The sequence below is a fragment of the Sabethes cyaneus genome, chromosome 2, assembly GCF_943734655.1.
Source record: "Sabethes cyaneus chromosome 2, idSabCyanKW18_F2, whole genome shotgun sequence".
Classification (NCBI taxonomy): domain Eukaryota; kingdom Metazoa; phylum Arthropoda; class Insecta; order Diptera; family Culicidae; genus Sabethes; species Sabethes cyaneus.
This window is the reverse complement of record NC_071354.1, coordinates 98218446-98506803: the sequence shown is the minus strand read 5'-3', so window position 1 is coordinate 98506803 and position 288358 is coordinate 98218446. Positions and strand designations below refer to the sequence as shown.

The 288358-nt window shown below is 40.6% G+C and overlaps 2 protein-coding genes across 2 annotated transcripts in view; both read left to right on the top strand.

The window, feature by feature from the left end:
* Nucleotides 1-117901: 117901 nt before the first annotated feature.
* On the top strand, nucleotides 117902-273020 carry LOC128735746 (uncharacterized). The gene is made up of 8 exons (XM_053830235.1): nucleotides 117902-118118; nucleotides 213234-213463; nucleotides 244239-244382; nucleotides 260827-260933; nucleotides 261476-261649; nucleotides 261739-261893; nucleotides 261971-262250; nucleotides 271457-273020. Exons 1-8 carry the CDS (start codon nucleotides 117902-117904, stop codon nucleotides 273018-273020), a joined length of 2871 nt encoding a protein of 956 aa, XP_053686210.1.
* An 8287-nt stretch (nucleotides 273021-281307) lies between these two features.
* Nucleotides 281308-288358, top strand: part of LOC128738823 (neuropeptide CCHamide-1 receptor-like) — a 130547-nt gene continuing 123496 nt past the window's right edge. The window contains exon 1 of the mRNA XM_053834232.1: nucleotides 281308-281998. The gene's annotated coding sequence lies outside the window, so the exon portion shown is untranslated. The remainder of the gene's footprint in view (nucleotides 281999-288358) is intronic.

The following is a 288358-nucleotide window of genomic DNA, read 5'->3' as shown; positions in this document are numbered from 1 at the left end:
GTATAAAGCGAAACAACGACTTTTTTGGTTTTTTGAACTTCCCCTTTATCAATGGCCACCCCACTGACGAACTGACATGACACTTAGAAGAAAATCCTTTAAAAATCATCGTCCTGCACATTTTGCTTGCGCACTAGCACCCTCTGTTATGCATGTTGCGGAGTAGCTTGCATTTGCAGGGTTTTATGCTGTAGGGTTTTGTACATTTGATTGGTTTTATACTGAAAACTCAAAGCAACACTTGCAGGCCGCGGTGTTTCCTTACGCCATGTTGCGAAACATGCTTTTTTGAAAAATGAGTGGTTTTTGATTGGACGATGGAATTATCGCGAGTGTCTCGTCTGTTTGTCTGTGGCCACCCTATCCCATCCTTTCAGAAACCTCCTTTTGTCATCTAGTTAGTTTTACAACTACTATCGGTTCAAATGCAAGAGAACTCACCCCTTACCAATTTGAACCTTCCTCCTCCCCTTGTAAGAAACCGCCTTTCCCTTTTGTGAACCCCTCTGCGCTCATTTTTTTTATCTCAAAGAACATAGGGTAAGTTAACCTATAGTGGTCCCTTTACCTATAATGGACTTTAGGTACAGTTTCGGCGTTTATTAGTTTGTACTTCTTATTTCCGAGGATATATAACATGAAACAGAAAGTACTAAGCATACAATACATTTCAGTTTCAGCTGCATTTTATTGTTAATGTCTTAAAATGGACATTTTCAACAAACGAGTGTCTATAATACGGTTAACGATGTAAAATGTGTTGTCATTAGTGGATCCTCTCCACGCTAAATATACTAGAATTCCTATAATGGACCCGGTTGTTATCCTATTGTAAACCACAAGGGTCCATGAAAGGAAACCGGACATTCTAATCTGTTTTAAAAAACTGTGCAGGATGCCTTCCGTTGCCTATGCCTTTCGTGAACGTAAATTAAAGAAAAAAAACCGTCCGTCCATATTACCGCATTTTTTAAAAACGTGACTAATTTGGGATGGCGACAAAAAAACTACCACAGATAATTCAATGGAACAAATTAATCCTACGTTTTTAAGCCATCTATGAAAGTGCTTCGAAGCCTTGTCGGCCGGCCTGACAGTAATAAGTCGGATACTTAGCCATGCCCGATGCAAAGATGGATATCGCTATGTTATTCAACTTTTCTTTTGGCGCTCAGCTGCTTCTTCGTTTTGACCACAAAAATTGGACTAAATCCTCCGTTGGAGGTTCGCCCAGAAATGTCCTTTCGGTCTATATTTTCTTACATTTATCTTCAGACAGGTCTATCTCCTCCAGTGATCTTTTGACATAACGGGCAGAGGCCAGGTTTGGCACAAAACTACAAGGTATACCGCCCTAAGGGTTGTACGAAAGGGTGACGTAGGACTATATCAGATCATTAGATCAAAGACTAATGCACACTGCATTTCTGGCATATGTATGTTCATAAAAATCTGTTAGTGCCATTTTTTAATTGAATTTTTAAGAGAGAAGAGCGAAATATTCAAATTCAATTCTTTATTGAATGCAATGGTCGCTTTGAAAATACGTGGACGGGGGTTCATAAGTACAAGGCGTGCAACCAATGAGACATAGAGATTTGAAAATCACTTGTTGCATCATAAAGGTTGAAATGGTAATGAATGGCTAGCCCACAGATTATTGTATTGAATATGATTATGCGTAGTTTGACAAGTTTCAATAATCTTACTTTAACTCGCTTGTGGCCTTTAAAATGCCCATTGGTTACAAATAACATTAAAGCCAAGGCACGTTCATCGCAAATATCACGGACCATTCGAATGTCCTTCTCTTTTGACATGAATGGCAACAGGCACGTAAGTTAGTGACGTCGTTTCACTGTCTTTTGCTCCGAGAAGATTTTACTAGTTTGCTTTCACAGCTTACCGCTTGTTACATAGCAGAAAATAGGGCTCAAACGCAAAAGTTTCTATTTAAGTTGTATGAGAGTCTTTATCCTCAATCATAAAATAAATTCATGCCTGCAATAACCCCCCATGTCAAATTTGGTTCCATTTGCTTGATTAGTTCTCGAGTTATGAGAAAATTTGTATATTATTTATAAGAGAGGCCCCCTCTTAAAGAGGGGAGGGGTCTTAATTCACCATAAAAAAATGTTGCCTTCTGAAACCTCCACATACCAAATTTGGTTCAATTTGCTTGATTAGCTCTCGAATTTTGAGGAAATTTGTCTTTCATTTGTATAGGAGCACGCCCTCCTTAAAATTGGTCTCTAGCCCCCCTCCCCCCATAAAATTGCTGGTCATTTTGTCTATCCAACGACACAAAAATTGTTCAGTTTCGTACAGTAGCTTAGTAGTTATTAGCATTTGAAATCTTTCATTCAAACGTTACACGTCTATTTTCGTTTTCACAAAGTGCTACCCAGTCCCAGTAGAGTAAGGAGGGGTAAAAGTGCGATGAGGGTAAAAATGCGATTCAATGATTTATCAGTGCGGATTCCGAGTAAATTAACTACATTGGCATGGATGAGTGAATACTTTGACAGCTTAAATCTATCGTAAACATTTGTTGTCTACGAAGCATAGTTGCTGAGTTATGGGTGTAAATGTTATTTTAGAACGGTTTTGATGTAATATTTTGTTGTACGGCAAATACGATATCAACAGGAAGATATTACTTGTTGACAAATTGTAGCAGCGTTTTACATCACTTAGATATCTCTCTTGAAATTGCGGTGAGAAGAATTTACAAAATATATTTCGCTTTTCCATAATTTAATCTAACCCCGTCAAACGCCTAGCGGGGCAAAAGTTCGATTTACTGACAGGGTAAAAGTTCGATTCATGGATCGAGAATCTAACTCATTTTACCGACGGGACGACGACACTATGTAAGTCCTTGCGACTTGTAAAGTACTGCGCGCGACGCTGTTCGTCTGTCAGCGAAAGTCAGGGCGAGGAGGGTAAAAGTGCGATGAAGGTAAAACTGCGATTTAATGATTTATCCGTGCAGATTCCGAGTAAATTGACTACATTGGCATGGATGGGTGACTACTTTGACGGCTTGAATCTAACGTAAACTTTGGTTGCTTACGAAACATAGTTGCTGAGTTATGTGCAAATGTTATTGGAGGGCGGTTTTGATGTAATTTTTCGTTATACAGGTAATACGATATCAACAGGTTGATTTTACTTGTTGAAAATTTGTAGCAGTGTTTTACATCACTCGCATATCTGTTTTGAAAATCCGGTGAAAAGAGTTTACAAAATATATTTCGTTTTTCCATAATTAAATCGAACCCCGTCAAGCGCCTAGCGGGGCAAAATTGCGATTCATGAACAAGGCAAAAATGTATAGCTAATTAAATACAGCTTTTGGCACTATATTACAGATACTAGAAATGGAAGATCTGCAGAAAACTGTGTGCTCTACAGATGTTGGTCGAAGGAAAACAATGTTTTTCCGCTGATGAAATAAAAAACAAACGTTTGGGAAAGTTTCGATCTGATGGAGGCTGCAATACACCAGCGCAAAATAGGAAAGGTGTAAATTGAGAATATTCCTCACCGAAACATACCGCAGATTGAAGATAATATGGTTTTGTAAGCTACTGCTGTGTTAATTTCATGGATTCGAGCTTCGCACTTTTGCCCCGCGCTAATCGAACTTTAGCCCCGCTAGTGGGGTAAAAGTGCGAATCGGCACTTGATCAGAAGAATGAAGAATTTATTTTCAATAACACTATTATTCCAGATGATTTATAGTTGAATGTAAAGACATTGAGTAGCTGCATCACTATAAAATATATTTGGTTGTTGTCCTTCTTTATATCTCGCGAAAATTGATGACAACTTCAAACATCGCACTTATGCCCCGCCTTACTCTATAGTAAACAAAGACGTAGCCCTATGTCAAAATGTGTTTGTAACATAAATTGATATTCTTTTAGGCTTAATCGAAAGTTACTCGTATTGTAAGTGCCATCGATTGGGTGTTCAGCGTTATCAGTTCAAAATTATTCCTAGAAGAAAACAGCTCAAGTACTAAAGGGTCCACTAATGGTTAATTTACCCTATGTGCCATGCTTAAAGAACCGTCCAGGGGTTCTGGACCCAAATAAAGAAAACTTGCAATTTTCTTTTTTAAATCACAAAATAGTTTGTTGATTAAAGACCTTTCGGTGCATTCGTGTAATAGTGAAAATTACATCAAATAGTGAAAATTAACGAACAGTTTCTAGGTCAAATCTCCCCATACATATTCTTTGTGATCGCCTTGCTTTATAGGCTGGGCGACACTGCCCATGGACGCATAGATGACGTAACGACCAACATTGTTGAGAAAACGCATTTTTATCGGGAAAATCATTTAAAGTCACATAATCTGTATACGTTTTCAATCAAATAATCTGTCAATTTAGTAAAGATTATTAGTCAAAAGAGGGCCGATAAGCTTTCGTGATCCACTTCTCGTTTGTGTTTAAAAAATGCATACACCAGTTTATGCGCATAGACAGACTGTTTGTTGAACGACTGTTCTCATAACTGGGTGTAAAGCTATAGAAAAGCAGGTTACGGTGCTAGTTGATAATGCGAGGAGTTTCGTTAAACCATTAGCAGAGTAGCTCTATTTTCCTAAATTTCTCGAATATTTTCTAACGAATTATTATTGTTTTCATATTGAGCGTGTATATTACATAGTTAAGAATTCGTAGGACCTAAAAAGTACATTTTGATCATTTTAGCTTTAACATTTACTATGAATCTATGGGCAGGACGAAGGACAGTTAAATACACCATCTGTTTACTATGATTTCTTTTTAGAAAAAAGTGACTAAGTCTCCTCGTTTCAACAGGTCGAACATCCTTTACGACGACTAAACGTAGATCATAGATCATAGACATCAAATTGTCTTTGTATGGGAAGTTGCCAAAAAAAGTTGGAAAATCTCCTCATCTCAAGAAGATTTCTTACGACCGCGAGTAGCCCTAGACCAGTTTGAAGTTTGTGTTAGGGAAGTGTGCAAGAAAAAAGAACGAAAGTTCATCGTCCCAAGTCCCAGCAGATCGCAAATTCTTTATGGCGAAACGATTGGACCTTGGCGAAGTTGATGTCTGTTGGAAAATTGCGCTACAGCTGTAGTATTCGGTTGTAATATAATTCTGTATGGATGCGAATGTTTGCCGTTTCATTGGATACATGCTACCATCATTACAAAGCGACTTACGTAGTCCTACGTCACCTATGCGATGGTGTTTTGTGCACAGCCCCGCTGATTTTTTGGAATGACACCCAACCTTGCCGTAAGACGTAGTCCTACGTCAAAATACAACACATTTCAAATAGATTTACACCTTAAATTTTTTTGACGTAGGACTACGTCTTACGGCAAGTTTTGAGATAGGGTGTCATTCCAAAAAATCGAAAAATGCGAGCGTCACGAAAAATGAAAGGTTTTGAGCGGTAATAGCTCAGCGGTTTTCCAATCGATTTTCAATATTCTTACACCAATCGATCGGAAAATCTTCTAAGAATTGACCCAAATAAAGAAAAGTATGGATTCTTGATGTTGAACTATTGAAAAATTGAAAATAATGAACCTATGTTGTACCAGAATTCTCGCGTCGTGATTGGTTGGAAGATTCTTTACGATGATCTAAACCTATACCAATTTGATATCTGTGCTTGGGAAGTAAGCCAAAACAAGTCACCAAGCTCCCTCATTTCAACAAGATTCGCTATGTAAGCACAAATCGATCTCTTGTACTCTCATGGAACTGCCATATGGAAAGTTTGTGAAGATTTGGTGCAAAGTTTTGTTTATCCTTTACACTCTTTAACAAACCTGTGCACAGACTTCACAAATAGAACAAACTAGGGAAGGTGGCAGCACCGTTTCGCGCACATAGCGAATTTCTTAACACCGCGGTTCAACCTAGACCATTTTGATGTCCTTGCTTGGGAAGTACGCCAGAGAGAGTAACAAATCCCCCTCGTGCCAACAGATTTCTTACGAACGCGATTAAACCTAGTCTAATTTGATGTCTGTGTTAGGGAAGTGTGCCAGAAAAAATGACACAAGTTCACTGTCCCAACAGATCGCAAATTCTTTACTGCGAGACGATTAAACCTAGGCGAACTTGATATCTGTGTTAGAAAAATGTGCTACTGCTGTACTGTTCGGTTATAATACGACTGTATGAATACGTATGCTTGCCGTTTCATTAGAAGTGTAGTGAAAAGATGTGCTGTCTGCTGTTGATAAAATAGGACTGAATTGTTAAAATCCCTTTAACGTGGGAAACCATGGATAATAAAAACAATCTTTAATTTCAGTAAGGTAGCAGGAAAGCAATAGTTTGTGTTTTTGATTTTGTTAAATTGTTTTAAAATGCACAATCTTTTGAGAATTGAACGTATGCAATGTTACTACTTTGATAAATGTTACATGTATATATATTACATATAGCATGTATACATGAAGAATCGAATGATTACAAGCATGAATACATGCCACTATCACTACAAAGAGACTTACGTAGTCCTGCGTCACCTATATATGCGGTCGTGTCTTGTACACAACCCCTCTGATTTTTAAACTTCTAGCCGTACATGTTCGCTTAAGGCTTATTAGATATGAATGCCGATAAGATTCACTGCTACAAAATGTGTTTGCGCCATTTGATACGATTTTTCCAACGGGACATCAAATCGCAAGACGGAAAATGCAATTTCAATGTTAACTTGTGATAATTTTCAATTGTGTGCATTCTACAGTACGGCAAACTGGTTTATGCTTCATTGTAAACTCTGTTTCGGAACAATACGTTTCGTCTTGGGTATACGTAATGTCTTCAAAACATGGTCGTTTTAGATTATTTGGTATGGCCAACGATAGAGAAACTTTTTTTTCTCAAACAAAATGTTTTATTGTGAGTCTACGTAGTGTCTTCAAAACAAGGTCGTTTTAGTTTAGTTGGTATGGCCAACGATGGAGAAGTACTTTTTTCTTAAGAAAATATTGCATCGCGAGTCTATATAGTGTCTTCAAAACTAGGTCGTTTTAGAATGTTTGGTATGGTCAATGATGGAGAAACGCTTGTTTCTCAAACAAATGTTTTACGAGTCTACGTAGTGTCTTCAAAACTAGGTCTTTCTATATTCTGCGTACGTAGTGTTCGTGGACGTGTCGAGTTCTTCGCAAATGTTAAGATAATTACGCAAATTAATACTATTGTTATCAGGGAATATTTTGACGTACGACTACGCCCTGCTTTATAGGGTGGCATGCTGCGAAAACAATGATGGTGACACGAAATGAAAGATTTTTAACGGTAGGGGAACTGTGGGTAAGACGAACAGGTTAAGAAGAACAGCTAATATAATACAGAGAACTTATGATTTATAAAACCTAAATACAGTTTACTTCAGCTCAATATATTGTTTTCAAAAGCAGCTAGTGAAATATTTAGCAAAACATGTTTTTCAATGTGTATTTTGAGTATTAAAAATGGTCCGAAAAGGTGTAATTTTTTAGTGCTGCGGGTGAAACGGACAATGTGTGGGGGTAAGATGGACAGGTGTTGTAAATCGCCCCAACTGAGAGCATATTATTATTGTTGACCCTTAACAAATTGAATATGTAAAATATAGTGGTGTAGCGTGCAAAAAATGAAGGGGGCAGTCCACCCCCTCCCACTAGAGGCAACCAATACAAACTGGTTTGGCAGCGGCAATATGAACAAGCATTCCAAATACTGTTTCATGCTTGGCCGCTGCTAATTTGTTTGAAGTTCACGTTTGCCGGTTAAATTTTCGTTTACATGCTTGAGATATCACTAAGAAGCAAAATCCACAATTTTATTATAATATGTTCACTGACCATCTTACCCACACTAGCAGTTGTCCATTTCACCCCATCATTATACATTTTTTTAAAGCGTTCACAATTTTTCATACGCAAATGCAATTACGTATTATTTCAATGCAGACGTTACTTGAAAAGGTATAAAATCGAAATACTTCATGTTATGGTTAAAAATTTAGAATTAAGCCACTCAAAAAGCTTAATTTCGATGGCAAAAAAGTTACATCCAAACGCAGAATCACTTCCAACTTTCAGTTTTACCTTATGTGTGTGTGTAGCTCATTTTCTATCGCCTGTTTCTCGGATATGGCTGAACCGATTTATGCGTTATTAGTCTCATTTGAAAGGTATTATTGCCTAGTATATCACTATAGAATTGCTTCGTGGTCCGATGTTTCGTTTAAAAGTTATAAGCAAAAATGTGAAAACTACGTGACACGGTTTTCTCAGGAACCACACAACCGATTTCAATGATCTTAGTACCAAATGAAAGCACTTCCTAAATTATAAAAAATTTCGGGAAGTTTCATTGAAAACAAATAAGTAGTTTAAAAGTTATGCTTAAAAACGTGTTTTGACAAGGTAATAATTATCGCCTGTTTCTCAGAGATGGCTAAGCCGATTTAAGCGCTATTAGTCTCATTTGAAAGGTAATATAGCCGGATAGATCACTATTGAATGGTTTTTTGATTGGACTTTTAGTTTGAAAGTTATGAGCAATTGAAGTTACACGTTAAAATTTACAATACTTTATAGCGATTTTAACCAAGATAATTTATCTAGTTTCAATTGTTTTAGTATTAAACGAGAGGTCTTAACACTGCAAATGTATTTACCAAATTTCATAAGGATTGGTTCTACTGGTCAAAAGATATTTATAAAATGATTGATGAAATTTATTCAAGAAAACCTTAATGACCAAATCTTTAATTGGACTAAACCTTTAAAACAGAATAATATAGTAAAAATGTGTAATTTTTTAACGGATGTTTCTTTGCAGCCGGTAATTAATAAAATATAGCACATTTTCTTACACTTTTAGGGTGACCGTGAATCCACCTAATAGGGTGACACAAATTTTTGTTTTTTACATGCGTCCAAAAAAATAGCGTCTTCACAAAAATTCTAGAACACTAAAATAAGCAACTTTGCTGCATATAGTAACTATCTATTTCTTACTGGTTGCGAAATTTAATGATTTGTTTGAAGAAACCACTCTAAAATTTCTCATTCTTCAAAAAATTTTCTCATAGGTCCACCATCTTTCAAATCATCATTTCAAATCAATCTCGAAAAGCCACCCTTCTTTATAGACAGACTTCGCAGCCGGTTATTAGAGTACAGGAAAATTACGAGGCTAGGGCAAAGATCCTATTAACTCTGTAGCGACACCGATCAGTCGAGATTCGAACATACAATGACTGGCTTGTTAGGCTAGCATTGTACCCAGAAGCTAACAGCCACTTTAAAATCAGTTCTGCTCCAAAATTCTGTACACGATGTTTTCATTGCTTTCCTATATTCTATAAAGTAATTTAGTAGGTTAAAATACACTCTGAAAATTGTTTATCGCTAGGATGCATATGGATGATAACTAGCACAGCGTTAACAAACAGTTGAATTAAATTTCGAAGACGTGTCGATTTCTTTATGATCATTTCCAGCTCAAAACGCTAAAAAAAGCCAGTTTTTATTCGACTATTTTCGATTGGAATTGGAATTTGAATGTGAAAATAGTTTCTTTCTAAACCTAATATTTGACGAGCAGCATTCCAAAAGGTCCAATGTGCAAATGAGAGATTCTCTTTGCGACTCGTCTCTTACAGTTATTACGGCGGAATAAATGCACTTGAATGCATCTATTTTGCATGAAACGGTTACTGGTGTTATTGGAAAGCTTATCCTTTAGAATAATTGGGTTTAAATGTATTTATGCCGCCGTAATAAGCATAAGAGAAGAAACGTAAAAAGAATCTCTCATTTGCACATTGGACCTTTTGACATGTTGGTCGAGATTTCCAGGTTTATCTGTAAGTAAAAAATAAAAAGGTTTGACAAAACGGGTCTTTTTTTAAAAAGGAGGTACTATTACTAATCGTACCACTAATGGAGGTATCAATGGGCACCAAATTTAAGTTTTTTGCTTTCTGACCTAAAATGAACAATCTGACAAAATTTGGTTCAATCCGTGAAAGTCGATTACACGGTTATCGGATACTTTGCATGTGTTGACTCCAATAGATAATTTTGAGATTTCACATCTGAATAACTTGAGAACGGCTGGGCCTAAGAAACAGTTTATATAAGAATTTAGTTCAAAGTGATGCGTATATAATTTGACTCTGTCACTTTTATGAAAATTACAAATTCAAATACAAATCAAAAATAATATTTTAACTGAAAATGCCTATTGATAAGATGGTATAACAAAGGTTCCTTTCACCACTAGGTGGATTAAATCGGGTTTTCTGTACTTTATCAGAATTTGAAAGTTCTAAATGATGATGGGAACGTTCAGACATCATGAGATAGCAAGACGGTTGGATGCCCATCAAAATATTTACGAATTTTAATGCTTAACTGGTAGAATCAACCACCTGTCCGTCTTACCCACCCTGTTCGTCTTACCCACAGTTACCCTAATAGCTAATTCTCAGCTGATTTTGCTGATTTGCACAACAACCGATTCATAATAGATATACCTTTTGTTTTTTCTTTTATAAAATGGTAGGTAATTAGATAGATAGCTGCTGGAATTTTTACAAAAGTAGAATTTTTTTTAAACAAATTCAAAGTCATAGCAAAGTCTATCGTCATTGTCATTTGTCGAATATTTAGACAATAATGTTTCTCGACATAATGGAAGAAAAGCATAATTTAACAACAATAACCAGAATGTGATGCAGTGAAATGTTTTTCAATGATACCAACATTCATTTTGGACTTTTCTGGACGCTTATTGCTTTTCAAGCTCTGTATATAATTCAATCATTATTACGTGATTTTTATTATTACACTAGCTGACCCGACAAACTTCGTATTGCCACAAAATAACCTGTGTTGTACATAAATCATGAATCTTGGATGATCTTTGTCACTATCTCGAGTTTTGCAAGTTTCTGAGGAGTTCAACCTTAGATGATTCATTTTGGCATTTACGTAACTATGAAAGCATCCCAGGTAACCAATAAGCATCACCAATGCTATTTAAATGTAGGCCGATAAGCATTAAAGTCGCCTTAAATGCTAATTAAATGCTATTTTGGCAAAATATACAGCTACTTTACTGATAACCTTCTTATAGTGCTGACAATGCTAATTTACAGCTAATTACCGACACGAAGAATTTGAATACAATTTTAGATGCCAATTTACAACACATATGCAGTCAAAAACATAATATACAACAACGTGCAGTATAAAATGCCAGATACGCTGATTTGCTGCTTATGTTAATGCTTATTAGTTACCAGGAATGGGTAGTTTAATATACAAATTATACAGTAAAGTAGAAAACAACTCCCCTGTCCCCTCATTGCATAGCCAGAAAGCGGATAGTAATATTCGCCATAATTGTACAATATTTCGCCGAATATCATTTTGCGAAAAACGTTAAGTGGAATGTACCATTTCACGGAAAACTTTTTTGTGGAAAGTCCCATTTCGCGATCCTCTCCTTACTCGCTGTCGCTCGTTCCAGGAAACCCAGGTAGACCTAGGAAAACAAATAAACCTAGACAGTAGTGATTTCTGCGGGGAGTTGCCCCCCCCAGTGGGCGGCGCCTCCGACGGCGAGTCACCGGCAACACTCGCGGCCGTCTCGTCCTGAATGATCTAGTGTTACTATAGATAGCTTTTGTGGTATTGTTATTGACTAATGATTTATGGAAGAGTCTCGAATTTCTAGAGTTCGATTAGTTTTTGAGTTTCGCAAAAAAATCAGTTTTATTTGTATGAGAGTCCATATCCCCCTACCACAGGGGTGAGAGGTCTCTAACTATCATAAAATATATTCAAGACTCCAAAATCTCCCACATGCCAAATTTGGTTCCATTTGCTTGATTATTTCTCAAGTTATAAGGAAATTTGAATTTCATTTGTATGGGACCCCTTCGCCCCCTCCTAAACAGGGGAGGGGTCTTAATTCATCATAGAAAAAATTTCTGCCCCCTAAAAGCCCCACATGCAAAATTTGGTTTCATTTGCTTGATTAGTACTCAAATTATAAGGAACTTTGTATTTCATTTGTATAGGAGCCCCCTCTTAAAAGCGGAAGGGGTCGTAATTCACCATAGAAAAAAATCTTGCCTCCAAAACCGCTTACATGTCAAATTTGGTTTCATTTGCTTGATTAGTTCTTGAGTTATGAGGAAATTTGTATTTCATTTGCATAGGAGCCCCCCTCCTAAAGTGGGGAGGTGTCCTAATTCACCATAGAAAATATTTTTGCCTCCAAAAACCTCCGCTTGCCAAATTTGGTTCTATTTGCTTGATTAGTTTTCGAGTTATGAGGAAATTTGTATTTCATTTGTGTAGGAGCCCCCCCTCCTAAAGTGGGGAGGGGTCCTAATTCATCATAGAGAAAATTTTTGTCTCCAAAAACACCCACATGCCAAATTTGGTTCAATTTGCTTAAATAGTTCTCGAGTTATGAGGAAATTTGTATTTTATAGGTACAGGAGCCCCCCTCTTAAAGTGGGGAGGGGTCCTAATTCACCATAAAAAATATTCTTGCCCTCGCAACACCCACATGCCAAATTTTATTCCATTTTCTTGATTAGATCTCGAGTTATAAGAAAATTTGTTTTCGTTTGTATAGGAGCCCCCCCTCCTAAATTGGGGAGGGGTCCCAATTCATCATAGAAAAAATTTTTGTCTCCAAAAACACCCACATGCCAAATTTGGTTCCATTTGCTTGATTAGTTCTCGAGTTATAAGGAAATTTGTATTTCATTTGTATAGGAGCTCCCCTCCTAAAGTGGGGAGGGGTCCCAATTTATCATAGAAAAAATTTTTGTCTCCAAAAACACCCACGTGCCAAATTTTGTTCCATTTGCTTGATTAGTTCTCGAGTTATGAGGAAATTTGTATTTCATTTGTATGGAAGCCCCCCCTCTTAAAGGGGAGAGGAGTCATAATTCCCCTTCTAAAGAGGGGAGGGGTCCCAATTTACCATAGAATAATTTCTTGTCACCAAACACACCCACATGCCAAATTTTGTTCTATTTGCTTGATTTGTTCTCGAGTTATGCAGAAATTTGTGTTTCATTTGTATGGGAGCCCCCCTCTTAGTGGGGGGAGGGGTCTCTAACCATCACTAAAACTTTTCCTGGCCCCAAAAACCTCTAAATGCAAATTTTCACGCCGATTGGTTCAGTAGTTTTTGATTCTATAAGGAACATCCCGACAGACAGACAGACAGACAGACAGACAGACAGACAGACAGACAGACAGACAGACAGACAGACAGACAGACAGACAGACAGACAGACAGACAGACAGACAGACAGACAGACAGACAGACAGACAGACAGACAGACAGACAGACAGACAGACAGACAGACAGACAGACAGACAGACAGACAGACAGACAGACAGACAGACAGACAGACAGACAGACAGACAGACAGACAGACAGACAGACAGACAGACAGACAGACAGACAGACAGACAGACAGACAGACAGACAGACAGACAGACAGACAGACAGACAGACAGACAGACAGACAGACAGACAGACAGACAGACAGACAGACAGACAGACAGACAGACAGACAGACAGACAGACAGACAGACAGACAGACAGACAGACAGACAGACAGACAGACAGACAGACAGACAGACAGACAGACAGACAGACAGACAGACAGACAGACAGACAGACAGACAGACAGACAGACAGACAGACAGACAGACAGACAGACAGACAGACAGACAGACAGACAGACAGACAGACAGACAGACAGACAGACAGACAGACAGACAGACAGACAGACAGACAGACAGACAGACAGACAGACAGACAGACAGACAGACAGACAGACAGACAGACAGACAGACAGACAGACAGACAGACAGACAGACAGACAGACAGACAGACAGACAGACAGACAGACAGACAGACAGACAGACAGACAGACAGACAGACAGACAGACAGACAGACAGACAGACAGACAGACAGACAGACAGACAGACAGACAGACAGACAGACAGACAGACAGACAGACAGACAGACAGACAGACAGACAGACAGACAGACAGACAGACAGACAGACAGACAGACAGACAGACAGACAGACAGACAGACAGACAGACAGACAGACAGACAGACAGACAGACAGACAGACAGACAGACAGACAGACAGACAGACAGACAGACAGACAGACAGACAGACAGACAGACAGACAGACAGACAGACAGACAGACAGACAGACAGACAGACAGACAGACAGACAGACAGACAGACAGACAGACAGACAGACAGACAGACAGACAGACAGACAGACAGACAGACAGACAGACAGACAGACAGACAGACAGACAGACAGACAGACAGACAGACAGACAGACAGACAGACAGACAGACAGACAGACAGACAGACAGACAGACAGACAGACAGACAGACAGACAGACAGACAGACAGACAGACAGACAGACAGACAGACAGACAGACAGACAGACAGACAGACAGACAGACAGACAGACAGACAGACAGACAGACAGACAGACAGACAGACAGACAGACAGACAGACAGACAGACAGACAGACAGACAGACAGACAGACAGACAGACAGACAGACAGACAGACAGACAGACAGACAGACAGACAGACAGACAGACAGACAGACAGACAGACAGACAGACAGACAGACAGACAGACAGACAGACAGACAGACAGACAGACAGACAGACAGACAGACAGACAGACAGACAGACAGACAGACAGACAGACAGACAGACAGACAGACAGACAGACAGACAGACAGACAGACAGACAGACAGACAGACAGACAGACAGACAGACAGACAGACAGACAGACAGACAGACAGACAGACAGACAGACAGACAGACAGACAGACAGACAGACAGACAGACAGACAGACAGACAGACAGACAGACAGACAGACAGACAGACAGACAGACAGACAGACAGACAGACAGACAGACAGACAGACAGACAGACAGACAGACAGACAGACAGACAGACAGACAGACAGACAGACAGACAGACAGACAGACAGACAGACAGACAGACAGACAGACAGACAGACAGACAGACAGACAGACAGACAGACAGACAGACAGACAGACAGACAGACAGACAGACAGACAGACAGACAGACAGACAGACAGACAGACAGACAGACAGACAGACAGACAGACAGACAGACAGACAGACAGACAGACAGACAGACAGACAGACAGACAGACAGACAGACAGACAGACAGACAGACAGACAGACAGACAGACAGACAGACAGACAGACAGACAGACAGACAGACAGACAGACAGACAGACAGACAGACAGACAGACAGACAGACAGACAGACAGACAGACAGACAGACAGACAGACAGACAGACAGACAGACAGACAGACAGACAGACAGACAGACAGACAGACAGACAGACAGACAGACAGACAGACAGACAGACAGACAGACAGACAGACAGACAGACAGACAGACAGACAGACAGACAGACAGACAGACAGACAGACAGACAGACAGACAGACAGACAGACAGACAGACAGACAGACAGACAGACAGACAGACAGACAGACAGACAGACAGACAGACAGACAGACAGACAGACAGACAGACAGACAGACAGACAGACAGACAGACAGACAGACAGACAGACAGACAGACAGACAGACAGACAGACAGACAGACAGACAGACAGACAGACAGACAGACAGACAGACAGACAGACAGACAGACAGACAGACAGACAGACAGACAGACAGACAGACAGACAGACAGACAGACAGACAGACAGACAGACAGACAGACAGACAGACAGACAGACAGACAGACAGACAGACAGACAGACAGACAGACAGACAGACAGACAGACAGACAGACAGACAGACAGACAGACAGACAGACAGACAGACAGACAGACAGACAGACAGACAGACAGACAGACAGACAGACAGACAGACAGACAGACAGACAGACAGACAGACAGACAGACAGACAGACAGACAGACAGACAGACAGACAGACAGACAGACAGACAGACAGACAGACAGACAGACAGACAGACAGACAGACAGACAGACAGACAGACAGACAGACAGACAGACAGACAGACAGACAGACAGACAGACAGACAGACAGACAGACAGACAGACAGACAGACAGACAGACAGACAGACAGACAGACAGACAGACAGACAGACAGACAGACAGACAGACAGACAGACAGACAGACAGACAGACAGACAGACAGACAGACAGACAGACAGACAGACAGACAGACAGACAGACAGACAGACAGACAGACAGACAGACAGACAGACAGACAGACAGACAGACAGACAGACAGACAGACAGACAGACAGACAGACAGACAGACAGACAGACAGACAGACAGACAGACAGACAGACAGACAGACAGACAGACAGACAGACAGACAGACAGACAGACAGACAGACAGACAGACAGACAGACAGACAGACAGACAGACAGACAGACAGACAGACAGACAGACAGACAGACAGACAGACAGACAGACAGACAGACAGACAGACAGACAGACAGACAGACAGACAGACAGACAGACAGACAGACAGACAGACAGACAGACAGACAGACAGACAGACAGACAGACAGACAGACAGACAGACAGACAGACAGACAGACAGACAGACAGACAGACAGACAGACAGACAGACAGACAGACAGACAGACAGACAGACAGACAGACAGACAGACAGACAGACAGACAGACAGACAGACAGACAGACAGACAGACAGACAGACAGACAGACAGACAGACAGACAGACAGACAGACAGACAGACAGACAGACAGACAGACAGACAGACAGACAGACAGACAGACAGACAGACAGACAGACAGACAGACAGACAGACAGACAGACAGACAGACAGACAGACAGACAGACATATTATTATTAGAACTTGTTGATTCTTTTCGGTGAAAATCAAAAAACTATTGATTTGGTGTGACGTTTCTGCCTACTGTTTTCCTTCGGCCATCATCAGACGTCTACAAAACAATTATAAAATTTATTTACGATTACATTTTACATACAACATAAAATTTTCAGTCAATTACAATACATTTACTTGGTCTAATTTATCACTTACAATAACGCGTCAATTCTGCATCATCACTCACAACCAATTATGTAACCCCGTCGGTTCGTATTCGGGTTGAGCTCCTACGGTTTGCTTCTGTTGTTTGTATGTGGCGGGGTTTGAACACTAACCCATCGTATGCCGTATTGAATTTTCCACATTCTCGCTGAAGATTCACCGTTTTTTCCTCACCCAGTACTTTGATGTGGAATACCTCTGCTGTGAGTCTGGTCTCCTGGTCCTCTATCCGTGCAACTATTCGAGCATCATCAAAGTTGAACAGGTGTCCATCTTGGATAGTGTGCTGCGATAATCCAGTCCTAGCCTCCTTCTTCTTGGTGTCATTCTTGTGTTCCGCCAGCCTCACCTCCAGTTTCCTCCCTGTTTGACCAATGTAGACCTTCCCATCGTCCGTACCGCACGGAACTGAGTATATTACGTTCGTCTGCTTCCCTGCTGGAATCGTGTCCTTCAGTTTGCTGTAGATGTTGTTTACTACCTTATTTTTTGGCTTAAACGCAAGCGCAATGTTATGTTTGCGCATGATTTTGTTGAGTTTTTCACTCAGTCCCGGGATGTATGTTGTGGCAGCATATTTTAGTTGTGGTTTTTGTGGTTCACTTAGGGTGTTGTAGTGTTTGTGAACTCGCTCTTTTGTTGTTTTATTGATAAACCATGTTGGATAGTTGTTTAACTCTAGCATATTTTTCGCAGTTTTTATTGCTTCCGGACGGTTTTCACCATCCGAAAGTTTAATAGCACGATCCATCAACGCAATAGCTGTATTGGATTTGTGCATGAATGGAGATTCCGACGAAAAACGATGGGTTAGTGTTCAAACTCCGCCACATACAAACAACAGAAGCAAACCGTAGGAGCTCAACCCGAATACGAACCGACGGGGTTACATAATTGGTTGTGAGTGATGATGCAGAATTGACGCGTTATTGTAAGTGATAAATTAGACCAAGTAAATGTATTGTAATTGACTGAAAATTTTATGTTGTATGTAAAATGTAATCGTAAATAAATTTTATAATTGTTTTGTAGACGTCTGATGATGGCCGAAGGAAAACAGTAGGCAGAAACGTCACACCAAATCAATAGTTTTTTGATTTTCACCGAAAAGAATCAACAAGTTCTAATAATATTAGTGTCACGGTGATCTAAATAAGAAAATAAGCAAAGACAGACAGACAGACAGACAGACAGACAGACAGACAGACAGACAGACAGACAGACAGACAGACAGACAGACAGACAGACAGACAGACAGACAGACAGACAGACAGACAGACAGACAGACAGACAGACAGACAGACAGACAGACAGACAGACAGACAGACAGACAGACAGACAGACAGACAGACAGACAGACAGACAGACAGACAGACAGACAGACAGACAGACAGACAGACAGACAGACAGACAGACAGACAGACAGACAGACAGACAGACAGACAGACAGACAGACAGACAGACAGACAGACAGACAGACAGACAGACAGACAGACAGACAGACAGACAGACAGACAGACAGACAGACAGACAGACAGACAGACAGACAGACAGACAGACAGACAGACAGACAGACAGACAGACAGACAGACAGACAGACAGACAGACAGACAGACAGACAGACAGACAGACAGACAGACAGACAGACAGACAGACAGACAGACAGACAGACAGACAGACAGACAGACAGACAGACAGACAGACAGACAGACAGACAGACAGACAGACAGACAGACAGACAGACAGACAGACAGACAGACAGACAGACAGACAGACAGACAGACAGACAGACAGACAGACAGACAGACAGACAGACAGACAGACAGACAGACAGACAGACAGACAGACAGACAGACAGACAGACAGACAGACAGACAGACAGACAGACAGACAGACAGACAGACAGACAGACAGACAGACAGACAGACAGACAGACAGACAGACAGACAGACAGACAGACAGACAGACAGACAGACAGACAGACAGACAGACAGACAGACAGACAGACAGACAGACAGACAGACAGACAGACAGACAGACAGACAGACAGACAGACAGACAGACAGACAGACAGACAGACAGACAGACAGACAGACAGACAGACAGACAGACAGACAGACAGACAGACAGACAGACAGACAGACAGACAGACAGACAGACAGACAGACAGACAGACAGACAGACAGACAGACAGACAGACAGACAGACAGACAGACAGACAGACAGACAGACAGACAGACAGACAGACAGACAGACAGACAGACAGACAGACAGACAGACAGACAGACAGACAGACAGACAGACAGACAGACAGACAGACAGACAGACAGACAGACAGACAGACAGACAGACAGACAGACAGACAGACAGACAGACAGACAGACAGACAGACAGACAGACAGACAGACAGACAGACAGACAGACAGACAGACAGACAGACAGACAGACAGACAGACAGACAGACAGACAGACAGACAGACAGACAGACAGACAGACAGACAGACAGACAGACAGACAGACAGACAGACAGACAGACAGACAGACAGACAGACAGACAGACAGACAGACAGACAGACAGACAGACAGACAGACAGACAGACAGACAGACAGACAGACAGACAGACAGACAGACAGACAGACAGACAGACAGACAGACAGACAGACAGACAGACAGACAGACAGACAGACAGACAGACAGACAGACAGACAGACAGACAGACAGACAGACAGACAGACAGACAGACAGACAGACAGACAGACAGACAGACAGACAGACAGACAGACAGACAGACAGACAGACAGACAGACAGACAGACAGACAGACAGACAGACAGACAGACAGACAGACAGACAGACAGACAGACAGACAGACAGACAGACAGACAGACAGACAGACAGACAGACAGACAGACAGACAGACAGACAGACAGACAGACAGACAGACAGACAGACAGACAGACAGACAGACAGACAGACAGACAGACAGACAGACAGACAGACAGACAGACAGACAGACAGACAGACAGACAGACAGACAGACAGACAGACAGACAGACAGACAGACAGACAGACAGACAGACAGACAGACAGACAGACAGACAGACAGACAGACAGACAGACAGACAGACAGACAGACAGACAGACAGACAGACAGACAGACAGACAGACAGACAGACAGACAGACAGACAGACAGACAGACAGACAGACAGACAGACAGACAGACAGACAGACAGACAGACAGACAGACAGACAGACAGACAGACAGACAGACAGACAGACAGACAGACAGACAGACAGACAGACAGACAGACAGACAGACAGACAGACAGACAGACAGACAGACAGACAGACAGACAGACAGACAGACAGACAGACAGACAGACAGACAGACAGACAGACAGACAGACAGACAGACAGACAGACAGACAGACAGACAGACAGACAGACAGACAGACAGACAGACAGACAGACAGACAGACAGACAGACAGACAGACAGACAGACAGACAGACAGACAGACAGACAGACAGACAGACAGACAGACAGACAGACAGACAGACAGACAGACAGACAGACAGACAGACAGACAGACAGACAGACAGACAGACAGACAGACAGACAGACAGACAGACAGACAGACAGACAGACAGACAGACAGACAGACAGACAGACAGACAGACAGACAGACAGACAGACAGACAGACAGACAGACAGACAGACAGACAGACAGACAGACAGACAGACAGACAGACAGACAGACAGACAGACAGACAGACAGACAGACAGACAGACAGACAGACAGACAGACAGACAGACAGACAGACAGACAGACAGACAGACAGACAGACAGACAGACAGACAGACAGACAGACAGACAGACAGACAGACAGACAGACAGACAGACAGACAGACAGACAGACAGACAGACAGACAGACAGACAGACAGACAGACAGACAGACAGACAGACAGACAGACAGACAGACAGACAGACAGACAGACAGACAGACAGACAGACAGACAGACAGACAGACAGACAGACAGACAGACAGACAGACAGACAGACAGACAGACAGACAGACAGACAGACAGACAGACAGACAGACAGACAGACAGACAGACAGACAGACAGACAGACAGACAGACAGACAGACAGACAGACAGACAGACAGACAGACAGACAGACAGACAGACAGACAGACAGACAGACAGACAGACAGACAGACAGACAGACAGACAGACAGACAGACAGACAGACAGACAGACAGACAGACAGACAGACAGACAGACAGACAGACAGACAGACAGACAGACAGACAGACAGACAGACAGACAGACAGACAGACAGACAGACAGACAGACAGACAGACAGACAGACAGACAGACAGACAGACAGACAGACAGACAGACAGACAGACAGACAGACAGACAGACAGACAGACAGACAGACAGACAGACAGACAGACAGACAGACAGACAGACAGACAGACAGACAGACAGACAGACAGACAGACAGACAGACAGACAGACAGACAGACAGACAGACAGACAGACAGACAGACAGACAGACAGACAGACAGACAGACAGACAGACAGACAGACAGACAGACAGACAGACAGACAGACAGACAGACAGACAGACAGACAGACAGACAGACAGACAGACAGACAGACAGACAGACAGACAGACAGACAGACAGACAGACAGACAGACAGACAGACAGACAGACAGACAGACAGACAGACAGACAGACAGACAGACAGACAGACAGACAGACAGACAGACAGACAGACAGACAGACAGACAGACAGACAGACAGACAGACAGACAGACAGACAGACAGACAGACAGACAGACAGACAGACAGACAGACAGACAGACAGACAGACAGACAGACAGACAGACAGACAGACAGACAGACAGACAGACAGACAGACAGACAGACAGACAGACAGACAGACAGACAGACAGACAGACAGACAGACAGACAGACAGACAGACAGACAGACAGACAGACAGACAGACAGACAGACAGACAGACAGACAGACAGACAGACAGACAGACAGACAGACAGACAGACAGACAGACAGACAGACAGACAGACAGACAGACAGACAGACAGACAGACAGACAGACAGACAGACAGACAGACAGACAGACAGACAGACAGACAGACAGACAGACAGACAGACAGACAGACAGACAGACAGACAGACAGACAGACAGACAGACAGACAGACAGACAGACAGACAGACAGACAGACAGACAGACAGACAGACAGACAGACAGACAGACAGACAGACAGACAGACAGACAGACAGACAGACAGACAGACAGACAGACAGACAGACAGACAGACAGACAGACAGACAGACAGACAGACAGACAGACAGACAGACAGACAGACAGACAGACAGACAGCATTGTTCATTGTTCTACTGCTTGCAAGTGGAATGTATAAACTTCGATAATATGGTACCTACTTCGTTCTTTTAATGTTTTTACATAGACCAATGGAAAATTTGAATTTGATTAGAATCAACCACAGGAAATAGCTTTCAACTCTTCATATATTAAATTGCTCGCTCTAAAAAGAGCGTTTTTAGCATGGATTAATCCTGGAAATTTTTTAGCTTGGGTCACAAATTAATGTGTTGAATATGCAATTTTTTGGCATGATAGATGACAAAAAAGTGGTTGCAAGCGATGGGCAATACTTTATTCTCTTGCATCATTTTGATTTTGATATAAATGAAAACAAATGCCTTCGACTTTCTCTGGATGTATGTTTCAGTATTGGGAAAAATTACTTTATCTATATTTTAATGAATTGATTTCCAACTAGTTCAGTGTCTTAAAGACCATGTAAATTGATTTTATTTTACTTAAAGACCATGTAAATTGATAGTATAGAATCACTAACTAAATTCTTGAAATAGCAATGTTTTTGATGCGTAAAATAACCGTGGAAATTTGATTTTTGCAGTTTTCTTTCATTTTCACTATTTATACGGCATTTAAAAAAACAATTTCTTAATTAAAACCACAGCTGCTGCGTTATTAGAGCCATTATCGTTCATAACCTTTCAGTTTTTCGAGCCTGTATCAAGATTTTGGAATGACACCCTGCTAGAACTAGTCCTATGTTAATATAGTTTCATTTGATATGGATGGATGGACAACACTACTAAACGCCTCATCCAGAGGAGTGATGTATTGGTATTCTTCTATTCCGATCGAAAGCATCATATACCTCATATAACTACTCAAACAAATAAAAAATCAATTTTCAATGCGAATTGCTGCTGCATGCTCAATTTCAGGCAAATTTGGCCCCTTGTGGAATCACAAGACTTTATCGACCTAAGCCGTACTGCTCTCCGCAGTCAGAGGAATAAAGTTGGATATTGATTGCAATCATCTGAGCATTACACAATAGAATTGCCAGGAAAAGAACATACCCACAGACCGGCTGAGTGACGGTACATTTGCCTGCTGAGAAGCCGGACCGGGTCGATGTCACTATCGACTTTATGGTCTATATCATGGCAAAATTGTCTGTGGCAGGAAGTATACACTCCGTAGGAGGAAGCAGGATCAATGAATACGAGAAAAGCATTGTATCTCAAGCGTGGTGACCGATATGATATGTTAATAATCAGCATGCCGTGACAAGAGGACATTCCTTAGTTCTGCTTGTCTTGACATTGTATATCTTCGTTGATACGGAACACGAAAGGTTGAAACTCACTAGATATGTTGCGCAATATGTTGCATGGTTAACATGAGTTATTTTTGGTACATAATAAGGAGGTTGATATGATGAATTTCTAGTATGAGAGTACCTACCCAAAGAACAAAGAACAACTTTACCATCCAAAAAGTACATCTTGGGCTTGCTTCTGTGTTTCATGTCACCTACTAAAATGTATAGTTTCATCTAATGCCGAAGCTGAACTTGGCGAAGTGCTCAATTAAACTTTGAGCGCCACAAAAACGGGTGCAGAATCTGTGTCGTCCATTAAATCTACTTTAGGGCACTATGCACGGCACAAAGACAACGTAGAAAGTGTAAAGCTCGAGAAAGGACTATTTTCGCTGCAAATTATGTTTAATAATGAATAGCACTTAATTCCAACAAATGACATCGACGCCGGTTGGCGCTTGACAACAATGACCGAAAAAAGCATCCGTTCCTCCGAGGAAACTCACTGCGACAAACCGGCCGCTTTCGGCATTGGACTAAAAACGGCGGTGCGAATAAAGTTGCTTTAAAAACTGATTGCCCACGATAAAAGTTGGTCTTCGAGAAAGAAACGCATGGCACTGCCAATTTGCACCAATTACTTTTGGATTATCTTAAAGAAAATGAGGGATTTGGTGAATGACATTGATAACGTTCTAAACAACGTTCTAAATATAATTATTTTAGGGGTGGTCAACTCCACTATGCTACCACCTTTTTTCGTACACAGCATTTGTGTGGGTCGTCCTCTCTGTCGTACGATATGTTTACCCATTGACCGGAACAGGCAGACAGGGAAAGTTGTTGTGTCCTTTCGTGTTCATATTTAATGTTGACATAAATTTTTAATTTCCCAAAATTGGCTTTCGTGTCATCATACGGAAAGATTAGTTCAGATTAATCGTCAACTGAACCTTGTAGAGGAATAGAGGTAACTGTTTGCGAGTATAATAGCCTCAAAATTACTTGCTACCTGTGTTCTAGACGTAATCATTGTTTGTCATACTGTTTGTATCAGCTAATACCAGTAATACATACGTCGAAATGGTGAAAAATAAGAAAACCATTAATGCCCTTATTGTGAATTTTAAACAACTTCAAACAGTATGCATTAAGTAGTTTTTTTACATTTGCTCTAGTGTATTGCAACTGAGATATTACTAATGAAAAGAGTACACTAGCGTTGGACTAAATAATAAAAACTCCAACTTATGAAAACTATATTCTAGATTACCACGAAATAAAATGCTCACTTACTTACTTATTGGTTACAACATCTGGCAGAACTCTCTAGTTGTTAGTGCAGGAACATGTCGACTTCTACTTTTTTGACCTCGAAATATATCTTAAGATCATCAGTAAAGGAAAGCCTGGGTTTTCGTAGTGAAAAGTATACATCGTTGAAATATAGGACAAAGATGAGCGGGCCAAAGTGGCTGCCTTGTGGAATATCGGACGTAGCAACGAACACGCTAGATATTGATTTTCGTATTTTAACTGTTAGATGTCGATTAGCCAAGCAGGACTCAAGCCAAAGCAGCATGGTGCCGCCAAGTCCCATCCTGTCGAGTTTGGCCATCGTCATTTCGTAATTCAGCTCATCAATAGCAGCCGAGAAATCGGTGTAGATTGCATCCGTTTGGGAACACCTAGACATGGTATCCGTAGCATAAATAGTAAATGAAACGAGATTCGTCGTGGTTGATTAACCTGTGCCCGTGCTGAGAATCGTCGATGAATTGCTTATAATAAAAAACACACTGGTCCAGAATTAGTTTTTCGAATAGCTTGGCAGCGATACTTCGATAACTGTCAATTGCTTCAACTAATATCTCATCCATAATGATGAGAAACAGCAGCGATGATAATATGTAGCCCTGTTTCATACCAGCAATAACCTTAGTAAGTCGTAAGTCTCGATGAAATGGACTAGCTTATCCAGAACTCCTCTATGTCTAAGTGCGTTCCGGATGTTTTCGTGGTTGAGTTGATCAAATGCCTTTTCAAAGCCAAGGAACACGAGCAGAAGAGAGTTCTGGAATTCTTTGATCTGGTTCAATATAATCGCGGAGCGTTGTAATATGGTCTACAAATGATCGGCCAACACGGAATCCAGCTCGCTGCCACCGGAGCGTAGCGTCGATCTTTGCCTCGATCCTGTTAAGCATTATCTTATATGACACTTTAAGAGTAATATAGTTAATGCATCATCTGGGCTGACAAAGATGGAGCAGCTTGGAGCATTTCGGCTGAAATACAGTCTATCCCTGACGCTTGGTTGGATTTAATACTTTTGATTGTTACCTAAATTTCATCCAGTAATGGAGCTTCAGAGTTGACGCGATAATTGCGATGAACTATTAGCGTCATGCGCTTCTAGTTTTGCTGTAAGTAAGTTCTAGTTTTGCTGGTCTCGGACGTTTGAAACTCGAAAGCATTGTTCAAAATGTTCAGTCCATCGCTTAAGCTCTTCTGTACGACCAGTCAGAACCTGACCAGCACTGTCCTTTAGCGGCATCTTAACATTCATTCTGGCACCACTAAGGCGGCGAAGCTTGGCTTTGGCTGCGGTTGTTACTTCTTGTTCGGTAAGGGAATTAATCCAAACTCTCTTGTCCCGTCTACAACCTCGTTTAACAACCCTCTCCAGTTCGGTGAATCGTTGACGGGCAGCTGTCTTAGCCGCTCTGGTTCGCACACACTCAATCCAACTCCTATTTCTCGAGTAGCGTTTTCACCTCGTATCCCAGAGTAAAGCAAGACTTGTCTGGATGATGTCTTGCTTTCGCCAGAACCTGACGAGTGGACCTCGCTGAGCTACAGAATTTCAATCTTCAGGCGACAAACTTTCCTTGCAAGGTGAGCCAACTTAACCAGATGGGCAAAGGTAAGGTTCTGATTTGTGCCCATGTTTTCATGCTAAAGGTCGTTGCCAATAATCCAGAGCGATTTCTTGCTCCATTTTCAGTATTTTTTTTTGGGCTTAGGGTACAGTAGGTTGCCAGCCTAAGGTCTCTACGCTGCTGTGGGACCGTCATCTCAAATGTGGGCGGGATCCTTCCCTGTCTGCATTCCTTAGCAGATTACAAACCCTAGGCAAGGGATCAGTCGGCTCGTGGATCGATGAAGAACGATTGTAGTCGTTGAAATTCAAATCGTCAGCTTCAACCGAAGCTGCCGCTGTGTGATGATCAAGTACGAAAGCTATGCGATTGCGTTCTACCGAAGTTGGAGGAAAGTGATCGACTGTGGAAATGTTTACTGCAATTGGAAATATTAAGACGGAACAACATCGAAAAGCTAGACATATACATTTTTCCGATTTCGCGAGCTGTCAGCAATTCGAACACCTGCTCCGGCAGTGATGAAACATAAGTCCGCAGAAGTGGGTCCTGCAAAACAGTTTGGGAAATTCAAAACATAATCATTGCTCCGGTTTCCATGAAAAATATTACCTATGGGAAATCAAGGTATTCGACTACGTCTTATGCCAGTAAGTCAACTGGGCGAGCTTCGAGGTACGATGTTGGCCTAACAAGCTAGTTGTCGTATGTTAATCATGTGTTGTGCGGTACTTCTGGAGTCATTAGGATCGTTGCACTAGTACCATAATTGTCCCATACTCTAATAGCTGCAAAGTCTGTGTCGATAAAGAAAGGTCAAGTCTGTTTATACCCAACGCTTTGCTTATGCTATCAATTGGTGTAATTTGTTATAAGTTTCTATTCATTAAGACAATTTTTATGTCAATGTAAAAAATGTAAATTATGATAGATCTTCACAATACCCATGTTTGCCTGTGTTTATAGTCTTAGTGCTTAATTCATGAGATTCAATACGATTGCATATTTCAAAAATGAAATAAAATAGGGAAAAAATAGCATATTCCAGTAATATTTTAGTTTAACTAATTAAAACTAGGGAGAGATGTAGTGTAGTAGGCGAGAGAATGATAAATGTCACTTTCCTCCAAACACTGATCAAGAGTAGCCGTACTTTCATCATGCGCTACAGCTATAAGATAAAAGGAATCGTTTATACCTTACACGTGCGTCTGCAATGGGGAAGCGGAGTTACAAAGAGTTTCTGCTTTTGGGTTTTGGTTGGTTTTCATACTAATCAAGTCGAAGTCGAAGTCCAAGTCCAAGTCCAAGTCCAAGTCCAAGTCCAAGTCCAAGTCCAAGTCCAAGTCCAAGTCCAAGTCCAAGTCCAAGTCCAAATCCAAGTCCAAGTCCAAGTCCAAGTCCAAGTCCAAGTCTAAGTCCAAGTCCAAGTCCAAGTCCAAGTCCAAGTCCAAGTCCAAGTCCAAGTCCAAGTCCAAGTCCAAGTCCAAGTCCAAGTCCAAGTCCAAGTCCAAGTCCAAGTCCAAGTCCAAGTCCAAGTCCAAGTCCAAGTCCAAGTCCAAGTCCAAGTCCAAGTCCAAGTCCAAGTCCAAGTCCAAGTCCAAGTCCAAGTCCAAGTCCAAGTCCAAGTCCAAGTCCAAGTCCAAGTCCAAGTCCAAGTCCAAGTCCAAGTCCAAGTCCAAGTCCAAGTCCAAGTCCAAATCCAAGCCCAAGCCCAAGTCCAAGTCCAAGTCCAAGTCCAAGTCCAAGTCCAAGTCAAAGTCCAAGTCCAAGTCCAAGTCCAAGTCCAAGTCCAAGTCCAAGTCCAAGTCCAAGTCCAAGTCCAAGTCCAAGTCCAAGTCCAAGTCCAAGTCCAAGTCCAAGTCCAAGTCCAAGTCCAAGTCCAAGTCCAAGTCCAAGTCCAAGTCCAAGTCCAAGTCCAAGTCCAAGTCCAAGTCCAAGTCCAAGTCCAAGTCCAAGTCCAAGTCCAAGTCTAAGTCCAAGTCCAAGTCCAAGTCCAAGTCCAAGTCCAAGTCCAAGTCCAAGTCCAAGTCCAAGTCCAAGTCCAAGTCCAAGTCCAAGTCCAAGTCCAAGTCCAAGTCCAAGTCCAAGTCCAAGTCCAAGTCCAAGTCCAAGTCCAAGTCCAAGTCCAAGTCCAAGTCCAAGTCCAAGTCCAAGTCCAAGTCCAAGTCCAAGTCCAAGTCCAAGTCCAAGTCCAAGTCCAAGTCCAAGTCCAAGTCCAAGTCCAAGTCCAAGTCCAAGTCCAAGTCCAAGTCCAAGTCCAAGTCCAAGTCCAAGTCCAAGTCCAAGTCCAAGTCCAAGTCCAAGTCCAAGTCCAAGTCCAAGTCCAAGTCCAAGTCCAAGTCCAAGTCCAAGTCCAAGTCCAAGTCCAAGTCCAAGTCCAAGTCCAAGTCCAAGTCCAAGTCCAAGTCCAAGTCCAAGTCCAAGTCCAAGTCCAAGTCCAAGTCCAAGTCCAAGTCCAAGTCCAAGTCCAAGTCCAAGTCCAAGTCCAAGTCCAAGTCCAAGTCCAAGTCCAAGTCCAAGTCCAAGTCCAAGTCCAAGTCCAAGTCCAAGTCCAAGTCCAAGTCCAAGTCCAAGTCCAAGTCCAAGTCCAAGTCCAAGTCCAAGTCCAAGTCCAAGTCCAAGTCCAAGTCCAAGTCCAAGTCCAAGTCCAAGTCCTAGTTCAAGTCCAAGTCCAAGTCCAAGTCCAAGTCCAAGTCCAAGTCCAAGTCCAAGTCCAAGTCCAAGTCCAAGTCCAAGTCCAAGTCCAAGTCCAAGTCCAAGTCCAAGTCCAAGTCCAAGTCCAAGTCCAAGTCCAAGTCCAAGTCCAAGTCCAAGTCCAAGTCGAAGTCCAAGTCCAAGTCCAAGTCCAATGTCCAAGTCCAACAATGTCAATGTCAAAGTCAAAGGCAATGTCAAAGTCAAAGTCAATGTTAAAGTCAAAGTCAAAGTCAAAGACAAAGACAAAGACAAAGTCAAAGTCAAAGTCAAAGTCAAAGTCAAAGTCAAAGTTAAAGTCGAAGTCGAAGTCAAAGTCAATGTCAAAGTCAGCAGTATAGAGCCGGGTGGCTCATGTTGTTTCAAGCAGTCGTCTCCATTCAACTCGATCTTGGACCACTCGAGCAGCGTTATGGCTTCAAGTTCATAAAAAACTACCGGTTTAGTAAGGGTTTTGTACATTGTAAGCTTCGTACGAGCGCAGTGTATGCTTCTTGATCGTAGCGTTTGGCAAAAGTAGGTCGGCTTGAATGCGCTGCTAGATCTCCTCACTAATGTTGTTGTCTGTGATTCCACTTCCAGTTCGTCGCCGTGAACGGTTACCGTCAGGGGGAGACCCGCGGTTATTTCCTTTGAGCCTCTTCCTTTCATGTATTTGGACTTCGGTGCATTTATTTTTAGCCCAATTCTTCTAGGCTCCGCTTTCAGTCTGGCGTAGATTGCCTCCACCGTAAAAAAGTTTCTGGCTATGATATCAAAGTCATCTGCAAAACCTAGGAGTTGGTTACCCTTGGTATTGTATCAACCCAGGAAGGAAATCGTGAGCGTCTTCAATATGTGCACGACACACATCACTCGATTCAACTTTTCAGCAACCCGATTTCTCGTTTGATCTCTTGGATATCGGGTACGGAGACGTGAGCATTCCTAGATTAACTTCCGTTTCATCTCCTACAGCAACTTCGCCATAAAGGTGTTCATCTAAGAACTGCATGTCCACCTGTCGACCACCTCGCGCTCGTTTGTGACCAAATCGCCTTCACCATCTATGCACATATCAAGTTTCGATGTAAAGATTAGATCACCTTCTCGTAAAACTTGGACATGTCATTAGCTCGGAATAGTTGTTCTAATTCTACGCGATCTCTCTTCTCTTTCCATTGCTCTGGTAGCGGCATCTTCGATGGCCATGCGTTGGGACTGAAGTACCCATGTTGCGTATGCAACGAAGGAAACAATTCCGTACTTTCTAATCCGTTATATTTTTTATCGAAAACGTGATTAAAAAATTCCTCTAACAATGATGTGTTAGCTAGCCTTTCTATAATAACAAAGTTTAGCTTCTTCATGTATTTTACTTACATTTATTAACTTTCCTTCTATTTATTTTGCAAATTGGATGCTCAAATTCTTATCGCCAACAAATCCTCTTATTAATTGTAACAATCAGTAAAGTATTAGAATGCACTCATCAACTATTTTCTATGTGAAGCACTAACCGTACTTAAATTAGACTAAATTTGTATTATTTAAGAATTTTAGAAACACCTTTCCATCAGCCGTACTAACTAGCCTGAAAGTGTTAGATTTTATTTAATAGTTTTACTGATATTTTAATATTAATTTACTTTAGTAATTAGGTTTTAAGCAAATTTTAGCGACTGGCAAACTCGTTTTCATGACTTGCATAACTCACTCTCCGTGACACTTCGGTGTCACTCAAAGTAAGACGATTACAAAGTACAGATATTTCAGCCACCAATGTGATCGTGAGTTGGTGCGGCGTCATGCGAATAGTGGGCGCAACAACCCAACTTCTCGGAAGAAGACGGTGCCCATGAGTATTTTTCGTGATGTCTCGCTATCTCCGACGACGATCTTGATGTCCCGTGGCAAACAGCTGTCGTACGCTGCCTCTAACTGCGTGTAAAACGCTTTATTTTTATCGTCGGGTTTGCTTTCGTGCGGGTAATGCACATTAATGATCCTGTAACGGCTTTTTATCTTTACCAGAAACATCTCTCCTACAGAGCTCTGATGCCGAATTTCCGGGTTTTGAGCTATTCGAGCAGCAACCAGTCACAACCTATGAAATTCAGTCGAATAATCCGATCCGCGTTTGCTTCAAAGTTTGTAGTAACTATTGTTTAGGTAGGTTGCCTTACTAGGATGACGTTACTAAGTCTCGTGATGAAACTGTCATCTAAGCACTTAGCATTAGCCAGCTTCGGATCAGACGCAGTTGTGAGCCGCTACTTACTTGGAGGGCATGCACTCACTAGGTTGTGGAACGCCGAACTATCAATAGTTGCTTTTCCAATTCTGGTGTTGAATTGAGTTTCTCTCCGTTGAATATGCACCAAGGAGTGTCGGGCAGTTATTATTTTTGATTGGAATGTGACCAGGCTTCTGTTGACGGCTTCTGTTGTGTGCTGGAAAGTGGCAAAATTAAACAAATTTCAATTACCAAATTATAAATTTTAAATTACTTTCTTGTTACGTTTTCAATTTTGTATGCAAGCGCGAAAGGGCGCTCTATAAGTTAATACAATCAGTATGCCAACATAGAACAACGCTGTAAATTTATAACCCAATCATAGAAGGTCGATTCAAATCGATTTGCTGACAGTTTAAAATGAAGTTAACTGTTGACCCACATTTCCCGGTGGCATAATCCGCTTTATTGGCTCCGGAACATAAACTACAGAAACTCGGAGCAAATTTCTTCCTTGTGACGCCGCCGTCTCTCTACGACGCTCAGCCTTAAGATACATTTATGTGCTATGAACTGTTAATAATTTATTCGATCATCCAACTCACGGTACATTTTCCGCCCTCGCATTCCGCACAAACCGTGACTGCTTCGGTCTAATGCTAGTTGAAACATTCGTGACAAACCTGAGAAGTTTTTTTCTTTTCATTCGCGACTCTATGGACACAAGATGCAGTCCTAGTACGATAGTAAAAGCTCATTTCAGCTGAAACGAGTGCACAACTCTTGAACGAATCAGGTACGTGCCTTCGTACATTGAACACATTCCGTGGCCAGGAACATCTGACATACTTCGGAATACAGGCACGGGTACGAGACACACAGACTGAGAAAAGGAACCAGCCTTGTCACATGTTTCCGGCAGCAGGTCGTGATTTGCGTTCAACAAACACGCATTTTGGGACATGCTCGAGAGTCGTGTTTTTACAGGAAGTTGAAACCATGTGGGTAAGTTTATCGGTAATTGTACGAGTTTCAAAATGAAATTTACTTCCATAGACGTTGATTGATCACGCGAAATTCTTTTCTAACGTAACAAAATTATATAATCGACAGTGTATAACAATCATATTCCTAAAAATTGACTTGGCATTGTCGTACGCGATAAAACTTTGTGCGTAAATTGTCTTGTGAAAATGTCTGCAATAAATCCTCCTAAAAAAGATTTGCTAACCTTGATGTACCGTGCGACATTATTCTTTTGTAGCCGTACGTCTTTCCCTTATCTGGATTTATTCCAACTTGTAACGAGTTTTTCTCTCCTTTTTTGCTCACGTGATTCTTACGACCAACTGTGTATGGCGCTAATCCAAACAAAACTTTTCAATGTGAATTATGCTAAGCTTTACCTTTTCACGTACAATAGCGGATGTCAATGAAAAACTGTTCTGCTTGGTGTATCTTCGTTTGCAATTCAAATCAACAAAATCATCGATCGATTGTGTACGTTTCGTGCATAATTAGGACAACCACGTTGGATACAAACGTGAACATTATCACGTAATTTGAATTTATTTGTGATTCTGTTGACGTAAAATTCTTTAAAGGTCTGCGGGAGTAGCTTAGTCGTACTAGGAATTCCCATTCAGAATGTTTTCATTCAATGGGTAATGCCATTTTCTGTCAGTGGAAACAGTGATAAACTTGTCGGGAAAGATTTAAATAATTTCTGGAAACCGCCAGCAGCGTAAATACTTAAGAGTATAAAAAGGAATGCTAGGCATTTGCAATAAAATGTGGTAATTAGTTTTAGCTTTAGAAAATTTAGCTAGAAATTTATATATAGAAGCATTATTTTTTAACCATCCACTGACCCCCACACCAAAGAGCTCATATCGAGAGCCCTCTGGTAGTGGACACTTACTAACAAAAATTAGCGCAACGCGGAGTATTAAACTACAACAAGAAATACAAAGAGAAATCCCAATGAAACATTAGTTCCTTTGAAAGGATTTAAAACTAAGTATTTAGTATTTAGTGATAACGCTTATGGCACAAAATAAAATTTAATTAAACAAAAATTAGAATGTAGGAAAAAACTAGCAGGAGCAAGAAAAGCCCACATATGCAAATGGTTGACACATTGCATGATTCTTTTTTCAGTTGTGGTGTCTTAGTCTGCGTCAGGTTTATACGTAAACAAAATAATGAAAATCCACGCGAAACGTTAGAAAAAAGCAAAAAACCGTTATTTTGCTTTTCCCGCCATTCAACTTTACCACTGAATTTTCATAGAACGCGTGTTCCTTACAACTGTGCTATAGGGGAGATGCATTAGCCTTCGCCCCCTCCCTAATCTTTCGCTCCCAGGTAAAAGTTGCTTTTATTATATATCTTAACCTTTAGGCATTGTAAAAAAAATGTATGTCTCCTTTCAAAACATCAAATCTATGTATTTTCATTTTACATCAGTTGCGTAGAATTTTGTAATTTATTTATGTTGAAATTTTGAACTTTAAAATGCCGCCACTATTTTCACACTAAACAACACTATTTTCTTCGGATGTAGAAAACTGAACATATTTTGAAATGCTTGGAAATAGTATAAATTAATGCTATTTATGATACGTTTTATCTGTGATATTTTTTGAAATAGCACAAAAACATGTTTAAGTGCATTAACGCGTAATGGTGAATTTTAGAGAGATTTTATTGTTTTTAAAAGGGGGCGAACAATAGCACACAAAAAATTTGATGTTTTAGTCGTCCATGTGTTTAAATCATAGTAAAACATTAGTGGCTGCCTATAATTAGTGGTATTTTGTGTTTTATAGCCTATTTTATATGTTAGTAGAGCAAATGCAAGTAAATATGCAAAATAACTATAAAAAAATCAATTGCGGCGCAAAAATCGAATAATATCAGGAAAAAAAGAAGAAGCGAGTCTTATTCATTCATATTAAGGTCCAGAAATCCTCAAAATAATTAAATTTGAATATTTCTATGTAAAAACGGCTACAACGCATCTTTCCGCATGGGGGCGAAAATTAATACATACATACATACATACATACATACAATACATTAATTGGTAACATAAATTTAAGGTGAAATTAGTTGTCATCGATTCTGAAAATTTCAAAAGCAGTTTTTTTTGTTTGAAACAATAATTTGGTTTATGAAAATATATTCGATGTGTTCAGATTGGCAAGAAGAATGCAGTGAATACACGTCTATAAACGGAACCCTGCTTTTGGGCCCAAAAACTGCTTCCGAAATTTGGATTTCCGACGAAAAGTTAATGACTGCTAGTTGCCCGTAAAAAAATCCAAACTAAGCTAGCTAAACTCTCAAAGTTAATTGGAAATTAGGTTCTAGGGGGCGAAATATAATACATTTGCCCTATCATTATTTAAAAATAGCAATCTTTCCGAAATCCTAAAATTTCTTGCAATCATTCATTAGAATGTTCGATTTGCTTCATGCTGATTTTTCAACTCCCACCACTACCCAACAGTTATGGTGGCCATCAGATTATCTTTTCCATAAGTAAACTCAATGGCTTTAGATAACACCCCATTTCGCCTGCTCCAGTTGACTGTCGAAATAACTTCAATGCACATTGAATAGAAATGTTTTATACTTGCTATAACCAATTTTATGAACGTATTTCTTATTTGAATGCGTATTTAATGCATTTTCAGAAATTGATGTTTTGAGTCTTGAACTGACCTGACCGTCAAGTGATTAAATAGTAGAATAAAGTTGCAGTAAAATTATATGTAGAGTAAGGAGGGGTAAAAGTGCGATGCGGGTAAAAGTGCGATTCAATGATTTATCGATGCAGATTCCGAGTAAATTAACTACATTGGCATGGATAGGTGACTACTGTGACAGCTTGAATCTAACGTAAACTTTGGTTGCTTACGATGCATAGTTGCTGAGTTATGTGCTAATGTTATTTTAGGGCGCTTTTGATGTAATTTTTCGTTATACGGCAAATACGATATCAACAGGAGGATATTACTTGTTGAAAATTTGTAGCAGCGTTTTACATCAATCACATATCAGTTTTGAACATACGGTGAAAAGAATTTACAAAATATATATCGCTCTTCCGTAATTTAACTTAATCCTGCCAAGCGCCTAGCGGGTTTAAAGTGCGATTCACGGACGGGGCAAAAGTGCGATTCATGGATGAGGCGAAAATGTATAGCTAATTATATACAGCTTTAGGCACTATATTACAGTTACTATAAATGGAAGATCTGCAGAAAACTGTGTGCTCTACAGATTTTGGCTGAAGGAAAACAATGTTTTTTCCGCTGATGAAACAAAAAACAAACGTTTGGAAAAGTTTCGATCTAACGGAGGCTGTAATAGACCAGCGCAAAATAGGAAAGGTGCAAATTGAGAATATGCCTTACCGAAACATAACGCAGATTGAAGATAATATGGTTTTGTTAGCTACTGTTGTGCTAATTTCATGGATTCGAGCTTCGCACTTTTTTTTTTTGTATTGTTTATGCAGGGAGAAAATCTTCATAGACAGCACCTTCGCGGTGCCGAATAGGATTCACATGGTGCCAACATGCGCCTACCTACTAAAAACTCTCCTGCTGCCCGTTCCTGAACCCCTCCCGGAACTACCGTTAGGTTTTACTTCAGGAGGGAGGACGTGCCGAAGCACTCCGACTTGTCCGTTGCGTGTGTGGGTCCACACAACACCCTTGCCATTTCATACCGCCACTACCCTTCACCTAGGGCCTGGGCTGCCCAATCAGCCCGTTACTGACCCTAGCAAGCTATGTCGGCCCTGTCGTTGCAAACGTTCTAGCCGTTGCAACTCCGTTATCACCGCGGTTACCGCCCTATCGACGGCACCCCATGCACGCTGCTCAGCGCACATTCTCTGCACGATGTTGTCGGCGTTGGTGTCTTCTCCAACGACCGCAAGCATCCCCTGCCGAGTGGACGTAAACCGCGGGCAGTGAAAGATCACATGCTCCGCCGTTTCCTCGGCTACCGTGCAAACGGGGCAAAAGGGTGAATCTGCCCGCCCGCGCGTATGTAGATACTTCTTAAAGCATCCATGACCCGACAGGAACTGGGTAAGGAAAAAGTTTACCTCACCATGACCTCTGCCGATCCAGGACGATATGTTCTGGATCAGCCTATGGGTCCACCTACCATGGTCGGTGCGATCCCATTCCGCCTGCCAACGCCTAATAGAGTCCAGCCTAACTCTGTCCCTAGCGCCCCTGACGTTCCTCTGCCTATGGCACTCGATATCCTCACCTAGGAGTATGCATATTGGAATCATGGCTGCAATAACCCCAATCGCATCCAACGATATGGTACGGTAGCCGCACGCAACGCGCAATGCTAACAGCCTGAACACCTTGTTCAGGCATGCCTGATTGCGCTTACTCTCCAAAGCCGGGGCCCACGCCGGTGCACCGTATCGTAGCACCGACATGGCAACGCTGGCCATCAGGCGTCTCTTACTGCTGCTAGGACCGTAGCCGTTCGGCATGATCTTAGACAGAGCAGTGACCGCCGTTGACGCTTTACCACAAGCATAATCCACATGACTGGTGAAGTTCGGCCTGTTGTCTGTCATGACACCCAGGTACTTCACACTTCGTTTGGAGACAATCACCTGTCCCCCCACGATTATTTTTGCCTCTATGGCCGACTTTCGGTTGCTGACCATCACAGCTTCCGTCTTATGGTGGGCCAATCGCAGATTGACGCCCGCCATCCAACCCTCTATTATGCTTATGGCGTCTGATGCCAGCATTTCCACCTCTTCTAGAAACTCGCCTACCACCGTAAGGACGATATCATCGGCGAAGCCAGTAATATCGACCCCAGTGGGTAGTTCAAGCCTCAGCACCCCATCGTACATGGCATTCCAAAGCGTGGGGCCGAGAATCGAACCCTGTGGAACACCCGCTGTCACTTTGTACCTCTTCGCCCCCTCCGCCGTGTCGTACACTAGCGTCCGGTTCTCGAAGTAACTCTTAAGCAACCTGCATAGATGATCCGGTACCCTCATCCTATGCAGCGCTAACGCAATTGCACCCCAGTTAGCGCTGTTAAAGGCGTTTTTGACATCGATTGTGACTATAGCACAATACCTGTCGCCTCGCCTTTTCCGTTTCATAGGCTTCTCGGCCCTCTCCACTACGGACTTTATGGCATCTACAGTGGACTTCCCCTTACGGAAGCCAAACTGCGTGTTTGCCAGTCCGACATCACTTTCCACTACAGGCGTCAGCCTGTTTAGGATTACCCGCTCTAGCAATTTGCCTAGCGTGTCCAATAGGCAAATTGGCCTGTACGACGAGGGATCACCAGGCGGTTTCCCCGGCTTTGGCAGCAGTACCAATCTTTGGACTTTCCATTTGTCTGGAAATTCGCATACCTCTAGGCAACTCTGAAGCGTCTCTCTAAACATATCGGGATACGCTTGGATCGCCGCTTTGAGTGCCTCGTTCGGAATCCCGTCAGGACCGGGCGCTTTCTTCGATTTCAAACCCCTGGCAATTACGATGAGTTCCTCATTCGTGACCGGAGTGAGGACATCATTCGATTGACCGTACGGGGTCGGAGGCCACCAAACTGGATCGTGTTGCGGAAAGAGCCCTTCCACGATGACTTTCAGCTTTTGGGGGCAGGTTTCCTGCGGCGCAGATGTACCCTTCATCTTTTTCATTACCACCTGGTATGCACCACCCCAGGGGTTTGAATCCGCATCGCGACATAGCTCCTGGAAACAGGATTTCTTGCTACGCCTAACCTCTTTCTTAAGCGCCGACCTTGCCGCTCTAAGATCAACTCCCCGAGCTTCAGCATCTGCATCGGTCCGGGCCCTCTGCGCTAGCCTTCTCGCTCTGTGGCACCTGGACCGGAGCTGGGCAATGGTATCACTCCACCAGTATACCGAGCGACGACCGTTCATTGGCTGCCCCGTCCTAGGCATAGTGGTATCACATGCCCGTACTAGGACGTTGGTCAGCTCACGAGCACTCAGGTTCGAGCGTGTGCTCTCTGCACTGAGTGCTTCAACGAACAGGTCTTTGTCGAAGGCCTTCACTTTCCACCTCCTCCCTGTCGACTTCGCCCCGCGTGGCCGTAGCGCCCGTCGTTCAATCGTGTACCGTATAGCTTGGTGGTCACTATGCGTGTACTCATCTGACACCCTCCAGCCCATGTTGTCAAGCAACGTTGGGCTGCAGAAGGTGATGTCGATGATCGATTGTTGTACCCCCCTACAAAAGGTACTGACGGATCCCACGTTAGCCAGACTTACATCTAGCTTGGACAGAGCTTCCAACAAGCTTTGTCCCCTCGGAGTAGTGCACCTGCTACCCCATTCGACAGCCCAAGCATTGAAGTCTCCTCCAATGACAACGGGCTTGCGGCCCGTGAGTTCGTCGGTGAGCACGTCCAGCATCCGGTCAAACTGCTCCGGCGACCACCTAGGTGGAGCGTAGCAGCTACAGATGCAGACGCCATCGACCACCGCGATCACGAACCCCTCTTGGTCGGACGACACCACCTCCTGGATCGGGTATCTACCCATCACAGCGATCGCTGCCATCCGACCCTTATCGATAACCCAGTTAGCGCCTCCACGGGGGACCCGGTAGGGATCCGCGATAATGGCAATATCACACCCCGTCTCGGCTGCCGTTTGCCAAAGCAACTCCTGTGCCGTTTCACAGTGGTTTAGGTTAATCTGTATAACCTGCACCCTTATCGTTGCAATGCCCGCCTATAAGCCGCACACAGTGGGCCACCTGTGGCATGCTTATTTCCCGCATCGACTGTGCAGAGCATGCACCTGGGGGGTTTGCTACATCCCCTGGCGAAGTGGCCATCTTCGCCGCACCGCCTGCACAGCTTGGACCGATCGGGGGCCTTACACTTGGCCGCCCGATGGCCAAAGCCCATACACCTGAAACAGCGTTCGATACGCCGTTTCGACACCAGTGTACACACTGACCATCCTACCTTAATTTTGCCAGACGCCAACATCTTGTTGGCGATTGCCTCTGGCACGTTTAAGGTCGCGGTTTGCATATCTCCATATGCCTTCCGCAAGCGGATGTCTGCGGGTGCCACATCAACCTTAAGCTGATCCCGCATAGCCTCACTCAGGTCAACTGTCGTCGTAATCTCGTCGAGGTTTTTACACTCGACCAGAACACGCTGCGACAGCGCCTTGACCTGGCTCGCTTCGCCCAGGGACTGCTCAACCAGTTCCTGGTAATTCGAACTCTGGACCGTTGGGTCCTTTCTAAGTTCGAAAAGCATATCCCCTGCCTGGGTTCGGCGGGTCTTTACAACGTTGGCCCCAAGCTCCTGCAACTTGGGGTCCACACGAACCTTGCGCAGTAGATCAGCATACGACAGCTTGCCTGTCAGCTTCACTACTAAGGCGTCGCCCTTATGGACGCGCCTTGGCTTTGGCTTTGCAGCCGCAGCCTCGCTCGGTTTCGGCCTCGGCGGTTTAGGCGGTTTACGCCTAACCACCTGCCAATCCTCTTCCCCGGTCCCGGAAGCACCATCCGGGACCGCCTCCGCACGTTCGCTGGTAGAGGCGCGAGTCGAAGTCCGCTGCCTCTTGGCTACCAGCGTTGGTCCATGGTCGGGCGTAGCCGCCTTGCGCTTGGCAAGCGGCGTACGCGCCTGACTAGGCATGGCCACAGCCTTAGCGGCTATGGCCTGAGCTTCGGCGATTTCGCATCGCTGCAGAAGCTCTTGCCTCTCCACCTCGGCAGCTATGACGGTAGAGCGGAGGCTCACCGCCAGCTTTTTAATGTCGAGGTGGACATTTGACCTAGAGTTGATGAACGAGTACAACTCGTCCACCAACTTTTTGGCTTCCTCCAGCTTGCTACTGGCTGGAGGAAGCCCGACTTCGCCCTCAGGAGGGTGCACCATGCCCTCCGTTGACATTTGCCTACCGCTGTCGCTCGCCTTCTTGGCTGAGCTGGCAGCGATGGCCACCGGCGTTCTAACTGGGGTGTTAGTCCTAGGTGGTGTCAACTTCCTCTTCGGTATCGCTCCCGTTTTCGGGGGGCTTCCCTGTATGGGCTGTGCCCCCGACTTCGGCGGGCTTCCCTTCTTGGGTCGCGCCCCCGATAACGGGGGGCTACCTGTCTTTGCTGTTGGTGACCTAGCCAACTTACTACTTTTGGCAAAGATATCATCTTTGCCACTAGTAGCACCCGTATTCGATCCCTCTTTGAAACTTAAAAATTTGTCCATTCGAAAGGGTCCCAACTCTAGGCCGCTATCTCCACTCGTAATTGTGTAGTCGCCTTAACGATCCCATGGTGATCTATGCAAGCAGGGAGGCCATGGCTAGGGACACTCCCCCCTACCCTTCATGGGGGCAGGGATGTCAGCATCCGATCGGCGTTAGTCAGGAATGTATCATCTGAGCCTACACCACCGCACTTTGACGTGAGTGACGAGCTTTGAACGTACCTAGAGACCAGCCACGGTTTTAACGGGACGGAAGGCAGCTGTACCATTAGCCTACTCGCCGTTTCGGGAAGGTATCACCCTTCCTTACATAAGGTAGTAGAATAGCACAGCCGTCAGCCCTGTAGCGCCAAATCCAAACGTTTATTCCCGCCCGTCCAGTACACCGTAATTAGGATCTTCCTGGAACCGATCCTAATGTGCCCATGGCACTCCTGACCTGGCTTTTTTGCTTAAAGTCCTGAGCTCTAACAGGACGCTACTACGTCCGCAGCTGGCTTATAGGAATTGAGCTCCGCTCGCCTCTTTACACCACTGCGCCACGCTAACCGCAAACACTACGGCGCCCGCAGCTGGCTTATAGGAGTTGAGCCCCGCTCGCCTCTTTACACCACTACGCCACGCTACCCTCAGGCACAAAGTGCCCCCCTTTCCCTGTTAGCACACAACTGAGGGTGCAACCAAAGACTGGTATTTGGTTGACCCTAGGCCCAGTTGCGTCCCGGCCGGTACCGCGTGGAGGTAGGGATAAGAGTTCCCGCTCCCATCGTAATGGCTATTCGGAGTCGCGCAAAGTCGAATGCGACTTTGTTCGGCGCCTTAACCTCGCTGAGTTAGGGCCTTAACCGGCCCGGAGCTTCGCACTTTTGCCCCGCGGTATTCGCACTGTTGCCCCGCTAGTGGGGAAAAAGTGCGAATCGGCACTTGATCAGAAGAAAAAATAATTTATTTTGCAAAACACTATTACCGCAGATGTTTTATAGTTGAATGTGAAGACATCTGCATCACTATAAAATATATTATGTTGTTGTCCTTCTTTATATCTCACAAAAATTCAAATATCGCACTTATGCCCCGCCCTACTCTATATGAAAGTTTTACAAAAGCAGTATCATTAGTATTTAATTAACGTTAATAATTAACGTTACTGCAATTGGAATATACTTGGTGGTGAAGATTATTGTGTTCTCAGAAACTTTTGAATGTATATTGCATTAAACTAAACGGTCAACCGCAGCAAATATGGCTAAGCGCTACCAAAAGCTTTTACCAACAATTTTGCACATGTTTTAAAGGGATACTTGACAATCAATTCCAAGATTGCGGAAAGATCGCCATTTCCTATCAATGATTCAGCACCACTGCAAGAAACTGACGCTCTGTGAAAATCCGAAATCAGTTAATTATTTTACCAAAGACTAAACTTCTCAAAACATTGAAAAACCTAAATTATATCTTGAGAACAACCGAAATTACAATTTCTGACATTTAGTTAAAAAATAAGCCTTCCAGTTGGCGTCGAGGTGCGTACGATACTAGCCTGACAAACCAGCCGTTACGTGTTCGAATCTGGACTAAGAGTGGCTGTAAAAGGCAATAAGATCGTAGCACCAGCCCCGCAGCCGTCCTGCACTACAGCACCCCGCCACGAAATCGTTCAAACAGAAAACAAGTTCCGAATGCGAAGTGTAGCACCAAGGCTTTGCCTTTTTCATTTAGTACAATTTATCACAGTACGAAGTTTGCTGGGTCAGCTAGTTATATGATATATTCGTTTACATTCATCAATAGATACTACTTCAGCTTGCTTTTCATGAGAGTATTGCTAGTTATAGACTTGAGTTCGTTTGGAATCAAATTATACTTCAAAGGACCATAATTTTTGATACGCGATAAGCCTAAGTTCGTAGAAGCTTGCTTCTCAGTATTTCATTTGCATGTCTAGTGTGAGAATAATTAACCCTGGAGGTAAAGGCAATATTGCAGTGAAAATTTTGGTTATGTAGAGAACTATGTATAAACATGATTGTTTGAGAAACACGCAGTCCCAGTAGTTATGTGATCTAAACTTGAGTAGAGCAAATTTGTAGAAAATAAATGAGGTAAGTTAAAAACTACTTTTACACACCTGTTTTGCAATGTTTGGATCCTTTTGAGTTTTGATTTGGCCGCGTGGCCCCAGGCAGCAATTAAATATTGCAATATGGAATAGATGCATGCATAATAAAATTTGAGAAATGGTTAACGAGGCACAAAGCTGTGAATTCTTCTCATGCGACCATATAGAGACGAAACTTTGCTCGATACACGCCTAATATGTGTGTCCCAAGAGAGACAAGGGTTTAAGTAAGTGCAGCCCTAAATATTTAAAAGTTGCAACTTTTTCGATTATCAGATTGCTGTTGCATGGATCTGGATGTTGGGAGATTTTTTTTATGCGACGAGTGAAAAATCATGTATTTTGTTTTTGACAAGTTTAAAGAGAGTTGATTACCATTGAAAAATTCAGCGAGTGTTGATAAATCCGATTTAGATATGTAAGATATGTAAGATAAGATGAAAAGAGGATGGCTCTTTTACTAACTCAACTAAGGAAACATTAGAGTTAATGATGAGAACACATTTTCCCTGTTCAATCATTAATACATGCGGAGACCAAAGTGCACTGGCATTGAGAACTGTAAATCTTGAAACCAGGACAGACATTCTCGAAATAGCGAGTGAAATGACTGGGTTAGATAGAAACAGGAATGATGCTTGTACTTTGGCCAAAAAAATTTTTACAAGAAGCAAGGTTGAATGGGCGATTGACACTTTTGAACCCTTCAAATCGCCGGGTAGGGATGGAATTTTTCCTGTACTACTACAGAAGGGCAAGGCGTTTTTAACACCTATTCTAACAAACCTTTTTCAATCAAGCCTGATACTAGGTCATATACCAGCAGTATGGCGACAAGTACGGGTCACGTTCATTCCGAAGGCTAATAAGAAGGATAAGACTTCACCAAAATCCTTCAGGCCGATAAGCTTATCGTCCGTTGTGTTAAAAACAATGGAAAAAATAATTGATGAGCATATAAAATCATCATATTTAGCCAAAGATCCTTTGAGCGAATATCAATTCGCATATCAAGAAGGCAAATCTTCAATAACAGCAGTACAAACTGTTGTAAAAAACTAGAAAAGTCTTTTGAAGCGAAAGAAATTTCACTAGGTGCCTTCCTTGACATAGAAGGCGCATTTGATAATTCATCTCATAATTCAATGATTACGGCTATGACGAAACGTGGTTTCGATATATCCATTATCGACTGGATTAGCGAAATGTTATCAAAAAGGGAGATATCAGCAAGCCTTGGAAGCTCATCTATAAGCATTAGAGCAGTAAAAGGTTGCCCACAAGGAGGCGTAATATCACCTCTACTGTGGTCTTTAATAGTTGATGATCTTCTTCAAAAGTTGACGGCGCTAGGCTTTGAAATAATTGGCTTCGCAGATGATATAGTCATAATTGTTCGAGGAAAATTTGATTCTATTATCGCTGACCGAATGCAAATGGCTTTAAATTTAATTTCATCATGGTGTGATAGGCAGGGTCTCAGCATAAATGCCAATAAAACTACTATCATACCATTTACGAGAAGGAAAAAATTTACATTAAATAACATCAGATTGAAAGGAACACTTTTAAAACTTTCAGACACTGTTAAATATCTTGGAGTATTTCTTGACAGAAAACTCAATTGGAACACACATCTAGAGCAAGCAGTAAACAAAGCAACAAATGCTCTATGGATATGTAAAAGAACGTTTGGTAAGCAATGGGGACTGAAACCGAAGATGATCCATTGGATCTATTCGGCCATTGTCAGACCCAGGATTACCTATGCTTCGTTGGTCTGGTGGCCAAAAACGAAAGAGAAAACTACCCAAACAAAGCTGGAAAAACTTCAAAGGCTAGCCACTCTCTCAATAACAGGTGCAATGAGAAGTACACCTTCGAAGGCATTGGATGCTTTACTCTATATACTTCCATTGCATCAGTTTATACAATTAGAAGCTGAAAAAAGTGCTCTGAGGATCAAAAGATCAAAGAACCTTTTTGAAGGGGACTTAACAGGTCATCTCAGTATTCTAAAAACTATTAGTATAAATCCTCTTGTAACCAGTAATGAAGATTGGATGGAGAAAAAATACAACTTCAACCGAATATTTCGTGTATTTGAGCCTAGACGTGATTCCTGGGAAGATGGTGGTCCCGATATTCGTCCAGGCTCGACAGTTTTCTATACAGATGGTTCAAAAATGGACAATCAAGTGGGAGCCGGAGTCACTGGCCCAGGAATAGACATGTCAATTTCTATGGGCAGATGGCCAACTGTATTCCAAGCTGAAATACAAGCAATTCTAGAATGTACGACTGTGTGCTTGCGCAGGAACTATAAACATTCAAATATATGCATCATGTCCGACAGCCAAGCAGCTCTAAACGCTCTAAAGTCGTCGACATGCACATCAAAACTTGTCTGGGAATGTATTCAATCACTCCAAAAATTGTCTCGTCGTAACCAAGTCAACTTGTACTGGGTCCTAGGTCACTGTGGAATTGATGGAAATGAGAGAGCTGATGCACTAGCAAGACTCGGATCATCTCATCAATTTGTAGGACCTGAGCCCTTCTGTTGCTTATCTGCTTCTGCTTTAAAAATGGAGCTAAAAGCATGGGAATGTACGAATGTGGAATCAAATTGGAATAACACTTTCAATGCTAGGCAGTCGAAACGTTTCATCTCTCCAAACATTTCAATTACTCGCAAAATACTGGAGCTTTCGAAGAAAGATCTAAGCATTTATACTGGTCTTATAACAGGACATTGTCCGAGCCGCTATCATCTGAAGCTAATGGGAAAACTTCATGATGATATATGTCGCTTCTGCGGCATAGAAAAAGAAGACTCGGAACACCTGTTATGCCGATGTCCGGCAATTCTCAATAAAAGGTCAAGGTTTTTCGAAAGAGGGCTGTTAGAACCCTCTGATATTTGGAGAACAACTCCCAGCGCAGTAGTGCACTTCATCCGAAGTGCATCACCGGGCTGGACAAATGCTATTAGTCAAACAATGACAATCACTTCTGCTAGCGGTGCGTCATCTTGACAACATAGCTATAATAAAACGGGGAATATATCACAATAGATCAAACAAATGGTCGCAGTGATAAAAATACCCAACATGGAAAAAAAAGATAAGATGTAAGATAATATATGTCTGTACTGCCTTGGCGGAAGACTTATAGCAAATAAATAAATAAATATTAAGAATAAAAGAGGATCTATATTGCTTCCTTGCGGAACTCCGATAATAATCGGGCGCAAGGTACTATGAACACCGTTTATGCTTACGAATTGCTTCCGGTCTGTTAGATAGCTTTTAATCAAATCGTTAGCGACTCCTCTTACTCTGTAACGCTCAAGCTTTAAGTAAGATTTCGTGATTTATGGTGTCAAATGCTTTTTTAAGGTCGATAAATAAGCCACCTACGTTTTTTTTTATCAATTTCATATATTAACTTATCGATTAGCTCTATAATAGCAGTTGATGTTCCGCAGCCTTCCCGGAAGCCATACTGAAATTTGTACAAAATATTGTTAGCACAGAAAAAGTTTACAAGCCGGTTTGCTAGCAGTTTTCCGATTATTTTGTTCAGAACTGATAGCGTTGCAATTGGACGTTGAATTTACTTTCAGCAATTTTGCAGATACTGGGGCAAGCAGTGCAGCAAAAATACATAAGGATGGTCTAATTGTCTGATATTGAGTCAATTCAGTGCTAGTCTCTCTTTTCCTAGAAACGATCCAATATTATTAGTGTTGGTAGTTCGGAGTGGTTAAGACAAGTCTATATTGCTTGATGGTTGACTAGCGAATGACAATTTTTATTGAACAAATTAAACTCATATCCATTTTTTTGAGTTAGTCATCGTTCATTTTTACAACTTAAATTTGTTGTTTTTTTTCTGTGAAATACAGACATACATTGTATTTTCCGAGGACGTATCGACCTACTACTATTCTTCAGCCATTGCTATCTTCAGCCGACTAAAACATATAAAGAGATTTAAAGCAATAAACGTTAATCTAAATCAACTATATGCACCTAAATTATAACTAAAGATATTTTGTTATATGATGTGTACCATAAAAATGTCTGCTGTTATCTCCAAGAGGACACTAATGTGCGCAGAAAGGCAGGTTGATAATTCCCGTTGTCATTGTCTGCTTCCGGAAAAAGATTTTATGTCGCCAATTTTTATACTTCCCATTTTCTGTTCGTCTAGAAACTATATCCGACTGACTGAGCCTGCAGAGTATCGGGCCAAATAATTAAAAATTTTCAACGCATTAATTAACTAAAGTGCCCTAGATGGTGCAACACTTAGACTTTAATATTTCTGGAGCTTGTTATAAGTTATAGTCTTTTTATGGTGAATTAGCTTAATAGTTGACAGCTCTTATATTATGATGTCATTTAAAATGAAGAATATTTATTGGCTCCTATTGTATTTCAATTTGTATTGTAAATATTCTGAAACTATCCAAATTAATGCTGTTCGAAAACAACTCGTGAATGTTTTTTATGCGAAACCTGCCAAATCACCTGCATCACCACAACAGCAATAGTACTGGCTGTAAAAAGCTATAAAGGTTGAATCAGTACCATGGTTTCATCGACCCGCCAGAATCTTGATCTGTGCGACACATGCCAGCCAGGCGGGAGAAAGGGAGCACTAGGAAAACCTTTGTTTTACATGATGAATCAACTCCCTTTAGCTTGCAATCAGACCGAAGCCAGCACAAACAAGCGTAAACCACAAAAACCACCGGCTGAACAGCACAAATAGACCTCCCTATGCTGCACGACACAATACCTCATTCATCTTTATTCAAGTTGTTCCGAATGGATCCATTAGACACGGTTGCCTCTTTTGACGGAAGGAAAAAATCTTCCGTTTCGGAGATAAATGGATTTATCGTTGCTGATACGTTGCCATCGCGTCCTTTCCGCAGCGGATGGTTGTCTGGCATGTCAGAGATTTTTTTTCCACAAAGAGGAAACGGATCCATTTACAGTGGTATGGCTTCCCAAAGTCATGCTGGTGAAGTGATTTTACCGAAGAAGAAATGACGATGATGCTACACAAAAGTGGAACCGCCATCTTATTGTATACACCTGAGGGAGTGAAAAATACTCGTTACAATGCATTCACAGCGCATCAATGCATTCAACTCGTGTAGTATTTTTCTGGGTCGCCATTCGAACAAAAGACTAGAATGCTTTTGTTGTCTATTTGTGACATATGCTGCTTTTTACAATGGCTTATATTATACCAATGTTCGGGACGTCCGTCCCTCGACTGTCAGGTTGAGTTAGTTACAGTTGTATTTTTAAAAATTTAATAAGCCCATACTGCACCATTTGCAAACGTCCAGCTCCTCTCAGCAGCTACAGCAGCAGTACTTTTCATTGGGCCTTAGTTCCGGTGCGTTGGAGGGGGGGTTTGTGTCCTTTGGTATGAAAGTAACCCCGTCACGAACGGCGCACTCTGTTTGCCACATGAGCAGATCGCTTGCCAAATCATGTATTTTTTGGCAAACATTGAAAGTTTCTGCATCCTTACTTCCTCCGGAACATCAAACTTGTGTTGGGCGGTGAAGTACAGTAGCCCCGGAAGCTGCCGGAAGTCCACCTAGACGTCAGTCTCATCATCCATGATGAGAGAGTTAAGAATTTTCCAGGTGCTTGCTTTTCAGTCTAAACTACTTCTGCCCAAATTTTTAAGAGAAAATACCCAATGGGTAATTTTCTATCAGCGGTTTTTTCAATGCAATTTGATGTGGGACACCCTTTACTCAACAAACATTTTTGTTGAATAACAGCTTATTTAGCGCTTGGTGTCCGATAATAGGCTATACAATGGTTGAATAAGCTACTAGTAGTACAGGCTGATGCTCGCCTGATATTGTCTTACGAAATCTCTTACTATTGGGGAAAGACGACATAACAAAATCTAAGCGAGCGCCTTGTATGCGGCGGTGTAATGCTGTGGTAATTACAGCAATCGTGCTGATTACCCTTTTTGTAGATGGGACAAACCACGACTTCCTTCCACTTCTTCGGTAGTTTCTCCTTTTCCCAAATCTTCGAAATTATCCAATAAAGTGCCGTTGCAAGTGGTTCTTTCGTAGAGTTCTGCTGGAAGTTGGTTCTTCCTGGCGGCTCTAGTATTCTTCAGCTGATCGATTTCTCGACGGATCTTTTCAGATTGGGGGCTGACACGCTGGTACTGTTTGTAGGCACTTCTAGGTTAACTTCCGTTTCGTTCCATTTCTCCTCCTGTTATATCGATGTAGATGTGCCCATCGCAGAACTTCTTCCACCTCTCGACCACCTCGCGCTTGTTTTTGACCAGGTTTCACTTCTCGTCCCTACATTTATCAGCAGGCTTCTGTTGTGCTCTGCAAAATAACTCAATTTCCTTTCCTGGCAAAGCACGGAAGGCGAATCGATTTGCTCTATCCTCAGTCGGATGTTACCTTTTCCGACGCGACGAGTTTTGTTTTGCTTTTGCAATGCTTTGCTGTTCTGCTCTGCCGGCGAGTGAGCATCAGTTTGGTTTCATCTTTCTTTTTCTGCCTGAGCGCTACCGAATGTGTGCTCTCAAGATTACGGAGCAAATTGTTCCAGCCTATTTAATTGCCTATCGCATATTCTCTTTGGGATACGGAGCGAATAGCCTCGTGTCTCCAGTGTGCGAAAAAATATTAGTTCTGCTTGTCGTTGTGCTCCTTCTGCGCAAAATGAGTGGTCGTAAGAGAAAACAGTATTCAGGCATCGTTTGGTGGGAGAGGAAACGGTTGCACAGAAAACGAAAGCAACTTGATCGTTGTGAGAAGCAGATTGCTCTGCCTCGGTATGCACAAGATGAGCAAAATGAAGCCTGCTTACCAGCCTTCGGTGTGTAACCTTAACGAGATCGGTTCACCTTCTCATAGAACCTGCGCATCTCATTAGCCCGAATAGTTGTTCTAGCTCTTCATGATCTCAATCCTCCTTCTGGTGCTTTTCTTGCTCAGGATCATGGTCAACTCATTCCACGCTCGTTGATACACTGTCAAATTCTCTCTCTAAGCAATGCAGTGCAAAAATGTAAATTTTTTGGTGAAGGAGGAGAAGAGCGGAAAGGAAGGGGGGGTGGGGGGGGGGGTATTGGTAGCTATGCTATGCTATCAATAGTCATTTTGACTCCTACCTTTTGTCCAATGCTGGAATTGCTTAGATAGTTTTTCCAAACTCTTTTTTCCTCTCCAAAGCTTGTTGCTATTCTTAGCACCGCGGTTGCCTCATTGACGCCGATCGTATCCTTCTCTATCCGTCTTCGAGAGTCGAAGTCGACGAAAACGTAAAGTAACGAGAGTCGAAGAAAACTTAACCATATTTCCTTTGAAAAAGGCCAAAATCGAGGGCCGAAACGTCAGATAGTATAAAAAATCCGTTTTCGGAAGATAAACGACTGTACAGCTGAAAATGCTCAGAAAAATACATCCCAGTTGATCTCAACAGCATACGAAAATATATTCTCAGTGTCAGAGATGTAAATACAAAAGCGAAACTTTGTTCAGCAAAATTGTAGATAATAACTAGTTCTACAAATGTTCCAACCTTGTCATATTTTACTCGGTTGAGATGGTACTGTCAAAAGAATCACAATTAAGTCAAAGTGATCGAAGCATCCCTGCTCAGTGTATGAATTTCCCATCGCAGTGGTATACTTTAAAATCTCGTCCCGTTTAACGTTTTTTACTTTTTATGCCATGTTCATCGTTTTTAAACAAATAATAAAAGTCTCTTTCAAATCAGTTATTCGATTGAGTAATATTTCCATAGTAAGTGAGGAAATGGAAAAACTAACAAATTCACGCAGTTTTATTCCTCAATGAAGCACCTAATTTGAAAGATACCTAATTTGAAAGAAAAGTCTAGACTTTTCTAGAAAATTTAATCTATGGTGACGTTGGGAAATAATGGTTTCGAGAAAGTTATTGAGAAAAAATTATCTCTGGTCTGAAGAAATCCGTAACGCAGAACAGAACTTTGTACAGAACTTTGAATAAAAGATATTGTTAGTTCATGAAAGCCAAAACCGAACGTTTCGAATCTTTTTTATAAAAAAACCTTTGATATCTCTGTAACAGTTTACGTAGATAACTTTTTTCCGAATTTTTCCGCACGGTGTCATGGGGGACAAAAAGTGAACCAATGGATGGGCGCTCTCCAACAGAAAGTCAGGCAGTAAAAACTTTTCAGTTCAGAAGTTTAACTCGTTTCTTCCGTAATTGATGTTGCATGTATCGCATACCATTCGTATGGCCAACAGGAAAGTTAATTAAATATCCGGCACATAAAAATCAGACACAAAACTTTTTATCTGGGATGTGTTTTACTGAACCGTACTGAACCTACCAAGTGAGCGAAAACTCGGTCGGCCTGGCTTTGAAGTGTTCGAGAACAAAATGTTCATTTTGTAGAAAATAATGCTACGTGAGTGGTGGATACCGAAACTGCTAGATATATGATGGAGTAGTTGCGAAGTTCGTTCAGTGTCCCGGATGGATGAAATTTGTTCACGGACATACATTTGCATAAATTTATGATGTGGATCCAGATTGTTTCAGTCGGAAATTATATATCCAGCCAGCCAGCAGCACAGCGTTTCCAACTCAAACCAGTCAGCTAGTCAGTTTCGGGATTCCGAATGTTTCGGGAAAGTTTGGGGACGATATGAATCAAATCATCCTCATAGCATTTTCAATAGCTGTATAAAATCAGTTCTGAAGATAAAGTGGCAAACTTTTAGCAATTCTGATTTATATCCTTCGTATCGTTGTTAAGCACTAAAGTTTGAGTTTGAAAAGTTTTTTTTTTGCTCAATCGATTTGGTCGAACGCTTTTGTAGACTCGTTAATGTGTGTCGTTTACGTGTTTTAGTCAAAAGGAAAATGTTTTCTTTCGTTAACATTAGTGCAAATTTATACTGCAAAAATGAATCTAAAGTACTACGCTCCCAATGTTTGCCAATCGATGGCTCCAGCAGTAAGTACTGGTCGTTTTCGATACATCCAAATCATCATGAACCAAGCTTAGACATAGGGTAGGCAAACCAATTTGACACACTAGTGATTTTGTTTTGGCGCCCTGTAGTTTTGGTTATATGAAAATATCTGGTTTGTGTCAAATCAAGCTTCAAAATAGCGGCTGAATGGCACAGAGGGCTTCGAAAAGTTTAGGGAGATGCTTCTCTAAGTGCCGTGATTGGTTCCGTTGTTTCAAAGATGGCCGATAGTCAACGTGAAAGAAACTCAAAAAGCTTTGAAGACACTGATTCACTCGACGAGGATCTGTGCCAACCTGAACAAATGCTCAATACAGCATTATGAGCTACCTGCAAAGCCATTTTCAAGCTATTGATTCACTAAAATGTCTATTCGAAATATTTCAACTCAGCAAGTTTATTGGCTCCATTCTACCTTGCATGTTTTTGCGTGGGTAGCGAACTTGTAATATTAAACAAAATTTTAATAGAGTATTAAACAAAATTTTGTTCAAAGAATATGCATTTAGGCATCATTTACCTTTGAATTTCAATAGATACGAGTATTTTTTATAGTTTTAGCAAACATCACATCTATATTCATGCATCGCCAAACTCTATGCATTCGAACATTATTACTCTCGTGTGCATCTACCGAAATAAACTGGTTCTTGATCGAATAGATTGGTTTTATCAACAATGCAAGTAACGATGATGACATCAGTTATAGTGACGAAGAAAATCGCATCTTATATGGCTCAATGAGATGATATTTGTTATATAATAAGACTATGAAAATAATTTTTATAAAGTTACATACATTTATACAGATTTTCAGCAGAAGAACGCTTGTTAAATATTGCATCACTTTAAATTATACTGATGTTAATCTTTAGAAAATGAAGTTCCATTAAAAATAACTTGATTAAAGTTTTTTTCAAAACCAACAGCGTATAAATCAAGTGAGCTACAAATAAACGAAACACAATGTAAGATATTAATTTAGAAACTGATTAAATTAATATGAGAAAGGATAACCATTTCATTTGGCTAAGACGTTCAATTGAAATACAATAATAATTATTAATTTTATCTCCTTCAAGTGCAAGTGAGTATCTGCTTGAAAATGTGAAAATTGAATAGCAATGAAGAGGCATCAACTGGGTATTACATTCCAAGCAGTTCGCAACTGCTTCACCTGAATAATGCCGGGGGAAGTGGGAAAAACGTAGGTATAGAATATAGATGCAAATCTATTGCCAATCGAAGCCGCCGATCTCGAAGATAGTTTCTTCCCTTTGCAAAGCTTTGGTGGCAGCCGTTGTGCAACCAGTATTTGTCTGCACGGATGATATATTCAATATTATGTAAGGGAGCATTCAATGTTGAATAATCAAATATCAATTTTATGCCAAAGCAAGCAACTGCACTGCCGCCAGTCGGACTTCCAGCGTGTGTGAAGTCTTGTATCTATGGCAATGGCACCACCACGTATATTGCGGAAGGCAAAATGAAGTTGCTATACTCTCTGGCAATATACTTCATGCATGGCAAAATAAAGTTGGATATTGATTGCAAGCGTCCGTCTATTATATAATACAGAGAACGTGTGTGCTTGCTAGTAATTGAAGAGTTGCCACAACGGAAACTGGATGTAGAGAGCGTGTGGGGCAAAAGTATGTGGCAACATTTCCTTCGTCGCTCGCCAGTTCGCAATGTATGATGCTTCCCATATCAGGATCGGCCTGCAGCAATCATTCTCCGGAGGAAATTGCCCCAATGTAATTGAACCAATGATGACGAAGATGCTGGCGATCAATAGAGGAAGATGCTTGCTAGGTTAAATAACCGTTTCAGAATGGCGTGACAAGATGCTGTACTTCACATTGATTTATTCGTTATGGTTGTTTCCACTATGAAGGATACCAGTTCGATTCGATGCTATAGTTACTATTGTAAGGTGAGAAGACGTATCGACACGAGCGAATCGCATACACCGGAAGGTGGGAGTGAAAGTTTCCTATCAAGGATACTGGCCGTTGGTGGAAGAATGGGCAACTTAAAAACAATGAGTGGACTTGATAAATGCTATTGTGGAAAGATTAGTTTATGAACGAAGAAGCAATATTTGCTTTATGTTATAACTTGTAGAGCTATATATTAGAGCTTGGCATAGTAAATTGGGTATCAAAAGAAAAGGCTTGCAAAGCCAAACAAGCTATCCGTTTTAATTGAAAATTCTGATTGTGTTGACATTTTGGCAATTCGATGAAAAACAAAACACTTAGGGTTGTATTGAGTTTGAGACCTATGTGCGAAAGTATACGGTTGCCATATGAGCGGGTGACCTTTGTCTCACAGCCACTTGTACACCTGTTTATTGTAACAAAAATTCTCATGACGCAAGAAACGAAACCCTTATTCTTCATTAGAATATGTCTACACCCTTTGTCAGTTCCTCTCCTGCTGGTCCCCAGCCACTTGTCTTCTCGATAATCCCTATAAATTGATACACAGTCTCTTTACGTTTTTGAACCTTCCCTTTGTTAACGGCCACCCTATTCCCCCTTTCAGAAATCCAGCCACTTGTACAGCTTTTTTTTTTGGCGAGTAGGGAAATCTGCTGAGCACCTTAGAAGATACGGTACTATCAGACACCTGAAAAGACAACTCAGGGAGTGGGGTAGGGATGGGAAAACTATCATCAACTACTGATAGTTATCAGTAAGCAATAATATCACTAAGTATCAGTAAGGTTTCGTTATTATTGATATTTACTGATATAGTTACACGTTGTCCCGTTAGAAAAATTAAATGGATTAAACTTATTGGTCGGTAGTTGCGTACGATAAACGTGGATGACACAATATATTGTAGTCATCGTCAGTAGCCTAAAGCCGGGGTAGCTCGTGCTAATTCAAGCAGTCGCCTCCATTTAACTCGAACTTTGGCCACTCGTCGCCAATTTTCCAATCGTCTCAAAAGTCACAAATCACTTTCGACGTGATCGTGCCATCTTGTACATTAAGCCCCTGTTCCTGATGCCAGTAAGGTTGTTGAAGACAACTGTTTCCGTCGCACTATCGTCCGGCATTCTTACGACGCGTCTGGCCCACCGTAGCCTACTGACTTTCGCCAAATGTACGATGGGATTCTCTCCAAACAATGCCTGTAGCTCGTGATTTATACGTCTCCACCACTCTTCGCTTTCAGTTTGTACTCCGCCAAATATCCGCAGTACCCTTTCGTTCGGACACGGCAAGGGCGCGTATATCCTTCGTGAACGACCTTAGGAGTCCATAAAGAACTACTGACCTTATAAAAGATTTGTGCATTATCAGCTTTGTACGGTAGCATATGCTTCTTGTTCGTAGCGTATAGCGAAGGGCAAAGTAAGCTCGATTTCCCGCTTGACTGCGCCGCTGGATTGCCTTACTAATGTTGTCCACGGTCACCAGCAATTCAAAATAAACGAGTTCATCTACCACTTCTAGTTCGTCGCCGTCAAGGGTTACTATCCGTGAGAGGCACGCGTTTGGTTCCTTGGAGCCTCTTCCTTTCATGTATGTGATCTTTGACGTATTTATTATTAATCTGATCTTCCTAGACTACTACTTTCAACCTGGCGTAGGTTGCCTCCACCATCGCAAGGTTCCTAGCTATGATATCAGTCATCTTGTCACCTTGTCTCAACCCTCGCCGCGTCTCGACGGGTGTGTCCCCGAGATGTGCACGAAACACACCACTCGATCCAATAGCTCTGATCAGTAGCGTCAGTTTATCTGGGAAATCGACTGTCTTGATCGACTGATTCATGTCATGCGTAGGCATGATGTGCTCCCAACATATTTGCTGGGTGGTAAAAATCTGGTTCGTAGTTGCGCGAGCCTCCATAAAACCCGCTTGGTAAATTACAAAGTAAATTTACAATGAAGAACGCAGTTATAATATTACAATTTGCTATTTTTTGCTTCAATGCTCTGATGAGTAAAATTACTGATATTTACTGATAGTTATCAGTAACGTACTGAAATTACTGATAGTTATCAGTAGCGATTTTTAATGATAGTTCCCATCCCTACTGTGCGGTGATTGGAACGCACTTCTGACCCTCCTTCATGTCCATGTCGAGCGTGACAACTGCGCAATAGCGGATACCCGTCCTCTTACGCTGGATTGCCACCTCGGCTATCTTAGTGACAGACAGGATGGCATCCACCGTAGATTTGCCTTTACGGAAGCCGAATTGGTTCCTTGACAGACCGTTTGTACCCTCCGTGTACTGTACGAGTCTGTTAAGGATAACCATCTCCAGTACCTTGCCGGCAGTATCGAGCAGACAGATCGGCCTATATGACGAGGGGACACCCGGAGGTTTTCCCGGCTTCGGAAATAGGACCAGGTTCTGGCGCTTCCATCTGTCCGGGAAGTGGCCATCATTCAAGCATCTACTCATTACTGCTCCGAATAATTCGGGAGTCTCCAAAATAGCCGCTTTAATGGCCAAATTCGGGATTCCGTATGGTCCCGGTGCCTTGCTCACCTTTCGGGATTTAGTTATCTCAATGAGTACCTCGTTCGTAACCGTTGCTTCCTCCCGAATCTCTAAACCGCCATCGCCCACGTTACTTTGGATGTTCGGCATGGAGGCCGACCATCCTACGCTATGGTCTGAGATACTGGAACGTCGGCCGTGGGACGACTCAGCGGCTTGAGGCCAGGGCCTTGGCTCGTGGCGCGGAAAGAGGCCCTCGATAATCCGGTCCAGCATCTCTGGCTATCGCTCTGCGGGCGCCATCACGCCCTTGGTCTTTGCAATTACGACCTTGTAGGCATCACCCCACGGGTTCGCATTAGCACTAGCACATAACCTTTCAAAGCAGGCTCGTTTACTAGCTTTTATCCAACTCTTAAGCGCTGCGCCTGCAGCAACAAGTGCTACTCGACATTCAGCCCCACCTTCGTCCAAACGAGCTCTTTGCATAATTCTCCTCGCACGAAAGCACGCTCCGCGGAGTTCCGCAATTTCTTCTGTCCACCAGTAAGCCGGTGAACTCCCATACCTAGGTCGGTTTTTCTTAGGCATGGCAGCGTCACACGCTCGCGACAGTACCTCAATCAAATGATCAGCATTCAGATCGGGCATACCGCGATCATCGCACTCTCTTTGGATCGCTTCCACAAATACTTCGGGATCGAAGTATGATGTCTTCCATCCACGGGTGGTTGGAGTGTCGGTTCTACTCGCCGCCTGCCGCCTCGTTATCTGACCAACACCATAGCGGACCGCCTGATGGTCACTGTGAGTGTAGCCATTGTCTACCCTCCAGTCTCCTATCAGACCAGGACTGCCGAAAGTCACGTCGATGATAGACTCCGCACCGTTCCTACTGAAGGTACTTGTGTTGCCGACGTTGACCAGATCTACGTTAAGCTTTGCAAGAGCCTCAAGCAGAATCCGACCCCTATGGTTCGTGCGACGACTTCTCCACTCTACCGCCCAAGCGTTAAAGTTGCCCGCCACAACCACCGGCGTTAAACCAGTCAGCACAACTGATACTTAGTCTAAACTGCTCGGTAGACCAACTCGGCGGAGCATAACAGCTGCAGTAGAACACTCCACCCACTTTGGCAACCGCAAATCCCTCGTCTGCAGTTGACACAACCTCCTGAACCGGGAATCTGCTTGTCGTCCATATAGCCGCCGTCCCAGACCTATCCGAAACCCAGTTGCCGTTTCCGGCAGGGACGCGATATGGATCCGAGATTATGGCAATGTCCATTGCTGACTCAGAAACTGCTTGGTGTAACAGCTGCTGAGCCGTGCTGCAGTGGTTCAGGTGGAGTTGTGTCACTTGCACTATGAACGTGGCTTAGTCGCCGGCACACCGGCCGGGCACCTTGGACCTTCCGTTACGTGCTTTGATCCGGTTTACCGGTACAGATCAGGCACTTGGGAGGCTCCGCGCAGTCCGCAGTCCCTTGCTTTATGGCCAGCACTGCCACATCTACTGCACAACTGGCTCCTATCTGGCCCCTTGCAGTTCCAGGCTTTATATCCGTGCTCGAAGCACCGGAAGCAAGCTTTCGACTGCTTGAGTACGCTCAGTGAGCATACCGACCACCCCACTTTTAGTCTAGCAGCTTTCAGGGCTTCGTTTCCGTCAGTCAGCGGAAGTCGTATGGTGGCTACCTGGGTCCCAGCCGGACCCTTGCGTAGGCAAACCGCCACGGTTGCCACCACCACTCCACTTTGCTCTTTGAGAGCTTGTACGACCTCGCGCATTTCGGTGATCTCGTCCAGGTTCTTAAGCTGGAGAGTCACTTCTGGTGTGAGAGCACGTACCTGCACTCCGTCCCCGAGCACTCCTTCCGCTATGGACTTGTATGTGGAGCTCTTCTTGGTGGCGTCCTTCTTTAACTCGAGGATCATATCGCCCGTGCGTGAGCGGCGGACGCTCCGCACGTCCGCACCCATATCTTTGAGTAGGGCTTCTCCTCTCATGGCCTTCAGAACCTCCGAGTATTTCGACCCGTCGGTTTTCAGGATAAGAGCGTCGCCCTTCTTCGCTCGCTTCCTTGCCGGTTTAGGTGGGGCTGTTTTTTACTGGAGGCTCCTCCACCTTTTCTCTTGGCCTTAACCTCGGTCCACGGGCCACCTGTCTTGGAGTTTCCCGCTGGTTCATCGGTTAGCTCTGCCAGCCCCCTAGCCTGAGGGCTTTTACCGATCAGGCGTTTTTTCGGTACGCCAGGGGTGCTATCCCCCGGGGACTGTCTCAGACGCTTGGCGGACGCCTTACCGCTGCTGGTAGCGCTGGTTGGGACACTCCGTCAACGGGCAGGCGTCCGTCTGTACTGCCTTCGACGCCTTCACGGTCACTTTCTTCGCCTCTCCTGCACGAGGTTGTGCGTTGTGCGTTTTGGTCGCTGCATTCAAGATTCTCCGAAGCATGAGCAAACTCTGCTTCAGGTCCTTGGAGAAATTGTCGCGGCCTGACGTGAACTCGATTATTATGTCGAGCTGCTGTGACGCTGCTACCACTTTAGGTACAACGTCTCTATTCTTCTCCATCGCCCTGATTAGCGCTGGGCCGTTCATCGCTGTGTCCGGCGTGGTAGGCATGCCACTGCCTTTGCCACCCACACTAGCGCTCCTAGTTGCATCCTTCTCCACCCTTGGTGGAGAACGCTGGATGCCTCCTCTCGCGAACGAGTTTTCCACCGTATCTACACTTGTATTTTTGATTTTGTTTTCCATAAGAATCCCACGAGTTGAGGGGAAAGAAAAGTCCGCCACATCAGAGCCCCTCATGATGTGGTAAGGGCTGATTACTGTGGAGGGCGCTCTGGTGCTCCACAGGCTTCGTTTGAGGCTGAGTATTTATAGAACCCCCCCCCCCACCATTCATCTCTCGGCACGGGTCGCATGACACCTTGGATTAGGGGTTTATCCATTCATGTTTTTACTTTTAGCAATGGATAACAACTGTTAAAACCATCCTCCTTTGGGGGCTTTGGACCCTCTGCTCAGGTTCTCAGTATTTTCAGGTTCATCGAACATGCTTCTACCGAGATCCGTCATTTGCAGGCGGAGAGTTTACACTCAGCCTTCGCATGAGTGGCAGCTTCTCTGTGCGCATACGACCCTAGTTTCCACCGGTTGTCCGATTTCCTCTAAGGAACGTATCCCGGATGGTACCACGAGGAGGTAGAGATGGGAGTTGCTAAATAAGAGGCTGTGGAACTTCATGGTAATTCTGGAGCGCATTATTCAACCATTTACCATCCACTTGTACAGCTTGTACAAGTTAAAACGTCTTGTTGGTCGGCATGGTCGCGTTTCTCACATATAATCCTTCGTGAAAGTAAATCGAATGCTGCAAGATTCTCGAGAAGAGTTCATGAAGATGCATCAATCGCAGAGTTTAAAAAAGCAAAGCCTGGGTGCTAATTCCGTTATCGAAATGTGACCTGTTTTTATACGACACACTTCGCAACCAGCTGTTAGAATACAGGACAGTGCGGGGTCAGTGCTATCCTATTGACTCTAACAGCCTCTCCCAGCCGAGATTCGAACATACGACAACTGGCTTATTAGACCAGCGTCTTACCTAGAGCCCAGCTGGGAGGAGTCGCAGAGTGTATATCTATTTCCAATTCAACCCGGAACGATGACCCATTGCGGTGGCTTATGGGAAGCTACGGTGAAAATCTTCATCGATATCGTTATCGATCTTTCGAAACTGTCGTCAGGTTGCGCCAAAGGGTTTCAGAATTTCATGAAATTTGGTACGCATGCACAGTATGTAAATGGATTTATGAACCAAAATAACATTTGGAAAAATTTTTAATATCCCAGAAAGCTCCAAGAAAAATTTTGCAACTTTGTTGGACAGATATTTTAAATATCTAAGCCAATTTTCTCATCAATCCGAGAAAATTATTACCGGAACAAGTCTTTCATGACGGTGGAAAACTTCAAAATTGTTGAAAAAACATGGAAAATTTTTAATCAGTTTTTTCTTAGTTTTTAATTCAGTGTCTTTTAACGATAAAAAGCTTCATTTGGCCCATTCTTAATAATAATTTCCCGGAACCGAATTTATCAAAGTGAAATCTCTAATATTCGTTACAAATCACTCCACTACATGAAATTGCACATTTGTAATTCATTACACAAATGAAAAATTAGAAATGTTATAATCGGTCTTAGTAAATAATTTTGGAATATTTAATCGTAGAAAGTAGTTTCAGATGCTCTAACTCAAGCTAATATTTCACTTTTGCATTCCCTCCAACCTAAGCGTGCAATCTAAATTTATATAGGGATCTGCAATTAAGATTAGAGTAAAATTTACTACATCAATCGACTTAAATTATCTACCCGCAGAGACGGAAGCCCAGCTAAGCCAAACAGTCGGCCGAGTGTAGTATGTATTCATGGAGTATCACATCGAATAAAACACGTCTCCGGATTCCATTTTCGCTGATGAATCCTGACATTTTTATAGCCATCACAAGCACACACGAACTCGTCACCGTAGTCGGTAACCGGAATCAGAGACGGGGCAGGTTTCTTATTGGGTTCATAAGTAATGGTTATTGCTGATCCGTGACCGAGTCAAACATCCATACATGCAGAGGGTGATTCTCGCTGGCTATGCTCCATCTATCTAACTTTGTAATGGAGGTTCTCTCGTTTTTTTTCACCATAAGTCCTTCCCAGCGGCAGAACACCGATGAAGGGGAGAAGTGTATGGTGATAGGCAATAAAATGCTTCCAACCGTGGTGCTCAGCTTGAGTTGGAGCATTTTCATCAGTGGTAATACCCACTGCAGCAATAAAAGAAAACCCACGTATGTCTGTTCATGTTACCGTAAATAAATTAACTGCAATCAAAGAAAATGACTGTCATATGGAGAAAATAATGCGGAGGGGGTAGTTGAACGCTCATTATTTCGTGGGTAGTCGTACACAATATTTTTCGATGTTTAATATTCGTCGTAAAGTTTTTGTTAGCATGAAGCCAAACAGTAAATGTCAAATCAACAAGGGCAATTACTGCCTTGATTTACCGCCACCTGAATCATTGAATTCAAAAGAAGTTTTATTTATTGTATGTATATGTAAATATAACCAGCGAAACTTTTCCAGAATGATAAATTTGAAGAACAACAAGCAAAACAATGCCGCACTCTTAATCTAAGACATCGTTCCAATACACACAGAATGGTGATTCGGCTTTATCTCATTTCAGATGATTTAGTTTGTTATAGTAGAATTAACCTGATTGGATATAAAAAGGGGACTTTAATCAATCAGCATACCGACAGTGTTTCATGCGTATCATTAACGATTGTGATGTTTAGCTGACAGGGTTTATTGGCTAAATCAGCCTGAAAATGTAACGAAAGTAAAGGATTGCGAAGGTCCGGCAGCGCAACATTAGGCATATGTCAGCATTTCTGTGCTGGGACATTTATGACTGAATCACATGCCGGACTGTCGGACATAAAAATAATCCATCATTGCTTTGCTGCTCCTGCTGTATTATTTTTCGATGGAAAATATTCAATATTAAATTTAAAAGACTCTTCAAATCTTACATGTGCTCTTTAATTTGCTACTTTTTCCTGCGATGCATCAGTTGGTGAGAAGTTGTAATCTGTGTTAAACAAGTTAAACAACTTTTACCCGCATGAGAAGTAACACTGCTAGTCTACAACTAGGCAGATAAAAAGTTGAGTGTCATAAAATAAGATAATCAGTGTGAAAGTTTGCTTTTGGATAAGGACTACCTACCACTGTAAAGTTCGTCCTTTATGTCTAGCTAGTTATGACGTTATAATGGTTGAAGCCAAAGCATAATCGTAGTTACGTGTTTGGTTTTATCCCTGTCTCTGCGGCATTAAAAACAAAAGCATGCAAAATAAAAACGCGCAATGAGATAGGAGTTTAGGAAATCGAAAATGTTACTTCGTGTTAAGTTTTTAAATCACAGAAAATCTAATACTAATTGACGTTCAGGCAAACAATCGAATTAGTTTTACGAAAACTAACAGTAGTTAGTTTGTAAAACTGATAAGCTGATAAGCAGATAAGTATTTGTAAAGCTAATCGTGGGAAGCAAGATTGGGATATATCTGTTTACTAGCTGGGCCGACAAACTTCGTTTTGCCACAAATTAAACTGTGTTGTACATAAATCGTGAATCTCGGATGACCTTTGTCACCTTTGCCATCTTGAGTTTTGCAAGTTTCTGGGGAGTTCATGGGTGTTTTAATATACAAATTTTCCTCACAGTAAGGTAGAAAACAACTTCCCCCATTGCTTAGCCTGATAAAATAAAGCGGATAGCATTTAAATATTCGCCATCATTACAAACCATTTCGCCGAATACCATTTTACGGAACACCAATTCTCGGTTGACCATAACGCGGAATATAGAGTTTCGCAGAATACCATTTCGCGAAAAGCCTTACGCGGGATGTACCATTCCACGGAAAATCTTTTCGTAGAAAGTACCATATCGCAGGGGTGACCCAACTGAAGGAAAGTAATAGAGGTCAGTAGATCTAGGAAAAGAAATAAACCTAGATAGAGGTGATCTCTACGGGGGGCTGCCCCCTCGCAGTGGCCGGTGCTTCCGCAGTGGCCGGCGACAACACTCGCGCTGAATTATCTAATGTTACTATTGATAGCTTTTGGTGGTCTTGTTATTGATTAATGTTTTATGAAAGAGTCTAAAATTTCTCGAGTTCGATTAGTTTTTGAGTTACGCAAAAATTTCTGTTTTATTTGTATGATAGTCCTTATCCCCCTACCACAGGGGTGAGGGGTCTCAGACCGTCATTAAAAAATCATCATCATCATTTTCGATTCTATAAGGAACATAGAGCAGACAGAAATCCATTTTTATAGGCATAGATTTGTATGGGAGCCCCCCCCCTCTAAGTGGGGGGAGGTGTCTTTTGCCATCGGGAGAACCTTCTCTGGCCCCAAAAACCCCTACATGCAAATTTTCACGCTGATCGGTTCAGTAAATTTCGATTCTATAAGGAACATAGGGACAGACAGACAAACAGACAGACAGAAATTCATTTTTATAGGTATGGATTTTTAGGGGGGGCATATTACCACCTTTCCCCTAACTGCATTTTTATATCAAAAATTGACAGCACTACGCAGGTGATGAATTTCAGTTTTGAAGCGCATAAATAAGTTTTTAAATTTAAATGACATATTCGATGATTTGATATGAAATATGTGGCGTTCTGAAATGCATAACCGTGCGTCTCCATAATTATTGTAAAAATGGAGGTGCGTAGTTTTATCAAGTTTGATTTAATTGTTCAAACAGACCTACTAGTTGGCCTAGAGGTCGATCCTGGTCTAAAAAAGCAGTCGTCGTAGGTTCGAATCTCGGCTGGAAGACACTGTTAGAATCAATAGGATCGCAGCAGTAGCCCCGTAATGTACTCTAACAGATGGACGCAATAAAAACCCGTCCAATAAGAACAGTTGAATTTCGAAAAGCTGCCTCCGTCCTGGTAAAACCTTGGCAGGCCTCCGAGTACGTTCGAAACTCGTCATTTTGGGTAGTGAGTAGTACGCTTAGATGTAACGATCCTGACTAACGCCGATCCGGTTAAGAACACGGTCCACATGAAGGGCCGTGTCAACCATAGCATGGTCTAGCCATGCTCGCGAAGACAACCATGGGATCTTGGTTGCTTGGTGGCTTGGAGGGGGTACCCAATAAAAACGGAGACAAGCAACTAAAACCGCAAAAAAGATAGCAAGGGCGCGCTAGCTACCATATAAGTTCAAGTCAGTGCGTTCGTAAGGAGTGAAAGGCTATTGTTTAATTAAATTAAGAATAAATTGAATTGTGGTTGATTGAATAAAATTATAGAACCTTTGATAAACTATCTTGGTAGGTGATAAGTGATAGGAGTACTAGATTAAGTAAACCACTGAACTGTAACATTCATTTCTTGCTATCAGCAATTCATTGTTAAGGCTTTTTGTTTCCGTTCAAGAAGCGACAGTAGATAAGTACACTGAGAAAACTTTTCGTATAGTTTCTATGTGTCCTATACATAGGATCGTAGCAACCCGCGGACGCGAACGGGCGTGAAAAATTTTTACGTCTGAATTTTATAAGGTACGACTACGGATGACGTAGTACAACGTTAGTCCGGTTGCATGATTTTGAATATTTTACTAACCTGATCTTTAATCTATCTGTCAATCGACTAAAAGGTGATGTGAAGTCTGTCTGCTTACTTTTAGGCGGAATATAATTTTACTTTATTCTGAGCCTCACAATTACTTGAACTAAACTATTTAGAAAATTATCTAATACAACATTATGTCTTTAGGCATATCCAGTTCGAAGACGGTCCAAATACTGATCCAAATTTTAAATTTTTTGCACCATATCTCTATCCAGCCCTTTACTTAATATAGATCCGACGCTGACGCACAGAAAATTTTATTGCCGTAGAGCAGTTCCACATGAAATAGGTAAATGACAAAATTTGAACCCTTCTGATTTAGATGAAACTTCACAAACGTGTTTGATAGGAGGTTTTGCGCACAGGTTTTGGCGCCATTTCGAGTCAAGACTCATTGTTAAAAAGGGCGTATTTATTTTCATGTGTACACTCAAGTACTTTTTTTACACGGTTTAGTTTTTTGAGTATTAAGAACGGGGTAACTTAGAGACCATTAATTTATTTCTCAATACATTTGGGAGTAGCTCGACATTCCTCACGTAAATTGTAAATAGTTCCTTAGCTGCACCGTTTTCGAGTAATCGAAAAAAACAAACCGTGTAAAAAAAGACTTGAGTGTATTATGTTTGAAAAATTGTATCTCGAAAACTATCGATTTTACAAAAATTAGGTCTAAGCAAAAGTTGTGGAAAATTGATATTGTTTATTTTCTTATTTTTAGAATTTCTGAACATAAAAAAATATGCACCGAAAAAAATATTTACCAATTTTTCAAAAATTGGCAAATAAAACTTAAAATCAAGATACCAAAAATATATTATTTTTAAAAGTTTTTAGTTTTTTTTGGAAAAAATAGAAGTAATTTGCAACCTTTTAAAAGTTATTCTGAGATGGAGCAACTTTCATGGACGGGTTCGTAGAACAACGACTTTCATGATATTTTTCTAACTTGGGATTTTCAAGTAATATTTGAATTTGTAATACAAATAACAATTCTTTATGTCATTTACAACAAAATTGGTCATTATAATTATTTTTCTAAATGCAGTCGTTTACGAGATATTCGGAGAAAAAGTTGGAAATATTTTAATTTTTTATGTTAAACACGTCTTTTTCATATGTTACACCAGTTACTCCACTGTTTCTATAAAATTTCTAATAACTACATTTAATTTCCTACAACTTATCTGAACACACCTTATTGATTCAACCTTTCGGTTTGGAGTTGAGGGTGTTTTGAAAATTGTATTCTAAAAAACTGGACACACTGATTAGTTAGTAACTTTTTTCCGCACGAGTAAACACAACAGAAATTTCGACTAAAAATAGTTGAAAGTATGTTGTTTATACCGGTAGAGTTTTACCAAAATAGATCAAGAGATTGCATAGATAGATATCATAGATATCTTTGGAACAAGAGAAAGTGTGCAAAAAACTTTGGGTGCTTTCTTCGAAAATCCAAATGCTTCTCATCGACGGAGCAGTAAACAGCTCAGAATCGAACACTCAACCGTATCCCTAGTAATCGGACGTTCAAGAAGCATCAGATTTCCAAACGGAATGATGACAGCGGTATGAAACGCGCCACCACAGACCCGCCGAATGCCAGCATTTTTTTGTATGCCAGAAGGGCACAAAAATGCCACTGCGACAGTCACGAAGATTGTCTTTTGTAGCTGGTTCCGATTGCTGTACACAGTTTACGGATTGCTCATACCCATTGATGGAGTTGAGCTGGGTTGTAAGACTGTGCCCCAATTAGGTATTACATGGTTAATAAAACCAACTACCTTCTTGGGATGAAGTTTTCATACTGAGAATGGAGTTAATAGCTAGCTTCCGAAGAAGCTGAACCTGGAAGACGCAAGAGCTCCACAGGAGCAGAGCAAGTGCGCTGAACTTTCTAGTTCTAAATTGCAAAAGCGGCAAATGTCGGTTAAAACCTTGTCAATTCTCTTTAAATAGTAAAGAGTGGGAAAATGTCCGGTGAGGAGTCCCGTGATTGTGCGCAGTTCCCTACGCGTTAAGGTAAGTAGTTTGTTAATTACTGCCGGGTCTGGGTAGATAAACTGTTTAGCTTGTCTACAGCCCTGCGCTTTATACCCAGTGATGCCAGATCTACGGATTTAAGAATTTTCTACGGACCTACGGATCAAGTGCACAAATCTACGGATTTTCATAAACTTTGCGGAAAAGATTGAAAGTATCATTTAGTGACAAAAAGTACAAGTACGCTACATGCAATGAACAATATCCCGATAAGCATAACTTTATGCTCTCTGAGAAAAAGCGAATAGAATACTCTTCTTTAATGAGAAGTGTATTAAAAATGGAAGATTAGCTTTATTGCTGTTATGCTGTCAATAAAAACTAGCATTTTTTACTTAGATGGCCGATATTTATAGTAATACTGATATTTTCCTGGTTGGAGTACGGCAAAATGGCTAAATATTTTCATTTCTACTTTTTCCCACATTTTGGCAGTTCCGTAATATGATTTCTGTAATGCGATAGAACTTCAAAATCAAGCGAATGAAGTTCCCAGCTAGCACTAACTTGTATATCAATGTACGAAAACTATCGTAAATATCTCCAAACAAACTCGAAATCGTTACTAAAGCTGGATAAAGTGGGATCAAGTTGATTTTCTATCGTATATAATGATAATGACTGACATACATACGATTTTCAGAACAAAATCGTAGAGTAATACGGAGCGACTCGCGCTTAATCGGATATTATCGTCTATAAATACTTATATAGTCGTAACGTTTAAAATTATTCGTAATCACGTATATCGCCTCCAAAATAGTACGGATATGCCAATTTTGCGCATGAAATACGTTTTATTTAGCATGTATATCTGTACGTAATGCTGATTTTTACCTTTTTTATACATATGAAAATGCTAGCTGGGTTGTTCTTTATAATCAAGTAGATGGAATCCTTGTTCTATATGCATTCATGTTCAATATGCTCTTTTTACGCGACAAATAAAAACTCTTGGATATTTAATCCTTCAGAAAACGATGAAAAGTTGACTAAAATAAATAGACAATGAAGAGACAGCGAAAAACAGCGAAATGTTGACGAAAATGTAAATAGAAGTCAATGGAACTGTGACAAAAAGATGACAAAAATACGATAAAAAGACGACAAAAAATTGTAATAAAAAAACACGACAAAAAATGGGAAAGAGACATTTGAAAATTGTCAATTTAAAAACAGGCGATAAAACATGCAAGAAAGATGGCGAATATACGTCGTCAAAAAGACGCCGAAAGTACAAGAAAAAGACGACAATTTTGTTGTCTTGGTTGATGCCAAGACGAAAGATGATAAAAAGTTGACAATGAAAACGAAGAAAAGGCGGCAATATGTCATAAAACGAAAATACGATGGAAAGATGGCAAAAATACCATGAAAAGACAATAAAAATAAAACAGAGAAATGACAATGAGATGACGAATACGGATAAAAGGATGTAAAGAGATTACAAAAAGACGATGAAATGGTTCCAAAAAAGCAACGATAATATAAAGAACAGATAATGCAAGTTCACGACAAGACGACGAAAGAACAATGAAACAACAGCAAATAATCGACGAACAGGCAGTGAAATGCCTGTGACAAGATATGACAAAGAAGTGAAGACAAGTAGGCGAAAAACCGATGACAAAAATGCGTTTATAAGACGCCAAAAAACGTTGTAAACAGTGACAAAAATGCCAAAAAAGCAACACAAAACGACGAATAGATTATAAATAGATGTAGCCTTTGGCTAAAGGAATTAAAAATCAATTAAAAGTCAGCAAAACAGTGACAGGCTATGCTGAAACAGTCACTTAATGATAATGCCATCAAACCAAAAACGCCACAAAAAGCAATAAAAAATGACAAACAAATCACTGAAAAGAGACGAAAAGACGATGATAAGTAGAATACCAGATGTTTTCAATAATGAAAAACGACCAACCCACAGAAATCACGAATGGCCCAGGCTGGTAAAGTGACTATAATCAAACAAAAAACGACAAGAAGATGACAGGAATGGCGGAAAAGGTGACGGAGTACGCTTAACAAAACAAAGAAACGAAAAATTAAAGACAAAATACAATATAACCAAACGACGAAAAATGAAAGAATTCGGAAAATAAAGGCTAAAGGCAAATGACGAAAGTCAAGATTATGCGTTCTTGAACAATATAGAGGAAGTTTAAAAAGTACCTATCATGAACTGATTCGATTCAAAAAAGTATTAACGGGAAACTAGCAGTCATTAACTTTTCGTTGAAGAGCCCAATTTCGAAAGCAGTTTTTGGACCCAAAAGCTGGGTTTCGTTTATAAGAATGTAAATACTGCATTCTTCTTACCAATCTGAACACAGCGAATATATTTTCATGAACAGAATTTTTGTTTCAAACAAAAAAACGGCTTTTGAAATTGGCAGAATCGATTAATTTCACCTTAATTGGTTTCAAATGCAATCAAGAATACCTAAGCGATAAAAAATGCCACTTTTTAGCAAAATTGAACAACACTTTATATAAAGAACAAATGTCGGTCAAACTTCCATTTAAATCAAAAGTTTGATTTAAAATTTGATTAGGTTTTATAAAGTATAACGCTTCCCTCTGTGATTAAAAGCTCAAACAGAATGCTGCGTCAACGCTTCCGTCAGCGTCAATTTGACAGTAAACCCATGGGAAAACTGTCAAAATAACGCTGACGGACGCGATTACGCAGCATTCTGTCTGGCCCTTAAGACATAGATGGTAAAACCACGGATTTTTATTCAGCAAAACCTGGCATCACTGTAATACCAACTGGATGCTATTTCTAGCTTTTCCCTTGTCAGTAATTCGCTTTTGACAGCGGATATGCAGGTGCCCAGAAACGGTTCGGGGCCAATGAACAGATGAACAGATCCTTGGATCGCTAGGCTGTCGGCAAGCTCATTGCCCTCGATTCCGCAGTGTCCAGGCACCCATGATAATGAAACTTTGTTCTGGCGGGAGGGCTCCCTCAAGGTTGCGCTGCACTCCCAAACTAATTTGGATGCACATTTGGTGCACTTGAGAGCCAGTAGTGCAGCCTGGCTGTCCGTGAAGATTCCGATTTTAGCATACCCATACTTTCGTTTTAGACATATCATGGCGCAGATGTATATTGCATATACTTCCGCTTGGAACACGGTGGGCCATTACTTTACAATGATTTGAATTAATAGAAAACAGCTGAAGACAAACACTAAAAATTAAAATTACTGTCATTTGCATTATATGCCAAAGCTAGACGACGGACGGGTTCGTGTGGACCATAATTAGTGCGATGAACGTTTACCACTAAGTTCACTATAAGTTAACTTACCCTACTCGCATTTCTTGAAAAGACGTTGCAAGTATTATAATATATTGTTATTGTTATATTCCAATGGTGTGTGCTTGAGTTGCTTGTAGTTGCTTAGCAAACAAATCCAACAAATCTTTTATCACACTACACAACATACAGTGTTTTAGCTCTTTCAAATATTCAATGGAGACGCTTTGTCTTCTGTAAATATCGCGGGGTTCACTAACAACCATGCGTTGTATTCAAATTGAGCCCATACTCTCACTAACTGCAGAATCGTTAAAACTATTGAAATTCAAGAATGGCTTCATTAAGCAACAATATCATTTGTATCAATAAATAATGAAAGATATTCAATCATGTGGGAAACGAAAGTGTCATTAATGAGCGCTGCGGTCCGGATGTTGCTCTGTAGATCCGCCGGCTATATAGCAACTGATTTCCTATAAATTGAGCGCGATTTTAAAGCAGATTTTATTACCGGTTTTATGACATATACGTACACTTTTTTACAGACACATCGGTTTTTGAGCCTAGTACCCAGCTGCACGGTAGATTTCACAAAAGAGATGGATTGCTGAAGCATATCAAGTTTTCAATAGCTGCTATCAGCTGCCTCCAGCAGTTACGCAATTTCCATATCTGTTTGAAGTAGGTTATGATTATCTAAACTGGTCAAAAACAGGTTTTTCAATATTTTCGCAGCGTAAAACTTTCTTTGGAATTGTAAGCTGGATTTTTTAAAGCCACTCTATTGCTAGCTTTGTAGTAATTTTAAATAAAAAGTGTAACAATTTTTTTTAAAGCTACCTAGTTTGGCGACATTATTTACATCAACGGCGAAAAAGCATTCCGCTTTGCATCCTTAAAAGCCGACGACTAAAACATTTCCTAATTCCAAGTTAAAATCAAATTATTCGGTGCTGATGAATAATTCATCGATTTACTCGCTTCTTCCCCATTCTAAATTAAACCTATTGCGTATATAAATAGGTACCTACATTGATGAAAGTACGGCTGTTACCATTAATTGCGTCGACCGTATTTGAGCAGTTCTATTTCTGGATGCAGGATTGAATTTCGAATGTAACGAATTTTATTATTCTTACTTTTAACTCAAACCAACATGTGGCGTAGGCTTGAGCGGCATTAACCGAATGGAATTCTACGCTTCGAAACGAAGTTATCACAAACTGTTCTATTTCATCACTTTCATGGACATGATTGAATTTCCGCCGAATCATGCCTTTATTCTGCGCAACGTATGGTGATTTATGAAACTGGAATGCCACGGGCTATGATTATTCTGATGGAATAATCGAATTCATAATTTAATTCCAATGCAAACAAGCCCAAGGTTCCATCAATAGCGTTCACCAGTGAATGGAGGGATGTGTTTGAAAGCAGAAAAGGACCATGCTTCATTCAGCTATTGGTGATATTTGGCTTTTTGCTCTGCATTTTCTTTTCCTCCTCCTGAGAGGTTGCACTGTTTTACAACTTGAGAACAATTTGGGTATTGTTTTTGATGAAGAATTCTTAGCAGTCATCTGAAGTAACAATTCAACAGAATGAATTTTATTGAAAAAAGAAATGAAATAAAAGAGGCAAAGATGGGAGTAACATTAAAAAGTGAAAAAACGGTGGTAACTAAACATAAGTTTGGAATTTCCCTAGGGGAATTTTGCACCAGCTCGCTAATTCAACTTTGTTTGATTAAAAATGTTATGGATTTTGTTTTCATTTTTGCTGTTTTCGCGAAGAAATTAAGTATTCCATACCGTGTAATCAATTTTTTCGCCACTGAAAGTTTCCCAATTATCTCAAACATCGAGCAACTCACAATTGGCTTAAGAGATGATAAAATTATTTCTAATAAAAATGATCTGGAATTCAAAAAAATTTTAATTATATATCAAAAACACAGGCTCACCCAGGTTCAGAAACGGTCAACTGTTCGAGTTTTCATTTTTGATGTGACATCACAACCATTCTGCAGCGGAAAACAAACAACATTGTTAAAAATATATATATATTCCGAGTTGTTCCAGTTAGCCAGCAGCTCCAGCAACACTCATAGAAATCTGCATGTACACGCAAAGGGCAGACTGAAAAGGAAGCGGAGGAACGGAAGGCAATACCAAATGTCCGTGGACTGCATTAAACAAAAAAAAAAAAAAAGAAAAATCGTCGGAAAATAGTTTTTGCACTGGCGCCCGGACAAATAGAGCTGGTGACAAATCTGAGTGACAAATTTTTACACGTATTTACAGTCTGATGAATAGTGCGGACGGAACAGTTGGAATGTGAAGTGATTTAACGTGTACCTACTTCTAGATAGGCGCTACTCAGGCTTGAAACCGAAAATTATTCATTCACCGCTGAATTACTGCTCTTGTATGTTGCTGCGTTGATATCGGATTGTTTTATCGTTTTTATGCTAGGGTTGTTTTAAAATAACATATTAATGCGCTGTAAAGCGATAATTGGGTAATTAATCAAGAGACACAGAAAAATATTTTTCATTTCCCCTTTTTATAGGCGGAAGCATTCAACTTTCACCATGGGAAATAAAATTGCGCGAACAGCGTAATAGTAGAGCACATTTCGAAAGAAAAATTTCCAGAAGCACCATCAAGATTTCTAAGTAAGAAATCCATTCCCGCTCAAGTGGCTTTTCCCAGCTCAACCTTTGCACATTCCTCTGTGGCCTAGTATAACCGAGAACGGCATAGTTTCACACGTGCGTTGTCGTTTTCCCTTTAATCTTCCACCGGAGAGCTTCAACTAGGCTGCAAAATTTATTGCTCCTTTGAGATAAAGCTCGGTGGAATACTAGTCTTCGGTCCATGGTTCGACCCTCTACGGTGCAGTCAACCGTGGTCGTTGTTGTTCCATAGTCTGGAGACCTGAAGGACCTTTGCTGATAGCAATTGTACTGCCCCATGCTGCTTCGGGTGTTCGCTTTTAGCTTTTTCAGACAGAACACATAATCCTGGAAGCACTTTCTGCAAAGAAGCCCATCATTTCGCCCCGGACTGGGAGTTGAGTTTGTGCTACATTGCGAATGTTGTTTTACGCTGCTCGGCTTGTTCGCTCGGTTGGTCGCTGATGCTTCAGCGTGTACTTTAGGGAATAGTAAATTTAGAACGAATCCTGGTACCCTTTGCCTATGCGCCGCAGCAGCCTAAACAAATAGGACGACGACGACGACGACGAGGACAACGACGATGGTGATGCTAGTTAACTTGAACAGTGCAGCACATTGCCTCACACGCACTGCACTGCTTAAAAAGAAGGTATCCCACAGGAGTCCAGCTTTGCAGAGCAGTACTTAGGTCGCGTTTTAAAACGGTTTTCCTTAATGGGATTGAACTGAAAAGTTGCGTTTTTTAACTTTTATAACGGTAATCTTTACAAATTCAATAAATGAAGACATGACGGAAAGGGGAAAGAGCGGAAAATTAAATGATGGCTAAGACATTTGAACCACACTTATAAGGTTTGAAGTTATACCTAGGGCAATAAAATTTGCCGATATTGTATAATCCTTAAACCATACGAAGACTGACGAAATACAATCTCTATAGCTGCAGTTGAGGCTGTTTAAGAGCGCGCTTTGTAGACTGAGCTGAGTAATTGTTTAACACACATTTTGTGACAACTCCAACTATTATAATCGACTTCCGAGTAAGAAATTTATTCTGACGTGTTTTCTAACCGAGACGTTACAGGCTTCACTACTTGTGAACAAATTTTACTTGTGGCCGTAGTGATCAGAGAACGTTGTAATAAATGTAAACAGCAGTAAAAGTTTTTGTTGTGCTGAAGGGCAGGTAACTTTCAGAATAGGGCCCTTAAGTTATTTTCGATAGGATTTTGTCGAGTTTCTCGACAGACCCAACTGCGCGAAAGCTAGTGACTAAACTGTCACCAAGTACCGAGTTTTAATTGTTTGCTAATTCAGTATTTGTTGATTATTACATTCATCGTACAATAAGTAGTTCGCGTTCGTATTGCTGGTGAATTAGTTTTGAAATTGATATCGTGACTTGTTTTATTTTAATCGTCCCGTTCCCGAGTACACGTTCTCCCGGTATGATTTATGAAAGTTGTGCGAAACGGTTAACGCCAGTGAAGGAAGTTCCCGGTGGCCACCCCGAAGGCCCCAGTGAAGTCGTTTGTGTAGAGTGAAAAACTTTTCTTTCTTTTCTGGCTGGTCGATAGAACTGCAGAAAATTTTAATTGTTTGCTAATTCCGTGTGTATTATTTTTTTGATTAGGCCATTACAAATATTTTATAAAGTTTTTGTCCTTCCGGTGTTCGGTCACTGAAGGGGGGGGGGGGGCGAAAAAAAAACAAAGTGAATTTTTTAATCCAACCAAAAAAATATGAGTTCTAAGCATTTTTATGTACAGATTAAACATGAAAACCGAATCTATTCTTGCTTGTAATATATACGTTATTATTTTCTATGGAAAAATCTACGAAAAAAGACAAAAACGAAGGAAAATTTTTTTGGACGATTTTCGAAAATTCCATTGTTCGAATTTCCATTTCTGTTTCGTGCTAGAAGCGTTAACTCAACTCGTACACTCATTTTTCGATTTTTTCAGACTGTAGAGCCCACAGACAATTGATTTTATAAAAAAAATTGACTCATATCCCAAAATAATACTCAAAATAATCAAATTATTTTTCTGCCCCCCGATTTTTCAAGCCAATATCCAAGGTGGGGGGGGGGGGGGGGGGGGGGTGACAAAAACTTTAAATTTGATTTGCAATGGCCTTATTACATTCATCGTAAAAAAAGTAATTTACGGGTCGTTCGTGCTGCAGGTGAATTAGGTGGCCCATAGAAACAAAATAAATCCGAGTACCAAAGTAGCGGACAAAACTGAAATGAGTCTGGATGCTTGGTGGACATTTGAGAAAAGTGTAAATGTAATTCACAATTTCGCACGATGTTTTGGTTTGAAATTGAAATCGTTCTGTCGACAGGTTATGGAAAACAAAATCAAAAATACAACAAGTGCAAATACGATGGAAAACCCGTTCGCGAGAGGAGGCATTCAGCGTTCTCCACCAAGGGTGGAGTGGAGATGGATGCAACTAGGAGCGCTAGTGTGGGAGGCAAGGGCAGCGGTATGCCTACCACGCCGGAAACAGCAATGAACGGCCCAGCGCTAATCAGGACGATGGAGAAGAATAGAGACGCACTACCTAAAGTGGTAGCAACGTCACAGCAGCTCGATATAATAATCGAGTTCACGTCAGGTCGCGGCAATTTCTCCAAGGTCCTGAAGCAGAGCTTGCTCATGCTTCGGAGAACCTTGAGTTCAGCGACCAAAATGTACAGCGACCTCGTGGCACATGCAGGAGAGGTCAAGAAGGAGACCGTGAAGGCGTCGAAGTCAGTGCAGACGAATGCCTGCCCGGTAGGGATGGGAAAACCAGAAAAGTATTAGAAGAACGCAGTTATAATATTACAATTTTCTATTTTTTGCTTCAATGCTCTGATGAGTAAAATTACTGATATTTACTGAAAGTTATCAGTAACGTACTGAAATTACTGATAGTTATCAGTAGCGATTTTTAATGATAGTTCCCATCCATACTGCCCGGTGACGGGGACACAGGGAACAGACATCCATTCAGGAATAAATTTTTCGGGAATTCTTGGATAAAATTACAAATTAAAATCGCCTAATATGCTAACGACACCATCACTATAGTTTCCCAACTAAATGATTCTTTTGATTTGCACACTGACAACTTTTGGCTCCTCTGGCGCTAGTATATATGGACTATATGCGTTATGCTAGCGCCAGAAGCTAGCAGTTGTGAGTTTAGTGTAGAATTTTATGCGTCTTTAGCAACATCATCACTATAGTTTCCCAACTAATTTGACATAAGTTTTATCCAAGTGGGGACCTTTCGCTTTTATGTCTGGTCTCTGTAACGGGGAGGCGCAACGCGGTCCAGGAGGTCACGCAAAGTGGTACTAGCAGCGGTACGGTATCCGCCAAGCGTCTAAGACAGTCTCCGGGAAATGGCACCCCTGGTGGACAACAAAAAAACCTGATCGTGAAAAGCTCTCAGGCTAGCGGGAAGCACCAAAACGGGTGGCCCGTGGACCGAGGTTAGGGCCAAGAAAAAAGGCAGAGAAAGCTCCACCAGAAAAAAGGCTCCACCTATACCGGCATGGAAGGGCGACGCTCTTATCCTGAAAACCGACGGGTCGAAATACTCGAAGGTTTTGAAGGCCATGAGAGGAGATGCCCTACTCAGGGATCTGGGCGCGGACGTGCGGAGCATCCACCGCTCACGCACAGGCGAAATGATCCTTGAGCTAAAGAAGGACGCCACCAAGAAGAGTTCCGTACACAAGTCGGTAGTGGAAGGAGTGCACGGGGAAGGAGTGCACGGGGAAGGAGTGCAGATACGTGCTCTCACACCAGAAATGACTCCAGTTTAAAAACCTGGATGAGATCACCGAAGTGTGCGAGGTCGTACAGTCCCTCAAAGAGCAAAGTGGAGTGGTTGTAGCAGCCCAGGCGGTTCGCCTGCGCAAGGGTTCGACCGCGACCCAGGTAGCCATTATATACGACTTCCGCTGGCGGACAGTAACGAAGCTCTGAAAGCTACTAGGCTAAAAGTGGGGTGGTCGGTATGCCCACTGAGCGTGCTCAAGCAGTCGGATGCTTGCTTCCGGTGCTTCGAGCACGGGCATAAGGCCTGGAACTGCAAGGGGTCAGATAGGAGTCACCTGTGCTGTGTGGTAGTGCTGGCCATAAAGCAAGGGACTGCGTGGAGCCTCCCAATTGCATGTTCTGTGCCGGTAAACGGGACGCAAAGCACGTAACGAGAGGTCCATGGTGCTCGGCCGGTGGGCCGGCGACCAAGCCATGTTCATAGTGCAAGTGACACAACTCAATCTGAACCACTGCAGCGCGGCTCAGCAGCTGTTACACCAAGCAGTTTCATCTCGGACCCATATCACGTCCCTGCCGGAAACGGTAACTGGATCTCGGATAGGTACGGGACGGCGGCTATATGGACGACAAGCAGGTTCCCGGTTCAAGAGGTTATGTCAACCACAGATGAGGAATTCGCATTTGTCAAAGTGGGTGGAGTGCTCCACTGCAGCTGTTATGCTCCGCCGAGTTTGTCTATCGAGCAATTTACGTGGATGGTAGCCCAAATATCAGTTGTGCTGACTGGTCTAAGGCCGGTGGTTGTGGCAGGTGATTTTAACGCTTGGGCGGTAGAGTGGGGAAGTCGTCGCACGAACCATAGGGGTCGGACTCTGCTTGAGGGTCTGACAAAGCTCAACGTAGATCTGTCAACGTCGGCACCACATGTACCTTCAGTAGGAACAGTGCAGAGTCTATCATCGACGTGACATTCGGCAGTCCTGGTCTGATAGGAGACTGGAGGGTAGACAATGGCTACACTCGCAGTGACCATCAGGCGGTCCGCTATGGGGTCAGTCAGATAACGAGGCGGCAGGCGGCGGGTAGAGCCAACATTCCAACCACCCGTGGATGGAAGACATCATATTTCGATTCCGAAGTATTGTGGAAGCGATCCGAAGAGAGTACGGTGGTCGCGATATGCCCGATCCGAACACCGATCATTTGGTTTAGGTACTGTCGCGAGCGTGTGACGCCACCATGCCTAGGAAAAGCCGTCCTAGGTATGGTAGGTTACCGGTTTACTGGGCGCTTAAGAATGGGATAAAAGCTACCAAGCGAGCCTGCTTTGAAAGGTTATGTGCTAGTGCCAATGCGAACTCGTGGGGTGATGCCTTCGGGGGTGATGGTGGTCGTAATGGCAAAGAACAAAGGCGTGATGGTGCCCGCAGAGGGCGGATATCCGCTATTGCGCTATTGTCACGCTCGACGTGAGAAATGCGTTTAATAGCGCTAGTTGGGACTCCATAGCCAACTCGTTTCGGAACCTGCAAGTGGATTCTGGATTCTGGAAAACTACTCTAGACTCGCGTGCAATGCTACAGCACGGAGGAGGATCAGAAGTGCGTTCCAATCACCGCAGGGGTTCCGCAAGGTTCCATTCTGGGCACGGTGTTGTGGAACGTCATGTATGATGAGGTGTTGAAGCTAAAGTTCCCGGTAGGGGTTGTGATTATCGGCTTTGCGGACGACATCACCTTAAAAGTCTGAATCTGTCAGAGAGGTTGAGTTGACGGCTGCCCACTCTATAACCATTGTTGAAGATTGGATACGCTTCAGGAAACTGGAGCTTGCGCATCATACAACGGAGGTTATCGTGGTGAACAACTGCAAGTCGGTGCTGCAAGCAAAGATCAGCGTCGGGGACCTATTTCGTCAGCGCGGACTCTTGGGAGTCATGGTCAACGACAAGCTCAAGTTCGGGAGCCACGTCGACTATGCATGCAAAAAGGCTCCACAGCTATTTCGATATTGTCGCGTATGATGTCTAATAGCTCTGTGGTATATGGCAGCAAGCAAAGGTGCAAAGGCTATTAGCCAATGTGGTCCAGTCCATACTTAGGTATGGCGGACCGGTGTGGTCATCGGCGTTAGGAACCAAAAGCAATCTAGGTAAGCTGGAAAGTACCTATCGTCTCATGTGCTTGAGAGTGGCAAGCGCGTATCGCACAGTTTCACATGACGCAATCTGTGTCTTAACGGGTATGATGACTATTGTCATCATCATCAGCGAGGACGTAGAGTGCTTTAACCAACGTGGAACTAGAGGCATACGAAGTACCACAAGATCGGCCTCGATGATCACATGGCAGCGGGCATGATCTAATTCCACAAAAGGCCGGTGGGCACATCGACTTATCCCGGAAGTATCCGGGCGCCACGGCGAAGTCAACTTCTACCTGACACAGATTCTGTCAGGGCATGGTTGTTTTAGACAGTATCTGCACAAGTTCGGGCATGCGGAGTCCCCCGCGTGTCCTGAATGCATGGACGTAGAGGAAACTGCAGAACATGCTTTCTTCATATGCACTCGATTCGTGGGCGCGAGAAGCAACATAATGGCAGTGAGCGGACAACACACTGCTCCGGATAATTTAGTCCAAGGATTGTGTTCTAGCTCGGTCGTCAGGACGCCGTCAATGCGGCTGCTACCCAGATTGTACTTGAGCTACAAAATCGCTGGAGAGCCGTTCAACGGCGAGTAAATAGCCCCTTCCTGAAGTAATACAGATAAGGTGGTGCCAGGAAAGATAGCGGCTGGAGACTCGAGTAGGGTTTTATTGGGTCGGGATACCAACCCCACACCAGCTGAGTTGTCTTCTCAGGTGTCTGATAGCAGATTTCCCTACTCGTTAAAAACAGTACTTGGAGAAATACCCTGGTGAAAGTTGGGAGACTACGGTGGGCCGGCCACGTCGTAAGGTTGCCGGACGACTGTGCAGTAAAATCCGCTCTCTACAATAACTCTACCGGTACCAGGAATAGAGCAGCCTAACGTGCAAGATGGCTCGACCAGGTTGAACGTTGAAGCTGACTTGCGTGTATCGAGATGCGCAACGAATTGACGACGAGTAACCGAGGATCGAGTACAATGGAGAGGAATTCTTAATACTCGGCTGGTAAAAAAGGTTGCTGCGGATTACTATCGGAAAACTGATGAGTGGAATGGTCAACAACTTGGAGAGAACCTCGACGAACAGCGGAAGCACATACACGATGCGATCAGTATAGAGCACTGAATTGAGAGACTGACCATGTCACTCAAAAACTCGCCTCATTAAACCAATGACACTCACTGATTACGTGAAACGTGTGTCGCTGGTTTAATGATGGCAAGTTCTCGCGAACGACTGAGTTACTATGGCCAATCTCTGTATTCAGTGCTCTAGATCAGTACTATAGCGTGAGAATAGTTGGGTATTGCTACTGCAGCCACTCCTAGAGAGCGGTCTCTAGGAGTCGAGGCCACGGCGAGTCGAGTCACCTAAGTGACAATCGTGTCACCTAGGTAAGAAACCCTTGTCACCTAAGTGACAAGACGAGTCACCTGATTCGCGGTGACTGCAAGATAGTCACGTCACTCGCCTCGCAGAATAAGGGTGATAGGCTCAATTCGTTGAAGGAAGTCGTTGTCTCCACGACGGATCAAATGTTCACCTTGTGACAAATCTTCGATAAGTTCCGGGCATTAGACTTGCAGACTCACTATTTGTTTATAGACTTCAAGGTGGTGTATTATTCGGCGGCCAAGAAACGTGGTCGTTCAAAAGAAAAAGAATAAAACCTGTTCGCATGCTCGAATCTCGATGCAACATTTAAGTCCAAACGAGTTTATAATGGTGTAATCCCATGGTGCAGTGGGAAAAATCAAGCTCCAATATCTACTACTCGGAATTGTCCATCGAATTGGAATCCTTTCGAGAGACTAGAAAATCCGAAGACTTTGAACGGTACATGGTGGTTGTGATCAAGCTTAAAAGCTTGATCTGAATTAAAGAAACGAATGTAATGCATGCAGGTATAATTTTTTCCAATTTTTCATAGGCGGCTTGTCTTCTACGAGCTTTCATTTAAATTAGTATAGAGTAAGGAGGGGTAAAAGTACGATGCGGGTAAAAGTGCGATTCAATGATTTATCAGTGCGGATTCCGAGTAAATTGACTACATTGGCATGGATGGGTGAGTACTTTGACAGCTTAAATCCATCATAAACATTTGTAGTTTACGAATCATAGTTGCTGAGTTATGGGTAAAAGTTATTTTAGAACGGTTTTGATGTAATATTTCGTTGTACGGCAAATACGATATCAACAGGAGGATATTACTTATTCACAAATTGTAGCAGCGTTTTACATCACTCAGATATCTCTCTTGAAATTGCGGTGAGAAGAATTTACAAAATATATGTTGCTTTTCCATAATTCAATCAAACCCCGTCAAGCGCCTAGCGGGGCAAAAGTTCGATTTATTGACGGGGTAAAAGTTCGATTCATGGATCGAGAATCTAACTCATTTTACTGACGGGACGACGGGACTATGCTAGTCCTTGCGACTTGTAAGGTACTGCGGGCGACGCTGTTCGTCCGTCAGCGCTATAGCCGCGATTCTCAACGGGGTTGTTCGGGGAAAGGAGTTCTAGTTCTATCACGGAGCGAAAAAATTCGTTTGTTTCAAACGAAATTTTTATAACAACCTAAAAATATTTTTGTTTCGAAACGAAATTCTATTTGAATCAAGAAAATAACAGTTTCGCTTTTCCATAATTTAATCAAACCCCGTCAAGCGCCTAGCGGAGTAAAGGTGCGATTCACGGACGGGGCAAAAATGTATAGCTTATATATAGCTTTTGGCACTATATTACAGATAGTAGAAATGGAAGATCTGCAGAAAACTGTGCTCTACAGATGTTGGTCGAAGGAAAACAATGTTTTTCCGCTGATGAAACATGAAACAAACGTTTGGGAAAGTTTCGATCTGTCGGAGGCTGCAATACACCAGCGGAAAATAGGAAAGGTGTAAATTGAGAATATTCCTTACCGAAACATACCGCAGATTGACGATAATATGGTTTTGTTAGCTACTGCTGTGCTAATTTCATGGATTCGAGTTTCGCACTTTTGCCCCGCGGTAATCGAACTTTTACCCCGCTAGTGGGGTAAAAGTGCGAATCGGCACTTGTTCAGAAGAATGAAGAATTTATTTTGAATAACACTATTATTCCAGATGATTTATAGTTGAATGTAAAGACATTGAGTAGCTGCATCACTATAAAATATATTTTGTTGTTGTTCTTCTTTATATCTCGCGAAAATTGATGACAACTTCAAACATCGCACTTATGCCCCGCCCTACTCTATTATGCGATTTTTTTCCAAGAAAGGCAAAACTCAGCTCAGCGGTCAATCGAAGTTTTTGATCACCCGAGTGCGACCCTGTTTCTGGTTTAGCAAGAGTTTCTGCTTGCTTGAAACGTGGTCTTGAGATTTATGGTCACTATTATTATTAATGTGTTCGTGAAAGAAGTTAATTTAGACTGTAATTAAATTTGGGTCGTGCTTTTAGCAAAGTTCATGTAAGCCAAGCTCCCAACAGATCATAAATTAGGTGCGACTCGTTCCATCCGCCCCACGACGTATTACGCTAATGGACATGTTTTCCTAGCCTTTCTTGGCAATCCATTTCATTACGGTATGCTAAGTGTGTTGTGAAATCTGATCGTCGGTTATTTTTATGGTCCATTTGCATAAACGGTTTCCTTACTACACGAATGATTATGTTTTTCGAGCAGAATGCACTGCTGTCGTTTGAAGGGATGTCTTCTTGATATAACATTGATGTTTTTTGTATGGTAATTTTTGTTATTTATGAACAATAGATTCTAGAAGCTGATTCGGTTCCATAACCGAAGAACTTGACATTTGTAAAACTGATATATTTCATGTTAGATCTTGAGTAATGTCAAACCCATACCAAACGGACAAGACTGAAAAAGTAATGACAAAATTGTAAATTTATTTGTTTGATTCGGTTTAAAAATCGACCGGCATAGTGGTTCAGTCTCACTCGCTCAACAGATGGGACGTGTTTTTCCTTAAATTTTTCATTTTGTAGCGTTTGTGGAAAAGGGAAGGTTTGGTTTTTTATGGAGTATATCAAGTTAATTTTACCAGTTCGCTTTGCATACGCCAATACGCAATGCCCCATCCAGACCCCGACATGATTTTTGTTCCAGTCACGGAAACAAAATTGATACGACCGGCGATGAAATGAATACGAACGAGGAAAACCACCAACCTCTGGAAAACAACAAAGCGGTCTTCCATGAGTTGAAATTCAGGACGGGGCAGTTACTCTTGTCATGCCAACTGTGCGAGCTAATACGAAGTGTAAAAGTTTTCTTCAAATTAATATTATCGAGTTGCCGTTAAAATGAATGAATGGTGGCAAAAGATTTGTTTTTAGAGAAATATAAATGGGCGAGATAAGCAAAGTATCGAAAAATGAATGAATTATAAATTATATTCAACAGAAGCTAATCTATGTTTAAATCAATCAAAAATATACTTTGATGAAAATAAGATTTAATCTCATCGCTTATGTTTAATTGGAAAACATAATTAAATAACTTCTGTCATTACGTGAAACCAATCAGATTTTATTATTCAAAGTTAAATAATCTTTGTGAATTTCAGGCGAAAAATAAATACTTCATTTTGTGCTTTTTGAGTCAAACCGGAAGAGATGGAAGCTATTTAAAAACAAAAGAGTCTACAATAAATTGAAACTCAGATAATGCTATAAAGATAACTTTCTCTTGCGAGTTGTCCAGTAATGGCTGCTATAAATCTGATTTCTTTCCAGTAGATTTCTTACTGACAAATGGTTTATTGCTATGAAGGACATACATAAGAATGCGTTTCAGTTGTGGCAGGAGAGCAAGTTGATTTTCTGTCTTCTTTCATTATGTATGTACCTTACACCTAATACTATTTTTTAATTTTCAGCCAAACTTAATATTCATGATATGAACAGTCCATTTGTTTGCACAAAAGTTATACGAAAATATTTACGTTCAAACAAACTGTACACAACGATTGCTTTTCGAAGTTTATGGACTGTTTATATCCATTGATGGAGTTATGCTAGATGATTGTAAATCTGTACTCCCTTGAAGATTATGCTTATGGACAACCGAAATTGCTCATCCGGATCAACAATCTTCACCTCGGAGTCCCATCACTAGTGCGAGAAGGTCAGCCTGCTGAACCGGTTGCAGCTGAATGTCCCCTTGGTTGAACAATTTACGGTTGTGCACCACTCTATTTGGCACCGGATGCTATCTCCAATTTTCACGTCGCTGTGGACTTGGATCCTGACGCCGAACTGAATGAATAATTGCGGGATTATTTAATACTGGAACGCTTTTGGAGCTTTTGGAGTATGAGACAAGCAAAAGAGTGAAATCGGTTTTGAACAGACCTCTTGTGGAGAGTGGACCAACCAGAATTTCTCAATAACTAGATGATGGCAGAGCGCCGTCTGAAGTTGTTGGAAAGAAGACTGGAGAAGGAGCCATAAAGAAATAGTTCGTGAACAGATTGCCGAGTACGAGCATAAATAATACGCACACTACGCCATTGTTGAAGAACTAGATTTCTCGGATCCAACACCGGTGTGGGATTTAACGTTGGGAGTCGTTACAAATCCAAAAAAGTCACGTAAAGTTAATTTGTTTTGGGATACAGTCACCGCTTTCTACCGGTTTGAACCGTTTTTGTCAGTTTTCCGTCGCCGTATGTGGAGATATGAGGTAAATGTTCCATCGAATAAAAACCCGGGAAGAAGATCGCCAGTACCATCGCTTGTTATATAGATCATGCCCCTTCAAAAAGTCATAGGTCAGCGTGGTGGACGTTGCTATTTTTGATTCCGCTTGTTCACCAGCGTCCGCAGTACATAAAGAATCTGAATGCCTCGGAGTTTGCTGATCGGTTTCCTCGCGCTTTTGAGTGGACGACTACCTGGATAGCTTCCAGACCATTGACGAAGCGATAACAGTCATAAACCAGGTAAGGAGTGTTCTTTCGTACGGAGGTGTCAAAGTAGGAAACTTGCTTTCCAACTCAACAGAAGTTCTGCAAATCCAAATCCTTCCATCTTGAAAGAGGTGAATCTGCCGAATCATTTCTCGGGATGAAGTGAGTTCCGCGAGATGACGAATTCACCTACACCTGAGCAATGCGCAACTATCTACTGCCGATCCTCCACCAAGCGGGAAGTCCTCAGCGTTAAAATGTGAATACGAAGCAGGAACTTCATTCGAAATGTCTCTCTAATTGGCTCCCTATATCGGTGATAGACTTCATCCCCTTCAGGCGCTGGAGTACTCTGCAAAGGACGGTAGTGTACGTACTCCGCTACATCGGCAATCTATAACGAAAGGCCCGCAGTTTTTGGACAACGAAGGGATTTTGAGGCAGAATCGGTGCTCCATTTGCACCGTCCAAAGCTAAATTCCCAGCGGTAATCTTTCTTATTGCAGCCTGGTACCACTGCCGTTACTGCCACGTCAGTCTAGAAACAGTCGTTAACAAGTTGCGCCAACGATTTGAAATTGCCCAACTGAGATTGCTAATTTAAAAGGTAATACCGAACTGTGCAGACTGCCCTGTAATGCGAGCGAACCCAAAACCTCCTCCCATAGCACCAATTCCGGTATATCGGAATCAGCCGTTTGTGAAATCACCTTGATATTGACATTCAACAGCACGCTGACGACATGGAGATTTAATTTACCTGCCGCTCTACATATGGGGGGAGTGTGGAAAAGGCTTGTCTGGTCGGTGAAAACAACTATGGGGACAATCCTGGACGACGAAACGCTAGCGACTAATGTTTACGAAGCGGCAGCAATTATACACTCCAGGCCGCTTAATTATGTACCGAGCGACCAAGTGCTTACGCCTAATCATTTTTTGTTGGGCGTTCATCGGTTCATCGGGCGTCAAGGCTTTTCCCATTAGGCAGGTTGATAAATTCGCAACATTGCTTAGCAACTGCAGGTACCGCTTGATCAAGGAATATCTCACGGTGATCAATCGGCACAGTAAATAGTTTGACGGGGTGAAGGATTTGGAAGTCATGATCTCGTAACAGAAATTGTGTGAAGCAAACGTTTCCTGGTCGAGAAGTATGAGTGCGTCACGCCAGTAGAATCAATATATATAGAACGCCAGTGCCGCTGTTTTTCTACAGGACTCACTGTGGTAAACATGATGCTAACAATCTGTATCAAGTCTGTGAATCGGGAGCTTCATTGTCAAAGTTGCTCATTGTTATTTATCTGTTCTTTATCTGTGCGCTTGTTGGTGCTGTCATCAGTGCGCTCATCGCTGTGTTTTCATGCCAGTGAAATATTTTTGAACGCTAATTTTCTTTTCGTCCGGATGAATTGAATCCCAAAACTGCGCCTTTTTGCACCGATTTTTTCAGAAATTTGAAGCAAGCGAAGTTTACAATCACATTACTTGGCAGCCATATTAGAAATTTTAAACTGGTTGTCAAAGTTTGACAATGAGATTCCACTTTTGATGAATCTCAGGCACACACATATGCATATATAATGTAAATACATTATCTGAATATGTATGATGTTTACCACGCGCACTGCAGCGACACTGGCATTCTATATATATTGATTATACTGTCACGCCACAGTACGAACCGTTGCCGGTATTCTTCGACAGTCGGTAGTAAAGTTGGCAGTGCTGGTTCCTTGCCGAATTTTCAAAGTTCAAGAAAATGAAAATGAAACTGAAAATGAAAATGAAAATGAAAATGAAAATGAAAATGAAAATGAAAATGAAAATGAAAATGAAAATGAAAATGAAAATGAAAATGAAAATGAAAATGAAAATGAAAATGAAAATGAAAATGAAAATGAAAATGAAAATGAAAATGAAAATGAAAATGAAAATGAAAATGAAAATGAAAATGAAAATGAAAATGAAAATGAAAATGAAAATGAAAATGAAAATGAAAATGAAAATGAAAATGAAAATGAAAATGAAAATGAAAATGAAAATGAAAATGAAAATGAAAATGAAAATGAAAATGAAAATGAAAATGAAAATGAAAATGAAAATGAAAATGAAAATGAAAATGAAAATGAAAATGGAAATGAAAATGAAAATGAAAATGAAAATGAAAATGAAAATGAAAATGAAAATGAAAATGAAAATGAAAATGAAAATGAAAATGAAAATGAAAATGAAAATGAAAATGAAAATGAAAATGAAAATGAAAATGAAAATGAAAATGAAAATGAAAATGAAAATGAAAATGAAAATGAAAATGAAAATGAAAATGAAAATGAAAATGAAAATGAAAATGAAAATGAAAATGAAAATGAAAATGAAAATGAAAATGAAAATGAAAATGAAAATGAAAATGAAAATGAAAATGAAAATGAAAATGAAAATGAAAATGAAAATGTGTAAGTAAGTTTTTGGCAAGCTGCGGTAAGACTACGGCAATAAAAATATCATTGTTCGAAACATTCTATACAGGCCGGACTCGATTATCCGGGGATTCGATTAACCGGGGATTCGATTATCCGGGTTTTTAGACTCGATTATCCGGGTGAAAAAAAAAATTTTTTTTCCAATGATTTAGGTTTATACAAATATGGAAAAAAGTTTATGTCACCCCTCCCCCCCTTCAAAAGTTGAAGGGGCAAAAAAATAAAGTGCAAAAATGTTGCATTCTTTAATGGTAAGCAGATTTTTACAATTCAACGAGTTTACATCTCTAAATTACCCAATTCGTGCAAAGTAGAAGTAATTATCCCGTTAGTCTCGATCAACTATCCTACACCATCTATGCTTTCTGATTACTGCTACAGGTCGCAGGCGTCTATTGTACTTAACCTTTAAGTTCCGACGCCGAAAATTGGGGTGCTTGGAATTAGACTTCTGGCTCCATTTACTTTAAATGTTGTTCCATTTTAATTCAACTTGCTTCAAAAGAACCGAATTAGATTGAGGCATCAATCAACTAAACAATTTACTAGTGAAATTTGCTACCAATTTTGACGGAGATATTCTAAATTGCTCTGGGATTATATTTTGCTGTCATAGGTAGTAGATAAGATTAAAACATCAGCTTTCGGTGCTTTCGGGGCTCCAAATTGATCGTTTTATTCCGTAGTGTCCATGTACCTACCCTAATTTTGGAAGTAAGGGACGAAAAACTTAAAGATAAAATTTTTTACCATGCATTGAACGCATGCAGAAAAGATGTCACTGAACTGCTCGAAACTTTTCTGACTATTGTCATTTTTTTTCCCGTGTTGGGGACTTACCACCGCGACCATTATTTTGATCTATTGTGATGTGTCCTCTTTTAATTTATGCCATGTCGTATCAGTGAGCTATCAAAGTTTGATGAGCCACCTCAACTACTGTTGGCATTTATCCCAATCAGGTGATGCATTTCGTATGAAATTTATCACCTGATTAGGAGCAGCATTCCAAATATCACAGGGCTGAGTCAGCCCCTTATCAAGATATCTACGTCGTTTATGATATAGTGCAACACAGTCGCACAACAAATGTTCGGAGCTTTCAATTTCATGATTACAAAAGCGACAGTTAGCTTCATTAAGTTTACCGATGAGTTTCAGGTGTTACTTACAAGGACAATGTCCTGTTATCAAACCGGTGTATGTGCTCAAGTCAGATTTTGAAAGGTTTAATAGTTTTGTGATTGAAGAGCATTTGGCTCTATAAAACGTTTCGATTGCCGGGCATTCGCGGTAATATTCCAGTTAGACTGTACCTTTAGTTTTTCCAAATTCCTAAGTTCCATTTTAAGGGCACATAAAGATAGTCCGAAAAAGGGTTCGGGTCCTATGAACTGCATGGATGACCCCTTCTTTGCCAATTGATCAGCAGTTTCGTTCCCTTTGATTCCGCAGTGACCAGGAACCCAATAGAGGTTGACCATATTGCGACAGGAAAGTTTTTCCAACAGTTTTATGCATTCCCACACCAGTTTAGAAGTGTGAGTTTTTGATTTTAAAGCATTCAATGCTGCTTGACTATCCGAGCAAATGCAGATATTTGCATTTTTGTAGTTTCTTTTTATGCAGATAGATACACACTCTAGTATTGCATATATTTCTGCTTGAAATACAGTGGGATGTTTTCCCATTGAAACTGAAACGTTAATCCCTGGGCCTGTTATACCAGCACCTGCCATGTTATTTTGTCTTGATCCGTCTGTGTAGAACACCAGTGATTCTGAGCGAAAGTTAGGTTCTCTGGCATTCCAATCAGAACGCGTAAAATCAAGAACACGAAATTTGTGATCGAAGTAGTTACGCTTAGGCATATGGTCTTCGTTCATTAATATTAAGGGATTTATGGAAAACTCTTTGAGAATACTCAAGTGTCCAACGAGATCCCCATCGAAGAACCTCATGGATCGCTTGAGCCTCAAAGCACTTTTCATAGCATCCAATTGGATGAATTGATGTAGAGGAAGAAGATTGAGTAGAGCTTCTAAGGCTTTAGAGGGAGTGCTACTCATAGCTCCTGTTATGGAGATGGTAGCAAGCCTTTGTAGCTTGTTCAACTTAATATGAGCCGTTTTTTGTTTTGTTTTCGGCCACCAGATAAGCGATGCATAAGTGATTCTAGGTTTAACTATTGCTGAGTATATCCAGTAAATCATATTTGGCTTAAGACCCCATTTTTTACCGAAGGTTCTTTTACAGACCCAAAAAGCATTTATTGCTTTACTTGTTTGTTGTTCGATATACGTGTTCCAACAAAGTTGTTTATCTAAGGTAACGTCCAAATACTTGACATCTGTAGATAGAGACAACTTTACGTCTCCTAGTTTTAAATCGGTGAAAGACACATTGCGTCTTTTAGTAAATGGCACAATTGTTGTTTCCGTAGGATTTATGCTCAATCCCTCGCATTTGCACCATGATAATGTGAAGTTTAAAGCGCTTTGCATTCTATCAGAGATGATAGTATCGTACTTTCCGCGGACTATGATAACAATATCATCCGCAAATCCGATTGTTTCAAATCCTTTATGCTTCAGTTTAACGAGAAGATCATCAACTACTAGAGACCACAAAAGAGGGGACAGGACACCCCCTTGAGGACAGCCTTTGACAGCTATTACTTTTACTTCTGTGTCTCCAAGATTAGCTGATATTTTCCTGTTCGATAGCATTTCCACAACCCAATCGATTATACTTACATTGAAGCCACGATTTCTAGCCACTATTGTCATGTGATTATCATTAGGATCAACGGTAGCCCCGACCATTACATCAAATCAAGTCAGGTTAACTGTTATTGCTTTTTTACTGAGCTTTAGTATGGAAATGTATGAAAGTGGAATTAAATTGGAATAATACTTCCATTGCTAGGCAGTCGAAACAGTTTATCTCTCCAAACATTTCAATAGTTCGCCAAATCCTAGAGCTTTCGAAGAAAGATCTAAACATTTATACTGGTCTTATAACAGGGCATTGTCCAAACCGCCATCATCTGAAGCTTATGGGGAAACTGCAAGGTGATATATGTCGATTCTGTGGCACAGAAAAAACTATTCGGAACACCTGTTATGCCGATGTCCGGCATTTTTCAATTAAAGATCAAGGTTCTTCGATAGAGGGCTGTTAGAAGCCCTGATATTTGGAAAACAACTCCCAGCGCAGTACTGCACTTCATCCAAAGTGCAGCACCGGACTGGACAAATGCTATTTGTCAAACAATGACAATCGCTTCTGATAGTGGTGCGTTTGTATCCTTAATATATCAAAGATAAACACGTTATTGTTGAGAACCAGCATCAGCTGAGGAATGGGCTGATATTCATATGACTAAAAGGTTAACCAAAGAACAAGCGATTTCAAACGTGAATGATGTCAAAGATTTTTTAGTTTTAGGGACCTAAATTGCCAGTTTTACGACAAGATTAGATTCCGTTACTATTTCGTGGTTACCGAGTTCTGAACTAGCAAGTAACAGATTTGAATTATTCTAAAATACAAGGTAACTAACCGAGTGACATGCAAGTGAAAAACAAAATTCAAATGAAGGTCAAGTTACACGTTTATGGCTCTCTAAGGTGATCCGGTAGCAATCCACTATTTTCAAGTTGATTCATCTATGCCAGAATACTTACTTTATGTGCTTGAATCAAAAATTTTGAACGTTGTTTTGGTTTGAACTAAAATTTAAGTACTGTACAACTTTTTTGTATTGAATTCTTATTAATCTGGAAAAGCGTGCACTGGTTTCTTCTCCTTTGTTTGGTTATTGAAGGTTTGATGTTATTATTTTTTTCTTGCCCCCCCCCCCCCCCCCCCCCTTGAAGAATATTTCGAGACCAGAACATAAACTTTTTTCCAAATTTGTATAAGCCTTATTTTAAACCTTAATGTTATAGTTTTCATGCTACATGATGATTCCAACTTGACAAGTATTGATACATCGCCCTAAAGCTACAAAATTCCTTTCTTATATTACTTTTATCGGCGAATAAAACAAAAATAAATCCTGCGATGATGGAATCAATTTTTTTATTTAAAAGTCATCATCATCATCACCATTACCGTCATCATCATCATTGTAATCATCAATAAAAAAATTGCAAAAAAGGAATTTTATGACTTTAGGGGAGATTGATTAATAATAACAAAACGTTTATAATACCTAAATATTGAAGAACATAACATACAAAAAATAATATGGCACAAAAAAAAATTATCAGTGGAAAAAATCGTAAGAAAGGAATTTTCTGACTTTTGGGAAGATAGATCAATAATAAATAAAACATTTTTGATACCTAAAAGTCAAAAAATTTGACTTGCCTAAAAATTTTTTGTACCAAAAATGATGATTCGATTATCCGGGTGATTCGATTATCCGGGCTGAAAATCAAAATTGTCACCCGGATAATCGAGTCCGGGCTGTAACAGCAAACTTTTTTTCATGAACACACTGAGGGCATCATTTTTGCATCATTTAAAGTATGTATGCGAAAACTGACTAATATTTAACCATATTTTGTAAGGGAAATATTTTGTGTTGCAAAAAACGGAGGCATGCCAAAATCGAACCATGCAAAATTCGAAATCCTACTGTATATTCTCTTTACACTACTCTTCCAATGACATGGCAACAAGCGGATACATATAGAATTATATCACAACCGAACACTTCAGCTGTAGCGCACTTTTCCACCACAGATAGCCAACCCTTGCCGTAAGACCTACAGCCTACGGAGTTAGTTAGGGAATCGAACCTACGACATGGTACCAGCGAACCACATGCCTTGGCGGGTGTTGTAGGTTCGAATCCGGTTATAATCTCAGATTATAGCTTGGTTCGACTCATGCACCTTCCAGCATTGGACAAAAAGTAGGAGTCAAAACGAATACTTGTTAAGCGTAGCTACCAATATCCCCCCTCCTCTCCTCACCTTTCCGCCCCCCCCCTCCCCGCCTCCTTCACCCAAAAATTTTCATTTCTTTCTCCTACCGTCCCTTCATCAATTGTAGAACCATCGTTAAAAAAAATGCGTATTTTTTAAGCAAGCTCCTTAGCCAATTGGCGAGTGTCGTTTGTTAATTGGCATACAGTCGTAAAACACTTACTGAGGATTTACGTGTGATGGCAACCTGTAGATTTAGCTCTTAGTGAGCAGTTGATAAAAAATATAGCACGCACTTATAGTTCTACGCCACCTTCTCCTACAACTTCTGGGAATGTACCCCTTCATATTTTGATAGAAAATACGGTAAACGGTACAGAAACAAATTACATGGTGATAAATTCAGAGTGATGTTTTGCTTTAGCACCCCATAAATTGTATAAATGTTTGACCACCCTATTTCCAATGCATTATGGTTCTCAAGTGTAAACGGCAGAAACTTTTAACTGTAACAAACGGCAGCGATAATCACCGTCAAAATCCTGTCATGATTAAGAGCTTTGCGCTGTTGGCACCTCGCTGTTAGGGCTGCGACTTGGCACCCGTTCCTAATCTTCACTAAATTGAATAAATTTTCCTCTAGGAACTTGCTCGTTTAGCTTTCCGGTTACGAACTTTTTTCTTCCCTCGGCACATACACACTCGCAATCGTTCTGCGCCATCCGTTCTTTTTCGCACTGTTAAAACAATAAAGTCTACCACTTGCCATGGCTTCTTTCGACAAATTTCATGGTTCGACACAAGAAATTGTTATTCCTACTTGCAACTCAAGAAAGACAAACGGACGGATGGAGAGCCAAAGCCCAAGAGCCAATGCTGCACTTCCGTTCGCTCGTTCCATTCTTCCGGACTTGGATAAAATGTGACGTAAAAAATAGAATTTTATTGCTATTACGACATAATTAAAATTCGGTTTTCATCGCAATGGGAAAGATTGCTGCTTGCAATTTTGGCATGCACTTCAGATGACGAAGCTGCACGGTATATAATTATTTTATTCCAATTTGCTTGTTTACATGTAGTTAGGCAGTGGTCGTTATTCACTGTTTGTTAGGTTTTATGTCTTTGAATATTGTGCGAATGATCAAATGAACATAAAAAGAGTTCTCACTCATTTTATTTTATGAGCATGAAAGTACGGCGACGGCTCACATGAATAGTGCGATAAGTTTTTGATTGCTATTTGCTAATATAGGCATATAAATATTTGTAGGTATGTAAGCAAAGCATAACTGCTCGACTATCAATAGCTTCATATAGGGAACAAAAAGTAAGCGCCTCTAGCTTCTACTTCCGGTGGTTGAACAACATAAATGCCATTTATGATATTTTCATTCAAACTGCATAATTTAACGGTTCCGATTTTGCTTTTCGTTTGCATTAAATTGCTCGATTCCCTTGCTGATAATTCACGCAAATGGATAAATAACTGTTTACATTTAATGGGAATATTTAACGGTTGTTTTTTCCCCTAATGTGATTTAACTTTTGGAAATCATTTCGCTCGGTCTATGCCAAAAACTCATATTAATGAATTTGTTTACCCATCAGTAATTTCCGAAAGCATGGTGGTACTTCACATTCCGCTATCGAATACTAAACGAGAGTGGTGTACAGTGGAAACGGAAAAATGTACCTGCAGGGTCATAATCGTTATCCTAACGGTTATGTTTACGATAACTTGCCGCGCGATTTACATAACGATCGCCACATAGCGTAGCACTTTAATGGATGTACACCTCGAGCTCGTCTGTTCCGTTAAAGGGCATGACTGGCATTCCCTGCAGCCTGCCCCCACTTGCAGACAGCAGAAGATTTAATCCGTAATTCTTTGCGAAGTACCGGAGAAAGAAATTATTATTAACGCTGGGAGATTTTTCACAAATAAATGAAACATAATATCATTCATGTAGAACCACAGCAGCCGGGGGGGTGAAAAGTTTCTTGCTTAATTGACATCTGGACAGACATCGCGCGTTGGTCGAGTTGGCTCTCATATATGCGAGCGACAACAGAGTGAAACAGATATGACAAATGGTGGAATATGGTTTCACCGGGAAAGCTTTTTTTTGCTTGGCACATGAAACTGACACATGACTGATGTCCGAAGTGATCCCTTGTTGCTGCAAATTATGCGGGTTTTTAGACTCAATCAGGACACGACTTTAGGGGTGTAAATTTGGGAATACCGGCATGGTATGCAGTCGCAGATGCCATGACATTCGTGAATTTGTTAAATTCAATTTTAAAATTAAAACAAAACTATAGAGCAAGCTCATGGTTTTGTCTTGACCTTTCTAATGATGTTATAATGGTTATAAATATAATGGTTGGTGAACGGTTGGATAATGCGTAACATAAACTACATAGTGGTCCTTAGCTTCTTATCCTGCAACTCCTATCCTACTTCCCCGTGGTACCAGTCTGAATACGAGCAATCTTAGCGGAAATCGGGTAACCAAATCCGGTGGAAACTAATTATGTATACCGACAAGCGAAACAAGGACGATGAATGGAAGCTCGGTACTTAAAACCGAAGATCGCCAAAAGTTCGCAGGTGGCGACCGGGTGCTGCTCGAACAGTTTAAACCCCGTAAACTCAGCATCAATAAATCTGTCGAAAAGTAGAGAAGGTTTGGAAGATCGGCGGCGGAAGTTTTACCAAAGCGGTGGCATTACCAACGAACTTGTAACGGGCTTTGTAGTGATGGGCAGAATGCAAGTTCGAGTGACAGATTGGAAGGCGATCAACGAGAGAATGTGTCTATTGAGAATAAAGGGCCAATTCTTCAATTACAGCATCATCAACGTGCACTTCCCGCACGAAGGTAGACCCGACCATGAAAAGGAACGCGAGGCTGGAGGCAGTGTGTGATAGTTGCTCGCCACGGGGAGTCAAGATCGTCATCGAGCATATGAACACACAGGATGGTAGAAAAGAATTGTATAGAACGGTGATAGCATCCCATAGCCTGCACATGAATGATAACGGCCAGCAATGTATAAACGTCGGAACTTCCTGAGGCCTGGTGATCCGAAGCAGCCTTTTCACACACACATATATCAACAAAGCCACCTGACCAACGACCATTTGGAGATCACGTGACCAACAATGAACAATGAACCAGATTAAACACTTTCTCATACATGATCGGCTCTTCTATAACATACGTTTCTGACAGGACGCGGGTGGCAGACACTGCGGAAGATTTGTCGGGTTGTGGTTTTTGGGTACAAATGAGATCGAATAGGAATTCAGGAACGATTGTGTTTTTTTGGCGTCATGTGATGATGCTTTATCCGGCCAAAACACGTATTGTCCATCTGCATGATATTTTTGTAGAAATATGCTGTATAAGCGTAAACGGACTGTATCGTATCGAACGATGCCAATCATACGTTGACACATCGCATAGCGTAGAACGAACGACACATAGCATAGGAAGAAACATTTTAGGATTTTACTATAATATAGTCGAGTACGACACGTTACCGGGACAACATCTAGTATTCTTACTCCAAACCGAAACACCATGAACAAAGCTCGTTGCAATTCGTTCTGCTACACATCTTGATTGATAGCCAAACCAGAGGACTTAACCATGGCTTAGAAATACTTCTCTCGTAAATGGCAATGTACAGCATCACTTTCTGTTCAAACTTATGTTTAAACTTGCATTTTATGTTCGGAGATGCAGTAGAACTATGCATGAAATACTATCGATCATTTCCAGGAATGTGCGTCTTCGAAAGAGAGAAGTAACTTTCGTCATCCAAAACAAAGCATTTTCCGGAATAATTTTTCATCAACCATTGATGAATTGCATTGGAATTTCAGCGTCGAAATCTGTCCCTCAGTGTATTCCGGGGCTCTTAACTTTTCAATGTTTTTCAGATATACTGGGGGGAACAGTTGAACTTTTTCGCGGCATCCCGTTGGCTTTTGGTCACGGGTTTCGTGCAAAAATATTTATTTTTCGTTTAAAGTCGACGTTTCGAAGGGTATCCCTTCATCCTCAGAACGGAACGGATGCAAATATTTTCTTAGTCAGTTCTTTGCATAGTGCACGAAACCTGTGACCAAAAGCCAGTACCATATATTATACAGAACAAACGGTCGTTTTTATTATCATCGAAAAGGTATTGATAGTCTCTCAGCAACGCTTATTAAGTTTGTATAACGTTCTCTTTACCCAAGCTGGGGGATCCGTGGATTAAACCAAGCTTTAACGAGAGCCAATTATAACCAATAGCTTTAGGTGAGTACTTTGTGGATGGCGCGAAACACCGCTGCGGTACCAACATCACAATCTTGCGGAAGATTTGTGCCGCGGTTATTAGAGCCATCAAGCCATTTGTTCTTTTTGCAGATCGTAGTTTCTTACCGTTACTAGCCGTTCCTAGCCATGTTTTTCGAACTCTGCAGAGAGCCTATCATTTCCGATGACTTTATTAGTCTTCAGATCGTAAGATCACGAGCTGTGTCGTTTCGTTATTCAAACCAGTCGTTTCGTGCGCTTGAGTTTTTAGCATCGCGATCGCTCCTCTCTGGGCGCCAAATGTATCCTGCCCCATTAGTTTTCGAGGGTCGAAGCATATAACTTTATTGAGGAAGGTGTAGGCGCGCGCGATTCTCGGCATCTTGCGGATTTTTCAATTGCCGATTGTCCATCTGAGGAAAAACACTTTGTCGTGAATGATACGACGTCAATAGTTTTGAGCACACATGTACTGCTACTAGGTAATGAGTTAACCCTTGTGGATATCTCTGCGAGAAAGAAAAAGCTTTTGATCACCAGCCAGCGGGAAGCTGTAAATTTGATGCATAGCTGGCCGTTGTTGTTCGAGCATGCTATAGACCTAATGCGTGCAGCAAAAAAATGGATTAATTTCAATGAAAAAAAGCTACAAGAGATAATTTAATACAACGAGTTTTCTTAAATCCTACGTTTATTAAGCATTCTACAAAAATGATGGCAGGGTGTCGAATCTGGAAGTTGGCTGGAATCTTCGCCATGGGCAATGAAAAGATGGATGTTGGCAACCCAAGTAACAATTTTAAGTTTTATATCGTTCCACTAATGGTTTTCATGATCAATTCCATAAAACCGTTGATAAATACACATATGAGGTCCACCAGAACTTTCTGATGACAGCTATAAAACTGACTTCTGACCAAGTGGTCCACTTTTCAGAAAGTTTTCATAACCTCTATAAGAATCAGGTCATAAGCTGCTACTTACTTATTCAGCCGAGAGCCGGGGTGGCTCTTGCCGTATCAAGAATTCCTCTCCATTGTATTCGGTCCTGCGTCTCGACACACGCAAGTCGGCTTCAACCTGGTCGAGCCATCGTGCACGTTGAGCCCCTCTATTCCTGTTGTCGGTGGGGTTCTTTAAGAGAACGGATTTCACTACACAGTTGACCGGTATCCTTGCGACGTGGCCGGCCCACCGTAGTCTCCCAACTTTCGCCAGGTGTACGATGGGAATCTCTCCAAGCAGTGCCTGTAGCTCGTGATTCATACCTCTCCGCCACTCTCCGCTTTCCGTTTGTACTCAGCCAAAAATAGTCCGCAACACCTTTTGTTCAAAAACGGCAAGTGCACGTATGTCTTCCGTGAGCAAAGTTACTGTTTCTAGTCCGTAGAGGACTACCGGTCTTATTAGCGTTTTGTACATCGTAACTTTGTGTGGCGGCGTATGCTCCTAGATCTAAACGGTTTGCGGAAGGAAAAGTAGGCTCGATTTACAGCTTGAATGCATCGTTGGATCTCCTTACTCGTATTATTGTCGGCGGTGACCAGAGATCCCAAGTATACGAACTCATCAACCACTTCCAGTTCATCGCCGTCAATAGTCAATGTCCGTGGGAGGCAAACGTTACTTTCTCGGGAGCCTCTTCCTACCATATATTTGGTTTTCGAGGCATTAATTTGTAACCCTATCCTCCTAGCCTCCGTTTTTAGTCTAGCGTAGATTGCCTCCGCTGTCCCACGGTTCCTAGTAATGATGTCGAGGTCGTCTGCAAAGGCTAGAAGTTGGCTACTCTTGCTGAAGATCGTTCCTCTCGTTTCGATGCCCGCTCGCCGGATCACACCTTCAATAGCGATATTGAATAACATACAGGACAGTCCATCCCGTTGCCGTAACCCTCTGCGCGATTCCAAAGGACTTGAGAGTGTCCCCGAAACGCGCACGTAACACTTCACTCGTTCCAGATTAGCTTTGATCAGCCGCGTCAGTTTGTCCGGAAAACTGTACCCGTGCATTATCTGCCATAGCTGTTCGCGTTAAACGGTATCGTATGCTGCTCTGAAATCCACGAAAATATGATGCGTGGGCACGTTGTACTCTTGACATTTCTGATGGATTTGTCGGAGAGTAAAAATTTGATCCGTAGTAGCACGAGGATACATAAAGCCCGCCTGATGCTGCCCTACGAAATCTCTTGCTATTGGGGTTAGACGACGCAACAAAATCTGAGAGAGCACCTTGTAGGCGGCGTTGACCAGCGTCATGCCGCGGTAGTTACAGCAGTCTAGTCGGTCGCCCTTTTTGTAGATGGGACAGACTACGCCTTCCATCCACTCTTCCGGTAGTTTCTCTTCTTCCCAAATCCTTGAAATCATCCAGTGAAGTGCCGTTGCTAGCGGTTCTTGGCCGTGTTTGTAGAGTTCAGCCGGGAGTCGGTCCTTCCCGGTGGCTCTATTATTCTTCAGCAGACCGATTACTCGCCGGATCTCTTCGAGATCGGGAGCCAGTACGCTGTTGTCGTTTGTAGGTACTCCGAGGTTACCTTCCATTGCATCTCCTGCTGCTATATCGCCGTTGAGGTGCTCATCAAAGGACTGCTTCCACCTTTCGACCACCTCGTGCTCGTTTGTGATTAGATCCCCTCCCTCGTCCCTACACATGCCAGGTTTTGGTGTGTGGACCTTGCGAGTTTGGTTCACCTTCTCGTAAAACTTGCGGGTGTCATTAGCCCGGAATAGTTGTTCTAGCTCCTCACGATCTCTGTCCTCGTTTGGGCGCTTTTTCCTCCTCAGGATCGTGGTCAACTTATTCCTCGTTCGTCGATACTTGGCCAAATTCTCTCTCGTGAATATGCTCAGATAGTTTTCCCAAGCTCTTTTTTTCCTCTCTATCGCTTCTTGGCATTCCCCGTCAAACCAATCATTTCGTGCACTCGAGGTTTCCACACCTAGCACCGCGGTTGCGGCCGCGTTGACGGCCGAGCGTATCCTACCCATATCCGTTTTCGAGGTTCGAAGCATCTAGCTCCACAGAGGAAGGCAGAGCTTCATCCAGTACGCGGGCGTAGTTTTCGGCAGTTCGCGGGTTGTCTAGTTGCCGAATGTTTAGCCGAGGAGGGCGACTTTGTCGCGAGATATAAACCATCGATAGTTTTGAGCGCACATGTACTGCTACTAGGTAGTGGTTCGAGTCAATATCCGCACTCCATAGGGAGCGTACGTTAGTGATGTTCGAGAAAAACCGGCCCTCGATGAGTATATGGTCGATTTGGTTCGAGGTTCGTTGGTCAGGTGATCTTCAGGTGGCCTTGTGGATATCTTTGTGGGGAAAGAAGGTGCTTTTGATCACCAAGCCTCGGGAAGCCGCAAAGCTGATGCATCGCTGGTCGTTATCGTTCGTGTCGGTGTGCAGGCTATGGGGCCCGATCACCGGTCTATACGTTGTTTCCCTGCCGATTTTGGCGTTCATATCCCCGATGACGATCTTGATGTTCCATGGTGAGCAGCTGTCGTACGTTGCCTCCAGCTGCGCATAGAACCCTTCCTTCTCGTCGTCGGGTCTACCTTCGTGTGGACAATGCACGTTTATGATGGTATAGTTGAAGAAACGGCCTTTTATCCTCAACAAACACGCACATCCTCTCGTTGATCGCTTTCCAGTCCATTACGCGATCCTGCATTTTGCCCAACACTAGGAAGCCCGTTCCCAGCTCCACCGCTCTGGAAAAATTGGGCTTTGCTGCCACGGATCCTCCACACCTTCTCGCCTTTGCCACAGATCTCCTGCAGTGCCACGATGCCAAACTTTCGGGGTTCTAGTTCTAGGCAGTCTAGTTCTAGCCTAGTTCTAGTCATAAGCTAAAATAGCCTTAATCACGTTCTGCTGAAAGCAGCAATAAAACCGATTATGCTTTCCACTGCTCGACTGCTACCGCCATAATTTAATGAAGCTTTTCGCTACAAAGCTATAAAGCATACAGCTTGCTTTGGTGAAAAGCTAAATCCGACTTTGTTAACTAAAAATATATCCGTGAGAAGAAAAGTTAAAGTTTTACTGTCAGATCATCCTGATCGATCTGGTTTGCAGCGACCATAATAATATATCCCATAGAATAATTAATAAATTTTAGCAGTTTACATTGGTTTGCAGAGCCCATGCGCATTAAATTCTATCGTGCATATTGATATCATAGATGGATAAAATCAACACGCCATCGAAATTATCCAATTTTTGAAAACCAGTCGTTTTGGAAAAATAAATATATTCAATTAGTCAATCTCAGCTTCTAGCAAAATCAATCTAGTTGCTTCCAGTGACAGGAAAACCGGTTCATAATAGCTTTCTTTCTGCAAAACACTTTGACTTCAATTACGTAGTCGTGCTAACGTAAGAAGTAGTATGAAACTTAAATAATTTAGGACACTACTTTTTGCTCTTACAATAAGTTATTGTAAGAACAAAAAGTAAAGTGTCCAAAGTTGTTTAAGTTAAAACACTTTGTTTTGATAAATTTTTCTTTGTGAGCTAAAACAGAATACTAGAATATGGCAATTATGCGAGGCCATAATAAAATGATTTCGGTGTTGAATTTTAATATTCTTCATAATAGCAGCAATAAATCTAATCGGTCATGGCGTTACCGTCTGAATAGCTCTATATAACTATATAACAAATTTATGGCGTTTTGACAAGCAACCTTAATAAGATCAATTTCGATTGGAGCGCCATATTGTATTGTAGTTTGGTAAGTTTATAAGAGACGTGGTGTAGCCAATTAGTTTTATCGTTGTTATATAAGCAACCACATTAAATTAGCTTTATTAACAGTTTTATTATGGTTTTATAGTTAGCTACAAGAGTATTCTGACTCGTATCCTCTAGCTATTGCGTAATACCATAATAAAACCAGAGGTGATGATTAATACCGTAATAAAACCCATATAAAATTCAAGTAAAACCAAGTGGCTTTAGAATTGTTACTTGGGGTGTTCTCAACTCTTTAGTGGCCTGGCCGTTTTGAGGTTCGCCCGAAAAATTTCTGTCGATTACAGTTGATGGAACGTTGGAAGGGCTGCGATATTCGCTACAACGTTTACCGTCAGCCATTTCATCTCCTTCATCTCTTGGCATAATGGATCGTGGTCAGGTCCGGCCAAAAGACCACATCCTCCCTCGCGTGATACTTCTTGATTAAGGTGGTACTTTCCGGCAGGCACTACATACTGTAAATCTCCTAGTTCCCCGCAAGCCTCGAAGGAAAGAAACAGTGGCTTAGATAACCGTCAGCCACAGCAGGAATTTTCTTGGAAACTTGTGGTCACCGATTAATGACTGATTTCAGTCATAAATAAGTTGCAGTAACCAGAAGTGACAAAAGTATGCTACTTGGGTTTGACGTCATCGCCTACCTTCTTGATGCGCCGTCCGGGCGCAGCGTCAAGTAAGTCTCGTCACCTATTGTGATCACGACGTTGTGCTCGTGCTTCGTCGGCAAGATGTTCTGTGCGACTGCCTGCTACGCACACACGGTCGGTCTCGACTGATGCTTCCACATAAAAATGTATATTTTGACCTAGTAATTTTTCATCGCTTGGCCAGTAATTCGACTTCCCAGCTCAAGATGCGGAATGATGCTGCCACATTATTCACGGTTTTCCTCTACCAATTCTGCTGCACTTTATGGTGGAGCACCACATTCGGGCGGTCAGAGCCAAGTTTCAATTCTACGCTCTCTTCTTTCTCTAGAAGGGTAAGGATGTTGTAACTGCCAGACAAGCTATATCCAGCACACACGAAATGCCTTACGGTATCCAACTTTGTCGCTCCGGTATGGACCTGGCAGTACGAACAAAGCATCGAGCGTAATTACTGGCCCATTTTTTGTAATGCATACGTTAGCATCGGTCTTTACAACACTTTCCTACTCTACTTTTATATCCCGTAGTGAACAGTTATCGTATCTTCAGCTGCGCGTAGAACGCTTTCTTCTCGTCGTCACTTGTAGTTCGTTTACCCGTCCCGTAATCAAGTGGTGCATCACTCTAACTAGGGAGGATGCGTGCAAGTCTAGTTTGACGATTCTTTGCCGTTGCACAGATTTTTCAGAAATCTGGACTTCCTTGGCAAGTTTCCTAATGCAACGTGCCGAATTGCGAACAATTGCTTTGTTCGAATCGATATGATCACATGTCGTGCGTGCAAACCACGGATTCCTTAAAAAAAATCCGCGGATTCCTAGTTTTCGGCTTTTGCTGCTTAGCACAATCCTCTAGAAACTTCTTGATGCGATAAACTGTGACCAAATGACATCCTACCACCTTGGAAATCTCCTTCGGCGTCGTCTAGGCGAGCAGCAAACTCGTAATCACTTCTTTAAGGTACTTTGCACAAATTTGCAATCATTGAATTCCGCTCTGATGCAGCCCTTGAAAGTAAACGTATGCAAATACGCTGTCAAAAGAAATAAGTTATTATTTACACAAATTAATATTAAAGTTTCATCATTTTCGCATTTTTTACTGTCGCATCCTGTAAATTATGAGAAATTTTTAATGTACCGCTAGTTTCAATTTAGCGAAAGTGCGTGCAAGTACTAACGAAAAGAGCAGATAATTTCGATTCAATAATTTAGCAAGCAGATAGCCGGCTGTGTAAGATTGTAACCTCGGCAAACTTCAAAGAGACAACTCTGTTAGTGGTTGGTGGAACACAATGTAGCAAAGATATCACAAAAAGAATACAACTAGAACCGATAAGAAAATTCAAACAATCACCAGGCATTAAGGTTAATGTCAACGTTTAGTAACACACTTTACTAGGTATATAGGTCACAGCAAACGGTTGGCGCTATACGCACTTTTGAAACTCAATCTTCCGCTTAGACAAACTTTGCAACCGATCTTTTATAAACAGGATGACAGCATTAACACCCAGGATTACCAAGCCAAGTTTGAATACCATGCAGCTGGTTTCAACTCTTACGATGTACTATTCTTTAGGCGAATCACAATCCATAGAGATTTTTTCGCCAAACGAAGCTGCTTTCCTTTAGTCATCCGTAATAAATTTATTTACGGCATATTTCAAGCTGTTACTTTTACTGCCTCTCGGATTGTAGGCGAAAATTTTCGTTTGCATCAATAACACTCTCTTTCATGGTTTATTTTATTACGGCTTTGCCGGAATTCCCATTCAAGCTTAGCCTATACTTACATACTTACTCCAGCGAGCAGCCAGTCAGTTAGGCAGTCAGCCGAGGCACTGCTAAATCGACGGAGTCACGAGACGGCAATTACGCTAACTTAGGGGGCTAATAAAATGCGACCTTCAACACATCCTGATAGCGCGCCGGTTATATCGTAGCAATGAACGGAATGATTCCAATTCCAATGGCGGCGGTCGTATATCTCGAAGAGCGCGCATTTATAGTCGACTGATAAAGGATACGCATATCCTACTGATGAGCGTTTACGGAATTCTATTTATTTGACTAAACAGCCGCTGGGTGACGAGCGCAAATTGTCTTATACGGTTTGCTTTTAGTTGATTATTCGAATTTATTTCTCTTAAGGCAGCGTAACTTCGTCAAAGTTAATCGGGAAATTTAGATTTTTATTATTTCGTATCGATTTGTTTTTGGAACGTTTGTATGTATTTACTCTACAATTCTTATTTAGATTCGTTGGTAACTTATAGAAATATTCTTATGTATATCTTAAATATTCTTATTATCTATATGTCCAATGCAATATTAAAACAGTAAAACTTTGCCAAACCAGAAGTAAATATAGAAAAAACTTAGGATAAAAATTTAAATAAGAAATGAATTGAAAATCAATGAAATGAGCCAAATGTAAAATGGAAGAGAAAGGACTAAAAATTCCGAATAAAATTTATAAAAAATAAATGAAAACCAAGTAAAATTGGATGAAAATTCTTATTGAAGATATTCATACACAGCCGAAGTCTTAAAGTCATGCAAAAGAACAAAAATAGAAGCAAAGTGAAATATGTATTAGAAAAAATGAAATGGAATTGAAGTAGCAATTTAGATTCAGTTTTGAATATTGCACAACGCCAAATAATTTATATATAATTAAAAAGTCGTTTCTATCAGATAGCTAATTTCATCTGATTTATGTTTCGTACCTCAAATTACGATTGACGTAGAATTTTTAAAGCGAGTTTATTTAACACAATGCAGAGTTTTCACTCTTCCTTGTTCATCTGTCATTAAATGGGCCATATAAAATTTCTAGAATGATTTGATTTAAATATAATGCACGTTTTTTTGGCCGAAGTAAGTCTCCGATTCAAAAGCATTCCGGTTCGTTTAGCCCACGGTAAATAAAATAGGAATGTTTTGGCGTTTCGCTCAATTGTAGTTCTTTCGATGTAGGTGCTGAATACAGTTGCAGTTTCGTGCTGCAAGCTGCCACGCTCACCCACATGGCAACATATTACTCAATGAACGGTTCTGCATTTTCTGCTCCTGCAGGAATACCCACCGAGGCAATTTTCACCGTGACTACGCGCAGCTTCTTCTTGGTCTGATTTATGAACAACGGCTAAGAGCTGACAGTTTCCGTCTTTCCATCGGAAAATCCAATTTCTCCAAATCTTGTAAGCTGCCTTTGGAAGGCGTTTCGGCACGATGAATGTAAGTATGTGTGTGTGTAAGTGAGCAATAAAACGGCCCCCGGAAGAGATAAAAAGGAGACACAATTGACCCCGCAAACGAGGACATAAATCAAGCCGGTTTCAGCGAAGAAGCAGGCGTTCGACCATTAATTCATTTTCACTTGCCACTGCCGGCCACCGTAGTATGTACGCTTCCGGATTGTACGTCTTAACCTGCGTTGAATAAATAATAGAATGTTTGGCAGGGCGGATGACAGGAAGTGCGGGCCCGACTCACTTCTTGCCGACTGAATTATTCAATTACGGGCGGCTCTTATTTTGATTAGATGTAATTAGCGTCACGTTCCAAATCTTTCGTCAGTGCTACGGCCTCGAGTGATTCTAAAGATTTTGAATTCTGTACACCGTACACAATATGAGTTGGTAACTGAATGAAACAAGTCAGTTGATAAAAGTGATTAACTTCAGATATTGTCTTGTGATTGGAGAAGTCCTAGTGTCCAACAGCAGCCCTTCTGTTTTCACTGTGTATCTGAGTTTTTCACCATCTCGAAAGTATATAATAACAAATTCGATAAATAAGTTTACTTCAAAACAATTATTCAAGATTAACAAATTCCGGTAAAATGGGTCGGAATGTTCAGTTGACATGTGTCAAAAATGAATTATTTTCTTCACTGAAAATGTGTTAACCCGGGTATACCAAAATTTAGGCCAAATGAAGTGAAACTGTGTTATCCTTTATATTATGGCTCGAATGTGTCGGAAAACTCAAAATCATCCTTTAGAATGGTTTCAAGGTCAAAATACCGCAGGTTTTATATTTCATACGCTCAGTTTCAAACAAACAAATTACAAAGTTGTTGAAATATTTCTTATCGAATTTTGTGATAGACTTTACATGTTTATACTATTTTACACTTCAGGTAATGTTTCGTCATAGACATTTTCATGCATTTTGAAGACAAAGTATTTTTCGCCATTTTTTCTTTTTTTTTCCGCCATTTTTCACAACTTTGCACTGTTGAAAATACAGATGAAATGACAAAAACCGATAGATTATCTTACACACATATAAGATTGATGTCTTATCTCTCTTGTAGTGATATATTAATAATTCTAAGGCCATTGCAAATTTGAAAGTCCCCTCTTGGAAATTGGCTTGAAAAATCGGGGGGCAAAAAATAATTTGTAGGATACGAGTTAAATTTTTTTTATAAAATCAATTGTCTGTGAGCTCTATAACATGAAAAACTCGAAAAATGAGTGTACAAGTTGAGTTAACGCTTCTAGTACGAAATAGAAATAGGAATTCAAACAGTAGAAAATCGGCCAAAAAAAATTTTTCTTTCGTTTTCGTCTTTTTTTCAGATTTTTTGCATGGAAAATAATAACGTATATATCAAAAGCAAGACTAGATTTGGTTTTAACGTTCAAGCTTTAAGTAACAATGCCTAAAAACCCTATTTTTTTTGCTCGATTAAAAATCTGTCATATGCTAAAAATCAACTTTATTGGTTAATGGGCATATGAGAAATCACGGTCGGCGCACAAAACTACCCACCGCCTTTCTCGGGAAATTGCAGTATTACAAAAACGGATTAAAAAATTGATACGAAATCTTCAGCAATGTTGCACAGTATTATGATTCTCATCTTTAGAAAAAGTCATACACCGTAAAAAATTATTTTTGGTGAAAATAAAAAAAACATCAAATTTTCAAAATATTTATCCTTCATTATTTGTCCTAATATTTGTCCTTCATTCGCCAGCAATGAAACTTTCAAAAAAAGTAGTGTATATTGTTACCTTTAACATGTCAGAAAATAAAATTTTCAAAAAATGCGCTTTTTTGGATATTTAACTTTTTAGTTTTATTTTCTTTTTCTTTCAACAAAAAAAATTTTTTTTTGCAGTGCTCATATTTTTTTTAGAAAGGCAATTTTATTATCTACGACTTTAGACGTTGTCGACTGTTAGTTTCGTAATTTTTATCGTACTTTTTTGGCCTTTTCAGTCTTTTACGGAAATTAGAACTGGCTTTTTCAATTCACTCCGACGTTTCGACTATTTATTTTAGTCTTTTTCAAGGATAGCTATAATATTTTGTCATGTTTGTTTTAGTTATAAATGTCTTTTGTTTCGATTGTACCTACAGTTGTCTCAGTTCGTCGTTAAAAATCTTTAATTTTAAGAATGTAAATGTCTTCTTTAGTTTTTCTGTGCATATCTGTCGTCTGCAAAAGATTAATATTTATAGTCTGTCTCAGTGAAAAAGCCAGTTCTAATTTCCGTAAAAGACTGAAAAGGCCAAAAAAGTACGATAAAAATTATCTACGACTTTGCTGAAGACACTTACTTACTTTACTTTTTCGGCGACAATCCGCTTATCGAATCCATGCCGAATTCAGGAGCCGTCTCCACATTAGTCGGTCTTGAGCTGCCACTCTCCAGTCGCCCCTAACACCAGCTGTTCTAGCATCTTCGTCAACAGCGCTCATCCAACAGGTACGGGGTCTGCCTCGAAGTCGTCGACCTCTATCGGGTTCTCTGCTAAATATTGTTTTCGCTAGTCTCTCATCCGGCATCTTTGCTACATGGCCAGCCCATTGAAGCCTGCCGTATTTTAGTCGCTTCACAATATCCGCATCTTTGTACACTTGGTATATTTCATGATTCATGCGCCTGCGCCACACTCCTTCGTCTAATATGCCGTCAAGAATTGATCGCTGGATATTACGCTCGAAAACGCCAAGAGTTCGTCGGTCGCTCTCTTTCAACGTCCACGCTTCGTGGCCGTAGAGTACCACCGGGAGAATTAGCGTCTTATAGAGGGGACGGGACTTCAGCTGGCTACGTAATCCGTAGAAGGTCCTGTTGGCAGCCGCTATCCGCCTTTTTACTTCACGGCTCACCTCGTTGTCACATGTCGCTAACGTACCAAGGTAAATAAATTCGTCGACCACTTCAAAAGTATCTCCATCTATCACCACCGCAGTTCCAACATCCGAAGGGCTACCACGCTCTCTACCAGCCACCATATACTTTGTTTTGGCAGAATTTATGATAAGCCCTATCCTCGCAGCTTCCTCCTTAAGATGCGTGTACGCTTCTTCCACAGCTCTACGGTTAACACCGATGATATCGATGTCGTCCGCGAACCCTAGGAGCATATGAGATTTCGTGATGATGGTGCCGCTTCTCTGCGCGCCTGCCCTTCGAATAGCACCTTCCAATGCAATGTTAAACAGCAAGTTCGATAGTCCATCACCTTGCATCAAACCATCTAACGTCACAAACGAGTCCGATGTCTCACCCGCTATCCTGACGCTTGATTTTGAACCATCAAGGGTAGCACGTATCAGCCTAATCAGTTTTGTTAGAAAACCATGTTCAAGCTTGTGACCATATTTTGCCACGGTCACAATAAAACCCTTTGGTCACTGGGCCAGCTTGCCAATTACCATTATTTATATTGTAAATTTTTTTTTTGTAAATATTGTAAGTAAATGTCTAAACGTAAAATAAATGTCGGTTCTCTGTGCTTGCATGTTTGAGAGACATTTATTTTATGTTTATTAGCTCTAGTTGGTGTCCTCGAATATAATTTATTAGAATTGTTTTTTTTTTGGTTATTTATTTGTTGCATGTTATATATTTGGTTAGTTTAGTTTTGTTTGGTATTATCTAGAAATTAAATTTAAGGTTAGGGAAATAGATTAATTAAACAATTTGCATGCAACAGTTAATGTTAAAATTATTAATAAGTACTAGTTTGATCGGGACACCAACATAAAAACGATAAAATTGTGATAGCATAAATACACAACGAGCTGAAGGGAAAACAACGGGAGAACGGGATGCGAAGGAGATGGTTTAGAATGGAAAGCGGACTGATGATGCTTAAAAAGTGCCCGCAACTGCCGGCGCGAGATGACTAGTAAAATGAATAGTAAGCCCGGAGGTGGTCGGTTCCTGTGGTCAAAGGACCGGATAAAAAAAGAGCTCCTTTGTGAAAACGCCGTCTGAGGAATAGTTAACACCCGGAGGTTATTAGTGCGCGGGGTCAAAGGACCAGTGGAATATCGCCAAGTACCGTAAAAGTAATTACAATTAACGCCATCTCGGGACGCTAATCCGTTCGTCAAATTCGGGTTGCCGCCAACCGCAGTTTTGGTTGAATGCGCAGTGCCTCCGGGTTAGTTTGGCCGTTTGTCATTAGGCCAGTAACAGTAAATTGTTCGATAACGAGTAGACAGTGCTACTGATAGATTTGGATCACTCACCGTACCAGCAAATTACCATTCGGCCGTTTGTCATTAGGCCCTGTGAGGAATATAGTGGACACCCTGTCATCGAAGTGGGACGCCGCTGCGTCCTTTTCCGTAAACCATCAAAGTTTGTGCAGCCCCTGGATCGCCCTTCGCATCGCCCGTCATCACCAAGTCGACCAACGAACAGCAGCATCAACCATCCCGGCACGCGGTGTACCAGAAGGAAGCTTTTGTTTGAAAATGCGCAGGTACCAAAAATACTAACACTTTTGCTTTAAAAAAAAATATATGTATGGTCTGTAATTGTTCAAGCCTTAAAATTCATTTAATTTTGCACTTCCTTTGTCTATTTCTAAAGTTTGCTTGTTGTAAGAATTTTGCTCAGTGACCATTGGCGTGGGTTGTAAGTCCGCCATTTTAGAATTTTCAGCAGGAGACCAACCGAGACGACCCAAGCCGGTAAGACAAAGGCTACTGTGATAAAGAATCTATTCATTGTACAAAAAGAATTGTAACAAGCTGTCACAGCTCGTTTCGTTTAACTGAATCGTACACCGTCATGAAGTCTATAAACAAATGATGAGAAATAGTGAAGACACTATTTCGATCAAATAAACCATTTTTCCTATATAAAATATTTAATGGATTAGCACCATTTTTGGTTAAGCCCTTTTGAAAAAGCAGTCTAGATCTTTAAAAAATAACTGATATGATAAAATGACATATTTTCTCAAACATAACAGCTATGCAAAGTTGCAGCTAAATAAAAAATGACAAATTAAAATCGATTTGCGAAACTCCGTGGAATCACTCATATGTTACACGACTTTTCTTAATTTAACTAAGGTCAAAACCTATTATAATGAATAAAATGCTTCACAGTTTATTAATTTTAAAATAAACAGCGGCACTTCATTTGGAATTATGGACCAGTAACAATTCGGCTAGTCTGAATATAAATCATAAAGTATAACTAGCGTTTCTCGATTGGCCGGGTGGCGAATTAGCGAATTAGTGGTGCCCAACACTGCAGCTGCTCAGCTGAGGTCCCGTAGCTTGCAACTCCACACGAAACTCGCGCTTTATAAGATGATAATTCTCCCGGTGGTATTATGCGGCCACGAAGCGTGGACCTTAAAAGCGAGCAATCGCCGAGTTCTTGGTGTTTTTAAGTGTAAGATCCTGAAATTTACCAAGTATAGAAAAACGCGGATATTGTATAGCGAATAAAACACGGCAGGCTATAGTTTGGCGATTGGAAACGCTCTAGTTTACGTTAAATCTTGCGCTTATTCCGGGTTCCGTGGATTTATGATCGAAATATTATATTTAGTTTGCTATATGTTTGGCTGTTCAATCAACTTCCTATTTTTAGTCCGACAGGCTGTCGATCTGGTAAACTAAAGGCACAACCATCAATTTCAAATTGTAATGATAGCGCGATCGTCAATCAACTTAATACTTCGTTTCGCTTCCGAAACGTGTGTTAGACTGTTGGGATAATGCCATAAAGGCCGCATTGTGGTCACATTTATTAACATTAAATTCAATAAAGTAGCAAATAGTGCAATAAATTTGGCATGAAGCCGCACCCGGAGAAGGTGTATTCAATAATGATAATAAATTTTTATTATTCCACTGCTGGTGCTGCCGGTGCTACTGCCTGAAACAATATTTGTCACGCTGCTGGTGTTCCGGCACACACATTTTCCGTAGACCACCGCACCGCCGTCGATGATGGTTCCAGTTTATTTTCCGCTGCTAGCAAGGGATGTGGATCTGGGAAATGTGATAAATGTTTATAGTACAGTTTTCCGTGCCTTTTCGGTTCAGGTGCTTGCGTTTCGCCAAAGACAGCTATCTTCCTTCCTGGTTCTTCGCGTGCTTTTAGGTTATAAAATGGCATCTTGTGCCGTTCAAGCGAATGCTAAAGTGGCTAAAGATACGCTCTGGTTGGTATGATTCCGGGGGGTTTCCTGAACAAAAAATAACCTGTATCAAACGTAGACTAAACTTCAAAGGAATGGAATAGGCTTACATAGAAAAGGCTTGAAAGCAGCGTTGCTCGATTTTGTGAGTAGAAAATATCGACAGAAAATCATCAAGCTGCAATTCGGTGGAACATTCTGTTCATTGTAAAACTAGCTTATGTGCTTACGACGATAATTTTGTAAAAGTAGTGCCATTGGCTTTGTTAAGATGTTATAGAATATATTCTGCTAAACAAAAAAGTGTCATGTGACATTAAGATAATTTAGAAATTTCTGAACATAGCATTGACTTTTTAACAAGTGTTGCTCCAAATTTTTCCGTAAACAATATCAATCAGTGATGTAAGCGAAAAGTTGCATATGGCGTATAATTAAAACTATTACACCAGAACGCAGAAAAAGCAGATAAGTTATTTTCAGTACAAGACTTTCAATTTTCTATATATTGATTCATTGATCCTATTCTCCACCACAAATAGTAATTTATATTAAGATTGAATTAAATAAGACCACCATGGATTTGGGGTTTAAAATCTAACATTGTATCAAATTTGTCAAATTTTCGATGCTAAGTTCAACTCAAATGAAATTCATAACTGCATACTAGTTTCAAATTGCACACCAGCAGTCACGAACATCAACTGGCAAATAATTAACCTATCAATTGCTAAATGATATAAAACATTTTGACACATTCATCTCACATGTCCTCAAATAGATCATTACCTCACTAGTATAATTACATTAACGTAACTGTCCGCGGTTGATTTTGAAACCTTGTTCGATCCATTCATTCAGATTTGAATTATCCGCATGGAATGGCATCCTAGAAAACGCACTCCCGGAACACCTTCGGTAAGTAGCCAATCATCGTAGTCGCCGTATCGTTCAAGAAGTGGAGGCCCGCCCGTGCAAAGTTTATTCACAATGGACGACCTGAGAAGTTTCACGCTTCTTTCGAACGCCGATAGCGTTGATTAAGGAGCTGAACTGTAAAAATGAATTATAAGCTAGATTGAACTTTGGCCATTTGGCCGTCGTTTGCAGGGCTGAGAAAGACAGTTTCTCGTAGTGTAAGCGTGGTATATACGAAATTGCATCCCACCAACACTTGGCGAGTGTCTCAAAAGTTTTCAATTATAGTTTGCTCTCAAAGTTACTCCTTGTATCAACGCCTCGTTGGACTGTTTGGCGCTGCTATCTGTTCGCTGTGGCGTTGTTCGAACGCTTAACTGAAACGCATTACATGTAGAAAGGCATTTAATCAACGTGAGCAAACTTTTGCTGAACTGAATTTAACACACTGATGAACTAATTGATTTATTAGCGAAACTATTCCTTTGTAGGGGCAATGTTGTACCAAATGGAAAATTTGGAAAGTTTCCGATTGTTACTGCCAAGTACAGTTTTTCGATATTTACGACCGGCAACTTCTGAAATCTTTTGGGCGGTTTTAAAAGGAGTGGCGGAACAGTGCTTCAAGTATCGATCTACAAATCTTTTTAAACTGCTGTTTTGAAAGATTTGTTGGAGCAGACTTTTCTGTCCTATAGATGTACCTATGTTCAATTAGGTTAAATTGAAAGTGCAATCGTAAAGGAAACTTACTTTACAACCACTTAGTTTAAAGCAATATAATTGAAGGGGGAAGTCCCCCAGTACCGGAAACCTAAGGATTTTGACTTCAGTAAAATCAAAACTTAGCATAACTCCAGTTTTTATTCACTAAATTATTAGAAGACTATTTTTCAATAAAAATAGGTTGCGCGTATTTGCATCACTAATTAACGGTTTTAGAAGTCGACATATTTTTGAGAAATGTTTCAATGCTTCTATTGCTTTCATACTTGTCATTTACAGATGTTTGAAAAATAGCCCTGAAGAAAAAGCAACAGAATTTATGCACTACATCGAACCTCTCTAGTTTTCTACGATTATTTATAATATTCGTGTTTTTTATGTTTAACATAATCGGTGTGATATGAATGATGTTTTCTCTCTTTTCAATGCCTTATTTACAAAATCATTTTTTCATTCAAAAATTTAACTAAACCAAGTAAAGCATTGTGCTGCCCGGAATTGGGAGAAGGCTCAATGTTCGGTATTGGGGGATAGCAATCACTGAGTACAATGTTTATGTTTAGCGAATTGAATATTTTTGTGAAAAAATGTGGAGTGGTGCACACTAGTGGAGCAAAGCTATAGATCGTATGATTTAAATTTATATGGCAGTTTTCTGTACATGTATTAAATTCTTTTAAATTGAATATTGCGCATAGTGCATATGAGACTCTGAAAACAAGATCAAAATTAAATTGAAAGAAAGTTGAAGCAAAGAAGTAGAAGCAGTTATAAAAAATCTTGACAACCTAAACAATACTACGACAAATTTTAGCATCTCTGCCTCCCTCCCTACCTACCTCCCTCCCTCCCATTCATCCATCCATCCATCCATCCATCCATCCATCCATCCATCCATCCATCCATCCATCCATCCATCCATCCATCCATCCATCCATCCATCCATCCATCCATCCATCCATCCATCCATCCATCCATCCATCCATCCATCCATCCATCCATCCATCCATCCATCCATCCATCCATCCATCCATCCATCCATCCATCCATCCATCCATCCATCCATCCATCCATCCATCCATCCATCCATCCATCCATCCATCCATCCATCCATCCATCCATCCATCCATCCATCCATCCATCCATCCATCCATCCATCCATCCATCCATCCATCCATCCATCCATCCATCCATCCATCCATCCATCCATCCATCCATCCATCCATCCATCCATCCATCCATCCATCCATCCATCCATCCATCCATCCATCCATCCATCCATCCATCCATCCATCCATCCATCCATCCATCCATCCATCCATCCATCCATCCATCCATCCATCCATCCATCCATCCATCCATCCATCCATCCATCCATCCATCCATCCATCCATCCATCCATCCATCCATCCATCCATCCATCCATCCATCCATCCATCCATCCATCCATCCATCCATCCATCCATCCATCCATCCATCCATCCATCCATCCATCCATCCATCCATCCATCCATCCATCCATCCATCCATCCATCCATCCATCCATCCATCCATCCATCCATCCATCCATCCATCCATCCATCCATCCATCCATCCATCCATCCATCCATCCATCCATCCATCCATCCATCCATCCATCCATCCATCCATCCATCCATCCATCCATCCATCCATCCATCCATCCATCCATCCATCCATCCATCCATCCATCCATCCATCCATCCATCCATCCATCCATCCATCCATCCATCCATCCATCCATCCATCCATCCATCCATCCATCCATCCATCCATCCATCCATCCATCCATCCATCCATCCATCCATCCATCCATCCATCCATCCATCCATCCATCCATCCATCCATCCATCCATCCATCCATCCATCCATCCATCCATCCATCCATCCATCCATCCATCCATCCATCCATCCATCCATCCATCCATCCATCCATCCATCCATCCATCCATCCATCCATCCATCCATCCATCCATCCATCCATCCATCCATCCATCCATCCATCCATCCATCCATCCATCCATCCATCCATCCATCCATCCATCCATCCATCCATCCATCCATCCATCCATCCATCCATCCATCCATCCATCCATCCATCCATCCATCCATCCATCCATCCATCCATCCATCCATCCATCCATCCATCCATCCATCCATCCATCCATCCATCCATCCATCCATCCATCCATCCATCCATCCATCCATCCATCCATCCATCCATCCATCCATCCATCCATCCATCCATCCATCCATCCATCCATCCATCCATCCATCCATCCATCCATCCATCCATCCATCCATCCATCCATTATAACTTGTTTCAACATAGGTTGAAACAAAAGCTAATTTCAAAATTTTACTCCTTTAAGGCCAAAAGAATAACTACTTGTTATTTGAATAACATAGCAATAACATGACTGTATTCAGAGTTTAGAATAACATATTTTAATATTCTTAGGGTATTGAATAACAAATGCAGTAGTTTTGAGATATTAAAAAATCATTTTATAAAATATTTATAATCTAAAATCTCTTTAATCAATAAAAAAAATGTTTATGAAATATATCGAATGTCATTCTAAGGCCAAAATAAGATATGATAACAAAATCAGTTATAAAACTCGTCTTACAATGACTGTTTTATATATCTACTCAATAACAAAATGTGTTATCAATGTATCTCCATATCTATTCAATAACTAAATATACCATTATAACACAGTTTGATATTGTTTTTATATTATTTTGCTCTTCGCTCCTGCTCGGGTTGCTTTAATGACCCTCTTTTATCGAATTTTTCACTCTTGTCCCCTTTCTCCTTCGCATCATCGTTTCTTTCTTCTATCATTTCCTTTATCTATTGGAAAGACTATCCTTGTCTGTCTGCTTGTCTGCTTTTATCAATAAGCCAACTCACAAACATGAGACTTTATTTAGTAGCACATTCCTCATAATTTGAAACTGATCTGTTATTTTCGTTGTTCATTAATTAGGGTGAGGGCGCCACTATTAGTCCTATTACCTATATTGGTCCTGTCTTCACTACAATTATCTATATCTGCAATGGTAAATATTTATTTCCGAGTTTTTCTAACCTAAATGCAAGTTTCAACTATGCGTCAATCAAAATTGGCCGAACATATTGTTGATATAGTCATTCATTGCAGATATGGATAATTGTAGTGAAAATAGGACCAATCTAGGCAATTGGCGTCCCCACCCTATGCCCTAATTTTTTTTTTAAATTCTGAGTCCCTGCGACCCAAAGCTCTAATCCAAAAATCTCCAATTATCGCAACTTGTAATGTTCGAATTTACCTCATCTTAATCTAAGAATTTATGAAAATAATGACAAAAAAAGTTTTACCACAATGTTAACAAACATAAATCTCTTTTATTAGACAAAGTTTCTATACTCTCAAAGTTTGTTTGGAGATTGCTCTGGCAATCTCAGTAACGAATTTGCACAAATTTTATGTATGACTGGTAAGTAAACCAAAGTCAAAATTTCACTCGCCATTCATAAATTTAAATAGCTGATGGTTCAAATCATAAACACCTCTAGTATACGTACAGCATGTAGTTAGACTTATCTACATTACACGAACATCGGCGGAAAAGGATAGTAACACTGCCAGTCAGTGTACGGAATGTTATCGCTTCCAAACATAGCTACATCCATTTGAAGTATTTAAACGTGATACAATAATCAAAACAAAATTCATCCTGTCAGCTGATTGTGAGCCATGCGCAGTGCTTCCTTATCAGCTGTTTATGTTCATTTTGCTCGTGATGAACCCCCACCCAATCAGTGTGTACACTTTACGGCGCGAGCATAAAAACCACCCCACAGGTTCATGCTGCCAACCGAGTACCCACCTAGCATGCACGGAAGCGAAGTGAACTGTACGACCTTCAAATCTTCTACACGCGAGACGATTTACTGGATCGCAATGACGCTTGGGGACCCAAGAGCACATCGGAACAATAAAATCACTTCGTGTTCGTCCGCGGCGCTCAGTCTAGCTGGATATTCGGTTCAGAACGGTAGCTTTCTGACGACCTTTGGCGTGTATGGAGTGTCGGTCCGCCGATGAGGAGTCCTTTTCGGTCATTGTGTTGGTGCCGATTGTGTCAGTGTGTTTGTGCTGGGGGAAAAATTTTCAGCAGGGAAATGTGTATGCCACCAGCCATCAGAGAAGAAAGTATATAATGGAGAACGCTTAATTTTCCTGTGCTCGTCGATACTGTTGGCTGTAGTCCATGCTACTTCAGAGTGAAAAGTTATGCTCGAGAAAAGGGGAAAATTGAATTCCTTTGTATGTTGAAGATTCGCTGATTTTAATGAAAGCTATTTTTCTTCGAATCGTCTTACCAATCTTCGATTCCTTCCAGCCTAATCGGCGAGTGTTGGTGAATGATCAATAAAGGAAACCCAGTATAAATACCGAATCGGGAAGAATGTGGAAAAATACATCACCCAGTTTCTGAGTTGTTATGTTTTACGTTTGTCGTGGTTATTTTTTTTATTTTCGTCTTTTCCCATGCTACTCTACTGTCGAAAAAGTGTGTGAATTTGTTAGCTGCTGACGGTGTTCCAAAGTGTCCTTTAACACTAGTATTTTCGTACATTTTCACCGCCAGCTGAAAGTTGGTACGATAGCCTCGTGGCCTCTTCTAGTTAGTGTGAAATATTCTGTTTACATCGGTTTCTCTTCGGTTACCCCCATCCGCAACCCACTGAATAACCAGACAGGCCGAAGGATAACTCGCTGGAATTAATCGCAACTTTGAGTGCTTGTTTTGCGGTGCACCGTCAAGAGTTGGGATTAAAAGAAAACATCCTTGTTGTTCGTCGATTTGCTTCATTGTTCCTGTTTCGCAATCGAATCCCTGACCGCAGTCGACAACGATGGTGCAAAAATTGTATATCAGAGTGAATAATTTACGTAAATTGGGGAAAATATGGATACAAATTTCCCTGGCCGCGCTGATTCTGAGTGCGCATGTGCTTGTTGTGACATCTCAGCAGCAATCGCAGCAGCAGCAGCAGCAGCAGCAACAACAACAACCGAAGGAATTACAACAGCAGCAATCACCGACCAATCTGCCATTGCCGCAGAAACGAGGTAACCACAGCTATTCAGCTTGTTTAATTTACGGCTTGAATTGTAGAAACATTCCACACAAGACTTAAACATGAAAATAAACTGTGAGCCATTCCGTACGGACGTTCAAATGCAAATATTTGCCGAGGTAAAGGGACAAAGAGCAAATTGAATTTGATTAAATGATGAATACAAATGATACGTTGCGTTTATGATTAAATTGTGTTACAGTTGAGCGGATTATATGCATACATTTGGTGAGCGGAATCGGTCATGCTAAGTCGTCAGCTTAGAGATGGTCTGTAATGTGTATTTTTGATTCTATTTCACAAATTGGTGGCTACTCTACTGATTGTATTGTGAGGCTGTGTTGTAATTTAGATATCAATATCTAAAAGCCTCTTTGACAAATGATGCTAACATTGGATTATTGGAAAAATTGTTATTTAAATATCAACTTACAGTAATATATTAATTTAAATGTGTATGCATATGTGTGTGCGTGTATGTATATTTTTATAAGGAGGGCCCAAACTGGCTCGTAATTTATGTGCAGTTTATGTGCAACTGTTCCGCTAACTGCAGTTACAGATCCTTTCGTCACGACACTTTACTGGCCATATTGTTAGCGAATTAACGGGTGGCAACTAAAATTTTGGAATTTTTTTCTCAAGCTGTCAAAAAAAGACAAAGATACATGAAGAAGATCTGATTTACTGCAATTAAAGATACATTAACCATTGTTGAAAAAAAATTAGTGTATATTTGAAAACAGTCTGTAATCGGCGGTCCGAAGCTTTCGTTTGACGTCGAAACAGGAGCGTTGTACGGCCTTCATGTCAACTTTGCGAATGCATCTCTTGATTATACCAATCAACTGTTTGCAATTCGTGGCTCTCCAGTTATTTCTGTAGACCAAGGAACTCAAAATCCCGAAGAAATCTTCGATTGGGTGCACTGAGACAGGTTTTTCGAGCCGTGGTTCTTGGGTAAAAATTGGATCGAATGGGTATTCAAGAACGATTGTGTTTATTCGGCGTAATGCGATGATGCTCTTTCCGGCTAAAACATGTATTGTCCATCTGCATGATGTGTTTGTAGAAACGGGATCAAATTTTTCTCCAAACATTTGTCTGGTGCATCTTAATTGATAGTCAAACCAGAGGGCTTGTTGTTGAAGAAACGAGAAAGAGAACGATGTCCTCCTGCGTCCATAATTTTGGCTGGTCTTCCACTACCTTGCTTGCGAATAGTTGTTGGGCATCTTAGGATATGGTAAACAGTCGAAGCCGCAATATATTTGCTTTTTAAATGTTGTACCGTATACTTTTTGCCGGGATTTCTGTTGCAGTTCGTAGAAGTGTACTACGCGCTCCCGAAATGCTTCTTGTTTCGACGCCATTTTTAGCAAAACTGGGTAAGTATAAACAAAACAAAAAAATTAACAAACAGAGGAGAGAGAGAGAGAGCTAACACATACATACTCTCATTTCTGTCTTAGCTCGTTTGTTGTTGAGTATAAGTGCCGCAAAAAAATTCCAACATTTTAGTTGCCACCCGTTAGTAAGCATCCAACTTGCTTCGAACAGTAAAACAAACACTACGTGGAGTAAAGTGGGTTAACAATACGCACTCATTTGTCTACTTACCATTTATCTTAAGGACGTTATTCTAGTTAATTAGGGACGAAACGCTTTGTTTTTATTTTTCCACAAATATGAAACCTTTATTTTGTATTTCAATAGTTAAAAACATTAAATATCACTAAAATTATCCAACTAATTCATAGGAGAGGATACAGCATTGTTCCTTTCGTGTCCTTCTAGATTCTTTTGATTCCTCAGAGCCTTTTGAAGCCTTTTTTGTCCGTTTAGTTTCTTTTGGAGCCGAGTGTGATCGTGATTATTTAAGATTTTTTTCATTTTTTCGCCATTGTTGTGTGTCCTTGTGCTTGGGAAGTAGTCGAATCTCTATAGGAGTCACATTCGATCGCTTTGAAACATCCAATGATTCGTCTCCTAGAATTAAATTCTTCCTGGAGTTGAAGACAGCGTATCTGAAATTCCACTATTTTAATCATTATTACGTATGTATCCTTTACCGTATACGCGGATTTGGTTCACGTGGCTGTGTAATGTTTCCAAAAACACCAAAAATCACATCAAAATTGTAAGAAATTAAACTTACTTTAGGTATTTCTTCAACGTGTGTGATCCAAACTACTAACAAAAACACGTTTGACCAGCTAACTCGCTAACCTATCAAACCGGTGCAGTGTGGCTAGTTTAAATGATGTTGTTTTCTGCAAAAGCCATGTTCGTACTATAGATAATATAGTAAACATAGATGAACGAAGAAAAATGTATACAATTTCCGCCTGCGTATTTTTGCCCCACTTTACTCTGTACTTGTATTTATAACTAGCTGAGTGCCCGATCTTACTCGGGGAGCCTTCTCACAGCTACTTGTACATCGGTTATTGTTACCGAAATGCTTATAATGCAAAAATACAACGCTTGTTTCTCTTTCGGACGTTCCTCCCCATTTGTCAACACACCCTCTTTTGTTTACCCGGCCACCTGCACACCTGTTTTCTTTACGGAAATCCCTATGAAACCCTACAAAGAAAGAAAAACAAAGCCATTTTTCCTATTTGCACCTTCCGCTTTCAACAATGGCCACCCCACCCATAGGAAAATGAATAGTTTTGTTATTGTACTTTCCTAAACACAGTTTTTTATTTATTTATTTATTCCGAATTCCGATCGAAGAAAGCTCTAGGCTTCTTTATCGACAGAATTCACAGGTAGCTGTTAGAGTATAGAATAATTACGGGGCTAGTATATTGGTCCTACTGACTTCTGTCTAGCAAGCACCACCTAGCCGAGGTTTCAACATACGGTGACTGACTTATTAGACCAGCATCGTACCTCGAAGGTAACTGGGCGGCCGAACTTCGATCAATTTGAGCAAACTTATATAGTTTGAGAATTAAGAATAGACTTTATGATCAGAATGCCTTCGACCAGAATGTAGAATCGAGACGTTTCTTCACATCGTTAAGATGTAAGCCATGAATTCATCCGTGTGAAGATTGCACGTAACCGCAAAATAATTGCACACTAGTAATAAAAAGCTCACAGCAACTTACGAACATAGCCACCTGTCGGTTACTAGAAGAGTTACTGTCGCTAGCGCCGATGCATACTCACTATTGGCGTCACTCAAATTGGTCATCTCGCTTTGCCCAATGGCTGAGTGATTTAAATCACTGGTGTGCGCTCGAGATTGTTCTTCAAACAATCGCGAATGATGTACAAGAAATAAATCGTACAGGTTGATAGAATTAATCTTTGTCGCGAAATATAATAGCATTTCGATTGCTATTATGCCGAAAATGCTATAAATAAGGGATCCGACCAACTCCATTGCTAATTGAGTGGAGATCTTCAAACTAAACTTTTCTTCCGTAATCAAAGTTCGCGATTTTCTAAAGGTGCATTTCAAGGTGGTGGACAAAGTCACGGACTTTGCTAGTAAAATCCACCCGTGCTTAAGGTGAGAAGGAGCTAGAGTAGCAAGATTAGGCCTTATAAGTATTTTTTAAAGTTTTAGACCGACTGCTAGGATAGGAGTTACCAAAAGGAAGTAACTCGTGCCCGTTAAACTTAAAACTAGCAGGTAAGCTTTGTGCTGCGGTGACAAAAATAACTTATTAGGCATACGCATATTGAATGTACACGTTGAACAGGGTTCCCCATTCAACGTGGGGTGTTTATTCCGGCTAGGGCAGAAGACCAATCTGCTAAGCGACCCCATCGAACACGCTGTCATCAGTCATAGGATTGACTGCTCCACTCAGCGCACTCAGAACGTGCTACGGACCGGCGCCTGCCACTCACCCTAAGGTGGCAAACGCTATACGCTCTTCATTTACATCTGGATCAGCTTGACTGCCTGGATCAGCTGATTGATCGCTGCTGCCTGTGTTATCAGGACCGTTCGGCCTGTGCTGTCGAACTGTGTGGAAGAACCAAATCAAAAAACCGCAAGTGCTAGCAAATAAGCCTGTTTGCCATTGTTAGCCTTAAGTTGAGTAGCTTTACCCTGTCCCGGGACCAGTAGGCTGATGCGTTCAATAAACAGCTTGTTAGTTTGAAAACCACCTGAAAGATATCGAACTTTTGTTTGTTTTTCGAATTAATGAATGGTAAGATCTTTTCTCATTTAGATTCGCGTGTCGTCTCGATTCGTTTAGTTCATTTGTTTTGGAGATTTTGTAGATATTAATCGATCAGTCTGTACGAATAATTATTGGTTTAACCCCTGTTAGGAAAAGTCAGATGAACGGTGTGATTTAGCCACTTTTAACCCGCCCGTTTTACAGAGTCTCATAGCCGGACTTTCAAAAGCGTCAGCAGCCTCCTAAACCGGAGTGGCGCTTAAGCTGCTGTGTGTTGTGTGCAACACGAACGTTACAAACATGAAAAAAATCTAACGGCTTCTAACGGTCTAACGGTGTGATGCTTGTTTACGGCACGCAGAAGGATATTTTACCTTACTTTGCTCGACATAAGAGATGTAAAAGTCCGTTTCTCTGGATTCCGCTGAGATAAAATTGATCTTTTTTCAGCATAAATAAACTATCATCCAGAGGAATCCAACGACAGTGTTTGTTTACGACACATGGTTGTGTTTTGATGTTTTGATGTAAAATATACGGCATTTTACCCTAGTTTTATCAATGATTACCAATAAAAGTGAATATCTCTGGATTCCGCTGGCATAAATTAAATATTTTGTCACCAAAAGAAAGCTATTGTTATATGCTTTCGAACAGTTTGGTGTTTGTTCACAGCACCTGTTTGTATTTTGTAGTTTTGGTCAAATATAGATCATGCTACATTAATTGAGAAAATTAGGGTAAAATGACTAGTTTTGCCGCAATCAAATACCCTGCCAGCAAAAACTACATAAAGTTAGCTTTCTTGTGGCGAAAAAAGATCGGTTTTATCGTAGCGCATTCCAGAGTTATAGATCAATACATCTCTGTACTCCTAGAAAAGTAGGCTAAAATCCCCTTCATTTGACCAAAACTACTAGTAACAGACGCGTGCCGTAAACAAGGACCACACCATTGGAATCCCCATAAAAATACCTTTCTTTTGATATCATTGAAAGATTGATTGATCCTAGCCAAGTGGCATTTGGAGATAAAGGACTTTTTTGCAAAACAAATCCCCACTGTGCAGTGGTCTATACAAATCTTCCCTACCGGCCCGGGGTGTTCGTATTCCGATTGGCGATCTTAATATCTCGTTACGAACATCTATCGTACCTTTTTGCGGGCAGTCTATCTCAATGGACACATCCTAACGTTAATCGTCTTCCAATCCATCACACAATCCTGCATTCTGCCCAACACTACAAAGCCCGTTCGTCAGCAGCTCCATTCTTGCATATCTTTTTCATTTGCGACAGATCTCATGCTACGCAAGCATACCGATTTTACCAAATTCTAGTTGTTCGAGTAACTAGACTTCGTGTTCTTATTTTATTGGCTGGATCTATGTCGAATGTACCGAGTTGAATTTTCTTGGCTGTTTGTAATCGTTGATATTTAGGTTGTTTTACTAGAGTTCCGCTCCAGAATCTCATGATGGTGCCTGGCTCTGGCGTTCGAGGTAACATGCTTCTTAATTGAGCTACTCGCTCCGCTTCAGAGGTTGTCGTGAATCATGATCCGCTACTAACACGAAGTTAGTTGGTTGAGGAAATGACATTTTTTCTGCCTTGCAGTGCCATCAAAAACGCCGCACCCCCTTGAGATTAGAACAGACGCACAAGGTTGGCAAGGCTCTGCATTTGCATGAATGCCTCCTTCCTTGATAGAATACGAATTTGGTTTCTACCGAGGTCGGACAACTTCACTTACCATACCTTTCCGTTAACAATCTGGTTACCAATTTAGTGCCGAATCTCCATATTTGTCGGTCTTGAACTGCCATTCTCTAATCGCAGATAAAACTCGCTGTTTGAGCATCGTCGTCAACAGATCTAAGTTGTCGAAGTTGTCGGTCTCTCTCGGGCTGAATACTGCTTTCGCTGTTTGTTCATCCGGCAACTTTGATACGTTACTCTGCCACGTTACGTAAGGTGAAGTGAGCCACAATATTTGGATCACTAAACTCTCTTATATACACCGTGATTCATGCGGCTACATTTTATTCCTTTTTCTAATATGCCGCTAAGAACTGATAAAAATATATTACGCTAGAAACCCCTAGTTTCGTGGATTGCTTTCCTTCAACGTTTATGGTTCAAGACCTTAGACCCGTGGGAAAATCCGCGTCTTACAAAGTACAAGTTTTGTAGTAATTTGCAGACTGCGGGATTCCAGGTGGTTCACACAATCAGCAGAAGGCCTTATTTACAGTCGCTATTCGTCTCATTATTTAATGGCTTACATTGTTATCGCAAGATACTAACGTACCAAGAAAGATAAACCTAGAAATATGTGAAACTTTATGACAGTTGCCCTTTAAATATCAATGTTGAACAGCAAATTCAACAGCTCTTCACCCTTGGTTCAAACCATCTAACGTGACAAACGAGTTGAGTTTTACTCGCTGTTTTGACGCTTGAGTTTGAACCATCAAGGGGAATCAGTTTTGTTAGAAAACATGTTCAAGCATTATCATTTCGCTTCTAAATCATTTCGCTTAACTGAATCGTACGCCGCCTTGCAATATATAAACCGGCAAGTTAAATTCCACGTAAATTTTCGGCCACGGATTTGTCACAAGGTCCGGTCCGCTGTAAAGTGTCCTTCTTGTTTACCCACAAAGCTTTCCTGCAACGGCCTTAGTCCATAAAATAGGACACGGGAGCGTATTTTGTATGCAGGGTTGCTCAAAGTTGTGTCCTGATAAATGCTGCCTTCGCACCGATGACCCTTTTCACAGACAGGACATTTATGACCTTCCAACTACTTTGAGATCGTTTCTTCTTATTTATGATCTGCTGGAATGCACAATATAGTCGTGTACTTCCAACGTTCAGAATTTCATCGAAAATGCTATTCTTTCCTGCTATCTAAAGTTGATTAATCCGCAGCTTATCTTTCATCCCAATTTTTCTGTCGACGGCTTCGCCTTCTTCACCTTCCAACATCACATCAAAAAGTTGTTTATAGTGTACCCGATGTCATCTTATCAATGCACAATTCAGGAGTTGCCACGGTTTGAATGTTTGTGGCTTCAATACCCATTAAGTTTATTCCTAAAGGCGAAGGCGTGACATTTTTTTGTCGGAAGGTTTGACCACTGCGACTATTATTTTGATCTATTGTGGCGTGACATACGAGCAAGTAAAAAGTTTTAGACCGATTAGTCTAACGTTGTTGTCTAAATCAGTTACTTAAATCACTCGAATCATTTACCACATCATTGATTACCACATCCACGATACAGGTTTAGTAGAAGTTCCTTTAACGTTATTGCATAATGTGGTGAATAAAATTAATCTTGCTTAGGAACTTTTTTGGACATTGAAAGCGCTTAGCGTAATTTTTGCTCCCATTTTGGAGGTTGCTCGTCATCATAACGTGCTTTCAATGATCATAAGGAGTGTAACCGTAAGTTACTTTTGATCGCCGCAGTTGGTTTCGAACGACACCAAAAACCAAAATGTCCAACCGCAACGGGGTAACTGCTTACACATAGGTCTCTTTATCCATAACGCAGCGATGTGGTTTTGTCATTTTTCGATCATATAGCTTCCGGGCACGGGTTTCTGTTTTTCGGCACGGTTTGGGGCTTTCTGAATCTTGAACGCACGTAATCCTCCTCGTGATTCAGTCTTCCGCACAAAACTTTCGCTCAGAAATGTATTGTTTTCCACATCTCGAACGGAGGAGTTTAGTTTCGGCCGCAATTAGGTGTTCGTTGTCCTTACGGACAACTTTCTTTGCTTACAATCGACAGTAAACGTTATTTGAACCGTTTCGTGACACAAGAATTCGTAGAATTCGGGACTCCCAACTTTTTACCGATGGCACGATGTGATAGATGCTTATTTTCGATGTATCAGTGCAGAATTTTTCTAATTTTAACGCACCTGATGGAAAAAACTCACACAGTGTAAACAATGCACGTTGAACTTTCTCTACTCAAAATTTCAATTAATATTACCCAACGATTCAAAAGTTAAAGAAATTTTGTCGTGGACAACATTTGAACGCACAAGACGGTAAAGCTAGACGGATACGATGGGTTGGCTTTAATCAAGTTCATTTAAGAAGACTTTGATTCTACTTACTCTACAATTACCTTTCAAGTTTCGTTTGTGTTTTTCTATCTAATATTGGGTAACTGAATAGCCGTAAACAAATTTTAATTGAACAGTATTCCTATAGTAAACTATAATTATTCAAATTGCCTTCACTTGAAACAATATCTAGTTATTTTTTCTATTTTCTGAGAGGATTTCTAATTAACTGAATGTTTATGAGTTCCTAAGTAATCAGTGTTCTATTTTTCGTCACAACCCCTCAATTCTGCTCTGAACGACTGAACGAAATATGACATAAACTTAACTAATATACGACTGAAGTCCATTGTTGCATAAATCTTCCATAACTGTACTGATGCAGATAACTTTTTCAAGTACACCAAAAAACGTGCTCGCCCTACTTAGCGGACTGATGGAAAACATTCTTGTTTTTTGCAGCAATGTTTATTGCCATTTCGCGTTAGCGACTCCACGGCGCACAATTTTTTTTTCCAAATTCAATCCTACGGTCAGCGTTGAGCGTCCACAATCGTTATGTTTATTTCCAAATGTAGGATTGAGCGTTTGTGTTACTGTTACTGTGCGTTCAATATTCGGTGTCAAGCTTTATGATGGACGAGTCCCGCTTTCCTAGGGCAATGTACGACCCTGGATGGAAAACCGTAAAAAGCGCTTGGATTGGGGAGCACCAACTCGTTGTACATGCCCTTTTACGGTGCAAAAGGTCGAACGTGGAAACTAGATCATAACATACCGGCCACTAATGGTATGCTCATACCACTCTCACTTCCCGTCCTCGTTTGTCCGCTTTTCATTCTTCCGGTCAAATCATCCAATACACTGGATTCGTGGAATTGTGTGTCTGTGAATGGTACTGAATTTATTCAGATGCTCGGTTTATTTGTACCCGAACGACTGAATGTAGTGAAATGTTCACATGCTAACTACTTTCGCTTCATTGTTCTTTAAAATGATATAGAATTATAGAAAGAATAGTTTAAAAGTCATGTAGATAATATATTATGGATTAGGTTTTACTTTTTGGTTGATTGTGTACATGGAATGTTATAGTTTTAAATTGAAAAAATCCACGAAAGTGACTTTCGAAAATAACACATCACATCACAATGAATGGTATTACAATGTGTGCATTTCATTCAACTTGCCTGCTCGGGTTGCGGGCAACTCAGCAAAAGAAATGAAAACATGCTTCTGTTAGCGGGAATTGTTCGTAAAATGGAAAACTATTTGCCAGTTCATTATCGTCCGAAAAGTTTCCACCCTCGTTTACCATTGCCATCGCTCTACCATTTGGTTCGCTCTGCACGTCTGGACGACGCGTTTCGACAAAGTTCAGTTTCTTTAAACTGTTCTTTAAATGTGGATATTCTACAAGGTCGAATGTTGTCAAAATTAAAATTCCCAACGTGTGCTAAGCCGGGGTCACGTAGTCCAGTGCTGACTGGCAGGAGAACCAAACCAATTATGTTTGGCTTCGGTGAGCGGAAATGTGCTTTAAAAAAGATCGGTTATACGTTTGTCTTGACGAATCTTAACGAATGGCAACAATTATGTGGATGGGATAGTTTATGAACAATTTAAACAGAATAGTAGCAAGTTTTATACTACTAGGGATTAATTGCGGCGTTGCTGGAAAATCTTTCCTAATAACAATATTAAAAATATTCCCATGTTAGCAGAGAACTAAATAAAATACAACTCTTTAAATGAACCACTCTAGAATGAGCACTATCGCAATGTTCCGTGAGGTCGTTCCGTTAAATTACAATGGACTAGAAAACAAAACCTGTGCTACTGCAATCAACTGGAGTAGTTGTGTTTTAGTGCCGAATGGGGATTAAATTCACTATCATAAGCGCAGAGTATTGCCAGAAACAATATAATGGAATTGTTGCTGGCAATTTAGTCCTTCGGCGGTGACTGCCATTATAAACGAAACTGGAACATTTCTGCAGACCTTTTTACACATCGCAATTGTGTTGTAAATAACAGAGACGATTCTGAGGCCAACCTGTGTTTTTTGTTAACTGAAACGCTTCCCAAAAGTCAAAATAGCCTATAAATATGTGAATACGCTTACGTTTGTGTGTGAAATGTATAAATGAAATGATAAAGCGTATATTGACAAAGCAGATTCTGGAAACTGACTTTTCTGTTCCAGATTTTGCAAATTCATCAGCCAATTCATTTCCGGTTATGTATTCAGAATGCTTGGTTTTTCTAGGTTGACTGTGGCAGATGATGACTGTTTTGGGGTACGAATTAGCCGCACAAAGTGCTTTTATAGCGGTCTAGCTATGAGAATAGAAGTAGATGAGAATAGAGTAGTAGATTTTGCGTTTTAGAGTTCGAAAACAGACACTGAAGAAGCCTGCAAGTCGTAGGCGAAATACGTATCTGTCAAGAAAAAAATATACATAGCAGAATTAAATTGGATAAGTTTTCTTTTTATTTAATTTCCAGGTTTCGCATTCTACTAAGACGCTCCAAAAACTTCAGCCAAGTTTTTTATGGTTTGGTTTGATTTTTATTATAGAGCCTTTAACCTGAAGGGTCATTTAGCATTGTAAAAAGAAAAATTAACAACATAACATTAACTTATTCATCTCTTATCAATTATGCCTGCCAATTTTACAAATTTTAATGCTTTGTCCTTCCTATGTTGATCAAAACCTAGTGTTTCGCAAGTACTGCATTCTAAATTAAGGTTTCTTCTAATCGTTTCATATTCTTGGCACTCGGTGAGGATATGTTCCACTGAGAGATGTGTTCCACAGTACAAGCAAGCATTATCCTTCCTTTTTTTTATCAAACAGCCATGTGTTATCCGGGTATGCCCGATCCTCAACCGGGTCAACCGGGATCCCCTGCTCACTCCGATCCGTCCTGTCCTTCCATGCCGCCGTAGATGGTCTAATCTTTCTATAAGTTTCACATCCCGAGCTTCGAACCATTCCGATGCTTGTTCCAGAACCTTCCTGCACAATCGAATCCTTTCCACTGCTGGAATCTTGGGATTAAATATTTCGCTTTCTCTTCCTTTGTTGGACATCGTATCAGCTTCAGTGTTTCCTGGGATTTCAAGATGCTCTGATAGCCAGCACAAAACTATATCCTTTCGTTCCATTTCTATTTGAGCCGTTCTGATCCAAGGATTCCCTTGAATTGCTGAGACGCAACTTGCTGAATCCGTGAAGATGACTTTTCTGTCCCGGCTCCTACTTGACTTTAAAACAAGAACAATCACTTTAGCATCCGCAGAAAAGATAGAACAACCATCAGGGTTTCGTCGACATCGATTGTTGATTCCATCGACTATGGCAAAGTTCACTCGACCATCTTCATCCAGAAAGCAGGGAATCAAAATATCATTGTTCATACACAGAAATAACCGACAAAAACGAAGAGCGCTAAACCAGAGAATAACAGAGGCAGAGAATAACTGCCTATAAAACACACATACGAAGTAACCGGAATGTTTCACGATAACATAATAATAGGACAAATGAATGTTCCTTCACACCAGTGAGAAGGACAACTTTCGGTGAGAATATATTTCGATACACTCTTGCTCTCACAAGCGCTTGTTGTTAGTGATACAGGTACCGTTATGATTCAAACTTCGAACCCTTAAGCTATGCTGAAACTTTCTTCAAAGAAAAATGTTCGAAAATGTTATTCTACTCCCATAAATGGTGTAATAGCATGACAATTTAATTATTTTCGTGTTAAAATTTTAAAAATGACGATAAAATGTTAATTTTCACCTCAAAACACTGAAAAACTGCAGTTCGGTTTTGATTCAAACTTCGAACACTTTCATGATCGACATTCAAAGCTCGAATATTTCAGTCTCAGACATCAAACACTTGTGTTACTTTGAAAAGCATTAATGCTTTTTGGTGTCATTTAACTTAAGTAAGTGAAATTTCATCCTTTTTCTAAACACTGTCTTTTTAAATTCACCTAACAGTATGATTTAAATTTTTCACACAATAATTATTTTCAATCCGTACTTCTGTAGTCAATTGCTAATATTTTCAAACTCTATGTAACACATCTGAAGCAAGTTAACTTTACAATGCTAAGCTAATTCATTTTCCCGAAGGAAAATCCGGAAAAACCGTATATTATTCGTGGGTGTTCGAAGTTTGAAGCACACCTCAAAACGTGATTCAAACTTCGAACACTTTTTATTTATCTAATATCTTTTAAATAATGCATGAAATATTGTATTTTAACTATGCCTTAGTACGTATATATCTTGCACTTACCTAATAATTGCGAAGTGGGATCGTAAATGTTCTAAAATTGGTAAAATAATGCAAACTAAAAAATAGCTACTTTTGCAGACATACTAGAGGACATTCTAACGAACATGGTGGTGTACACTAAGCATAATATTTTATCATATTAGTGATACTACGACCATTTTATTCTGAAGTGTTCGAAGTTTGAGACTGTTCTAAGTTTGAATCAGAACGGTATATGTACAATAAAATATGTCTTTATCGTTACCAACGTTACCTTGGTAACTACCAAACACTGCTGCTGCCGACACAGTGTGACATGATTAGGATTGCTTTGTTGCTAACAATACGTAGGGTGATTTATATATTTTGGACAGTCGTTACTCGAACGCTATTTTGGACATTTTTTCCTGTGTGGACTCATCACTGCGACCAGTATAGTTGATCTATTGGAATATCGCCCGGGTGTTTGCTGTATGACCTGCACTGCATTTCTTTTTGCTACAATCGCCATAGGGCTTTTGCCTAAATGCAAGTGTATTAGTGATATGGGAGGCACACAAAATCTCTAAGCCAGGCAAAATTGTATGCAAAATGTGCTTGACTAACGTCTATTTTGAATATTTCAGAATTTGTGGTCCGTTAGTAGTACTCAAAAGTATTTTAGTGATAAGTTTACAAGATAAATAATGTTGTTTGCTGGTATTGTATTGTGTAAAGTCATGGTTATGTGGAGAAATAGATGGTTTTCGGAGGTCTATTTTTGACTTCCAGGTGGAAGATTCTAGGAATTCTTAACACATAATTCACAGAGACTTTATTTGTTTTGATATTGTTGAAGGAAATTGGACATTTTTGCAAGTTTTCGTGTACAAATATGCTGTAAAGCATTAGAAAGTCAAGATAGGAATGACTTCATTTATAAATTAAAATTTGTAGGCGGTGACTTTTGCAAAAGTGCTGTATTTATAATTTAATATCCACAGAATTGTGAGTTCATTTTTAGTCAATTAGTGTTAAGAATCTAGCCTGGTCAACCTTCAGGTTAGCAGATTGTCAGTTATAAACATTCAATGCTACATGTAGAAACCTATTGAGTAAACTGAAGGGAAACTGTAGGGTGCATCCAAGTTGTATATTAATTATCTAGATCGAATGTTCGTTATTCTTGCATTTCTCCCTGCAAAAGGCAGCATTTATTTAAATGTGTTATGAAATATTAGGTAGGTATTTGAGTTTTGTCGCTTTTAGTTTAACGGTAGCAACTAGCAAACAGCAGGGTGTTTTGTTATGCCAAAAACACCATTCTTTTAATTTGTCCGCATAGAAACCGATTAACTAAACTTGATAAACATCTTTACTCACTGCACGTGGAAAATAAATGACAAAATAGCAACGAAAAACGTAAATAAACACTATTTTGGGCTGTTTTGATGTAATGTGTGCCCCCCAGAAGTCGCATATGTGTTAGTGTTCCAAGCCCTATTGAATGAGCGATATGCTTGTTAAATTTCATGCGTGCTTATGTGTATTGGGGTCTACCCTTCCTTCGAAGATTGATCTACTTTACCCACTTAGTCCTGGTGTGGACTCATTCGTTCCTCTGACCAGTACACTTAACTATAGGAAGGACTTTTGCACTGTCAAGAGGCTTCAGTGGGTAAATACAGAATGCAGCATGAAAGAAGGGTAAATGAGAATAAACCCATGATAAAGTCACTTGACATCGAATGGCTTGATTCTACTAAGATTCGAACCCACGACCACCCGCTTGTCAAAGCATACACGGTAACCTTGCGGCTACGGAGCGAACATTTACGGCAAAATCAAACGGAAATGTCCAAAATAGCGTGCGCGTAACGCCTGTCCAAAATACATAAATCACTCTATTGCATACAGCAGTCTGTCTTTTTCGCAGGCAACAACATAGTTGCCGTGAAACATCTGTATCCACGATAAACTGCTACGAATCGTAGCCTACGATAAGTTGTCATTGTCCGAATTTCCATGCAATACTGACAAATTTTAATCATTCATTGTCGCAACATTTTGAAGTAGGGATAATATCCTTGTCTCTAGTGCGTTCGTGATTTTTAAATCCCTGCCAGAGAGCCATCCGTGAACACGTGATTTAGTAGGTGCTTCACCGACTTTGAATTGACCTTAAATCGACCAGCCTACTGTCGGCACTGCAGAGTCTAGCTCCTCCTGATTGGCACTGGGAAGGGTTCCACCGGTGGTAACTCCTTGTCAGCAAGATTCGGCCATACTCCATCGAAATTGGATAGTAATTTTTTCTCCAGCTTGGATGATTTGGCCGGAAAGACAGCTCTCCGGATTCAGCACATAGTACTAACACCGGACTGGTCCGGAAGGCTCTGGAAGTTATTCGCAGGATGTCATTGTAGACTCGTTCTAATATTTTGCGGACACCATTCTCGCTTCTGCTGACAATGCCCCATCCAAGGCAAATCATCGGAAGGATAGTAGCTTTGGCAATGTACATCAACGTCTTCCTCATTCCTCATGGAATCCTCTGTCCTAGAGTTCTTCACCTCGGGGATCCGGAGTTTTTGGTGCCTTATTTTTCGATAGATATGCAGGTGATTAGATTTTCCGTAGTTATAGAAAAGCCCATTTCGGTCGCCCAAACGGATACACTTTTCTCAGCCCTTTGGATGGCGCGACATTCAAGTTGTTCAATAACCGCCTTATTCGATATTCTGTCGTATTCTTTACTTATGACCAGTGCATACTGCCATATTGATGGGGGTCCAAGAATTGGCAAGTTTCGATTGTTTCGATAGTTTCGATCAACCTTCTGTTAATAATCCGTTCCATAGTCTTTCCGGCACAGCTTAGCAAGGTAATAGATCGTTGGTTACTCACCACCTTAGGGGTTTTCCTGGTTTTGGTAGCTGAATCATAATTCTTTCATTTCATTCCTTAGCAGCAGTTGAACAACGTCAGAAAAACGGTTTTCGTCTTGAACGGCTTGTGTTTGAGCATGGGGTACCCTAGCAGATCTGGTCCAACGAAATTTTCGTTACCCAGATCAAACGACCAAAGCAATCTGCTCATAGAGTCGTCAGAGTGGTATTGGCTATCGACGTGGGTAGGGACCCCAGAGGAAGATGGTTCATTCAAATCCGAAGGTTGGTACACTTGTTGCAATGTTGTCGGCTACTTCTTTCGGATCCTCCAGCACTATCCCATCCACAAGGAGAATAGGTAAAGAGCCCGAAGAATTTTCGATCAGCTTGGGGACGTTTCGTCAAATAATGTTATTTGGTGTGCTAGGCTTAAACGACTGAACGAACTCCTGCCACGAACTACGCTTTGCTTCCCGGGTAGTTTTCCTGCAGCTATTCCGAGCCAACTGAAACCCCCTCAATGCTTCGATTTTTTCTGGATGATCCTCCGGTAGTTTCTTCATCTTCCTCAGTATCTTTCTTCACAACTTAACCGCTTTCATCACTTCTGGATTCCACCAGCTGACCGATTTTCTTCGCACTCTAGTGGACTTGTGGACGCACTTGTGTGTGGAATAAACTCAATTGCACTGACCACTTCCATAAAACTGCCTATGTCAGAGATATGATCCGTCCTTCGGTCCGCGAGATCGAAAATGCACCGTCTTCTTTTTGATTGGCACGATTATTTCTCTCCCAAAAGCGAAATTTCTATAGAAGAAATGATCGCTACTCAATAGCACAAAACAGTCTGCATTCACTGACCACTCTAGTCTATATGCTAGCTCCATCGTGACAATAGTTAGGTTGATGGCGGATGTGATTCCAGTGATTGGATTTTATCTAGTTCCTTCTCCAGAGTTCCAGAGTTAAAATTTTAGGACGAGTACTTGTGTTGGTCTATTCTTCGATGAGGTAATAGGGTGTCAGAGGGTGTTGATCAGTTCTTCGATGAGGCAATAAGGGGACAAATAAAGGAACACTAGAGTTGCTGGACATGGTGATCGAATTGTGGCGACCATGGCCGGTATCGATGAGTCAAGAGCAAGAGTTAATTGTACTTTATAACGAGTTTCTTGTAATGCAATCCCAATAGAGAGATCTGAGCCATTTCGTTGGTGCTGGTCCATGATCAATTGCGTTGGAGGAACCTACCACGCCCGATTCCTCCAACGGCTCGTTCAATGATTATGCCAGGGTCGTGATAGTCCTCCATAGTACTACCGGAGGATTCCAGTAGGATTTTCTTGCCGTTTTGCTAGAAGTTTGCAGTCCGGTATTTCCAGTCTTCTTGTGAGGGGGCGGGGGGGTTATCCTTAACTTGACCCGACCGGATTCGAAACTGTTTGCTTCCTTTTTTGTACCACCTTACTTCCGTCTTCTTTCGTTTTCATTTCCGAATCCTCCTTTTTAATTTGCATTTTCCGTTCCTTCTTGTTCTTCCTCTTATTCTTCGTCGTGTCTTTCGGGTCGATCAATCAATACCTCCTTCAAGTCAGGCAGTTCTATTTCCAGTCCTTTCCAATTGCAGCCGCATCAACTTTATTTCCCGGTTCTTTTCATCCTTCTTTAGACGATCTTGCACGCTCGTAACAGCTGCATACGATTTGTTTCCAAGGGTACTTTCGTATTCTTTCCTTGCTTCCACGAAATTCATACTGGGATTGTTTACCTTGATACGGATTATTTTCTCTTCCGCTTTATACTTCGTGCACTTCGATGTCCCTGTTGGATGCGGCCCTTTGCATTGCCAGTAGCACGAGGGTTTAGTACATCGTTCTTCCGGGTTGATAGCATGGACATTGGTACAATTCCGACAGCGTTGTACACCCTTGCAGCGGTCCTTAATACGACCATATTCCAAACATTGATAGCAATCCATTGGCGATGGGAAATACGGACGGGTAGGGGAACAAACGGCACCAAATTGAATACGCGATGGGACCATTGTACCACTCACCGATGGTCAGAATAAGAGTAGGTGTAGTATTAGAACTTGTTGAGTGTGTAATTTTAATACTATTAGTACCACAGTGATCCAAATAAGCAAATAAGATTAGGTGTGTTTACCATATTCGTCCCTTCACCAGGACGGGTAATGCGTCGCACATGGGTAACACCTTGTGGTTTGAATTTCTGTAGAAGAAGTTCCGGAAACATGTTGATTGCTTCGTAGCAGCTCACCACATATTTCACAGAGTGTTTCGTTGGGTGTAGAAACACTTCCATCGCCGTGCCATCAAATAATTCCTTTATGGCTAGCAGGGTTTCGACTTTCTCCTAATTTCGTACCTTGATGACATATTTCGTACCATTTTCCAATGAACGATCAATGACGAAGACGTTGTCTGGGAATTTTTCATTCCTGGGTAACACCATCAACAACACTACCAATCTTCCACTTTTTCTGTTGGGGTCCATCCAATCCGATATCCTCCGATCATTCCCGTAGTTCCCCCAAGGGGGAGCCTTGACGTTTAAATAATGATATCCATCCCAACAAGATTTCTTAGGACTGCGATAAACCTAGTCCAATTTGGTGTCCTGAAAGTGAACAGTTATAAACAAGTGATCGACCAGCTCTATCTTTCGCCCAATTGTATCCACATATTGCAAGAATTTATTCAAAACTAATGTCTTATATGAAAAAGAGGTTGACGGAGTATTGACGTGACGCAAGGGATAACAAAGAACGACCGTATCAGTGCCCCGCATGGCACAGCAGGGGCAAGATGCCCAAAACACTCCGTTCGCGACTGGCATGTTTTCACCCCTCCTTACTGGCACGGAGTTACACCATGACTTAGGGGGTCCTGATTTGACGACTCTCACGGCAAGGTCATGTCTCGTAGCTCTATTTTTCGCATAAATTTCCAATTCGGCACCAACCGCCCAAAAGAGCACAACTACAGAATGTAAACTGGTCGATTAAGGGGTTTCTTTCTCTATTGTTCTACTTTCCCTGTCTGCGTACAACAACTAAGGTTGGCACCACGTGAAGGTAAGGATAGGAGTTAGTGAACAGAGGTGATATATTGGCACATGTTCACTCTTTTGAGCCAGCCTGAACGGACGGGTTTCATCCAACTCGTCCTTTTCCAACAGAGTAGTTTCGAGGAATAAAGCGTACCTTTCGGTGACATCGAGTTAGGTTATACCGTGCTAGGGGCCGGTATCGCATGTTGTTTACAACAGATAGTTTTTGACTTATCTTAACCATCACTGGGCTAACAATAAGCAGTGGTCTGAATCAATGTTAGCATAGATTCTAGCGCCGATTATGTTTAAAAAGTGTCAAGCGATACGTAATTTTCATACGATCAATCTTAAATTCTACGTTATCATTATAATTTCAACTCCACTGTTCGGTAAAACCATTCTATCTAGATGTCTATTTTTCTAGCAAATTATTATCAAATCATAGCATATGATCATTAAAAATAATTGGTTTGTTGAATTGCAGTTTGCCTCAAAATACTGATTTGTATTTGTATTTGTATTTTGGTCTGACAATTTTGATATTATCTACATGAATATAAACTTAAATCTAGAACAAAACTATTGCAGCATCCTAGACCTAGTCAGTCTTCTACTAAAGGCGCGTGAAGAAACGTCTCCAAAGTCAAATAATTCTTCGACCAGCGTGAAGGTGCGGATGCATGACGTTAGTGGTTCATAAAACCCGTACATAGTCCGATGAAATCTGGTTGTCAGTAAATTTGATGAGCGAAGCTGTCTACGTGAAGTACGAAAATCAATATGGGACAGCAGAGCCGGGGAATCTATTTCATTGTTAAGCAGCTTGGCCACAAAAGTTGCTTGTTGAATCATTCGACGACTCTCTAATGTCTCCAAATCCAAAAGCTTGCATCGGTCTACGTAGCGGGAAAGATTGTGAGGTAAACGCCAAGGTAGATGTCTCAGGGCGATACGAACAAATCTCCGTTGAACACGTTCTATTCTGGCTTTCCAACACAGGCTATGAGGATTCCAGATGACACAGGCATTCTCAAGTATTGGCCGTACCAACGCGCAGTACAATGCCTTCAAGCAATGCGGATCTGTGAAGTCTCGGGAAATTTTTGTGATGAACCCAAGTTGTTGCGAAGCTCTAGAGATGACAGCAGTATAATATTGATTGAACATGAGCTTGAACATTTGAGGTGTTAACCCGTGAAATTGGGATCAAAACACAATACTGCTTTTAAAGAACGAATAAGCTTAAGCTAATCTGGTTGGCTAGTTAATCTTTTCTTTTAATGGAATGATGAACTTTGATAACCGATTACTTAGCAATTAGCTGGTTATATGCGGACATAGTAGATCCGGAACACGAAATATTCGCGTACCTATTTAATTTTAATTTCGCTTTCGGAACAACTTTTTCATTTTCAGTACAATATGCAGCGGCGCTGATATAATTTGGTTTATACAGAAAAAAAATCCTGTGAGTTATGCACTGTTGGCCGTAGCAGCAAACATAAGTCGCTTTGCTCGGCTTACGTTGCCGCTTTGCTCTCAATTCTCGTAAACGGCGACCGGCATTTCCCAGCTGGACGGACGGAAATGGCTCCGGCATGCACAATGACCATCGAAAAAAATGAATCAGCTCCCGGTGGAATGAAATTTGACGAGGCATGCCAAATCCGTAGCAACGAAGTGAACCAGATCTCTCAATTATTCGAAGGATCATATGACTTTCGAGCAAGTGAGTGTATGTGTGTGTTGATTTGTGGCTCATGTACTTCCGGAGAAGAACGTGTGGTTCGCTGTACCTAGATTCGATAAGCGCTCTTTCCGTGTGTGCTGGTGTACGCTTTGTTATGTGTTCCTTCTCACAATTTGTAAACTTTGAACCGTGAAGCCTCAATTTGGCAGGTATCATCCTACCTGAACGAAATGCCCTATACAGTCGTATCGCTCCATTAAAAGTGCTCCGTAAAACGCGCAAAACATAGTGAAACGGTCTTCATCGCTTGAATTGGAGCTAACAAGCGCATACGACGTTTTTGCTTCATCAAGAGCTCACAGACAGACGGCCACGGGCTGGTGAAAGCGTACGCCTACATTCACCATAACAGAGGCTCTATCCTGTGAATATTCGTTCAACACACTGCTGGGGTGAAAATTGCGAATAGGTACCATTCAGAAAAGATTTGAATTTTGAATTGTGGCCGCGAAACGTAATCTCTGGTGGAATGGATATGGTTCTTTTTTTCTCGTGACTCAATCATTGCTTGCTTCATTGAAAATGAAGATACGGTCTAGTTTTAAATGTTCTCGATGGCAATCGATTCGTGAATGGTGGATAACTAAATTCGCCAAAATGCTTTTGAACGATGTCCAGGATGTTTGGTATCGTTTTGATCTATCAACAAAACTCCAATTGCTCCGTATGCAACGAAACATGAAGCGCCCCGTGGAATAAATCCCTATTGTTGTCGTTGTGATCAAAGAGATGCGTCGGTACACTTTTAATTGTTCTCCAATCACTGTTTCTGGCATTGATCCTGAAAAGTTCACATCCAATTAACAGCACTCCGGCTAACTATGAGTTTTGAGTTTTTCCCACGGCAACCATTGCTCCAGTCGCGAAAGTAATTTAATTTTCCTCTACCCGACGAGTGGTCTAAATTTATTGCTTTTGAGGTGATTCAGGGATTGCTCAAAACCGATATATTTTTAATTAATTTCCACTCGGATTGCGCTGGCAAAAAGAGAGGAAACCAAAGAAAAATTAATTCCACTCCAGCTGTCAGACCCATGCCTAACCGAGTGGAATGAAGGTGATTGCACGAGACGCAAAAGACGGAACGAGATTGTAAGCGAAAATACCTAATTCGAATGGATCCTTTTTACACCATTCGCATCAGGGCAATAATGGCCAAATCGTCACCTACACCAACCAACCACCCACCCACCCACACACGGTGATTGTGACAAGTGGTAGGAAGGTACACCGAGAACAGAATTCGGCTGGAATGTGATGCTCTCGCGTTTGTCCGCAATCAAAGCGGGTCTTGCTGACATCACTACTATCAAGGTGCTATTGCTATTCAATACGGTCCTGTGCAATCCGTCGGAAAATGCAATATAGTTGTCTGAATTTTGCTATTAAACTGAACATTTATCTTTCCGTTGAGAATGCAGGTAGATTGGCTTTCAAACATGAGGATAGCTAGTGTTCGGTTGCAGAACCCACGTAGAAATGCTGTGGTTGGTCGTCGATCAAAGCGTGCTCCTGATTCGGCGCAACTTTACATAATTGTCGCAGCATTGCACGATTTATGTTAGATAGATTCACTTCGTTGCATTGCAGCTAGGACCAGATGAGGCAATAATCATTCCACGGCAATTAATGTCCACGCCACCGAGCCGATATGATAAACAATATTGAATTTTGCCCCTTTACAAGAATTTGTACGAAATTGTCCTTTTACCTTTTATGTGCAGTAGATATTTTCTTCTGCTATTAAGTTAAATTTTATGGAAACATATATAAACACGGGAAACACATCTGCAATGCTTGATTATTTAACAGGTGGATAGATAGGCGGATAGGTCATATCGACCAAGGTTTGTTGTCTATTTGGGTTTATAATCAATAGATAACTTTCTGCCGCACATACCACCTGTCTTGCTAAGATAAATAATGATTTCTTGTGCAGGAATATTATATCGCAATTTGATTTGAAATTCGCAGGAAGATGCTTTGGCTTTCTGTTGGTCACTCTGTATCAATACTATGTTAGATGCAGAAATTAAATCAGCCTGAACAGAAGCTGAATGAATGACAGCTCCAATGCATCTATAATTCTTGTTTATTCATACAATTGCTCAAAACCTTTAGAAAGCAATGAAATATAACTTACTTTACTTTACCAGCCGAGAGCCGGGGTGGTACTTGCCGTATCAAGAATTCCTCTCCATTGTCCTCGGTCCTGGGCTACTCGTCGCCAATTCGTAGCGGGTCTCGACTCACGCAAGTCGGTTTCTACCTGATCGAGCCATCTAGCACGTTGGGCTCCTCTATTCTTGGTGCCGGTGGGGTTCACTACACAGTCGTCCGGCATCCTTGCGACGTAGCCGGCCCACCGTAGTCTCCCAACTTTCGCCAGGTGTACGATGGGAATCTCTTCAAACAGTTCTTGTAGCTCGTGATTCATACGCTTCCGCCACTCTCCGTTTTCCGTTTGTACTCCGCGAAAAATAGTCCGCAACACCTTTCGTTCAAATACGGTAAGTGCACGTATGTCTCCGTAAGCAAATTTGCTGTCTCAAGTCCGTAGTGGGCTACCGGTCTGATTAGCGTTTATGCGGCGGCGTATACTCCTTGATCGAAGCGTCTTGCGGGAGAAAAAGTAGGCTCGATGCCTAGCTTTAATGCGCCATGGAATCTCTTTACTCGTAGTATTGTCGACAGTGACCAGCGATTCATAGTAGTCATTCATAGTGGACAGTTCACAGTAGTTAGAGGGCAGTGTCCGTGGGAGACGAACGTCATTTTTTCAGTAGCTTCTTCCTTCCATATATTTGGTTTTTGACGCATTGATCTGTAACCCAATCCTCCTAGATTCCGTTTTCAGTCTGGCATAGGTTGGCTCCACCGTCCCAAGGTTTCTAGTAATGATGTCGACGTTGTCTGCAAAGACTGGTAGTTGGCTTCTTTTGTCGACGATCGTTTCGTTTTGCTGCTCGCTCACTGGATCACACCTTCAATAGCGATGTTGAATAACATACAGAATAGTACATCTCTTTGCCGCAAGCTTCTGCACGATTCGAAATTGACTAGGAGCGCAGCGAGCATGATGGTTAGACCAGGTGGAGCGTGATCTGGTGGTGACTCATGGTGTCCAAAGAATTGGAGAGCGGTAGCCCACAACTCAATATAATGGAGAAACTTTGTTCATCAGGCTATGTCTTAGGACGGCAAGCCAACTAAAGCAGCACGGTCCCCCTAGAGCCCGTCCTTGCCTGCGGCTCCATTATTTTTCAGTTGACCGATTTGTCGCCGGATCTCTTCACCAGGTCTCTATGGGGACGATCTAGCTTCGGAATGTGTACGAGATAGTTTGACCTTCTCATAAGCCTCGCGTGAACTTGTCCGGAATAGTTCTTCTAGCTCTTCACGGTCTCTGTCCTCCTTCTGGCGATTTTTCCTCCGCAAGGTCACGGTCAACTCACTCCGCGCTCTTCGATACTTGGCCAGATCCTTCGTGGCAATGCTTTTTTCAAGCTGTTTTCTTCACCTAGCACGGCGGTTGATCTGGCTGTTGTTATCGGCGAGGTTCGCATCACCGTTCTGAATTTCGTTAGCTAGAATACGCCGTCATATACTTCATGGCTCTATCACTTCTACGCTTCCCCTTCGAATTCCAGTCTAGTTCCTGCAGATTCCGTTCGCTCCTCTCCATGAGGTATATCCGATTCGCCTCCATCTACGATGTCGAATCCCAGTTTTTATCGGCCGTTAACGATATCGACGATGGAGTAAAATGAAACAGAAAGAAAAAAGTAAAGCAAAATGAATTAGAGATTGAGAGCTGTGAGCTCGACACTCACCATCGCTTAGTCGATATTTTCAGTCTAAGATCGAGATTTTCAATTCATCTTATTTTTGATTTATTACATTAAACATTTACTCTTCTCGGAAAATAAAGCAAAATCTTTATCCACGCATCATAAATACTGCTCACGCTCACGCTGTTGACAATGGCTTCTCTCGTGAGCGGGCTGTGCAGGAAGACGCTACAGGGCTGCGCGCCCGCGAGCAGAATGTACGTGTACACAGCACCAGCGGTTGTTTTTCGTACATTTTCGTTAGTGGAATGAGCGTTGGATGCTATACTTCTCACACTCGCTCGCGTTAGAGTGCTTATCGTTTGCTTCTCGCTCGATTTATAACATTGGTTCCATGTATGAAGCCACAAATCTCGACTGATGTGTTGCAGGTAGCGTTTAAGGAAGACCTATAGTTTTCGCATTCTCTCCGTCAATACGTGCCATGCCCCGCAGGCATACGATAGTGCAAATTTCACACCTGAATTGAAAATTCTTGTCTTGGTCGGCAAGGTTATCTGATTTGAGCGCCAAATACTCCGGGTCTTCAAGGCAAAGGTACCGTTGACCTTCATAATTAGCTGATCAATATCGGTTATGCGAAGAAGTTTTTAACCTTCCACCTCCTAAACCAGTTCTTCCGCTATTGTAAAATTGGATGGGTAAAATTGGACTTAGTGGTCACAGCCATCGACTTGGTCTTTGCAACGTTGGTCATGAGTTCTGCTGCTTTGGAACTGTCGAAGAGATCATCAAACTTGGTCAACTTATCACATTAGGACGTTGGGAGCACAAGATAATGTCGTCAGCCAGATCGAAATCATGTAATAGCTCCATTGACTAAGGAGCCTAGGATAATCTCTGATTTGGTTTTCTATAAATGGCCCCATTTAAAATCTCGTCAATAATGACAAGGAATAGTAGCAATGAAGTAAGTGAACCAATGTTGTTTTGTCTCAATTCAGAAGTAATACTTATGAGGCCGTCTGCCTGTCGTCATGTAGCGCTTTGCACGCAAACGTTCTCTTCGATGATTTAGTTTAGCTTATCTGGGACTCATTTAAGCCTTAGTGTTGCTCAGATTTTTTTGTGCTTTAGCCGATGGAATGCTGTTTTGAAATCAATTAATACCAGAACCGGTTAGCCACTCTCAGGGAGAACGATAAACGAATTGGGACTTACCTTCATTACTGGAGATTACTGGGCCACTAAAGATACCTTGAGTGGCCAGTTATGGCCGTTGTAAGAAAAGCATGTTGGTTTGAGTCACCCTTGGGCTACAGTGCGCTCCATTATCGATAATCTTAACGAGGACCACTTGTTAATAAACGGTCAAAGCCTTAATAACACATGACACTAGATTTTGCCTTTATTTACCATGCACTATTGCTTTTTTTGAGTGGGCTTTTAATAACCAGGGGAAACACCTTACTTACTTATTGGTCGATGTTCGCCGGTCCGGCAGAACAAAGGGATGAAAACAGAGACGGTTACGAGTCATGGCTTTCACCTGTCGCCATGACAAGTTCTCGTCAACAGCCTAGATGTCGCTGGCTAAGCTGTCGCCATGAGCTTCTGAGTATGCCTCTGCCTTTTGTTCGTTGCCCTTGCGGATTCCAGTCGAGTACTTCTCTGTAGATCTCCACTTTAAGGTGTGTCCGATTTATTTCCACCTATATTCACGAATTTCTATTGCTATTGGCCGTTGATGACATCGGCGATGGAGTTCGCTGGATATCCAGATGTCAGGCCACCAGGCACGGCTCGTCAGTCAGTCCAAAGCTAACTGTCTAGTTAACTGCGAGGTACGATGCTTGGCCAAAAAGCTAGTCGTCGTATGTGAGAATCTCAGCTGGGCGGTTTTGGTAGTGTTAGTTAGTTAGAGATTGTTTCATTAGTCTCGTCACTGTCCTATGCTCCAATAACAATCGGCTGCGAAGTCTGTCTAAAAAGATGTGTGGAATCTTAACGAGGGTTATATCCAAAGCTTTGCTTTGCTAGCACTGTCAGATTGGAAATGAAACCAGTATTAGAATTTTTTGTCGATGTTTCTTTTGAGAATACGATTGTAACCAATGGTTTCAAAGAAAGCGGGTTTGCTCCAATATAATATGAAGCGTCGAAATAAGGTCTACGGTCAGAAGGAAATGTCACGTGGGTCGGTTTTCGCCAGAATCCGATAACATACAACTTACTTACTTAGGTGGCTTGCCGTCCTAAGACAAAGCCTGTTGAACAAAGTTTCTCCATGTAACACGATTGAGGGCTACCGCTCTCCAATTCCTAGGACACTGAGTACTCTCCGCCAGATCTCACTCCACCTGGTCTAACCATCTTGCTTGCTGTGCTCCTGGTCGTCTTGTTCTTACCGGATTTGAGGCGAACACCATCTTTGCAGGGTATTTGTCCGGCATTCTTGTAACATGCCCTGCCCATCGTATCCGTCCAGCTTTAGCCACCTTATGGATACTGGGTTCGCCATAGAGCTGTGCGAGTTCAAGGTTCATCCTCCGCCTCCATACTCCGTTCTCCTGTACGCCGCCGAAGATCGTTCTTAGCACTCGTCGTTCGAAAACTCCGAGCACTCGCAGGTCCTCCTCGAGCATTGTCCATGTTTCATGGTCTGGTCTGGTCATGGCACAACTGGTCTAATAAGCGTTTTGTACGGGGTGCACTTTGTACGGGGACTTAGTCTGCTCGACCGTAATTGCTTGTGAAGACCATAGTAAGCACGACTTCCGCTGATAATACGCCTCCGAAACTCACGGCTGATATCATTGTCCGCCGTTACCAGTGAACTAAGGTAGACAAATTTATCGACTACCTTAAACTCCTCGCCGTCGATCAATATACTACTGCCCAAGCGGTGTCGTTCGGCCTCAGTTCCGCTGGCTAGCATGTACTTTGTTTTAGACGTATTTATCTTTAACCCAATCTTTTCCGCTTCGCGCTTTAGTCTGGTGTACTGTTCAGCCACCGCCACAGATGTTCTGCCGACAAAATCCATGTCATCGGCAAAGCATACGAATTGATTAGATTTGTTGAACATCGTGCCCCGCGTGTTGACATCCGCTCGGTTCATAACACCTTATAGCGCTATATTGAACAGCAGGCATGAAAGACCATCACCTTGACGAAGTCCTCTGTGTGATTCGAATGAACTTGACAATCCACCCGACATCCGAACACAGCACTGTGTACCATCCATCGTAGATTTTATCAGTTTGTTGAGCTTCCTGGGGAAGCTGTTCTCTTCAATGATTTTCCAAAGCTCTTTCCGGTCGATGGTATCATATGCGGCTTTGAAGTCAACGAATAGATGATGGGTGGGAACTCTGTATTCATGGCCCTTTTGGAGGATTTGCCGGAGTGTAAATATTTGATCCGTAGTAGACCGACCTTCGACGAAGTCGACTTGATAAGTTCCCACAAATCTGTTCGCAATTGGTGATAGACGGCGGAAAATGATTTTTGACAGCACTTTATAGGCGGCATTGAGAACGGTGATCGCTCGTTAGCTCTCACAGTCCAACTTGTCGCCCTTTTTAGCAGATAACCCCATCTTTCCACTCCTCCGGTAGCTGTTCCGTATCCCAAATTCTAACAATTAGTCGGTGTATACAAACGGCCAGCTTTTCTGGTCCCATTTTAATAAGCTCCGCTCCGATGCCATCCTTTCCAGCTGACTTGTTGTTCTTTAGCTGCATGATGGCCTCCTTAACTTCGCCTATCGTTTTTTTTTTTTTTTTTTTACTGTATGGACTCATCACTGCGACCAGTATGGTTAGATCTATTGTGATATCGCCCGGGTGTTTGTTGTATAACCCGCACTGCATTTATTTTGGCAATAGTCGCTATTGAGTGAGCGATATGCTTATTGAATTTTATGCGTGCTTGTGTGTAATTTGAGTACTCTTCCTTCAATGCTTTTTCTCTACTTTACCCACCTCGTTCCACATGACAGCGCTGTCCCCAATTATAGCCATCCCTGGAACAGCTAACCAGTGCATTGAACTATAAGGGTCTCATTTTTGCACTGTCAATAGGCCATAACGGGATAACATAGAATTTAGCACGAAGGAAGGGTGGTGCTGGTGAGGGGCCTGGGAATAAACCCATGCTAAAGTCACTTTGCCATCGAATGGCCTGATTCTACTAAGATTCGAACCCATGACCATTCGCTTGTCAAAGCAGACTCGGTAACCTTGCGGCTACAGAGCCCCCCATCGTTGGGGCTGACACCTCTTCCCCGTTTGTTGCACCGTCGAAATCGCCTTCCTCGCCACCATGGCTCTCCGCCTGGGCGCCATTCAGGTGTTCGTCGAAGTGCTGCTTCCACCTATCAGTCACCCCACGATCGTCCGTCAGAATACTGCCAGTCTTATCCCGACACATTTCGGCTCGCGGCACAAAGCCTTTGCGGGATCCGTTCAGTTTCTGGTAGAACTTTCGCGTTTCCTGAGAACGGTGCAGCCGCTCCAACTCTGCATATTCCTGCTCTTCCGGGTAGCGCTTTTTCTCGCGAAAGATTTGGTTTCGCCGCATCTTCTTCTGTTTGTGTCTTTCCACGTTCTGACGTGTGGCACTGCGCATCTTGGCCACCCGCGAAGCGTTCTCCTTATCCATCACCCTCCTACATTCATCGTCAAACCAATCGTTCCGCTGAATCCGGGCCACATGCCCGATGGAGCTCTCCGCCACACTGCTGATGGCTGTTTTGATAGTGTTCCAACAGTCCTCGAGAGGGGCTTCGTCCAGCTCGTCCTCTTCCGGCAGCGCAGCTTCGAGTGAATGGGCGTAACTTGCGACGACGTCTGGCTGCTTCAGCCGCGCGAGATCTAACCGAGGCTGGCGTCGATACCGAATGTTGGTCACAACGGAGAGTCTTGGGCGCATCTTAATCTCAACCATCACTAGGTAGTGGTCCGAGTCAACGTTAGCGCTTCGATAGGATCTGACGTCGATAATGACTGAGAAGTGCCGATTGTCGATCAAAACGTGGTCGATCTGTGATTCTGTCTGATTTGGTGACCTCCAGGTGTACTTGTGATGGATTCTGTGCTGGAAAAAGGTACTACTTACAGCCATGTTCTTGGAGACGGCAAAGTCGATAAGTCTTAGGCCCATTTCATTGGTCCGCTGGTGTGTACTGAACCTTCCAATCACCGGTTTCTATTCCTCCTCCTGGCTGACCTGAGCACTGAAATCCCCGATGACGATCTTGATAACATACAAAGTAGTTGCAGATTACTTTGAGAGTGTTATAGTGTAATATAATAAAGCGCAAATTTCGACAATCAGATGGGTGGTTTTTCTTGGGGTATCAACTCAGGAATTTTTTCTCCATCTACTAGACTTTTTAATAGCCGTCTCCAGCTCAGCGCATCGGTGATGGGTTGCTGTCTTAGCCGCTCTGGTGCATGCCTGCTCAATGCTAAGGTTACCGCGTTTTTCCGTTTATCGATCTGCGCGATATGCGGAAGTTTGTATCATCAAGGCGTTTAATGGTATTCTTGATACCGGTCCTTTGTTCTTCAACAAGGTCACAAGGTCTCGAAGACGGTAAGTTATGATGTGGCACCGTTAAGTTGTTGCCATGGCAACTGTTTTTTATCCGCCTTGATGTATGGGGCGAGGGCGTCAATCACGACGCACCTCGGTTTCGTCAGCCAATCTAGGCACAGCTTCCTAGGGCGCGTTTCCACCACCGTTTTTTGTTTAACGTTTCGGTTTGGAGATGGATTGCCAGGTATTTTCGGAATGCAACGTGCGGCGATCAGTCTGGCTGCCAGCGGTGCTTATAACAAGTCTGCTGCGAAGTCTGTCGATAAAGAAGGGTCAAGTCTTTAAGACGTTTAAACTCAATGCTCTTTTGCTGTTGCACCTATACGGCACATCAATAACTACTTAACAGATTGCATATTGTGATGAACTTTTGCTATCGTAAACATTACACGCTTAGCTAATTTCAGTCAAAATATTATCAATTTTTGGTCATGCGCAAAAAAATTACAAACGGTAGGTACTGCTTCGCTTGCATTTCGGTTTATTTTATCTGGATTGAATTATCATTCCGAAAATCGAACCGATCTTAAAAACAATTTTATCAAAAGTTGTAAATTAGAGCACTTACTTTACATTCCAAGTGCCCAAAATGTTTGAACTTCCACTTGCTCGTGCTTGTCTGTCCAAGGAACAGAAAATCGAGCTGAATTATCATTAAGAAGTTATGACTAAAATAATGTGCCAAGATTGGATTCCAGATTATGAAGTTTACTGAAAAATTGATCACGGAATGAAGAATGGCATTTTCTGTTCCTTTCGGATCTATATACACTTATTATGGCTATTGCACTAATGGTTCGGTGCAAATTGTCGAGCGAAAGCAATGCGCAAAAGGGATGCACAACGACGCCGAATGGAAGCAACTTCGAAAGTGGAAAATTAGCGCTAGCTAAAAAGCTCATTACGGCTTGAGGATCAATTTAATTAAAATCTGATTATGGTTTTTGGGTGAGTGAAGGCAATTTAAAACGTCTTGGCATCAGTAAGCGCAGAAAATTACAAGAAAAGCGGTCGCCCTTTTTCGTCCGTACCTGTGGAAAATATTCATCGGCAGTATCTTAGTCAATAGCATTATTGATAATCCAATTTATATCAACTTCACTCTGAAGATTCCAATTTTCCCGATAGCCTACTTTTTCGGTTCCCCAAAGCCGATAACGTGTTTGTTCCTTCACACCCCCACGGAAAGGTTTTGTAGCCATTATGTGCCGGTGAGCGTCTTCAAAACTCATGCCGGGCTTGGGAAACCTATCTATTTATACCGCACATGCCTCGATGCGAAAGGAAATCCTTACACAAAAATTATTAGATTGAAAAAAAGGGATTAATATTTCTCGTTTTAGGGTTCACCGCACCGGTTCGGACTGGCTGGGTATAAATCAGGATCCTCTCCGCTCGTTACCGGTTACCATTCGGCGAAAACAGGATTCACATTCATGTCACACGTATGCATTGTGTGGCTTTTCGTGTGGGGATTAAAAGGAAAATCATTCGCAAAATTACCATACCCTATTATTTGAGTGAATATGAGGTGAAAGCGAGAATATAAGCTCGATTCATGGCATGAAACGTTTGTACGTTTTACATTACAATGGCGATTTCTTTTGGAAATCTGGTTTTAAATTACCGGAACATATTTCAGATTTCCAGTATTGTCAAGATTGGCTTGGTGTCTCATTTTCTTACTGGAAAATCTTGATTTTCGCAAAACTTGGGAAATCGGTTTAAGACCTAGGGACTGCTGACATGCATTTTTTATGTTTTTGCATCATCATCACTGTTGCTACTTTACGGACACGATGGGTAAAATCGGGTAAAACGCAGTTGGATGAAAGATTGATTATTTTATAATTAATTTCAACTTTTCATCAGATCTGTTCTTTAAAACTATTTTTAATATTTTTAAGATTTCCTTCCTGCACGCTAAATGTGTTTGTGTTTTGTTTTCCACCAATAAATCATTGATGAACACTATATAGGTATAGTTTATATCGATGAAAAATTCATTTCATTAGACCGTTATGATATGGGTGAAGAGATTTAGAACTTCACAAGCCGCGGCGTGATGAAAGAAAAGTGACACTCGGGTGATTGTGCTTTTCCCTTTCGTGCTCCTTCGCCATTAGCGTGCACTCTACCGTGAACAGCAAACAGCCCTAATTTTTGCGGCAGAATAAAGGAAGGCGTTGAAAGCAAAATGTTGGCAAAATAATTGTGAGATTATTTTTATCTCAAACTGTATAAGGATACAACGGGACTCACGTAGGCAGCTGTTTGTTTTCAAAAACTTTTCAACATGAAATTTTTAAGAGTTATATCTGTCTGCTTTCCCATCCATATTTTGAAGTGAAAGCTTTTCATTATGACTTTATATTTATAGGACAAACTTAATGTTTTAGGGATTCTTCAATCTCTGCAAAATATGCTATGCATACCAGTGGCGTGATGTAATCCACCTAGAAGTGAAATGTTTCACTGAATTCTACAACATTAATTGTAACCACCACCTCACTTGAAATAAAAATGCATAGACTCAAAAAGGTGACAAATGGAACAAAACTCATTTCAATTCATCTTTAATTAGAACGTCGTACTCGTTGCTTAGACTCAACGAGTATGTAAATAGTAGAAAAAAATGTAATTCACTTAGTAATACCATTACTTTGCCGTATAAAAAAGAGGGTAAATACTTGCCAACGACTTCTACGTACCTTCTGACCTAAGCGCTCAACCATCGTTCATTTCTAGCTTCTGGCCAAGGCAAACCCTTGAAGGCTGTCTTGACCCAAAACACGTGGTTGTCAACGACACACACTACTTTACTCACTCATGAGGTTTTCTATGCAATGCTCCCAGAAGGGGCTCGTTGCATTCTGTGAATGCCCTGTATACCTACCGCAATGTGCCCATTTGCCATGAACCACTTCCTTTCCGTGCCCGGCAAATGGCGGTGTGCATCCGTGCTTGCTTCCTAGTCCCGGTGTGATTAAAAAGAGTGGAATGAAAAAAATAATTAACAACTTCAGTCTTTCATTCGTGAGTAGGCCGGCGGAGAATCGTCCCTGAAAAGGCAGTGATTCTGAATGGGCACACGTACCTGACATCCATACGTTTCGTTTATACTGGCACTTGTGGACGGCTGGCTATAGAGCGATGGTTTGCAAGGCTGATGGATAATTTTCAGTATAAATGAAAGCAATGTTTTGCTAACCAGCTGCCACCGGTTGCCTTTGTTGAAAACTGTGGATTTTGTATGCTCTGTCTCTGCCTGGCTTTCGGTTTTGCTTCGCGGCTTGTTTTTTTTTCTTCTCATTTCTGAGATGAATTATCGATCGGACAAACAACTCGGTGAATAAAAATGTTGCTGAAGATTTTCGCGCAATAAATACAGAGTCAAAGAATGTAACTTAACCTTGTCGTGGTTCTCCGGGGCAATGGAGAACAAGTACAAAATTTGTGTTTTTGGTGAAGAAAAAGTGTTAATTGTTCTAGACTTGTGAGGGTGTATGTGTTGCGTTTAGATTTGAGGATAGACGTCCTGAACACCTTTAGTTAGGACAGATTTCGCATTAACCGATAAGAACGATTGTCCAACTAATCCTAAAATTACCAAAATGAATATTTTAGATTATGAAAGAACTGCCACTTCAGTTTTTAGAGAATATATTTTGACCTAGGTCTAGGAGCCTAACACTATGTTATACAGCAGAGTGCCATTCTAAGATTTAGGTTTGAGACGAAAGAATGAAAGCATGAAAAAGGTTTTGAGTGTCTAGGGCGAAGAAAGATGTGAAGGAGAAACAGCGGAAAAATGAGATAAGAAAGGGTCATTGAAGCAACGCTTATTGAGTTCGTGTAAAGTTTCTTTTCACTCAAGCTAGAGGTTCCGTGGATCGAACCAAACCAGAAAGAGAGTCAATTATCGCTGGATTCGTAACCAGCGCAACCAAAAAAGGTTCTTAACATGATTTCTGTAGTGCGATAGAATTTCAAAATCCTTTACTAAAACGCAAAGTTTTGGGCTTAAACGTCTTTTTAAGATTTGACCCTTCTTTATCGGCAGACTTCGTGGTCGGCTGTTAGAGTACAGCACAGTTACGGGGCTAGTGCCAAAATCCCACTGATTCTATCTAGCAGCACTGCCTACCCAAGATTTAAACATACGACAATTGGCTTGTTAGACCAGACCAGACTTAGACCAGAAGCTAAGATTGTCTTTTATAATCAAGTAGTTGGAATCCTTGACATAAAAAGATAACTGAAACACGAAAAATAGACTACGTAATTATGATGAAAAGACGGCGTAAAGACGTCGAAAAAGCGATGAAATGATGACTAAATAGTGATGGAAAGATGGTGAAACTACGATGAACAGTTTACGAAAAGAAGACAAAAAACTGGAAAAATATGACGGAAATAACATGAACATGCAATGAACGTGACGTAAAGACGCCAATAACGAGCAAATGGCAACGAAAAAAAGACAATATGCGACAGTAACACCGCGAAAGAATAATGAAGAGGCAGTAAAAAGAAAAAGGCGGTAACTGGCGTGGCATCACGTTGCTCTGTATTACTCTCAAAGTACTCTGTAAGGTAATCCTCAATCGGATCCAGGAGAAGATGGACGCTACTCTCCGGCGGCAGCAAGCTGGATTCCGTGCTGGCCGATCATGTGTAGACCATATCACAAAGCTCTTTATTAACCATGAAAACATCTGGGGCGCACTTAGGCGTAGAGGAGTTCCAGATAAGCTAGTCCATCTCATCGAGACTCAGTACGAGGCGTTCTCGTGCAAGGTTTTGCACGACGGCGTCTTGTCCGACCCCATAAGGGTTACTGCTGGCGTGAGACAGGGCTGCATTTTATCACCGCTTATCTTTCTCATCGTTATGGATGAGATATTAGCAGGAGCAATTGACTGTAGACCAAATCGAGGATTGCCTTGGAATCCTCTAACGATGGAGCAGCTAAATGACCTCGACATAGACGACGACATTGTCTTGCTCGCACAACGCCGAAACGATATGCAGAGCAAGTTAGATGACCTCTTCGAGAGCTTTCAGGCAGCAGGTCTCACAGTCAATGTAGCCAAAATTAAGTCTATGGTAGTGAACACTGACAATTCCACCAACTTCACAGTAGCGGGACAACAAGTTGAGCAGGTAGACGCCTTTCAATATCTTGGTGGCCAGACAACGCCCGATGGTTGTATCAAGATTGATATAGCCACACGGATCAGGAAGGCCAGGGGTGCCTTTGCTCCAGTACCCAATTGTCCAGTTCCCAGTAAAAAATAAACAAAATATTAACTACCATCTTTTCAAAAATGACATCTCAACAACAGATGCTCATTACATGATATATCCAATGGGTCGGACACTCAGCACATTGTGCCGCGGCACTCCAGAGATATCAAGCGGTACACCTCTAAAGCCTTATGAAAATAACATTTATAGGGCTTTACACACCTCCTGTTCAATTTTACATATGAAATGGGAGCACGGCCAGTTGTCAAAATCATCTCACACGGTTGCCAGATCTATCAGATTATAACGAATTTAACAAATCTTGCAGTTCGGCACTTTCGGTACAGCATCGGCACAGCTCGGCTCGTTTCAAGTCGCCTAACATAAAAACGGCTGTGCCGAGTGACCGACCCCTTGGATATATCTCATTCAGCTGTCCAATAATCGCAAACGTAACGGGGAAAAATAAAATCGGCCATTACTAACAATTTCAAACTCCAATAAAAACGCTACAATAACCGTAAAGTGAATCTTTATGCTCTTTGCAAACTTTCGTTTGCGAAATAAATTAAAAAAAAGTTACGTTCACCGTGTTTAATCATCAAAGAGCGAAAGCTCGGGGCCGTCACTTAAATTTACACCACTCACTCGCTTCAATATCAAAGGGTATGCTTTATTTACTCGGTAGGTAGGTTAAAAATGAACCAGAAAGCACATCAACGAGAATATGATCGCTGATTTCTCCGGGGCACTATTCACGTCGACGAAAAAAAAAACAATCGAGAAAACGCCCGGAACACACGTGCGATGCTATTTCTGCATTGAACGGCATGGTTTTACGTGTAAAATGTAAAGCATGACCGTTTCCGTTGCCCCCCATCTGGTGCAGATGGTAAAAACGATGAGTGAAAAATGGTGTCAGAGCGTTAACGTAAATAAAAATCATGTATCAAAATGATACATGATATTCGCACATTTTTTCCCCTGTATCATGTCAACACCTAGGCTTTTGAAAGGCGGAAGGCAGTACTCCCGAGATGGGTATGCTTAAGGGAAGCCTCGTAACCACGTCGTTCCAGCAACAGGATCAAATATGTACGAGATGAGAAACTAGATTCCTCGGCTTTTGAGCAACCCTGCCCTTCACGCAGTCACCCCCACGGATGATGGGGAAAGATGAATGAAGTGGACCCGGCGTGCATATCTCCCAATCTATCTGATACCTTCGAAAGATGATGTATAACGCTCGACACGCTGTCGACGTTCGCCGCTAACAGCACACGCCGGGTTATAGACCTCGTCGTTAGGACTTTGGCGCCTTCTCTTTTTAGGGGCACGCCACTTTCACTCTCTGGCATCATTTCATTCTGCCGACAGATTGTGTAGGGTTGTTCTCATTATGGTAAAGTGTTTCGGTTGGTTGCAGTAAAAAATCACATCCCATCGAGTTACACTAACGGCTGAAACCTGTTCAGTAAAAATAATTTAAAGAACATCTTCAACATTAATTATTTTTGTTTATAGCCGACCTCGTCCTTCTGGGTTTCGCATTCAGGTGTTATCCCATACGGCGTGACGACAGCAATCCTCAAACAGAAGTAACATAAAAGCTAGGTTAATCCCCGTAGTCTAACCGACTCGGTGCGAAAGTAACATGCAGGGCGGGTGTTCTTATCTATGTTCGTCTGGATGGTATGGAGACTGCCGAGCTGAGCTGTCTGAGCTACTGCTGCTGGGATAATTTATCGCTTTCGTTTTGTTTGATTGGAACAAATTTATTAAAGCAGTAGACGTGCTTTCATTTTCTATGCACCCCCTCCGGCTTTGAACGAGCTGTATACATACGTATTTTCCATACTGCAGTGTTTCCAAAATATATGTGTGCCATTGAATACGTGATAAGGTGTTTTCGGTTTTCTTTTTTTATTTAGTTGGGTGGAGTGAGAAAGCAGCAAAGTCTAGCTTGCATCGTCCTTTGCAGGGGGTTTATGTAAAATGTTGTCTGAAGCGTAGTACCGGCCAGTTATGCGTCGTCCGAGAAATTTAGCGTTAGTATAAATGTCATAACAAAGTTCAGTTTACTAGGAGTAGGAACGCTATTCAAATGGCAAACGTATATTGTGGCCCCGGCTGTTATGGCAAACTTACATTATGGCATTCGTCTTCATGACTCCCTTGCATTATGACAAACATACATCATGGTATTTGTATTTATGGCATTCGCACGTATGGCAACTCTCCGTATGGCAAATGTTAATTATGGCTAATGGAGTGTCGTAGTATATTGACGGCCAATCGGGCGATAGTTTAGATTGTGTTTATAAACAATAATAAAATCATTTTGCTGTCACATTACATTGTACTTCACTGTTGGAGTTACCTTTGTTCGATTCAATTTAGTGTATTTCCTTTTCATTGAAGCACCAATATTGAAGTTGTTGTAAAAATCTATTACGAATGTTTTAAGCTTTTAAAAATAGCCCGTTGAAGCGTAAGCAGATCTAGTAGTAGTTTTCGATTCAAACTTACTTGATTAGTGAGCTACGTAATAGTCAAATTTTAGAATTGATCAAAAATTGCTTTAACTTCGCAAAATATTGATACTGTGTAGCAAAGTAACTACAGTCTCTGGCACGACATCCAATCTCAATATAGCTGTCTATGTTTTTATTAAACTACTTATAACATGAAATAATAATTATTAATGGTCGTAGGATGCCGACGTAGCATCTGTTGGAAGCAATCCTCTAGCATCTTTATTCGTAATAAAAGCAGTTTAGCAAGTTTGCAATCTTAATTCTCTTAATCCGTGTTATTAACTGCGCTGTTCCGTTTATCGTGCAACAAAGCAGAATATTCCGGAATTAAGAACGATGAAACCTTGCTTTTGACGTAGGACTACGTCTTACGGCAAGGTTTGGGATACAATGTTGTTTGTAATTTGTAAAAAATATCGATATTTCTCAAGCATATAAAATGAACATCCCTACTAAATGATACACATTACGATTAAATTAAATTAATTATATACCGCACACTTACACATTCAAACGATATCAAATCGATTATCCATAATGCTAATATCAAGTTCAGTTCTATTAAAACTATCGTAACGAAAAGACATATCTCGTTACGTACCGCGAGTTACAATTCGTTGGTTTGTGAAAGGACCGAATTCGCAATTCCGGTTTGCTTTCTCGTTGAAATTACAGGTGTCATTCCGAAAAATCGAAAAATGCGAGCGTCACGAAAAATGACAAGATTTGAGCGCTAATAGCTTAGCGGTTTCCCGATCGATTTTAAATATTTTTGGACCAAACGATCGGAAAATCCTTTACGCATCAACCCCAATATAGAAACCTATTGATTTCAAAGTACGTACTTTTGAAAAAATGAAAATAATGAAGCATTATCCAACTGACAATCCTCGCTTCCTGATTGGTTGCAACGTATTTTTAGAAAAAAAGGTGACAAAATTTCCCCGTCCCAACAGGTCGAAGATTCTTTGCGACGATTGAACCTAGATCCATTTGATATCTGTGCCTGGGAAGTACGCTAGAAAGAGTGACAAAGTCTCCTCGTCCCAATAAAATTCCTTACGAACGCGATGAAACCTAGTCGAATTTGATATCTGTGCTTGGGAACATAGTCCAATTTGATGTCCTGAGCGTAAACAATTTTTTTAAGTGTAAACCCATCCCTTTCATTCAACCGATATCAACTTTAAACATCAAATCTAGTCCAATTTGATGTATTGAAAGTGAGACTTCATAGAAAAGTGAGCAGCCACCCTTTCCTTTTGCCAAATAGTATCCATATACTGCAAGAATTTGTTCGGAACTATTGTCTTGCTCGGAAACAGGGTTGAAGGAATATTTGTGCTTGTGACGTGACGCAGCAATTCTCAAAGCGAGGAAAATCCGCGACTCTCTTATCCGAGAATAGTTTTGAATGTTTCATTTGCTGCTTTGCGTTAGTTAGTTGCTTGCAATTCTTTACATAGTTACAATAGTCAAGCATTACATTTAAATTAATTTTTTTCGATAATGATGGACAAGACAAGGCAGGAGGAATGCGTAGTGATGTCAATTTTTATTTGACCGTCAACTCGGTAAAGGCAGTCAGATGCAAAACATTTTCCAAACAACTTTAACTTACTCAGGGTAGATGCTCCAGTAATGGAGGGATTATGTCGGGGGATAGTGTGTAAAGACAATTTGAACGCTCAATTTATCAGTTTCCAATTGAACTACCTGATAATATGGTGCACCATAGTGTTAGCTTTAAATACATACCCAAATTATACTATTCTGCTGATTAATATATCTAAAATATTACTTTTCCTGACATTAGTATGTGCTCCTAAAGTAGTGGTAATGTTCCTATAATAGTGGAAAATTTGCCTATAATAGTGAAATGTTGTTTACCGCCTTAGCAACGCTTGCAATGAGCATGGCAGCAGGTGGATAACAACGTAGGCTTGTTTAAATTTTATGGATTGTTACGAATTTCTTAGGCAATTGCACTCTATTGGACTGCTGAAAAGGAATTTGTAATTTTTGCACCAACATTTTGAATTTTAACTGTGTATCTTAGATAAAACTGTAAACAAATATATATATTTAACAATAGAAAACGGAAATTATCTCGAAATCCGCCAAAATTATGATATATTTCGAGTTTCCACCACTACTGGTACTACCACAACTACTGGAGCATCTACCCTATATAGCGGAATATCATGAAAATGAATAAAATCATGTATAAATTATCGACCTGCAAAAATTGGCATTTCTTAACCTGCAGCACAGTCCAGTAATTTTAACAAATTTTTGATGTCATCAAAATTCTTATATATGTAAATAGTGTTTATTGTTGAAATAAGATTTTTAGGCGCTATTAACATACATTTAAAAACAACCGAATTTTCTCAACCTGCAGTTAGTCTCAACAGTTAGTACATGCAGTCAACAGTTAGTCCATCAACCTGCAGTTAGTACATGAAGAATCGTATTATTACATGCGTGGATATATGCTACTATCACAAATGTGATACAAAGAGACTTATGTAGTCCTGCGTCTATGCGATTGTGTCTTGCACACAACCCCTCTGATTTTTTAATTCTAAAGGATGTTCCACCTCAAATTGCACCACGGTAGAAACGCTGTAGAAAATTTGACCGATTGTTTTCAAACTTTCAGACTATAAAATATAACCCATTAGTAAGCTTTTGGCATATGTATTTCATTCAACTTCAATACCATAACCGTATGCTCGCACCTTACACTTAACTCTCTTTAAAAGATTCTGTACAATATCTGGCTGCAGTTTCTTCTGTACGGAAACCCACTTTTTCTTCATGTCTTCCTCAGATTAGACCTCCTTGGGATGCTCCCGTAGTACCTGCTTCAGGGCTTTAGTTCCGATGCGGGGAGCGCGGGGGGAGGGGTGCTCATGTCCTTGGGTACGAAAGTGACCCCGTTGGCTTCGCACCATTCCAGGACATCTTTTGAATATTGGCACGAAGCTAGATCCGGCCAACAGATCGTAGGGCCCTCGTGTTGCTTAAGCAGACGCGTCTGTAGATACTCCTTGAGGTTTTTAGTAGGTAGGCGCAAGTGGGTCCCTTGTGAATACTATATTACACCGTGGTGGTGTTGTATTTGGAAGATTTTCTGAAACCTGTTTAAAATATCAAAAGAAGTCTTTGGCGTATTTTAACCATCAAAAGGCAGTGGTCAGAATCGATGTTTGCGCCACGATAGTTTCTTACGTCGAGTTACGACATTCGAGAAGTGCATTCCATCAATCAAAACGCGGTTGATTTGCGAAACTGACTCGTTGTGGTGATCTCCAGGTGTCCCCATATGGAAGGCTATGCCGGAAGTAGGTACTTTTTCGTACGTAATCGGGTGTACGATCAACTTTCCAATAAATGGTCTGAATTTCTCCTCCTGGTGGCGTCCGATATCTCACCCGCTATTCTAACGTTTGATTTTGAACCATCAAGGGCAGCACGTATCAGCCTAATCAATTTTGTTGGAAAACCTTGATCAAGCCACATCCGCCACATTTCATTTAGTTTCACTGAATCGTACGCTGCCTTGAAGTGAATAAATGAATGGTGAGAATTTGACGTAAGGTGAACATTTGGTCCGTCGTGAAGCATACCTCTCGAAAACCGCACTGATATTCGCCAACAAAGGTTTCCTGCAACGGTCTCAGTCTGAAGAACAAGATGCCGGAGAGAATTTTGTGTGCAGAAATGAAGAGAGTGTGGTGTACCATTACCGAATATCACTTACGAATCGAACTGCTTGCTTACGCGTCCTGTCTGCTTGGTGGTCCGATGTAGAAAGAGGCCGAGTTAACTTCGCGCAGTCTAAAGTAACCAAGCCGCTTGCAAGAGAGCGGAGAGGGAGGGAGAGTTTATGACTGCATTCTATTAAAACGTTCGCTCGCGGCAGGGGTGGCTATAGACCGACGGGTAACCGATAAGTAAACTCACCATCAACGAGGGGCTACGAACCTGCTTCCTTACCACCTTGATGGCTGCTGCCGTCCTCGCCGAACGCGACCGCCCGGATCTAGCACGGTCCTTACCCGAGCCCGTCTCCCGGTACCGACGGATGGTCATATAGATGAAATTCCGCTTAACCCCGTGGGATTTCAACCGCCGAAATATGTCGCCGTGTCGCTCACTCCTTCATCGCGCGCGGTAAACAAATAACAAATGACATCAAGTCGACACCTTGCGCGTCGGTTAGCCTATATATAAGGCTAAAACTGACACCAATACCAATACACAGAATGCACATGATGCTCACTTACACAGCGATGAAAAGTTGTATTCGAACTTATTGAACATCGTGTAGTAGGTGTGTAACTTGAACGTCGTGTCCGCAATAGGATCTACTGTGCGGAATTCACGTTCTCACATCTTCGGCTATCGCACTTCCTGAATGGCTGCAACATGATGTAGTGCATTTCCTGAAAATTGTTCATAGCGTAAGTTTTTTAAGCATGTCGCCGTACTAGGGTTGCAATGCCCAGTCTCGTGGATAGACAGCCGTTTTGGGTACAGCTGGCGAGACGCAGCGTTTCATAAGTCATTCGCTCCAGATCAATCACTGTTGTACGCCGCCCCTAACATGGGCTACAGCCGCGGAAACGGCGATTCACCGACAGTGAGTAAGGAAGCAGCCAAAGGCCTTAAGTCTTTTTTGCACTGCATTATTGTCGACACTTTGTTCGCATACTTACACATGCATACACTTTGTTGTTAACAACATTTCAAATACATATTTCACAAAAAAGTGTACAAGCATATGGACCTACTATACAATTATAAATATTACCACTAGCATAACAAGTATTCTGTGCATTTGCCCTAGCATTTAAATTGCAAGAAATAGCCTGTACCACAAAACAAGTCATTGGACGATACATGTATATTGCAGTGGGGCTCATCATTTTGAATTTCAAAATGACAATCGGCATTTATTTTTGTTTCCATCAGTATCATTTACCGCATAAACTCCAATTATGAATGCTGAGAGAATGAAGCACAGCTTATTTGAATTTGGCATACAAAGACAAAAAGCGTCTGAAAAGGATTTATAATTCAAGTCACTCAAAAACAAGTACTCGTAACGTATGATGTATTCAAAAGCTTTTTTAATATCAATTAATGGTATAGTATAATTTATATATTCTTTTATCCGTTCATCTATGTTCACAGAGCTGAAAGACTTTTAAGCTAGCCAATACTGTTTATAGATATTCTTTGCTTCCGTTTGGTTTGGCGTTATTTTTAACTGTGGTGTCATTAGCTTGGATCGATGCCAATACACTTAAATCCGACATTGAATTCAACAAGCACTAAGCAATATTGTTGAGATTAAGGTCTTTCTTAGCGAAAGCTCAACAGCAAAAATACCGTCACCATTCGACGCTGTTGTTTTAAACGCACGCTTTTGTCATTTGACGAAATCGCAATCGTACCATCGTAAGAACCATCTTAAAAGAAAGCAGTAACTTTGGACTTTGTTGACTATTACGTAAGCAGCAGACGTTAGAAAAACAGTACCGATAAACTTTTTTTTCTCGTAGATATATTTGTGTCGTTTTAGTGAAACTAATTTATTTTTAATTGAATAGTAAGGCTATTGCAAATTATTTTTTAAGTGTTTGTCGCCCCCCCCCCCCACTTTGGAATTGGCTTGAAAAATCGGGTGGCAGAAAAATAATTTATGGGATATAAGTCAATTTTTTTGATAAAATCAATAATTGTCTTTGGGCTCTACAGCCTAAAAAACTCGAAAAATGAGTATTAACAGGAACAGGAATGGAAATTTCGAACAACGGTATTTTCGAAAATCGGCAAAAAAAATTTTCATTCATTTTGTATGGAAAATAATAGCGAATATATAAAAAGCAAGAATAGATTCAGTTTTCACGTTTAAACTTTAAGTAAAAATGCTAAACAAATAGTTTTTTTTGCTCGGTTAAAAAAATCTCTTTGTTTGCTTTCGCCCTCCCCTTCTGTTGGCCAACACCGGAAGGTCAAAAACTTTTTTAAATATTTGTAATGGCCTAAATTAAAGATAATAGGAAAAATCGAACCATTTACCTTGCATGTGTTCCTGTGCTAGATCTACTATAGTTAACAGATAAAATGTAAGCCTAATGACAATTGAACTAATACAAATATCATTTTGAACAATGCTTTTTGCTTTCATAAGACACAATTATTAACAGTCGTAACAGTTATTAAAAATTCGGCACATACTAAACACCGGTTCGTGTAATCAATAGTTATTTCTTGAGCACCGATTGACGAGGAGGAAATATGGAGAGTTATCATTGTGAAATACCGTGAAGCAATATTTATAAACAACCATGCGTTCTCATGAATGTGTTATTTCAAAACATTAACAAGGAAACATCACTATCGGTCACAGGCTTAGAGCTTAACCATATACACCATAGTGTAGTCCTGTCGATCCAGAACATCACTGCACTGCTCGTATAGGTGTAGCCTATGGAACTTTTTTGAGAAAACTTAACTTGAAATTTGTATGGGAAAATTACTCAATGGAGGCGCATGGTACATGAATATCCTACATACACCCTCAAGTAACAGAACAAAAAGAAAATTATATTGATTGAAAAAGGATGATTTTATTATACAACAAGCGTTTCTAAAATCACTTTTTTGTCCACCTGGAAGTGTTATTAAACTTGTCTTTTACTAATAATTTGTTAATTGCGTTACAAGTTATCCGTTTACGATGCAGGATGAAATTTTCTCTCTATTTGAGTAGATATACTGTGGCATAATTGGGCCAAACTTCTCTGTTGGCAAACTTTCAACAATGTTTACAATACGTTTGCTGCTAGATAACCGAATAAAGCTTTCTTCTTTATTTTTTCTTTGTTACGTATCATGTTGCATAAAACAGTAAGAAACAAAGTTCGTTTGTGTTTCATTAATTATTTGTCAAGATAAGCCCATTGGTATGAACGGTTTTCGGTGTTCCCACGAATAGTCCTACGAGTTAGATAAAAGTCGAACCCAGCTGACACTTGGCTGAAAACTCGTTGTAGCCCGACGATGATTCCATTTGCTGTATAATTTTTCTTTCGTAACGGTACTTAGAGGATTAGATTAGTTAGACATTCTGCTACGAAGAGATCGTGGTTAAACTCGTAGACTAATATGGTTGAAAAGCCATGGGCAATCGGCCCTCGCCGTCAGGATATCAGCTACAAGGATTGCTCGGCACAGATTTCTCCTGGTTGCTAGGGTGTCCAGTCCAATTAGCATCAGGCAAACTTCGTATCTTGGAAACTGGAGCGGGTGCTTCCATGACAGGCGACGGAGAGCGAATCGAATGAATTCGCGTTATATTTTCTCTAACCGTTCAACGCCGTTGAGATAATGGGGATTCCAAACCGCCGAGCTATATTCCAGCGTCCAATGGACAAGCACGCAGTAGGAATTCTTCAAGCAATGCATATCGTTGAAGCTTTTCGCAGGTCTCATGATTAGGCCAAGACTGCGGGATGCTTTAGCAACGATGTAGATGATGTGCTGCTTGAAAGTGAGCTGTGAGCCAAGGAGAACTCCCAAGTCCTTGAGGCAGGACTCTCTTTTAATCAGTTCGCCGCCTAGACCCTAGATGATAGTTGAAAAGGTAGTAAATGAAAAAAGATTCGTCGTGGTTGAGGAAAAAGAATCTTGTACGATTTTTTTGCTTTTCGAGATGTTGTCATTGTGAGCTACATTACTGCTTCAATGATGTGCTCGAACATCGGGATAGAAAGGTGTTGTAAAATATGAGCTTCCTAGTTTACATTGCGGCGATAAACTCCGAATGACTTGTATTTGTAATGAACAAATACAACTAATGCTTCAGAGTCCGAGATTATTTAAATTGATATTGTGCCTGCCAGCCAAATCTGGATTATTTACCCTAATACCAAATGCTGTTGTTGCTATGTATCTGTCTTACGACAGTGACTTCAGTATGTCGCAATTTGGTCACAGTTCTGTGCAGTCTCACTTTCAAACTACGGAGTCCCGTTTAGCGGAAAGTGCGGTATAAAATAACATGGAAAGTGTAGCGTAACGAGGAGAAAAGTTTAATAACACTTCCAGGTGGACAAAAAAGTGATTTTGGAAACGCTTATTGCATAATAAAATCATCCTTTTCCAATCAATATAATTTTCTTTTTGTTCTGTTACTTGAGGCTGTATGTAGGATATTCATGTACCATGCGCCTCCATTGAGTCATTTTCCCATACAAATTTCAAGTTAAGTTTTCTCAAAAAAGTTCCATAGGCTACACCTATACGAGCAGTGCAGTGATGTTCTGAATCGACAGGACTACACTATGGTGTATATGGTAAAGCTCTAAACCTGTGACCGATAGTGATGTTTCCTTGTAAGCAACGAACTGGTAGTAGATATCTCTGCTGAGAAAGCTAGACTTGAGAAATTTAATCTAAACAAAGCTACAAAGTGCTACAAAGTCTAATTTTCTAATTTTCTTAGTAATAGTGTCCTTCATTACTTTAAATTTCATCCTTAGGAAAAGTTTTGCTATTTTAGTTGATCGCTGAATTCAATAAAATATATTAGTTACGGTGTATACCCTCCATTTTGAGAGTGTTTCTATATGCATGATGACAAATGTTACTGCTAGGCCAATTACTGGCGGCACAGCGCGGTAATACAATAAGTATTACCATGCGCCCGAAACCTGAACGAAATAATAATAACGATCCTGAAGTACGAGCGAGTAGAAAGCGACATATGAAAATTGAAAACCATTTCCAATTGCCGCTTATGCTGGTGTCTTGCGCAGATGTTTTCCATTACATTATTTTTTCCAATAAGAAATAAAATTGATCGCTGACAGCTTTTTTCTGGATTCCGCCCGCTTGAGGAAGGATGTAGACTGAATGTATGGGAGAATGTGTATAGCGGTTGGTGTTGCTCTATAGTAGGTCCTGTGTGGACTTGAAGCAATACATTTTTATACAGCTCTCCAGCGCTTGAAGTTCAATCTTGTCTAGCCTAAACAAGTATGCACCTACTCTGTACCAGAGAGAATTTAGCCTTTGTAGAAGTTAGCAAGTGGCAGTTTGAAATGTAAGGGAAAGATGGTAGAACAGACCGCAGCTTCAGCTCGGTTCCAGCAGCGTAGGTGCTCCGTCATACTCAAGTGGAAATCAATACTTGAACAGCTACTATGAGGATGTAACTATACATAGAGTTTGAATACTTTTACGAGCGGAGGAAAAGTTGCTGATTGCCGGGAACCACTCGTAGTTAGGTACCGCTACCCGACTTGAAACGTTGAGTCGATGCTAAAGAAGGGCTTCACGCAGTTTATATTCGGGCCTTCTGCTTACAGTACGACGACGATAGGAAGTGAGAGTTATCTTTTGCAAACATTTGCTGAGTTATTCACATTCAAATGTGCGGATGAGAGGCGCCACATATGTATGCCTACAAACGTAAACACATAACGTTGTTTATCATGGAATTAACGCGGGAGACACTGTTCTGTTAAAACTTTAATTTAAAAGAAAATAAAATTTTATTGTAGAAAAAACTTTTGGAAAAAATCATTCCAAATATGACTCAAGCTTAATATTAGTTGGAGTTTATTTTAGCTCTCATTCAATACTCTTAAATTAAAACATTTTGGCAAACAGTAACCATGTTAGAGTAGTTTAAATTTTGGCAATTCTTGCTGACCTTTTAACTCAAGATTTCACTGATCGTTATGCTCTGAACATAACTAAAGTACATAAAGGGTATGACGATCAAAATTTTAAAAAACGCCTTTCTTTCAATGGTCATTGAAACAACCTGAACATTTGTAAGTGTATACTCATTTTAAAGGTTGGCTTCTATGCAAAATGATGCCTCAATTTTTATTTCGATATTTGCTCTTTGTTTACTTTGAAGATAAATATTTATCGTCATTTTTCTATAAAAAAATGTTCTTTGATATACGATATACAGTTAAAATGAAGATATTTATTTGTTGAGAAATTCAACTTTCAAACTTACGTTTCACACTATTCGAACCGTGCTTATTATCAATTTACATTGTTGCAATTCGAGGTTCTTACAAGGTATTCAATAAGCTCGAATATACTTTCAAAATGTGTTTCAAAAATGTAAATACATACAAGATATTATTTTCTGAGTCAATTTTTATTGAAGCAGTGTTTATTGAGAACCTTTACGACATATTTGGTTGAAGCACCCCCCCCCCCACGCGTTTCTCAAAAGAATCACACGCGGCACGCACCTGGTCCATAGACATCTCGTCTCAGATCTTGGAAATGAGCTTCTTAAATTGGTCCTTAGTGTTCACTTTTTGTTCGCTCTGCTTGGCCAGCATGTACGACCATGCATAAAAATCCAGGGGATTAAGATCCGGGGCCACAAAGTCTTCACGAGAAAATCAGTCAAATTCTCCCGACGCCACGCTTCGACGATATTCGCCGTGTGGGCCGGTGCGCCGTCCTGTTGAAAGACATAGAGGTCACGAAGTGCCGGGCAACACCCTTCTCCAGAACCTCAGTCTTATAGAACGCGGCGTTGATTTTCACGTGTTTTTCGATAAACACCAGTGGTATAGCTTCCCACGCTTAGAAACGGCCCCCAAACCATCACCGACGCGGCGTTCTGGAACCGCGGGATGTTTATGTAAGACGGGGGGATGCTGGCCAATGTCAGCGCCCACAGCCGATCATTTTGGACATTGTGCGGCTATTGCCAGATGAAGAGTTTAGCGTGCCGCGAAAGTATCAGTTTTGCTCTGTCCAGCCTCTTCTTCGTTGTAGCCTCCGTTACCCCGTGAACCTTGCGTTACTTGTACGGCTTGCATCCCAGGTCCTTCGCCATGATGGTGTGGGCAGCCCCGATCGACACATCCGGTCAGCAGTGGTCTACTGGATCGAGCGGTTCATTTTTCGAAGAACCCGCTCCATCACCACCTTGAAGGCTGCTGGCGCCCGAGCGCGGCCGTCAGGCGGCACGGTTCTCGGCCTAGCCCGTCTCCCGGTACCGACGGATGGTGTTATAGATGAAATTCCGCTTCAACCACCGAAATATGTCGCCGGGTCGCTCACCTCTCGCAAACAACTTTACTACGTTGCGGTACTTCTTCATCGCGCGCGGTAAACAAATAACAAATGACAGCAAGTCGACACATTGCGCGTCGGTTATCTATACCTATAAAGAAGGATTTCTGTCTGTCTATCTGTCTGTCTGTCTGTCTGTCTGTCTGTCTGTCTGTCTGTCTGTCTGTCTGTCTGTCTGTCTGTCTGTCTGTCTGTCTGTCTGTCTGTCTGTCTGTCTGTCTGTCTGTCTGTCTGTCTGTCTGTCTGTCTGTCTGTCTGTCTGTCTGTCTGTCTGTCTGTCTGTCTGTCTGTCTGTCTGTCTGTCTGTCTGTCTGTCTGTCTGTCTGTCTGTCTGTCTGTCTGTCTGTCTGTCTGTCTGTCTGTCTGTCTGTCTGTCTGTCTGTCTGTCTGTCTGTCTGTCTGTCTGTCTGTCTGTCTGTCTGTCTGTCTGTCTGTCTGTCTGTCTGTCTGTCTGTCTGTCTGTCTGTCTGTCTGTCTGTCTGTCTGTCTGTCTGTCTGTCTGTCTGTCTGTCTGTCTGTCTGTCTGTCTGTCTGTCTGTCTGTCTGTCTGTCTGTCTGTCTGTCTGTCTGTCTGTCTGTCTGTCTGTCTGTCTGTCTGTCTGTCTGTCTGTCTGTCTGTCTGTCTGTCTGTCTGTCTGTCTGTCTGTCTGTCTGTCTGTCTGTCTGTCTGTCTGTCTGTCTGTCTGTCTGTCTGTCTGTCTGTCTGTCTGTCTGTCTGTCTGTCTGTCTGTCTGTCTGTCTGTCTGTCTGTCTGTCTGTCTGTCTGTCTGTCTGTCTGTCTGTCTGTCTGTCTGTCTGTCTGTCTGTCTGTCTGTCTGTCTGTCTGTCTGTCTGTCTGTCTGTCTGTCTGTCTGTCTGTCTGTCTGTCTGTCTGTCTGTCTGTCTGTCTGTCTGTCTGTCTGTCTGTCTGTCTGTCTGTCTGTCTGTCTGTCTGTCTGTCTGTCTGTCTGTCTGTCTGTCTGTCTGTCTGTCTGTCTGTCTGTCTGTCTGTCTGTCTGTCTGTCTGTCTGTCTGTCTGTCTGTCTGTCTGTCTGTCTGTCTGTCTGTCTGTCTGTCTGTCTGTCTGTCTGTCTGTCTGTCTGTCTGTCTGTCTGTCTGTCTGTCTGTCTGTCTGTCTGTCTGTCTGTCTGTCTGTCTGTCTGTCTGTCTGTCTGTCTGTCTGTCTGTCTGTCTGTCTGTCTGTCTGTCTGTCTGTCTGTCTGTCTGTCTGTCTGTCTGTCTGTCTGTCTGTCTGTCTGTCTGTCTGTCTGTCTGTCTGTCTGTCTGTCTGTCTGTCTGTCTGTCTGTCTGTCTGTCTGTCTGTCTGTCTGTCTGTCTGTCTGTCTGTCTGTCTGTCTGTCTGTCTGTCTGTCTGTCTGTCTGTCTGTCTGTCTGTCTGTCTGTCTGTCTGTCTGTCTGTCTGTCTGTCTGTCTGTCTGTCTGTCTGTCTGTCTGTCTGTCTGTCTGTCTGTCTGTCTGTCTGTCTGTCTGTCTGTCTGTCTGTCTGTCTGTCTGTCTGTCTGTCTGTCTGTCTGTCTGTCTGTCTGTCTGTCTGTCTGTCTGTCTGTCTGTCTGTCTGTCTGTCTGTCTGTCTGTCTGTCTGTCTGTCTGTCTGTCTGTCTGTCTGTCTGTCTGTCTGTCTGTCTGTCTGTCTGTCTGTCTGTCTGTCTGTCTGTCTGTCTGTCTGTCTGTCTGTCTGTCTGTCTGTCTGTCTGTCTGTCTGTCTGTCTGTCTGTCTGTCTGTCTGTCTGTCTGTCTGTCTGTCTGTCTGTCTGTCTGTCTGTCTGTCTGTCTGTCTGTCTGTCTGTCTGTCTGTCTGTCTGTCTGTCTGTCTGTCTGTCTGTCTGTCTGTCTGTCTGTCTGTCTGTCTGTCTGTCTGTCTGTCTGTCTGTCTGTCTGTCTGTCTGTCTGTCTGTCTGTCTGTCTGTCTGTCTGTCTGTCTGTCTGTCTGTCTGTCTGTCTGTCTGTCTGTCTGTCTGTCTGTCTGTCTGTCTGTCTGTCTGTCTGTCTGTCTGTCTGTCTGTCTGTCTGTCTGTCTGTCTGTCTGTCTGTCTGTCTGTCTGTCTGTCTGTCTGTCTGTCTGTCTGTCTGTCTGTCTGTCTGTCTGTCTGTCTGTCTGTCTGTCTGTCTGTCTGTCTGTCTGTCTGTCTGTCTGTCCTTATAGAATCGAAAACTACTGAACCAATCGGCATGAAAATATGCATGTAGAGGTTTTTTGGGGCCAGGAAAGGTTTTAGTGATGATTAGAAACCCCTCCCCCCACTAAGAGGGGGGGGCTCTCACACAAATGAAACACAAATTTCTGCATAACTCGACAACTAATCAAGCAAATAGAACAAAATTTGGCATGTGGGTGTTTTCGGTGACAAGAATTTATTCTATGGTAAATTGAGACCCCTCCCCTCTTTATAAGGGGAATTATAACTCCTCTCCTCTTTAAAACGGGGGGCTTCCATACAAATTTCCTCATAACTCGAGAACTAATCAAGCAAATGGAACCAAATTTGGCATGTAAAGGTTTCCGAGGGCAAGAATATTTTCTATAGTAAATTAGGACCCCTCCCCACTTTAAGAGGGGGGGCTCCTGTACCAAAGAAACACAATTTTCCTCATAACTCGAGAAGTAATTAAGCAAATGGAACCAAATTTGGCATGTGGGTGTTTTTGGAGACAAAAATTTTTTCTATGATAAATTAGGTCCCCTCCCCGTTTTAGGAGGGGGGGATCCAATACACATGAAATACAAATTTCATCATAACTGAAGAACTAATCAAGCAAATGGAACAAAATTGGGCATGTGAAAGTTTTCGAGGGCAAGAATATTTTCTATGGTAAATAAGGACCCCTCCCCACTTTAAGAGGGGGGGCTCCTATACAAACGAAATACAAATTTCCTCATAACTCGAGAACTAATCAAGCAAATAGAACCAAATTTGGCATGTGGAGGTTTCTGGAGGCAAAAATATTTTCTATGGTGAATTAGGACCCCTCCCAGAGGGGGTGCTTCTACACAAATGAAATACAAATTTCCTCATAATTCGAGAACTAATCAAGCAAATGGAACCATATTTGGCATGTGGGTGTTTTTGGAGGCAACCATTTTTTCTATAATGAATTAGGACCTCTTACCTTTTTAAGAGGGGGGGCTCTCATACAAACGAAATACAAATTTCCTCATAACTCTAGAACTAATCAAGTAAATGGAACCAAATTTATCATGTGGGTGTTTTTGTAGGCAAGAATATTTTCTATGGTATATTTTCTATGGATTTCCCCACTTTAAGAGGAAGGGGGGCTCCTATACAAATGAAAAACAAATTTCCTCATAACTCGAGAACTAATCAAGCAAATGGAACCAAATTTGACATGTAAGTGGTTTTGGACGCAAGATTTTTTTCTATGGTGAATTAAGACCTCTCTTCTTTAGAAAGCGAGTTATGGCCCATCTCCCCTTTAAGAGGGTGGGCTTCCATACAAATGAAATGCAAATTTCCTCTTATCTCGAGAACTAATCAATCAAATGGAACCAAATTTGGCATGTGGGAGTTTTAGATGGCAGAAATTTTTTCTATGGTGAATTACGACCCCTTCCCCTTTAAAGAGGGGAGCTCCCATACAAATGAAATTCAAATTTTCTTATAACTTGAGAACTAATCAAGCAAATGGAACCAAATTTGGCATGCGGGAGATTTTGGAGTCTTGAATTTATTTTACGATAGTTAGAGACCTCTCACCCCTGTGTACTCTCATACAAATAAAACAGAAATTTTTGCGAAACTCAAAAACTAATCGAACTCGAGAAATTCGAGACTATTTCATAAAACATTAGTCAATACAAGACCACAAAAACTATCTATAGTAACACTAGATCATTCAGGACGAGACGGTCGCGAGTGTTGCCGGTGACCCGCCGTCGGAAGCGCCGCCCACTGGGGGGCTTGCAAAACTCGAGATTGTGACAAAGATAATCCGAGATTCATGATTTATGTACAACACAGGTTAATTTGTGGCAATACGAAGTTTGTCGGGTCAGCTAGTCCTATATATAAGGCTAAAGCTGACACCAATACCAATACACAGAATGCACATGATGCGAACTTACACAACGATGAAAAGTTGTATTCGAACTTATTGAATACCCTGTAAATTGATTTAACTTCAACAAATTAATTTGCTACACTGCTATATCGACAAGTAACGTCCATGATTGAGGTTTGATTAAGGCCCAATGAAAACTTTACTTGTTATCGCAATCAAAAGATGCAAAAAAAAATGCCGATCGTTAGGGATTCTTTTAAAATTCTATTGAGAAACAACCGTCTGTAAGAAAAGTAATCGTAGGTAATCGAGAAAATCAAATTTCCGTGAAATAGCGTGAAATGACAAAAAGGAAATAATTTCCGCCCGTATCCTACGCCGCGAAGAAAAAAACTTATTATTGCAGACACGTCGGATGTTGTTCTTTTTCGATGCGCTCTGCTGATATCGCCTGTCTGGCCGAGATAGGCAATAGACTTCCAATCCAAATGGTTCCACTATAGGAAAGCAGTAACAGAGATAAGCTTTGCGGCGGAATAATGGACGAAGCAAAAGTGACCCCGAGTGATCCAGTTTATTCTTACTAATGTGAATTGAAACCAGTCGTTGAAGCACCGAGCTGATTCTTTCAATTCTGTGGTCTGCTTCGATTAATATCGATAACATGTTTTTGTGTTCCGAAATTAATGACCACAATCGAGACAACGCTTTTGTGTCAGTTCGATATCTTCATGAACCACCTCTGTACTTTTGAAGTCGTTACCTAAAGGAACAGGCTGTCAATTTAAAGGTGCCACTTTAAACTAGACTCTCTACTGACGAAGTGAAAATGGATCGTTTGTCCTTGAGTTTTACACCATTTCGCTGTAGTCAAAAGATGCGCTATCGGGTCGATAATTGCGGATAATGAAGCAAATAAATTTAATTATGTCAATCCTACGTGTCCGGCTGTTTGCTTGTCCCAGACGCGGTGATAACAGTTTCCTTTTCTTGATGTAGACAAGAAATGGCCGATTTCTGGCAAAGTGCTTTGTGTACTGATTTGAAATTGCTTTCGGATGTGTTGAGTTAAACAAGTTTGGTGATTAAACAAATAAATTCAGCTTTTCTACAAAAGTCACTGAAATTTACCACTATATTTGTGGATTAAAAACTAAATGATTGTGATTTTTTTTTGTTCCCTTCCTTTACGGCAGCACAATGCCGAATGCCGAGATACAATTTTCAAAGCTTTTAATCATAAGACACTACCGCTTATTCCAATACGTAGAATGGAAATTCAAAATAAGCGACGCTTTCGTCCAAGTAAATAATCATCAAGTCCAGCTTCATATTAGTGGCAGTGCTTAACTCTCTATGAAAGGTTCGTTTACTTAATTATTGAAAAACAATCAAAATACATTAATTTGCTTAAAATATTTCAAATTATAAATCAGGCAAATAAAAATCTTTTCACGTACTTACCATTTGTGAAAAACTTGATTGAATCGCGTAAAGTGTGCAGAGCCCAATGCAATGACAAATGTGGATAAAGCTTCTTGCTGACTTGAAACGTTCGTGATGCTATTAAATCATACTTTTCGCAGCGGATGGTTTCAGGCCACACAATGGAGATCCCTGCCAGATCCCGCATTGCAACCTGCTTTCAGCACACAACCAGCCAGCAGCAGGGAAACCGATGCCGGCCAAAGCATCAAAGTGCGATGAAAATTGGAAACTTCACCAGAAAAGAAAAGCTTCGGACGAAATAAGACGAAACAGAACCGCTATCTACTGCTAACGCAGATGTATGTATGTAAAAGACACCAGTTTACTGCCGCAAGTAATGGAGAGCGTAAAAGCTGGAGAAAAAACTTTTTACTGGAATGCGAAATGGTTTAGTTTGGAAGCGTAGCATCGTTTTTCTTTTCGGTTCATTTCATGAGGTGAGGAAGATTCTGTACAAGTGAAAGTTCACGTCAACTAGCAATCAGTCAGTCCAACAGCTAACCAACCAACCAACCAAATAAGCAACCAACCAGCGGGACAAAACTGTCAGGCAATTTGGGTGTTTCTTGGTCAAACTTTGTTCTCATCGTCTTGCCACTAGGACTCATAAAAAAGTTTTTTTTCTCTTCGTTTCGTTGTTTGATGCTCGGGAGGTAAAAACTTTTATGCCTACAATGTTGCGTACTGGCAGGCAGCAGTGAACACACTCGCGATAATTGAGTTGTGGGTGAGTGGAAAACTTTTCCCGCACGAAAAGTGTCAGTAAATTGTTTCACTTTGAAAATGAGTCCCCATTCCCGGTAAAATGTTGTAATATGATAAATGAAGCAAAGTTGTCATAAAACAGGGGACATAAATAAGTTATGGTTTACGTACACAAGCGAAACAATGCAAATGATAATGAATAGGGAAAAAGATGGATGCTCTCCGATAGAACAATAGCACCGGAAGATTCAACTCAGCACTTTGAAGAGGGTACAACGAAAACAGTTTTTATGAATTTATGTATAGCTGCTCCCGCAGATGAATCACGTACGAAAATGTATAACAATGTGAATGATGTCGCCAACTATTGACTGTAAGCAAAGCAAAGTGCTGGTGCTACAGTTCGACCGAATTTGACCTGATTTTTGTACGACAGGCTTCGGGTTAGGGGCTAGAGCTACGACAATATTGACTCTAACAGTCTGCCCCAGATAAGATTCGACATATTACTTGGTGGTCAACTGAGAGGCTGTATTAAAATTAAATTGAGTAGATAAAACATGGAAATATTGGGGTAATATATCTGAAATATATAAAAATATTGTCATGCTACCTTCTACAGACACCAGTAACTTGCCGGTAGCGAGGAACTTCTATCCACAAGAACACAAGAAAGTATATAACAGCATATAACTCTTACGGCGACAATCCGCTTATCGAATCTAGGCCGAATTTAGGAGTTAACAATTGTCTCCACGCTTCTCGGTCTTGAGCTGCCACTATCCAGTCGACGGCCGCTGTCGGGTTCCCTGCCGAATATTGATTGTTTTCATTGGTCTCTCGTCCGGCATCCTTGCTACGTGGTCAGCCCACTGTAGCCTGCCGTGTTTTATTCATTTCACAATATCCGCGTCTTACGTACTTGACAATTTTCGTGGTTCATGGGCCTGAGCCACACTCCACGTTCTAAAATGCCGCGAAGAATTGATCGCAGGATCTTACGCTCAAAAACACCAAGAGCTCGTCGGGCGCTCTCTTTCAACGTCCACGCTTTGTGGCCGTAGACTACCACCGGCAGAATTAGTATCTTATAGAGTGCGAGTTTCATACGGAGTTGGAGGCTACAGGGCTTCAGCTGGCTACGTCATCTGTAGAAGGCCCAGTTGGTAGTAGCTATCTGCCTTTTTGCTTCACGACTCACATCGTTGTCACATGTCACTAGTGAACAAATTCGCCGACCACTTCAAAAGTATCAACATCAGTCACAACCGCAGTTCCACTACCGGGAGGATTACCACGCTCTCTACCAGCCACCATATACTTCGTTTTGCAGAGTTAGTGAGAAACTCTATCCTCGCAGTTCCTCATTAAGATGCGTGTGCGCCTCTTCCACAGCTCTACGGTTAACACCGATAATATCGATATCATCCGCGAACTCTATGGCTTATTACTATCTTCATATTTACTTACGTGTCCATGTCCGTCGGTCAGGCAGAATAAAGGGATAAAATCAAATATTTACACGACCGATGGTTACTCACGTGCCCCAGTGTGCCCCAGATGATTTCGTGGTTGAGTCGGTCAAATGCTTTTTCAAAGTCAACGAACACCAGCAAAAAATTCGGAATTCGTTGACCTGCTCCAATATAACACGAAGCGTTGTGATATGGTCTACACATAATCGGCCAGCATGGATCCCAACTTGCTGCTGCCGGAGAGTAATATCGATCTTCTCCTGGATCCGGTTGAGGATTGTCTTACAAAGTACTTTAAGAGTAATACAGAGGAAGCTGATCCCACACCAGTTACCGCATTCAGTTAGGTCTCCGTTTTTAAGGACTTTGACCAATATGCCCTGCATCCAGTCCACCGGAAAAGTTGCGGTTTCCCATATATTGCTGAAAAGCTGATGCTTCATCTGGGCTGACAAAAGTGAGGCAGCTTTTAGCATCTCGGCTGAAATACAGTCTATCCCTGGCGCTCTATTGGATTTCATACCCTTGATGGATGCTTCTATTTCACCCAGTATTGACGCCCAGAGATGACGTGAGCAATGCAATGAACTATTAGCGTCATACGCTGCTGGTTTTGTTGGTCTCTGACATTTGAAACTCGGAAAAGTTGTTAAAAATGTTCAGTCCATCGCTTAGCTGCTCTGTACGCTCAGTGAGTTGCTGAACGTCTCTGTCCTTTAGCGGCATCTTTGTATTCATCCTGGCACCACTAGGGTGGCCAGAAATAACAAATGGATATCACCATTGGCGGCGGCGGCGGTTTCTCCTTGTTCGAGATTTAGTCCAGGCTCTATTGTTCCACCTAAAAGCTCGTTTAACAGCCCTCTTTAGTTCGGCGTATCGTTGACTGGCAACGTCGTTAGCTGATCTGGTTTGCGCTCGCTGAATGTCTCTCTCCGTTCGTCGTTCTTCCTCGAAGTTTCATCCAAAATCTACTCCTTCGTCCACTGCGCGCTTTGCCGCGGGTTTCGTCACTGGTCGCGATGAAGGCGTTCTTAATGCCGGCCCATTGATGGTTCCACCAGATGTCAAATCCGGAAGTTTCGGAATTCGGAAGTTGTTCGACAAAGGCCCTTTTCACCTCAGGATTCTCCAATCGGCGGACGTCGTTACGGCACCAAACTTTCACCTCCCGTTGTTGGACATGTGCGACGCACAAACGTATCTCAGCGATAACAAGATGATGATCGGATGCTATATCAGCACTGCGTTTGTTGCGTACATCAAGAAAGCTCCTTCGCCATTTCGATGGATCCAGATGTGGTCAATTTGGTTTTCTGTTCGGCTGTTGCGAGCAACCCAGGTGACTTAATGTGCTGGTCTATGAGGAAAGAGCGATCCACCAATGACCATGCCGTTATAACCACCAAATTCTGTAAACAGTTCCCCGTTTTCGGTGATCTGTCCTAGACCATGGCGTCCCATGACGCGTTGAAGTCGCCCAAGTGGATTGGGATGCCCCCTTCGGGATTTTCTCAACCACGCTGTCCAACTGGCTGTAGAAACTCTCTTTCTCCTGCAGTTCGGCAGTATCTGTTGGTGTATAGCACTGGATTCCAGTAAGGTTTCTAACCCCTGTTCTGAATCTGGCAACGATAACTCTTACGTTTATCGGTTTTTACTGCATCAGGGTAGCATCCCAAGTAGCACATTTATGGCTCATTTTGTTGAACCGGATTACGACTGAAATTAGTCATAATTCGGTGACCACAACTACTTTGTAACAACCGTGCTAGTATGGATGTGCCTTTGGGCTCGGTAGGAAGCCAACTCCTCTTTCTCGAGAAGCATTTAAACCTCGTATGCCAGAATGGAGAAAGACTGGTCCGGATGATGTCTTGTATTAGCTAGTACCCATCCAGCGGACCTTGCTCAGCCCCAGGCTTGCAAGCTTCAAGCGGCTACCCAGCTAGCATTTTCATATGTATAAAAAAGGTAAAAATCAGCATTACGTACAGATATACATGCTAAATAAATCGTATTTCATGCGCAAAATTGTCATATCCGTACTATTTTGGAGGCGATATACGTGATTACGAATAATTTTGAGCGTTACGACTATATAAGTATTTATATACGATAATATCCGATTAAGCGCTAGTCGCTCCATACTACTCTACGATTTTGTGCTGAAAATCGTATGTATGTCAGTCATTATCATTATATACGACAGAAAATCAACTTGATCCCACTTTATCCAGCTTTAGTTACGATTTCGAGTTTGTTAGGAGATATTTACGATAGTTTTCGTACATTGATATACGAGTTGGTGCTAGCTGGGTAGCTTTCTTTGCAAGCTGAGCCAGTTTGCCCTGCTGGGCGAGGGTCAGTATTTTCCACGTAGCGATTGGTGTCTTTCATTTTCCGTAACGCAGAAATTCCGGGTACAGTAGGTTGTAAGCCTAAGGTCCCTATTCTGCTGACGGCCTGGCATCTTAGAGTATGTGGGAGCCACTGTGTCTGCTTCCCTGTTTGCGTACGACAACCGAGGTGACGTACCCCTGCCGGCACCATGTGGAAGTATAGGAGTTAGTGAACAGAACATGTTCTACCTTTGTTAGCCCTAGGAGCCTGTAAGATTTCGTGATGATGGTATCACTTCTCTGCACGCCTGCCCTTCGAATAGCACTTTCCAATGGAACGTTGAACAGCAAGTTCAATAGTCCGTCACATTTTTTTTGTTAGCTTATAGTCACTTTAACAGCTTGGGTCATTCATGACTTCTGCGGGGTTGGGATTTGAACCCGGGCCCTCGACGTGAGAGGCGTGAATGCTAACCACTACGCCGGGGCTGACCGTCGCATTGATACAAACTATCTAACCTCATAATTCACCCGCCTTTCTGATGCTTAATTTTGAGCCTTCAAGGGTAACACGTATCAGTCAAATCTGTTTTGTTGAAAAACCATGTTTAAGCATAATCCGCCACAGTTCATTTCGTTAAACTGAGTCGTACGCCAGTGAGTTAGTGAGCTAGCAAGTTGTACATTCAGAATTTAGCGAGGATTTGCCGCAAAGGTCCGTCGCTCGAGAGCGTCCCTCTCGAAAACCGCATTGACATTCGCCAACAAAGGTTTACTGCAACGGCCTCATTCTGAGAAACAGGATGCGAGAGAAAATTTGGTATGCAAAATTGAGAAGAGTAATGCTTCGATAATTGCTGCATTCGAGTCGATGGCCCTTTTTGTAAATGGGGCATATGATACCTTCCAACAGCCGTTCGCTCCCAACTTTCAAAAGTTCGGCGGGGATGCTGTCCTTTCCAGTTACTTTGCCGTTTTCTCAGCTTTCTCGCTGCTTTTCGAACCTCGTCCAAAGTTGGTGGATCGATAGCTTGTGCATCATCCTCAACCGTTATCTTATTTCTATTGACCGCTCCATCTTGTTCACCATTCAACAATACATCGAAATGTTGTTTCCAACGCCTAGACACTTCCGACCTTTCGGTAATCAGGTTCCCCTCCTTGTCGTTGCATATAAAAGGTGTTGGCACGGTCCGGTTCCTCGTATTCCTCGGTTCTCGTATCGTGCCCCTCGAAGCAATTCCCAGCCTCCGCAAGAACGTGATCCTAGTGCTGTCGTTTCTTACGACGGTGAAGTTTCTTTTCGGCAGCTCTAGCATCTCGGTATCTCCCTCTCTCTGCTCTGGCGTGGCACAGTTGCAGCCAATATGTGATTTCTGGCGCGATTCTTCTCATCAGTCACTCGTTGGCACTCCGCGTCAAACTACTTGCTGGAAGTAACTGCAGCAGCAATACCTAGCACTTCTCGCGCTGAAGTATTGATCGCATCGTGGATGTGCTTCAACTGCTCGTTCAGGTTCCCTCCAACTTTTTCACCGATCCGCTCAACGGTCTTCCGAGAGCACTCTGCAGCAACTCCTCCCGCTAATAATCGCCAAATGTTCAGTCGTATCTAGGGCTGTCTAACCGGTATTAGTAAGTTTTTTTTCAGTGTACCTATACGATCGGCAGGCAAGTAAAACCCCTTGCTGCCGCCGAAGAACTCTGTTGACCTTCTCTACGATTAGGTTAAGAATTACGTTGGGAGTACAGAGCAACCTGTTGCCACGCTAGTTCCCACATTCTGTTGGCCTCGTTGTTAGGGACTTTGAGGAGTATGCCCTGCAGTCAGTCCACTGGAAAGTTTCGAGTTTAGTTGACCTAGGTTTGTCTCGTTTACAAAGCATTTTGGCAGCCCTCTCCAACTTGGCGCGTCTTCAAATCTGCGTACCCGCCCCCTGTGCTTAGCGGATAATATAAAATATTGCCATTCGTTCACGCTGTTGATTAAAATAAACTTGGCAGCTATAAATTGATATTCATTCAATTTAAATAATGCCTCACCTTTAGTCTAAAAGAACGTAGCGCCTCTTGCTATTTGTTTCAGAATTGAACAGTAGAAACAACGCCAGCTTTAGTGTTTGCACGTAAACTCACTTTTGACTATCGCTGAATGACACGTTTTGTGATGAAACAAATGGCGATGTTAAATAAATAAGATCAAACAGTTGACAGCACAAAGTGCTTGTTCAATTGGTTCCTTTCCCTGCTCAAGCAAATGATAATTTTAGACTCCACCCGCAGCAGGAAACTCTGCTCAATCGTTCAACTGTCAACCCAACTGTTTTCAATTTATTCTTTAATGGTGTAAAGTTAAAACGAGAAAGAGGTCACCCTGAAACTGTATACCTACTTCTAGCCGGCGAAAAATCATCAACTTAACTGAAGCTGGTGAGCCAACCGCGGCCAAAACTTGCGCTCTCCACAAAGTTAATTTTCATTTTCTTTCCATCAGCGCTGGTTCAGTACCTAGTGTTTGTCGTAGGGAAAAAAATGTGTACAAGCACTTCTAGTTTTACTCTTGAAAACGATGTTCTTTGAAGCGAATTTAATATTTTCCTCCGCGTGGCCTCGCCGTAACCGCCAGGCTAACAACAGCGGAATTCCGCCCCATGGAAGTCGGCAAAGACGTTATGCAAATGAAAGAAATTTCACTGGAACACGATCCAAATACCTAAGTACAAGGACGTGTTACCGTCAGGCGGTAGGACTGAAAACATCTTTCGCTTCGTGCCAAGCTTCGGCCCACCCCGCAAGGAATCAGTGCTGTAACGCTGAGAATTTCCTTCTTCTTCGAAAGCCAGCGAGACCGAATTGTGAGAGACCAAGGCTAAAGAAACAAACAGTTGTTTTATTATTTTTTCTTCGTCTCGGCTCACGGCGCGGCCGAGCCGCCGTGTGGAAGACGAAGAGCATTTCCCGCAACCATACAAAACACGGCTTGCAGAATCGCTTGGCAAGGATAGAAATAGTACTGAAGGATGAAAATTAATAGCAGTGAAAGCCTGTTGGATTATCAAATTTGAACTATGTTAAGCGAGAGTTTTCGTCAATCCTAGCAATTTGGTAAAACAGTAAAAATGTTGTTTAAAAATACAGGTAATTGTAAAAATGAATTGTTTTAATACAAATGTTGCCATTTTTCGTAATGTACACTATGTACGTATGTAAAAGTTCATTATTCATTTTCCTTAACTTGAATTTGAATTGTACCTTATTTTGTTTCTTAACAGTTTAATTATCCAGCTTTAAATACATTTTGTTCAGCTATTAATCAGCGTATTAATCAGTTGAGTTTTATTTTATTTTGAACAAAAAGGCATGCAGTATGCAATGAGGTTAAAGGTTTTCTTTATATTTCCATAAGGAAACTAAAAAAATATTTAAAAACCACTTAAAAATTAATGAAATTATTGATAAACGATTTATTGTGGAATCAACTACTGTGAGTATATGAATTTCGGTAAAATGAATCAGTTCGTTAACGTTAGCAAATGACATTATTTCTACGTATGCTATTTGTATCAAAATATAGTATTGGAATGAACACTAGGGAAAGCAACCAGTTGGGAGCGTATAAACAACAGTTCTCGAGCCGAAAATATTCGACATTTATTATTGAGCAGTTCACGGTTGTTGGTGGTAGGTACAATGTAGTACGGGTTTTGGCAACCAAAGCTCACTAATTTCAGACCAAAAATTAAGCCACGGTACCAGACCTGTGGTCGTGCAAGTGTACAAATCGCTAAACGTAATAATGTAGGTAAAATTCCATGCCGAAAGCTGGGTGGTTGGAGGGGTTGAAACATGCCAGTCACAAACAGAATGCGTGTGTTGTATGCCTTTACTGTACCTACCATATGCGGAGAATTTGTTTTCCCTCACGTGCAGAGACGTGGGAATAACATTGAGCTTTTGCGAATGGCGGGCTACACCCGAGTGTGTTTTAGCAAACATTATTGGCTCTTTTCATAAGATTTTGCTTGATCGTTATTGTACATTGCTACTGTACATGTGCTTTTGAACAAAGACATCACAGTGACAAATCTCCTGCAAAACAGATGGAAAACTTGTATTCATATTAAAACAACCTTTGGCTTGGCTCAGAATCTTTCATTTGTTGGATATCGAAAATGTGGGGGAAAGTGCTTCCACGCATTGTAAACAGTGACACCAATTCCTATAATGTCACTTGAAGGGCTTGCGTAGGTTCTGAGTTGATTGAATATTTCTGCTGACCTTAACTGGTTGTGTATTGAATATCAGAAGAATATCAGGATACACGCACGCTGCAACGTATGTTTAGATAGAATTCTCTGGAAATTTACAGCCACAGTTTGCTTTGCTTTGAACAGCTCATCCGGTGCTCCAACTTATCTAAATTCTGAAATGATCCTAGTCTTATGTAACCGTCACAAAAAGCGAACAGGTTTAAGTGTTTATAAATCAATAACTTTTTGATAATGTTAGGACTCTACTTGAACCGGTACGCGTGGGTATCCTGGCAAAAAAGCTGCAGAAAATGAAGATCTAGGTCGCAGCCGTCTAGAAAGTGCGATGGCCGAAGATGGGAGAATGCGAATTCCGCGCAGTAGTTCCTATATTGCGGGCACGACATTCAAGTATCACGTATCTACTATCAGTGGCGGCTATAAAGCAGAGCATGGAGTAGAATTCGTATTATACCGAAAATAAATGAAGCGTGTCATTAGGTGGAGGCCCATTATTCTATACGTGTTAAGGATTAAGGGCAAATTCTTTAACTACAGCCTTAAAAATGTGTACGCACCGACGAACGACAAATACGATGAGGTACAAGAAGAGTTCTATGATCTACTCGAAAGGACATGGAGAGCGCCCAGGACACAACATAAAGATAGCGATCGGGGATACAAATGAACAGGTCAGACGCGAACAGTTCATTCGTCCCGTTATTGGTAGAGATAGCTTTCATTCTACCACAAACGACAATGACCTAATCAACTTCACTGCAGCCAAAGAAATGGAAATCTGTAAAGGAATGGAAATCAAATTGCACCACGGAAGAAACGCTATAGAAAATTACCTAATTGAACGATCCTTTTCAAACTTTCAGACAACAAAATATCACCCATTAGTAAGCTTTTGGCATATTTGTTTCATTCAACTTCAATACCATAACCGTATGCTCGCCCCTTACGCTTAACTCCACTCAAAAAGTTTTGTTTTGTTCTACTATTGTTATTATTATCATTATTTTTATTATTATTATTATTATTATTATTAGTATTCATTAAGACCGCAGTGTCCAATGAATTTTTAAATAAATGACAAATAAATGAAAGCATATCTGGAAACACCATAATGGAGAGGCCTGTTCTCAGAACGACCACTTTCTAGCTAATGCCCGGCACTTTTCTGATGTCGCAGTTGTGCAACATCAGAAAAGTGCCGGCTATTCACTAGATGTGAGACTTATTAATTTCTTTCTGGGGTTCCTGGAGAGTGCTGTTGGTGGAAGTTTTTTTTTTGTATATAAAATATAGTGCTTTCCTATGAAAGTTGTTCGGTTTGCTCAAAGTTGTTCAAAATATAAAAAAAATTTAATAGCCCAATATTTTTTCTTAAATATTCCATAACTCATTAAATATGCGACGAACAGTCTTTAGAGAAAATGTGTATTTTATTGTGCTGGATAACTTTGTAGAACATTTAAAAGCACTAGAAAAATCGTGGACAAAACTATAGAGCAGAATTAATTTTTGAATACTCTTTTGAACGAACCATTATATTTCGCAACCAGTAAGAGACAGATAATTACTATATTCAGCAAAGATACTGACAGGAAAGGAGGCATTGTGTTGTCTCGGCATTAAAAGATGGAAGCCCCATCACGAGACTCGGCAGCGTGGGCCTAGCAAGGCAGCCTACCTAAATGTAACACACTATGAACAAACAAAGAAATACGACGCGGAACATTCGGCGTAGACAAAGACGATGAAATAAGGACATGGAAACTTTGTACCTGGATCTGCAGAACGCCAAATTTCGTGGGTGGCGACAGGTACAGCTCGATTAGTTAGAACCCTGAAAGTTCGGCAGCGTGGCACTGCAGGAGATCAGTCGCAAAGGTGAGAAGTTGTGAAGGATTTACGAGAGCGCTGAAGCGACCAATGAGCTGGGAACGGGGTTCGTAGTGATGGGCAGAATGCAGGATCGCTTTATGGATTGGAAGGCGATAGACGAAAGGATGTGCATGTTCAGGATAAAAGGCTGTTTCTTCTACTACCCAATCATAAACGAGCGCTACCCAAACGAAGGTAGACCCGACGATGAAAAAGAAGCATGCAACGTACGACTGCTGCTCCCCACAGTACATCAATTTCGTCATCGGGGATATGAATGTCCAGATCAACAAGCAAATAACCTATAGATCGATAATAGAGCCCCATTGCCCGCACATCGACACGAACAATAACGGCCAGCGACCATATCCACACCTGTGAGTTGTCGCCCAGCAAACCACAAATCGTATAGCAAAGCAATGTATGAAAATCATCTTAAATATCTCTAAACAAAACCGAACTCGTATACAAAGTGTATTGAATAGCACTCTGGTTCATATTCAATAGTACAAAATGATCACGACTGATTCACACACGATTTTCATTACAAAGTTGTATAGCATTATGGAACTAATCATGTTAAGTCGGACCCCATCGAAACTGTTAACTGGGTGTGAACTTGCTGCACTTACTGGATGAAGCTTTACCTTCCTTTGTGGAGCTAAGTGCTTCAACCGTTGAAGACGCTCGGCAGTCAATGAGGTCGAAACCACGATGCTAGGTGAAGAAAGTTAGAGTGCACAAAATGGTTGGATTGGCGGGAAATACCAACAAACGACAGCGTGGAATGAGTTGGTCACGATCCTGAGCAAGAAAAAGTGCCAGAAAGAGAACAGAGATCGTGAAGAGCTAGAACAACTATTCCGGGTTAATGAGACACGTAAGTTCTATGACAAGGTGAACCACTGTAGGGCCTGTATAGTATAGTATTAAGAATAAATATATTCAAACTAGCTGACCCGACAAACTTCGTATTGCCACAAATTAACCTGTGTTGTACATAAATCATGAATCTCGGATGATCTTTGTCACAATCTCGAGTTTTGCAAGCCCCCCAGTGGGCGGCACTTGCGACGGCGGGTCACCGGCAATACTCGCGACCGTCTCGTCCTGAATGATCTAGTGTTACTATAGATAGTTTTTGTGGTCTTGTATTGACTAATGTTCGATTAGTTTTTGAGTTTCGCAAAAATTTCTGTTTTATTTGTATAAGAGTCCATATCCTACCACAGGGGTGAGAGGTCTCTAACTATCGTAAAATAAATTCAAGACTCCAAAATCTCCCACATGCCAAATTTGGTTCCATTTGCTTGATTAGTTCTTAAGTTATAAGGAAATTTGAATTTCATTTGTATGGGAACTCCCCTCTTAAAAAGGGAAGGGGTCGTAATTCACCATAGAAAAAATTTCTGCCATCTAAAACTCCCACATGCCAAATTTGGTTCCATTTGATTGATTAGTTCTCGAGATAAGAGGAAATTTGTTTTTCATTTGTATAGGAGCCCCCCCCTCTTAAAGTGGGGAAATCCATAGTAAATATACCATAGAAAATATTTTTGCCTCCAAAAAACCTCCACATGCCAAATTTGATTCTATTTGCTTGATTAGTTCTCGAGTTATGAGGAAATTTGAATTTCATTTGTGTAGGAGCCCCCTTCCCAAAGTGGGTAGGGGTCCCAATTCATCATAGAAAAAATTTTTGTCTCCAAAAACACCCACGTGCCAAATTTGGTTCCATTTGCTTGATTAGTTCTCGAGTTATGAGGAAATTTGTATTTCGTTTGTATAGGAGCCACCCCTCTTAAAGTTTGGAGGGGTCCTAATTCACCATAGAAAATATTCTTGCCCTCGAAAACTTTCACATGCCAAATTTGGTTTCATTTGCTTGATTAGCTCTCGAGTTATGAGGAAATTTGTATTTCATTTGTATAGGAGCCCCCCCTCCTAAAGTGAGGAGGGGTCCCAGTTCATCATAGAAAAAATTTTTGTCTCCAAAAACACCCACGTGTCAAATTTGGTTCCATTTGCTTGATTAGTTCTCGAGTTATGAGGAAATTTGTATTTCGTTTGTATAGGAGCCCCCCCCCTCTTAAAGTTGGGAGGGGTTCTAATTCACCATACAAAATATTCATGCCCTAGAAAACTTTCACATGCCAAATTTGGTTCCATTTGCTTGATTAATTCTCGAGTTATGAGGAAATTTGCATTTCATTTGTATAGGAGCCCCCCTTCCTAAAGTGGGGAGGGGTCCCAATTCATCATAGAAAAAAAATTTGTCTCCAGAGACACCCACGTGTCAAATTTTGTTCCATTTGCTTGATTAGTTCTCGAGTTATGAGGAAATTTGTATTTCGTTTGTATAGGAGCCCCCCCTCTTAAAGTGGGGAGGGGTCCTTATATACCATAGAAAATATTCTTGCCCTCGAAAACTTTCACATGCCAAATTTTGTTCCATTTGCTTGATTAGTTCTTCAGTTATGAGGAAATTTATATTTCATGTGTATAGGATCCCCCCCTCCTAAAACGGGGAGGGGTCCCAATTCATCATAGAAAAAAAAATTTGTCTCCAAGAACACCCACATGCCAAATTTGGTTCCATTTGCTTAATTACTTCTCGAGTTATGAGGAAAATTGTGTTTCTTTGGTACAGGAGCCCCCCTTCTTAAAGTGGGGAGGGGTCCTAATTTACTATAGAAAATATTCTTGCCCTAGAAAACCTTCACATGCCAAATTTGGTTCCATATGCTTGATTAGTTCTCGAGTTATGAGGAAATTTCTATGGAAGCCCCCCCTTTTAAAGAGGAGAGAAGTTATAATTCCCCTTATAAAGAGGGGAGGGGTCTCAATTTACCATAGAATAAATTCTTGTCACCGAAAACACCCACATGCCAAATTTTGTTCTATTTGCTTGATTAGTTGTCGAGTTATGCAGAAATTTGTATTTCATTTGTATGGGAGCCCCCCCTCTTAGAGTGGGGAGGGGTTTCTAACAATCACTAAAACCTTTCCTGGCCCCAAAAAACCTCTACATGCATATTTTCATGCCGATTCGTTCAGTAGTTTTCGATTCTATAAGGAACATACGGACAGACAGACAGACAGACAGACAGACAGACAGACAGACAGACAGACAGACAGACAGACAGACAGACAGACAGACAGACAGACAGACAGACAGACAGACAGACAGACAGACAGACAGACAGACAGACAGACAGACAGACAGACAGACAGACAGACAGACAGACAGACAGACAGACAGACAGACAGACAGACAGACAGACAGACAGACAGACAGACAGACAGACAGACAGACAGACAGACAGACAGACAGACAGACAGACAGACAGACAGACAGACAGACAGACAGACAGACAGACAGACAGACAGACAGACAGACAGACAGACAGACAGACAGACAGACAGACAGACAGACAGACAGACAGACAGACAGACAGACAGACAGACAGACAGACAGACAGACAGACAGACAGACAGACAGACAGACAGACAGACAGACAGACAGACAGACAGACAGACAGACAGACAGACAGACAGACAGACAGACAGACAGACAGACAGACAGACAGACAGACAGACAGACAGACAGACAGACAGACAGACAGACAGACAGACAGACAGACAGACAGACAGACAGACAGACAGACAGACAGACAGACAGACAGACAGACAGACAGACAGACAGACAGACAGACAGACAGACAGACAGACAGACAGACAGACAGACAGACAGACAGACAGACAGACAGACAGACAGACAGACAGACAGACAGACAGACAGACAGACAGACAGACAGACAGACAGACAGACAGACAGACAGACAGACAGACAGACAGACAGACAGACAGACAGACAGACAGACAGACAGACAGACAGACAGACAGACAGACAGACAGACAGACAGACAGACAGACAGACAGACAGACAGACAGACAGACAGACAGACAGACAGACAGACAGACAGACAGACAGACAGACAGACAGACAGACAGACAGACAGACAGACAGACAGACAGACAGACAGACAGACAGACAGACAGACAGACAGACAGACAGACAGACAGACAGACAGACAGACAGACAGACAGACAGACAGACAGACAGACAGACAGACAGACAGACAGACAGACAGACAGACAGACAGACAGACAGACAGACAGACAGACAGACAGACAGACAGACAGACAGACAGACAGACAGACAGACAGACAGACAGACAGAAATCCTTCTTTATAGGTATAGATATCCAACCGTAGTAGGCATGCCTAGGAACCTCGACATAAAACTTAACAGTTGTCGACTCAACACGTGGAATGTAACCAAGCAACCGTTGCTTCAGAATAACAGACAGTTCTCATTTTTTACACGACCGGTTAACACGTGTTTTCCAGAGTACAATTCCAACACGTGGAGTTTCCTAATGCATCCCGTTAGCAGAATTTACATTTGGCGATCCTGCCATTGATTTTACTAACCTGGTAAGTATTCTGCATTTTATAAGATGCATGATTGAATTACCGATTTGTAAACTATAAGTGTAAAAGAAACCATTAAAGGTTGAAGACTTCCAGGTTATGAAACAAAGTGGAATGTCCGCAAGCTTCATGTGAATGATTGGGCGGAACGGGATGTCCGCAGTACTGGACAAAGATAGTTCCTGTGGGGAAAACGATGGTATTTTGAACATCTGAAACGATGTCCACGGTCATGTAGATCTGGGCAGTCTGATTGATATTGCTTTACTTGCGGTCTGTTATTCGATTCGTTCGATCTTGTACGTTTGCTATGCACTCCGTAGTCTGAAAATTACAGAACAGAAGTGGAAGTAGAAATCCAAACACGTACATGCTACTTTCTACAGATACTAGCGAACCTGGCGGTAGCGAGTCACTTTTTTCCACGAAAATACACGAAAGCATGGGAAACCTGTTATGCGATTGGCAGCGAGCGTTCTGCTTATGTTGCTGTTATTCGCTTCAATGCGAAAACCTTCCCAAAGAAAAATAAAAACAAAAAGACCAGTTTTCATCGCCGAATCGTTCGGACTTCCACTTCTGTTCTGTGTGAAGATGGTTGATTCCAACGATTGAAAACATATACTGAATGTTCATTTACTGATCTTTGCACTTCAAAGGTGTGAAATGCTATTGCGGATTCGCCTGCTTTTCGCACAATGGTTGAGAAAGTTTCGTGCTCAGTCGAAGTACCGGTCATTGACTGGAAGTAGTTTTGTATGTTCACCACAAAGTTTAGGCAGTAGTTGGTATGTGATATCTGTGAGATTAGTTTTGTAGCTCTTATAACACCTTGTTACAATTTTTACACGACCAGTTAACACGTGTTTTCCTAATTCAATTAATTAGCAGAATTCACAGGGCTGAGGTGGAAAACCTGGTCACAAACGAGCGCAAAGTGCACACAAACTATAACAGCATGCCGGCTCCCAATTTTGAAGAAATCCGGCGAGAAATCGATCAGCTAAAGAATGATAGAGCCGCCGGAAAGGACCAACTCCCGACAGATCTCTACAAAAACGGCAATGAACCACTAGCAATAGCACTTCAGGATAATTTCAAAGATTTAGGAGAACTCAAGAAACTACCGGAGGAGTGGAAGGAAGGTGTAGGTTGTCTCATCTATATAAAAAAGCGATCGGCTTAATTGAAGTAATTACTTCGGCATTACGCTGATTTTGTTACGCGTTAGTATGAGAATAGTAAGAGAATTCGTTGGGCAGTATCAGGCGGGATTTCTGGGGGATCAAATGTTCACGCTCCGACAAAAATTTCGGGAGTACAAAGTGGTCACGCATCATATTCCAACTGTATAAGTACAGTTTTCTTATCCATGTGCACATGTGATTAGCCGGCTGTCAATGAAGCCGTAGATGTGGATTGAGTGAATACAATAGAAGCTATCCCGGTACCGAAGAAAATGAGAACACGCACACAGTAAGGTCATTCAGGCAATAAAGATAAATGCAAACCTGTAGAGAGCGGGAATCAATAAAATGAAATACTGTACATTTGAAATCCACTGTTAGTTCATGCCCGCTTGGCGTAGCCTTCCCTATTCTGAATATTTTGAGGAGTTTACGTCTCGGTACGGGTATGTTGTCGCGGTTTACAAAGGGAGACATTTTGACCTAACTCCGTTAGAATCTCAAGTTAGGCAATTAACCTGACGATTGGTCCTCACTTTTAGGTGGCGCATAAGCCAATCGTTTGAAATCGGAGACGGTTGGTAATCCTTTTCGCCTCAAGAGTTCCTTCAGGACTCTTGGTCGTTTTCCCAGGCCCGCTAGAACCCCCTCAGGGGGTTCACTCCACAAAGCGGTTCGATCAAGGTGCACAAAACAGCTGACTATCTACAAAACGTTAATCAGGCCGGTAGTCCTCTACGGACTTGTGCCTGCAACTTGCCGTATTTGAACGAAAGGTGTTGCGGACTGTGACGGAGTACAAACGTAAAGCGGAAAATGGCGTAGGCATAACATAACATTCACTGTAAAAATATTCAGTTTCTCATGGTGCAATCTGAAAACTCGGTTACCTATTGATCTAATATTTGTTCGATTTTTCATCCCTCAGTCAATTCCATAAAACCTGCTATAAGTTGGCTGTTGTTATCGATTAGTTGCTTCTACAAGTTTTTTTATATTCGCCAAATCGACAAAGGTTATCTGCCCAAGGATGAAAGCATTTTCTTTTCTGGCTCTGACTATGATATGACAAATTACAATCCAGCGGACACAAATAATGCAACGTAAAACGTAAGGGAAAGAAAAAACCAATCAACAATATTGTTCCAAGCCATATTTCTTCCATTTCGAATAATCATCGATATAAATGATGATAAATTGATCTTCGATCAAATCTAAGACACATTCATCGGAAACGAATATTAGATTTCAATCTAAAACAAGATTTGCTGATTGTAAAACTCTTCAAGTTTCAATGTTATCTATGGCTGCTGGCTGCAAAGCTAGCAATTTCTTTATTTTCAACACATTTTTTCTTTACCGCTGTATTTATCTTGCACCAGCTTTTCATCCCTGTAACGAACTGCGCAAGCTGGTGAAATCAATCAATCTATATCGACGTAATCGATAGTGTCCATTGGTGACACTTTGATCTAGTGTCCGATGTGCGTTACTCGGGTGAATGAATGTTCGAATTGCCACGAAATGTAATACACAGTCAACAAACCCATCGATTGTGATCGAATCGTTAATCTGATTTGAAGCTCTATACCTACATTCATTCTAGTTTGAGTTATAGCGATGCGACATTGCGGTTGCTTCATCCGGTGCCTTTTTTCAGAGACGTGAATATCCTATTCCATTTCCTAATGCAGTTGAATGTTTCCAAACCACTAAGCTGATTATTATCAATACATCTATATATAATTTCGTCGCAATTTTCCGGCTACGCGCTGGGTAGCAACATTATTTCTGTTTATGGCACATTTCATAAGCAACGAAATGCCAAAGCAGGGCACATCATCCACATTACTATGATTTACGATTTCTCTTTTGGGGATCCTTTCGCCGTCCCGACCGCGAGGATTTGATAAAATTATAAAAGAAACAACCTTAGTTCAGTTGAAATCGCCAGCAGTACAGAACGAAGACCAAATATCTTCAGTTGCATGCGTATTGTACTAAGGAAATTCATATATTATTCTTGTTCTACAAAGTACATCAGTTTCAAAGTTTCGCAAAACTTCTGGAACTATCGTATATTATAGTACGCGAAATTGATAAAAAAAAATCAATTATATTTTGAGTGAAAAACCTACTATAATTTGTAGTAAAAACTGATTTCGTATACTACAGTGTGCGTTAGGTACATAATTACAAAAATTATCGAATTCTTTTAGAAATTTACATTGATGTGTTCTAGTGTTCGGGTCGCTCCACCATCATCATAGCATAGTTTTATATCGTAGGAAATTTCTCTGTCTGTCTTTTCGATAACCATACGGTTTGGCGCGATGTCCCCGGACAGTGCAAACATTTGTTTATGATCCTCTCGGATTATTTCCGGCTGTTTATTCATGGCTCCGGACGGGAGCCATTCGGGAGACACGCTTCGCCTACTGGGAAGTGATTGCCCGTTGGCAGATTTTAGCTGTCGTTTTACTGTCGAACGGAAAACCGGGCCTAATTAATCATCTTCTTCCGCTGCGAGGCGAGCGTTGACTGATGTCCTCGATGTTTATTTTTAGTCATTTCGTCTAGTTTTTTTTTGTCAGGCGTGACTTTCGCGTTAACTTCGCAAAAGCTGCTTACACCGAAACATTCCCAGTCCAGCTAACGTATTGCATATTATGATTTGATCACACTCAAAAATCGGTATAACGCTGGATTAGACAGATATTTGTTTGACTATGTGCTTCTTTTAAAAACTATACCTAGCTTAAACCTGACCAGACATCTCGGACTATGCGGGATAGTCCCAGATTTGGATAATCGGGTGACCTAGGATCTCGGAAAATATCCTGCATTAATTGATTTTTTTATTAGAACTAGAATTAGAACTGTGAAATGTTCAGAAGTATGCTACTGTTGGGAATAAAAACTGTGAGAGCTAGCAAAAAAAATATTAAGCCGACCACATTTAAACAGAAAAAAATCACAATGTTACGCATTAATTCTACTACTTAATATAATTATCTAATGGAGATATGTATTTCGATCACGACGAGCGATCTTCTTCAGTATACTTGAACAGTCTGACACAAAAACTAACATTAACCTTTTTTTCTTCTCTTATCTTTCCAGGTATTCTTCAAGACGCTCAGATAACCAATGGTTAATTTGCAGTACATTTAGGTGAAAAAATATGTAATCACTGGTGTGCCCCTGACAGATATGAACAAAACGTGGGACACATCAATGTTTCAGAAGCATATTTGGCTAGGAATAATCACGTCATCGTAGGTTGATGGAGCTTTTTCTACGCAAGGAATTTTCCACAAATTCCGGGAGATTAGACTAAAAACGTTGTACATTCAGATTATGGGCACACCAATGCATGTGATTTTGTATTGCATGGTCTTTAAATAAATTTGTTATGCAGGACATAACTGATTTTCTATACATCTTTATTTGCCATACAATATGTCATTAAGAGTTATTCTGGTCACTTTAATTTAGCTGGATATTTATTTAGAAATTTTTCTGTTTACTGGAGTTTCTCTTGTATGTATTATAGGTATATATATACAACTAATGCAAACAGTTTCGAAACAATTTTCAACAACTGCCGGCAGGCACTTCGTACTGTATATCTTCCTGTTCGACGCTAGTTCACTGATCATCAACCACAGAAAGACCTTTGGGAGCTTGAAGTGGGAGATATGTTTGACATCATCGCCTCCTTTGAGATACCCAGGATACCGGGAGGACCCGGTTCCCTGCCAATCGTTGCCGTCCAGTGTCAAGTAGGTCTTGTCATCCATTATGACCAGGACGCGACGGCACGCTTCGCCGGAAACATGTTTTTCACCAGTGTCTTAAGTTGCTTTTGCTTGATCGATCCATCTTACTCACTGCGCGCGATTTTTGCGGTGTGAGCGATGGGTAGTTCCCCAAGCAGCTGATGCAATTCATGGTTCATTCGCCTCCTCCACGTTCCGTCTTCCATCTGCACTTCACCGTAGATGGTGCGCAACACCTTCCGTTCGAAAACACTAAGGGCGCGTTGGTCCTCCACAAGCATAGTCCATGCCTCATGGCTGTAAAGGACTACCGGCATAATCAGCGTCTTGTAGATTGTTAACTTCGTGCGGTGGCGAACTTTGTTCGTTCACAGCGTCCTACGGAGTCCAAAGTAGGCACGATTTCCTGCCATAATGCGCCTTTGTATTTCTTTGCTGGTGTCGTAACCAGTGAGCCCAGATATACGAACTCTTCTACCACCTCGATTTCATCATCGCCTTAATGAATCGAGGGAGGGAGGTCAGCATTCACTTCTCTAGAACCTCTTCCTTTCATGTATTTTGTTTTCGATACATTAATGACAGGTCCAATCCGTTTGGCTTCAGTTTTCAGTCCGATGTACGTTGCCGCCATCCTCTCGCCTCGTGTAATGATGTCAACGTCGTCAGCGGAACCAAGAAGCTGAACGGATTTTGTGAATATCGTGCCACTCGTGTCTATCCCCGCTCTTCTTATCACATTCTCCAAAGCGATGTTGAACAGTAAACATGAAAGCCCATCACCTTGCCGTAACCCTCTTTGAGATTCAAAGGAACTCGCGACTGCCCCTGATACTCGAACAACACACATTACTCGTTCCATCGTCGCCTTGACCAATCGTATTAGTTTATCCGGAAATCCGTAGTAGTGCATAATCTGCCATAGCTGATCTCGATCGATCATGTCATACGCCGATTTTAAGTCGATGAATAAATTATGCGTGGGCACACTGTATTCGCGACCTTTCTGCAACACTTGCCGTAGCGCGAAAATCTGATCCGTGGTGGCACGGGTACCCATGAATCCCGCTTGATATTGCCCCACGAACTCCTTTCCAAATGGTGATAATCGACGACATAAAAGTTGGGAGAGTATTTTGTAGGCGGCGTTCAACAGTGTGATTGCACGGTAATTACAACAATCCAACTTGTCGCCCTTTTTGTAGATCGGACACACGATGCCTTGCGTCCACTCCTCCAGTAGTAGCTCCTCCTTCCAAATCTTGACAATGACCCAGTGCAGCGCTCTAGCCAGTGCGTCACCACCGTATTTCAGCAGCTCGCCGGGTAGCTGATCAACCGATCTCTTCTGCTACCTCCTGGAGGTCGGGGGCTGGCATTCTGTCGTCTTCTGCGCGTGCTTCAAGATCTATTGCCATCTCGTCACCTCTATGTTCAGCTACATCGCTGTTAAGGTGCTCGTCATAATACTGTTTCCGCCTCTGATCACCTCACGTTCGTTCGTGAAAAGATATCAGCCTGCGGCACATAGCCTTTGCGCGAACGGTTTAGCTTCTCGTAGAACTTCCGTTTATTGTTAACACGGTACAGTTCTTCCATCGCCTCGCGATCTCGTTCTTCGACCCTTGGCGCTCGTTACGTTGGCGCTTTTTCCTCCGGAAGACCGAGTTTTGCCTGTTCCGTGCTTGTTTATATCGCTCCACATTCGCCCTCGTACTGTGTTGCAGCATTCTCACACGTGCTGCATTCTTCTCCTGCACTAATTGCTCGCGTTCGCCGTCGAGCCAATCTTTTTTTCGGTTCGGATTCATTGTACCTAGTGCCGCTAGAGCAGTACTACCGATGGCGGTCCTAATACCTTTCCAACCATCTTCAAGAGTTGCAGCGCCAAGTTGCTCTTCCGTTGGTAGCGCTGCTTCCAGCTGCCGCGCGTATTCCTGGGCAACTCCGGTGTCTCGTAGCTGCTCGATGTTGGGTCGCGGCGTACGACTTCGACGCGTGTTTTACATATAAAACGACCCGCTGTCTCGCCGGAAGACAATCGTGCACAGCACTGTTTAGAGTCCCCGCTGGCACGAGGACGCCCCTAACATGGAGAAAAGCCGCACCCCCTTGGTGAACAGACGCTCGTGATTGACGAAGCATTTCTTCTACCGCTATGCTATGGTTACCGCGCCAGTATTCGCGTCGCACCTCCTCACTTCGCTATTGTCAGATTGACAACATTTCCCAGGCTACGCCGCATTTTATATTTTTTTTATATTTTTTTTAATTAACCCTCCGCTCACCCCCACACCAAAAAGCTCACACAGAGAGCCCCCTGGTAATGGACACATTCAATTTAAAATAACAAAGTATAAAATAATAATAAGTGAGAAAAAGGAGTAGATTTGGTATCAGATGACTCGTGGAGGCGTGAGGCGGGAGCTTGTAAGGACCAGAGCTGTGTTTGACGCTCCTTCCAGGTTGTCAACTGACCGTTTGAAACCCTTAGTATATAACAAGGTTGCTATGATTTGCGATGCATAGATGGATTCACCGCCAGGTGTCAGAGCAATCGCATAAAAAATCGTTAAAATCAATCCAGTGCATTGAACGAATGCCCTGAAGGTTTACATGGCGTCGCATTGGATATAACTCTAACAAACTTTCCAGTTTATACTTACAGTAGGCCAGGTGAATTTTTTTTTCTCTCTGTTTCTTATTCTTCAAAATATCTCCGTCAATGTCGTGTCCCTAAAATCAATTTCCTTCCGAGAAGTCAAAACTCGACTTCATACTTCAAAATTAGTTCACAGAATGACGAAAGACGGCTCTTGCAGCATATTTCAAAGCCTGCTGATTTGTCGAGCAATTCGAGTACTCGTTCTCCCTAACTTTTTTCATAATATCTTTTTCTCTCAAAGTTTAAATACTCAGTTATGCACATTATGCATCTCTTCTTATTGTACACTGTCATTTCATTTTATTAGTTTTTGGGTATTTACCTAAATTTTTGGATATTTATCGAAATGAAAGTGTATGAAAACTATAATTTCATTTACAAAGTAATCATATCCCACACTAGTGTAAGTCGATATATTCTGATATATTCCGGTTTTTTGCAAACTGCCCGTCGCATCCGTCCAGCTTTAGCCACTTTTTGGATACTGGGTCCGCTAAAGAGTGTGATTGTTCTTAGCAATCATTTTTCGAAAACTCCGGGTACTCACATGTCCTTCTCGAGCATTGTCCATATTTCATGCCCCTAGAGAACAACCGGTCTAATAAGCGTCTTGTGTAGGGTATACTTTGTACGAGGGCTTAGTCTGCACGAGCGCAATTGCTTGTGAAGCCCGTAGCAAGCACGACTTCCGCTGGTAATACGCTTCCGAATCTCACAGCTGATATTATTGTCCGCCATTACCAGTGAGCCAAGGTAGACAAATTCGTCAATTACCTCGAACTCATCGCCGTCGATACTACTACCCAAGCGGCGTTGATCGGCCTCGGTTCCGCTGGCTAGCAGGTATTTGGTTTTAGACTATTTACCTTTGATCCAATCTTTTCTGTTTCGCGCTTAAGTCTGGTGTGCTGTTCAGCCACCGCCACAGATGTTCTGCCGATAATATCCATGTCATTGGCAAAGCAGATGAATTGACTAGATTTGTTAAAGATCGTGCCCCGCGTGTTGATATCCGCTTGGTTCATAATACCTTCTAGCGCTATATTGAACAGCAGGCATGAGAGACCCTCGAAGCCTCTGTGTGATTCGAATGAACTTGACAATCCACCCGAAATCCGAACACAGTACTAGATGCCTGAAACCGGTCGACGTGTAAGTTTAAAGTAATTTGTTTTATTTTAACATTTTGTAAGAGTTAGAAGTGTCTTGTCCGCGATTGTGTCTAGTGACAGTACTAGATTTAATCAGTTTGATGAGCTTCCTGGGAAAACTGTTCTCGTCCATGATATTCCATAGCTCTTACAGGTCGATGGTATCATGAGCGGCTTTGAAGTCAACAAACAAATGGTGTGTTAGATCTCTCTATTCACGGCTCTTTTGCAGGATCTGCCGCAGTGTAAATATTTGATCCGTTATAGGCTGATCTTCAACGAAGCCGGCTTGATAAGTTCCCACAAATCTGTTCGCAATTGGTGAAGAATGACTTGGGACAGCACTTTTCACGCGGCATTGAGAACGATGTTCTCTCGATAGTTCTCGCAGTCCAACTTGTCACCCTTTTTGTAGATCGGGCAGATCTACCCCATATTTTCACTCCTCCGATAGCTGTTCCGTATTCCAAATTCTAACAATTAGCCGGAGTATACAGACGGTCAGCTTTTCTGGATCCATTGAAGCTGCATAAAACTGCACCTTTGTTCCATTACTTATATCGTTTCTTTCGTCTCTTGGTAAGATTATCGTTAAGAAATTAGGAAGGTGTCAAATCGGATCATTGCCAAATATTATAGAATATCATGCGATTCTTTTTCTTCCTAAGTCAAATTTTTCTGCACTTAGACTACTATTTTTGTATACAGAATTCAATAACCAAGACTACCAAGAGCTCTTTAAAACAAATGAGTAATTGAACCTCGTACTTTATAAACTCCAGAACAAACAGCCAATATATCTGTATTCGGCGATAGACAGAACGTTCTCCATAAGTGGAAACTCTCTCAAGTCCAATTTCAAGTCTAATTTCAAGTCCAATTTCCAGTGTAAGTTCTATTTTAAGTTCAGTCTAGACGATCAGTTATTAAAAAGGGTCAATTGCGTAAACGATCTTGGTGTCACACTTGACTCGAAAATGCCGTTTGATCGTCATCGTGTACAGATAATCTCAAAAGCTCAATCTGGTGTCCCACAAGGCAGTAACTTAGGACCACTTTTATTCATGCTATTCTTTAACGACGCTGCCTCTGCTCTTGAAAGAGGATGTAGATTGGTTTAGGCTGATGATTTTAAAATCTACTTGACGATTCGTTACATCGAGGATTGTTATCGCCTTCAATTTCTCTCGGATGCACTTGTAAATTGGTGCAAAGTGAATAACTTGACTATCAGCGTTTCTAAATGCGAGATTATGACGTTTCACCGAATCAAACCGCCTATAGTTTTCGACTACAAAATTGACGACCAGATACTAAAAAGGGTTGTGCATGTGAATGATCTTGGTGTGATTCTCGATCCGAAACTAACTTTCGATCGCCACCGTACAACGATGATCTCAAAAGCCACTCGCTAGTTGGGATTTATTGCAAAAATTGGACGAGATGTTAAAGACCCACATTGCCTTAAAGCCCTGTATTGCGCCTTAGTTCGTCCCTTTCTCGAAAATGCGTGCCTAATTTGGACTCCGCATCGACTCTATTGGAGCTTTCGGCATTGAACGAGTGCAGTGGGGGTTCATAAGATTGGCCCTACGTAGTTTGCTTTGGCGTGACCCGAAAAATCTACCTCCGTAAACGGATCGCTGTCGCTTGCTTGGTCTAGATACCTTAGAACGTCGACGTAACGTACAACAGACTTTGTTCGTGGCCACTCTGTTAAACGGCGAAATTGTCTTACCGAAATTACTGTTACTTATGAATTTCCGCGCATCTGAAAGGTCTTTGAGGTCGTCATCGTTGCTGATTAACCTGTTTCGCCGTACCATATTTCCCCGCAACGCACCAGTTACATCGTGTGTCAGAGTTTTTAGCGGTGTTGAGGAACATTTTTAATTTGGCGAATCACTGAATAAATTTAAGCGGTTGGTGAGAATGAGTAAATTATAGATTGTGAGTAAGTTCGATTAGACTTCTAAGTCAGATGAAGTGTAAAACAAACAAATAAAATAAAACAATTTTGCATGTCCCATTTAATATTCTATTTTATGTCCCATTTTCAGTTCAGTTTGATGTTCTGTTTCAACTTCAATTGCAAATTAAATTTTTATTAAGAAATTCTTAGCTCTTTTGAAGTCCAATTTCAACTCCGAATTCACAAATTCAAGTACAATTCTAACTTTTAAGGGTAGTCTACCAGAGCTAATTTCAATTTCGATTCCTTGTACGGTTAGCTTCGCTGTAAGATACTGGTCTAACAAGCCAGTCGTAGTATGCTCTAATCTCGACTGGGTGTTGCTATTCTAGTCAGTACGAACATTGCACCAGCCCCGTAATTGTTTTGTAGTCCAATAACCGGCTGCGAAGTCTGTCGTTAAAGAAGGGTCAAGACTTAATGACGTTTATAACCCAAGGCTTTGCTTTTTTCATGTTCGGTTTCATGTCTAATTCCTAGTTTCAACTTCAGTTCCAACCTCAGTTTCAAGTGAAATTTAAAGTTTAATTTAAAGTCCGATTTCATATCTTATTTCAAGTTCAATTTGACTTCAATTTATAGTCCAATTTGAAATTAAATATCTGATAAAACTTTAGATTTCAAGTTAAAATTTAAAGACGGGGAACCTTCTGTCTGCGTATGGGCACGCCAGAGGCATTTATTCCGTTTGGAACGATTAGTGTCATTCATTTAAATAGTATAAGTAGAAATGAAAATTGCTTATTCCTGAACCGCGCAACATAATTTGAACAGCAAATAATAAATTTCATTGCCATGTAACTGGTACGCTTTAATCCTTATTCATTTTCCCTTTTGCGGATGTATATAATTAACTACTGTACTTTATTCATAAATATATTGAAGCTGAATTTATTGAATTCAGCAGTTTTGTACCAATTATATGATAATAACAGACGAATCGCGTACCACGAAATATATCCGATTTCGATTTGATTACGTAAATGATGAAATTTCTCATGTAAAGATATCAAATTCCAAAAAAAATATTTTCATTAAAAACCGCTTCATATGCTGTTTAGTAATGCAATGAATAATTTGCCAAGGCTAAATGGTCTCAAAGCATCTAATTGGAGATCGCATCGCATAGCATGTTACATTGTTATTTCCTTCAGTCTGTCGTATACAGCAGTTAAATATTTCACTCGCTGACTGTGCTACATAAATAAGACGCTTGCCAATCAACGCTTGTGCCTTTCACAATCATCAGCCTTCCTTCAGTTAAATTGGTTTATATTCAGCATCCACACAAAATTGCACTTGCTATAATAGATCTCGATTCTATTGTTGTGATGTACAATGTGAGAAATCATTATCCTCGCAATATCACGCCGAAAGTGGAACGTTGAAATCGTCATTTGCAGTTACTTACAATAAATATATGTTTGTGCGCCAACTGATATCAATGGAATCTGCAAAAATGCGGAATTTCTTAAATCTTGATTTGGAAGACAAACGCAATGCGTACTCGAAGTGAAAAGAAATATAGAATCGAAATACTACAGCACGAAAAGCGACAGTTTTTTCCGCAATCTTAAATAGGCATTGATGGTGAAAGGAAACAGAAGGAACATCAGCAGTACGCTGATGGAGCCACTGACTAGCTGCAGAGAAATACGATAACAATCTGTAGCCACTCTGTGTCATTGTCCGCCCGACCAGAATGATTATAGGTTGATTCAGTTAGGCAATCAACGATCCATCACCGAAACGTCAACGGAACGAACCGTCAACGATGGCTGTGTGCATTTTGATAGACTCATGTGTATCACGTGAATGCGTAAATTTAAAAAGTGCGCAACCGTCATTGGTGTCATCGGTGATGTTTCGTTGACGGTGATTGGCGGTTAATCTGCACCGCCGTTTTCATCGCATTTGTACATCGACCGACCTTTGCTTTATACTTTGAACCGTACCGAGAGTAAGGGCTGTGCAGGTTTTTTTTCCTGAAACACAATCGAAAGCGATAATCCTGTGCACAGTGACAGCAATCGTTTTTTCCGGAACAAAAAAAAGTATATTTCGAATGTGTTTTCATTCGGATCGGAATTTCCATTCCAATTACTGGTATTTAGCTTGATCATTTGCGTACAATAACAGTGATATTACTGGCTGGATGGTACTTTTTTCCTTTACAATTCAACGAAATCTATTGTTGAGCTTTTATTATGCAAATCATTGTGGTTTCCAGTGGAAAATAAGCATAATTAATAATCGAACGTTTAATTGTAGTGCAATCCATTCTCGCTTTCCAATGCTTGCGCAATTATCTAAAAATAATAATGGCTTGTTTAACAGCACTGATAAACACTCTTTTTTTCATTTCCCCGAGCCTGCTGGCTGTAAATATTGCATCTAATACACATCGCCTCCATCGTATACAGACTAATGGAGTTGCATGGTATTTTTTTACAAAATGAACGCTATTGTGGGTAAACTCGAATTCTGCATAACGAATTAATTGTCAACATTTGTTAACTAACTTTGTTCATATTTCGATACTCAAGTTATTGCTTCGTAAATTTTTGAGAGTTGCCTAAAAACGTAATAACTCATATACTACCATCTTTGTTTAAATTGAAGTGTAAAAGTATCGTTCAAATCCATTAAGTTGTAAATGAATTGAATTTGGAATTAGGTAAAATATACTGTTACCATGTGAGTTTTCGATTTTAATGGAGGATGACATACTAGACAACTTAGAAACTTAGTGCACAACCATTGGCCATTTCTACGACTTGCGACCGATTCGTATATCTTTGTTATTGTATAACAAAGGTAAAAAAGCAACACCGAAAGTTATGTCCATTGCAATGGCTTTATTTAATTCGATCACAATTTTATTTCACCATTGGAGATAAAATCACCGGATCCGCAGTGTGTTTGGAAGCAAAATGTCCCCCGAACGTACGATGTAGGTATCCGTAGAAGTTCATCGATGATTGTGTTGCACCGGAATGATTGTGCCGTGCACGGCGGCGGCACCACATCGATACCAGCCCGGGCTCGGCATCAGGATAATTGTATATGGGTTAGCCAAACAGCCAATCAATGTCACTATTTATTCTGGTACTGGCTCCCGTTGGCGGCAATTCAAATATTATTTTTGAACATTTTACGCTCCAAATGCCCATATATGAGCATCAACGCTTTTGTCCCACATAGAAATGGTGCCGGCAATGAACTGTTTGCCCGCTGCCGACCGTACCACCACGGAACGAGACGCTGATGCTTAGGGATTTCGTGATGCTCGCGTCATTGCATTGTTGGCAGACAGACGATTCGAAATTCGGTTCCTTCTATTGTGTTGCGATAGCGTAGGTAGGTATGTGTTTGAGAGATAGGCTAGTGCCGTCGAGTGCACTTCCATTACAGTGCATGGCATGCATTCATTCGGATTTGAACGGTAGGGTGACCGATTACAATTCTATGAATATCATTTCGACTTATTCTGAAATACAATACGTGGAATGTGTGCAGAAAGCTCATAAATCCAAAAAAGGAAACGAAAACAAGTAGAAACGATATCTTTTTATGTATCTATTCACGCGCATTTTTAAGTCGATGCATTGCAATATTCAACACAGCGAGCTCCAATGCAACGGATGCGATTTCCATGAGTAAAGTTAGAACATTTTGAAAATGTTTGTCAAAGTTTGTAGTACAATAGTCAAATAGTCTAGTGTTATGAATTTATTTCTATAAATTGTCCGTTCACATACGAATCATGGTTATTTTTATCATCAGGCTAATATGGCGAATGTTTGATTAGCTGTTGGAACACTCAACTTTCATTTAGTTTGGTGTTTGGACCCAAGCGGTTCGCTTTTCAAACTCTTTTTCAAATCTACTTCAAAAGCTACTTTTAATCGTTTTTCAGCTTATTGGGCTTTGTCTTTAAAAATCTTTCTGTATGACTAATGTAATAAAGCTCCAAGAAGCAATTTGAATTCTATTGTACTCTTCGTTTATAAATCTGCTGGAGTTACAAAATTGTTTTACTGCCAAATGGCCCATTCTTCAGAAGTGTGTATAGCCTGTTTAAAGCGGTCTACAAACGGAGTGACAAACGACATGTTGTATATAGGCTACTAGCTGACTCGACAAACTTCGTATTGCCACAAATTAAACTGTGTTGTACATAAATCGTGAATCTCGGATGACCTTTGCCCCAAACTCGAGTTTTGCAAGTTTCTGAGGAGTTCATGGGAGGTTTAATATTCAAATTTTCCCACAGTAAAGTAGGAAACAGCTCCCCCCATTGCATTGCTTAGCCTGATAAAATAAAGCGGATAGCATTTACAAACAAACCTTACAAATCTTTTCACCGAATACCATTTTGCGGAACACCAACTCTAGAATTTCGCAAAATACCATTTCGCGAACAACCTAACGCGGGATGTACCATTTCACAGAAAATCTTTTCGTGGAAAGTACTATTTCGTAGGGGTGACCCAACTGAAGAAAAGTAATAGGGGTCAGCAGATCTAGGAAAATAAATAAACCTAGATAGAAGTGATCTCTACGGGGGGGCTGCCCCTTCGTAGTGGCCGGCGCTTCCGACGGCAGGGCGTCGGCGGTCGACTAATGTAACTATTGATAGTTTTTGTTGGTCTTGTTATTGACTAATCTATACCTATAAAAATGGATTTCTGTCTGTCTGTCTGTCCCTATGTTCCTTTTGGAATCGGGAATCGGCGTGAAAATTTGCATGTAGGGGTTTTTGGGGCTAGGGAAGGTTCTCTCGATGGCAAAAGACCCCTCCCCCCACTAAGAGGGGGGGCTCCCATACAAATCTATACCTATTGTGCTAGCTTACTTAGATGTGCGACCGATCACGACGGGTGTATACATAAGAAGAATACTCGATGATCGTCAGTCAGTTTGCGGAGAAGCCAAAGGTCACTCACACATATGATGCTTATTATAATACTTACTTATATACTCTCTGCTTCAGACCAGTATCTACCACATCTCCCTTTTCCATTAAATTGAATTTATAGTAAAATGTATTTTATAGTATTTATTTACGATTACCACGGCTAAGTACAATGTTAAAAAGTCTATTCATTGAAAGGTATTTTGTAATCTATAAGTTTAGCTTGGTAGGCTGTTTGGGAATCCTACCGGATCGACGAACCTTCTTTGCTGGAGAAGCTTTAGGGGATTCAGTAACTTCATCAAGCGATTCCGGTAATTTCTTAAGATGTGACACATTTCGGTCATATGACTTACCCGTATCAACAGATTTGACGCGAACGTTTGAACCATTTCGCTCTTCAACCTGAAACTTCTCTGGTAAGAAGCTGGTTGAGAGCTTATTTTGAGGATGTAAGTTTCTCATGAGTACTTTATCCCCTTCACCAATGTTACTGAATTTAGCCTGGCGCCTATGATCTTCCCGCTCTTTTCCAAGTAGTTTTGATACTGCATCTCGATCAGAATATTCGCTGCTAGGAACTGATGATGCCACATCTTCAAAATCTGGAAACTTATGTCGTACCTTACGGTTTTGTAGCAATTCACTAGGAGCTCTACCCGTAGTAGAATGAGGTGTATTATTGTACATTTCCAAATATTGATCCGTTTCAGCTTTCCAATTACCATAGAGTGCGTTAGCTATCTTTAATCTTTTTAGCAGAGAACGATTTTGGCGCTCTACTTCGCCATTGGCTTGCGGCCAATACGGTGAAGTGTGGTTAAGATAGATTCCTTTCATTCTACAGAACTCCCCAAACTCGGTTGATACAAATTGCTTCGCGTTATCGAGTGTTATAGTTCGTGGTACACCCCACACACGAAAAATTCGGGTCAATCGCTTTATGGTTTCCTTGGCGGTAATACTAGCCATGACCTCCAATTCAACATATCTGCTAAAGTAATCGACCACCACTAAAATATACTCACTATTTGGCATTGGTCCAAGAAAATCAATTGCCAGGTCGATCCACGGCTTATCTGGGAGCGGGCGACGTTGCATTGGCTCTGGAGGGTCAGGAATCTGGACCAGACGGCAGCCCTCACACAAATTACATATTTTAATTGCGTCTTGATCCATGTTCGGCCACCAACATCGGTCTCTCAGTCGTCTTTTCATACAAGATTGTCCTGGATGACCCTCATGGGCAAGCAATAACATTCGCTCACGCAAAATTGATGGGATAACCAACTTGGTACCACGTATTATTAATCCATTAGCATGAGAAAGTTCATTACGAAACGCTGCATACGGTTTGACCGTTTCTGATGACCAATTTCCATCCATAATGGCACTTTGGATGGCTTGCATTTCACTGTCCTTGCCACTAGCCTCAATAACTTCAGAGATATCAATTGCTGCAGTTTCTTGGATGGATCTTATAGCAAATTCCGTTTCATCGTCATAATTATCATTATTTGAAGGCTCGTTCGATAGAAGTGCCAGTGAAGAAGCTACATGATGAATATAAATGCTACTTTCATCTTGTGAGTTTTCATCATACACATGAGAAGCCATGCGTGATAAGCAATCAGCTATGTTTGAAGAACCTCTTCTATAAACAACGGTGAATCTAAAAGCCTGCAGTCTGAGCAACCATCTCTCGATCCGAGCCGTAGGACGAGATTTTGTAGTAAATAAAACCTCTAAGGGACGATGATCGGTTTCCAGAACGAATGATATTCCCAATAGGTAGATTTTAAACTTTTCTACGGCCCAAACAATTGCCAGTGCCTCTTTTTCTATTGGCGGATAACGTTTTTCAGTGTCTGTCAAACTACGTGAAGCATAGCTGATAACACGTGGCTGATGTTCTTTAAACTGCACCAAAACTGCACCAAGTCCTACCCCTGATGCATCAGTTACTAGGACTGTCTGATCCTTTGGATCGTAATATCCCAGGCATTGTACCGATCCAATTTTCTTCTTCAAAAGTTCAAATGATTGTTGGTGCTCAACCTCCCATTTAAAGTTACTCGAGTGTTTTAAAAGATCTCTTAACGGGTTGCTGTTTGTAGCAAGGTCTGGAATAAATCTGGAGACATAAGTCACAAGTCCCAGAAAACTGCGAAGTTCATCTTTCGTACGCGGTGGTCGGCACTGCAAAAGCGATTTTACTTTTGCATCCGAAGGAAGAACACCGTTTTGGGTAAGCCTGTGACCTAGAAAGTCTATTTCTGGTTGTTTGAACTTACACTTTTGCATGTTGAGCAAAATACCATAGTTATTCAACACTTGCAACGTTTTCTTGACCGCTTCATCATGCTGCTTTTCGGTTTGTCCCCATATCACAATGTCGTCTATAAAAACAACAGTATTATAACACTCAGCCAAGATAGATTCCATTAGGTTCTGAAAGAATTCCGGAGCATAGTTGACGCCAAATAGAAGCCTCGTATACCGATATAAGCCCCAATTCGTGATAAACGTCGTAATATCCCTGCTCTCTTCTGCCAGCTCTACCTGGTGAAAAGCTTGCTTGATATCTAAAGTGGAAAACAAACAAGCTCTGCTAAATTTAGGGAGTATATCTTCAAAAACCGGCAAAGGGTGGTTTAATCTCTGGATGGCCTGGTTTGCCCGTCTCATATCAACACATAATCTTAGTTCCCCATTGTCTTTCAAAATAGGAACCAGTGGGGATACCCAAGAAGTAGGTTTTGTCACACGCTCAATAATACTCATTTGTTCCAGCTCGTCTAGTTTATCTTTCACCTGATTGAGTATCGGAATTGGACAACGGCGCAATGGTTGAATTACAGGAGGAACGGTGCGATCAACTGGCAGGACTAGTTTAAACCCTTTAATTTTGGGGAATGGCTTCACGATTTTAATTTGATTTACGTGATTCTGCGAAGAACTCGGAAATCCAATGCGCAACAGTCCGAGTTGACTAGCAGTAACTTTTCCTAGTAGAGGTTGTTGACCGCCTTTGATCACATAAAAGGTACTTTTGGTTGTAATAGTTTCGTTACCATCAGAAACTTCTAAAGCTGCATCGAAAACAGTTAATAACTTTAAAGGAACTCTGCCGTAAGCGAAGAACCGTTTTGAGTGATCAAATCGTTCTGAATGTATTTTCACCCCTCTCAGCTTCAAAAGCTCCCATGTGGTGTCGTCTATCATATTATGCGTAGAGCCGGAATCAATAAGCATCTCGATTTCGACTCCTCCAACTCGGCAAGTGAGATATTCGTCATTACCGCTATCAATTTTGTACACGGAAACATCCTCTTGCTCTGAACCTTCCTCTTGAGATTCAATGTTCATTACATTTCTAAATCGCTTTGGATTATATGTTCGTTGACCTTTCATTGGAGAGAGCTTTCGCTTTTCGTTTCTATTTTTCTTGCACATTGATTGAAAATGACCCACATTTCTACACAGATGACATGATCTACCCAAAGCCGGGCATTTTTCATTTTCGCTATGCTTCCATCGCCCGCAACGAGAACATCTGGCTTTGTATGCTGGTAATCCAGAATCTTTATAAAATGGTACTCGCTTATTTGTCACAACCAGCTGGTTGACCTCGGAGACACTACTGGGCCTAGTCGTCATTTGAGCAGCCTGATATTTAACCGATTGGTACGCATTTACAATTTTTGATGCTTCATTTAAAGTCAAACAATCCTTTTCCAAAAGTTTTCTTCTCAAGTCTTCTGATGCATTTTGAATAATTTTGTCAACAACTGCAAGTTGTCTGCATTCTAGCTCAGTTTTACCAAAGGTACATTTGTCCGCTTTTTGTTGGATACGCAGCAAAAACTTTTCTATCGGTTCTTCATTTTCCGGAATCATAGACCAGAATTGATAGCGCTCGAAACATTCGTGTTGCTTTGGGGAAAAATGGTCATTTAGCTTATCTTTCGCAACAGAGTAAGGATCAATTCCGTTTAGCCCATCGACGTCTGCCTCTGGAATTCCATAGAATACCGCCTGTAGCTCAGGCCCACCCATGGCCAGCAACTGAGCTTTCCGACTTTGTCCATCATTGATATTTGTTGCTGTCATAACATTTTCGAACCATCGAATCCAAGCTGACCACGCATTTCTGATCTCGGAAGACGGAAGATGTGCAAATTTAAATTGCGGTAAATTATACGACGCTGGACTGAAAAACGATACACTTTGCACGATTTGTTGTTCCTCCATTTTCCTATACATAAAAAATAATATGTATATTCATTCACTTCACTCGCACTCTCTATTTTTCTTTTATCCAGGCAATATTGGGATAGCTGGCGTATGTGAATTATAAACAGTGCAGCGAATTTAACCGCTTTACTACACATTCAAACAGAGAATTTAATCTCAATTTCCAACAGAGAATTTAATCTCCTTTGTTACGCAAATATAACCCATGCACAGTGAATTGAATCACAAGCAAAATGCTTACAGATCATTGCATTGCCAGTGAATTTAATCACATAAATCTGAAAAACCTGGCCGTATTTAGCAGGATGGGAGAAACGAAAATGAATTCCTGAGCACACTCTACACGTACATTACCATTTCATATGATTAACGTTCATCTATATCACATCCAATATTTACAAAAATAAACACCAATATCACCCACACTCATGCTTTCATCTACATACCTGTATTCCGAGCAGTAGCAATGATGGGAACTTCGTTAACGTGAATGCCACGAGCATGCAAAAGCTGGATACAACTACAAACAATATCCAATAATAGCGATCACGGTTCTTCGACATACGATACAAACAATTATCCAAAATTGAAGCAACTGCCACAAAATACACACCTCCCATCACATACCGTGCAAACCTTCAACAACCGGTTATCACACACATCCCATATACAATATGCTGTGTGTGTGAGCACTTGCGACTCATTTTTCTGATCACGCCACTATATTCAAGATGGAGATTTTTCGACATGCAATTCCACAAACAATTCTTTTCATTTATCTCACACGTGATTCGCACAAATTTAACGCATTTTTCCTCTCGCATTCATTTTTCCGACACACATCTCTTCAGATACCACCTTTCTAATATTACAATTGCGGCTTTCATTTTCTGGCTTTCTATAACTGAACACTCAAGCAGCAAATTTCACAACATTGCCTGCATAAAAATTATTCCGATGCACATTTACCTTTTTATAGCACTTAAAACACTTGAATTAAGAATATACTTTCAATCACCAGGTAATTATTTGCTAACGCGGACCACGTTTTCTTCCTCGTCGCCACTTGTGCTAGCTTACTTAGATGTGCGACCGATCACGACGGGTGTATACATAAGAATACTCGATGATCGTCAGTCAGTTTGCGGAGAAGCCAAAGGTCACTCACACATATGATGCTTATTATAATACTTACTTATATACTCTCTGCTTCAGACCAGTATCTACCACACCTATAAAAAAGGATTTCTGTCTGTCTGCCAGAATGTTCCTTATAGAATCGAAAACTACTGAACCGATCGGCGTGAAAATGCGCATATAGACGTTTTCGCGGCCAGGGAAGGTTCTTATGATGGTTACAGACCCATCCCCTCACTAAGAGGGGGGGGGGCTTCCATACAAATGAAACACAAATTTCTGTATAACTCGAGAATTAATCAAGCAAATGGAACAAAATTTCACATGCGAGTGTTTTTGGAGACAAGAATTTTTCTATGGTGAATTGAGACCTCTCCCCACTTTAAGAGGGGGGGCTCCTATACAAATGAAATACAAATTTCCTCATAACTCGAAAACTAATTAATCAAATGGAACCATATTTGGCATGTGGGTGTTTTTGGAGGCATGAATTTTTTCTATGATGAATTGAGACCCCTTACCTTTTTAGGAGGGGGGCTCCCATATAAATGAAATAAAAAATTTTATCATAACTCCAGAAATAATCAAGCAAATGGAACTAAATTTAGCATGTGGGTATTTTCGTAGGCTGTTTTTTTTGTATGGTGAATTGAAACCTCTCCCCACTTCAGGAGGAGGGGGCTCCCATACAAATGAAATAAAAATTTCCTCATAACTCCAGAATTAATTAATCAAATGGAGGGTTATAAGGACTCTCATACAAATAAAACAGAAATTTTTGCGTAACTCAAAAACTAATCGAACTCGAGAAATTTTAGACTCTCATAAAACATTAATCAAAAACAAGACCACCAAAAACTATCAATAGTAACATTAGATAACTCAGCGCGAGACGGCCACAGGCCGCGAGTGTTACCGGCGACCTGCCGTCGGAAGCGCCGGCCACTGCGGGGGGCAGCCCCGTAGAGATCACCTCTATCTAGGTTTATTTATTTTCCTAGATCTACTGACCTCTATTACTTTCCTTCAGTTGGGTCACCCCTGCGAAATGGTACTATCTACGAAAAGATTTTCCGTTTCGAGTGAGGGGTTTCAAACAATCATCAAAAAAATTCCTGCCTCCAAAACCTTCCCTGGCCCCAGAAACCTCTATATGCAAATTTTCACGCCGATCGGTTCAGTAGTTTTCTTTAAGGAACATACCGACAGACAGACAGAAATCCATTTTTATATATAAGATTCGTATGCGTGTGGTTTATGCCTCGGTATCAATGGTGAAACTAGGAAAGAAAAAAAACTACGATCAAAGCGGCGACAAATTTTATCACATCGTCACGAAATCGATCCGTGCTGCCAAACAAAAGCATACAGTTTACAATATCGTCTAAATGTTGAACTCGAAAAAATATAGTTAGAACTTTTTTCAGTAATATTGACAAAAGTCACACAGGAATCGCCGAGGAGTAAATTACAGCAGTTCTCCGAATAAGGCCACGGCGATTTCTTAGTTGCTCATTAACCAACAAAGTTGATTTTGGCGCATTGTTAGTATGTAATATAATTTAATCAACTACCAAAAATCAAGTTTATTGGTTGATGAACAGCTGTTATATAACGGGGGTGGAGAACATCATAAATTGCCTTATTCAGGGGACGTCTGTAGGTGTAACGACGACAGTTTCATTAATAAACTATAATAAGAGTTTTACGGTGACTAAAAACCCCAAACGTAATGGCGACAGATAGTCGTGTGTTACTAAGCTGCTTTATCATTTCTGTAGACGCTCTATCTCTCTCTCTCTCTTTCTCTCTCTTTCTCTCTTTCTCTCTCTCTCTCTCTCTCTCTCTCTCTCTCTCTCTGTGTGTCGGATGCTAGCTTCTCCGACAAACAAGATTTTTTTTTCTTTTGCAGTACTTTGCTGTTTTGGCCCACCTACAGGGACTATAGGTTACAAAGGCGCCGAGGCACTCAAAATCCGCTAAATTTTGAAACTAAACATTCAAAATTTAGCGGTTGTTGAGCGTATCGGTGCCTCTGTAATCCATAGTCTCTGTAGGCCCACCCCCTAATAAATGTCAGTTTTATTCCATCTTTCTTTTTTGTCGGAGCACTACCGATTGTATGCTCTCAAGGTCACGGAGCTAATAGCTTTAGTCCTTTAGGGAAAACAAAAATGAGAGAATGGCCAAATCACTCAATAGCTCGCAACTACAGCACTCATTGATGATGTGAAAAATGTGTCGCTGATTAAATGATGACCAGTACTCGCGAGCTACTGAGTTCCATTGACCAATCTCTCAATTCAGTTTTCTTTACAGTTCATATAATTGCCTGTCCGGCGTTTTCTTTGGATACGCAACGTGAGGCATACGGACTGTAAGCATACGGACATTAGGCATAATGAATGTTAGGCATAAAGGACGATAGGCATAATGGACGTTAAGCATAATTTACGAAACTTCGCTTTTCTATGAATACGCATTTGAGTTAACCATCGCTTCTTCACAATACAATGAGAACCGTGGCCGCCCATTTAACATAAGTTTATTTCGCATAATGCTGTTTTGCATAAACAACGTTTGCCATAAAAACAATTGCATAAGCATAAGAGACCATCTGAAAGAAAAACATTTCGCTTGGAAAGGCAGAAAACATGCAGTTAGGCAAGACGGCCACAGGCCTTGAGTGCTGCCAGCGACCCGCCGTCGGAAGTGCCGGCCACTGTGGGGAGCAGCCCTCGCCCACAGAAATAACATCAATCTAAGTTTATTCGCTTTTCTAGGTCTGCTGACGCTTGTTAGTTTTGCCTATCCCTCGCAACAACTTACAGGGCTGATAACGTATGCATTTAAAAATGGACTTTCTTCGGATGGTGATAATAAAACTAAGACAGCTAATTGAGTTTGATAAATTTTCCGTGGAATGTAATTATATTAGCTTACTTGCAAAAAAATTCAACCTGTCCTCTATGACCGGACAGTAAAGTAATCAGCAGTTTTATCTTAAAAACCTAAAGTGTCCGACCATAGACGACTTCCCCCTACTACCTGACGTTTTGGACTTAGGTTTTGGCCTGCCACTGCCACTGCCAACTGAGTTGTGCACTATGGTCAAAATGTTTAGGTGTGTACATTATTTTAGCACCAAACTAATGCATTTGGAGCCGTTAAAATTTAAACTTCCGTCCGTTGGTAATCAGCGACTGGACAAGAAAACGTAACCATATTACCTTTGAAAAAGGCCAAAACCGAAGGCCGAAACGTCAGGCAGTATCAGGGTTGCCACATGCACAAATTATTCTGTGTTTAACAGATATTTGAAAGAAATCGCCTGTACAGAATCTGTATGCATAGAATACAGATTTTTGCCAATTACACAGATCAAACAGATTTTTGAGCTTTTACATGAGAGTGAAACATACGGAAATAGTCAGTAAATGACTCTCTATCTCTTTCACTCTCATTATTTTGCATAGGACAGATTTTTGCACAGATATTTTTCCTTGCCGGACAGATTGTCACATTTACCCAACAAAAACACAGAATTATATGTAGCATCCCTGGGCAGTATGCCGTTTTAGATATAAAACTGACTGGAAAGCCGAAAATCCACAATACAATATATGTACCTCAGTCGATCTTAACAGTTGTTATTACCTTAAAACTTTCGATTCCTAAGCAACAACTACATTTTCACGTCCAGTATAAATAAGTATTTGTTCAAATACACAGAATTCTTTTAAAACAGGTACCCCTAGAGGTCCAAAATTTTTAATTAGTAATTAGTATCATAAGAGCCCATCATACTTTTATCTGGAGTGGGCTACGGTTTAATGTTAAGCATACACTTGACACAACTTGATTTACTGAAGTATAAATTTTAGATTCACTCATAACATTTTATTGCGTTATTGTACATTCTCTTATAAGGCGAAGTTTGTGGAAAAATCGAATTTCAATCTCATAATGTGTGAAGCGTTTTCATAATTTCTACCAACTCTTAAACTAAAATTTTAATCTTTCACATATATACGGCCTTTTGAAGATCTAATTTATGACTCAACGGGATTTGGAAAGGTCATGAAATTTTCTCTTTACATCTATTCAGTTCGAATACAGACAGTTTGTTGCGTCTAACCATGTGTATTCAAACGAGGCTCGAAATCAGTTTTAGGTACGATCCAGGTAACCCCAATATACAGGGCTTATCCGTATCTCAAACATAAATTACGATTTTTCATGCTTTGTATCAAAACGTTATACCTACATAAATATGAAACATCCGCGTAATTTTACGGCCCGCCTAAGGAGCCGGTTTATGAAATGAACACTAGAGCGGGCAAATGCTTATGACACATAATTTTACCCGTCGGAATTCGTCCGTCGTGCGAGAATAAACTCACGGAAGCAAATATTTAGTCTGCAGCCGGAATTCGACCCCGGAGCAAACGCAAAAACTTTCGCGATTATTCAGTTTGATTGCGCTATTCTTTTCAGCGAAGCAACTACCCGCAGAGCTTTTCCGTTCTTTGACTTTCTCGTGAGCGCTTCGAACGGTGCTCGGCGAAAGAAACTTGCCCGGAAGCCACTTTCGCTTAATCAGGTAATTAAGCGAGTGCTCCCCTCTGCACAGTTTAATTTACGATTGTTTTCTCGATTTCCATCGATTTGATTTAGCTCTGTAGTTCCCTAAGCCGTTCGAAAACAAACACAAAGCACACGCGTTTGCTTTAACAATACCAGCTTTTCCTCTCCGGTGCTGAAATTAATTCGCTAATTGATGGCATTCTTTTCTGCGCTTTTCTCTCTAACCAACAGGCGGTAACACAGATTCCAGCAAGGACCACTGCAATAAAACAGTCGATATCTACGAGGATGTTGCATCGCCGGAGGTGACGAATCTCAACCGCAACAGACCGCTCACGTGCTGGTACCGATTCCGGAGCTTCCGAGGGGCGCCCCGTGACTGGGTGCTGAGGTTGAATTTCAAAAAGTTCAAAGTTGGAACGCTGCTCAATGCGACTCACTGCGATGGCGGCTATTTACAGGTGAGTTTCTGATTGTGATTGGGTTGGGAATAAAGGACCGGGAGTTTTTTTTTTGCATTTCAAAAAAACACGATGGATCGATGGATTCCTTTGAAGGTGCAGGTGGTCTTTGCACAATTCCGGTCGTTTGGGATTGACATTTTCAAACAATTTTAAGAGTTTGACTTTTAGCCCAAGCGCGGTATTGTACAATTGTACAAACAATAATAAAAAACAATAGTTAAAGTATTACTATTTACACTAGCGCGCCTAGACATAAACAAAAGATTTGGCACCCGAACTTCCAGGAGAACCCGAGCAAGAGAAAAATACTGAAGTATACCTGATCCAGATATTTTTTGGTGAATAACTGCATATCTGAATTTGGTATTGACGAGCTTGACATAAGAGGTAAACTATCTAAAATAATAGCTAAAAATGTTCTACAAACTTTTTAATAACTGGTTTTGTTATTGCAATATCTAAATAATATCAAATGTTTTTGCTACACGGAGCATCAATTGAAATATTATACCCCAATGAAGCATTTACAAGCCATTCTTTGTAGTTTCATAGCTGATTCAGTAATTCATTTGGTACAGTACACTGTACAGTACAGTGGTACAGTCATATCTCATCGAGATATTCATAAGTTATTATTCATGAAAATGTGGTAAATAATGAACATCAAATTTAGATATGATAGCTGAATTTGATATTCATTAGGTATGGATGAGGTATTGGCTCCTGCTCGGGAATGTTTTGGCCTGGATCTCTGTCCTCCTTCTGGCGCTTTTTCATCCTCAGGATCGTGGTCAACTCATTCCTCGCTCGTCGATATTTGGCCAAATTCACTCTCGTGGATATGCTCAGATAGTTTTCCCAAGCTCTTTTTCCTCTCTATCGCTTCTTGGCATTCCCCGTCAAACCAATCATTTCGTGCACTCGAGGTTTCCACACCTACTCCATCCGTTTTCGTTAGTATCCTACTCCATCCGTTTTCGAGGATCGAAGCATCTAGCTCCACAGAGGAAGGCAGAGCTTCATCCAGTGCGCGCGCGTAGTTTTCGGCAGTTCGCGGGTTGTCAATGCACGTTTATGATGGTGTAGTTGAAGAAACGGCCTTTTATCCTCAACACGCACATCCTCTCGTTTCAGTCTATTACGCGATCCTGCATTTTGCCCAACACTACGAAGCCCGTTCCCAGCTCGTTGGTCGCTCCACCACTCTGGAGAAATCGGGTTTTGCCGCAACGGATCCTCCACACCTTCTCGTCTTTGCGACAGATCTCCTGCAGTGCCACGATGCCAAACTTTCGGGGTTCTAGCTGATCGAGCAGCACCCTGTCGCCACCAACGAAATTTAGCGATCTGCAGTTCCATGTACCAAGTCTGCATTCCATGTCCTTATTTCGTCGCCTTGGTCCATGCTGAATATTCCGAGAAGATATTTCTTAACTCTTGTCAGTTTTTTAGGTTTAGATAGGTAGCCGTACTAGGGCTTACGCTACCGAGTCTCGTGATGGGGCTGCCATCTGGCAGTGTCGAGACACACTATGCCTCCTCCCCTGTCGGTATACGACCTTAGTTACCACCGAGGTTGGTTACCCGATCTCCGCTAAGGTTGCTCGTATTCCGGCTGTTACCACGTGGAGGTAGGGATAGGAGTTACTAGATAAGAGGCTAGGGACCACAATGGGGTCTGTTTTACGCATTATCCAACCATTTACCAACCTTTATTTATCACAAAAATACCTGCTGGTTTGGTTTAAAACTCCGGACGTTCGGATACAATTGGATATGAACTCAAATTTGAAATTGAATATGAATATGAATATATGGTACTACCACCTGCCTTAGCAGAACATCCGTTCATAGCAATGAGCCTATCATGTCAAAAAGAGTTGAACATATTCAACGATTGGTCATGCTTCCCAACTCTTGTATGAAGGGCCAAAAGGGAATTGGTCGATATGCAACATCACTTACACGTACCAGGGATTTAGAGAATCTCCTTCCAAGGGCTAAGTCACCTGAGTCAATCGTTGAATAAACCGTCCTAATGCAGAATGACTCCAGCAGGTGGGGAGAAGAGCCCGCTCATTATCCACGATGTGTTGTTAATCGGGTCAAGATTAACCCTAGAAAGTTGACTGTTTCACTCTCCCTAGGCCCACCGCTTCAAACAAGTGCTCTGATGGTCCCTCCCTCTTCCCGATTCTAGTTTATTTATGAAATGTGGTATATATGGGTAAAAATAGAACAATCTCACCAGCAGTCCTTCGAATGGAATAGAGTTGCGTCTTTTTAGTTTCCATAAATGCTTCTAATAATTAATTTAATTTTTCTTCTGGTATCCAATATCCATGTGCAGTATTAACACTCGTATTGGCCAAAGTTTTCAATATAAAGCAGTAAATGCTTCATAAGCTAAAACGACAAAAATAATTAAAATAACTTATATTATGCTTACCAGATCGTGTGGCTCCACCGTCTACCCAAAACCTCGATTATGAGATCAGGCAGCCGGGAACCACACAGTATCGCACATCCTAGCTTGGCTACTCAATAGAGCATTACCGGGTATGGCCACGTGTAGGCGCTAGGTAGGGGCTTGGGATAGCTAGAGCTATATTGGACGCTCCTCATTTGCCTTCCCCATTTCATACCCATGAACTCAAATTTGAAATTGAACTAAAAATTAGATTTGGAACTGGTATCAGGTATCAGCATCTTTGGCTCTAGCAGCACGTTCCTCACAATCATGTGGAAGATTTGTGCCTTGCCCATCTTGCCCGTGTCATCATTTACCTGATGAGGACGGGAAGGAGAACAGGAGGAATAGGAAGGGGTGGATGAGGAATTTGGACAAACACAAACATATATATACCGAGAGATTTTTGTACCCCCGAGGGGATACTGCAATCCTTGGTAGTTTACTTATCAAAAGTACACCTCCTGGGGGGTATACTCATGATAAATAAGAACTTATAGCTCAATACCGCTTTCGGTAAGGAACATCAAAATGTCTCGTAATTTTAGTTTCTTAAAATCCGATTCATTTAAGACGTAGGATCCAAAGATCCTATGACGCAATTGTGCTACTGCAAATTACGTGATATGGTGTACCGTAGTCGGATTCACATAAATTACAATGAAACGATTCAGCTCGCTGAATCGTAGCCATATGATTATTTAGTCTGCAGTGATCAGTCAGTGATCTGACAAGAATACTGCAATTTACCTTTGAGTGTTGCAAAAGAAATTTCGCAACCTTCTCACAAGGCTTAACAATGAAACTTTTCGTTTGACGACAAGTTTCAAGATTTTCCCAATAACGTACATGTTCAGATGAAAACCAAGATCGAATCTTTTGTTTTATCCAACATGCCGCAATTGGTAAAGAAGGTTCCGGTCCGAAAACCGACTTTTCTGCTCCAGATCTTGCTAGTTCATCAGCCCATTCATTTCCGGTTATACCAGAATGGCCAGGAACCCAAACCAGATGAACGGCATTTAGAATGCTTAGTTCTTCTAATTGGGTGTGGCAAGCGATGACTGTTTTAGATTTAGAATTAGCCGCACAAAGGGCTTTTATAGCGGCTTGACTGTCAGAACAGAAGTAGATAATCTTGCCTATCAGTTCTTTCTGAAGTGCAAACTGAGCTCCGCACATAATTGCAAAGATTTCAGCTTGAAAAACGGTGCAGTAACTACCCAACGAATAGGATTCCTCCAATTCCAGCTCACGGCAGTAAACACCAGCACCCGCGCGACCTTCGTACAAGGAACCATCGGTATAACAGACCACATAGTCGGAAATTTTCCTTTCCATGTAGCCTGACATCCAATCCTCTCTAGGAGGAAAGTCACTTGAGAAAGTCCTATACGGGAAAGTACGCATGAGCGTTACATCGCTAGGAGCAAGGGCAAACTTGTCCTCAGCAACAATTTGCAACCACAATCGAGTATGACCAGTGGAACCGTCCACAGACTGCCAAAGGCCAATCGCGTGTAGTCGATAAGCACATATTAGTGCCTCTTGCTTTAGGTGGAAGTGTAGAGGTTTAATATTGAAAATAGCTTCTAGGGCGGCAGTAGGAGTTGTAGTAAATGCACCAGACATTGCCATTAAACACATCCTTTGAAGATGGTTTCGCTTTGTCTGGACAGTCACAACTTCCCCTCTCTGCCACCATACAAGACAACCATACACCAGTATTGGTCTGACAACGACCGTGTATAAACAGTGTATGTATTTGGGTTTAAGCCCCCAAGAGTTGCCAATTGCTCGTCTACATTGCCCAAAGGTCATGCACGCTTTTTTAATTCGGAAATCAATATTTGTCGACCAACATTTGAAAGGGGCGGATAAGCCAACTGTCAAACAGAACGAGTGAGAGTTATTTTTTGCTGGAGCAGCATAGGAAAATAAACTCTCACTCGTTCTGTTTGACAGTTGGCTTATCCGCCCCTTTCAAATGTTAGTCGACATTTGTGGACCAGTCAAGCTTGGAATTGAGAATCAACCCCACGTACTTCACTTCGTTCACAACATCAACATCCGAATCGTAAAAGCGCAGAGCGCGAGCTCCATTGGTATTTCTACGTCTTGAAAATAAGACGATAGATGTTTTGCTCGGATTTACCGAAAGTGCAGTTTCTCGGCACCACGTTTCTACGACACGTAGTGCCTGCTGCATTAAGTCAAATAATGTGCTTACGCACTTTCCAACTACTAGGATGAGATAGTCATCCGCAAAACCATATGACGGATAGCCTAGACCATTGAGTTTCCTCAATAGGCCGTCCGCCACAAGGTTCCATAAAAGAGGCGAGAGAACGCCACCTTGTGGACATCCACAAACACTTTGCTTCCAAATGCTTGCTTGCCGTAAGGACGAAAAAAGCAATCGGTTACTAAGCATTTGTTCTATCCACTTTATGATTATTGAAGGCACATTATGATAACGAGCAGCCTCCAAAATGGAAGCGAAAGATACGTTATCAAACGCGCCTTCAATATCCAAAAAAGTTCCTAAGCAAGATTCCTTTTGTGAAAAAGCAACCTCAATTTTATCCACCACATCATATAATAAAGTGGTTGTAGACTTGCCACTTTGATAAGCATGCTGTGCTGAATGAAGAGGAACTTCTACTAAGCTTGTTTCGCGGATGTGGTGATCAACAATCCGCTCAAGTGATTTAAGCAAGAAAGACGTTAGACTGATTGGTCTAAAACTTTTGGCTTGCTCGTATGTCGCGCGTCCACCTTTAGGAATAAACTTAATGGTTATTTCACGCCATTGAGTTGGGATGTACCCAATAGCAATACTACACACAAACATCCTTCTCAGAATGTGTTTGAAGTACTTGAATCCTTTTTGCAGTAGAATAGGGTATATTCCATCTGTTCCAGGAGATTTGTATGGAGAGAAGCTGTTCACGGCCCACTCAATCGCTTCAGTTGTGACAAGTCTCCGAGCAAAAGCCCATGAGTCTAAGCCACCTAAAACGATTTCTGGATCGTTTCGAACTTCAGGTTCCACACAGCCCGGAAAGTGACTATAAAAGAGACATTCCAGGATTTCATTGTCATTCGAACAGTATTCACCGTTTGAACTTCGAATGTTATTAACCTGATAATCTTTCGATTTTGACAGTATTTTATTAAGTCGACTTGCCTCGCCGAAACTGGAAACGTTGCTACAGAACCTGTGCCAGCTCGTGCGTGCTGAAGATCGTAGAGTCTTTGCATAGGCTTTCCGGGCCTGCTTGAAAGGCTCCACGCCATCCCTCCGACGTCTATTCCAGGCTCTCCTGCATCGTTTCTTCAGTTTCGCGAGATGAGAGTTCCACCACGGTGTTCCTCTAGTCGTTTTATTAGTTTTTAGCGGGCAAGCTACTTCAAAAGCTTCCGCAATAAAAGATGTTGTGACATCTACAGCCACATCCAAGTCGATCGATGACTCAATCGTCGGTTCGAATCCTTGAAATTTCGTCGCCAGTTCCTCCTCAAAGAATTCCCAGTCAGAAAATCTCGGATTGCGAAATGTTGCAGCGTTCAAGGAGACACCCAAATGATCAAAATATATAAAGCAATGATCAGCCAACTCATGACTGATCCTGTTAGAGCAGAGTGTTATATCTAACACTTCCTCTCTACCAGCTCGTTTGAAAGTTGGACAATTGCCAATGTTGAGTATTCCAAGGTTGGTACTACTCAAATATTCCATCAAATCAGAGCCTCTCAGATTGATATCCGACCTGCCCTAAATGATGTGATGGGCATTGGCATCACTGCCTACAATGAGTGGAATCCCATTAGATTGGCAGTATCTCACCACATTTCTGAAATCGTCGCTGGGAGACGGTTCATCGTGTGGTAAGTATGCAGAACAGTAGACATAGCGCCGATGGACATCATCCACGACGAGTTCTACTGTGACTGCACAAATATCTCGAGTAGTCAACTCAGAGATAAGGCATGCACTAATTGACCTATGCAACAATATGCATGCCCTGGGCATCAAACGAGGATTTGTCATACCAGTTTTGCTGAAAGCAGCAAAGTTCTGGTTTCCAATATCCGTCGAATGAAAGTACCCCTTGCGAAAATATGGCTCCTGAACCAATGCGATGGTGACAGAGCCATTAAAAAGTTTTTCGCATAAATACAAATTTGCTGCCCGTTTGTGTTGAAGATTTATTTGTGCGACCCTAACTATTTGACTAGCGGAGTATATGCACAAACAATCTCCAACACAGATCAGACAGCAAATTGTAAGCGAAGCCAATTAAGTTGGCCAGAACGCACTTGGCGTAAAACCCATAAGGGGAATTGGGCAGGACTACTATGCTGTTCCCACGAAACGCAAGGGACAACAAAGATCGACCGTACCAGAGCCCCGCATGGCACAGTAGGGGCAAGATGCCCAAAGCACTCCGTTCGCGACTGGCATGTTTTCACCCCTCCAGCCATTCAGTCATCGGCACGGAGATAGACCTTGACTTAGGGGCACCTGATTTGCCGACCCCCGGCAGGATCAGGTCCCGTGGCTCAATTTTTGCCCAAACGTACAATTCGGCACCAGCCGCCAAAGGGCGTAAGTGCAGATTGTGTAAAACAGACCAATTTAGAGTCTCTCTCTCTGTGCTAAGCCAGCTGAGAAAATAACTCTCTCCCGGTGTGCTCACACCCCGCAGCCGCGCCCTCCGAAAATCCTGCGCCGAACTGCATGATTAGGTAGCCGGAAACCACACGGCGAGTGTTCCACCTTCTCTGTCTGCATACGACAACCAAAGTTGCGTACCACCAGGCAGGGGCGGACTGGCCCACCGGGCAACCGGGCAAATGCCCGGTGGGCCCCAGTAAAAATTTCGTCGTTACATAAAATGAGATTTTCCAAAATTTTTCTTTCAGTTAAACTTTTTCTATGACTCACGAATGTTCAATTGCTGAGGCCCCATGATTTATGAAATCAAACAATTTGATGACTGAAAATTCAGCTTCAAATGGGACTATTGGGGCCCCGAACTTTAAACCAAAATTTCTCTTTCAGTTAAACTTTTTCTATGACTCACGAATGCTCGATTGCTGGGGTCCCATGATTCATGAAATGAACCGATTTGATGATTTGAAATTCAACTTCAAATGGAATTATTGGGGCCCCGAACTTTAAACCAAAATTTTTCTTTCAATTAAACTTTTTCTATGACTCACGAATATTCGATTGCTGAGGTCCCATGATTCATGAAATCAACCGATTTGATGATTGAAAATTCCGCTTTAAATGGGACTAATGGGGCCCCGAACTATAAACCAACATTTTTCTTTCAATTAAACTTTTTGTATGACTCACGAATGTTCAATTGCTGGGGTCCCGTGATTCATGGAACCATTTAAGTTGAGCTGTTGGGGTCCAAGCTCAGAAAATATTACCAGCTTCAATTCTGAGTAATTAAAAGTAGAATTAGTATTTCATCCGCAGTTATTTGACTACTTATAAATATCGAACTGTCGGCTTAAGCTCCATACTTAGTTTACTTCAGTGGCGACGGTCCGTTATCGATCCTGCGCCGAATGAATTATGGTCCTTCAGTACTCAATCCTGGGCTACCTTTCTTCAAACCCCTCGAACACCAGCTGAACGTGCATCATCCTCGATAGCGCACATCTATCATTGCGATGTCTACTCCGAGGTCTACGGCCTCTTCTTGATTCTATGCTTAAAATAATTTTGGTTACTCTTTCGTCGGGCATTCTAGACACGTGACCAGCCCAGCGCAGACTGTCCCACTGTACTATCTTCATTATAACAGCATATTTACATTCTTAATACAGCTCGTGGTTCATGCGTCTGCGCTACACGCCATTTTGGATTTTGCAAAATTTTACGCTAAAACCTGAAGCATTCGTCGATCAGCTTCTTTTAGCGTCCATGATTCATGTCCGCAAAGGGCCACCGAAAGGATTAGTGTTCTCTAGAGCGTCAGTTTATGCGAATTTCCAAGCTACGGGACTTCAGCTACAAAATGTATTGCCTGCGTAAAGGCCAATTCGCAGCTGCAATTAGTCGTTTTATTTTGCGACTTACATCGTTGTCACATATCACGAGCATACCAAAATATATTCAGTTCCTCTTCGACACCAACACCATTTGGATTTCCGCGTCATGTACTTCGTTTTGGCGGTGTTAATGGTAAGTCCCAATTTCTCAATAAATGACCTAAAGGCTTCTTTCGCTGCTCTTCTTTTGATTTCGGTGATCATCCGCAAAATCAAAAAGCACGTGAGGTCTCATTTGCTATTCTGACTCATAATTTTTACTCATCCAGCGTCACACGAATCAACGTAACTAGTTCTGTAGGAAAACCATGTCCTAGCGTTAACTGTCACAGCTAGTGATGTCCGAAATTTTCAATTATTCGATTACCGATTAATCGGCGAGCGTTGTCTGCACTATTCGATTAATTCAACTATTCGTACTAGTGGTATTCGATTAGAAATATTCGAATACTTTTTTCATTAATTCGATTAATCGAACGATTATGAACGATTAGCGGCCATTATTCGGGGATTATTCGCATTCATATTATTTCCTTTGAACTATTCGATTAATTCAACTACTCGTGCTGGCAGTATTCGATTAAAAATTATTCGAATATTTTTATAGTTATTCGATTAGTTGAATTAATCGAATGATTAATGGACATCACTAGTCACAGCTCATTTCGTTTTACTGAATCGTATGCCGCCTTGAAATCCATAAAAACATGATGAATCTGCAAGTTGTACTCCCGGAACTCGTCAGTTACTGACGCAGGGTAAATATCTGATCCATCGTGAAGCGACCCTCATGAAAACCAGCTTGATACTCGCCGACGAAGAACTCAGCTAACGGACTCAGCCACACAGGATAGGGAGAGCACCTTATAGGCAAAATTGAGCAACGTAATGTCTCGATAGTTTTTACTCTCAAGTCGATGTCCGTTTTTTAAATTATGGGAAATGAGGCCAATCAACCACTCCTCCGAGATTTGTTTTCCTCCCATATTCTGTTCCTGACAATGAGGTGGCGAATTGTTTCGTACAGTTGCTCGCTCCTCGCTTTTAGAAGTTCAGCCAGGATAGCATCCTTTACAGCAACTTTACCGTTTTTCAGCTCACTGATTGCTCTTTTGACCTCCTCCTGTGTTGATGGCTCCACAGTTTTGCCGTCGCTCAAAATTCTTATCCTGTACCTGCTGATCTTCGTGTTTACTTCTCTATTCAACAGCGTCTGGAAATACTCTTCCACCTGGCTGCTACCGTCGTTTTGTTAGTAAGCAGGTTGCCAGCACTATCATTGCACATCACAGGCATGGCAAAATTCTTGCACCTGACCGTTTTGTAGAAACTCCGTGTGTCGTTGCTGGCGAACCTCTCCTCTGGACTGGCGAGCACGTGCTCTTCGTACTGACATTTTTAGACGGTGGGTTCTTTCTTCCGCAGCTCTACCAGGACGAACCAAAAAGATTCGCGCAGAGTTTCGGGTCTTCCTCACATCGGAATCGTGTGAAGAAATTCTGCAGAGGATTCGCACAGAATACCTTGCTTATAGAAGCAGAATTCTTATAGGAAAATCCAAGAGTTTAATCCCAGGGATAGCTACAACTCGGCACGAGAATCGCCTGCACTATGGACTGTTTTGTTCTGATTTGAAGACGCAGTAAGCTACTCATATATATTGAACTGTTTACATCCCATCATTTATAAAATCAGCTTATTTGATACTTGCAATTTTGCATGTCATTAACCCTATAACTTGAAATCTGCAGAAATATAAATGGGTGATAGATGAGGAAAACGTTGCATTGCTGGCAAAGATGCACAGTGGCACTTATCAGAATGTGAAAAGTTCTCTTCCGGGTTCGCTGAAGCACGGTCAATAAAGAATCAAATATTCACGCTGCGGCAGATCCTCCAAAAAGTTCATGAATACAGAATTCTACGCACCATTATTTCATTGATTTCAAAGTTGCGCATGATTCCATCGACCGTAAAATCATGGCCATTCTAACCTCGCAGTGGACTTTATCAACGTGATGGTCCCTCATGTGGGCTGTTCAACATGCCGTTACAGGATGTTATTAAAGGAGCAACACACAGGCACAATCTTCAGCAAATCTAGTTAGTTCGTCTGCTTTGCCAATGAAATGGATATTGTCGATAGAACAACATCTGTGGTGGTGGCTGAAAAAACTAAAACTCAAAGTAGCGAAGATTGGGTTGAAGAAAAATGCGTCCAAACTAAAGTACCGTGAACCGCTAATATGCCGCACACGCTAAAAGTTGGTAACTCGGTCCTAATAACGACTGAGTTTGTTTTGTTTCGAGCATCGAGCCGCTATGCTGCCCGTTCTCCCGATACTCGACACTCGACAGTGACTGAGTCGAGTCAAGTTGCACGGGGCCCCTAATCTCAAAGGCCCGGTGGGCCCTTTGGCTCCCAGTCCGCCCCTGCCACCAGGTGCGCAACTTTGGCTACCGTACCCCAGCCGGCACCTCGTGGAGGTAGAGATAGAAGTTAGAAAACAGAGGTGATATATTTGCACATGTTCACTCATTTGCCAGCCTATTTTATCACCAACCTTTACCATTTACCAACCTTTATTTATCACACAAATACCTGCTGATTTGGTTTAAAACTCCGGACGTTCGGATACAATTGGATATGAAATCAAATTTGAAATTGAACTAAAAATTAGATTTGGAACTGGTACATTATTTAGAGTCGAAGTTGGATTTAACTTAAGGAATTAAATTAGACTTGAATTTGTATTATTTTTGATATTTCAAACTGAACTGGAAATTGAATTTAAAAATGGATTTAAATTTGGAAAATTTGGACTGAAAGTTTTACTTGGGAATAGACATGAATTTGGACTTAAAAAAGAGCTTGAAGTTTTCATTTGGAATTCAAATTTTACTAGAACTTCAGAGCCTAAATTTGGAATTAAATTGGAATTAAATTAAATTTAAATGAAGATGAAATTGGGCTCAAAATCTGACATACAATCGGACTTGAAATTGAATTTGGCATTAAAAATTAAATTAGATTTTATTTTGGACATGGACACGAAATTAAACATTTTGAAGTTATGATTGACATTTTTCGTCTTATTCTCTCACACGTTTTACTTCTTTAATGTTCCTTTTTTCTCTTTTCCAATTTCGTTTTTCCATTTTTTGTTTCATTTTACTACTTTTCTGTACCGTTTTTTTGGTTTTTGTTCTCACCATGTTAAACCTCTTGCCATGTTTTCCTCTCGTCCTTCCTTTCTTCTCTCGTCTTTCCTTTTTTGTCGCGTGATTTCTTTTTCAATCTTCTTTTTTGTTTCATTTTTCTTATTCTCAGTTATGTTCTTCACTATTTTTTGCATTCTGTCTATTTTCCAGATTTTCTCTTCCCTCCCCCCTTTTTTCGTTTCCAGTATTCATATTTTTCTAATTCTTCTTTTTCCCGTCTTTTGTCTTCATTTGTTCCATTTTTCCTTTATAGTTGCCCCCGGTTTTTCCTCTTCTCCGTCACGTTTATTCTGTTTTAGCTTCCTTTTTGCTCGTTTACTTCCGGTTCCACTTTTTTCATCTTTTTCTCTACAGTTTAACCTTTTTCTTTGGTCCGCTTTTCCAGTTGTTGTTTTCTTCTTTTTCTGTCCCGTTATTCCATCCCGTTTCCATTTCTCTTATCCATTTTGTCCCATCTTTCTACTTTTATAACCCGTTGGACCTCTTTGTATCGTTTTTCTCGTTTCCTCTCTTGATTTTTTATCTCTCGCGCTATTCTTCTTTTCCTTTTTGAATTCTTTACTTACTATTTCCATTTCTCTTTCTTACCTTATTGTCCTTCTTCTTCTTTCCCATTTTGCCAGCTTATCAGACCCCTTTTTATTTTTCTTTGCTTTATTTATCTCGTTTTCTCACTCGTTTTTCCTTTTTCTGTCTGCTGTTTCCACTTTCTCTTCTTTTCCTGTTTCTTTTTTCACCCTTTTCAGTCCTTTTTTCTGTTTTACTTGTCTTTGACTCTATCGCGGTCCAACGTAATCCTTTTTTATTAAAGGTTGGGGAGCGTTTGGTGAGGAAGAATGGTAGACTGGATGATATGGCGAAACTTCGATGTGGGGCCAAGAATATACCGTCGGCAGGTAGAGCGTAAGTGTGTGTGTCCGAATTGTTAAACTGGAATGATCAAAACTAGATGTGAGATTATCTAATATAGGGTGTTGGGTACTGATAGTTTAATTGTCAAAACACTTCGGCGCAAACCGAGAGAGTGTGGGTTAGAGTCCCACTCAGTAATTGAACTGCGCAATACATGTTTGGTTCCACATCGCAGTTTTGCAATATCATCCAGTCTACCATTCCTTACCAAACGCTCCTCCAGCTTTCAAGTCCTGATATTCTGCAATTTTCAAAACACTTTTTTCTCTTTTTGAGTCTGTTTTGTCTCTTGTCCTGTTAATTTCTTTTCTTTTATTTTGTTTTCGTCTGTTCCGTTCTTCCTCTTATTGTATGCTTCTTTTCCTCCTTTTCTGTCACGTTTTGTCCTTTTTTCTAACCCGTTGTGTCCTTTTTTGGTTCGATTTTCTTCCTTTTATACTTTTTTTTGAAAATGTGGAAGTGTCTGATGCGAAAAATGTATTGAGTTGTTCAATGCCAGATGGAACTCCAACCCACGCTCTTTCGGTTGCCTGTCGAATGTTTCATTACTCTAAAGTACTGCCGCACTCTAGTATTAGGTAGTCTAATATCCAATGTTGTTCTCATTCTCTCAGTTCTATCATTCTACACACGCACCATGCGTAAGTCGGTTTAATAACTCTAATACTGTTAGAAAGTCACCATTTGCCATAGTGCACACCCCATTATCCTTTCCAGTAATGAAAAACAATCAAAAGTTTGATAACATTGATAGGAAGTATCAGGAGTAACCCTAATCATCATACTGCAGGCAAACAGAGTTAGAAAATTATGACAACTCTCCATCGCAAATATATATATATATATATATATGTATTTATTTCGATTTTTCCATGCCCCCACCCCACCAAAACATTTTAATTAGGTTCTACAACATGGTTAAAAATATAGCCTATCCTTTGACGGTATTTCGATTACAACTTGTAACGTTCCCCATGTGATAAGCTGCATGTGTCATTAAAACAATTTTCAAAAAATATTTTTTTACCAAAGAGCCATTTCATAATTCCATTAATATTCCAGCCTATTCCGGCATTATTTAAAAACAGCGTCTGCATCGATTATCAAAAATAACACATAAACATACGAAGGCACTCAGCTTCCCCCCCAAACTATAAAATGGTTGATTATTATCAGGCAGATTGTATCACCTTTCTTGTTCGGCCGCATTCACATAACCCTTAACGATAGTGCCATCGCAACCCCGTTTGCCCAATTTTGAACTCTACATAACATAGCTGGCAGCAAATGATGATGGCTTCTGGTGTTGTTGGCTGGCTGTTGATTGCTGGGCGACGATGCGGTGCGGTGCGGTGCGGTGCGAGGCGGTGGTGAGTTCAACTTGGTTTGGTGTCTGCTATGAAACGAAACGAAACGAAACGATTCAGCCCGTTCGGACCGTTTTAAACGGCCAATCATGCCAACCAGCGCCGAAGCCCACGCCGGAACAGATAGGACTTCTACGGAGGGTGAAAAGCTTCTGTTCAGGATGCAAATCCGACATCAATGCCGAATTGATCCTCTTAATGAGATGGAACCGGTTTGGCAATGGCAAATTTCGCTGCCACGTGTACAGATTGAGCTTAGTAGAAAAACAAACAGCAAGGCGTCTGTCTCCTGCAGCATCTGTGGTAAAAGCTTAGTCTTGTTATTTTTCAGTCGAATGAAGGATCAATGCGCATATGAACCTGTTTCGAAAAGAACATGCTCTCGCCTAAGGCGCAGCCAGGAGTAGGAGTTTGCAGATGGTTTCAATTTTTACTACTGGACTTAAATAAATTTCGATGCTACGCCACCGTCTGTGGTTTGAAGTCAGAATTATTTCCAGCAATGCAGGAGGAGGAGGAGAAGGAAGAGAAGGAGGAGTGAAATGAGGTTAACAAAGATTGATTGACAATAACAAAGGGGCGATTCCAACGTCAAGCGTTGGAGCCTGGGCTCGAATATGTACCTGTTCTTTGCGCATTTTGCCCAGGATAAATCTGCGAGGATTTATTATCGATATGATTTAATTGAAATCGAAACGGGTACCACATGAAGTAGGGTCCCTAATTGGCCAATCAGAATGCATATTTAATTTTATTACCACCCCAGAAAGAAAAGGTTTGGTATAAAGTTGGATTATCATTGTAGTCCTATTGAGCCTAGTATTTTGTTTTGTATAGATGCTGTACCCAATGGAGATAAAAATTTGAATGAATAAACTACGAATCTTATTCTGAAAGCCTATGACGGTAGACGAATGATGTTTGTACAGGTTTGAATGCTACGTGATGATATGTAGATATGCTATGGTAAAGAACATTTTCGTCAGAGGCTATCAATATGTCCGAATAGAACAAAATAACGGAATTTGTGCGGAATGTGTTATGAATAACAAAACTTACCTCACGCCATTCTAGTCCGTACCGTCATGGATAATAATTTCTCAATCCGATGAGTCCATGCATTATGTTTTAATAGATTTCAAGACGGTAAATGATACAGTTGATCAAGATTACAGACAATTAAATAATCAGAGTGTTAGATGGGTTCATCTATGACGGGAATTTGACGAAAAAACAGCATTAGAACCAATTGTGATGCGAAAAACCCGATTTAATCCACCTAGTGGTGAAAGGAACCTTTGTTATACGGTCCTTTTTGCTATTTGAGATAGAAATCGACACGGCTTTGGAACATAATTCATCTATTGGTTATCGTTACGTAGTGCGTTGGTTTACATAAAAATTTTGAAAATTGAATAAGTTTACAAAATTTGAACAAAATAGGAAACCCTTTTAAATTTTGATAGATCCTTTTTTCATGAAATTGCTGAGTAAGGAGTAAGTTGTTATTAATCTGAGTAAGTGCAAATAAAACTAAGTTGTAAGAGGAAATCTTATTGTTTAACATATACATTGTCTAGTAAAGGTGTTTATAGGTTTTTGAACTATGCATAGTTTCCTGTAATGCTATTCTATTTGAAACACATCAGTAGAGTTTTCTTGAATAATTTTCATCAATTTTTATTAACCTTCGGTTACTCACGCTGTTGTATTTTATACAACATGTGTAGGTTTTTCAGCGCCATATTGTTGTAAAGTTACAAATCGTTGTTTAACTAACGTATATTCTTCAACAAACTTATTGTGAGCAAAACGTCATAATTATTCAATGCATTAATAATTTAAATTGTTGGGGAAATGTATGGAGCAAAATTATCAGCAAATGTAAAATGTTTAAAATGTATCCGTCTGCTGGTAGTCGAGTACTTCGGAGTCAAAATTAGGGTATTCTTTATAATCAAAGTTCTACAGTTCCTAAACAAGCAAACATACAGGTATACTGTTTTCAGCAAAGTTGTGTATTTTTATTATTTGTACAATGTTGTAGTACATAAAAAAGTTATACAACAATTACAAAAAGAGCAAAAATAGAAATACTGTTTTTACAAATTCATCTATACCTATAAAGAAGGATTTCTGTCTGTCTGTCTGTCTGTCTGTCTGTCTGTCTGTCTGTCTGTCTGTCTGTCTGTCTGTCTGTCTGTCCGTATGTTCCTTATAGAATCCAAAACTACTGAACCAATCGACATGAAAATATGCATGTACAAGTTTTTTGGGGCCAGAAAAGGTTTTAGTGATGGTTAGAAACCCCTCCCCCCACTAAGAGGGGGGGCTCCCATACAAATGAAACACAAATTTCTGCATAACTCGACAACTAATCAAGCAAATAAAACAAAATTTGGCATGTGGGTGTTTTCGGTGACAAGAATTTATTCTATGGTAAATTGAGACCCCTCCCCTCTTTATAAGGGGAATTAGAACTCCTCTCCTCTTTAAAAGGGGGGGCTTCCATACAAATTTCCTCATAACTCGAGAACTAATCAAGCAAATGGAACCAAAATTGGCATGTGAAGGTTTTCGAGGGCAAGAATATTTTCTATAGTAAATTAGGACCCCTCCCCACTTTAAGAGGGGGGGCTCCTGTACCAAAGAAACACAATTTTCCTCATAACTCGAGAAGTAATTAAGCAAATGGAACCAAATTTGGCGTGTGGGTGTTTTTGGAGACAAAAATTTTTTCTATGATGAATTGGGACCCCTACCCACTTTAGGAAGGGGGGCTCCTATACAAATAAAATGCAAATTTCCTCATAACTCGAGAATTAATCAAGCAAATAGAACCAAATTTGGCATGTGAAAGTTTTCTAGGGCATGAATATTTTCTATGGTGAATTAGAACCCCTCTCCACTTTAAGAGGGGGGGCTCCTATACAAACGAAATACAAATTTCCTCATAACTCGAGAACTAATCAAGCAAATGGAACAAAATTTGGCACGTGGGTGTTTTTGGAGACAAAATTTTTTTCTATGATGAATTGGGACCCCTCCCTACTTTAGGAAGGGGGGCACCTATACAAATGAAATGCAAATTTCCTCATAATTCGAGAATTAATCAGGCAAATGGAACCAAATTTGGCATGTGAAAGTTTTCTAGGGCATGAATATTTTCTATGGTGAATTAGAACCCCTCTCCACTTTAAGAGGGGAGGCTCCTATACAAACGAAATACAAATTTCCTCATAACTCGAGAGCTAATCAAGCAAATAGAGCCAAATTTGGCGTGTGGAGGTTTCTGGAGGCAAAAATATTTTCTATGGTGAATTAGGACCCCTCCCAACTTTAAGAGGGGTGCTTCTACACAAATGAAATACAAATTTCCTCATAATTCGAGAACTAATCAAGCAAATGGAACCATATTTGGCATGTGGGTGTTTTTGGAGGCAATCATTTTTTCTATGATGAATTAGGACCCCTTACCCTTTTAAGAGGGGAGCTCCCATACAAATGAAATTCAATTTTCCTTATAACTTGAGAACTAATCAAGCAAATGGAACCAAATTTGGCAAGTGGGAGATTTTGGAGTCTTGAATTTATTTCACGATAGTTAGAGACCTCTCACCCCTGTGGTAGGGGGATATGGACTCTCATACAAATAAAACAGAAATTTTTGCGAAACTCAAAAACTAATTGAACTCGAGAAATTCGAGACTCTTCCATAAAACATTAGTCAATACAAGACCACAAAAACTATCTATAGTAACACTAGATCATTCAGGACGAGACGGTCGCGAGTGTTGCCGGTGACCCGCCGTCGGAAGCGCCGTCCACTGGGGGGCTTGCAAAACTCGAGATTGTGACAAAGATCATCCGAGATTCATGATTTATGTACAACACAGGTTAATTTGTGGCAATACGAAGTTTGTCGGGTCAGCTAGTATACAATAAATAAGATTTTTCTATCTTCGCTGCAGAGATAGAAGGTTACTGTCTTTAGCAAAATTTCTTGTAATAATATGCTCTATAACTTTGCAGAACACATCAATGTGTTATATTGACACTGAAGAGAAATAAATTTTTTATTTCACTTTTAGGGGGATTAATCAAAATTTAGATTCCACCAGACGATAGAGCTTTTAATTTCAAGAAACTATTCTAAAGGTTCGATAAACGTAAAACCAAGTTTTCCCAGTCAAAACGGCACGTTTTCTTTGGTTTGAGGCTATTGTGCGCGCGAGTAACTGTGTTACAAAAGTTGGCGCGAGTGTTCGAGGGTTAATATCTTTTGACCGCTACAACCAATTCTTATGAAATTTTGCATATATATTTGTAGTGTCAAAACCTCTCGTTTGATATTAAAATAATTGAAATTAGGTAAATTATCTTGGTTAAAATCATTATAAATTATTGTTAATTTTGGTGTGGTGTATACGGTTGCTCATAACTTTCAAATTAAACGTCCAATCAAAAAACCATTCAATAGTGATCTATTAGCATATATTATCTTTCAAATGAGACTAATAGCGCATAAATCGGTTTGGCCATCTCTAAGAAACAGGCGATAATTATTACCTTGTCAAAACAGGTTTTTTAAGCATAACTTTTAAACTACTTGTTTGTTTTCAATTAAAATTTTTTGAATAATTTAGCTTTAATAAGGGCTTTCATTTGATACTAAGATCGTTGAAATCGGTAGTGTAGTTCTAGAGAAACCCGTGTCACGTATTTTTCACATTTTTGTTTATAACTTTTAAACGAAACGTCGTGTCATGAAGCAACTCAATAGTGATCTACTAGAAAATAATACCTTTCAAACAAAAGTAATAGCGAACGATTCGGTTCAGCCATCTCTGAGAAACAGGCGATAGAAAAAATCATTACATACATACACACACACACACACACACACACACAGACATTGCTCAAATCGTCGAACCCTATCGATTGGTATATGTGACTTGGCCCTCCGGGCCTCGGATCAATTTCGTGTTTTTCGACCAATTTTTAAACCTTTGTTATAGTATAACAAAGGTAAAACATTCAAACTATCACATTAATGTTTGTAAAATGTTATCGTTACTGACGAAAAGATAATGTAAGCAAATTACTATTTTTCGCTCCTCATGATTTCCTTCCAGTCCTCTTGATTTCCTACCTGTTTTGAATATGACGAAGAGAATCTGCTGATCACTCGCAGTAAACAATTGAAATGTTGAGCGGTGGTGATTCTAACTATTTCCACTTTTTTGTGATAGTTGGATAACTATTGCACATGGCTCAAAGATATATACGCATACATTTTTGTAAACAATTGCTCTCAGTACAGTACATGATAGACGGAAAAAACCTTGCATATAACGAAGTGTAGTTTTCGAATGACGGCCTCCTGCTGGATCAGCTTGTGAGTTCCGAAGTATTTCATCTGCCAGAATGGGTGACATGTACAAGCTAGAAGTGTCAGATTCATCTCGTGTAAAAGCTTGAGTACTTTCGGATACAATTCGTTCGCTATCCAATTGTACCCGCCAAAAAATAGTCCACATAGCCTTTCGTTGAAATACGGCAAGTGCAAGTATGTCTTCGGAAAGCATACGGTCTCAAGTCCGTAGAGAACTACCAATCCGATTAGCGTTTTGTACATCGTCAGCTTTGGGCGGCGAATGCCTCTTGATCGAAGCGTCTTGCAGAGGGAAAAGTAGGCTCGATTTCCAGCATGAATGCGTCGTTAAATATCTTTATTCGCATCTTTGTCCGCGGTGACTAGAGATCCGAAATATACGAGCTCATCAACCACCACATCTAGTTCATCGTCGTCAATAGTCATAGTGTCCGTGGGAGGCGAACGTTATTTTCTCTGGAGCGTCAACCTACCATGTAGAGTAGGACGGGGCAAAAGTGCGATGTTTGAAGATGTCATCAATTTTCGTGAGATATAAAGAAGGACAACAACATAATATATTTTATAGTGATGCAGTAACTCAATGTCTTCACATTCAACTATAAATCATCACCCCACTAGCGGGGCATAAGTGCGAATACCGCGGGGCAAAAGTGCGAAGCTCGAATCCATGAAATTAGCACAATAGTAGCTAACAAAACCATATTACCTTCAATCTGCGTTATGTTTCGGTAAGGAATATTCTCAATTTGCACCTTTCCTATTTCGCGCTGGTGTATTGCAGCCTCCGTTAGATCGAAACTTTCGTTCGAAACGTTTGTTTTTTGTTTCATCAGCGGAAAAACATTGTTTTCCTTCGGCCAACATCTGTGGAGCACAGAGTTTTCTGCAGATCTTCTATTTCTAGTATCTGTAATATAGTGCCCAAAGTTATATACAGCTTAAATAAGCTATAAATTAGCTATAAATTTTTGCCTCGTCCATGAATCGGACTTTTGCCCCGTCCGTGAATCACACTTTTACCCCGCTAGGTGCTTGAAGTGGTTAGATTAAATTATGGAAAAGCGAAATATATTTTGTAAATTCTTTTCACCGTATTTTCAAAACAGATATGTGAGTGATGTAAAAACCTGCTACAAATTTTTAACAAGTAATATCCTCCTGTTGATATCAAAACCGCCCTAAAATAACATTTGCACATAACTCAGCAACTATGCTTCGTAAGTAACCAAAGTTAAGTTACGCTTAGGCCAACCAAAAGTAGTTACGCTTAGGCATCTGGTCTTCGTTCATTAATATTGAGGGATTTCTGGAAAACTCTTTGAGAATGCTCAAGTGTCTAATGAGATCGCTATCGAGGAACCTCATGGATCGCTTGTGCCTCAGAGCACTTTTTACAGCATCCAATTGAATGAATTGATGTAGAAGAAGAAGATTTAGTAAAGCTTCTAAGTCTTTAAAGGGAGTGCTACTAATAGCTCCTGTTATGGAGATGGTAGCAAGCCTTTGTAACTTGTTCAACTTAATTTGAGCCGTTTTTTGTTTTTAGTCGTTAGATTCAAGCTGTCAAAGTAGTCACCCATCCATGCTAATGTAATCAATTTACTCTGAATCTGCAGCGATAAATCGTTGAATCGCACTTTTACCACTCCTTACTCTATTTGATTTTTGACACTTTTTCCCGTGTTGGGAACTTACCACCGCGATCATTATTTTAATCATTGTAGTGTGTCGTATCAGTGAGCTATCAAAGTTTGATGAACTACTACTGTCGGCATTTATCCCAATCTGGTGATACATTTCGTATGAAAGCAGCAGCATTCCAAATATCACAGGGCTGAGTTAGTCCCTTATCAAGGTATCAACGTCGTTTCTAATATAGTCACACAACAAATGTTCGGAACTTTCAATCTCTTGATTACAAAAGTGACAGTTAGTTTCATTAAAGTTTACCGATGAGTTTCACATGATATTTACGAGGACAATGTCCTGTTATCAAACCAGGGTATGTGCTCAAGTCAGATTTTGAAAGGTTTAATAGTTTTTGTGATTGAAGAGCATTTGGCCTTATAAAACGTTTTGATTGCCGGGCATTCGAGGTAATATTCCAGTTAGACCGTACCTTTAGTTTTTCCCAGTTCCTAAGTTCCATTTTGAGAGCATAGGAAGATAGTCCAAAAAAGGGTTCGGGTCCTATGAAATGCATGGATGACCCTTTCTTTGCCAATTGATCAGCAGTTTCGTTCCCTTTGATTCCGCAGTGACCAGGAACCCAATAGAGGTTGACCATATTGCGTCAGGAAAATTTTTCCAACAGTTTTATGCATTCCCCCACCAGTTTAGAAGTGTGAGTTTTTGATGTTAAAGCATTCAATGCATATCAAGCATATCTGAGCAAATACAGATATTTGCATTTTTGTAATTTCTTTTTATGTAGATTGATACACACTTAAGTATTGCATATATTTCTGCTTGAAATACAGTAGGATGTTTTCCCATTGAAACTGAAACGTTAGTTCCTGGGCCTGTTATACCAGCACCTGCAATGTTATTTTTTCTTGATCAGTCTGTGTAGAACACCAGTGATCCTGAGCGAAAACTAGGTTCTCTGGCGTTCCAATCAGAGCGAATGAAATCAAGAACACGAAATTTGAGATCGAAGTAGTGATGCTTAGGCATCTGGTCTTCGTTCATTAATATTAAGGGATTTATGGAAAACTCTTTGAGAATGCTCAAGTGTCCAACGAGATCGCTATCGAGGAACCTCATGGATCGTTTGTGCCTCAGAGCACTTTTCACAGCATCCAATTGAATGAATTGATGTAGAGGAAGAAGATTTAGCAAAGCTTCTAAAGCTTTAGAGGGAGTGCTACTCATAGCTCCTGTTATGGAGCCTTTATAACTTTATAAAGGCTTTATAACAAGCCTTTGTAACTTATTCAACTTAATTTGAGCCATTTTTTGTTTTGTTTTCGGCCACCAGATAAGCGATGCCTAAGTGAATCTGGGCTTAACTATCACTGAGTATATTCAGTAAATCATATTTGGTTTAAGACCCCCTTTTTTCAAAAGTTCTTTTACAGACCCATAAAGCATTTATTGCTTTACTTTTTTGTTGTTTTCGACACTTTGATTTATAGTCCAATCCTCCTAGCCTAGATTGCCTCCGCCGTTCCAAAGTTTCTAGTAATAATATTAAGGTCGTTGGCTACTCTTGCTGAAGATCGTTCCTGTGCATTATCTGCGATTGCTGTTCGCGCTCGACTGTATCGTATGTTGTTGTACTCCCGACATTTCTGGAGGAATTGTCGGAGAGTCAAAATTTGATCCGTAGTTGCACGGGCCCCCATAAATCCCGCCTGTTACTACCCTACAAATTCTCTTAATATTAGGGATAGACGACGAAACAAAATCTGAGCGAGCACCTTGTTGGCGGCGTTGACCAGCGCTATGCCGTGGTAATTACAGTAATCTGACCGATCGCCCATTTTGTAGAAGAGTCAAACCACACCTTTCATCCACTCCTCTTGCAGTTTCTCCTCCTCCTAAATCCTTGAAATTATCCAGTGAAGTGCTGTTGCTTGCGGTTCTTGGCCATTTTTGTTGAGTTCTGAAGGGAGTCTGTCTATTTCGGCGGGTCTATTATTCTATACAGCGGCCCGATTTCTCGCCGGATCTCTTCGAGATCGGGAACCGACACGATTTTCTCGTTTATAGATAGGGTAAGGTGGTGCAGAATGCACTGCTTAAGCAAAACATCATTTTGCAGAGCAACGGCGTGTTTTTTCCACGTTTTTCAACTTCTAGAAGACTTTGGGATCCTTTTTACACTTACTCCTGGTGAAATTTCCTAACAAAAACCAGTATTTTTTGTTATTTTTGACGATTTTTTGTAAGAGTCAAAATCATTATGTGAGGCAGAACGCCAAAGCCCGTGGACAAAACGCACCAAGTTTGCCCAGCTAGGCGTTAAACGCAACCAAAAAATTTACCATTCAATCACGTGTTGTATAAACTCCTAAAACTAGGCTACCGCAATGGCGAAAGCGTTCGTTATATCGTTTGTTTCATGCGCTTGTTTGCTGGGATACAATGGGTTCATATCTCAACATAGTTGGCAATAAAATTTAATCATCTACTTTTCTCCAACTGATGTGTGATGAAATATTGTAAGTTAAACAATGTACAATTAGGTTTAAGGCAAATTATAAGTCCTATACAATACATAATATTGCTACATTTTTAATAAATAATCCGAAATAAAAGATGTACTGCAAATTAAAAATATTTTATAACTGTTCGATCCCGCTGTGATGCATTCTACCCCTGTTTTGTATTTTGAAGTTTTTTGCAATATATGTGAAAAATATGCATAGTTAATGCTGTTTTTGTGATAAATCATCGAGTATGACAGTATATCAATTAGATAGACTGTATTTATTATGAAATTTGCATACCGACTAGTGGTAAAAGCTTAAGAGAAAACCGTGATTTCTTACATGTGGAATGAGATCGCGGATAATCGCTTGATTTTATTGGATGTCGCTATGTTTGATGCTTTTTTTTTTTTTTTTTTTTTTTTTTGTGATGGCCCTAGACCCTATATGGTCTTTGCCTCCACCCCATACGCATCTTTGGAGTGGGAGGGACGTTTATCTCTTGGATATTTAAATATAGTTATTTCACATATTGTTGCTTATCTATTTATCATCCATACTACTTGTTGCATCACTCTCCCGCGTATGTCCATCACAATACTATTAAAGTCTGATAATCGTATTTTCTATGATTTCATATAGATTGGGCTACCATTACTTTTCACCTGTCTCACCTTCGCAAGCAACAGGACCATTACAATTTCACCTGTCTCGCCTTCGCAAGCAACAGGATATTCCCTAGTAACAAAAGGGTTCTGCCCTAGCAGACTGTAGAGTGAATGACTCGACAAGTTCACAATAATCGTTGATTTAAAATTGGCTTTTCACTGTTTCAATAGCCATGCGTTTGAACTGGGTCAAATTCGTTGAACATTTGGCTTCCTGTGGCAAACTATTGTATATTTGAAGTCCTTTATAGAAAAGCGATCTCTGAGTCGTCTGTTTCAAAAAACGGGGCAGTCTAAAGTCAGAAGCACCTCTAGTGTTGTGTCTGTGTATATCTCTACCAAACTGTATTTCTTGTGTAAGATATTCAGGCAATATACCAATTTTCATTTTATGTATAAACATCAAGCTGTTATATATTATTCTTTGTTTCACTGACATCCATTGGAGCATATCTAACATAAGATTCGTTGATGTTAACCGTCCACATCTGAGCAATAGTCTCATTATCTTATTTTGCAACCTTTGAAGCCTTTGCACTTGCGTATCTGACGCCAGCAACAGCACCGTTGCGCAGTAATCAAAATGCGGCAATATAACTGATCTTACATATGTTAGCTTGGACCAAAACGTTAGATATCTATTTATCCGACACAGTACTCCATACTTTATGGCAATCTTTTTTATAACGTAATCCACGTGTTCAGAGAAATTAAGCTTTTCGTCCACTTGTACTCCTAGATACTTAGAAACAGTCACTCTTTCTATTACCTCTTCGTCTATTTTGAGTTCAACATTCTGAGTAAATTTTTTATTTCCTATAATCATCCACTTTGTTTTCGATACATTCAAGCTTAGTTTTTTCCGTTTCAAATACTCTGCGATCTGCTTGAGGTCAATTTCAGCTTCTCGAATTGCCGTGTCTAAGTTGTCACTGGCCCAATAAATTGTGGCATCATCTGCAAAGAGTTTCAGGTTTCCATGTCTCAAGCAAGTTTTTAGGTCGTTGATGTATAAAATAAAAAGTAAGGGTCCTAATACGCTTCCCTGTGGTACTCCCAAATCATTCCTACGCGAATTCGAAACAGCGTTTCCGTATTTAGTCCTTTGACTTCTATTAGAAAGATAACTGTTAAACCATTTCCAAACAGTTCCCCGTATCCCTACGTTATGTAAAAGATCTAACAACTGCGATCTATCAATTGTTTCAAATGCTCTTTTGAAATCCAAAAAAACAGCTACAGTGAATTTTCCTTTTTCAATATTAGTCTTCCAATTATGCAAAATCAGATTTATAGCCGTTTCTGAGGAATGACTTTTTCTAAATCCTGACTGCTCAGGTATTATAATATCCTGAGAATTGATAAAACTCATTAATTGTCCTTTGACAACGATTTCCAGTGTTTTCTCTTGGAGCTCCAACATATTAATTGGTCTATACTGCGTTGCATTCTTTGTATTACTCACTTTCGGAATTGGGACTATAGTTGATTCCTTCCATGCACTTGGCACCAAACCCGTTGATAGACTAGTGTTAATAAATCGCAATAGTATGTCATTGGTTTCCAAAAATGCATCCTTGAACACTCTGGTAGACACATTGTCAATTCCTGCCGTTTGTTTCAGTTCGTTCACAATATTACGCAAATTCGTCATTGAGATAACCTCAAATCTATACATACACCGGTTGCATGTTATCTGTGACATAGCTGGTTGACTACTGTTTGTGTTTGGAATATTGTTTCGTATCTCGTATATACTATCTATGAAGTAGTCATTAAATTTGTTAGCAACTGAGAGTTCATCTGATTCCTCTATCCCATCGAATATTATTGTACTCGCATGTTCAATTTTCGGATTTGTGAGTCTTTTTATAGTTTTCCACATCTTTTTACCATCATGCTTATTTCTGTTTAGCTCATCTTGAATAGATTTATTTTTAGCATCTCGAATTGCCCTAGAGTATTTGTTCCTGGCCATAATATACTTGTTCCAATGATATTGTGTTTTGTGTCTTCTGTGTTCTCTATTTAACTGAATACACTCTCGCTTCATCTGGGCTAATTCATTAGTATACCAACCATCACACCGATTTGTGTTTAAAATTCTGTTGTCTAGTAATCTGGCTACATTGTTTTTAAGCATTAGGTCATAATTTTGGACACAATTTTCAAACGTTTTATGTGTACTACAATTCAAGCACTGATCTATGGCAAATATCTCATCTCTATCTTGCCTGTCTCGCCTTTGCAAGCAACAGGAAGAAGCTTGTGTGTCAAGTCGACTCTGCCTTAGCAGACAACATAAATCAGTTTGATTGTACCTTCTCCAACATTTCACTTTCGTGAATTCATCATCTAATGCCGATGTATTGTCGATTGTAACACATATCGTTTCATGGTCAGTAACACGTAAGTTTGGCTCAATACTAGCTTCCGCTTCATTAACATAATTAACAAAAACTAAATCTATCCTTGTGCTGCTTTGTTGCGTAACACGTGTATCTTCTTTCACAATTTGTTTAAGTCCATATACATCCATCACTCTTCTTAATTCTCTACTATCATTACTTAAGTTGTAGTCGATATTAAAATCACCACAGATAATGCTATCAATAGTATCATCAAGTGCTTCCAACAACCACTCATCTTCAAGTTTTCTTAGAAAGGCCAAGTCACTTGAATTTGGGGAATGATATAATCCTCCAACAATAACATATTGGGTACCAATTTTAACCTTCAACCCTAGAAACCAGTTTTCATTATCTTTGACATTCAATACTACTGTAGTAGTCAATTTACGCTTAACATATATTGTTACGCCACCTGTATGTCTAGAGTGTGACCAGCAGTTAAACATAGTATACCCTTGAATTGAAAATATTGCGGCACTTGCTTCGTCAGTCAAATGAGTCTCTGTTAGCACTATAATAGATGGTTTACTCTCATTTACAACTAAACAAATTTCATCAAAATTTGAAGTCAATCCGGCAGAATTGAGATACATTATTATGAACTTTCTTTGCTATTTTGTGTAATCAATAAATCGTTTAGCCTTACTTTGTCTTTTTTTGAACATATCACATTCATAACTCCATGCTGGATGGCAAGTATCCAACTGGTTATCTGGCTCTAATTTCATTTTTTTGTTGTATTTGTCGCAATTTATGCATTTTTCCAAGCTAACTTTACATTCCTTTATATCAAAATCAAGTTCAATTTCTCTTTTTCATATCTAATGCTCTATTCAGTTATTTTTTCTAATTCAGATATACTGCAAAATTGAAGCCAAGCAAACTAATAGTAAAATTTTGAGATTAATCATTTTGTTGTTGATATTCTTTGTCTTCAAAGGCGAAGTATAATAATAATTTTTCTGAACTCTTGTTTTTCAAAGATGCTAACTTTTGAACGCATGGTATTAATTAATTATCAAAAAATCTGTTCTGAACACATATTTCATATTGTCAATTCAAAACAAGTTTCCTATGTGGCTCTGAAGCCCGAAAGTTTAGGCCGACCGATTATAAAACTAAATAAGGTGTTACAAGTATTTACGCACACAAGGAAAGAAAATTTATTCTACGCAATACGTTGTGAATTTTACGGAACGGATATTTAAAAATATAGTCAAGTTAATTATACATAGATGTTCCTGAGAAATTAAATGATGATTATTGTGACAGTAGAAAGGCCATGTCACGCCGCTAGGTGGATTAATTCGGGTTTTTGGTATACAAACAATAAGTTTCGAATTTTTCTGAAATAATGTGTTCAAGAACTTGCTATAAGAAAATTTGTCAACCTTTTAATTAATTTCATATCTATACCCGTGATTCCAGAACTAATACCAGGATTGGCATAAGATCTTCGAGCTGTATTTCCGTCATTACTATCGCTGTATCCTCCAGATTTTCTCCAAGCTCTAAAATCTAGTCAATATGCAATATGGACCATACATTCGAAGCAGCTTATCCAACCATGTAAAGGAGATATCCCATAATTAAGATATCCTACGTTTGCTTTGTGTGTTTGCATTTTGTCTATATTGTTGAATTCTGATATAGTAGCCTTACAAGCGTAACATCTGTACTCTGCGCTACTCTGCGCTAAATGAGACTATATCCATTTGAAAGCTTATATTTTACGCTAACTTTTACCGGTAGTGTCAATAGTGGCGAACCTTGGCTTCAAAACTTTTAAGCGTGTTTTACGCGAAAATATGGCACTTTTTTAATGAAATATTAAATTGTGGCATACTATGATACAATTACTGCATACTCACTTAATGGGTTTTATTCAGCACTATTTTTTGAAGAACTTTTCCTTAGATACCGTTGAAATCCGAGCTACCATTAGACTTCTAGCATGTTTTGAAATATTGGGTTATTTTTCAAAAAAACGCTAAAACATGCTGAGATAGCATACTTTCAAGATTCATAGAAAATTCAAATTTTGTCATGTTGATCTAAAATTTTGGATTTGAACACTTCAATAGTATAGAATCACAGGAAAAATACAACGGAGAGTCGAAATGAACTTTCATTTTTTGGCTGCTGGCCAGCGATTCCCCACTGTGCCCCGGTGCGTTCTGGACAGTTTTACCCTAGTCTTCTTCCGTTACGTCTCCTTCTGTTATTTCGCCATTGAAATGCTCTCATTGAAGAACTGCTTCCACCTGTCCGCCTTCGCACACTCGTTTGAGCTTAGATTCCCTCCCTCGTCCATACAGATGTCAGCTTTCGGCACGCAGCCCTCACGAGTTTGGTTCGCTTTCACGTAAAACTGGCGCGCGTCATTAGCCCGGAATAGTTGTTCTAGCTTTACGATCCATGTCCTCCTTCTGGCGCTTTTTCCTCCTTAGGATCGTGGTCAACTCATTCCGTGCTTGTCGATACTTGGCCAAATTCTCCCTCATGGCAATGCTTAGACAGTTTTTCCAAGCTCTTTTTACTCTCCATCGCTTATTGACATTCTCCATCAAACCAATCATTTCGTGCGCACGAGGTTTCCTTACCTAGCATCGCGGTTGCGGTTTCATTAACTGCTGAGCGCATCCTACTCCCTCCGTTTTCGAGGGTCGAAGCATCTAGCTCCACAGAGGAAGGTAGACCTTCCAGTACGCGCATGTAGTTCTCGATCTAATTGCCGGATGTTTAACCAAAGAGAGCGGATTTGTCGCGGGGTATATAGAGATAGTTTAGAGCGCATATGTACTACCACTAGGACAATCCGAGTTAATATTCACACCCCGTAGTGAGCGTACGTTGGAGATGTTCGAGAAAAACTTGTCATCGATGAGAATATGGTCGATGTGGCTCAAGGTTCGTTGGTCAGGTGTTCTCCAGTTGGCTTTGTAGATATCTTTGCGGGGAAAAAAGTGCTTCTGATCACTAGGCCTCGGGAAGCTACATAGTTGATGCATCGTTGGCCGTTATAGTTGTCCGATCACCGGTCTATAAATTGCTTCCCTGCCGATTTAGGCGTGCATATCCCCGATGACGATCTTGATGTCCCGTTTCAGGTAGCTGTTATATATTACCTCCAGCTGCGCATAGATGGCGTTTATGATGGTTTAGTTAAAGAAACGGTCTTTTGTCCTCAACGTGCACATCCTCTCGTCAATTGCTCTCCAGTCCATTTAGCAATCCTGTATTCTGCCCATCACTACGAAGCTCTTTCCCAGCTCGTTGGTCGCTCCAATGCTCTGGTAAAATTGAGCCTCGCTGTCACGGATCTTCCACACCTTTTCGCCTTTGCGACTGATCACTTGCAGTGCCTTGATGCCGAACTTTCTGGATCCTAACTAATCGGGCATCACCCTGTCGCTACCCACGATCATTTTTACCGATTTACCGATCTGCAGTCCTTCCCTGTCAGTATACGATCTTAGTTTCCACCGGGGTTGGTTACTCCATCTCCGCTAAGGTTGCTCATATTGCGGCTGATACCACGAGGAGGTAGGGATAGGAGTTGCTGGATAAGAGGCTGGGGTCTGTATTACGCATTATCTAGCCATTCATTAACCAGAGACTGAGATTTCCCAGGTTACATTAAAAATGTAACTATGATAGTTCTCAGTTCATTACAATTGATCACGATAGTAGAATGGGTTCGAGATCAGCCAAATCAGTTTTTTCATCATTTTTTCTAATTTCATTGAATAAATGGGCCTACTAAAATATATTTTCAGATTGGTTAAAGGCGTAAAGTCAAATGCATTACTTTATTATCTTGAAAGATGGTCGAAGAACATAGTAATCTAACAATCTGATTGTTAGAGACGCTTTGTGTTAACATTAGCATACATTGGGCTAAAGGAAATGCATTACTTTCAGGCAGTTTTTGAGCATACACAGACTGTTTCACTACATATTTTTACACTAGGATATGTAACCCAAAGCAATGTGTTTTGGTGTGTTATTCCAGCGAAAACAAGCCATTGATTTATTGTCAACAGAAAATGCGGCGCCATCACTAAAGCCTATGATTTCATTTCTCGTTTGCAGATAGTGGACGGCAATGCCAAAACCGATGTATCAAACCGGAGAGAGCCAGGACAGTTTTGCGGCGAGTCCGAACAACCGCAACAATTCATCAGTGAAACAAGTGCCGTCAAAATCGTCTTTCATACCGATAATTTTACCGATCAAGTAAGTATCATCCAACTTTTTGCATTTTTCTGCCACCTGGTGCTGTAAACTATCCCCAGTTTCAACTCTTTGTCTCCGAATGTCAAAACTGAAAAGGAATGATTCGTAAAAATTATTTTGACATACAAGGTTTTCCACTTTGTGGCGCTGTAAATAATAAATGTGTCATCATTTAAAAGTTCGCTTTCACAATCTGACAACCCAAATAAAAGTTTTCTAGATGACTGTGGCAGAGACGCCTAAATCTTTTGCATCGGAGACAAGCTTGTTGGAAAAGTTTTGCTGAAAGCATCGCTCTAACCGTGCTACCGTGCTTCTGCAGGTATGCACTGTATAAAGAGATGAGCCAATATAGTTTTAAATGCTCTCTTTGCAAATTCTATTTATATCTTTAGAATTTGCCGGATTTAGTTATATACATTAAACGGTCACTAACTTAAATTGAATGAAAATTTTAGTACAATAGGCATTCATTTTGTACTCCGTTACTCAGTACATAGCTTCAGTAAAACAATAGAATCAGGCCAGGTTTCCGCTGGAAGGGCTCTGAACGAGAGGGTGACGTCGTCGTTATGCAACAGTGGCTTGGACGACATTCGACGACAACAACGCTCCTGCACTGCTGTGGTCAGATCCCGGACTCGAAATCCATGCGAACCACAATTCGCAGTGTGGCGGCAGCAACGGTAGAGCAAAAAGCAACGCTGAAATTGGTGTGAAGGATAAAAAGGAGCGGCGATAAATCAAGCTGGAACAAGACAAATAACTTGCAGACACTTGGCTCCTGTATTAGAACAAGAGTTTTGTTTTAGCACAGTTCAACGGACAAGATAAAGCACTCAATTAGCGGGACACTTCTTGTGCTGCAGAAGTCGGTCAAGATGTATGCCGTGTAATATGTATGCACTTAGGAACTGCTTGGCACGGGTGCTGCACTTTTCATTAACCGAATCATTGATGCTGAGATAAAAAGGGATGAATTAATTGAACTTGCATTGAAAACCCGTTTTCTTAGCATGCATTGGAAAGGTGCTTACTCTACAGTAAAAGAAGAGCTCTAAAGCAATTAATGGTATTTGATGTTTATGCAACTAAGAACGCATTGAATTTTATCTCAAAATAAACAGGATACTGAATGATGGTTAGCTCTTTATATATTACAATATAAGGTGGGGCGCCATTATTAATCCCACGGACTGCGTATTGCAGTAGGTTAACTTACCGCATTTACCAAGACCGAGAATTGTCATGTCGTGAATCCAAGGTTCTTGAATGAAGGCAACTGTTAGCTGCTGGTTTACAAACCTCCGACCAAGGATACTAGAAGCGCCCTTGGCATGGTGGAGCAAAGGCTGCCCGCTATGTTTGACATTTACCGTCCTTGGCAGAGTCGTTAAACTCGGTGACTGGCGGCCAGTGGCGTTAACACTCTGTTGAATAGCCTGCTTCCCGACATTAAAGGGCTTCAACGGCAGCAGTCATAGGAGACTGAATCACAACCGGCGCTTTTTGGTGGATTCTGAGTTGTGGTTGGTGGTTAAAGCAAATCTCCTTTGCAGAGAACCACACGAATCTTTCAACCGTCACCGACGTGCTTAGAGCAGGTGGTTCCGGAACTCTCTCGAGAGTTTTCCCAATACGTGACTTCGCTGCTCTCGGCCCAGAAGCCCCTAGTCGGCAGCTGGCCGGTTCTCGGCCAACCTGTCGCATGCGAACCCTATCGAACAGATAGTTCAGCATGAAGCCCTGTTTGACAATTAAGTTGGTAGACAGAGGGTCTATCTCCAACGCCAGCTCGACAGTGTTCCCTGTCGCTGTCACGCAGCGACGAACTACTCACCACACTTGCGTAGAGAAACCGTCGTTCTGATTTTGGAACAGATGGAATATCACGCTACTCGAATAATACCTCATGAAGACAAGAGGCCTCGGGAGGTCCTTCATGGTGTATATTCTTAGCAACGCTTCATCCATTGCTTGAGAGATGCTTGAGGGATTACCGTAGTCTCCAGCCATCTTACTGTCTTCTCATCGGCACAAACGGTGGGCAGGTAACCGTTCTTGAGCAGGCAGCTTCTGAACTCTGGCCGTATAGCTGGATCCCGTTCCGCTATGCAGTTCAAGACTTAGTTGCAAATAACCGGCAGCTGATCCGCGGTAAGTATAGTGGACGGGTAATCACTTAACGTGATTACGATACTGGAGGCATCCACCTGTTTGGTGTTTGGGCGCAGATGGCTCTTTGTTTTTGCACTCTTGGTCGTTTAGCCCTTGGATCATTTGCGTTAGTGTTTGGCAAAAACAAACCGTGTAAAAAAAGACGTGAGTGTAGTATTAAGTTCATTCAAACATACCTCTAAAGAGATCCGTTATTCTGTCCACATACGCCCCAAGGTTTCACCGGTTTTCCGATTTCCACAAATGAGCGTATCCTGAATGGTACCACGAGGAAGTAAGGATTGGAGTAGCTGGATAAGAGGTTGAGGATCTCCGTGAGATTTATTTTATAGCTATATGTATAAAACAGACCACGAAGATCTGACGGTGCGCATTATCCGGCCATTTACCATCCATGCCATTTGGATCTTTACTTAGGGATTTCCGGAGTTTACATATAAATGCAAAAACCCTGCTTCTGCTGCTTTCTTCGTCGGGAATTGCAAGGCATGGAGCTATTATGAAGGGCTTAAGAACCGTTGTATCCTTTGCAAGGCGGCTGGTCATTTGAAGGCAAACTGTCTATTGGTGGTTGGTTTCCGGTTGGGAAAGAGGCGGAAGCAGTTTGTCCACGCAAAATATAATCTCCTTTGCGAAGACGGTATCAGTCAAATCAGGTTAAATGCCCGTTTACAAAGTAATGTTTTTTGGACGTGTTAAAATTAAAATGGGTTAATCAAAGATGTGTCTGTATATTTTTCGTTTAGAGTGTATTCAAATGTTGCTCATACATACAAACAGCTTGCAAGTTTGTATTGAATTTTCATTCGTTTAGGAGTCGTGGTAATCATTAACACAAAAAAGGAACTTGTGATAAGTCTGTTTTTGGAAAATTTTCGACCATGTGACATTTTAAAGAAGCTTAACCGTTATGTGTGCGACAGGGTACCCGGCTACCTTTTCAGTTTTAAAATAGTTATAACTCATTCAATTTAAAACATACGTCATTGAAATTTTGCGACATCGTAAAACTCGTTGATCTTAAGTAATTGAGGTTTTTTTTTGGTGCATATCCATAAAGGGGTTTAGCAATGAGAGTCACTTGAATTTTTTTATTACGTAGGAGGGCGACAAGGGTACCCGGGTACCCATGATTTGCTATCTTCATAACTTTAGTTATGTTGAACCGATTTGGATGAAACCGGTGGCATTTGATTCGTACATTTATCTAGTTTTGATTAGATAAAGCGTTTGGTCATCAAATGACAAGTAGTTCCCGGGAATCGGTAATTCCGGAGCAACATCCGGTAAAACGTGGGAAGCCGCATGTTTTGAAAGAATATCAGCTTTTAGTAAACCTATTAGCTTTGAACTTGACACTTTGGAACCTTTTTCATCTAATTATATAAATTGGTGACTTTAGATCGCATTGGCCACTACAGAATTTGGTTCCTGTAGGGATACAGATGGCGAGTTGGGTGCCTAATCCAATATTAGAATTGGTTTAGCGGATCTTTTAGATGTTTTGAACTGAAATGGTCAGCTTAGTACTGATTGATAATTTCGGAACTGGTTCCAAATGTATAACGGATGGTTCTACGTTTTGAACGGTTCTGATAATGCTAAGCATTATTTTGAATCCTGCGGTATCATCTGTGACTCCGTAGAAACCATTTTCGAAATAACCAATCAAAATACATCGAAATGTAAAAAATATCACCTACCGAACTAATTCCGAGAACTTGGATACCCATATTGCTAGGTTTTACCTCCAATCCTGGACTGGCCACCCATGACCCCACAGGAACCTACTCCGGAATGGCCAACCTGATTGACCTCATTATATGAAATAGTACATTGTATGAATTTTTAGAGTTTTTATATCCGCATGACTGATTTTCCTGCAATACAATCATTTCTCTTCCTCACAGCGGACACTCTGTCGGAATTCCGGATTTTCGGGCCCCGTATGTCTTTTAGTGGCCAAATGGCCAAATGATTCAAAACTAGATAAATAAACGAATCAAATGATACCTATTTCGTCGAAATCGGTTTAAAATTGTTGATGTTGTAACAATATCAATTTTGGGTACCCGGGTACCCTTGTCGCCCTGCTAAAGGTGTTTTTTTTTTTGTCGCACACATAACGGTTAAGCCACTCGGAATAAACGAAAGATTCATCTTTCGTATCATCAAGCGCTACAAGGAAACCGGATCTCTGAGAATACTCTCCAAGCCTGGCCATAAACACACAGTAAACGTACCGGAAACCATCAAACGAGTAAGAAAGCGAATTCGACGGAAATCAAAACAGTCTGGATGTAAGGAGGCCAATGCCAAGGAACTGGGAATTTTGCAGTCAACCATGAAAAATATTTCAAAATATGATCTTTTCAATTCCATACAATAAATAACGGGTGGACTCCCGGACAAACCAAATAGATTCGCACAGATTCTCTGGGATTCCTCGCATTGGAATCTTGTATAGGAATCCTGTATAAAATTCGTACAGAATGCCTTGCTTATAGAACCAGGCTCAGCCCTGCCAACAGGTTATTTTAACTAAGCAAATTTTTGTTCCAGTTTGTACTAGCAACCAAACAAAATCATAATGCGTTAATTTTCACTGAAGATTTTGTGAACAGCTTCACCGTATATCGCACATTTCTTGTATTGCGCAATATTCTTAATTAATTGGCGCATTCAAGCATGAAAACGGACCTACTTTGCCCTTCGCAAAACGCTACGATCAAGAAGCATACGCCGGCGTACGCAGCTGACAATGTACAAACCCTTATTTAACCGACAGGTCTTTACGGACTAGAAGCTGTGACGTCACTCACGGTGGAAATATGCGCCTTTGTCGTGTTTGACCAGAAGATGCTGCGGATGATATTTGGTGGACTAAAAACTGAAAACGGAGAGTGGCGGAAACGTTTTATGAACCACAAGCTACATACACTTTTTGGAGAGATTGCTATCGTAAAACTGGCTTAAGTCAGTAGGCTACGGTGGGTCGGACATATCGTAAGGATGCCGAATGAAAGTGCGACAAAAGCGGTTCTCAACAACCCCACCGGCACCCGGTGGGATCGACGTGCAAGCTGGCTCGACCAGATCAAAAGCGACTTATGACCTCTGAGACACCTGGGAAATTGGCGACGAGTGGACCGAGTTGAATGAAGACGACTGCTTAAAAACTGTGCAAAGCACTCCGGCTCTATGCTGACAGCGGTGGGGTATTTCGAGGTTTCCCCTTTGGAAGAATTACATAATTGAGTAGATTTGTAGAACCTTCAATCATGAAATTTAGTTCGCCCTATCATTAAAAAGTTTTGTCAGCGATTCATGTTTCTTGAGTTGTTATTTAATCATGGAAAATCGTGGAAAAACCGGTAATTCGGTATTGGAAAATATGCCGGCAATACCGGTAAAACCGGTAAAGCATCCCTAACCTGGTGTTAAAATCAACACTAAATATTACATCGTTAATGTTTCGAACAACCATTTGCTTCCTATAGTAAAAAAACACTACAAGAATGTCCCATACTGCTTTCAACAACATCCTGCACCGTCTCACCAGGCGAAAGCTATACAGGACAACTTGAGGACGGATCTTATTTCTTCGAAAGAGTGGCCTGCCTTTTCGCCTGATTTGAATTCTCCCGACTTTTATGTATGTAACCCCACGCTAGGCAAACTAAAAAGCACTAAAGAATTGACTGTTTGGAGAAGATTTGGGATGTAATGCCTCAGGGTATTGTGCGTGCCAGCGGTAACGGTTTCCAACAACGATTGCAACAGGCAATTAAAGCAAAGGGAGAAAGATTTGAATTGGATTAATTTACGACAAATGTTATGGATAAACTTTAAGCGAAAAAAAACTAAGACAGCTAATTGAGTATGATAAATTTCCCATGGAAAATTATTATATTAGTTTACTTGCAAAAAAATTCTACGTCCTTGCGAGCGGTCTTCCGGCAGTTAACCGGAACATTCGCCATGCGTGTTGGCATGTTTTTGAGCTCTTTTTGACGTAGGACTACGTCTTTGTTTACTATACTGGGATTGGGTAGCACTTTGAGAAAACGAAAATAAAAGTGTAACGTTTGAATGAAAGATTTCAAAAACTAATAACTACTAAACTACTGAACGAAACTGAACAATTTATATGTCGTTGGATAGATAAAATGACCAGCAATTTTTTAGAGTGTAAGAGAGCAATTTTAAGGGGGTGTAGGAGGGGGAGCTTCTATACAAATGAAACACAAATTTCCTCAAAACTCGAGAACTAATCTAGCAAATGGAACCAAATTTGGCATGTGGGGGTTTCAGAAGGCAGGTTTAATTTTCTACGGTGTACTGAGACCTCTTCTCCTTCTAAGAGGGGAGGCGGGGGGGGGTCCCGTACAAATGAAATACAAATATCCTCAAAACTCTAGAACTAATCAAGCAAATGGAACCAAATTTGGAATGTGGGGGTCTTAGAAAGCACAAATTTTTTCTATGGTATAATGAGACCCATCCATCTTTTAACAGGTGAGGGGGGGAGGGATTTTTTCTATGTTAGATTAGAACCTTTGCTTTCTTTAAGAAGGGGAGATCCCATACAAATGAAATACAAATTTCTTCATAACTTGAGAACTAATCAAGCAAATGGCACCAACTTTGGCGTGTGGGGTTTTTTGGAGACATGAATTTATTTTGAATTTTTTTATTTTATGATGCTTTGAGACCCCTCACTCACCCGTGTGGTAGGAGGATAAGTCCCATTTCAACCTTTATGATGCACACAAGTGATTTTTAAAAGAAATTTCTATGTCTCAAAGGTTGCAGGAATTGTCCTTATGAACCCCCGCACAATAGTCGGAAAATTGCGATTTTTGGCCAAATTTTTCGGAAAACGTCAAATTATAGCAAACTTTCAATTCATGTTTTGATACAACATACTTCGAGCTTTCAGATGCACTGTTAGAAACTGCGGCGACAAGAGGCGACAAGAGTTGTTTTTTTGATTAAAGTTTGTGAAAATTTCATTTTTATTATAAGTAGCGTATGGCGCACCACATTGAGTTTAAATTTGTTTTCATTTCATTTTTTAATAGGCTAAAATATCAGTATTAAAATAATATATAACAATATTTACATCCACGATAACTATTTAATTTTTTGACTTTTTCAAAATGACTCATTTTTCAAACTTTTGAAATGGGCAACTTTGACGGCTTATTTCTACATGGCATTTTTTTTCTTTCAAAATTTTATTCACGAATCATAAAAATATAGACAATTTACTACAAAACCGCGTTTAGGCATGTGCTAAAATGTGAAATTTTACATTCGGCAATTTTGGCCGCTACTTTATATGGAGCCCTTCTTATGTGCCCCGTCCACATATTTTCAAAGCCACCATTGCATTCAATGAAGAATTGAATCTGAATATTTCGCTCTTCTCTTTTAAACATTCACTTAAACAATGACACTCACAGATTCTTATAAACATGCTTATGCCAGAAATGCAGTTTACATTAGTCTTTGATCTAATGATCTGATATAGTCCTACGTTACCCTTTCGTACAACCCTTAGGGCTGTATACCTTGTAGTTTTTCATTTTATTTATCAATTCGTACTCAGTTTTCGCAACAAAATTGTTGGAGTAGATCTTACGCTTCAGGTTTATCCAGATATTCTTGATGGGATGCAGGTTAGGTACCAGCCGCTCCATATCCTCCAACGATCGCTTCGATTAGTGGACCGACGCCGGATCCGGCCAAAGCACCACGTCTTTGCCCTTACTCGACTAAAAAAACAAGAGAGAGAGAGAGAGAGAGAGAGAGAGAGAGAGAGAGAGAGAGAAAGAGAGAGATGGAAGGGAAGGGGGGTTCTTTATAAATCATTTGTAACCGTAGTGATACTCTCAACGATGGTACGTTTTATGATGTGGAGTGAGATAAGGAAGTGGTTATCCGCTGGCTCCCATTATAGCTTGGTTGGATCAGCGGTTGCCCCAAATTGGGTAAAGAGAAACGGCACACATACTTAATAGTTATGGCGTAGCTTCAATGACCCTCCCTTACCTAATTTTCCGCTCCTTCCTCTTCACGTATTGTCCCACGCAGTTACTATAAACTATAAACACCTTTGTTTCATTACTTTCTTCTACCGTCTCCCTCGTCATTTGTAAAAACAACCGTTATAAAAAAATATTTTGTTTTGTTTATAGTAGCAAATTGAAATCTAGATGTTCCACTTTAGAAAAGTGTTGCACCAACCATCTACTACCTGAACAGCGCAATTGTTCAAAAGTTAAATCATTTCACTTAAAAAACCCGAATTAATCCACCTAGCGGCGTGACCTAGCCTTTCTACTGCCACAATAATCATTATTTAATTTCTCAGAAACATCTGAACAGAAAAATAATGTTAACACAAAAGATAATTTTTGCAGACTTGAATGAATATATATAGAAAATTATAAATTAATCCTCTAACGGGTCTACAGACGGCCTTAACTTTCGGGCTTCAGAGCCACATACGAAACTTGTTTTGAATTGATAAAAAAGAAGCAAAACAAAAAGTTATTTATATCCTTTAATTCTACTACTGTGTTTTATTGATAAATACGTATTTCGGTCTCGACGTGTGACCTTCATCAGTATCTAACTAACTTACACTGGTTTGTTTTTAATTGACAATATGAAATATGTGTTCATATTTCAGATGTTTTGATATTTTGATATTAATACCATGCGTTCAAAAGTTAGCATCTTTGAAAAACAAGAATTCAGAAAAATTATTATTATACTTCACTTTTGAAGAAATAGGATATGTACAACAAAATGATTAATCTGAAAATTTTACTATTAGTTTGTTTGGCTTCAATTTTGCAACATATCTGAATTAGAAAAAATAACTGATTAGAGCATTAGATATGAAAAAGAGAAATTTCTTAGCTGGTGCTCCTTCAGATAATTATTTTTGCATACAAATCAAAACTTGAGCCTCTTTTGAATGTACTTTCATGAAAAGATAGTCATTAGCCTGATCGCATCGTTTTTACAATGTTAGAGGGTTAGGAAAACAAGAAGAAGTCGAAAAATAGTGCAAAAGCTGCGCCATAAACATGCTTGAGAATGAAAAATATGATCGACATGATTTCCAGCGCTTGTCATTTTGGATTTATTTATTAAAACATGATACATGACATAAGACATCTGTCCTTTAAAAATGTCACTAACGAAAACAAATCTTACAAAATTACTACCGTGCACCGTTTACTTCCCGTTTTTCAAATAACATTTCTAAGCTCTAAGCAAAATTTGTTTGAAATTTGTATAAATTTATTTGGAAAAATCAACTCACTAGTATTTTTAATCCTATACACCACTTTACCGACATGCTTAAATTAACTGCTTTTTTTCGCTTTTTGCTTTTCTTGTACAATTGTGAGTAACAGCAAGTGAAGAAAATGACAATTGAAATCTGAAATCAAAGAAAGAAAAATCTTTTCGATTGAATCCCACTATTTAATATTTATTTGCAACAGATACGTAGTTCGCCTACGACGTGCAGGCTTCATCAGTGTCTTATTTCAAAGCGTATACGTATCTGTCGCGAATGAATATTAAATAGTGGAATTTAGTCGGTAAAAGTTTTTTTCTTTTCTTTAATTTCAGAGTTCGTATTCCACTAAGAGGCTTCAAAAACTTCAGACAATTGAAATGTTTCTCACTTTTGTTGAATTTCAATGCAAATTAGAAAATTGCAAATTGTCATCACATACACACGTACATACATACATACATACATACATACATACATACATACATACATACATACATACATACATGCATACATACATACATACATACATACATACATACATTGAATACAATCGACATTTGATTGATATGTTTTGATTTCACACGTTTTAACGGTTTAATATACGGTGCTCAAGTGTTAAAGTTTGAATAACTTTTGAATGAACCGTCCGATTTTAAATAACTCGGTTTCGTTTGATAGATCTCTGCAGTAATTTTCAAATAATAATAAAATGTGTGATGTTTTTCATTGAATTAATGTTTATATGTTTCAAAAATATGTTTTAAATACTATTTTTTCACATTTCTTTATGTTAAGGGTTTGCAAGACTCCTCTTTCATATGCAATCAATTTTGTTCAAATCGGTTAAGGGACCTGTGAGATAATGAAGTCCCATATTTTTCGTATTTTTATACATAACTTTTGAACTAAAAGTCCGATCAAAATGAAATTCAATAGCAACCTATGGGACACCTAGACCTTTCATTTGACACTAAGAACATTAAAATCGGTCCAGCCATCTCCGAGAAAAGTGAGTGAGATTGAAAGCGTTACATACCCACACACACACACATACACACGCACACACACACACACATACATACACACACACACAGAAAATGCTCAGTTTTCGAAACTGAGTCGAATGGTATATGACATTCGGCCCGCAAGACCTTCTTTCCATTTCCGGTTTTCCAAGTGATTTCTTTACCTTTATACTATATATTTATATAGGGTAACGACCCCAGAATTCGCCCCTTTTATCTGGTTTTTATGCTGTAAAATGTATAAATCGCCATATTATTATAAAATCAGCCCTGAGCTCAGACAAGTATGACTATATATTAATGTTCTATCTATTTTGGCTGTTCGGAATAGCGAAAATTGAAATTTGATAGTAAAAGACTCCATTTTGAGCAGGAACCTCTAGTACCACATTTCGCCCATAGCGATCCAAAATTCGCCCACTTGTTATTTGTTGCAAATTTCTCAAATAACCTCAATTATTTTGTTAGAATTGTTGTTACTATTATTTAACGTTGAAATTATGTCTATTCAGTGCTTAATAATGCAATCAATTTGTATCAAGAATTCGTTAAATGTAAATCTAAATTGAAATAAACTGATCATGATCACCTCCTGATACCTGATTCAGTAGGTGGGTTTTTACTAAATGTTTATTTTCATTGCAGTAAAATAAGGCTTTTGATACTCGTCAAAGATATTTAAAATGAATGGTCCTGTAGGTTCTTTTTCTGGTCCTTTGTTGAATTCAGTTTCACTATTGATATGTGGGCGAATAAATACAATTCAGTGCATACGGAATGGTACAATGTTTATTTTAGTAGTTTAAATAACCTTATATAATGATTACTTATGTCATTGTTTAGTAATTTTTTGAGAAAGAGTATATGTTTACTGTGAACAATAAAAAAATTAGATGAACTGAAAAATCTTGATATTCGGCTATATATATATATATATAAGATTTGCTACAATCTCCATTTCTGGAGCAACCGGTAGTACACCTTCAAAAGCACTAGATGCTATTTTAAGTTTACTGCCACTACACCTATTCGTGCAATTGGAAGCTGAGAAAAATGCACTAAGGCTAAGAAGAACAAAGAAGCTTCTTGATGGAGACCTTAGGGGCCACCTCAGTATTTTAAGAGATTTCAAAATTAGTCCTATATTAACCCAGGAAGACTGGATGGATAGGCAATATAACTTTGAACGACTATTCCAAGTGACCGAGACAAGTCGCACGGAGTGGGAATCAGGTGGGCCTAATATTCAACCAGGATCCATCATCTTTTACACTGACGGTTCTAAATTAAACAACAGAGTCGGAGCAGGGGTAACGGGCCCCGGAGTCAACATATCAATATCTATGGGTCAATGGCCAACTGTATTTCAGGCAGAAATACAGGCAATAATTGAATGTGCTACAGTTTGTCTGCGACGAAATTATAGACATGCAAATATATGTATATTTTCTGACAGCCAGGCTGCATTAAAAGCACTAAAGTCAGTATCGTGTTCATCGAAGCTGGTTTGGGAATGCATTCAATTGCTACAGCAGGTGGCTAAAAAAAGTACAGTAAGTCTTTTTTGGGTACCTGGGCACTGTGGAATTGAAGGTAATGAAAAAGCGGATCAATTGGCAAAAGCTGGATCGATTAAACCTTTCATTGGACCAGAACCATTCTGTGGGGCCTCAACGTGTACCCTCAGAATGGAATTGAGTAACTGGGAAAAATCAATGATAAATGACATATGGAAGAATAATTTAACAGCTCGCTAATCAAAGCGATTTATATCACCTGACAAAACAGTAACTCAGAGACTTCTTAGTCTATCTAAAAAAGATTTACGTACTTTCTGTGGCCTGGTAACGGGTCACTGCTCAAGTAACTATCACTTAAAACAGCTAGGCAAATTGGAAGATGACTCTTGTCGTTTTTGCAACCTAGATAGCGAAGATGCGGAACATCTGCTTTGTAACTGCGTAGCACTTTATCATAGAAGGAGCAAATTCTTTGGGGAGGGTTTAATACAACCCTCAGTTGTGTGGACAAGTTCCCCAAATAAAGCAATTAACTTTATTCGTTGTATTATACCTTATTGGGACAATGCCATTAGTCAACAAGTGGAAACCACTCCTATTAATAGTAGTGATACGACACCTTGACGTGGCTTACAGTAAATAGGGGCCCGCCACAATAGATCAAATTACTGGTCGCAGTGGAGAATGTACCCAAAGGAAAAAAAATATATATATATATATTAGAGTGTCCCAAAATAGCACTATGTCAGAAAACCCGGGGGCTCACCTCTCAAATGATAGCTTAGGGTGTCACAACAAAACTTTTATATGACGTCATCATTGGTTGCCGCGATTTAGGGGTCGCACATTTGAGTTTTATGAAAAAATGGCATTTTTCAGGAGTAAATTCAAAAAAATATTTTTAGAAATGTTAAAGTAGGCGAAACAAGGTACTTAACTATTTTTTTCGCAATCATTGGGATCTGATATATTCATAAAAAAGTCATGGAGGCATGTCTGGAGTCATATTTGGTTACAAAAAAATTATTGAATTCGGGAAAAATTTAAAATTTTCGAAATTTCATTTAAATAAACGTCAAAACAGGGTATCGAACAGTGTCTCAAAGCAACGTAGCTGTACTGTATAGATGGGAAATTTTATGACGAACAACTTTGCCGAGGAAAGTAAGGACGTATCTTTAAATCTCGTTGAGATATTTACCATTTTCTAAAGGCGGAACAAAACACATTTCTGTAATTTTCAAATTTTAGCACTTTCATGTGAAAGAGGTAAATGATAAAACTTGAACTATTTACTCTAAACGTTTTTAATGAGAGGAAACATGCACCTTCCAAAGAATTTGGCACCAATTAGACTCAAGAACCAATTTTAAAAAAGGCGTATTTATTTTAATAAGTACTATGTTTGAGAATTTGTATCTCCTGAAACTAGGTTTGCTCCATAATGAAGCCTAAGTGTGAGTTTTTGAAAATTTAGTTTTAAACATGAAAAAATAAACACTGAAAAAAAATTCACTATGTTCTAAAGTAAGGAAAAAATGTAAAATTAAAATATACAGGAAATGGTAACTTCGAATATTTTTTTGGAAAAATAGTGATGATTTGATGCATTTTGACGCTTTTTCTGAAATGGTACATTTGTCAAAGGATTTTGCAGAACAACGACTTTTATGAATATTTTGTAACCTAAGATTATTATTATATTTCTTATTATTATTCTTATATTTCTCGTTATACATATATGTAATTTGAATTTGGAGAACAACTTCGTATGTGCTTAACAACACGTGTTCAAAATAATAATTATCTTTTAAATACAGCCGTATTTAAGATATTTGAAAAAAAAAAGTTTAATATATTTAATTTTTTAATTTTAAACGTGCCCTTTTTTTATGTTATCCGTGTTATATTACCAAGTTAGCAACTATAATAAATATTACCTTTCAATTTGTCTGAATACACCTTGCTGATTCTACATCTACTGATAGTACAAAAAGGGTCAAAAAAAATTCAGCGTTTATTTTTTCAGGTTTGAAAATCAAATTTCTACAACTCACGCTTAGGCATCATTTTGGAGCAACCTTAGTTTCGGGAGATACGATTTTTCAAACATAGTACATATTAAAATAAATACGCCTTTTTTGAAAGTGATTCTTGAGCCTAAATGGTGCTAAATTCTTTGGAAAGTGCACATTTCTTCCTATCAAACACGTAGGTAACGTTTAGAATAAACACTTCAAGTTTTATCATTTACCTTTTTCACGTGGAACTACTAAAATTGTGAAAATATGTTTGGTTCCGCCATTTGGAAAACGTGAATACCTCAGCGAGATTTGAACATACGTCCTTACTTTCCTCGGCAAAGTTGTTCGTCATAAAATTTCCCATCTATACAGTATAGCTACGTTGCTTTGAGACACTGTTCGATACCCTGTTTTGACGTTTATTTAAATGAAATTTCGAAAATTTTAAATTTTTCCCGAATTCAATAATTTTTTGTAACCAAATATGACTCCAGACATGCCTCCATGACTTTTTTATAAATGTATCAGATCCCAATGATTGTGAAAAAAATAGTTAAGTACCTTGTTTCGCCTACTTTAACATTTCTAAAAATATTTTTTTGAATTTACTCCTGAAAAATGCCATTTTTTCATAAAACTCAAATGTGCGACCCCTAAATCGCGGCAACCAATGATGACGTCATATAAAAGTTTTGTTGTGACACCCTAAGCTATCATTTGAGGGGTGAGCCCCCGGGTTTTCTGACATAGTGCTATTTTGGGACACTCTAATATATATATATATATATTGACTAATCGAAGGTGAGACTCGAGTCCACAACCTAACCTTTTCCGCAAGAAATAACTAAGCTTAACTGCTATGTAGTCAATAAAAAGATGAAGAAAAAAAATTGTTTAGTAAATCACTGTCTGTAAATGGGTATGCCGGTTTACTGTATTAAATATTCCTGGTAACTGGTAAGCATACTCATCTTACCTACTCTGGATATTTTTGACCTCTTACCTACTAGGATATTTTTTGACATAACTTGGAATTCTTAACTAGCATTTTTGGTTAGACCGGGTTTGTAATGCTAAGATATTAGAGTTTTCATGATATTATCGAAATAATCTATTTTATCACGATTATTTCTTTGTTGTCTGCATTACACTTTAAATACTTTTCAAAGTTTTCTCCATGACAACAATTTTATTGCGCTTATATGCTTTAAAATAGTAGACGGATTTTTCGCGTGGTTTTCTTAGTCAGATTTATTCTCATGACAAGAAAAATTGTGATTTTTGAGAATATAATGCGCGTCTTACTAATAATTAATCTTATTATCAATTTCGATGTCGATTATTGCTAATTCAACATTTCGTTTGGTAGAAGCCCCATTAGCCCATGTTTAGCAGGTAATTCTTTTGTTAGATGAATTCAAACGAAGATATGATGTGCTTTCTGCATCAAAATAGTATTTATTCGATACTTTTACTCACCATTTTGACATAAATCAGCGAACAAACTAATCGATTGTGACTTGCTTTTGCTTATGTGTGGCATATTTGTATATGTTTGATAGATGAGGGCGAAAACTGGTTCACGCAGTAAGTTCGGTTAAGTATATACAGATTCGACCCGAGCGAATTTTGGAACTCATATGATTTACAATACCCAGTTTTCGCCCAGTGCATTTATGTTCTATTTTCAGCAGAATTGCGATAAAATATTAAAATAAAAACACAATTATGAAATTTGAATCAGATATAACCAAATTGATGCGAAAAAAGTGCAAGGAGATACGATTTTCCATTACTTTTCCTCACTTTTATTTTTCGTGCTCGTTCTTGAGAATGGAAAAATCGCGTCTTAAATACAATACCTATTTTTCAAACCACATTAAATCATTAAAATACATAAAACAACACAACGAATTCTATTCAAATAACTGAAGACTGAGTTAAATTGAATATAAATTGAACTAACAACTTATAATTCAACTACATATAGAGTTAAATCACGGGAATACCGATGGGAGGGCGAATTCTGGGGTGGGGGCGAATTGTGGGATTCTTACCCTAGTAGAAAGGCAAAACAATTACGTTTAGAGCAACATATTATTCAAATATATTAAAATTAGAAAACGCGGCATGTGCTCCAAAAGCACACCATCGAAAATATACAAAAATCACAAAAAATTGTATTACATGTATACATACATTCAAATATTCTTAAGGTATACAAATTTTAAACAAATAGTTTTAGTTCAAATAGCAAGAAACATTGCGAATATCCTTTCTTTATGTATGAAGCAGTTCAATAGCCCTTTGCATGCAGGAGATGATAAAAAGCACATGCTATGTATTGTTTATCTATTTCATTTTCATTTCTAGACATATTTTGCCTTCGACTCTCGAGCGGAACAGCAGATGGAAGTATTCAATCGATATGGACCCCACCCGGAGTTATACCCAAACCGTCGCGGTGAGGTGGTTCAAGGGTAAGTGCTTGCAAAACGAATGTCACAAAAGTAGCGTTGCACTTCCGTCACACGCGTTCCCTCGTAGCACGTAAAGAAATAATTGATTCAATTGTACCTGCTATTCACTATAGGCTGAGAATGACAAATAGAGTAATGTTCGTTTAAGTTAGGAACAACCACATATCTAATCAGAGCAATTACGCATATTACATTCAGAATTGTTAGTCCAATCAGCCCGAAGGCAGCCTATATTATCCCTTTTTGCCAACCATACCAGCCAGCATAAAGTATGTTCGATGTTTTTCCGGACAAAGCTCATCCTCCGGCCAGGTGATGTTGTTGCATCTACGGCAGCGACAGCGGCTCGGCAGCCAATTCTGATGCATATCATAATCAAAATGCACGTCGATGGATATGCACCACAGTACACGAAGTGAAACGAAGCTTTTACCGAAATTGATTTATTCAATGAATATAAATAACCTTTTAAAGTTGATGAAATTTATGCATATTTTCGTTTCATTTGGTGACCACGGCGTGACAACGACAACCGAAAGCAGCTCTTACTGTGAACGGGAATTCCGAGACTGTCGACTGCAGACCTGCTACGTACAATCGCCGGCCTACCCTGGAATCTATCCGCGGGCGCTTAAGTGTCGCTACCGCCTGCACACCCGATTGCCCTTCATCAAGCTGTATATCCAGAATGAACAGTTTGCCGTTGACGGTCAGAGGTGAGAAAACATCCTCGAGAAATGCTTTCAAATGCATAGTAATTAACTTTACCTGTTTAACTGCACTCTGGGGTGGTGGGTTTTCCCAGGTGCGAGAATATCATGACGTGTCCGATGAAGGAAATTGGCTCCGGTTCCGAGCATTGTCCGTACGACTGGCTGGCAGTTTACGACGGTCGGGACGAACACGCTCCTCCGATTGGAAAGTTCTGCGGAATGGGCAAATTTCCCTTCAGCATTATTGGTAAGTGGCTACATTCCGCTTTCGCTCGAGATCGAATGTTTGTTTACTGGAGATTGAATAATATCATTTGCATGCAGGCACATCGCAGCATATGTACGTGGAGTTTGTATCGTCACCCGCGGGCCCATTGCTCAATACGGGATTCCATTTCAACGTGGGGAACTGGCCCGGTCACGTGGAAACTGTCGGTACCAAGCACGGTGCCTGTGACTGGCTGCTGGGCTCCGATGCGTTAAAAGCGACGAGCGCTTCGGAGGGCATTTTCCTGAGTGTCGCGCACTGGTACCCACCGAACACGTCTTGCAGCTATCACATTCACGGCAACGAGGGAGAGATAGTGCGTCTGTATTTTCCCAGGTTAGTCATTTGTATCAATTTTCCGTCCAAAACGGCGCCGAAATTGTCAATCGCAAAATCGTACCTATTAGTATCGTTCGGTTGCTACATGTAAAGTATAAAATTAAAGTCTTTTTTCATTATTTTCAAATAAAGAAAACAGGCCAATTATTTTATTTTGCTTTTCTCTTGTTTCGACTTAAAAATACCTCTTTCTACATTTTTTTGAAAAATGAGGTAGTGTCTGGTGTGAAGAATAATAAAATATAAGGAACTAGAGAATTTTCGACATATAGACCAAAAATATATTGAGTAATGCAATGGCAGGTGGGATACGCATCCACGCTCTTTCGGTTGTCGGCCGAATGTTTTACTAATTAACCTACTGCTGCACTCTTATATAGCTAGTTTGATACTTACCTGTTTTTATTCTTCCAATTCTATCATTTCCATACAGGATAATTTAGCTAATTTATACAGTTTTTAGTTTGTTAGTGACTTGTTTTATTGAATAACCAATATAAAAAAACTTATTTATTTATTTATTTACTATTTGATGGGGCTGATGGGGCAAAAACGAACTTGTAATCCCAAGAATTAGAAGCCGCTGGTTTGGAATCTTACAAGATACCTATTTCTATGTAAAAAAAATGCAGGAAATCGATTGGTGGTGGTTTCATCATGCGCAGACTTCGGGAAGTGGTCCATTTCGCCCTATTTTCCCCAAAAATCATGATAAGAGCTAATTAAACAGTATTAAAACTTATTTGCCGCTCGTAAAACGAACTCAAATAGCTTCCAAATGTTGTCAGAACATCAGAAGAATCATGTTCCATATATTCCATACTGTGCGAAATGCAAGAATAGTACATTTTGCCCAATCCACCCCCATATACATAGATAACTTAATTGGCTCATGGATACCAGAAGACAATGGAATAATGGAAGCACTCAAATGATGCAACTTTATTCCATTCGAAGGACTGCTGGTGAGATTGTTCCATTTTTGCCCATATTTCTTCACATATTGTATATTCATATAACACATATTTTGTTACATTGCCATATACCTACCATCTTTATAGTAAAGGTGAGGGAGCATCAGGGTATCGAATGAATCGAAGACTGGATAAAAGATGTGGTAACCAGCCCAAGTCATATAAGGCCGTAAAGGATTTTGACACGCCTTTCTAGCACACAAATCATCACGCAAGATAGGGTAAAGAACTAGTTTTAAGCAGTCTAAGCGGGTCACTGATTGTTTTACCTTATTACAAGCGATGGGTTGACTAAGTGGGGGATATCAGCATACCAATCTTCTTGCTATCTTTAGTTCTTCAAGCTGTTACCATTGGAAAAGCTAAACTTTTGATTTTTTGCTTTAAAAGTTGGAGCGGCGGAACTAATTTTGAACAGACCGAACCCATTTTCACCCGCAAGGTGCTATTTTAAGCAATCCTGAAATCTGATTTTTTTTACGTCCCCTTAAAAAATCCCTCGAACTTTTCCCCCTATTCAATAAGTTCGCATTCCTATCCGTGACCTACTAATCGGCATCTGATGCGTAATCGGCATAGATGCGTAAAATGCCATCTGTCTAAATTGTTTATCGGGGCATACACTCACCGCACCGTTCGGCAAACGGTATTCGTCGTCTCTTTTATTCTCTGGTGTTCTTATGGGAAACTGCGAGTTTGACGTCTCACTCGCTGTTCACAAGGATGGTGGGAGAACAAAAGAGGTAAACATATAGCAGTACAAACGATCCGACTCAGAACAGTGTTGTCAAAACAAATAACATTGAAACACATCGTTGCTTTATTAAATCACTGAGAAAATCTTCGAAAATTATTGAAAAAGCTGTCTTTTGTGTTGTTTTTAATAAAGAAAAATTAATTATGAACATACATTTCTCTTGAAAGTATTGAACCACGTTTTCACCATAGGAGGTTTCAGTTAATTTCAAACTTAAAATTCTTATTTCCAGAACCGAAACAGTGTCTTGGCAACACGATAGTTCATCAGTTGTGCTGCAGCTGCTGCTAGTGGTGAACAGGTTCCGTCAATTCAAAATTTGTTTTCAGTTTTGTTAGAAAATAATAAAACTTTTGGCTAGTGACAAAGCCTTAGATAATAGAAAAAAGAGAGTGAATAATATGGTATGTGACAATTGAGTGCTTGACTTTCAGAGTGGTTGTAATCAGTGCTGAAAATTTGATGAATTCGTTAGTAGCGATGTGGCGATTGCTGAAGAGCAGCTGAAAAATGTACGTTTTTGGACAACAATTTTTAATTCATCATATTTCTTGTCGGAAACCCAGTAAATTGTGTTTGTGTGAATCAAATGTATGGTTAAGTGATTTGTGAAGATGATCCTATCAAAAGATTTTGAAAATATGAATAAAAAAGTGCATTTTCGGATCATTTATGTTCAACTGATTAAAATAGGTAACACTGCTTAACTCGTTCCTTACCCTAAGTTTGAACGTTATGTATTGCAGTTATGTATCTTGAAACCGGAGGTCTATGCTGGAAGGAGTGTCTTATATTCCCGTGGAATCATGTAAGCGACATTGCTTATAGCTCCACCCACCCCTTTTTGATCCTTCACGAACAGCATTGACATAAAAGTTGCTGGGTAGATAAATTCGATTCTGCAGTAATGTCACCTGCATACAATGGGAAACCCTTGAGGTGATGGGTGGCTACCCCCATACATACATACATACAATATCGAGAATTTTTCAGTTAGCCTGAATTTACATTTTTCGCATTAAGCATTTATTCTTCCCCAACAAAAAAGTAAGTCGACAGCTATACGTCGTTAGAAAAAGAAAAAAGATAAACTTATCGCACTCTTGAAAACATTGTTTTGTGCAAGAAATGTTTTATTAGCGTTTTATGGCGGATTCAGGTAAAACCAACGCAAAAATGATGATCCTTTATAAATATGGTGTTCTTTAATATCATAGGCAATCTATTTTTTTTTTAATAAATGTATAAACGGCTTTTGGAAGTCACTATAAATAGATAACGCCAGAAGTAAAATTTTAAGAGGATCTTTGGAAATAGAACCTTTTCTAGTGTGGCACTTTTCATTTTTATAAGAGTTTCATAGCTATTTTTTCGCAGTTTTGTAGAATTGCAAGTTTTATGATTAAGCATGTGTGGCTCAAGCAGCACGTTCTTCACATTTTCCCCTTAATGGTACCCGTCGTGATGTACTGGTTGGCTGACTCATCTTGTTGCACTCACAGATGGTCTGCCAGAGCAAGAGCGAACGAATTTGTTCATTTTTTAACACCTCAAAAACTTATCCTTTCTTATTCTTAACACCTCAAAAACTGCCAACAGCTTTGTGGCAGTTTATTTGTCGTTCCGGTTCGGTGTCTTCTACACTTTGAAGACGTTAAAGCCGGTACGTTTTTTGGACAAACAGATTGACACATTCTCATTCTTCACCGTATTTCGAATCGAATGTTTTGAGACGACGTTTGGGTCACCTTAAACGACTTCACCACCCGGAGCACCGTCTAATGATGGATTCGCAATCGTGTTATCCGATCCACCTGTGGAACGCAGTCGAATTTTCCTTGACGGCGTACATGATTTGTTCCGATCCATTTCTGCTCCGATGGTATCCAATACTCACTTACTTACTGGTCTATGTCCGCTGGGCCGGCAAACGGATGAAATCAGAGATCTCGACTGCCGACGGTTACCCAGCAAGACTTTCACCTGTCGCCAGGGCAAATTTTCGTCAATATCCCGGATATCATTTGCTACGCTGTGTCGCGTTGAGCCTCTGGCTCTGCTTCTCCTAGGTCGTCCTTGCGAATTCCAGTCGATGCAGATCTCTTTCATTCCTTTCCTCCTTGTCCGATTCACTTCCACCTACATAACCGAATTTCTGTTGCTATTGGTCGTTGATGACATCGACGACGAAATGCCTCATTGGATATCCTGTTGGCAGGCCATCAAGCACGAATGATATATCGCAGGCAGCGATTGACGCACCGTTTCGCAGACGTGCAGGTTTAACGCTTGAGTTAATTATGCATGTTTTGGTATATAGCGTGATCTGGTATGAGCGCGAAACATATTTCGCAGATATGCAAAGGTATCCCAGGTATTCCTGGTGCTTGCGACTATATCAGTCTTGGTTGCAGTACCACCAATACGTTGTCTGTCGACCAAGATTCTGCTCAAACTGTAGTCCAGTTACTGTGAAGTTGATGAGATTATCAGTGTTCACTACCATAGACTTACTTCATGCTACAGTGACTGTGAAACCTGCTGCTTGGCAACTCTCGGAGAGGTCATCTAACTTGCTCTATATAGAGTAGGGCGGGGCATAAGTGCAATGTTTGAAGTTGTCATCAATTTTCGTACCCCACTAGCGGGGCAAAAGTGCGAAGCTCGAATCCATGAAATTAGCACAACAGTAGCTAACAAAACCATATTATCTCCAATCTGCGTTATGTTTCGGTAAGGAATATTCTCAATTTGCGCCTTTCCTATTTTGCGCTGGTGTATTGCAGCCTCCGTTAGATCGAAACTTTTCCAAACGTTTGTTTTTTGTTTCATCAGCGGAAAAACATTGTTTTCCTTCGGCCAACATCTGTAGAGCACACAGTTTTCTGCAGATCTTTCATTTGTAGGATCTGTAATATAGAGCCTAAAGCTGTATATAATTAGCTATACATTTTTGCCTCGTCCATGAATCGCACTTTTGCCCCGTCCGTGAATCGAACTTTTACTCCGCTAAGCGCTTGACAAGGTTAGATTAAACTACGGAAAAGCGAAATATATTTTGTAAATTCTTTTCACCGTATTTTCAAAACAGATATGTGACTGATGTAAAACGCTGCTACAAATTTTCAACAAGTAATATCCTCCTGTTGATATTGTATTTGTCGTATAACAAAAAATTACATCAAAACCGCCCTAAAATAACATTTGCACATAACTCAGCAACTATGCTGTGTAAGCAACCAAAGTTTACGTTAGATTTAAGCTGTCAAAGTAGTCAGCCATCCATGCCAATGTAGGTAATTTACTCGGAATCTGCACCGATAAATCATTGAATCGCACTTTTTCCCGCATCGCACTTTTACCCCCCCCCCTTACTCTATCGTTTCGGCGTTGTGCTAATAAGACAATGTTGTCGGCTAGGTCGAGATCATCTAGTTGTTTAATCGTTAGAGAATTCCAAGGCCGGTCTACTATCAATCGCTTCAACTAATATCTCACCCATAACGACGAGCAACATCAGCGGTGATAAAATGCAGCCCTGTCTCTCAACAGCAGTAACCCTTATTGGGTCAGACAAGCTGCCATTGTGCAACACTGCTCGAATACGCCTCGTACTAAACCTCGACGAGATGGACTAGCTTAACTGGAACTGGAACACCTAAGTGCACCCCAGATGTTTTCGTGGTTGAGTCGGTCGAATGCTTTTTCGAAGTCAGCGAACACCAACAAAAAAGAGTCCTGGAATTCGTTGATCTGCTCCAATATGATGCAGAGCGTTGCGCTATGGTCTATACATGATCGGCCAGCACGAAACCTAGCTTGCTGCCGCCGAAGAGTAGCGTCGATCTTCTCCTGGATCCGGTTGAGGATTATTTTACAGAGTAGTACAGAGCAATGTGATGCCATACTAACTAGCTACCGTCTCCTTTGGAGACTTTGGACCAATATACCCCGCACTCCAATCCACCGAAAAAGTTGCGGCTTCCTATATAGGTATACCTGAATAGCTGATGCATAATCTGGGTTGCCAAAAATAGGAATATTAGAGACCTTACGTGCTGGTTTATGTGGAAAGAGCGATTCCAATGACCAATGTTGTTATTAGTACAATATTTTGTTAACAGCTTCCCGTTTTCTCTCATCTCTCCTAGGCAATGGCATCCCATAACGGGTTCAACGTCCACGTTGTTTGAGCCTATCTTCGCGTTAAAGTCGTCCAAGTGAATTTGGATACCCCTTCGGGGTATTCTTAACCGGACTGATCAGCTGGCTGTAGAAACTCTCTTTTTCCTGTAGGTAGATAGCATCTGTTGGCGCTTAGCATTGGATTGCAGTAAAGTTTCTAACCCGTGTTCTAAATCTGCTCATTATTATTCTTTGAGTTACCGATCCCCGCTTTATCAGGGCTGTGTGTGCCCCTGGGCTCACTAGGAATCCAGCACCTCTCTCTATAGAGCCTCTATGAAGTTGATAATCATGGTCGCCAGTATCAGGCCAACGAACCTCGTTCAGCCTCAGAATTTCAAGCTTCAGGCGGCTAGCTTCCCTTGCACATTGAGCCAGTTTACCCTGCTGGGCAAGGGTCTGATCAAAAAATTAGTTTGCAAAACTAATCAATGTAGCTTCACTTTTTCTAGTCAGTCTTTACAGGATTGTTTTGAAGTGTGTAGGGTAAAGTGGTGCAGAACGCACCGCTTAAGCAAAACATCATTTTGCAGAGCAACGGCATGTTTGTTCCACGTTTTTCAACTTCTAGAAGACTTTGGGATCTTTTTTACACTTACTGCTGGTGAAATTTCCTAACAAAAGCCAGTATTTTTTGTTATTTTTGACGATTTTTGGCAAGAGTCAAAATCATGTAGGGCAAAACGCACCAAGTTTGCCCAGCTAGGCGTTAAACGCAACCAGCAAATTTACATATAATCACGTGTTGTATAAACTCCTGAACTAGGCTACCGAAATGGCGGAAGCGTTCGTTATAGCGTTTGTTACATACGCTTGTTTGCTGGGATATAATAATTGGCAATAAAATTTAATCATCTACATAATTGGCAATAAAATTTAATCATCTACTTTTCTCCAACTGATGTGTGATGAAATATTGGAAGTTAAACAATGTACAATTAGGTTTAAGGCAAATTGCTACATTTAATAAATAATCCGAAACAAAAGATGTACGGCAAATTAAAAATATTTTATAACTTTTCAATCCCGCTGTGATGCATTCTACCCCTGTTTTGTATTTTGAAGTCTTTTGCAATTTATGTGAAAAACATGCCTGGTTAATGCCGTTTTTGTGATGAATCATCGAGTATGACAGTATATCAATTAGATAGACTGTGTTTATTATGAAATTTGCATACCGACTAGTGGTAAAAGCTTAAGAGAAAACCGTGATTTCTTACATGTGGAATGAGATCGCGGATAATCGCTTGATTTTATTGGATGTGGCTATGCTTGATGCTTTTACATGCTACACAATTATGAATTAGCTTGTTTTACACCAAGATAAATGCGCATTCATAATTTTACCAAATAGTCTCCGCGTTTTTAAACAATTAATAGCATGGGCCATTCTACCCCCCGGTGCGTTCTGGACAGTCTTCCCCTACTGCACCATTGACGTAAGATATGATTTCACAGCCAAGTTACTATAGCTTTTGAAAGAATTCGTCGATCACGAGAGACCAAAGTAAAGGGGAGAGAACTCACCTTTGTAGACAGCACTAAAGAGCAGTGTTGAAAAATTCATAGCAGCAAAAAACTCAATGAGACGAAATTTCTACCTTGATCACAAGCGCGAAACTCACATATGAATTTCTCTCGCTATTATACGCGATGTCTCTGTTGCTATGCGATGTGTATTAAATTCAGCTGTGAGCATTGTGCTTAATTCTTCCACAGCTGGCATTTCATACAACGAACCAGAGAGCAAAAGAGAAACATGGCAAACATATTGGCGGAATTTACATTTTTCCTTCGCGGGAATCGACATTTTTTTAACTAGAAAGTAATAAGCCAAATGAGAATTAGATAAATATGTAATTCAAATGTGCGTTTTAGTTTGCGATTTATTTAGCTATTCATTCCCTCACGCTCACTCACAGCTACGTATCGCACGACGAAATGCCTATGCTGTTCAACAAGGAATTTGCATGTATATGTGCATAGCTCCGGGTAGCAGTTGAAGCAAAGCAGTATGTGATCAAGCGGGAAAAAATATGTGTGAGTTTTGTGCTTTTTGCTATGACAACAGAAAAACTCACGCGTGTTTTTTTTTCTGCATAGGATCAAGCTGACATGATTCACAGTTGATATTGATTTTTGATGAGTTTTGAGATTTTGAGTTTTTACCATCACTGCTAAAGAGCATGTGTTTCATATAGGGTAGACGCACCATTAGTGGTGGTAGTACCAGTAGTGGTGGAAACTTGAATTATTCCATTATTTTTGCATATTTTGGTACAAGTTTGGTAAGTATCGAACTACCAGTAACAGTATTATTTGATAAGTATCTAACTTGTACCAAAATCTGCAAAAATGATGGAACAATTCGAGTTTCCACCACTACTGGTACTACCACCACTAATAGTGCGTTTACTAATATTAGGCAGTATAAATAAATGAATAAAACAGTTTGCTTTGCTTTTCCCGTGTAAATTTTATGGGAGAGTTTGCTTTAACTCTTTTATTCATACGGCCTATTGTTAGTAGTCATATATTCAAGTATGTACTTATCCTTGGTAATCGTTTACCAGGTTACCCGCTATTTGATGGGCAACAATCCAGGCACCTTTAACACTGAAATGTTCTATTTGCTGGACTGTAGATCTAACGAATGATTTGTACTAACTTTGAATTTATGGCATATTTGTAAAAAGTGACGCATCGCTCAGCGATTGTCACAATAAGCCAGCTTGTTTTTTTCTTTAAAATGTTCTGGTAACTCCTCCAGAGACTATAGATTACAGAGGCGACAAGGCAGCGACAGCACAACCGCCAAATTTTGAATCAAAGCGAAAAGTACCATTAAAAATAAAGGTAACTCTCCGCTTTGATTCAAAATTTAGCGGTTTTAGAGTACCCGGTCGCATATGTAATCTATAATCACTGTAGTAACTCTTTACTTTCACTTTCCCGCCAAATGGAGCACCTCGATCTTCACATGGTGAACAAATAATTCTTCCCTTCTCTAATGACCGCAAAAAAACAGAGGGCGTCGTTGTTGGTCTATTTGAAAAGTTTTTAAGACAGTTTAGTTGATAAGATTTAGGTAATTTGAAGCTATTGTTAAACTTAATAACTACTACTTGTACTAAACAGTGTAACTATCTCTTCCAAATTGAAATAGTTTGGTTGTATAATTTTCGTTTTTCTATTGAAGGTTTCGTTTTCACTACTTTTGTTAATATGTCCGCTGATACAACTTGTGTTTGGAATTAAATTCTAACTAATTGCATTTCCTTTTGCAGTTTCCGCATCAACCGCATCGAGGCTCCGATAATCAAGTTCGAAGAAGACTGCGCTGAGTCGCTCACTATCTATGACGCCAACCATCCGGATCCGGCCCGAATCATCAAAACGTTTTGCGATACTTTTTCACGTCCGATGGAAAAAATCGACTTCGTGAGCACGAGTCGCTCGCTGTATGTGAAATTCCTAAGCAAAACCGGCTCGTACAGTGGAAGTTCGCTGTATTATTGGGCCCACTATGACTTTTTCAATAACACCAAGTATGGCGATCCGGTCCAGAATACTCTCTGTGATGAAGTGTTTTATGCCTGGAAGTATAGCAAAGGAGTGCTGGGCTCGCCGAGAAATACTCTAATTTATAAGCGAGCCTCAGGAAGTGATGTTCGCTGTCAGTATAAATTTGTCACCGATCGCAGATTATTTTCTCGGGTGGTTGTTGAGGTTACCTCGGTTACCTTTAAAGAAGTTCCTTACTCAATGAACGCCTGCACGCGGTGCCATGAGGAGCGAGTGGACAAGTTGATTCTATGGGAAGAGAAAGACAAGAACCAAAATCGATTGGCATGTTTCTGCGACAATATTCCACGCCCAGTGCGAGTTATATCGTCAGGGGACCAGATGAATTTGGAGTTGATCATACAAGGACAACATGCTACAACGAGTTATTTCAAAAACCCGCAAACGTTATTTGAAGCTAACTATGAATTCGCTCATGGTCCTATTTGTGGCCCAATAACTCTGGGACCATCCCCGGATGGAGAGCTTGTTTTCCCATACAAAAACTCGTTGGGACTCCAGCTGACGGAAAACCGAAGAGAAAAGTGTATCTGGGAGTTGAAAGTTGCAGCGCAAAGAGATTTATGGTTACATTTGGACAAAGCTCGATTTGCAGAGAGAAATTGTGAACATGGCCGAATAGAGGTGTACCTGGCAGGAAGGCTAGAACCAAGGTTTATTATTTGTCCAGAAAATGTAAGTTTGGCAAGAGATCTTCCCATTCTTTCTGCTGCCGAATTAGGAGCTGTGGAGAATGAGAACGATCCTTTACCAGTGCTAATTCAATACACTGGAGATAGTGCCATCGGAAAGAATGCATTCAAATTCGTTTGGACGGAACTATTCCACTTGCCCAGAAACGCTGACGGAACGTTGGCAACTTCGTCCATGTTTAAGGATAGTTGTGATTTCTACTGCCCCGGTGATCAGCATGTATGCATTCCCGAATACTTGCTGTGTAACGGATACCAAAACTGCCCGAATGTGTCAGGACTCCGAGTTGTGGAGAGCAATATAGATAAGAACTACGAGTACATTGAAGAAAATTATATCCGCACTGGATTGTTCGACAAAGAATTCCTCCTGAACATCGAATATCTAACCGATGAAGCACCGGAACTCTGTCGGACCAAGTACATACCGAACAATGGGGACTATCCGGACATAGTCGAATGCTTCCAGTTTCCCGTCATTCAGATGGTTGTAGCTGGAGTCGTGCTCAGTACACTTATTATTCTGGCGTTCACCATCTACTGCCGATTGTATGGACAAAAGTATTACGACTGAAACGGACCCCCATCGGAATGGGGTGGCCACGCCCTTTCAGCTGTTGTCTTAGAAGGTGTGTAGCCAGAACAGGAAATTTTACTTTTACATAAACGAGATTAGGTTTTAGTGAATTAATACTCAACCAACAAGAAATAAAAACGAGCATGCCTTCATTTCCTCCTTTTACTACACAAAATCTCGTCAAAAATCCTACACAACTACAAAAAAAATAACACAAAATTTACAATTACCTATATAAAAAGAAACTTTAAACTGCACTCTGACGAAAATCGATACTCACACAGTATGGGCGGGAAGGATGGTTGCCTAGAATAGGTCTCTGTGGGGTGTTCTAGCTTCGTTTCAGAAGTGAGAAAGGCTGGAGAGTGGCACGAAAAGCTTCCTATTAGAATGGGGCTGGCAGCCATCCTGGGTAAACCCAATTTCTTTATATAGGCAATACGTTGGTTACTCCGGTTAGTTCTGTACCCTCGTCCCTTTCGTAGGATCAAATTTAAATAAGGATAAATACTACTGAATCACTTGCCGAAGCCAGCGATCCAGGTTAGTCATCCGCGAAGTAAACCAAAGAGAAAATATAAATGATGTAATGTAAGGAAGAGAAAAAAGAAACATGTTGAAAATTTATTTGTCGTTTATTTTCGAGTGCATAGCAAAACGTCACCGCGGTAGGCGATCAAATTGTTTGGACAGTAGAGATGAAAGTTATTTAGCGGAGGCAAAGACAGAGTAAAGTTAAAAAAAAACCCGCACTGCACAATTTGTACATAAGCAAAAACTGAACAAATTTAACGAGATGAAATAGGACAAACCAATTCAATTATATACAACTGCAAAACCAAATTATGTAGAAACGAAAAATGAAAGATGAAGGTTAATAAATTCTATTGAAGATGATATAGCGATTCAGCGGGGAGTTGTTTTGTTTTCCGAACTGTGGCTGGGCGAAATTTAGAGTTTACCGAAATTGCACGCAGCAGGTTGAAATTTCCCATAGGTGTAATTGTAGACACGTTTAGCCTTAGGTACTGTTAAATTTATGTATGGGAAATCGCTTCTGAAACGATTTCGCTTTATTAAAAATTATGCAAAGGTTAATTCTGAATGCCGTATTGCTGTACATTCTTATTCCCGATAAATTTCTGCACTATCTAGAAAAATTCTGAGTACAAACGATGTGCTTACATCGTACTGCGTCTAGGGTTGCCAAGTGGCCGCTTTTTGTTTTTCAATTTCAATTTTATTTTCACCAGTTTTTTTTTCGTGCCCATTTAAGTGTTATGGGTATTTTAAGTCGATGTAGACCACCTATATGGTCTCATTGTAGCGAATAGACTGGCATGAGCATCTCTGTCGGAGTCGGACTATCTTTCTTATTTGTTTTGCACTTCCACGAATTTTTAGAAGCATGTATTTAGTACCTATCAGCCACAGTCGTCACTCTCGCTCGTTAGTGCAACCGACACAGTTGATACCGATCGCTCGCGGGGCCTGTAATCTTACCCGCGACTGTAATCAAGAGCGTAGGATGAAGAAGAAAAGAAAAAGTGAAGCAAAGTCTGTAGCTATATTCTAGAGTGGCACTTGGCTGGCTGTTGGCAGCTCATGAGATGTTGGCTTCGTGAGCGGGTTGTGCAGAAAGACGCTACTAAAGAAACTCAATTAAAAGAATGAACAACTAACTCTTTAACTTAGGTGTACCAGCATCATTACGTTATAAAAAAGATTGCCATAAAGTATGGAGTACTGTGTCGGATAAATAGATATCTAACGTTTTGGTCCAAGCTAACATATGTAAGATCAGTTATATTGCCGCATTTTGATTACTGCGCAACGGTGCTGCTGCTGGCGTCAGATACGCAAGTGCAAAGGCTTCAAAGGTTGCAAAATAAGATAATGAGACTATTGCTCAGATGTGGACGGTTAACATCAACGAATCTTATGTTAGATATGTTCCAATGGATGTCAGTGAAACAAAGAATAATATATAACAGCTTGATGTTTATACATAAAATGAAAATTGGTATATTGCCTGAATATCTTACACAAGAAATACAGTTTGGTAGAGATATACACAGACACAACACTAGAGGTGCTTCTGACTTTAGACTGCCCCGTTTTTTGAAACAGACGACTCAAAGATCGCTTTTCTATAAAGGACTTCAAATATACAATAGTTTGCCACAGGAAGCCAAATGTTCAACGAATTTGACCCAGTTCAAACGCATGGCTATTGAAACAGTGAAAAGCCAATTTTAAATCAACGATTATTGTGAACTTGTCGAGTCATTCACTCTATAGTCTGCTAAGGCAGAACCGTTTTTTACTAGGGAATATCCTGTTGCTTGCGAAGGCGAGACAGGTGAAATTGTAATGGTCCTGTTGCTTGCGAAGGTGAGACAGGTGAAAAGTAATGGTAGCCCAATCTATATGAAATCATAGAAAATACGATTATCAGAATTTAATAGTATTGTGATGGACATACGCGGGAGAGTGATGCAACAAGTAGTATGGCTGATAAATAGATAAGCAACAATATGTGAAATAACTATATTTAAATATCCAAGAGATAAACGTCCCTCCCACTCCAAAGATGCGTATGGGGTGGAGGCAAAGACCATATAGGGTCTAGGGCCATCACATAAAAAAAAAAAAAAAAAAAAAAAATTAAGCCAGCGACACTCTTTTATGGTGGAAATTCCAACAAAAAAGTCATCAAAAAGAGTCGTTGATTTAATCGCGAGCTACTGAGTCATATTGGCAAACTTTTTTTGGAAGTACGTACTGACTTCGATCGGATTTGAAATTTTCAGACTTGGCAACCCTAACTGCGTATTTCAAAAGTAATATATATAAATTCTAAATTGCAACCCATTTAGCATTCCGCAGCCACATTACATTCCCAAGTGATCGTTTTATCGATCCCAGATTCAATAATTTTATGTCCAATTCAAGTCTTATCGCATGTCCGATTTTAAGTCCAGTTACAATCATATTTCAATTCCTATTTTAAGCTCAATTTCAAGTCTATTTCTGAGTAAAATTTTAAGCCCGATTTTAACTTTGATTTTATGACCAATTACATGTTCAATTTCGAGTCCGATTTCCAGTTGACTTTAGGGTCTAGTTTTAAAAAAATCGTTTTTATTTCGTGACCGATTTGAAGTAAAACACCAAATCTTAATTACCTTTTCCAAATGCAATTTCATGTTCAGTGCATAGTCCAATTTCAATTCCAACTGTCAGTTCAATTTTGAAGCCAAATTAGTAAAAATTTGAGTCTTATTTTAAGTGCAATTTAAATCCCGTTTATGTCCAATTTCAAATTTAATTTCAAATCCAATTTAATGGCCAATTTGAATCCTATCTATGTTCAATTTGGAGACATTAAACTCCAAATTAATCAATCCGCTTTTTGAGTTCAATTCAATTTTCAAGTAAAGTTTGGCAAAAAAACAATGAGATTGAGCGATTGCTTAAATTTTAATCGTGAAAACCAAATCTAGGTATGCACGTTAATATTTTATACGCAAAAACCTACCAAAAGCGAGGCAAAATCGAAAAAAATCCGCTTTTGAACTCCTACTTCTGTTTCATGCTAAAAGCGTTGACACATATTTTTAGTGTTCTTTAGGTGTTACAGGGGTGACAAAACCTTTAAAAACAGTTTGAAATTACCTTAAGGTGAAATGAGTAGTCATTGATATTGTAGATTTCAAAAGCAGTTTTTTTGTTTCAAGCAAAACTTTTGTTCATGAAAATATGTTCGCTGTGTTCAGATTAGCAAAAAGAATGCTGTGATTACATTTCTATAAACAGAACTCCGCTTTTGGGTCCAAAAACTGCTTCCGAAATTGTGCTCTCCGACGAAAAGTTAATGACTGCTAGTTTCCCGTGAAACTTCAAGACCAAATGTCAAGTCCAATTTCAGCTCTAATTTCGAGTCCATTTCCAAGTTATCTTTCTAGTTTGATTTCAACTATAATTTTAAGTCCAATTGAACCCGGAAGTCTGGAGTTTTCACCCTAATCGGCCGGTATTTTTGTAATAAGTAAAAATAGATCCGCTATTCTACGATTACTTGATTCTCCCAAGCATGTTTCTGAAAGCTCGGCTGGATTTTATCATGTCTGAGGACGCTAGTGATGACGACTAAAATCTACTTAATTTTACTAATGTATTCCCTCAACATTTGCATCAATGACTTTAACCAAAAGTTTAGTTTTCATAGTTTTCATCCGCTACAATAATCCGGGCCACTAAAATATTGTGTTTATAAAGCTTCACTCGTATGCCAGAAAAGCTTGCAAATAGTACAATACTGAGTTGAACGCTAGATTGCATGCAATCTTTGACAAAAACCAACGAAGAGTATATGACGTCAGAGTACGCGCCTTTGAAATTCTGTAAGTATTTAGAAGTTATGACATAAGTACTTGACATCAACTTTGGGTACTTTTTTAAAAGCTCCGGAAGTGCAAAAATAAGCAAAACAAGTAAAAACTAATTTTCTTATGTTCGAATACAGAACAGAATAGCTCACATTTTTATGCTTTCACGGACGTCCTTGAAATTTGTCGAATTTTCAGGCAGTCAATCTAGACGGGTAAAGATTATTTCCTTATTTCTAAGTGCATGCGAGCTAGAGTGTCCCAAAATATCACTATGTCAGGAAACCCGGGGGCTCACCCCTCAAATGATAACTTAGGGTGTCACAACAAAACTTTTATATGACGTCAACATTGGTTGCCGCGATTTGGGGGTCGCACATTTGAGTTTTATGAAAAAATGGCATTTTTCAGGAGTAAATTCAGAAAAATGTTTTTAGAAATGTTAAAGTAGATGAAAAAAGGTACTTAACTATTTTTTCACAATCATTGGGATCTGATACATTCATAAAAAAGTTATGGCGGCATGTCTGGAGTCATATTTGGTTACAAAAATTTATTGAATTTGGCAAAAATTTAAAATTTTCGAAATTTCATTTAAATAAACGTCAAAATAGGGTATCGAACAGTATCTCAGACTAACGTACGTTTACTGTATAGATGCGAAATTTTATGACGAACAACTTTGCCGAAGAAAGTAAGGACGTATCTTTAAATCTCGCTGAGATATTTACCGTTTTCTGAAGGCGGAACAAAACACATTTCTGTAATTTTCAAATTTTAGCAGTTTCATGTGAAAGAGGTAAATTAAATTTTTAAATTTTTCCAGAATTCAATAAATTTTTGTAACCAAATATGACTCCAGACATGCCACCATAACTTTTTTTATAAATATATCAGATTCCAATGATTGTGAAAAAATAGTTAAGTACCTTTTTTCACTTACTTTAACATTTCTAAAAATATTATTTTGAATTTACTCCTGAAAAATGCCATTTTTTTCATAAAACTCAAATGTGCGACCCCTAAATCACGGCAACCAATGTTGACGTCATATAAAAGTTTTGTTATGACACCCTAAGTTATCGTTTGAGGCGTGAGCCCCCGGGTTTTCTGACATAGTGCTATTTTGGGACACTCTAATGCGGGCATGACAAACCGAAGGAATGAAAATTTGGTTAACAAATTTGTTTAAAGGCATAGAAAATTACAAGCATTTTCAGCTGAATCAGCAGAATAATTTTAGGTATAAGCAAATTACTTATTTTTAATTCTGAGGCTGCCCAGACGTCTCGAATTTTGCGGGATTGTCCCAGATTTGGATGGCTTGTCTCGGATTACCAAGCGTCTCGGAAAATGTCCTGCATTGATTAATTTTTTACCGTGTCGAGCTAACAGCTTTACAAAAAGTTCTCTATTTATGAATTATTGCTGAACCAAGCAACCGCCCAGTTAGCTTCGGGGTACAATGCTGGCCTAACAAGCCAGTCATCGTATATTCGAATCTCAGCTGGATGGTGCTGTTATAGAGTCAGTAGAATCGTTGCACTAGCCCCGTAATTGTCCTGTACTCTAATAGCCGGCTGCGAAGTCTGTCGACAAAGAAGGGTCAAGTTCTCAACGGGACGTTTATACCCATGACTTTGTTTTTTGCTTTGCTTTGTTGAACCAAACCCATTCAACTGAAAGTTTAAGTAATTTTACATTAATTTGTTATATACTACAGAACCAAATAATTCATTCAATATGTCCCGTCCTTGTGGTCTTCGTAGGGGCGGCTCATGCTGTTTCATGCAGTCGTGTCCATTCAACTCGATCTTGGGTCTCGTCACCAACTTCCCACTCTTTATTTTATGTTTGTACTCTGCCCAATATCGTCTGCACCACCCTCCGTTCGAACACGGATGTGCTTCGCGTGCAACGTCATAGGTTTAGGTCCATAAAAAACTACTGGTCTAATAAGAGTTTTGTAAATTGTCAACCTTATACGGCGGTGTATGCTTATTGATTGCACCGGTTGGCGAAGGGCAAAGGCGGTTGGCGAAGGGCCCCATTTCTAACTTGAAGGCGCCGCTGGATCTTCTTACTAATCTTGTCCGCGGTCACCGGCGATCCCAAATACTCGAACTTCTCTAGAACTTCTAGATCGACGTCGTCGACGGTTGCTGTGATATCCTGCTTGTTCAGCATTTTACGACTGACTGACTGACGCCCCCATTTAACGCGGGAAACTGTCACTCTAACCCATCCTCTCCGTCCCGTTACACGCTACCGGTAACCACCTAAGTAACGTGTAAACAACACACATTATGCAGTACAGGCAAATCCTCTAATATGGTATAAATACCAGGTTGCCACATCCTCCCCATGCGTAAATACTACTTATCTCAAAATCTTTGTTAGGTCACGCATAATAGTCCCAGTATCCGCCATCCCATGCAACAATGTGAGTTTTATTGTACTCTTATGGTGGTCTTCAAGACCAATTTTGGTCTTAAATGCCATCATAAGAGTATAATAAAACACAAATTGTTACTTGGGATATCTTGTCATCGATGTTGTACGTCTATCTACCTTCCCTTCCTAAAGCCAATGGTCATGATATTCTACCTATCCAATGTATTACCGGTTCCAAAACATTGACTTAGACTAATCTCGACATAGATGTTGGCCATACTTCCTCGTCGGTTCAACATTGAACAACACTGTATGTTACAGTGGTCATACCCCTCTCGCCGGCTCAGTCTTAATATATTTTGGCCATTGCCCTTTCGCCAGCTCAACTAATACGAATTTATTAAACTGTTCTACCATGTATTTTTGTTGTGTACGAAACATGGTTTTTCATACATGTCAAACCGTGTCCGACGCACGCGGTGACCTAGTGGTTATGCGTGATGTATGAATTCGTGCAGTTTTCAGATACTAATTCAAGACCCAAAACGATATCTTTACATTTAAATTGCAACGAAACTAAAAGAGATAGGTGTTTCACGTCAAAGAACAAATTGTGGAACGGTATCAGAGCTTCAAATTGGTAGATAACAACCATTTTAAGAGAAATTTGATGAAAACGCTATTGATGTTGATAGCGATATTGATTTCATACCTTTTACAGGAAATGAAGTTTATTGCTTATGGCAGCCACTTCAGTTTAGACCAGGCAATTTAGGCATAATCGGAAACTTGGACACTAGAAATTAGAACTAGGATAAATGTGCACCAGAAAGTTTTCTTCGCTTTTGCTTTAGACTACACGATACTGTTCTTAATCACATTGTTTACCCTGCAAGGTACTTGGTACTACAAGTTTGCAACATTTCCAGTCTGAAGGCTGAAGCAGTATTTGAGGAGTTTTTAAATTAAATTTATAATTTCAAATATGACGACTTGTTGAAAAGTGTTCCACAATTCAATGTCAGTCAGCAGCAATAGGCTAACAACCGCTGGCCATGTGACTAGACGACTCGTTTACCAACATTTACAGTTCACCTCCGTGACCGCCTCTCGGGCAAAACTTCGTTCCCATTGAGAATCAACCGTCGGAATTGGACATGCGCGCAATTTTCCCGCCCAAAAGTATCGCCTTGGACTACACACCATTCATGACGTCACATCCCGTCGCAGCAACTTTCTCCTCTTGTGGCTGCTACTGCGAACGAAGATGGGAATGCACGTCGCTATGACCGGATCGGGAGATGGCAAACACTACTTATCTGCCGTTGTGCATGGTTCCAGCTGAATCAACGCCAAACAGCAGTCCCAACAGTCAGTATCGTTTGTGGTAGGCCCGGAATCAGATCGTTTGCTCCTGCTGGCATGTCTAGCAAGGAGAATTCGCGAAACCGGTGAACAAGGTGTATTCGCGAAGCACTCGTATATCAGCTGCTTCTGTGTTTAAGTTTGCACGTGGCTTCGTATCCCCGCGAAATGATTTAGATTGATAATATAGTTGCAATTTAAAGATCAGAATGTGAATTTACGACGCACCTCAACCTACATCGGTGGACCGCAGATGGCAACGTGCGAGTGAAGTTAAACGGCAACGGCCGATGATTCAAGCACATTGCTTCTAATTGAAAAGATCAACAAATTGAATCAAACGTCAGAACGAAAAGAAATCAAAGCATAAGTGATACGTGAGAACTGCTGTCAGCTGGTTTGATAGATGCAAATTCGTGGGGTAGCAATGTCTAAAGCATAGTGATGATTGGAATGAGTGGTTTTATCGCTTTGCTGGAAAAATAAGCAATTTCTTCGCTTTAATGTTTACATTGTAGGATCAGTCATTGTTTATACTGGGAGCTGTGAAGAGTTGTGGTAGAGTAGAGATGTACGCTAAAGCGGTTTAGCGGAAAGTTCCTCCTGACATAACCTTTCATGTTCAATAAGAGTGCTGAGTGATTTAAAAGAAAAAACATTTACCTACACAGTATTTTATATTTCATCAAAAAAAAGTCTGTTGGCTTGAAGAAATTTTTAGAAATTATAAAAGATGTAATAGGGAAATTGCCATATATAGGATTCAACTCAGTTCGACAACAATGCCGTCTATCATTACTGTCGCAGCTCGCTTGTAAATAAAAGGTAATGTTTTTAGACGTACTATTTTATTTGTATCGTTTTACATTTAATCAATTTCAATTTATTTTTTTGAATGTGATAAAATACAGCCCAGAGAACGCAACTTCCATTATTTATTTTTTGAAATTCCGTTTCGATATTAAACAATTGCTGATTATTGCTTTTTATATTCATCTTAACAGAGAGTCATACTAAAAAGTGGTCAAATATCTGATAGGTTTTTACGCTATGCCGGAAGTGTTTTTTTTTTTTTTTTTTTTTTTTCAAGATGTGTTTCGTTTGCAAATCGCAAAAGTTATAAAAGTCTTTTCTAAACTTCTACCAACAAATCAAAAAAATTCTTCCAATACATTGAGTACAAGAAAAAGAACATAAAGTTTGACAATCGTGTTTTTGCAGATGCGGCGTATTATTTCATCGAAGTTATTCCACGCCACACTGGAATGTGTATGATCGTTTTTCATCTACTGTTGGTTGGATTATTGCAAAATTAGTATCAAAATAATTGGAAAAAGCAGTAAAATCAAAATCTAAAATTAAAAAATCTAAAAGGGGTCCCGGTGTATTGGTTAGCATTCACGCCTCTCACGCCGAGGACCCGGGCTCAAATCCCAACCCCGCAGAAGTCACGAATGGCCTAAAAGTGTTAAAGTGATTATAATCTTATAACAAAAAATCTAAAATTGTAATTTTTTTTTAAATCTTAGTCGTTTATGTCACTTAAATTTACTGAGCTTTTTTATGAAATACTCACTGACTCACCCCGGCTATTGCACGAGTCCTATCTTTTCTATTAAATTTAATGTAAAAGTATAATTTCTGTAGGTGTAACCGGGAAAACCAGAGATTTTAGTGTAACAGCCCGACGTTTTTGGCGATATAATCAAACTACGTAAAAATAGTTTCTGAGAATTATAAATTAAGCTTCCAGACAACAGTATTGCATAGCTTTGTTTTGGTTTCTCAATTGCCAACCTTGAAAAATCTTTCCAAGATTTTTGTTACTTACCTTATCGTCGTACTTGTGTGCAGATTATGTCATTGTTATGCAAATTATATGTATTTTCGCAGTTGAGAAGTTTCCTATTTAAGCAGACAGATGGTAAAGTTGTGCTCTCGCCTCTCGTTGAAGAAAACTTTACGTGTGGTATATAATGTTGTAAAAATTTGGCATTATACAGGATGTTAGGTAACTCGGTGCAAGTATTTCAAACCACATTTGACAAAAAAAAGATCTACGCATATGGTCAAATCTCGATCATTACAAAGTTATTAGAAATTTTTATTTTTGGGTTCTTAAATAACTTTAATATAAAACCCGATTTAATCCACCTATTGGTGAAAGGAACCTTTGTTATACCATCTCATTTGTCATTTGAGTTAGAATTCGACGCGTCTTCGGACTCAACTCAACTCAACTTTTTGATAACACTATGGTAGTTATCATCAATACATATGTATGTCTATGTAATATACTGATAAATTTGTATAACATTTCCAAGCAATCAATAAATATCTTCCTTTTATCTGTAATTTGTTATTTTGAATTAATAGCGGGGTCGCATTCTGGGGTTTGATTTAAGTTAGAAACTGGCCGTTTTCCTGAATGTATTCGGAACGTTCCTAGAACGCGTCCGGCTGTGGCCAATGTAATCCTGTAAACTTTATATGACAACAAATGAACTACTTTGTTAATTTAGAGTAATTAAAGTTGTCACATGTTGTATTTTAGTTCAATTCAGACACTGATCCCCGATCCGGAATATTCCCGAACGTGTTCATAACATTTTATACGACTACCAATGGTCTAGTTTTGCAATTTCGAGTACTTGGAGGTGTCGCATGACGGGTTTTTTATGATTCAAGGTGCTTCTATGTTCAAATTTCATATTTTTTTGAAGAATTTGGGAACAAACATAACATTACTATTTGAAATATTGAAAGAATGAACAATTTAAAGATGATTCCCAGGCTTACTTCAAAAGTGGTGAAAAATCACATGGGACTGTTATGCGTTTATGGGCAGTAATAGTAGTTATCATCAACACATATGCATGTGTATGTAATATACTGATAAATTTGTAGAAAATTTGAAATCAATCAAAAAATCGTGTGCAAAGTTCTTGGGCAGGATTGATATTTCAGGGGGGACTCTCAGGGACTACCTTCAGAAATATTGAGCCCAAAGTATTTTTCGGTACGTGGTCTCATTGAGAATTGACAGTAAAATTGTGAGATCGCTTGAAAGGAAGTGCAGTGCTGTACAATAGTTTAAACTCGCTCTCCTCGAAACCAGCGATGTTTTCAGCGACGGTGCGTGAATCTCAGTATCTAGAAAACCGATCTGGCTGAATTTTTTTTTTTGACGTGTAAAAATGAATTATCTAAATTGTAACGTGGCCGCTTTTCGATATCTCAATTTTTCAATTTTCGTTGCCTTTTAAAAAAATCCTTACACTTCGCAACCAGTAAGAGATAGATAGTTACTATGTACAGCAAAGTTGCTTATTTTACTGTGTTCTACAACTTTTGTAGAGACACTGTACTTTTTTGGACGCATTTAAAAAAAACAAAAATTTGTATCACCCTAACAGGTAGATTTACGGTCACCCTAATAGTGTATAAAGTTGCGCCATATTTTTTTAATAAACTTTTCCAAAGGCACACCACCTGGAAAATTAAGCATTTTTACGCTAGAGCACAAGATCGCGTTTTTTTTCTATTTGGTTCAATCAGTAAAGTTTGCTTAAATAATTTCATCAATGTTTTATCAAATAACTTTTGACTGGTAAGGCCGATTCTAATAAAATTTACCAGATATGTTCACAGTGTTAAGGCCTCTCGTTTGATACTAAGACAATTGAAATCTGCTTAATTATCTGGTAAAAATCGTTATAGATAATTGTAAATTTTATTACGCTGTGCACGACTGCTCATAACTTTCAAATTAAACATCCAATCAAAAAACAAATCAATAGTGATCTATGAGGCCATATTACCTACCAAATGAGACTAATAGCGCATAAATCGGTTTGGCCATCTCTGAGAAGCGTTCGACTAATTGACACCTTGAAAAAGCACATACAGACATACATACAGACGACTTATTGGATTTCCATTGTAATGTTTCTCTTTATAAATCCTTGACCCTGAACAAAGTTCTAAACTAAGTGGTTAACGTATCTCTAATAAATTACAATTACAATTACAATTACAATTACAATTACAATTACAATTACAATTACATATTTAAGCATAACTTTTGTACCGCCTAATTGTTTTCGATAAAACTCTCCCAAAAAATTTGCAGTAGCAAGAGCTTTAATATGATACTAAAATTGTTGAAATCAGTTGAGCGGTTCCGAAGAAAATCATGTCACGTAATTTTTACATTTTTGCTAGTAACTTTTAAACAAAATGTCGGACCGCAAAACAATTCAATAGTGATCTACAAGGTAATAACACCTTTCAAATAAGCGTAATAGCAAACGAATCTGTTCAGCCATCTCCGAGAAACAGACGACTAAAGTCAAGCGTCGTGTATGTGACGTACACACATACACACACACACACACACACAGACACACACACACACACACACACACACACACACACACACACACACACACACACACACACACACACACACACACACACATACACATACACACACACACACACACACACATACACACACACAGACAGACAGACATTGCTCAATTCGTCGAACCTTATCGATTGGTATATGAGACTCGGATCAACTTCGTGTTTTCGACCAATTTTTAAACCTTTGTTATAGTATAACAAAGGTAAAAAGTATACTTTCATTCGATAGCTGAGAAAATTTTGTATCGAAATGCGCCCTGCTTCATGAAATCACCTGTCTCTTTTAGTTTCATTACAATTTAAATTTAAAAGTCTCGTTTTGGATCTTGAATCGGTATGCGAAAACAGCACAAATTCATACATCACGCATAGCACACTAGATCACCGCGTGCGACGAAGTGGTCTGACGCATATGAAAAATAATAACGAAACAGAGTTCTCGTGAGCTTCATGGAGGCTCGTGCTGCTGCAGACAGACAAGGTGACGGATTATCCTGTATGCTGTTTAACCACGCTCTTGAGAGGGCGATCCGACGAGCGGGCGAAACTCCACTCCTAGGCTTTGCAGACTACAACGGCGGAGGTAATCTATGCCTGACTGAAAGTGGAGTCTAGGAGGATTAGGTTAAAAATTAATGCGTCGAAGACCAAATACATGAAAGGAAAAAGCTCAAAGGAAATAAATGTATGCCTCCCACGGACGGTAACCATAGACGGCGACGAGCTAAAAGTGGTAGATGAGTTAGTGTCTTTGAGATCGTTGGTAACCGTGGACAACACTAGCAACGAGATCCTGCGGCGCATTCAAGAGGGAAATCTTTCGAAAATGGCTACGATCCCGAAGCACACGCTGCCGTATTCAGCTTCACACGGTACAAAACGCTTATTAGATCGGTAGTTTTTATGGACTTGAAGAAGTGACTTTGCTCATGAAGCACGTATCCCAAGTACCAATTCAAAAGCCTCTTGATTTTACTTGAATTTTATAAAGGTTTTATTGTGGTATTGTGGGTTTATTGTGGTATTGCGCAATACCAAGAGGATACGAGTCCAAACACACTTATAGCAAGCTAGAAAATCAAAATAAAACTGTTAATAAAGCAAATTTATTGTGGTTGCTTATATTACCACGTTAAAACTTGTTAGCTGCACCACGTCTCTTATAAATTTACCATAAGTGTGGCGTGGCAATACAAAATGGCGCACCAATCAAAATTGATCTTATCACGGCTACTTGTCAAACCGCAATAAATCTGTTAGTTTTATAGAGCTATTAAAACGGTAACACCCTGACCAAACAATTTTTTGCTGCTATTATGACGAATACTAAAGTTCAAAACCAAAATCATTTTTTTATGCGAAGCCATTGCCATATTCTAGTATTTTATTTAGCTCGCAAACAAAGTTATTATCAATCGGTTTTCCTGTCAGAGAAAGCAACTAAAATGATTTTGCTAGAAATTGAGATTGACTAACTGAATATTTTCAATTTGTTAAAACAACCAAATTTCGAAAATTGCAAAATTTCAATGGCGCACTGATTTTATCGACCTATCATATCAATATGCACGATGAAATTAAATGCGCGCATGCTGCAAACCAACGAAATTGCTTAAAATTTAATATATATATATATATTTAATATTATTCTGATTGCTATAAACCAAATCGTTCAGAGCGATCTGTCAGTAAAATTTAAACTTTTTTGATCATGGATAGATTTTCAAGTTGACAAACCTAGCGAACTTAATTAGCTTTTGCCAGAAAAACGAAAAGCTTTTTTAAATTATGGCGATGGCTGTCAAGCAGCGAAAGCTTAATCGGTTTTACACTAATCTCAAGTTTTTAGTCTCGACCTTGAAACGCGGTCATACATATATATTAATATTTTTTTTTGAAACGATGGTTCTACAATTGATGAAGGGACGGTAGGAAAAGAAATGAAAATTTTTTTGGTGAAGGTGGGGAAGAGCGGAAAGGAAGGGGGGGGGGGGGGGTATTGGTAGCTATGCTTGACAAGTAGTCATTTTGACTCCAGTATTGGACAAAAGGTAGGAGTCAAAATGACTACTTGTCAAGCATAGCTACCAATACCCCCCCCCCCTTCCTTTCCGCTCTTCCCCACCTTCACCAAAAAAATTTTCATTTCTTTCCCTACCGTCCCTTCATCAATTGTAGAACCATCGTTTCAAAAAAAAATATTAATCGGTTTTATTGGTGCTTTCAGCAGAGCGTGATACGACTACTTGAGCTTATAGCCTGATTCTAATAGCGGTTATGAAAACATTCTGGAGAGTGGGCTTCTTGGTCAGAAAACAGTTTTGTAGCGGTCATCAGAAAGTTCTGGTGGAGCTCATAGTTTGAATAGCGATTTTGTGAAATTGGTCATGAAAACCACTGTACGAACGTAATAAAACTTGGAATTGTTACTTGGGACGCGTCCTTGCCTTGCTCGAGTGGAAGGTGTTGCGGACGATATTTGGCGGAATACAAACTAAAAGCGGTGAGTGACGGAGGCATATAAATCACAAACTACATGTACTACTTGGAGAGATTCCCATTTTACATTTGCAAAAGCCGGTGCGCAACGGTGAACCGGACACATCGTAAGGATGCCAGACGACAGTCCGATGAAAACAGTTCTCTTGACAAACCTTGACCAGAAACAGGGGGGCTCAACGTTCAAGATGACACAACTAGGTCAAAAGTGATTTGCGACTTCTGAAACAACTGGGAAATTGGCGATGAGTGACCCAA

Coding starts and splice junctions, on each gene's coding strand:
- LOC128735746 (XM_053830235.1), top strand. CDS start 117,902: ATGGTGCAAAAATTGTATATCAGAGTGAATAATTTACGTAAATTGGGG. Junction 260,934..261,475: donor CGCGGTGAGGTGGTTCAAGG/GTAAGTGCTTGC, acceptor AACCGAAAGCAG/CTCTTACTGTGAACGGGAAT. Junction 261,650..261,738: donor TTTGCCGTTGACGGTCAGAG/GTGAGAAAACAT, acceptor GGGTTTTCCCAG/GTGCGAGAATATCATGACGT.